Here is a 255,378-nt window from a genome sequence, read left to right on the forward strand (position 1 = left end):
ATCTTTCTCTGAGGATAAGGAAGTAGCTCACTCATAACACTATACAGCAAACATGTATTAAATGACTACACACGTATTAAATGAAGTTCAAAGTGAAATTAGCTTAGAATACTTTTAAAATTCAAAATTCTCTATCATGTGACTGCCAAGAGCCAGCCAGCACTGTCATTTTTGAGCGTAACAATATTTTGAGAAAAAGACAATTACTTTCTCACTTTATTCTTTTGCTTTTTCCAGTGCTTTAATAAATTGTTTGCACAGGTAAATACATTTAGTTAGAGCTACAAGACAACGTGAAAACTAGACAAGAAACGATGAAAACTAGAAAAGGCATTCCAGATCTTTTCAAAACAACTATACTGAGGAAATTCTTGACTAACCATTACCTTCAGAAATACCCCTACCCCTTCTACTATAACAACTTGTATAACTTTCAATGAAATCATTTATTACTACAGTTTATCCTGAACATTTTCTTATACTCCTTGAGAGTCTTACTTCAAAAACAAAAAGTCTCCATATAATTCTGTAAATAAATAGTAAATGCTACTGTACCTGAGCTTAAGAATTTTAACTTGTCTCCATTGGTTTATTAATTTCTACAGTAAAACCTGAAATTAACGTTCATTTCTGGACTGTAACTACTGATAGTCGTTAGAATACTTTAATATCTGACGTAAAGAAGGTTTCTGATATTGGGGAAGAAATGACAAAATTTTCTTCAAACTCAGAGGAAAGTGAGTTTGCTGTAACATGACGAGCTCTTAATTACCTGAGCTACTCAAGGGGACACTTGGGCAGGTTACTCAGTTGGGAACCCCGCTTGCCTTGACCCTGGAGATGTGTGTCTGGAGACGCTGACCCCACAGGCAGCCCTTTCTCAAGATGCTCCCCACTCTCTCTGCTCTGCCCATTTCTCAGGCTGTGCTCAGTCGAAGGCACCAACCTCAGGACAGGGCCATGGTTTGCAAGGGCCCAGCAGCAATGTGCAGGGCTGAAGGACAGGGCATTTGGGTGGGGAGAAAGAAAGGTGCTTTTACAAAGGGATTTCTGATGGAGGACCAAGGTGTTAAGGAAATGGAATAATGTCGAAAGAACATTAAAGTCTAAGGCTGCACAAGGCATTGTAAACAGCAATGATCTTTCTTAGAAACGTTAGAATTCTGTTGCATCAAAAGAGCACATATAATCCAGGATTGGAATAAAAATACCTGAGGAGTTATTTTTCTCTAGGCAACAAAGTAAGTGTTGTTTCTGAATTTAGTGAAAGTTCATCCATGCCTAAATTGATTTTAATCTGTTAAGTCTATTTTTAATAAAGTGAGCAACAAATTACGGATTTTAATACTGATCATATCAATTTATTACTAATTTTGGACTTCTCGTTAGTCCCCTATATAAAACTGATAGGTTTCTCAGTGGTAGTTACAATAGCTTTTAAAGAGAACTTGGGCAAAATAATTAAGATGGAAACCATAAATAACCGGAAAGTAAATGAAGCAAATTGTTCAATGAGATAATCACACTAAAGTATATTAATATTCTTCTGTAAATTTTTAGATTGTTAAAGTAAATTTATCTTAATCTAGCATATTATGAATCATTATAAAAGATTTCAATCTTTTGAAAATTATGAAAGACTTCAAGACCTCATTAATGGAGTTAGAAATGTCAGCTATTATGCTACTAGTCAAGTTTGGTCTGTATTTTCTGGGCCTCTTTCGGCCAAGGATAACAATCAGGAAGAATCTGGTCATAGTCAGCACTATACATCTGAGAGCGGACAAACGCTTCCTTGTTTGGGGGTTCAGGATAAACTGTGGCTGTCTTTTCTTGGTATGCATCTTTCACAATCTAGAAATAAAAAGAGAATATTGATTATTTTAATGAATAGAGGTGGTGACAAGCACATCAGAAATTTTTCATCTGATTTCATTAACAGATGAATGGATACAGACACGGTAAATACATACCATGGAATACTACCCAGCTATTAAAAAAAGGATGGAATAATGCCATTTGCCGCAACATGGATGCAACTAGAGATTATCATACTACGTGAAATAAGTCAGAAAAAGACAAATACCACATGACACCAGTGATATGCAGAATCTAAAGCATGACATAAATGAACCTATCTATGAAAGAGAAAACAGACTCATGGGCACAAAGGACAGACTTGTGGTTGCCAAGCGGAAGACAGAAGGAGGGGACTGAGGTTAGCAGATGTCAGGTATTATCAGTATACATAGGACAGATAAACAGCAAGGTCCTACTGCAGAGCACAGGGAATTATATTGAATATGATAACCATAACAGAAAAGAAGGTAAAAAAGAAAGTGTGTGTGTGTGTGTGTGTGTGTGTATATATATATAAAACTGCATTGCTTTGCTGTACAGCAGAAATTAATGCTACAGTGTAAATCAACTATACCTCCATAAAAATTTTATATCTATTTCAAAAGATTAAAATAATTTACATCTTGCCTGTTTCCAAACACTTCAGTGCATTATAATAAGAACCCACGATCACAAAGATACAAAGTGAAAATGCAGTCATGTAACAAGAGGAGACTATGATGTCAGCAACAAAGGCAAGTGTGGCTGCCAGAGATTGACTCATGGGTGATGCCACCAGAATTTCTCAGATGAGTCAGTCTTAAAAGGCTTGAAATGACCTGACTGATAGATAACTTGAACTCAATACCTTGCACAGCCCACTGAGTTTGAACTCAGATATCCTGCACTTTGAGCAGTCTCGATTCTGAGCACAGCCTCCTACAGAATCTCTCTTTTCATCCCACAGGTAAGGAGACTCTCACCGCAATCTGTGGGGCTCCGGGGGCAGTCTCCACGCCCCCGGCCCCACTGGTGTCACAGAACCTCATCTCCACGTCTCTCTGTCACAGTCCTGTTCTAGTCCCTGGCCAGGGTGATCCTCAGCGCTGTCTTTCTCCTTTCATAGTTGTCGCTTGACATGTCACACTTTTCCTAACCTTACTTGGGCCCCCATGGTTACACATGACACTTTTATTCTTTAAAACTCAAAAACAAACACACAAAAAACTTCCTCTCAAGTCAATTTCAAACCCTCCCTTCCCATCAAGTACCAATTTGATTCTCTTCACTTTGCTGAGAAAATTCCAACTAATCGGAGAAAACTATCTCAATTTCTCTTTTCATCATCTCAAACTATCTCCTCCATGTCTTGACATTCTCTCCTTCCCTGTGTTGAGAAAAACAGATTCCACTGTCAAAATTAATCACTCCACATGTGCTCTTTAATTCACTCCAGTTTTTTAAGAATGCAATCCTTAAAGAGCTGTTTGTATGACAAACTTATTTGAATAAGTGTGACTTTGAATAATAGTAGAATGATTAACTATCTCTTCTCAATGTAAAATTATGCATTTCTGAAAAATTAAAGTTATAAAGACTCTGTGGGAGAGGGAGAGGGTGGGATGATTTGGGAGAATGGCATTGAAACACGTATAATATCATATAAGAAACGAATAGCCAGTCTAGGTTCGATGCAAGATACAGGGTGCTTGGGGCTGGTGCACTGGGATGACCCAGAGAGATGGTACGGGGAGGGGGGTGGAAGAGGGGTTCAGGATTGGGAACACGTGTACACCCTGGTGGATTCATGTTGATGTATGGCAAAACCAATATAATATTGTAAAGTAAAATAAAGTAAAATTTTAAAAAATTAATAAAGTTAAACAAAAGACTGTGCTATATTATGGATAAATGCTTATAAAAAATAGGGATCAAAGTATATGAATACATGCTTATATCTTATTATAATGAGGTTAGAAATGAAAGCAACCCAATGAAAAAGACTGCAAACACACCAAAATAAATGATGACAATACTTGCATTAGAAAAGTAGAATATCAGGTATTTTCCACTTTCCAGAGTGCCTATGAGATGGTATTACTATGTTTTAACAGATATTCTTGAGTTACAACTCACTGACAGCAAAATTCAACCATTTCAAGCATATAATCCAATCACCTCTGTAAATTCAGAGTGTTGGGCAACTGTCACTACATCCAGTTACAGAACATTTCCATCACCCCAAAAAGTTGCCCTGTGCCTGTTCTGTGATGGCCGTGTTACTTTTATAATTAAATGTTCTGCCTCATTCCTGACACAGACTCTGTGCAAATCCATTCCTCTTTCTGCTCCCAGGACACACTGTATTCACAATGCTCTCCATCAGTGAAATATTCGCTCTCTCCTTCTTGTCACTGCCAGACTCTCTGGAGAGTGGCTTATATATTGTTGCTTTCCTAATTCTCCCCGACTTCTCAACTTCTTGTGGGACTGCGATTGTGTTTGTAAAAGTTTCTGAAAGCTTCCTAAGAACGAAATAAATGTCTTCCTCTGTTCTTATCACTGGGATTTGGTTCCATCACTCATAACTTCCACCCCCATCCTGAAACGGTGTCTTCTCTAATTTCTGACAAGCAGCTCAGTTCTGAGCCTCTTCTTTTTAACTGGTTTCTTTCGTCTCTCTCTGGTCAGAATAATGAACTATGTTCTAGCCTCAGTTTTCTTTCGTTTCCACTTGCTCTCCTGGTGACCTCAACTACCCTGAGAGCTTCCCCTGCCACCACATATAAATGATCCCCCATCTTTACATCCAGCCTCTCTTTAAGTTTCAGTCGTCACCATCTTCTTGTTAGAATCGTACATCTGAACATACCATGGATGCAGCAACCTTCAGTCTACTACACCACCTCCCTCTCTGAAGCTGATTCTTTGTCCTGGTTTCCCAACTTCTGTTTATGCGTCCAGCTCTTTTCTCTCTCTTTATGGGTGTGACATCTGAGTGCTGCCCTTCATCATCTTATTTTCTCCTCCAATCATATGCTACTCCTTTTCACTGAAATCTTAAAAGGGAGCTTAAAATGACAACGTGATGTTTGGTGTGTTAATAATTCAAACTACTGAGAGTTTAAAACTAGTAGAGACAAATTAGGAGAAATTAGGAGCATGTTAATTTGGGCTTCCTTGATGGCTCAGACAGTAAAGAATCTGCCTGCAATGCAGGAGACCCAGGCTCGATCCCTGGGTTGGGAAATCCCCTGGAGAAGGGAATGGCCACCCCCTCCAGTCTTCTTGCCTGGAGGAATGTCTGAGTCTTCTGGACTCTACTGCTGTCCTTCATCATCTTACTTTCTCCTCTGATCATATGGTACTCCTTTTTACCGAAATCTTCAAAAGGAACCTAACATGGCAATGTGATGGTCCATGTATTCATAATCCAAACTATTAGAGGCTTAAAACTAGTAGAGACAAATTGGGACAACTACGAGCATACTCTTCCATGTATAGATAACCAAGCAGAATTATTTAAAGGTTTTTTTTTTTTTTTTTGAAGGATTACTTGGTTTTTTCAAGCACCTACTTTCAATCAACAAGATAAATAATGACGTATGAATCCTAAGTGGGATTGTTTTGATAAATTTGCTAATAAAGTTTTACTTTCAGCCAGGAGCAATTCTGCCTCCAAGCAGACGTTTGGCAATGTCTGGAGACATTTTCAGTTGTCACACCTGTTGCAGAGGCTACTGGCGTCTGGTGAATAAGGACCAGGGATGCTGCTAAACCATCTATAGTCCCCGAGATAGCCCCCACAACAAAGAGTCACCCAGCGCACAAAGAGCCATGTGCACAGGGCTGAGGTTGAGAAATTCTAGTTTCAACATATGACTACTATTGTGGGCTGAAGTATGCTCCCCCGAAGTGTTGATGCCTTAACCTCCAGTACCTCAGACTGGGACTGCATTTGGAGACAAGGCCTTTAGAGAGATAATTAAGTTAAAATGAGACTGTTTGGGTGAGCCCTAACCTAAGCTGACTGGTGTTCTTACAAAAACAGAAAATATGGGCACACAGAGAGACCCCAAGGATGGGCACACACAGAAGGCCGGCCACAAGAGGACCCAGTGAGAAGGTGGTCATCAACAAACCAAGGAGAGGCCTAAAAAGAAACTGGACCTGCCAACCCCTTTCATCTTAGATTTCCGGCTTCCAGAACTGTGAGAAAGTAAATTTCTGTTATGTAAGTCACTCAGCTGGTGGCAGTTTATTATGGCAGCCCTAGCAGATGAATACAACCACCCTACAAAAAAGTCCATTTCTCTCTCATCTTAGTTACAGAAAATTAAGGTTCTTCTTGACTAGCTCCTTGAAGAGTTCATCTGCCACCTCAACAGCTTTGAGTTCTCCGTTCTCACTGTTTTGCTTCCTGCCCAATTTAATCAACTGTGATTTTTAAGATGTCACATATCACAGAGACTTGGGTGGTTAAAGGCCTAAACGTCACTCTATCATACTTGCAATATTGTGGTGACTATCATAGTGTTATATGAAAAATACCAAACAAAAAAGGGTGAAGTTGGGGAAGCTTAGCTGAAATGAAAGCCTGATGAATTACCTCAATTCTGGGAGAGAAAAAGAAGGGTAGGGGAATTAAAGAGTCAACCCATGCCAAAGGATCCAATACACTTCCTACGCTCTGTCAGGGCACCATGCCTCATTTCTCTGACTTCTGACACAGATATCTCAAGGCAGTGCATTTTTACTCCCGGTTTACTGTCTGAATGTGCACACTTAGCCATAGAAGGAAGGAAAAACAATGAGACTTGAACCACAGTGGTTTTACCTTTTCTGCAATTTTCAGAGACACATCTCTAATGGTGTCCAAAGGAGGATAAAGCCGGCCCTCCTCCAAGTGTTCATCTGATACTTGCTGAGCTATGACCTTAAAAAAAAAAAAAGACACACGAAAAATATTTCATATCATACAATGGGGTAGTTGTGAGGAAAATGGTGAATACCGTTACGGATAAAAGCATGTCACATGAACACCACCGGCACTTGCACCTCTCCCTTTCTCAATGGAAAATGGAGCTCAGAGAGGCTTAGAGACTGGTGTGTGTATGCGAGTGTGTTTGGAGACTGGTGGGAGAAGATAATCAGTGAAAAGATGGTGATGAGCCCCTGGGTTTCCTCCTAACTCAGTTCCTCTTCTACTGCACCATGAAATGCTGGCAGCTTTCTGACCCGACGCACGAGAGCACCGGGGCAGAGGAGCAAGGAATTCAGAGAAGATGAGAGAAGTGAGAGGAAAGGGCCTGAAAGCGGAGGGGAGAGGCTGGCCATGCCTCACTCCCAGCTCACGCAGTCTTACACGGGAGGCAGAGCAGGAGACAGAAAGCTATTTCGGAGTCACGCTGCAAGCAGAATATTCATTTCACACAGATTTTGGATCACGTGAACCATCTAACCAGTTTCAGCATGGGCTGTCCCCACACACTCCCTATTTCTAAAGGAAACAGTGTAGACATAAAAATGTGCTACAAGGGTAGATATTTTACGTTACATGTTCTTATCACACAGACACACACACATACACGTAATAAAGACAGTGGGAAAAGCTTCTGGAGGTAATATATTTGTTTATGGTATGGATTGTGGTGATGGCTTCAAAGGTGTATACTTATCTCTAAACTCAAGGTGAAAGATTTGTGGCTTTTTGTCAATCATACCTCAATAAAATAGCTTACAAATGAGACAAATTGACATCATGAGCTTTTTGATGTGACGCACCAAGAAGGATATGATTATTGGGCCAACTAACCCAAATCCTATAACCACATAACTTGAATTAAATCATGAGGAACACTGCAAAAAACAACTGGCCTGTGCTCTTCAAAACACCACTGCCAGAAAAGACACAGAGAGGCTGAGATGTTCCTGCATATGGAAAGAGCACTCTGCAAGTTATAAAGGTCTTTTATAAATAACTGACAAAATTTGAATTTGGATTATACCTTAGATAGCATTATATGAACATTAAAATTAGCTGGGTTTTCAGTTATCCAGTGACTTACATGAATCAAAGTCTCCTCCAGGTGCTGTGGTCAGGGAGATCCCCTCTACAGTCATCTGGGCAGACATTAGAGAGGGTGGGGAAGGTGATTTAGGAGGAAGGGTGTGACGGCAGGAGATACCAGATGTGAACCGGAGACAAGAGACTGTTTCAGGCTGTTGTGCAGACTACTTGGGAGTCTGCATCGCTGACCCTGAACACTCTAAGCCCAAGAGACTGTGCAGAGGGCCAAGAAAGCCAAAAATCTCTTTGTGATATAAAAACGTGCAGCAATAGTATTTGAGGTTGGTGCCAATCCGTGGGATTTCTAGTTCCATCAGAGAGCCAACTAGCATTTGACAATAATCCTAACAGTTACTAGATTTGTGGTGGCCAAACAAAACATTCACTGAGGTCTCTTCCATGCTACTTTTGTTAACTACAAAACAGAGACAAGAGCATTCTTCTTTGGGGGCATTTTAGAGGCTGCAGAAAATTCTTAAAGAGATGGGAATACCAGACCACCTGACCTGCCTCCTGAGAAACCTGTATGCAGGTCAAGAAGCAACAGTTAGAACCAGACATGGAACAACAGGTTCAAAACTGGGAAAGGAGTATGTCAAGGCTATATATTGTCACTCTGCTTATTTAACTTATATGCAGAGTGCATCATGAGAAATGCCAGGCTGGATGAATCACACGCTGGAATCAAGACTGCAGGAGAAATATCAACAACCTCACATAGAGTGATACCACTCTAATGGCTGAAAGCGAAGAAGAGCTAAAGAGCATCTCAGTAAGAGTCAAAGAGGACAGTGAAAAAGCTGGCTTAAAATTCAACATTCAGAAAGACAAGATCATGGCATCTGCTCCCATCACTTCATGGCGAAAAAATGGAAACAGTGACAGAGGTTATTTTCCTGGCTCCAAAATCACTGCAGGCAGTGACTACAGCCATGAAATTAAAAGACACTTGCTCCTTGGAAGAAAATCTATGACAAACCTAGACAGTGCATTCAAAAGCAGAGACATTACTTTACAGACAGAGAGCCATTTAGTCAGAGCTATAGTTTTTCCAGTAGTCATTTACGGATGTGAAGGCTGGACCACAAGAAAGGCTGAGCACCAAAGAACTGATGCTTTTGAATCATGGTGCTGGAGAAGACTCTTGAGAATCCCTTGGACAGCAAGGAAATCAAAACAGTCCATCCTAAAGGAAATCAACCCTGAATATTCATTGGAAGGACTGATGCTGAAGCTGAAGCTCCAATTCTTTGGCTACCTGATAAGAAGAACCAACTCACTGGAAAAGACCCTGATGCTGGCAAAGATTGAAGGTGGGAGGAGGAGGAGACGGCAGAGGATGAAATAGTTGGATGGCATCACCAACTCAATGGACAAGAGTTTGATTAAGCTTCGGGAGATAGTGAAGGACAGGGAAGCCTGGCGTGCTGCAGTCCAAGGGGTGGCAAAGAGTCAGACAAGACTTAGCCACTGAACAACAAGAGGCGTGTCTGTGGTATTGTATTCTCACTGATAAATACTATTGACTAGTTTTGTTTAATTGAATAAGTGTTTAGCAAGTTTCTGCCAGGTGTTTTAGCATGGTGTTAGGTGCTACCGGTCTTCTGAAAGATGTGTATGGGAGACTTTCCGTTTTTACAGAATATCACATATGATTTAGTTACAAGGCAAGACTTGACTGTTTGATATGTGAAGCACTTGAAAGCATAATACAACGAGGAATCAAATGAAATATCAAAGAGTTTGCTAAAAACAGTCATGGCTAAGGAGAAAGATAAAAATAATTCAGAGCAGTCTCAGAAAGAGCCAAGGATGGGGCAGGACTTGACCTGAAGACAGGCTTAGACCAGTGGAGAAGGAATCATTTCAGGGCGAGACATAGAGCAGTCCCATGGCTGATCCTAGGCGTGGTGTATTTCAAGGCTTTAGGATTAGGGAGGATAAAAAGAAGGGCAGTCTTCCAAGCTTCGGAGCCTGCTTACAAAGTGGGTGTCACAAACAGAAATGCGGATATTGAGGGTGAGGAGAGATGAAAGACGGGTTTTCACATCTGTATTTAAAGAAACAGCAGGGCATTTTGGTGGAAATACCCATTGGGTCACAGGAGATGTGGTAAAAGATAAGAACAAAGATACACATATTTGGCCCCTTTCAGAATGACGACAATGGAAATGAAAGAGTGAGACCTCTGAAAGCAGAAATTAAAAGAGAAAAATGAGACCAAAAGAAAATGAATTTTGGGAAGAAGCTTAGTCAATAGGTAACCACTGGATAGCACAGGGAATGCTCTGTGGTGACCAGAAAGGGAAGGAAACCCAGAAAAGAAAGGATCCGTGCGTGCACGTGGCTGACTCACTTTGCTGTACGGCAGAAACTAAAACAGCACTGTAAAGCAACTGTACTCTATTTAAAGGGACTTGAAGGGGACACAAAGGAAGCACTGATGTGGCCTAAAAAACAGAAATATTATGTGATGCCCAAGAAGAAAGTGATGAAAAGGCCAAAAGATTCAGCCCGAGAGATCACTGGCTAGAAATCTGTCACTAGAGGGTGCTGGAGTTATTTAGGAAAGAAATCACTGGCAGCCACAAAGATCATCTTGCTTCTTCTGATGTGGCTGCTAGAAAAGACAATGACTACATTTTCCTTAATGTAAGAAGAACTTTGAAAGCTCTCAGTAAGTAGACATCTACTTACGTTTAACACGATGTTTTGAGTCAGAGAAGCTCTGAAACCCTAGCCATCGTGCAGTGAGGAAAAAGAAACCGGCAGGAGGGCTGACAGACATCTGTTCTCACAGAATGACAAGTGTGAAACCCTGGGATTAGGCTCCTTGAGACCACGCCAATAATATGCACATCTTTCACAGTGGAGAGAAAAGCCTGTATGTGTGATGAAATCATGAGAACGTTAATCAGTTTGGATGTGGTTCGGTTCAGTTAGCATGTTGTGCAGTGGGTTAATTTTAAGAGAAGAAACTCGCTTAAATTTCTCCCCATGAATTGCATCCTCCTCAAAAGTATCAACCAGATGAACACTCTGATTATCACAAGCTCATGATTTCACAAATGAAGGTCCAACCACTGTGTCATCCTCCCGAAGCTTGGGAGAGAAGGGAAACTGATGGGAGCCTGAGGTTCCCATTATCTCTTGTGCCACGAGTAATAAATTCCTCTATCTCTGACCTAGGAGTTCTGTGTCCTTTGCTGTCATCTGTGAATCTGTGGCAGGCTGACTTGCTAGCCTGCAAGTAAGGTTGAATTTTTGGCTTCCCTGGTAGCTCAGTGGTAAAGAATCAACCTGCTAATGCAGGAGAAGCAGGTTTGATCCCTGGGTCAGGAAGATCCCGTCAAGAAGGAAATGGCAACACACTCCAATATTTTTGCCTCGGAAATCCCATGCACAGAGGAGCCTGGCAGGCTACAGTCCACGGCATTGCAAAACAGTCAGACACGACGTAGCGACTAAATAACAAAGGCGAAATTTCGGATCCTTCAGAGTGTCAAACGGTAGCGTAACACAGCGTCCTTATTGGGTCTGCTGTGTGGCATTCTGTGAATCTTTCCTGAAGGCCCACAGAAGAGCCTGCTTCGGTCTTTTTAATGACGTTACAAACACCAAACTCTCTGTTTTAATTTCTTTTTAGCTGAAATACTAGAGTGGTTGCTGTATTCTGCACTGGACCGTGAATGATGAACATTTCTTCACTATACCAAATCAGACTTTCATTTCAAATCATCAAAATGTCATCATTTAGGAAGGTTCTCCATAGAAATCTTCTCCATAGAGGATTCTCCAAATCTTATTTCATGATTTGGAAACAAAAATTTTAATTGTCTCACTATTGTCACAGAACTTGATCAAAATTTGCAGATTTTTTTTTTTTAAGTTCCTTCTCTTGAACTCTGTTAATGGGAATGCAAACTGGTACAGCCACTGTGGAAAATAGTTTGGAGGTTTCTCAAACTAAAATTAGAACTACCATATGACCCAGAAGTTCCACTTCAGAGTGTATGTATATATATATATATATCCAGACAAAACTATAATTTGAAAAAAATGCACGTGTCCCTATGTTCAGAGCAACATTATTTACAACTGCTGTGATATTGATGCAACGTAAGTGTCCATCAGGACAAATGGCTAAAGAAGATGTGGTATATACATATAGTGGAAAACGACTCAGCCACAAAAAAGGTGAAAATTTGCCATCTGCAGCAACAGAGACAGTCTTGAAGGACATTATGCTACGTGAAATAAGTCAGGCAAAGAAAGATAAATGTCGTATGATGTCACTTATACGTGGAACCTAAAAAATGCAACAAAATAGCGAGCATGACAAAGCGGCAGCAGACTCACGGATACAGACAGCAGACTAGTGGGTACCGGTGGGGAGAGGGAAGGAGAAGCGGCAAAACAGGCGGAGGATTAAGAGGCACAAACTATTGTGTATAAAACAAGCTACAAGGACATACTGTACAGCACGGGAATACAGCCAATATTTTATAATAGGCAAAGATGGAGTATAACCATTGAAAATTGTGGATCATTATGTTGTACACCTGTAATTTATATAATATTGTACATCAATTTAAAAAAGGTCCCTTTTTTTTTTTTAATTTTAGTTTTTTATTTTTTAAATTTTAAAATCTTTAATTCTTACATGCATTCCCAAACATGAACCCCCCTCCCACCTCCCTCCCCATAACAACTTTCTGGGTCATCCCCATGCACCAGCCCCAAGCATGCTGCATCCTGCGTCAGACATAGACTGGCGATTCAATTCACATGATAGTATACATGTTAGAATGTCATTCTCCCAAATAAAAAAGGTCCCTTTTAAGGGATCAGAACAGTCTTTCTGCTGGCTACAGAAGAACAATGCTTACTCGTGACTCACTGTGAACTTACAACCCACCCCTTACTCCCCTGGGGGAAAGATTTGATCCTTGGACTTTACACCTCCTAGGGAGTGAGCTGAGACACTAAATAAAACAGCAGATGGCTTACAAGGAGCTGATTTGAGATTTCACAGCCTTGACAGACAGACAGTATTTTACAATACCTCAGCAGTGGTGAGAAAAATCTTATCCGTGATATGCCTCAGTCCACACGCCACGACACCAAGAGCAACTCCAGGGAACACGTAGGAATTGTTGCCTTGGCCAGGATAAAGAGTCTTTCCACTCGGAAGGGTAACGGGATCAAAAGGACTGCCACTGGCAAAAATGGCGCGACCCTGCAAGACAGACACACAACTGTGAAAAGAGGCAGGGTGTCTTCAAACAGATGGATCCTAAGAGAACAGTGCAAGTATTTAGTATTTAGAAAGAGGTCTAATTTTTCACTGACTCCCTAGTAAGTGTGAATGAGCACCCTCTCATGATGGTGGTGGTAAGTTCTGAAGTGGGTGCTTATCTCTTTTCTCTATCTTCCTCTCTGCTCCAAGGAGAAGCGTACAAAGTACAGGAGACCCCAAGACCACCCCCTGTTGTTGGCGGTGGTCCAACACACAGGGCCATCAACCATCTCTAGCCTAGAGGCTTCCACTTATAGGCTTCTGAAGACAAACTGACGGGTTGGGGTTTGAGTCTTAGAAAGGCTGACCTTATAGGTTAAGAGTTAAGGGGTCAACACGCTTCCATGTAATCATTGGGACAAATTTTATATATTGTAAAGAATTATCTGGAAGGTCTCATAGGAAAAAAACTTCACTAGCACAAGCAGGATTAGCAAATAAGAATAAATTATCAATAATTGTAAAAAACTGTCTCTATATTTTTTTCCCCTAGTCTTAATATTGGGTTGGCCAAAAAGTTCATATGGAAAAACTCAAACAAACTTTTTGACCAACCCAATATTTTCTCATGTTTTTGAGGAACCTCGTATTTACAAGTTTTAAGACAGCAGGAACTCAGGGCCTGTCAGGGGCTAGATTCCAGACTGCCAGAGCGAGGCGGCATCTGTGTGATCTGGGAGGCGATACAGATGAAACTACTCAGTCCTCGAAAACAGGGATAGGAAACCCTTAACAAATAAGCATCACAGTCTAAGAAATGCCCTTGAAAAGCATACACAGCACTAAATCCCCAACGTGAACGTGAAGTCACTCAGTTGTGTCCAACTCTTTGCAACCCCATGGACTGTAGCCCACCAGGCTCCTCCATCCATGGGATTTTCCAGGCAGAGTACTGGAGTGGGTTGCCATTTCCTTCTCCAAATCCCCAAAGTACAGTTTAAATGGGAATAGACTGAATTATAAATTTCATCCCTCTTACACCTAGAGTCTAAATCCATTATGATATTATATTAACTTGCTTAGATGGTAAAGCATCTGCCTATAATGCAGGAGATCTGGGTTCAATTCCTGGGTCGGGAAGATCCCCTGGAGAAGGAAATGGCAGCCCACTCCAGTATTCTTGCCTGGAATATCCCATGGATGGAGGAGCCTGGTGGACTACAGTGCATAGGGTCGCAAAGAGTCAGACATGACTGAGCGACATCACTTCACTTCACTTCACCTTTTCTGTAAAGGTAAAGTATAATACAAATCAACCTTATCTGGGGTATAAAAAGAGGAAACTAGGTGAAGGAAAAAAAAGAAATTCTCATCCAGATGTTTATCAGACACTTGTTGTATGTTTCATAAAAGCAGGTTTTGTTTTCGGACAAGTCTAATACTGTCAGCTCTGACTAGGAGATAAGATGTTCCATTATAAGCAAATCTCTAACGTAACTGAATTATATTCACATACATAACTGATACATATCCTTGAAAATTATATTTGAGAAAGAGACCTGCAACGTGATATACACACTTGCTTATTGCTCTCCTGTCCTTCACTCCTTCTCCTGCTTTTCACTCTACAATCACTGCATTTTATGGACACTGTGTGTGTGCTCAGTCATGTCCAATTCTTTGTGATGCTATGGACTGTAGCCTACCAGGCTCCTCTGTCCATGGGATTCTCCAGGCAAGAACACTGGAGTGGGTTCCCATTTCCTTCTCCAGGGGATTTTCCCAACTCAGGGATCGAACCCACCTTTCCTGCATTGCACGTGGATTCTTTACCACTGAGCCACCTGGGAAGCCCATGGTATTAAATAAATAATGGCTAAATATTCTCATCGATATAGACGCTAAATATGGAGAAGGAAACCTCTCCATACCATTTTGGTATAATTATCATTTTTCAGCATTCAAGAATCTTTTTGTATTTTATATTTTGAACCTTTCCTAATAACTTTTCACCTGTGCCTGCAGCAGTAGAGACACCCAGCAACAGGTAGCCTATTTCTCGTTCTGTAATCCTCTGGCTGAACCAGTGTTTTCAGCTTCAAAATGACTTTTAATTTTATGTATAGCAACAAAGAGCATTAGGCAAAATCATGAGTTTAGGTCATTTATACCAGACACATTCCAACTTAAAAACACAACTATATAAATTTGGCTAAATTTGTTTACATCTAAAGTTGAATCTATCAACTTTTGAGGCCTATTGAAATATGCCAAAACAAAATAAATACTTAAGCACTTATTTATTACATGCATATTATGTGTAATACACCATTCTAAGATTTTGTTATTGGGTTTTTTTTTTTTCCTTTAAGGATTTGAGGACTGAGTTATGTGAGGCAAATTCCCTAATCTAGAGATGGGATAAAAATTTAAATTATTTGGGGCACTGATGCCATCCAAAAGAAGAGAAATAAACAATGGAGTAGCTCTTCTGCAAAATTTCATTAATTCTAGTAATAAGCATTTAAGGATACAATATTAAAGAAGTAAGGCCATCCAGGTTTATTTATGCATCAAGTTTAATTTATGCAGAGTGCTATAGCTCTGTCTTGTTTATCTTCTCTAGTTCATTTTATATTTATTTACAAATAAAAAGTGATAGATATGTGTGACTCAACCTCTATTTTGTCGCAATGACATTTTCAAGTCTTTGAAGGGGAAAAGGAGCTCTTGGCAATATACTGGTCAAGTACATATTAATAAACACAGAGGATGAAAGTCACATGTTTTGGAAATAGTTATGTACTGAAGCTTTAAGGATGCCTATACTAACCTGGCTGGATGTCAAAATAACTGCCCAAATGCTCCACCCACAGCATCAAAATCCAAACCCAGGAGCAGGCAGCAAAGTAAAAATAAGGCTGTGGTTTTATACTGTATGCTTCAGTGTTTAGGAATAGCTAGTTAAAAGTCATTTTAATAAGCATCTAGGATCAAGCATTTTCCTCTTTAACTTTTATGTTTAGATCTTAGATACTTCCAAAGCACTTAAGGAAAAGTATCAATAAAACATTACAAAGTTTATTCTGTTTTATTGAAGAACAGGATTTATACGACACTCTAAAAAAGGATACGGTTCTTATCCTTCCCAACCTGTTCACTTCTCCTTCACTCTTGGTTGTAAAATGTTTAAAGGTTAACCGGCAGGCACCTTAGATACCCTGGGCTTCCCTATACACAATTTGACTATTAAAATGTCAGTTACGTGTGTTTTTTTTTCCTTTACCTTCGTCAGTTTATAGCACTGCTCTGCAGTACATTCTGCTTTACTAGTTGGATTACTCAAGGCAAAAATAATAGGCCGTTCATTGAAGGCTGCCATGTCTTTGATAATTTGTTCTGAGAACGCACCACCAATCGCAGCAACTCCTAACACAGAAACAAGAATCCAGTCAACAGGACCATCATCGGCTATTTAATCCAATGCCCACCCCACCCCCGCCCCGCCGCCCCACCAAACAATGAGACACGTCAGGTCATTTTGTAATATACCCTAAGCAATATAGAATATTTGTATGAAAATGACAAAAAGAGATGTCCGTTAATGCCAATAGTCTTTAAGGTTATAGTATCTATGAAAAAAAAAAAACAGTTTTAATATTCGGCTCATGAATAGATTTAATGACCAATCACTAGGAATTCCGATAATAGGCATTTTTATTGGAAAAGAGATGTATCTAATATATATTATCTCTCTGTACTAGAAGTTTATTTCAGTGTCTGAGGCTACCAAGTAATCATGTTTTCTAATCCAGTGCTAACACTTAAGTCAATCACCCCCTTCAATGACAGAACTGAAGTATGACTCTTTGAAAGAATTCGAACAGACAAATAAAGCAATTAGCATCATGAAGATTTTAAACAGTAAGATTCCTGATAGAACACATTTTATAAAAAAACAACAATGAAGGTTTACTACAGTTGCTGTCATGGAGTAAATACTTGTTTTTATTAGGGTTCTCATCCTTATTCTCAATATCGTCATCTGTTGTTGCACGGGAGCTTCTAGAAATGGAATGTACGGCCAAGTAAGGGCTGGCATTATATACACACAAAATGAAGCATATAAAGCTTCAAAACTTTGAGATTTTTTTTCCAAACACAACAGATTCGTCCACACTAAACATCTTTCTGTTCGCATGCAGTATGGAAACTACCATGTCGTCTGCTATGGGGAAGATATAAAGACGTGAAATTACAGTCTCTGTTTTCAGTCTTTCTTAACCTTGGCCCCATGAGCATTCTGGGCTGGACAACTCCTCGCTGGGGGCAGGGGTGCTTTACTGGGCGTTGGAGGAGGTGGAACAGAGTCCCTTGGTCTCCACCCAATGATGTCGGCAGCCCTGACCTTCTCCCTCCAGCTGTGACAACAAAAATGTCTCCAGACATTCCCAAATGTTTCTTAACAGGGCAAAATCGCCCCCATTCGAGAGCCACTGTCTGTCTGGAATAACTGGCCTGGCAAAGTGCTGGATGTGCCAGGTATTTATTGACAGGTTGACAGAGTTAGCAGAGGGAACCACCCCCCTCAGCTGGCATCATCGGTAACATTAACAAGGCGGCACTGAATTTACAAATCTACGTGTCTAGGGGGCACTGCTACTTCAGGGAATAGGTACCTTTGTTTGTGGAATTCCAAAGACCAGAATTTCAAAAAGCTAAAGAATGTCTCAAAAATTATCAGCAAGAGGACTTCCCTGGTGGTACAGTGGACAGGAATCCCGCCTGCCAGTGCAGAGGTCACGGGTTCGATCCCTGGTCTGGGAGGAGCCCACACGCCATGCGGCAACTAAGCCGGTGGACCACCGCTACTGAAGGACCATGTGGCCTACAGCCTTCGCTCCACAACAAGTGAAGCTACCTCAGTAAGAATCCCACGCACAGCAACAGGAGTAGCAACCACTACCAGAGACAGCCCTCATGCAGCAACAAAGACCCAGTGCAGCCAAAAATAAGAGCAGTCAATAAGTGATTTTTAAAAAATTAACTGTAAGGAAACAAATCAGGCCCACGTGGGGTGGGGACAGGGTTTACAGGAGAGGGAAGAAGCCAAAGCTCACCAATGAGGGCAGTTGGTTTTATATCTTGAACGATGGCTTCGAGGTTCTTCATTTCTTTATGTTCATGGGCAAATTCCTCTTTCTCTTGTGTTAAGGCAGCACGTCCCTAAGTAGAGCAAATAAGCAGAAATGATAAATCTGCTAAGTGTATGAGAGTCAAGGAAGTTTCAGAATATTACACATATTAGCAGAATTTACACTTAATAGGTTTACGTAGTATGTCTTCCAGCTGTTCTTAAAGTCTCCTCTCTGATTATCAGAGAATTATTTCATTGACTCTTGTCACAAAGATTTATATTTCAGACAATGCTCCAGGCAATGAGGGTGTAACAGTGAACAAAATAGTCTTTCCCTATTTAACAATTATTTAATATTTAATTTTGCAAGAAACATACGTTAACAAATGGCAATGCAAAATATCATTTAAATAAAGATACTGTTTATTAGAAGATATGATTTGTGTTGACGAAGCTGTGTCTTAGAGTGCAGAAAGGCCTTTAGTGGTTGCATAAATCCTTTACCGACCACTCACTAAGAATGGAACTTGATGCCATATTTATGTAATACTGTGATGTTCTGAATAAGCATTAGCTTCATGTGCTTTTTATTTTGTAATGTTTTGATCATAGTTGTACCCTGTATTATCTGCTGCTGCTGCTGCTAAGTCACTTCAGTTGTATCCGACTCTGTGTGACCCCACAGACAGCAGCCCACCAGGCTCCCCCATTCCTGGGATTCTCCAGGCAAGAACACTGGAGTAGGTTGCTATTTCCTTCTCCAATGCATGAAAGTGAAGTCGCTCAGTCGTGTCCAACTCTGTGTGACACCACAGACGGCAGCCCACCAGGCTCCCCCGTCCCTGGGATTCTCCAGGCAAGAACACTGGAGTGGGTTGCCATTTCCTTCTCCAATGCATGAAAGTGAAAAGTGAAAGGGAAGTCGCTCAGTTGTGTTTGACTCTTCGTGACCCCATGGACTGCAGCCCACCAGGCTCCTCTGTCCATGGGATTTTCCAGGCAAGAGTACTGGAGTGGGGCGCCATCACCTTCTCCACCATGTATTATCTAAGAAACATCTAATTATAATATCCCAGACATAAAAAGGAACTTAGGGTGGGGGTAGGGAATGTTATCTAAAAATCTGCTTCTTTCATTTTCCCCCTGCTCTTTCAGTATTGTATCTTTCCACATGATTAGTAGATCTGAAGATGAAATCCTCAGCTACACTTCTATGACCAGCGATAATATCTGCTCAATTAGAATTCTCTTCGTTTATCTATCATTCATTTTCCTTACTTCAATGAAATAGTTAGTCACTCATCATGTCAAACCCTTTGTGACTCCATGGACTGTAGCCTACCAGGCTCCTCTGTCCTTGAAATTCTCCAGGCAAGAATACTGGAGTGGGTAGCCATTCCCTTCTCCTGGGGATCTTCTCAACCCAGGGACTGAACCCTGGTCTCCTGCATTGTAGGCAGACTCTTTAGTCTGAGCCACCAGGGAAGCTTCATTAAAGAATGAGTGATGAAATAGTTTTTTATTCACAGGAAGAAATAGTTAAATTAAGTGTGCTACTTATTAAAACTTGACTTTTAAATTGTAAAAACAACAGGTGGCGCTAGTGGTAAAGAACCCATCTGCCAGTGCAGGAGACCTAAGAAACACGGGTTCAATCCCTGGGGTGGGAATATCCCTCGGAAGAGGGCATGGCAATCCACGCCAGTATACTTGCCTGGAGAATCCCACACACATTGGAGCCTGGCAGGGTACAGTCCACAGGGTTGCACAGAGTCTGACACTACTGAAGTGACCTGGCACACACACACCTATTAAACTTGACTTTCAAATTATAATAATACTCTACCTATAAATTTTGAATTTTGACCACATAATAAATCAGTACCTAACTTTATATGGTTGGAGAAGGCAATGGCAACCCACTCCAGTACTCTTGCCTGGAAAATCCCATGGACAGAGGAGCCTGGAAGGCTGCAGTCCTTGGGGTCGTGAAGAGTCGGACATGATTGAGCGTCTTCACTTTCACTTTTCACTTTCATGCATTGGAGAAGGAAATGGCAACCCACTCCAGTGTTCTTGCCTGGAGAATCCCAGGGACAGGGGAGCCTGGTGGGCTACCGTCTATGGGGTCGCACAGAGTCAGCCACGACTGAAGTGACTTAGCAGCAGCAGCAGCAACTTTATATGGTACTTTACAGCTTATAAGTTATCTTCACATATTTCATTTGATCCCGTCAACAATTTGAAAAGTAGGGCAAATATAATTAGGTTTTTGCATGAAGAAACAGAGGCTCCAAGACAGTACGCAGCTTGCCTGAAGCAGGTGCTAAAACTCAGTCTTTCCAACAATACAACACTGTCCAGTTCTAGAGAAAACACTTTACAAGTGATATATGTCAGATTGCATGCAAATTGTTACTCCTGGTTCAATATTCTTGCTTTAAAAGGCTATTATCAACCTACACAGGAAAAGAATCTGAGAAAGAATAGTTATGTGTGTATGTATAACTGAATCACTTTGCTATACACCAGAAACTAACACATTATGTTAGTTTAGCTAGTTAGTATAAATCAAGCTTCAGTCTGGTGCTTACTTCTTCAAAGGTTTAGAGATTTGCTTTTCAGGATACCTACTGCCAGAACCTCTGTTAGGTTCTCTAACAGAGAAAAAAAAAATCTCAGGATAACTATTCACCTACTCCAAAACAACCGTAGTCATCTCAACCTGGTGTTATGTAATCTTGAGGGCTGCTGATAATAAATGTATCTCTTAGAGAAGACTGAATGAACCTCAGGGCTTTGCCTCTTGGCCTTTTGGTTTCCACCTGACCAGGTTTAAGTACCAAGCAAATATATTCCAACAAAGGACTAACCAATGCGGAATATGGTCAGAGGAATTACCATACATCCTAGATCTTTCCTTCCATGTTATATTAGGGCATTCTAGTATCACTTTTTCTTCTTTAATAACAGTAAAATATGATAATTAATCTTTTCATGTGATTTACTTTGGAATAGAAAGCAGAACCCCGACCAAAAGGATTGTGAGGAAAAGACATGTATAAGATGTTCAGGATTATTAACAGAATAGGAAGTACTAAAAATTGTTTTTAGAGGCGAATGTGTTCCTGATTTGTTTATTCTAAAAAATGCGTGCGCTCACAAAACAGTAAGATTCCACACAATCCATGGTAAAACACCATGGCCCGCAGAGAGAAACATAAGAACGAGGAGCCACAGAGAGGGCTTACTGAAGCTGAGTCAGGAAACAAGCCACTCTTGACCATTTAGCTGCTGACAAACAACATGCCAATGAGAACATATCCAAACTGCTTCTGGTATACAGCTTTAGATAAATTTGCATATGATCACAAAAAAATGAACACCTATTCATTTTCTTAAAGAAAGCTGAGTGCCGAAGAATTGATACTTTTGAACGTGGTGTTGGAGAAGACTTTTGAGAGTCTCTTGGACTGCAAGGGGATCAAACCAATCAATCTTAAGGGAAATCAATCCTGAGCATTCATTGGAAGGACTGATGCTGAAGCTCCAATACTTTGGCCACCTGATGTGAAGAGCTGACTCACTGGAAAAGCTCCTGAAGCTGGGGAAGATTGACGGCAGGAGGAAAACGGGACGACACAGGATGAGATGGTTGGATGGCATCACCGACTCAATGGACATGAGTTTGAGCAGACTCTGGGAAATGGTGAAGGACAGGGAGGCCTGGTGTGCTGCAGTCCATGGAGATGAAAAGAGCCAGACATGACTAAGCGACTGGACAGCAGCTCATTTTCATTATATTGCCAAGCCAAGAGGCAGCCTTCTACATGAGGAAGTGAAAGCAGCATGAGAGTAAGAGTCTCAGAAATGATATGGGCAGCTGCAACAACTGCATTCAACCTCGTATAATATGAATGGTACCACTGCTACAAGAAAGCTACAAATAAAAGAAGAGGGTCTAGTCTGTTTATATTGAATGTGGACCTACAAATCCATAATATGAAATGAATTTAAAAGATGTTGTGAGTGCGAGACATAATCCCCATTTTTTAGTTCAGTAATTCAAAATATTTTCCTCCGCATACTGCCCCAGATTATCCCAAACAGCAAATTAAAAATGCTTTAAATGTATTTTACAACATTGTTCTCAGAGCTATTAACTGTGGTCAAAATGAACTGATACAAATTGTGATAAATTTGTGGCTTAGGGACATGAATAAATATACTAGTAGCAGAGTCCACTCTAACAGCTAAGAGCAAATACATTTATGTTACTTCCAAAAGCTTTAATAATATAAAAAAAAATAAAGAAAACCTCCCCAGAAAATGCCATCTACAAATGCTGGAGATAGAACTCGGGCTCCCTCCTTAGGCCTCCTTAGGCCCTTCCATTCACTCATGACCTTGGGCAAGACCTTTGGTACTTCCATGGATGCTGGTTTCTCCATCTAGAAAATGGTTTGGTTTGGTGATGATGACAGTGTAATGAAAACGAACCTGATCTGGGCTTCAAAGCCAACTGAGTGCCAGACACACCTGAGGAAAATTAGATTCCTGAGGCCTGCTGCCAGATATTTTAATTCAAGTCCAGGATGAGGCCCTGGCATCTGTGTGTATTTTTTTTTTTTTTCAAACTTCTCAGATGATTTGAGTGATTAGCCAGTTTTGAGCATCACTGCACTAAAGGGTTTATCAGATGTTTACCAGAAGCATTTTTTTAAAAGATAATACGTGATCTGTTTTCAAAAAAGTAGAAAATGAAGAGTTCTAATGAAAGAACGCTATAAAACAATTTTACATTATTTTCTAGCACAGATTTCTAGTACTGCTCTCTTGGATATTTCATGAGATACCATGAAAAGTATTTAATACAGCTTAAACCCCCTAAGTTTCCTGGAATGAGAAACAAATCATGACGAAGACTGATAAACATTATAGGAAAAGATGTATGCTTATGCTCTTATCATGAACATCTTACTTTATTAATCATCGCAACAGCACTGGCCGCTCCGGGCCACTAAAGCCAGAACTTGGCCAGAAGACATCTGTCTAGCAAGAAACATAAATTACCTACAGCCTCACCCCAAAGACGTAATTCTTAGTGGGGACTTAGGAATGCAGAGGGAACACTGAAAGAAGGCCAGGAATCATGCATACCAGCATCACCAAAGGGCTCGACTTGCCAAGAACAGAAAAGTCAAAAGACAAAAATACAGGTCTCCCAAGTATTTTCTATACAATTTTCAAAGCTGATGTGCTGATCTGGTTTAGATTAAAAAATTGTTGGAATAGGACCTTCTCTGGATCTGTAATATTCAGGCAAATGTCTTTACCTTTGGACTTCTGTTTTTCTGTACCAATGGCTCACTTTTCTCTTTTCAAAATGCAATTTGGAATACACCTTCTTTACGCCAAATACTTCAGCTGGAGGTAGATATAGATTTTTTTTCTGTTCAGTCTCCCTTTTCAGGAACCGTTGCTGAAATGCTTTTCGCCTGCATTTGCCAATTTTTCTCTCAAGTACCCTGGGTGTTCACTGGAAGGACTGATGCTGAAGCTGAAACTCCAATACTTTGGCCACCTCATGCAAAGAGTTGACTCATTGGAAAAGACTCTGGTGCTGGGAGGGATTGGGGGCAGGAGGAGAAGGGGACCACGGAGGATGAGAGGGTTGGATGGCATCACCAACTCAACGGACATGAGTTTGGGTGAACTCCGGGAGATGGTGATGGACAGGGAGGCCTGGTGTGCTGTGATTCATGGTCGCAAAGAGTCGGACACGACTGAGTGACTGACCTGAACCTCAAATTCTATGGTGTTTCTTTTCTTTTTTAGGAGTCTCTACTTATACCAAATGTACTATGAATATCTAGGAATTTCCTTCAGATATTAGTATCTCTTTGGTCTCCGCCCACCCACCGTGTTTTGTGCTGATTCTTAGTATAGAAGATAGAACCAGACTGAACAACTATCTTTTTCACAAGCACCTATGTGCTGGTGGGGCCTGGGGGAGGAAGGCAGCAAACACTGTCCAGATTTTGAGTTAGCATTTCATTTCCCAGGAGGTATAAAAAGTTAATTGTACACTGCCACTGATAAATATGTATTCCTTCCTATGCCAGGTACTAGAACTCTTGAATCCATGCCTGCTTAGACAACCTGCCCCATTTTACTGGCCTGACACTGTTGTCATTAGTTTTTCAGAGCTGAATCTCGCCCCCTCTGTATCTGAAGACAGAACCTTCCTAGCACACTATCAGTAATATCCCAGTTGCAGTGTAAGTGTGTGCATTTGCTAAAGAGCTCAGAGCTGGGTTTCATCATCGCAGAACAGATTAAAAGATGAGTGACGTGACAAAAGCATTCCATGTTAGAGCATAAAACAGGGGTGCAGGGTGACCATAAGGGAAGATACTAAGTGGGTAACTCCATCAATACTTAATGGAGTAATTTAAAAATATTTAATTATGCACTGTTGAAAATCAATAATTGTTAAAAATCCATAATTTTCTGAATGTCTGCAAGACTCATGCATATAATCTTCTCTCTCTGCTCTGTTTAATACATACATATACACTGGTCATACTCTAGAAGACATGGAGAAGAGGGAGGGAGAAAAGCAAGCCGGATCCTTTCCACCAAGCTTCAACGTTTCTTAGGAGTTCGATTTTTTTAAACCACAATGTCTGAAATACATGAACCATCATTCAAGGTGGTGAAAGTATCACGGGCTACAATTCCGAGAGGATCATAAGGAAAAGGAAAACTTTTCTAAACAGCATGGAGTTTCAAGTTCTAGACCTAAAAATTAAACTCTCAGGGAGGAAATAACTATACTGTCAAAACTACCCTTGTAGCATATAAAATACTTTTTATTCACTACCTCTTCTTTATAGGAACCAAACATTGAACTAAAAGAAATAACTATAAAGAAAACACTGTTTTAAAAATTGAAAATAGAGTTATGTAAACTAGAGCAAAAGAAAATAAAAACAAGATAGTATAGTCCTATTCTGAGTTAGACGAAGCTTATCCTTCATGGTATCTATTAACACTCCACTGTTTATTTTTGAGATTTCTGCCTTAGCTCTAATTTGGCTCATTAGTGAAAGTCAAATGTATTTATTTAAGGGAGAAATTAAGTCTGGATTGGTTTGTTTTGAGATTTCTTGTCCTCCCTAAAAAGGTTTTGTGATTTCTTGTCCTCCCTAAAAAATGGTCCAAAGTATCACTGTGAAACACAAATCCTAGTCATGCTGGCAATGCTCCTCCTTTATCCTTTCTTTACTGTATTTATTCTCCGTCTAATTTTATTTTGGAATGATTTAAAGAAAATATTGGTTTGTTAATATTAAAATATACTAATATTAGCTGGCTAAATAGATATGTCAACTGTTTCTTGCTATAAGATACGAAAACTATCTGAATATTATCAGTGACCAAATAATTCATTTCAATCAACCTTAGTGATATTGATGAATTATTTAAAATGCTGATATTATTGAACATATATGGATGTGAAATAAAAGACAGAAAATACCATAGATGTCATGCTGAAAATGAAAGCACAAAACATGTTAGAATAATATTATCTAGTCTGATGATGATAAACTCCATAAACGCACTAACTTCACAGTGATACTTTTTAGTTCTTGGTTTTATGTCTTTAAAAACTGAAGGAGTTTGACTTATACAAATCTTTATTTAACACATTAAGATAATTTTTATATATTATAAACAATTGCATTGTAAGTTAATGAAATTAATGAAATGATTATAACTGGCTCTCAAGAGAGGTTGTAAAAATGCTAAGGATAAAGGATAACAAGCACAGAAAGATCATATAAAATTGAGAGCTAGATTATACTAATTTAGTAATTATTCTAAGATTTACTAGTTTTGCCACAAAAATCAACATAGTAATTTTGACTGTTTAAGAACATGAAAGAAAAAACAATGGTGAATTGAAGCCTCATATGCTTCTCATATTAAATAGTGCAAAACTATTAAACATGTAACAGTCTTTTTAAACATAACTTTATTTACCTTGGCAAGAAGAATATATGCAGTTCTTTACTTTGGCAAGTAAAACACATGAAATAAGAGTGACGAATTAGGTCTAGGCAACAATTTCACAGTTATTCCAAATACTAGTCATGCTATAATCCGTTATTCTAAGTATTGTAATCCATGCCATTTGGAGTCTCAGTTCAGTAAGTCTACGTTAAAATTACTTGAGATGCTAGAATGTATGTATTTTTAGGAAGATTTCTCATTAAAATGTCATTAGAAATCACAATCGTTGGCTTTCACCTTTTTGAGTCTTGAATGTATTGCACCCCGAAGTACAGCACCTTGTGTATAGCTTTCCCCACGGCTCCCACTATATATATGCGAATTATCCCCAAATCTCCATCTCTGGGAGTCCAGATCCTTTTTCTGAGCATCCGCCTTGTCTCTTCAACTGCCAAGGGGACATCTCTATCTGAGGTCTCCACAGACACCTTTACCTTGCTATGTCCAAAACCGATCTCATTATCTTTCCCTTAAACGGGCCTGTTCTTTACTCCTTTTTAAACAAACAAGCAAACAGCAGTGGCCACATCACTTACACAGACACCCAAGGCGTCCTGCTAGACTCCTCCCTCTGCTCTAACCCTCCCTCCATATTTAACTGGTTACGAAGTATGCCAATCCCATTTCCCGCATACCTACCGAATCAAACATCTTTCACTCACTGCTTTATTTCAGGCCCCAATTACCCTTGATCCGTGTTAATGCAACGGTTTTGTATATAATGTCCTTTCCTCAGCCTCATCTCGTTTCAGCCCATCCTCCGCGATGCCATCAGCGACAAGAGCCTGAAAACTGCTCAAGTGCAGGATTTAGAAGAGCCTTCATCACCTGTCACTCTATTCCTTTCAGTCTTAACCCTAAGTTCTTTTTCTCAAAATAATTTCTTTTGCAAACGCTCTTATTCTGTCCAGAAGGCACTCAGTCATTAGTTCATTTATTAATAATATACTCGTTGCCAATACTCGACACTAGCAGGGCTCTGAAGATAGCAGAGAGTTGGAAGACATGATTCGTAACTTCAACCAGGATCTCAGAGTGAGTTTGCCATTCAACTTCCCTTGTTTCAGCTTTGCATGTAAGAAGCTGAAGGTGTCCATGGAGACTCTAGATCAACTCCTAACTCTTCTTTTCAAACGTAGCTGGAGAGACACCTTGCTTTGGAACCATCCTCAGCCTCCCCGTGATTCTCTTTGGTGTGGCGGGAGCACCATCTCCTGTGCACCCCTGGCACCAAGCACATATTTCTATAACACTGTCATGTGGAGTTGTAACTCTTGGCTTGTTCAAGTTTTTCCCATGAGGCTGGGAGCCTCCTGAGATTAAGGGCCTTACCGTGTCCCCACAATAAGCACAAAGCCCGAGCCACAGATGACTTCACTCAGCAAACGTTCTTATTTCGTGACAGGATATGTCATATGGCCACAGTGTACAGTTTGTTACAATTATGCTGATTTTTTTAAAGCAATAGCAATTTTTAAGCCAAGAAATGTAAAGCTATTTCCTGTATACTATAAACAATTACACTGTCATTTATTGCTAATAAGACGACTATCATTTGGTCCTCAGGAGATGTTGTAAAGGTATTTTCAGTCTTATTTCACAGCTTTATAGATACTGATTTGCTACAAAAAGTTATGAACCATATTTTTGTTTCATTTAAAACAAAATTTCTCTTAAATCTTTTTAAAAATGAACATTTTTCTAGCTTTAAAGAAAAATAAGTACTCAGGAGAATTTGGAATATGTAGAAAAGCGCTAAAATCAGTTTTAAAGTAATATGTATTTGATCCATTTCTTTCTATGATTTTTACATGCAACTCAAATTTTAAAGCAAAATATCATGTAATATGTCATGTAATGACATTTTCCTATTTTCACCTAATATTAAATAACGAATCCTTTAATGCTGTTTATAGTTCTTTTAAAATAACTTTGGTGGTGGTGGTTTAGTTGCTAAGTCATGTCCAACTCTTGCAACCCCATGGACTGTCCACCAGGCTCCTCTGTCCATGGATTTTCCAGGCAAGAATACTGGAGTGGGTTGCCGTTTCCTTCTCCAGGGGATCTTCCCGACCTAGGAATTGAACCCGGGTCTCCTGAATTGCAGGAAGATTCTTTACCAACTAAGCCATGAAAATAACTTTAAGCCTGTATATTACACCTATGTGGCTACTACCAATTCATGTTACAGTATCCTTTATTTAGGTAAGTGTAACCTATCACTGTGGACTTCCATGATGGCTCAGAAGGTAAAGAATCTGCCTGCAATGCAGAAGACCTGGGTTTAATCCCTGAGTGAGGAAGATCCCCTGGAGATGGGAATGGCAATCCACTCCAGTATTCTCTCCTGGAGAATCCCATGGACAGAGGAGCCTGGCAGCTACAGTCCTTGGGGTTGCAACGAGTTGGACACGACTGAGCAACTAAACGACAATCTATCACTATCTTAATTAATGATGTTTAATGAAACATCTCATAATTATAAACAATGCTAAGATAACACCCTTACGCATACACCTACACATTTGTATCTCTATGGTCAAGATTCATAGAGTGGAAACCGCTGGATCAGAAGCATACATTTTTAAAGATTCTGGATACACATAAAACAGCTTTCCAGAAAGTTTGCAGATATTCACGTTTCTATATTCAGTGCCTGGAGACACTGCTTACCACTGTTTTTTTTTTTTTTAATTCACCTTCATGTGGAAGGGGGATTTATAGTATTTTCTCTAGCAGTTTAAGGAAGAGTGAGTGATGTGCACAGATGAGAGGTGCAGTATAACACCCTGTAACTGTGTCATTAGTTACTGTAACTGTAGCCTACGTAACTGTATTCTTACTTGGGTTCTCACAATAACCCTATGAAGCGGTGCCAGTGTCTCTATCGAGGCTGGGAGACAACCTCAAGGACAGTAACACTGAACCACACACGTGCTCAGTCATGTTCGACGCTTCGCGATCCCACAGACTATAGCCGGCCAGGCTCCTCTGACCATGGGATTTCCCAGGCAAGAATATGGAGCAGGTTGCCATTTCCTACTCCAGGGGATCTTCCTGACCCAGAGACTGCACCCATGTTTCCTGCATGGGCACTGAGCTACCTTGGAATCCAGCGCATTTATTAAAGCCCTTCTCAGGAATTACCATCCAAACTCTCCAAGACTCTGGCTGAGAGAAAGTGGCAGGTAAAACAGTAGTTATTTCATTTTTTTCCCTCCCTTTTTTTCCCCAGTTAGTGTGTAACCTGACAGACAGCCCTTAGTGAAAGGAGCTGGACCTAAGCGTTCCACCTGTATCAGCCTCCAACTGCCTCACTTGGAAATGAAGCTGATTCACGTGGACAGACCATGGAGCTGTCGGAAGTCTCCTCACATCACAGATGGACACAAAAGCGGAGCCACAGTTGTCTCCTTTATTCAGCAGAATATCCACATTACTGTGTAACATGGCCATTTGGGTGTGATTGTTGTTCAGTCACTCAGCCACGTCCGACTCTCTGCAACCCCATGGACTGCAGCAAGCCAGGCTGCCCTAACCACTCTTTTAACGCGGTATTGGGGATGGGGTAGGCGGAAACAGTAGTCGTCTTAGAGATGGGAATCCAGAATGGCATACTGATTAAAATACTGTACCTGGTTAACAATGACAAACTCTTACCTTAACTATTAACCCTTTCGAGTCAACCAGCCATATCTTCTGTATGGCTCGCTCCTTTGGTAAACCTTCCTTCTCCATGGCCATGACAATCAGGTGTGCGATCCCTAAGGCAGCCTGAAAAACAAAGACGCGTCGTGGTTCTACATAATCCCTTATCAAGGGCTACATTTTACCTCATTTTGTCACTGTTAATAGGCAAGCACAAAATGGTACTGTCTACCAATCCAAAGAGCTATATTCATTGAAAGCTCCTTTAAACTCCAATTTAAAGAAGTTTACTATAGTTAAGTACCGCATGTAACAACTCACAGAAATAAAAAAGAACCCAGATCTTAATGAGCAAAGTATTTTTGTCACATTTCAGTTCAGTTCAGTCGCTCAGTCGTGCCCATCTCTTTGTGACCCCATGGGCTGCAGCACGCCAGGCCTCCCTGTCCTTCATCAACTCCTGGAGTTTACGATACTAAATGACAATTATTTACTCTTATTACAACAGAATCACTATTATGTGGCTTGATATTTAGCCACAGATAAACCAGTGATATCCTTGGTTTTCCGTATCTTTAATTCTATTCATAAAATCAAGATTTCCTCTGATAAAAAAATACTGAATTTAAAATAATGAATGAACTGCTCACCCTGGCTTATTGGACTGTATTGCTTATTGTTCTGCTAATTGAATTTGAAGAATGAAGCTGGGTGATTTGGATGGGAACTTCACCAATTAGGCAATAAAACAGAACACAAGATGTGTGTTCTCAAGCATTTATTTACTCTCTTAATGTGGACAAAGAAAGTACTGTGAGACTTCTTATAAGATTAAAGGAATCAACTCCTTTTGGTATATGATAAATTTGGTGATGATCTGTGAAATTTCCAAAACCTTTTCAGGGACAAAGAAGGGCCAGTTTTGGATCATCCAACCATGAATACCTACCTCTTTCCTGCTGAGTATCAAGAACTAGCCTGTAGCATTCAACAAAAACCCTTCAGAAATTTAAAGAAGTTTACTAAAATTAAGTACAGCATGTAACAATTCACGAAAATTAAAAAAAAAACACCTCAAACCTTAATGAGCTGTAATTTAACCTTGGCTTTCATTTTGATGTGAAAATAAATTTGAGATTTACACTCTGAATACGTTCACGTTTATAACTTGGCATGCAAATTTTAGCTTCACATATTTTGCTTTAAGAACAAGTAAAATCAAACCCAACATAGTATACATAGTTTCTACCAATGGAATACATTTATTCATAGTCATATTAAATTATAAAATCTAAGGCTTTTTAAATGGATACAGCATTATTTTGTATTGCTGCCATCTCCTTCCAACAATTTAAAATGTTTTAGTTCTTTCACATGTGAATTGTTATACTGCATGATGAATCTCCGATTGAAAATATTTCTTCTAAAAAATCCTGTATATAGTTATATATGTGCATACTGAATTGTGAGTCAAATTAGGAAAATTTTGGTATGTGACACTGGAGGATACTAAAAGCTAGCACTGGCTGTAATAGCTTAAAGGTTTCTACACATAATTAATCATACACTGGAAACACTTTTTGTTCATGCATGGCACCTTAAATATGCCTAACAAAACCCCATGGAAACATCTGACAATTTTACAAACTGATAGCTGCAAAAAATACCTCTATGCCTCCTGTGAAAAATTAATAAGCCTCAAAACTTAAAGAATCTTTCAATAAACCCTGTAATTTCAATAAACTAAAAATTTCATGAACTACTTCAGACTTAAAATTCATGAGTTACTAGAATGAATGCTATATTCACTAGTTTAGGAGAACATAAGCACTCCATAAGGCAGGTACCTCTCCAGCTCCTTGGAATAGAAATGTTTGATCAGACAGCTTGTTCTTGGTTATTCGAAGGGCTGCAAGGATGCCGGCAACTGCAACAGATGCTGTTCCTGCAACAAGTAAGAGACAGCCTGAGTGATCCTCACACGGGCACTGCAGTGCCCTGAATCCCAAGCCTCAAATCGATATTCACTTCTTGAAATCATCACACAACAGGTTAACTGACTCAGAAAGGGAACCTGCAGTTGTCTGAACCCATGCTTGCATCTGATGTGAAATCCTCAAGCTACTGACATCAGTCTTTTAAGACAGCAACTTACTACAGTTGAAAACTTTCCAAAAAAGGTTCTATGACTGAATTTGGTGATGTGATGACTAAGAACCTGGGGTCTGAAACGCTGGAGAGGATGTTGAAAAAAGGGAACCCCCCCCTACACTGTTGGTAGGAAAGTTAAGTTGGCATTGCCACTGTAGAAAACAGAAAACTAAAAACAGAATTACCATATGATCCAGCGAGCCCACTCCTGGGCATATATCCAGACAAAACTATAATTCAAAAAGATACATGCACCTCTATGCTTCTAGCATCACTACTGACAACAGCCGAAACATGGAAGCAACCTAAATGTTCATCAACAAACGAATGGACACAGAAGATACGGTGCGTGTGTGTGCGTGTGTGCACACGTGCATGGATAATAGAATGCTACTCGGACATTAAAAAGAACAAGACAACGCCATCTGCAGCAACATGGATGTGACCAGAGATCATCATACTAAGTGAAGTAAGTCAGAAAGAGAAAGACAAACACCACATGACCATCACTCATATGTGGAATCTAAAATATGACGCAAACGAACCTATCCATGAAACAGCGACGGACACACAGACACAGAGAGCAGCCTGGCGGCTGCCAAAGGGCAAACAGTCAGGGGAGGGGTGGAGCGGGAGGTTAGGGTTAGCAGATGCCATCTTTCTATACAGAAGGGGAAAACAAGGTCCCACTGCACAGCCCAGAGAACTAAATTCAGTATCCTATGATAAGCTATAATGAAAAAGAAATTTAAAAAGAGAATATGTATACATCAATATACATAGAACTGAATCACCTTGCTGTACAGCAGCAGGTAACACAATGCTGTGAATCAACTATACTTCAACTTAAAAATAAATACATTAATTAATTAAAAAGAACACGGGGTTTGGATTCTCCGGTAGATTTCCAGCTCAACCTGTTTACTAGGTGAATGAATTTAGAAAAATCACTGTGTCCATCAGTTTCCTTAGCTATAAAATCATTCAATGTATGAGATAAAAAGAACTAGATGCCATTAGAAAATTTGTATGTTTTGATTTTCAACTGGAAAAACTAACACTTAATAGCAATGAAAATATGAGGTCAGCGCAGTCTTTGATCAGCCTCCTATTTATGATAAATCATTGGTGAATCTCAAAGATACTAGACAAAATTAACACAAAGTTTATTTAGGATAAAAACTGACCTTTCCTCATCATGCCTCATGGTAGTAGAAACTTCACCAGCTCTAATTTTATTACTTTGCCATTTAAACTTTCACAGATCACAGAGTGTTTCTTTTGCTTTGAACATAATTACGTGGCGCAGTTTCTTTATGGTTCACATCTGAAATAAAACTGCAGTTTCCTGCAGTACTTCCCAGCTGTGTCTACAATTTTCTCCTCTAAAGTAACACCCTACCTATGATTCCTAGATCACTCAGAAGGGTAGTGAAGCCCAGTGAAACTTTAACCTCCCTCACTGGGTTAAAAACACCAACAACGAGGATCAGATTGGAGCAGGTTTGATGAATGACACAATGAGGCAGTGTCAGGCACGCCAGCTCCCAAAGAGGCACTCAGCATTTCACCACCAGCAGATGCGCCCTTTTCAATCTTTTGGTTGTTTCTTTCTTACAGAATTTGGTAGTTACCAATAAGATCACTATAAGTGATAATTACTGAAGACCTGTGTGTCTTTTGCATGTTTTTTATTTAGGGACACAAAAATTAGAGGCTAGCAATTCTGCGCTACCATGCAACAAATTATGAATTGGGAAAGTCACAAATTACATAAAAGCCACTCTTCTATATATTATTTAGAAAGAAAGCCTGAGTAAACGGAATACTGATCTATGTGGGACAGACACCATGGCAGGATTAAGAATGATCTTTGTCTCACACATCAAGGCAGATCTGGGGCTTCCCTGGCAGGCCAGTGGCCCCAGCGGTCAGGACTCTGTGCTTCCACTGCAGGGGTGCGTGTCCTATCCCTGATGGGCAACTAGGATCCCGGATGCCACGTGGCACAAATTGTCTTTTTATTTTATAAAAGATTCACTATAGCTGTTAAACAGGTGAAAAGAGAATTTTAACGAAAGAAGTGTAACTCTCCAGTCATTAGATGAACACTTACTCACAAACAGCATTTCATGCTGTCTCTACATTGGCCAGAAGTTTGAATTTGAGGGACTCTAAGCTCCCTTCCATCTCTGACATTACAAAACTTTAAGGGGTTCTACAAATTCTGCCACCACCACAAGTTTCAACCTACTGAACACTCAAAAGTTGATGTAACATCAGCAATCAATGTATTTGTATTCTTGCTTTGATTTTTTAAATAGAACTGGGCATTTGAGGATAGATAGAATAAAATATTCCAAAAGATACTAGCTAGAATGTGTGACTTATTTTTATATGGTCATGCTACATCATTCTGTAGTAAAGATCAAAGTGTTTTAAGTTCAACTACATTACCCCAAATAAGGCAAAATAAGTCTCTATCTATACTAGATATCAGAGCCTTATATTTACAAGTATATCTATAATATTTCCTGAGGACATAATGAAACATCTAAGCTTCTGTTTACAAAATTAACAAAACTAGAAAGATATTTTTAGTACTATCAAAAGATGAACTTGAACATGATTCTTATGCATAACCTGGTCCTACCTCCTAGTGCTATTTTGCCTTAAACTTCACTACAATCAAGGGAGTAAATGTGGTAAGCTGTTGTTACATAAAAATGTGAGTCTCTACAATAAATTGTTCAATATAATTTTTGAACAAGCTTTGAGCTTGAAAAATAGACTTTTAGTAAATCAGACAGGTTAAAGTTTATCTTTTGTACTATCGCTTTTAAAGAGTACGTAATATTAACATTGTTAGCAAGATACTAAAGAGAGTCAACCTTAAAAGTATAAAAACTTCTGTTCATATTTGTATTCAACGTTAACGTGAAAAGAAGTCACCAGCTATGCTGTCCTTCTGCTGTGGTTATTAAACATCAGTCTTACCTTTTATGAAAAGAAGAATTACTTCTATTCATGCAATTTGTTTGTTAATTTGACTAGAATCACTATATAAAACTAGTAGAGAAGACTTTGTTGTTGTTTTCATTTAGTCGCTAAGTTATAGCTGACTCTTCTTGGGACCGCACAGACTGTAGCCTGCCAGGTTCCTCTGCCCATAGGATTTCCCAGGCAAGGTTACTGGAGTGGGTTGCCACTTCCTTCTCCAGGGGGTCTTCCCAACCCAGGGATCAAACCTACGTCTCCTGCACTGGCAGGTGGATTCTTTACCATTGAGCCACCGGGGAAGTCCAGAGAAGGATTAGGTGTAATCAAATCATTATAATGCTCATATGCTTTACTAAATACACAGATCAGGTGAAGTATGAGAACTAGAAGGTGGAGGAGGAACAGTAAATTACTCTAAGCAGGGATGTTTAGTGGGCTTCCCTGGCTCAGGCGTAAAGCATCTGCCTGCAATGCTGGAGACCTGGGTTCGATCCCTGGCTGGGAAAGAGCCCCTGGAGAAGGAAATGGCAACCCACTCCAGTACTCTTGCCTGGGAAATCCCATGGACAGAGGATCCTAGTAGGCTACAGTCCATGGGGTCGCAGAGAGTCGGGTATGACTTTACAGGCAGGGACATCAGGTTTAGTGCACCTACCGCCTGAGCACAGAAGTGAAGGATGAATGAGAGAGGTACAGGACCCTGGGCAGGAGGATATGCTGTGCAGGAAAAGCAAGTGCAGAGACCAGTAGTGCAAAATCAGGGGCTGAACACATACTTTAACTTCCCTTCCCATCAACAAGCTCTACGGAAATAACAGAAAGAACAATTTCAGCAGCCAGAAGCCCAAGGGCAGATGGTAACTGAATTAGCAGAGAAAGGTGAATTCTTGGCCAGTCATGAGGGCTGCTAAGAAGCAGACGGACACAGCAAAACTCTCAAAAGGCCTGGGTGTAGGAGGCACCAAGTACTTCCGGAAGTGGGGAGAAAAAGAAAGACTACACACAGGAAGCTGCCCCAAAATTTGTTAAGAAGTAGCTTGAACCCAGATCTATTTTCCTCTCCTAATGGCTCCCCCAACATACTGGAAGTTTAGAAAACAACTAGAAGTTTAATCTCTAGAGAGTGCCCAGACTGCAAGAAATCAGTCATTACTGCAAGCTACCAGGGAAAAGAGCACAGGGGCACCATATGGAAAAGAAGATTCAATGGATGTTTCTTCTTCTCCTACTTAAAGAATACTGGCAGAAAGTTGATACTGGCACAGATAATAAATAATATTGGGTTACCAAAACATTTGCTCAGGTTTTTTTCTGTAATATCTTACAGAAAAATCCAAGTGAACTTTTTGGCTAACCTTAATAATAAATAAGTCACCTATAATCCCATTGTCTAGGTATGATAACTTTCAACATTCTGATGTACAGTCTCACAAATTTTTTCTATACCTGATATATGGAAATTCAAGGAAATTTTAATTTATAAAAATATTTCGTGCCATGCTTATTATTTTAATATACTTTTTATCACAAAATATTTTGTATCTTACCACATCAATAATATATTTTAAAATATTATTTTGTGTAGTTAAAATATTGCATAGTACGAACGTGTGACGATTACTTAACCAAATCTATATTTTTTGATATTTAAAAGGTTTATGATTTTCACCATAAACACAACAGTGCAACAAATATCTTTACCTGAATATAGACATTTTTCCAAAGCAGACATACAAATGGCCAATAGGTACATGAAACAGTGTTCAACATCACTAACCATCAGGGAAATGCCAGTCAAAACCAAAATAAGCTATCACATCATACCTGATTGAATGGCTGTTATCAAATAGACAAGGGACCTGCCTGTAGTTTGCTACAGCATGTGTTTCCCAAATTGCAATTCCTCTACTATTCCTAAATAAACTTAATTTCCGGTATTAAAAAAAAGAAAAAAAATAACAAGTGTTGGCAGGGATGTGGGGAAAAGAGAATGCTGGTGTACTGCTGGTGGGAATGAAAACTGTTGCAGTCACTACGGAAAACAGTATGGAGGTTCCTCAAAAAATTAAAACTAGAACTATTACCATATGACCCAGTAATTCCACCCCTGGGTATTTAGCTACAGGAAATGAAATCACCATCTTGAAAAAATATATGCCCTCCTATGTTTGTGCTAAGTCACTTCAGTCGTGTCTGACTCTTTGTGACCCTATGGACTGTAGCCTACCAGGCTCCTCTGTCCATGGGATGCTCTGGGCAAAAAATACTGGAGTGGGTTGCCATGCCCTCCTCCAGGGGATCTTCCCAACCCAGGGATTGAGCCCAGGTCTCTTATGTTTCCTGCATTGGTAGGCGAGTTCTTTACCCCTAGTGCCACCTGGGTGGCTCATCTATGTTCATGACAGCATTATTTACAATTGCCAAAACATGGAAACAACCCAAGTGTCTACTGACAAATGAACTGATGAAGAAAATTTGAAGTAGATACATATATGAATATGTATGTGAATACATATATGAATATTACTGAACCACTAAAAAAAGAAAGAAACTCTTATCATTTGTGTCAATAAGGATGGACCTTGAGGGCATTATACTACATGAAATAAGTCAAACAGAGAAGGACTAACACTGTACTATCTCATTTACATGTGGAATCTAAAACAAAAACCAAACTCATAGGTATGAGAACAGATTGGTGGGGGTTGTGCTAAAAACTGTGATGGAAGTCAAAAAGGCACAAACTTCCAGTTATAAGACGAATAAGTTCTGGGGATGTAACACCTCATAATGACCAAGTTAATAACATTCTACTGTACATCGAAAGTTGGCACAAGAGCAGATCTTAAAAGTCCTGATCACAATAAAGAAAGAATTTGTAACTATGTGTGATAGATGTTAACTTATTGCAGTAATCATTTACCAATAAATACACATGTCACACCATTATGTTGTTTATCTAAAACTAATACAATGTTATATGTGAACCATATCTCAATTTTTAAAATAAACAAATATAGAAACTAAAAATCTTTGTACATTTGTTTCACACACCTTCATTTACTGAGGATAAATTTCTAAAAATAGAAATCCTGGATCAAAGATCTGCCTATGACTAAGGTTTCTGACACATATCGATTCCTCAAGAGTTGCACCAATTTATATTCTCACCATCGATGTACAAGAGTGTTCATATTTTAAAGCATCATTAACAGTTGGGATTACAAGAAAAATCTTTGCCACCATGATAGAGAAAATGAGTATCTCATTTGCCGTCTAATACGCTTTTTAAAACCTAGTGTGGTTAAACATTAAAACATGTTTTCAGGCCAGTGGTACTCCTTTGCAGAATGTTCTACCATATCTATCTTTGATCTTCACACTGTATTTGGTACAAGATTACCTTATTTAAAAAAAAATCCTAACTACTTTATCCTAACTAGTTTATCACCAGTCATCACTAGTAATCAAACTAGTTTATCATCGCAAAAATTTCTATGCAAAATATTTAGAAATGTCAAGTCAGAACATAGCCATTCCAGAGAGGGTATTATGGGAAGAAAAAAAATCTCTTTTTTGTAGATGATTTTAAATGACCAGAGGATGAAACTTCTTTCTTTTGATCTGAATTTGCTGAAATCTGATGGTTTCCAGATTATATTATTAAATATCCATTCCTTAATAGATTTCATTTGCACATTTTTTTCTAGCTGGTAATAATTTACAACTAGAATGCATGAAGGTCTAAATAACAGTGGAACCAAAATCTTTATCATTTAACATTATCTTAGATCATTAATATACTAGAATTTAAGTATTTTTAAAAAATCAAATACTTTTCATAAAAAGCTAATACATTTCAGTAACACATCTGTTAAGAAAAAAGTCCCCCCAAGGGTATAGTTAAAAGCATTTATTTACATGGTAAGGCTGTAATAGTTACATAACTATTTTCATTGGCACTAGAATGCAATTTCTATGCCCACAGTGAGGAAAGTATTACATTTGTGGGCAAAATGGTAAAAACATGAGGTTAAAAAGGTAAAATAGAAACATACGGGGAAGATGCGTCACTAAGGACACTATTTCGGTATGAAGAAGAAAGCACACAATGGTTTGGTCATGGCTAGTCAGAACCTCAATAACTTGCCAAAAGTCTTCTCTAGTCAGAGATTAGCCCCATTTTCTCAAACCTAACTTTCTGTTGGCTAAGGCCGCAGGACACGAAAACACCTATCCAGAGATAACGTAGACTATGTGTGTGCAGATTATATTTGAAGACTGATTAGCTGGGGTGAAAAACTAGTCATTTAACGCCTCCGCAGTGGCGACCTGCTGTGGGGAATATTCTGCAGTGAATTCTCAGGGCAACTCCACATGTAGCGCTCTTGGCCTTGGCTCGGCATCTGTCTCTTATTTCCTGTGCTCCTGACTTTAACTCTGAGGCAGCCCAAGGCTTGACTCCCAAATTCTTGACGACAGTTGACAGAAATGCTGAACCTAATTCTTAATTGCTCATTTTGTTTGATGACTTGGATTTCATGTTCTTTTCCTTAACCCGAACTCTGATACCTATTAATTCTGCAAAATGATTCAAATTATGCAATCCTGGTTTTTAACTTCTACACAGACATTTCTGTGAGACCCCAAAATCGAAAGAGAATATTAAAGAAAGGACAGGATAGGTTTGTTTAACAGTTTAACTGGTGACTACTTTAGAGGCAACAATGAAACAAACAGGTAAGTGACTTAGAGACACCGGTCTACAAAGCCTTTGTCTATAGCATCAAAGGTGTTCTATCACTAGACACTGCATTTTCAAATTAGAGCAGTAGCACATTAAAATTAGACTGCCATCATTTCCTCTCTGAAATCCTCCACACATTCACTTCTCATAAATAAAACACTCAAAAAATGAATACAAAAAGAAGAAAACTGAAATAACATAAGCATCTTTGTCACAATAATGACAATAAATTATGTAATCGGCATCACGAAGGATGTTAGGCAAAGAGAGATTAGACCAATTACGTTAGTGTGGTTCAAAATATAAAGAGACACTATATTTACATAGCTATGTTATACTAAAGAACTTTAAGCGTAGCAAATTTTAAAAATTTGACAGGGTATTTTCACAAATAACTATTTTGTCCACAATAAAAACTCTATGAGAGAAATATTATCCTCCTTTTACATTTAAACTTTTCTTGGATCCCATCATTTTCAATGACATTCATCTTTGGCTGTCTCCCTCCCATCGTAAGTTGTATCTCGGTTCTTACCATCACTCAGAACTAATTCTTCTTGGAAGACCTACATTAGAATAACTCACTCAACATGGTTTGTAACCTTCTACTTTTTCAGTTCTTTGTTCAATTATCCCCATTATACCTAGTCTTTAACTTTATTAAAGATAGGGAATCTAGACCCTTGTATCTACCTGCCCTTGTATCTTCACTTCCTTCTCTATCCAACTTAATGCTAAAAATCAGGAGGATGAGTGATAGGCTATATATTTGGCAGAGAGAGGTGAAGGAGAGAGAGACATCAGGAATTCATGCAGACAGAGAACACACAGAGAAGGTCAACTTTGGTGCGGAAATAAGAGTTTGATGGTGGGAGGCTGAGTATGAGATAACTTTGAGATATCCCTAGAGGAAGTTTAAAATACCCAATGGGTATATGGACCTAGAATTCAAAGAAGTCTGGGCTAGAGATATAAATCTGCTAATGAAATGGGTGACCGTGGAGTATATACCCAACATATAACACAGAACAAAGAGAAAAGGGCCTGGCACTGAATGCTGAAGTGTTCTGTCATTTAATAGCTAGTCAGTAAAGGATGGAACTGGGTGGGGGCGGGGTGGGGGATTCAAAAAGGTAGGAAGAAAGTCAGCCGGGGTCTGTGACATGGAAGTGAACAGAAGAGAATATTTCAAGGAAGAGAGTGGGGTCCACAATGTTAAAAGCTGCTGAGAATCCAAGTAAGGTCAACACGGAAAAATGTTCATTGTGATTAGTGCAACGGAAGTCTATGTATGACCTTTTCAGCTGTCAGAACTCATCGGGTCCTTCTCCTTTGACTCTGCCTGTGCTTTTATTCTACCTGCCCTTCACGAAACAGGAAGAGTAAGGTTCTCACTGGGAGGTTTCGGATTGGGGAAGCAGTCTGGGGGAGGTGGAGCTAGAGAAAGGAGCGAAACAAAGCTTTAGAGGAAAATAAAACAACTCAGACAAAAGCAGGTATCAGCCAAGTACCTACAATCAATCAAAGACAAATAGCAGGATCTGGTACACACTGTATACAAAGGCAGCTTCTTTTGTGGCGACACTTAGAAACTGTGGCTGATTGAGATGAAGGTTGAAGAGGGAAGTGTACACACTCTTCATTTTACACAAGGAATAATATATTTTCATGCATTTCATTCTTTGTTCAGCCATAAGCACTGGGGATTTTATCAGATTCCAGGGCACTCTTTCTCCAGCTCATGCACAATACAGTACATTCTAAAGTCAGAGAAGCTTTCTCAAATATGTAGAATTCAATGAGAAATGATGTGTGAAATCATCAAAAAAAATTCCTGGCATTGCATAGGCATCTAGTGCACATTTTTTATTGAATTTGAATCCTTAGAAAATTATGAACTAATATCAAGGCACATTGTTTTTGATCCGTATGCAGTGAAAATCTGATTACCTTGGATATCATCATTGAATGTGCAATACTGGTTTTGATACTTTCTCAGGAGCCGAAATGCATTTATATTGGCAAAATCTTCAAACTGAATAAGGCAGTTCATGCCATGCCTGTGGGACAAAACATTCACATTAGAAGAAGTTGATGAAATAACATTTAAAAATAAACCTTTAAAACTAGCCTATCAGTTCAGTTCAGCTCACCAGCCTATAGAAAATGCAAAACATTATTTTCTTTTAAAGGTCCCATCTTGCTACTTAGTACAAATGTGAAATACAATGTAAGTTGAATAAATATTTACTACATGCTTACTACAGAGAAAGCATTTCACTGGCACTATGACAAACTACAAAGATGACAAAAATATGGTACTTGCAGTTAAGAAATTTAAAAGTTAGTAGAAACTAAGATATTCTGAAATATATGGAAGTACATGAAAAGTAACATAAAAGTGGTATAACAGATGCTGAGAAGACAGGCAACATTCTTTATTGGGCTTACAAACCAGGTAACAAATCGGGTTTTAATCACCTCATTATTTCAAAAGAGATGTAGGGTTCCACAAGCTGAGTAAATAGCAGAAGCAAAGTAACTGAAGTGAAATTTAGGAAACAAAACAATCTTTAAAAAAACAGCAAGAAGCCTTATTTAGCTAAAATGTCATATTTGGTACATGCAAGGGTATAGTGAAAGACAAAGTTAGAATTTTATGTTGGAAACCATAAAAATTCTAGCCTAGGATTCTGGTGTTTGTTCTATAGTTACGATTAAAAACCTTTGAGTTTTGAAATATAGAGGTTTTTATTTCTGAAATTAACCTGTTGGAACCTTTATTTTTATGACCATCCATAACCTAGTCATCCAAGGCAAGAGAAATTAACACCATTGATACTGCATGTATCTGAGAAATGCCAGGGAAAGCCTTATAGGCAGGACCCTCCTTGCTAGGTGATTTAGAGACACCTGGTCTCCAATCTCAGCTAGACTCTCACTGCCACTCCATTTGTGTGAGTCCTTTTATTTGTCCTTGGTCAGCTTCCACTTCCACTGTACCCAAAGACTATTCCTAATCTTTGCCAGTCCTTTAAGATCCTGACCTCTTTCCTTTCTCCTACTTCCTGGCATAATGAGGGCATAATACATTACCTCCATCGACTATTCTCCCGCCACTGTACCCCACATCTCTCTTTAGCACTACCCCTCAGGCATCAGTCGACAAGGTGTACCTCTTCCGCTCAAGGTAACTCACCACCAGTGCCCACATTTTCATCCCTTCTTTCTTAATTAGTCCCCTTTCTCCTATCTATTACAATGCATTCTTCTGGACCTCCGATAGGCAGGTGATACCAGTGTGATGGCAAAAACTGAAGAGAAGCCAAAGAACCTCTTGATGAAGGTGAAGGAGAAGAGTCAAAAAGCTGGCCTAAAACTCAATATTGAAAAAACTAGGATCATGGCATCCAGTCCCATTATTTCATGACAAATAGAAGGGGAAAGGTGGCAGCAGTGTCAGACTTCCTCCTCTTGGGTTCTAATATCACTACGGATGGTGACTGCAGCCACGAAATTAGAAGACGATTGCTTCTTGGCAGGAAAGCTGTGACAAACCTAGCCAGTGTGTTAAAAAGCAAAGACATCGCTATGCCACCAAAGTCCACATAGCCAAGGCTTTGGTTTTTCCAATAGTCATGTACAGTTGTGAGAGCTGAACCATAAAGAAGGCAGAGTGTTGCAGAACTGAGGCTTTTGAACTGTGGTGCTGGAGAAGGCTCTTGAGAGTCCCTTGGACTGTAAGGAGATCAAATCAGTCAACCCTAAAGGAATATTCACTGGAGGGACTGATGCTGAAGCTCCAATACTTTGGCCACCTGACAGAATAGCTGACTTCCTAGAAAAGGTCCTGACGCTGGGAAAGATTGACGGCAAAAGGAGAAGGGGGCGACAGAGGATGAGATGGTTAGATGGCATCACCAGTTCAATGGACATGAGCTTGTGCAAACTCCAGGAGATAGTAAGGGTCAGGGAAGCCTGGCATGTTGCAGTCCATGGGGTCACAAACAGTCGGATACAACTTGGCAACTGAACAACAACAACAACATTCTTCTGGACAAGTTCCTTCCTCTTTATTGACAGCTGATTTTGACCTTTTTATTAGAGGCAGAAATGAGAAGTCTTGACCCCAAGTTTTCCCTATCCTTTCCTTTTAATGTACATGAAATAATAGTTTATAGTTTTACATTGTTCTCCATCCTCTGTCATCTACCTTCTGCCCTCACAACTCTACTAAAATTGTGTGCTCTAAAATTAGAGTCCTTCTGAAACAAAAATCCAAGGAACACTGTTTTCAAACCTTAATTGACTAGAGCTCTTTGCTGCGCTTCCTCTGTTTCTTTTTTCTTGAAACTCTGTTCCCTGGGCTTCCGTGATACCATGCCTTTCTCTGCCTTCCCCCAAACCACTGATCATTTCTTCTTTCTCCCTTTCTCCCTTAGGGAATCCTTAGCGTGCAGACACTGGTGCTTCCCATGACTCTGTCCTTGGTCTACAGCATGGTGTGCGGGTGTGTGTGTGAGTGCGTGTCCTGACAGATACAGTCCCACTCGTAGTTTTGATCACTACGGACAGTGACTCCCAAATGCATGTTTCTAGTCTTATCCTGTGAACTTGAAACATAAATCTTATGATCAGCTGTATAATTTCACTTGAAGAAACCTCAAATTGAAAGATTCAAAATTAAAGTCATTATATTCCCAAAGAATCTATTAAGTACTCAGCAAATATTTGTTGGATGAATGTAACTTACAAATACCTTTTCATTTAAGCTCAAGGTACAGTCTTATAGGTAAGGAAAGCCTTGATTCCTGGTAAGCTGAGGAGGGGAGATTTGCATTCAGCTCTGCCTGACAATATGGAAGAGTCTGATATTTAAAGTAAGCTTTAACTTTATGATTGATTCTTTTCTGTTACACTGTAGGTCATTACATATACCTTTAAGTATGTATCTTTGAATAATGCCAAGTTCTAAAACTAAGGAGACATACAACAGAAAATTTTATAAAATTTAATCAGAAAAATAAACTAGTGCAAAAGACTGAATAGTGACTATGTTTCATTGCAGTTCAGTTCAGTTCAGTTCAGTCGCTCAGTCGTGTCCGACTCTTTGCAACCCCATGAATCACAGCACGCCAGGCCTCCCTGTCCATCACCAACTCCCGGAGTTCACTCAGACTCACGTCCATTGAGTCTGTGATTCCATCCAGCCATCTCATCCTCTGTCGTCCCCTTCTCCTCCTGCCCCCAATCCCTCCCAGCATCAGAGTCTTTTCCAATGAGTCAACTCTTCGCATGAGCTGGCCAAAGTATTGGAGCTTCAGCTTTAGCATCATTCCTTCCAAAGAAATCCCAGGGTTGATCTCCTTCAGAATGGACTGGTTGGATCTCCTTGCACTCCAAGGGACTCTCAAGAGTCTTCTCCAACACCACAGTTCAAAGCATCAATTCTTTGGCACTCAGCCTTCTTCACAGTCCAACTCTCATATCCATACATGACCACAGGAAAAACCATAGCCTTGACTAGATGGACCTTAGTCGGCAAAGTAATATCTCTGCTTTTGAATATACTATCTAGGTTGGTCATAACTTTTCTTCCAAGGAGTAAGCGTCTTTTAATTTCATGGCTACAATCACCATCTGCAGTGATTTTAGAGCCCCCCAGAATAAAGTCTGACACTGTTTCCACGGTTTCCCCATCTATTCCCCATGAAGTGATGAGACCAGATGCCATTATCTTCGTTTTCCGAATGTTGAGCTTTAAGCCAACTTTTTCATTCTCCTCTTTCCCTTTCATCAAGAGGCTTTTGAGTTCCTCTTCACTTTCTGCAATAAGGGTGGTGTCATCTGCGTATCTGAGGTTATTGATATTTCTCCTGGCAATCTTGATTCCAGCTTGTGTTTCTTTCAGTCCAGCGTTTCTCATGATGTTACCTGCATAGAAGTTAAATAAGCAGGGTGACAATATACAGCCTTGACGCACTCCTTTTCCTATTTGGAACCAGTCTGTTGTTCCATGTCCAGTTCTAACTGCTGCTTCCTGACCTGCATACAGATTTCTCAAGAGGCAGGTCAGGTGGTCTGGTATTCCCATCTCTTTCAGATCGTGATCCACACAGCCAAAGGCTTTGGCATAGTCAATAAAGCAGAAATAGATGTTTTTCTGGAACTCTCTTGCTTTTTCCATGATCCAGCAGATGCTGGCAATTTGATCTCTGGTTCCTCTGCCTTTTCTAAAACCAGCTTGAACATCTGGAAGTTCACGGTTCACATATTGCTGAAGCCTGGCTTGGAGAATTTTGAGCATTACTTTACTAGCATGTGAGATGAGTTCATTTGTGCAGTACTTTGAGCATTCTTTGGCATTGCCTTTCTTTGGGACTGGAATGAAAACTGACCTTTTTCAGTCCTGTGGCCACTGCTGAGTTTTCCAAATTTGCTGGCATATTGAGTGCAGCACTTTCACAGCATCATCTTTAGGTCTGGTTTTTCAGTGTTTGTTATGGTCCTACCTCTTCATGGTGAAGTCTGTCTCCTCAAGACTTAAACAAACACCTTCTTATAAATCATCTATTCTGTATTTCTAACCCAGATCACTTACTGAAACTCAATCATCTTCATGGAACATTTCCAAAGCCAAGTAGTCTCCTGACTCCCAACCGCAACAATTTTTTTTTTTAATGAAAAGATGTATTTCCCTGTCTTAGAGACCCAAAGATTAAAGCTACTGTCTTACTATCTTTTTATTTTTAACACACTTTATTCATTTAATTACTATTTCCTATCATTTCTGGGGCTTCCCAGGTGGCACTAGTGGTAAAGAACCCACCTGCCAATGCAGGAGACATGAGAGATGCTGGTTCTATCCCCTGGAGGGAGGGCATGGCAATCCACTCCAGTATTCTTGCCTGAAGAATCCCAGGGCAGAGGAGACTGGTGGGCTATAGTCCATAGAGTCGTACAGAGTCAGACACGACTGAAGCAACCTAGCACACATCATTTTTACTATTTAAATATTACTGTAGCCAAAGAAATTAGTCTTGCTCCTGCTAGGGCTGCAAAGTCTATTGGTCTCTCTGCTTCTCTCAAGCATGTGATACAGAGCTGCCAAATTTTTACAAATAGCAACTTCCTCCAGCTAAATTCTGTGCTCAAAATTCAGAGCAGACTGCTTTGATGATGACACCCAAATTCCTTAAACTCAAGGGCCTATCATCAAATGTTATCTTTTAAATTGCTTCATCTCTCCCTGTATTCCAGGGTAAGTCCTGTCCCCACCGCACCACTTTCCTCCACTCTCAAACATGCCATGTCCTCCTTCCCACATCTTTACTTTTTTCCTTTAAGTTTTATTGGAGCAGGGTTGCTTCACAACGTTGTCTTAGTTTCTGTTGTGTAGCAAAGTGAATCAGCTGTATCTATATATATTAACACATGCCCTCTTTTTTGGATTTCCTTCCCATTTACGTCACCACAGAGCACTGAGTTCCCCCTATGTCTTTATTAAGGCACTGCTATTGCAAATCACCATTACTCTTGAATTGGCAAATATTTTCTATATCAATTACATTGGGTCTAAAACTGCTAGTGTGTAGACATCTCATTAACTAGATTAAAAGTTCTTAACAGACTTAAAACTATCCGATAGTACTACTTCAGTAGAGAAAAGATCAAGTGAATATGAAATGTAAGCAAAAATTTACTTCATACAATAGGAATAACTGATTGCTCAGTAATCTGCACTGCTGAATACTAGGAATAGCAGTTGTTCTGAATGTTGCATCAGAGTAGTGCTCAGCCATGCGATTGTGCTTAGTCGAGTCTGACTCCTTGTGACCTCAAGGACTGTAGCCCACCACACTCCTTTGGACATGGACTTTTCCAGGCAAGGATACTGCATCAGAGTAGGTTTTCCCTTTATTTGCCCAAATTCCAGAAGTTTTAGAGTTTAGCATTTTTCATACTAGTTCAAAAAAAGCATAATCTTTCTATTATTTAAACAGACATGACTCATTTTAGAATTGCTCTACTATTTAACAAGAAACTAAATCAAATTCATGTTACTTTTCTTAAAAGAACTGGCACTAAGTAGGCTATAGAAGTTTTCAGCATCAATAGTTTCTGCTAAAAGAAGTAAAAAGGTTAGTCTAGTCAATCCAAGATTTTTCAAAGAACTCACTTAGTCTTATAAGATGTAAACGCATTTTTCTCTTTTGGATAAATTCCCAAATACAAACAGGAATTTAAATCACATTAAATTATGTAAGTCACAATTACTCTTATAATTTTTCTTCATATTTATTTGCCCCTCTTTTGAAACTACTTATTTTCTACAGTTACCTAGGAAAATAAATTCCTACAAAACTATTTTTTCCATCAGCATTTTAAAATTCTGTTCCTTATTCTTTTGTCTTTCTATCAAAGTCATTTTGGAAATATTAGTTATTTGATCGGAAGACTTTCTACAGTGGTCCTTTAGGTCATTAAAAGAAGTAATATTTCAGCCCAACTAAGCAGTATTAGAAAATTCCCATATGAGCAAAAAAGACTAATAGGATATGAATTAATAAGAAGTTAATGGTCTAAAAGTTCTACAGCCAGACTCTTATTAATAAAATTTCCAACACTCTCCACTCTGCCCCTAGTCCTGTCTTCCCAGTCTTCCCCCAGCTCCTTCTCCAGTACAAATCTGTTCTCCATTTGGTCCTTTCTTTCCTTCAAGTTCATCCTTCGTACTTTCACCTCTGTCTGCTGAAGAAAGTGACTTCAGCTTTGCACTGACTGTCCCCCTAGTGAAACCAAGGAGCATCCCGTGGGATTCCCAGAACAGAAGTCTTCCTGTCTCCTGTTTCTCGATTGTGAAGAATAGCCTTCAACCTCCATGAACGTCCCTGAGTTCTTAAGGGCACATAAGAAACAGCTGCTAATCAGGGAAGGGAGGGGATGCAGAGACACGAGAGGAAAAGCCAATAAACAATGATGCAGCCTTGAGGCAGGGTCCCTCATTTTTCACTTCTTGTTAATGTTAGGCCTGTGATTCCGAGACAGTCTCAGGGCTTCCCTGGTGGCTCACTGGTAAAGAATCCACCTGCCAGTGCAGGAGACACAGGTTCGATCTCTGATCTGGGAGGATCCCACATACCACGGAGCAGCTAAACCCATGCACCACGATGATTGAGCATGTCATCTAGATCCCGGGAGCTGCAACTACTGAAGGCCACGTGCACTGGAGCCCATGCCCCACCGCAACAAGAGAAGCCACCACAACCAGAAGCCTGTGCACTGCAAGCAGAGAGTCACCCCCACTTGCCACAGCTGGAGAAAAGCCACAAAGCAAAGAAGACCCAGCACAATCAAAAACAAATAAAATTATTAAAAAAAAAGAAGTCTCAAAGTACCAAATTCTGATATCATAATGCTATATAATGCCATTCTAGGAAACTGTTTAGCTATCCTGATTAAAAATTACTAAAATGTTAAGAATGGGTAAAAGCATCTCCATGGTTACAAATCATTACCCTTTCATTAAAAAACACACACACACACACACACAAAACCTCAGCAGAGAAGCAAACTTTGTGGCAGCAACTGATCACCCCAAACATAAATATCAGTCAAGCATCGTCCAGTGCTCGTCATAGCTCCTTCCCATGGTTCCTTTTCTGGTTCCTACGCAGCCCTTCTTCACAAAGTCAAGGCTGCATGTTTTCAGACAGTGTGCTCCTATGCTTTGCTCCTGCTGTGTCATGTACTGTGGTCCAGCAGCATCAGATGCTCTATTATTATGTTCCAAAGCCCCAGAGCCTTGTGGTTACAGGATATGAGGAGGAATCAGAGCCTTCTCAGTTCTATTCCCGGACCTACTACTTACTTGGGCCCATGGTTTGGGGCTGTTTCCAACTTCTCTGTGGTTAAAATGAAATCCCCACAATATGATTTGCCTTCAGTGTTTAGGACACAATGTGGTCAGGCTATAAATTTATAATGTTTTCTAAGTGAAATTTGGGAATAGGCATAGGTAGTAAAGGAGTACACAAGAGACCTTATCATTTGCAAAAGGGTATTTTAGAATCGTTCCTTGGAGAATACCGCCTCTCAGTTTTCATTTCATGAATTTTCTCTACCTGGTAGTTAACTCTGATTTGAGTCCTAAAGATTTAGAGAGAGGCATCCTGAATTCATTTTGTAATACAAGTGTCTTGCATCATATAATGAAAGAAAGCCATGGAAGGGATATTTTGTTCCAGATTGAACCAGCCTTTTCTCTATGAAATTATAAGCAGTGGAACACAAGGGTGTTAGCCAACTAGATTTTACATGACTATGAAAAGAACCTACTATTTCATGATCAAAATATCACATAAAACAGTGGGTATATAGTTTTAAAAGTTAACAGAAATACCAACCATAAAATTAATATGTAAAAACTGGAGAGCACTTTCTCTTGTGGCATTGTTAAATTAGACAAAACCCTTCTTACAGTTGACAGTACTTACTAAGTGCCAGACATAGTTCCCCACACTTCATGGGAATTATCTCATTTAACTCTCTCGGCAACTCAATGGGGAAGGCAGTTATTATCCATTTTACATATGAAGAAACTGAGCCCAGAGGGATTTAGGGCCATGGTTGAGTTCTTGCTGCTAATAACTAGTAGAGTAGGGGCTGAACCACAGGGCCAATGGTTTTAACTACTTTATATACTGGCTTCTACAGAGCACCAATGTCAACATCAAGGAACTGCTTTCTTTAGAAAGAAAGGGACTGTACTGAAAAAATAAGGGAGTTACAATTTTATCATAAAATTGTAACATAATGCATTTGTATGTATTCAGTATACTAGGTTATTTTTGTATTAAAAAGTGTATGGGCAGATGTTGGTGAAAACATTAGTCTTTCTCTGATTACAAACTATCAAGAAGTCACTGTTTAACTAGGTTGACCAAGCATATTTTGACTTAATAAATTTTTTCAGGATTTATTAATGGATACAAAGAGCTGGCTCCTTCAAAAAGACCTTGATACTGGCAAAGATCGCGAGCAGGTGGAGAAGGGGGCCACAGAGGATAAGATGGTTGGATGGCATCACCAACTCAATGGACATGAGTTTGAGGAGAGAGGGAAGGACCGGGGAGCCTGGCGTGCTGAAGTTCATAGGGAAGCAAAGAGTCAGACACAACTTGGCGACTGAACAACAATGAACAATTATGTATGTCGAATTATGCAGCATTTAATTAAGATCCAGAGCATTTTAGCTCTGATGGGTACCTTAAAGACAAATTACTCTTTTTCAATAATGGAACTGAGCAACTGGAGCAGCAAACAGGAAACATGGATCTTGTCCTTAAAATGCTTACAGTCTCATTGGGAAGACAAAAGATACAAGCGATTTAAAGAGGGCTCAAATTAAAAGCAACATCAGTGGTACACAAAGAGATCACTACAGTATTTAGGGAAGACAACATGAATTAAGTTGAGGTTTAAACTAAGCCCCTAGGTATGATTCCAATGAGAAAGACTGAGGTGGGAAATAAAACCACAGCGGTCTCAGAGTTTGTGCTTAAGGACAATAGGTTGAGGAACTTAAGATCAATAATGGCCACTGAATTTCAGATTATATATAGTCTTGAAGTCTTCAATTATATATATCTGAAGTTGACTGAAATTCTCTTTGCTAAGAATCATTCAATTTTAGTTTTTCCTTGTCAGTAAGAATTCAGAAAATGTGTTTACTCCTTTGTTAACCTACTGTAATATGGCTCCAATTCCTACTTTGCTTCCGTATTATTTCATTTAGATAATATCTTTCATTTTTCTTATTATTCCTTCTGTTATATTTCCTGACACTTAATTATTCTCTTTGACACTGTAAATTGTAAACATTTCTTTCCTACTATAATCATTTCCTTATTAAGTGCACCCTTGCATGGGGATTCAGTAATCATCTTCAGATGAATAACTTCTAAATTGATAATTTCTGTCACTAATCCTTTAAAGAAACTCCATGTTGCCAAAATGATAGTAATAAAGGCATGGAAAAATGTTATATTGTGAACCTTTTTATAATGAGGAAGAAATGCATATATGGTAATATTTTAATATGTTGTCAACAATTCTTACTGTTATTTATAGTATCAGAAGTATATATAACATCAAAAAATTAACAACTTTATAACATTAAGGACAAACAATGTATCATCAACAAAATAGAATTATTTTCTTTGGTTGTCATCTACTTCTCAGAAAAACCACAGGATTTGTTAAAATTTAAGTTCCTTAAATATCAACAAATTCTGAAACTGCACTTATAACTAAAATGTCTATTTATTATATTTTACTCAAAAACATTTCAGAATTACATCTTGCCTCCAAAATCAATGAAATCTTTTCTCTAACAATTCTAATATAAAAATATTAAACTGTGAGAAACTCTGAACATTTTTCCTTATAAAATGGATCCAAATTTTTCCTTATTTCCACCAATATTAAAATATTATAATCAACTTCTGTTTTGCCTTCTACCTTATAGTGATCAAGCTCTGTTATACCTTCTTCTGATACACTTTCGTAGTAATTGTTATGCTTTCTAGTCTAAGTGCCTCCATTCGGGCCCAGGTTCTTAGGACCACACCACTACCATAGTACTGCAATCTACTGGTCAGTCTCCCTGCTCTCGTATACTGCCCGACTGAAACCGGTTTACACAGTAAGAAAATAAAAAAGTATGTTTATCCTGTTTTAAAGCAGGGCCTCTGTAATGTGATCTCATTTAAGCTTATATCCCCTTATTCTCAAAAAGAAACCCTATCCTTCCTTTCTTCCTTTGTTCATTCATTTACCAAATAATACACTGAGCACCTACTAATGCTTGTGCTTAGTCATGTCCAACTCTTCATGACCCCATGGACTGTAGCCCTCCAGGCTCCTCTGTCCATGGGATTCTCCAGCAGGAACACTGGAGTGGGCTGTCATGCCCTCCCTCAGGGGAGCACCTACTAGGGATGAGGACTTGTTTCAGGTGCGGTTGACACATTTCTGACCTCACAGAGTTTGTAGTCTTATGGTAGATACAGTAAGAAGGAAAATATAATGCATCTGGTAAGCACTGTAACAGAGGAGATTCAGGATTCCAAAACAGAGTAGGGTCACCTACCAAGAATTAAGAGGATTAGCGAAGGCTTTCTGGGCTTCCCTAGTGGCTCAGAGGGTAAAGCGTCTGTCTGCAATGCAGGAGACCCGGGTTCGATCCCAAGGTTGGGAAGATCCCCCGGAGAAGGAAATGGCAGCCCACTCCAGTATTCTTGCCTGGAAAATCCCATGGACCACAGAGCCTGGTAGGTTACCATCCATGGGGTTGCAAAGAGTTGGACACGACTGAGCGACTTCTCTTCACTTTAAAGGCTTTCTAGAAGAAGCTAAAGCCTGAAGGATGAGTAGCAGTTTATCAAGTTAAGAGGAAGAATTTATGAGGAACAGGGAACATGCTCAAAGGCCCAAGGTAAAATAAATAAATGGCATATTTCAAGAACTGAAATAAATTATGATTAAATCACAAGGCTTGATGGAAAAAAGATAAGAATTAAGGCTATAGAGGTAAGTAGAGCAAGATTATGCAGGTCGTCTAACCGGTATTAAGGGGTTCACACAGCTGATCCTACAAATAGCACATTAAACAGGAGTGTGACATGATCAATTTGCATTTTAGACTACCTAGACTAGATCATACAGACATCCTGTACGATGAGGATGATGAATGGCATAGAGAGAAGCAGGACCAGATGTAGGAAGCTTTCTTAAGAGGCTGCCACTAAATACCAAGCCTGCATCTGGAATGAGAGTGTGGATGGGGAAAAGCAGGTGGATTTGAGAAACATTCAGGAGACAGAATGGACTATGTTAAGTGAAGAGGAGTAGATGATGAGTAGTAGATGAGCTTTCTTTTTTCTTTAAAAAAGAAATCAAGGATGAATTCCAAGTTTCTAATTTTGGGCCACGTGGCAGAGGATGGAGTATATTTAAAAAAAAAAAAAGAAATCTCAGGAGAAGCAGCAGGGTTAGTAGGGAAGATAATGAGTTCTGCTTTGGACACACTGCTTTAGAGCAACCTCAGAGATATGCAAGCAGAGGAAGCTGTGAAAAATTAAGGTGTGTGACTTCAGTATGCCAGAGTTTGAGCAGATGCCCGTGAAGATAAGGCCCGTGATGCAGCGAGTGGGAGTCTAAAGCAGTGTGGGATAAAGGCCATCAGAAATGAGATCCTAAGAACAAGAAAGCCTCCCAAACACACTATCCATGTGGAATGAAAGGCAGTGGAAAGAAAGGCTTTGAAAATGATTAAGAATTAGAGGTTAGTTAAGAAACTGGGAGAAGATAGACAGAAGATAAACCTAATTGACAGAAACATCAAAGATGTCGGGGGAGGGCTTACATAAGGATGAAGGAAGGATAGTCTAGAAGGCACAGGCGGGAGAAGGTGCTGATCTCACCTCCCAACCCTGAAACACTGTGAGGACCAACAAGCATGACTATTTGAAAGCACTGCAGGGATTTCCCTGATGGTTGACTGGCTAAGACTCCACATTCCCAACATAGGGGGCCTGAGTTTGATCCATGTTCAGAGAACTAGATCCCACATGCCACAACTAAGAGCTGGTACAGCTAAATTAAATATATATAAATATATATGTAATATATTTATATGTTAGAGGAATTTATTATATATATATATATATTTCAAAGAAAGAAAGCAGTTCAAGAAAAGTGGAGGTCTTAAATAAAAGTCGTAATTCAGGAAAGCAGGAAGGCAAAGGAACCATCCAGTGAGTAAGTCAGGGAGCCTTATTAAGGAACAAATTTCCAAAGGCAGAGTGGAAAGTTTTGAGAGGGAAGGGAATATTGGGAGTTTGGTTTAGGGGAAAGGAAACACAAAACTTGAAATATGAAAAAGCATGAGGTATGTGAAAGGGTACATGGGAATAGAAAAATGACATGTTATTTTTACATTAAAATGGGAGACTAATGTGAAGCAGAAAGAGAAGAGGAACTAAAGAGCCTCTTGATGAGGGTGAAAGAGGAGAGTGAAAAAACTGGCTTAAAATTCACCACTCAAAAAGCTAAGATTATGGTATCTGGTCCCATTACTTCATGGCAAATAGAAAAGGAGAAAATGGAAACAATGACAGATTTTCTCTTCTTGGGCTCCAAAATCACTGCAGACGGTGACTGCAGCCATGAAATTAAAAGATGCTTGCTCCTTGGAAGGAAAGCTATGACAAACCTAGACAGTGAATTAAAGCAGAGACATTGCTTTGCCCACAAAGCTCCATACAGTCAAAGCTATGGTTTTTCCAGCAGTCAGGTATGGATGTGAGAGTTGGACATGAAAGCTGAGCGCCGAAGAATTGATGCTTTTGAACTGTGGTGTTGAAGAAGACTCTTGAGAGTCCCTTGGACTGCAAGGAGACTCAATTAGTCAATCCTAAAGGGGATCAGTCTTGAATATTCATTGGAAAGACTGATGCTGAAGCTGATGTGCCAATACTTTGACCCCCTGATGCCAAGAGCTGACTCACTGGAAAAGACCTTGATGCTGGGAAGGATTGAAGGCAAAAGGAGACTGAAGCGGCAGAGGATGAGATGATTAGATAGCATCACTGACTCAGTGGACATGAATTTGAGCAAACTCGGGAAGATAGTGAAGGACAGGGAGACCTGGCATGCTGCAGTTCATGGGGTCACAAAGAGTTAGACATGACTTGGCAACTGAACAACAATGCTCAGAGGCCACATGATCGAGTACAAAAGTGGAGTGCGAGGAGGTGGGTTTATGGCTGGGTGAAAGTTGCCTCCTGGTGTCTCTATGAGCTGAGCAGTGCTGGTACAGGCTCAAATCCTCAGGGCAGCTCTGACTCTAATGGACAGATCTCTGCTTCAACGTGTCACTGCATTTTAGTCCTCCCTTTCTAGTATGCATGAATTCCCATGCCCAGAATGCCTTCATATAAAATGTGCAGAAATTTGGAAAACACTTCTGTAAACTCCGACTACAAACTTACCATAGAGATTTAAAAGTCTCTATGCATGCTCCAGTAAATACCTTATCCCCAACCTCAATTATGTCATTTACCTTTGCAGTTTGAACCAGTAAATCTGTCTGTGCTTCCTTCCCAATTTAGTCTAGATCAAACTGTTTATTTCTAAAAGCCAAGAACTTCCACCAAACACTAGGAATCAAGCTCTGAGCAGCAAAGAGAATTGTATGTGATTTTGCTGAAGATTATCAGGGCCATAAAATTTTCAAGCTAGAAAGGTCCTTGGAGACCATTTAACAACAAGGAATGCCCAGGAAGGTTATGAAATAAAATCCAGGATAACAGGAGCAGGCACCAGTGAGTATTGCTAACTAAGAGAAAAGCCAGAAGGCCCAAGTACAGCAGCCACTTATGATACCAGACTTTTTTGCCATAGGAAAATATCTTATTTTAGACTATAAAAACACAGAATGTTTCTATTTTCACAGATACTTGTAAGAATTTATATATTCAAGTAAATATGAACACTAGCCTCAGAGTGTCCACTTTCATACTGTTTATCCAATGATGCTGCAAACTGTTCAACTATGTTCAAAGTGACTTTAAAATCAGTTCTACTACTCTTATCATTTGGATAAGGAAATGGCAACCCACTCCACTATCCTTGCCTGGAGAATCCCACGGTCAGAGAAGTCCGGCAAGCTACAGTCCACGGGGTCACAAGAGTTGCACACGACTGAGTGATTATACCACCACCACTCTTATCACTCTATATTTTAGGTAATTTTATTCCTTCTTTGTTAACTAACAATAAAAAGAATCTGAAGAAATAGTTGTGAACAAGAACTAGGTCTAAATACTGACTTGGATCAATATTCTCACTCTGACTGTTCTTGATTATACAGAGTGAAGTAAGCCAGAAAGAAAAACACCAATACAGTATACTAACACATATATATGGAATTTAGAAAGATGGCAATGACGACCCTGTATGCAAGACAGGAAAAAAGACACAGATGTGTATAATGGACTTTGGGACTCAGAGGGAGAGGGAGAGGGTGGGATGATTTGGGAGAATGGCATTCTAACATGTATACTATCATGTAAGAATTGAATCGCCAGTCTATGTCTGACGCAGGATACAGCATGCTTGGGGCTGGTGCATGGGGATGACCCACAGAGATGTTATGGGGAGGGAGGTGGGAGGGGGATTCATGTTTGGGAACACATGCAAGAATTAAAGATTTTAAAATTTAAAAAATAAAGAACTAAAAAAAAAGAAAAAAGAATCACTATCAGCCTCAAAGGATTTTTCTTTAAATCCCATCATTGTGATATTTAAAAGAATTACTAAAAGTTCTAAAGATAATTTTCAGAGAAGTGTTCTAAAAGTCCTACAAATATTGGCAGTAATCGTTGTACACATTTCTAGGCTATTACCTGAAAAGAGATAACACTCATTTAGCATTTAACTTTGTTTTAAAAAGAATGAATCACACTATTTTATAGGGAAACCTCAAAATCAATTTTAAAATGAAAAGGGGCTTTGCATATACCACTACTTACAAACTTGGAAAGATGATATCCATTCTTACGCCACTGTACAAGAGGAATCTACGCATAGCATTCTATAAAAATCTGAGAACTGTACGTTTGAAACTAGCTGAAGGCACAAATCCAACGCAATGACGAACCTGGCCCCTCTGGCAGTCGTCTGGACTGATGTCCAAGTTTGAACACTAACCATTTTCCATAACTAGAACCCATCTACCAATAATGTGCCCTGAAGTTGTATCTATTTATATTTCCATATTAATAGTATTTCTTACGGGAGTATTATTGTCTAATACTAATAAAAGTGCCAAAAATATCATATTCCCCACTTTCTTAATAAGCTCTTTTCTTCCCACATACTAGGGACTTCACGAACTAAGTCATCACATGTTCCAGTGATCCTGAAGGTCTTAAGCCCAAACTGGTTAAGATTGTGTCTACTGGCACCTGTGTGGGTACATTTACCTGCATGTCAGTGACTTTCCCCCCACCCTTAAAATAGCTCAATAATTAGTTTAAGTGATCTAAAATCTAACATACTACTATTTAGAATCCTATAGCAGAGTCCTTACTTAATTCTGAACAATCCTTGGGGACAAAATCTGACACAGTTCTAAGCCTTGTTTTGACTTCCTTTTGCATTAAATCATTTTTTAAATGACTCTGACGCTTTTTTTTAAATTAACAATGTGCTTAGTTGCTCAGTAGTGTCAGACTCCTTGCGACTTCATGGACTGTAGCCCTCCAGGCTCCTCTGTCCATGGGAGTCTCCAGGCAAGAATGCTGGAGTGGGTTGCCGTTCCCTTCTCCATGGGATCTTCCCCACCCAAGGATCAAACCCACATCTCTTATGAGTGCTGCACTGGCAGGCAGGTTCTTTACTGTCTGAGTCACCAGGGAAACCCTTTTGAATTAACAAGTACGCATGTCTTTCAGTCTAAGTCTTCAAGAATACAACTCTTTCTCTGCCAAACTGACATATTTCCAAAACCTGATTTTGGACAAGGGTGTGTGGAAGTATGACAACTTGTCATATGTAAACTAATAATTTTATTCTGGCATCACTGAGAAATACAAGCCAAGACAAAGTATTTCTATGCCTAAAACAGTACTTCCTGAAAAATAACACTTGAAAGGAAGCTAAAAATCCAGTGGGCTTAGAATCTAACTACCTATTCTGCCTCTTTACTTACAAATTGAGTCTTTGGGGCCAAATTCTGTGTTTCCACTACCTTTCCGAGAACTCATTTTACAATCCTAAATTAATAAAAAGAATTGAAAAAATATACTCAACAGAAGTCATTAACAAAACATACCACTATGCAAAGTATTCAGGTTTTGAACACTCTGACTCTGTTACAAACCTCATTAGTGAAAGGCAAGGAAATAAAATCTGATAATTTTGCTCTCCATGCAGTCCAAATGGAGACCAGAGGTAGCCTCTCTGATGAGAGATTTCTGAATAAAACTATTATTACTGGTGAAGTAGATACACCTGGCAAGATGTCTAAATTTTGCATTGTCCAGGAGTATTTTGATACACCCATTTTTCATAGATGTGCAAGAAACATAAGTAATTTCTGAAAAAAGGTAGTTAGAATTCATATGTGTAAGAATAACAGAATCCCATTCTTACTTCTGAGCAGCAGTAGAAAGTCTCGAGAGGGCTTCCCAGGTCTCAGTGGTAAAGAATCCACCTGACAATGCAGGAGACACAGGTTTGATGCCTGAGTGGGGAAGGTCCCCTGGAGGAGGAAACGGCAACCCACTCCAGTATTCTTGCCTGGAGAATCCCATGGACAGAGGAGCCTGGCAAGCTACCATCCATCCATTGGGTCCTAAGGAGCCAGACATGACTGAGCAACTGAGCATGCACATGAAAATCAAGAGAAATACTGACTCAATTTCTCACATCTTTGTTTTATATATTTATGTATATACACAAATATTGTATATTATGTGATCCACTTCACCACTGATAATTCACTGGAGACTATCTGAAGAATAGGGCACAGATACAAGATATCTGATAACCTTTTATAATAAACTAATAAGTTCAACATTCTCCTCATTCAGTCTTAGCTGATCAATTCAAACGATGATTCCTCTTTTTTGTTTTTCAGACTCCATTAGGTTTTCTACTACACAATGAAACTTCCAAAAGGAGATTTTTCTTTAGACAGGAGAAAAATACAGAAAGTGACTGAAAAACCTAAATAATGAAATAATAACAAAATCCACAAAGTCACCTCAATAAATGATATGAAACTGGAACAGTTCTTTTGTCAGGTTAAGATTTTTCTGTGTCTTGCTGCCTTTAAAATCAACTCTAATAACACAGAATAATAAACAACCGTTTTAGGTGTCCAATTTGATTAGTTTTGACAGACGTATAGCTTAGTTGATAAAGAATCCACCTGCAATGATAGGCCACCCACTCCAGCATTCTTGGGCCTCCCTTGTGGCTTAGCTGGTAAAGAACCTGCCGCAATGCAGGAGACCTGGGTTCAGTCCCTGGGTTGGGGAGATCCCCTGGAGAAGCGAAAGGCTACCCACTTCAGTATTCTGGCCTAGAGAATTCCAGGGACTATACAGTCCATAGGGTTGCAAAGAGTCGGACATGACTGAGCAACTTTCACTCACTTCGTTTCACTTCATATGAACCATCTCTACACGTAAGATACAGAATATTCGACAACATCCCCCAAAGCACTCATGTCGCCCATTCTAATCAACCCTCAGCCCAACACTGGTCTCACACAACCACTGATCTACTTTCCATTGCTAAAGATTAGTTTTGTCTTTTTCAGATTTCATATAAACGGAAGAATAGTCAAGAAATCTTTTGTATTTAGCTTCTATTGTTCAGCTTGGTTTTTGCAGATTCATCCATGTTACTGCATAAATCGACAGTTTCTTTTTATTGCTTAATACTTTCCCATTATATGGCTATACACAAAAAATACACAATATCACAACTTGGATAGGCTTCCCTGGTGCTCAGAGGTTAAAGCGTCTGCCTGCAATGCAGGAGACCTGGGTTCGATCCCTGGTCGGGAAGATGCCCTGGAGAAGGCAATGGCACCCCACTCCAGTATTCTTGCCTGGAGAATCCCATGGACAGAGGAGCCTGGTGGGCTACAGTCCATGGGGTCACAAAGAGTCGGACACCACTGAGCGACCTCACTTTCATGACATCTAGACATCTGGTTGATCACAGTTTGGGGATCTTACAAATAAAGCTGCCATGAAAATTTTAAAGGTTTTATTTTCTCTTTCGAAAATATTGGGTTGGCCAAAAAGTTCACTTGGGTTTTCCCATAAGATGTTATGGAAAAAACACCAATTAACTTTTTGGCCAAACCAATACCAGGGAATGGAATTCCTTGGCAGTACTGTTGTTTAGTCACTAAGTCGTGATTTTGTGACTTCACAAACTGCAGCATGCCAGCCTTCCCTGTCCTTCACTATCTCCCTGAGTTTGCTCAAATTCATGCCCATTGAGTTGGTGATGCCACTCACCCATCTCATTCTCTGCCACCCCACTCTCCTCTTGCCCTTAATCTTTCCCAGAAACAGAAGCAGGCTCTTCACCATGAGTGGCCAAAGTAGTAGAGCTTTGGCTTCAGCAGCAGTCTTTCCAATGAATATTCAAGGTTGATTTTCTTTCAGTTCAGTTCAGCCACTCAGTCATGTCCGACTTTTTGCAACCCCATGGACTGCAGCACGCCAGGCTTCCCTGTCCATCACCAACTCCCAGAGCTCACTCAAACTCATGCCCATTGAGTCAGTGATGCCATCCAACCATCTCATCCTCTGTTGTCCCCTTCTCCTCCCACCTTCAATCTTTCCCAGCATCAGGGTCTTTTCCAGTGAGTCAGTTCTTTGCATCAGGTGGCCAAAGTATTGGAGTTTCAGATCCAGCATCAGTCCTTCCAGTGAATATTCAGGTCTGATTTCCTGTAGGATTGACTGGTTGGATCTCCTTGCTACCCAAGGGACTCTCAAGAGTCTTCTCCAACACCACAGTTCAAAAGCATCAATTCTTCAGCACTCAGCTTTCTTTATAGTCCAACTCACATCCATACATGACTACTGGCAAAACCATAGCTTTGACTAGACAGACGTTTGTTGCCAAAGTAATGTCTTTGCTTTTTCATATGCTGTCTAGGTTGGTCATAACTTTTCTTCCAAGGAGTAAGCATCTTTTAATTTCATGGCTGCAGTCACCATCTGCAGTGATTTTGGACCCTAAAAAAAAAATTAGAGTTTGTCACTGTTTCCATTGTTTCCCCATCTATTTGCCATGAAGTGATGGGACCAGATGTCATGATCTTCATTTTCTGAATGTTGAGTTTTAAGACAACATTTTACTCTCCTCTTTCACTTTCATCAAGAGGCTCTTAAGTTCTTCTTCACTTTCTGCCATAAGGGTGGTGGTCCTCTGCATATCTGAGGTTACTGATATTTCTCCTGGCAATCTTGATTCCAGCTTGTGTTTCATCCAGCCTGGCATTTCGCATGATATACACTGCATATAAGTTAAATAAGCAGGGCAACAATATACAGCCTTGAAGTACTCCTTTCTCTATTTGGAACCAGTCTGTTGTTCCATGTCCAGTTCTAACTTTTTCTTCCTGACCTGCATACAGATTTTTCAAGAGGCAGGTCAGGTGGTCTAGTATTTCCATCTCTTAAAGAATTTTCCACAGTTTGTTGTGATCCACACAGTGATTTCCTTTAGGATTGACTAGTTTGATCTCCTTACTGTCCAAGAGACTCTCAAGAGTCTTGTCCAGCACCATTATTTGAAAGTATCCGTTTATTCAGCACTCAGCCTTCTTTATGGTCCAATTCTCACATCCATACATGACAGAAAAACCTTGGTAGTATGGTAGATATATAAAAAATGTAAATGCTAAACAGTTTTATAGGGTGGTTCTGCCACTTTAGACTCCCACCAGCAATGGATAAGAGTGCCAGTTGTTGGAAATGCCGGCCAACACTTGCTGGCATCAGTCTTTTAAACTCTAGGCATCTAATGGGTATGTCATGGCTTCTCATTAGATTTTAATCTGCATTTCCCTGATAACTTATGAGCTTACAAGTGCTTAATTTTCATTGTGAAGTCTTGCTCCAAATTGTCAGCCTCTTTTAAGAAATCAAGTTCTTTATCTTGAGCTGTATGAGATCTTGTTGTTGTCTTTTAAATATATTCTGGATGCTAGACATTCATCAGATACATATATATTACAAATCTTTTCCCTAGTTTGTGGCTCACCTTGTCATTTCCCAAACAGTATCTTTTAAACAGCTTTGCTTTTATTAAAAATTTTAAGGTCAATGTAAAAACTTTTTATGACTTGTGCTTTCTCTAAGAAATTTTGTCAAACCGAAAGGTACAAAGATTTTCTCCTGTATTTTAACTGTTTTATAGTTTTAGCCTCATGTTTAAATCTGTAACCCACTCTGAGTTCATTTTTGTGGGGTAAGAGATAAGGGTTGAGACTCTTGCTTTTCTTTATGAATTCTAATTGCTTTCAAGTATTTCTTGAAAGTACTATCCTAATCTCCCTGCATTACATTGACATGTCATCAAGAATCAACTAACCATCTTCACATGGGTCTCCATGGATTTTATTTTTTTTATCCTTTGATTTTTCTGTTCTACTTATTGCCTTATAATACCAGGCTATCTTGGTGTACTATACAGTCATAGTAAGTCTTAGAATGAAGGAATATAAATTCTACAGCTTTATTTTTTAAAATTCTTTTAGCTGGTCTAAGTCCTTTATATTTCCATAGACATTCTGAATGATTTTATTAACTTCTGTGAGGTTAACATCTTTTTTAAAAATAGATTTATGTTTTTATGCCATAAAACTTTTTACCAAAGGCTTTCAGTGAAATGGCACTGATCTTCCTTGAATGGAGGATTTTATCGGGATCTGTAGACAGAACACCTTGCATGTGAAAGTAAATTTTAGATGCACACCTACTGTTTCACTACTAAATATCCACAAATCTATTAACAAAATATTTTAACCATAGAGAAAAGCTTTAGAGAAAAGTCACTAACATCTACATGCTCCCCTAAACAATGTTGTGAAAAATTAACACTATGCCATACATACTACATTTCAGACCACAAAAAAAGTCACACATGACTTGAAACTCCCTATGCCCCTCCTTGATCCTACTTACCTCAGGCCATCACTCACCTAAACTTGATGTTTATCATCCTCATGCAAGTTATACTTTTATGGGCTTCCCTGGTGGCTCAGAGGTTAAAGTGTCTGCCTGCAATGCAGGAGACCTGGGTTCGATCCCTGGGTCGGGAAGATCCCCTGGAGAAGGAAATGGCAACCCACTCCACTAGTCTTGCCTGGAGAACCCCATGGATGGAGGAACCTGATGGGCTACAGTCCACAGGGTCACAAAGAGTAGGACACAACTTAAAAGCAAACATGGCATTGCTTTTAAGCTTGGTATTCATGAATAACTGTATATGAATAATAACTGATGGATATTGAACAGTATCTCATTCTTCTAGAGAGACAGTAGGGTGCCATTATTAAGAACTCAGGCTGAGTTAAAAAGTCTCCTTTGGGAATTTGTTCCTCAGTTCTCTGATATTCATGCGGACACATGAAGTAATATTTCATAATACTTCTATGCACTATGTGATACTGCAAGTTCTGTGTGTGTGTGTGTGTTAGTTGCTCAGTCGTGTCTGACTCTGCTACCTCATAGACTGTAGCCCGCCAGCCTCCTTTGTCCATGGAATTCTCCAGGCAAGAATACTAGAGTGGGTTGCCATTCCCTTCTCCAGATCAAACCCTGGTCTCCTGCACTGCAGGAGATTCTTTACCATCTGAGCTATCAAGGAAGTCCAAGTACACACACACATACACACACACGCGCGCGCACACACATGCACACACACACAGCACAAATGATCAATTCTCTTGTTGATGGACATTTAAACTGCTTCTAATTTTTCACTACTGCAAATAATGCTGCTGTGAAAATTGCTGTACATGTCTCCTTACCAAGGAGCTTCTCTGGGGTGCAAGAGCTGTGCAGTAGATCACGATAATCTTAACCATATTGCCAAAGTGGTTTATGAATTTATACTCCTGTAAGCAGCAGAGGTCCGTCTAGTCAAGGTTATGGTTTTTCCAGTAGTCATGTATGGATGTGAGAGTTGGACTGTGAAGAAGGCTGAGTGACCAAGGACTGATGCTTTTGAACCGTGGTGTTGGAGAAGACTCTTCAGAGTCCCTTGGACTGCAAGGAGATCCAACCAGTCCATTCTGAAGGAGATCAGCCCTGGGATTTCTTTGGAAGGAATGATGCTAAAGCTGAAACTCTAGTACTTTGGGCACCTCATGCAAAGAGTTGACTCATTGGAAAAGACTGATCCTGGGAGAGATTGGGGGCAGGAGGAGAAGGGGACAACAGAGGATGAGAAGGCTGGATGGCATCACTGACTCGATGGACATGAATCTGAGTGAACTCCAGGAGTTGGTGATGGACAGGGAGGCCTGGCTTGCTGCAATTCATGGGGTCGCAAAGAGTCAGACACTACTGAGCGACTGAACTGAACTGAAGCAGCGGACATATTCATCCATGGCCTGCCAATCATTTGGCATTGTCAGATTCAATCACTGTTGCCCATCAGATGGATGTGAAACAGTATTTGTATCTTACAAGATGGTAGGATGATGTTAGGCAGCCACAGAAATGTGCTGCTTGGACAACCCCTGCAGAAAAAAACTTGCCTAGGAGTACAGTTAGGTAACTGCCTCTGGCCACGATGCTGAAGATGGGTTGCAGCATTCCATCCAAGGCCATGCTCTTCCCCGGGAGCCCCCTGTCAGTGTCTGAGCACAGCAGTGGTACTGGGGGCTGGCCATTCCCACTCAATGTGGAACTCATCTAACGCGCGCACTCTGCTCTACAGCTCCTGATGAGCTGGCTGAGACTTTGGCAGATATATATTACAGTCTGTGGTGCTCTCTGCCCAGTTCTGTTTCCAGATGTGCGCCGGGCTGAAGGCTTTCCCTGCCCAATTCTTCTCCCTCCCAGTTTCACAAGCATTAACCCCAGGATACTCCTCATATCTCAACTCCATCTCAGGAACTGCTTCATGAACAACTCAAGTTGGTATCTTGATGGAGTAGATTAGAGCCCAAGCCTCTACTGAATTAAACTGCTTGAGGTAATATCCCAGTTCTACGTCTTATTATCTCTTGACACTGGGCATTATTTAATTTCCCTACACTTCAGTTTCCCCATGGCTAAAGTGGGAATAATAGTACCCACTTCATAGGTGTGACTGAACTAATATAAGCCACTGGAACAACTGATAACACGTAATAAGCATTCACTAAAGTATTCATTTTTATTCACCCATTGTGATTTTCTTATCTATCACAAGAGCAGTGATTCGGCCTGGGAACATAAGAAGCCATGTTGAATAAACAGTGATCCTGGAGCATTTACTGGTCCTTTCCTTAGATACACGGATATGTTTGTATAAGTGTCAATCCAGCACACAGGGGAAGGTACAGCAGGCACACCACACGTGGGTGTGTGAGCTGCTCAGTCGTGTCCGACTCTGTGCGACCCCAAGGATCGTAGCCCACCAGGCTCCTCTGCCCATGGGATTTCCCAGACAAGAATACTGGAGTGGACTGCCCTTTTCTTCTCCAGGGGAGGTGCCCAACCCAGGGGTCCTGCCTTACAGGTAGATTCTTTACTGTCTGACCTACCAGGGAAGCCCCAGGGTAAAGGTAGGGTCATCTCAAATAAAATATTCAGTGATGATAAATACCTCCAGTCTAATTCTCTTTGTCAATGACTAATCTACACTCTAAAACTTGTTCCTCTACCATTTGTGTTTTTTTTTCTTGCTTATAATAAAATACACAAACAAGTAACATTAAAGAAAACAGACTATAAAACTTGAGAACATTCTTGGGAGGCTTTCAGTAAAATGTCTTCTCTCTCATAAAGACTATCATATATTTGGATTTCATAGTCCATAAAGCTTGAGACTGTTGTATTAGTTTAGTAGGGGGGAAATATTAAGGATAAGTCAAACAATATAAATTATTTCCAAAATAACACAGAAGTCAAAGCATAGCTGATATTCCTTTTTAAAATTAGCTTTCCCCCCTAAAATTATTTTTCCAGATATACACACCAGTTCCCCCTTTTTTCATCGATACTTTTCTGAAATTCACAATAATTAAAGGCCAGAATGAAACCTATCTATGATGAAAGATCAAAAAAGAAGTGCAATAACTAAGGTATTCTTCCTGCATGTTGTCCTTGGAGACCAGGTGAATGAGAATTTGGAGGAACATTAAGTCTTTAAGAATGACCCAGTCAAATACTGATTATAATGAGATTCTAATCCCTATCTTTGGTTTTAAAACTAGGAGTTTGGCCAAATGTAAACTTTTGGAATAAGTAGATGCTTGGAAAAGTAAAAGTCTCCATTACTTTTTGAAATATGTTTTTCTGTCTCATTCCAAAACTCTCCATTTCTCCATAGCAAGAAAAATAACCTCTATATTGTTCCAAAACCCTGGATAAAATATATACCTAGAAGTCCAGACTTACAGACCTCTGTAACGCATCGCGCAAAAAGATCATATGTCTCAACTTTCTCCATCCAATGAAACAAAAAAAACAAGATAACGCATCAGAAAATAGTGCCAGGCTTCCCTGATGGCTCAGTGGTAAAGAATCCACCTGTCAATGCAGGAGACATGGGTTTGCTCCCTGGTCTGGGAAGATCCCACATGCCGTGGAGTAACTAAGCCCACGTAGCACACTATTGAGCCCGGGCTCTAGGGCCCAGGAACTGCAACTACTGAGCCCATGCACTGCAGCTATTGAAATCTGCAGGCCCTAGAGACCGTGCTCTGCAGCAAGAGAAGCCACTGCAATGAGGCGCCCGCACTCCACGCCTAGAGAGCAGCCCCTGCGTGCTGAGACTAGAGAAAAGCCTGGGCAGCAATGGAGACCCAGCACAGCCAAAAATCAATCAATCATTACGATAATAATATTCAAAAACTATTTAAAAACAGTGCTGGAGCAAGTGGTAGAAAAAGATATGTACTATTTTGTCAGTAAAATGAGTGATATGACCATACTTTAATTGATCTGCATAATAAATTCTATTGAGTTTTCCAAGGCATGCTGCTGCTGCTGCTTAGTGGCTTCAGTCTTGTTTGAATCTGTGCAACCCTATGGACTGCTGCCTGCCAGGCTCCTCTGTGCATGGGATTCTCTAGGCAAGAGTACTAGAGTGGGTTCCCATGCCCTCCTCCAGGGGATCTTCCCAACCCAGGGACTGATCCCAGGTCTCCTGCACTGCCAGCAGATTCTTTACCACTGAGCCACGAGGGAAGCCTGTTCTAAGCCATATATACCATTAAAATATACTCTTAACCAAGCTATATCCACTTTTACATACTATAACTTATCTTCTAAACCATAATTCTTCATTTCTTTTTGTACTTGTTAGCTAAATTCCAGCACAGACCATATTCCAGATTTATAGCTAAATGATCAAAATCCCTCTTCTCCCTAAAATCCCCTCACATTTTAAAAAAGCTTGATCTTTACGCACAACAAATCTCACTTAACTATTACACTTTCCTCTGCCAAAGTAATCACTACTGACAATTTTATAGACATAGTTTTATAAAGGTACCAATTTTTCTCTTCCTAAGGCTGACTCTAGCAAATCATAAGAGAACTGCTACACAGCAGTTCAGTGGAAAAAGGAGAATATATACAAGAAAAATACTTCATATTCATATCTCTAGGATCCTGTTACTCTCTCTGATGAGTTGGTTTAATGAGGTCCATGTTTTTAAATGTCGTGCTTACTGCCTATATTCTGCTTATGAAGTTGAATTTTTTACTTGAAGTTACAACCTCCTGTGGCTACAACTGAGTCACACGGAGGCTGCAACTGGTTTTCTGAAAGCTGGATGCTTAAATCATAAACATATGTGGAGTAAAGAAGCCCTTGCTCTTTTTGCTCATATGAGCTGGATTAGTCACTCTGTTTTCCCATAAACTGATAACAATAACATTTCGTGGACTCTGTGGTATCCGGTGAAAAGAGTAAGGTTTATATTTTTCAAATCCCAAATTAAAAGGAAAGAAATTTTTCAGGAAAAGAGAATACAGATTCAGAGTGGTGCTGTTTGTAAGCAAAAAAAAAATTCTATAAAAGCAACCAATAGCCCCTCAAAATGAAGGCCAAAGATACAAAACCCCAATATTTGTCTCTAAAATGAGTTTCAAATGATCTCGTTTAAGAAGATATAAAATAAGAAAGTTTTAATGTTTCTAATGAGCTAATCTTTTGACAAACCACAGTTAAATATAAACAATGACTAAATATATACAAATTTTTTTTCCTAGCTCGGATTCACAAGAACCTTGCTTTAAAGATTGCTCTTCAAGTTTTCCACCATTATCAATTTTTAACAAAATGCTTTAGAAGCCATTAAAAAAAGAGCCATCTGAAGTCAAAACTCATGTTTTCAACAAAAATCCCCGAAGTTGTGTTATTCTACAATCAAAATCCTCATTCTATGACTGCAAAACAGTTTTCCTTCTATGATGAGGCATTTTTTATCCTCAAAAAAGGTAGAGGTTAAAAAAAAAAAAGAGCTTCATTTTGCCTTCTACTCAATTATCCTAAAATATTCAGATGATTGATTTTACAGTGCCAAATCAGGTAAAGTCACTACGATTTTTGGAAGATTTTATGTCTGCTGACAAGAATCCATTTCATGTTCTCTGTTACGGAATGAAAGTGATATGATCCTGTCTCTGCTGCTTCAGTTACGTCTTCTTCTGCCAAGGCTTTCTAACTGGACTCCCATGTGTGCCCCAGTGACCTTATTCGGTTAAGTGCCTCTTAACCCCTTCACGCCAAGTATCTTATTTTTACAATGAAAAAAAGGGGAAATTTTCAAGAGAAAAAAGTTAACCCTTACCTTACTTGATTCACTTGTGTTTGGCCCTATTAACTCCTCTTTGCTGAAACTTTCATCCCGAGCCTCACTGCTACGTTTCCAGCATCTGTCTCCTTTCCTCAGCTGTGCTAATAATTCTCCAGTACTGGTTTCCCAATCCTCTACTAACACCGAAACATGGATAAGGAAAACATAAAGCTAGTTTACGCCTACTACCTGACTTTTTAAAAAAATTTTTGGATGTAGACCACTTTCACAGCCTTTATTAAATATGTTACAATACTGCTTCTTTTTATCTTTTGGTTTTTGGCCCCAAGTCATGTGGGAGCTTAGCGTCCTGACCAGGGATTGAATCCACAGCCCCCGCATTGGAAGGTGAAGTCTTAACCACTGGACCACTTGGGAAGTTCCACTATCTGACGTTTTCAATTTCCATTTTGATTTCTCTTGTGACACTGTTAAGTGTTCATGTCCACAGTTAAACTAAAAGACAGAAGGATGGAAAGTATGTTTTTACAAATCTATTAACTGCAAAAAGTTCTACTATTTAATAGACATCTATTAACAAACTACCACAGAAAGAGACTAATTCTAAAAATGACTAATTTATATGTTAACAATTCTTTAGCTCCACAACAAACAGTTAAGAAAGTGAAAATTTTTAGAATGAATTCTAGTGCATCAAGTCTTAAGACACAGAATTATCAGTTTTTAAATGAACTGAATCCCACCTCAAAAAAATACTTGAGAAGATGAATTCCTTTAGAGGAAAACATAGCAATAAACATTCTCTCTAATATAACTTTTAATAGATTTTGTGAACTAAATAATTACAATAAGTCTGCCTATTTACATTGTCTTTTGTAAACAGAATATTTATATTCTTAAATTCACTCACTGTAAGAGCCAAGATGTGTAATACCTACCACTTAACTGCTACAATTTTTCCAATAATGGGAGAAATCCAGTATCTTTTGGAATCTGAGTATAAATCTTCCAACAGGCCCAACTCTCACACTTTAATCAGATCAACTAATAATTCTTTAGCAGAAAACACATCTGAAAACCAATGGTCACGTGCCCACCACAGTATGTTAGCTCTGGGTCACGGAAGATCAAAGGCTTGGCTGGTCTATGGCAGAACAGTTAGAAAACTACGAAATTTAAGGTAATACTAGGGGAAAGGATTCACATAGGACATGAAAAGGCAAGATCATTGTCTGGACTAACAAACTAAAATTGAAAACAAACATAAGATTTAGAATTTTAACTCAGTGTGCTTGAAAGCATCCTCTTCTTCCTGAACCTCCTGCCATCTGCATCCCAGACTTCTGAATCTAGGGGTCAAGATTTCCAGTCTGACATGCAAACAGCCTGAAAAAGTTGGTGCTTCAGTCATTACAAGAAAACAATGCTGACCAAACTCAAAATTAATAATTCCTTTCTTAGACCAATACTGCTGCTCTGAAAACTGGAAAGATGACCCAGCAAACATACAGAATCCCAGCTTACCAGCAACAGAAGACCAGGAGCAACCCTCTGACTGGAGTCCAGGTATCATATTCAGTTTTCAGCAAAAAAAAATTACAAGGCATGATAAAAGTAAAAATGTAAAAAAAGGATCAGAATAAGATTCAGATATGGTAGAGATTTTGGAATAATCACGACTAGAAACCTAAAATAACCACAGTTACTATGCTAAGGAGTCTAATAACATGCAAGAACATCTAGGTAATGGAAGCAGAAAGATGGAAACTCTAAGAAAGAGTCAAAAAGGAATGCTCAGAATCAAACTCACAGTAATAAAAATGAAGACTGCATTTGATAGGCTCATCAGTAAACAAGATACAGAGGAGGAAAGAATTCATGAGCATGGAAAAGTGTTAATAGAAACTTCCAAAACTGAAATGTAAACAGAGAAAAAGAATAGTCAAGAAGTGTGGGGTAATTAAAAAAGGTATAACATGCACATAATGGATATACCAGAAGGAGAAAAAAGAATGGAAGAGAGGAAATATTTAAATTAAAAACAGCTAAAAATTTTACAAAATTAATGACAGATACCAAACCACAGATCCAGGAAATTCACTGAACCCCAAACAGGATAAATACCCCCCAAAAAAACCCCTCAAACAAAAAGCTATACTTAAGTATGTAATATTCAAACTGAAGAAAATCAATAACAAAGAGAAAACTTTGAAAGAGGTTTTGTAGTATTGTAAAGTATTTAATACGTGGGTCAGGGGGAAGGGAATACCTTTCCTAGAGACAAAGAAAGTTAAGGATAACATCAGATTTCTCTCCAGAAACTATGCAAGAATAAAGTAGGATGAAATACTCAAAGTGTTGAAAGAAAAAAACACACCAATCTAGAAACCTGTATCCAGAAAAATTATCCTTCCGAAGAGAAGGAGAAATAAAGACTTTCTCAGACAAAACTTGAAGGAATTTATCACCAGTAGACCTGCCTTCCAAGAAATGTTAAATGAAGTTCTTCAGAGAGAAGGAAAATGATGTAGGTCAGGAACTCAGATTTCCATAATGAAAGAAAGAGCGTCAGAGAAGAACTAAGTGGAAGTAAAAGAAAATCTTGTTTATTTGTCTTAATTGATTTGGTAACGGCTTTTTCAAAATAATGAGAGGAATGTATAGATAATTATAGCTTATGAGTAAGTGAAATGACAGACAGTAATGCAATAAGGGATGGCTAGAGAACTGGGAATACTCTCTTATAAGCTACCTACACTACCCATGATGTGATCCAGGTTCTTGAAAGGGGTCTGGTATTAGTTTCAAATGGGTAAGACAAATTCTGGGGGAACCGCTAGATTTTTTTTAAAAGAAGGATAACTTATACACTAGCAGAGGAGAGAAAAATGAATGTTACGTCAGTACTAGTTTCTTGGTATCCTAATTAACTGTTCGGTCTTCCTTTACGGGTAGTATGTTGGATGTGCTATTAGAGCTCTACGTAGTTCAAGTTCTGGTTCTCCAAACTACTCTATCTTTTAGATACTTGTGTTTTGGCAAGATGATGAATAAGTTCAACAAACAGACAGAAAAGGCTGCCCACAACAGTGAAAGAATTGATCCAATAATCACACTGGCTAAAGACCTGAAAGTGTGACAGAAATTTTTGTAACTCTTGCCTCACCATGAGCATATAAGCAGGTATTAAGTTGATACAGTAACTCTGGGCAGGTGAGTCTAACAGTGTTAGTCATCAAAATATATATCTAGTACCTAGAACAACACCTGGTATATAGCAAATACACATTACTTATTGAATGAATACCTGAACTGATGCTAAAAGGAGTATATTTGATACTTGCTGAGATATAATATTTTTTAATATTATTTGTCAACTTGCTTTAACAAACATCTCACAAATAAAATGAAATCTCCTGTACTGGTGAGCATTTCTGAAATCTAACTTTGCAGAAGGATTTAAGAGTATGCCTGGGAAACATTTTACATCTGGCACATTAAAAGGTGTTGAGGCCAGGTGTCTAAGTCTTTAGAAGCAAAACACTCACTTGTGAAAAAATACTCTGAAACCTTTCCAGATACATATGCAGATTTAGGCAGCCTTATTCCATGATTAAAGCCAATTTCATGGAAATTTAATATAACATTTCAAAATATCAAGGGATGATGGTGAATCAAAAGGAACATAGTAAGCAAATCTGCCCCTGATTTTAATTTCATATGGTTTGGCACTCGGAAAAAAAGAACAGTGAATACTAAACTACCCTTTCTACAAAAGCCAGAAGAGACAAGTGAGACAGGTCTTCTTTGACAACTCATCTTCCCCACATTACTTATTAGGCACACTATTAGTACTCAACTCATTTCTACTACAGGGCTTACTGAAAATGTCTGTTGATTTATTTCTCTATTTAAACGAGACTGAATTCTTTAATAGAAGTTAGCAAAATGAATGCCTGGAACATATAGATGCTTGGCGTGTTTACTGAATGAACACCTAATTCAAGGTACCATAAATATTTTATTTGACTAAGTTTACAGCAATCATTAATATGATGAAGTATAGTTGCAGAAGACTGAGCTAATTTCTCTCACTGTATGAAAGTGAAAGTCGCTCAGTCGTGTCTGATTCTTTGCAACCCCATGGACTATGAAGTAGTCTACAGAATTCTCCTGGCCAGAATACTGGAGTGGGTAGCCTTTCCCTTCTCCAGAGGATCTTCCCAACCCAGGGATCAAACCCAGGTCTACCTGCATTGCAGGTGGATTCTTTACCAGCTGAGCCATGAGGGAAGCCCCTCTCCCTGTAGACCAGTCAACAATGTTTGGTTTTTGTTTTTTTCTTTTACCCTCACTTATCATTTATTCAGTTTTCAATATTTCAGTATTGCTTACCTAAAAAAAAGTTTAACTTACACAACTATAAAAATATTTTTTGACACTGAACCTACACTGAAGTTCACATAAAGTCCCATTTGGCCTTCGCATGCTTCTGCCTACATGCAGTATCATATTGCTAAAACCAACCAATTTAAATGGCTATCTTTCCACATGAAAGATGTCTGGGAAAATTCTCTACCTTTCTAGGCTGGCATTCCACCATGTAAAATTCCAGACATCAATGATTTACCAGCTTGCTGAATAATAACACACAGCTATAAATCAACATTTCATGGCAACCAATGCATAGTAGGGGCATGAAGTGATTCAAAAAAAAATAAAATATGACTTCCATTCTTTTTCAGTTTTTACAAAAATAATGCAAGAATTTCTAAATAAGGTGACACATAGGTGTGCTGAGTTGCTCAGCTGTGTGTGACTCTCTGCGACCCCACGGACTGTAGCCCACCAGGCTCCTCTGCCCATGGAATTTTCTAGGCAAGAGTACTGGAGTGGGTTCTCAGTTCCTACTCCAGGGAATCTTCCAGACCCAGGGATCGGATCCAAGTCTCTTGAGTCTTCTGCACTAGCAGGTGGATTCTTTACCACTGCACCATGTGGGAAGCCCCATATATGTCAACCTAAATTAATATTAAAGTTAGAAACAAAAGGCAAAAGAATGTGATGACTTCCAGTGTTTTCGCTGGATTAAATCTTATAAGGCAGAATATAATTTCAGAAGAAATCAACTATGTGTTTACAATTTAATGTGCATAATTATGGGATATAGTTGCTTATTTTGTCTTTTATTAACATTAGAATATTAAGAATGAAAAATAGGAATAGGAGTACAATGTATTATAAAACTGACTAATACAACAACCTGAACCACCAAAGTAAAATGTGTATTTAACTGTTACTGAAAACATCTTATATGTTAGAGACTGTTCAGAACCCAAGTGGATAAATTTCTTCTATTTGTTCTTTCACCTGTAACAAAAAGCATGAAAGATTTCATTCTTTTAAAGTGAAAGTGTTGGTCGCTCAGTTGTGTCCAACCCCGTGGAATATATAGTCCACCAGGCTCCTCTGTCCATGGGATTCTCCAGGCAGGAATACTGGAGTGGATGGCCATGCCCTTCTCCAGGGAATCTTCCCAACCCAGGGATCGAACCTGGGTCTCCCGCATTGCAGGCAGATTTTTTTTTTTTTTTTTTTTTTTTACCCTTGAGCCACCAGGGAATCCCTTCATTCTGTTAACTACCAGCTAAATCTTAATCTGAACTATTAAGAAACCACAAAGAGGTTGAATGCATTCAATAAACATTTACTGAGTGTTTCTTAGGAGTTAGGCTCTGGCAATAAAACAGTGAACCACATAGACAAAAGTCCTTACCCGTTTATGGGAGACAGATAATAAATAAAGTATATAACATGTTATAAGGTGACAAGCAGCTCTATAATAAAATAAAGCAGAGGAAGGAGACAGAGAAAGCCAGCCAGTGTGAGGGGGTGCAATTTATAACAGAATAATGCAGAGCACACTTCATTAAGAAGATGACAAGTGAGTAAAGACTAAAAGGAGGGGATGGAGAGGAAGAGGGAAGGCCTACAGGAGCAAAGAACTGAGGTAGGAGAGTACGTCAACTACATGAAACAGTAAGATTTGGAATTCCCATGGAAGGAAAATTCTATTGAATTCACACGAATTTCCTATCTATTTATCATTCAGATACCACAAAATATCATCCAACTGTTTTGTTTAAGAAAGTTATAATGTTTAGGGTAAGAGGAAAATGCATAGTTTCCAACAAAATCACCTAATCTTCCATAACTGCTGAAATTTTCACAGTTGTTAGGGCACTGCTTATCTTTGTGGTTCTATGTTTAAAATTCAGTCTAGAGCTTAGAGTTACTGTGATCCCTATTATTTTCATCATTATACCAAAAGTTGCATTTATAAGACATCTGAACTCAGAATGGACAACAGAGGCTATGTTATCTGCACTTGTCATATTTGGATAATATTCCTTCAAATCAGAGAGGAATGTAGCATGTTGATTAAGAGCATGGGCTCTGGAGCCAGATTGTCTGGATCTGAATCTCTGGCCTGTTACTTTTCAGTTGGATAGCTATAGAAACTTACTTAATTTCTCTGTGCCTCCATTTTCTCTGCAGAAGGAAATGGCAACCCACTCCAGTGTTCTTGCCTGGAGAACCCCAGGGATGGGGGAGCCTGGTGGGCTGCCGTCTATGGGGTCACACACAGTTGGACATGACTGAAGTGACTTAGCAGTAGCAGTAGCAGCTCCATTTTCTTATTTGAAAAATGGGGTCAAATAATTATAAGGATGATACAGGCTTGTTTTGAGGATGAAAAGAAAGTAAAAGCACTGAGAACAAAGGCTGGTGCGTATCCTAAAATTATATTAGCTGTCATTGTAGTTGTTACTGTTATTATTAATGATGGAAGACACCTGGTCATTTTATTTAATGTGTCATATCCAAAATAAGAAGGAATTACAATTTTTTTTTTTTCTTTTTGCCACACTGTGTGGTATGTAGGATCTTAGTTCCCTGACCAGGGATCAAACCCACACATTGGGAGTATGGAGTCTTAACCACTGGACCATCAGGGACATCCCAATGCTTCCTTAATTTTTAATCTGTTTTCTCTCTCAGTGGTAAAAGTCATTCCTGAACTTTTGAAGATTCAAATCAATGATACTATTTGAATGTATAAAGTATTCATTCTTGTATTTAAATAGATAATTTTAAATATCAAGAAAACAAACAGTGCATTCAACTGAAGTCACCTTCTGATAGTTTCTAAGTTAGAAGAAAATATGCCTTTTAACACTTAATATTTTGAGAGTTCAGTAGTATGTAAAAGGTATAGTTGAAAGCAAATACTTTTATATTTTATACCATTTAGGAAAAAATACAAACAAGTAATAAACAGAAGGGAATTACTCCATGGAAATTCACAAAGCATAAAATATACAGAAAAATCCTTATTTTTATTAAAATTTTCCTTTTAGCCTCAAGGTGTTCTGTTTATAAAAGTAGCTCTTATGAAATATATCAGATCACTTTGAGTTACAATGCCAGTGTCCTGTCAGTAAAAGGAGTATAAAATGAATTAACATCAAACTTCATTGAAAAGTGAAAGTTACTATATTCAATTACAAAATTATTGAGCTTTACTATTCCTAACACTTTACATGGGCTGAATATTTCATGTAATCATAACAATAAGAAAGATTTTAATCTCTAACACTAAATGATATTTTGCAACTCTTTAAAACGCTTTTTCACTTAAGTTTTTCATCTATAAAAACTTTACTAACAATTTCTCCTTTTTCTTGTGGCAAAAAAAGACACCTAACATTAAACTTACCATCTTAGCCATTTTTAAGTGTCCAATTCAATAATTTAAGTATATTTCCAGTGCTGGGCAACAGATCTCTGGAAACTTTTTAATCTTGCAAAGCTCAGACCCTTAAACTCTAATTCCTCCTCTCCTTCCCCACCCTTTGGCAACCACGTTTCCACTTTCTGGTCCTATGACATTGACTACTCCAGACACTTTGTACGAAGAAATTCAAGCACTAACAACTTCTTATGGGCAAAATTTTATTTAGGTATGTTTTACTGAAAATGAAGATTTAGTACCTAGCACTCTGACCTGAGCAAGAAACGTCTCCTAAAATAAACAGAACAGAAATGAATTTCACCTAGAAAATCAACCATATATATATATATATATATATATATATATATATATATATATATATATATATATGTGAGCCGGGGCTAAGACAAGAGAGAGGAAGGGACTGTCGTACTGGGTCTGCTGTCGAGTCACTCCTTTTACTGCACTTGCCCTCATTCTAGGTATTTCCAAAGACCATCTCTAGGGAATTCCCTGGAGGTCCAGTGGTTGGGACTCAGCGCCAGGGCCCAGGTTCAATCCCTGGTGGGGGAATTATGATTCTGCAAGAGTACGGACAAAAAAATAAAGACCTGTCATAGAAAATCTGGAGTCAGTGTGAAATCTTTCAAAGAAATTTAAAAAATAAATAAAGAAACAAGGCCATAGCTATCATAGGGGCTACCCCAGTGGCTCAGTTGGTAAAGAAGATGCCTGCAATGAGGGAGACCCAGGTTTGATCCCTGGGTTGGGAAGATCCCCTGGAGAAGAAAAGGGCAACCCACTCCAGGATTCTTTCCTGGAGGATTCTATGGGCAGAGAAGCTACAGTCCATGGGGTCGCAAAGCGTTGGACACAATTGAGCAACTAACACTTTCACTTCACTTTCATAGCTACCATACAAATCCTCTGGTGTCAGTTTTTATCACAAATACCATTAAAATGAATTAAATACTTTAATTATTCTGTTGCATTAACTTATAGCATTTCTTTACTTACTCCCTTTGTGCACACGTGATTTTCAACAGTTGAAACTCTACTGGGCAGAGACTATAGATGTGGAGCAACCATTAGCATAATCCAGAGTTTAGTTAAACTAAAAAAGGTTCAAATTAGTAGTTGTTTATACCCTTAACTATTTGTAACCAGAAAACAACATCAGTGCTTTTAGGTTGCTACCAGGTGCTTGGTTTCTCAGTCAGTCTGACTCCTTGTGACCCTGTGGACTGCAGCCTGCCAGGTTCCTCTGTCCACGGGATATTTCAGGTAAGAATACCGGAGTGAGTTGCCATTTCTTTCTCCAGGTGATCTTCCTGACTCAGGAATCAAACCCTGTGTGTGTCTCCTATGTTTCCTGCATTGCAGGTGGATTCTTTACCTGTTGAGCCATCTGGGAAGCCTGAGTATAGTTAGTAAATCCAGAGTTTAGTTAGAATTATTAGTTGTTTATATCCTTAACTGTCTGAAACCAGAAAACATTAGTGCTTTTAGGTAAAGAAACTCATAATAAATATGGGACATACATAAGGTTAAACTACTACTCTGCTATCAAAGTGTTATATGCAATATGTCAGCAAATCTGGAAGTCCAGCAGTGGCCACAGGACTGGAAAAGGTCAGCCCTCATCCCAATTCCCAAGAAGGGTAGTACTAAAGAATGTTTAAACCACTGGACAATTGGACTAATCTCCCTTGTTAGTAAAGTCATGTTTAAAATCTTGCATGCTAGGCTTCTGCATTTCACAAACCAAGAACTTCCAGGTGTCCAAGCTGGGTTTAGAAAGGCAAACAGACCAGAGATCAAATTGCCAACATTTGCTGGATCATAGAGAAAGCAAGGGAATGCCAGAAAAACATCTACCTCTGTTTCATTGATGACACCAAACCTTTTGACTGTGTGGACCATAACAAACTGCGGAAAGTTCTTAAAAAGATGGGACTATCAGACAATCTTACCTGTCTCCCCAGAAATCTGTTTATGTGGTGGATCAAGAACCAACAGTTAGAACCCTGTATGGAACAACCAACTGGTTTAGGATTGAGAAAGGAGTACAACAGGGCTGCCTGCTGTTTATTTAACCTATATGCTGAACATATCATGAGAAATGCTGGGCTGGATAAGTTACAAGCTGGAATCAAGATAGGCAGGAAAAATATCAACAACCTCAGATATGGGGATGATGCCACTTTAATGGCAGAAAGCAAAGAGGAACTAAAGAGCCTCATGAGGAAAGTGAAGGAGAAGAGTGAGAGCTGGCTTAAAACTAAAATATTTTAAAAACTAAGATCATGGCATCCGGCACCATTATTTCATGGCAAATAGATGGGGAAAAGGTGGAAGTAGTGACAGAGTTCCTCTTCTTGGGTTCTAACATCACTGTGGATGGTGACTGCCGCCATGAAATCAGAAGATGATCGCTTCCTGGCAGGAAAGCTATGACAAACCTAGCCAGTGTGTTGAAAGGCAGAGACATTACTCTGCTGACAAAGGTCCGCATAGTCAAGGCTATGGTCTTCCCAGTGGTCAAGTTTGGTTGTGAGAGCTGGACCATAAAGAAGGCAGAATGCCTAAGAATTGATGTTTTCAAACTGTGGTGCTAGAGAAAACTCCTGAGAGTCCCTTGGACAGCAAGAAGGTCAAACCAGTCAACCTTAAGGAAAAGCAACCCTGAATACTCATTGGCAGGATTGATGCTGAAGCTGAAGGTCCATAAGTTTGGTCATCTGATGCAAACGGCTGACTCACTGGAAAAGTCCTTGATGCTGGGAAAGATTGAGGGCAGAAAGAGAAGAGGGTGTCAGAGGATGAGACGGCTGGATGGCATCACCCATGCAATGAACGTGAACTTGGGCAAACTCTGGGAGATGGTGAGGGACAGGGAGGCAAGGTGTGCTGCAGTCCATGGGGCTGCAAAGAGTTGGACACAACTGGGCAACTGAAAGACAGCAAACTTCTACTTGCTATGCAAAAAATCCTTTTACCCTTGTAATGCATATAAAATACTGAAGTCTATTCAGAAACATGAATACAGTGACTCTATGGATGATTTGTTCATCTATAAAGAGTTGTTAGTTTTATACTATAAAGCCACAGAGAGTGGAAACACTATTTCTTTATGCAATTCAGTTCTAATTTCAAGTAATCATCTAATATACTTTCCCTTAAACTTATACAGTCTTCAGATATTTGTATCTCCAATATTCCAGAACTGTACAATTTCACCTCAGTCCTCATTCAACAACCATTTTTCAAGCACCTATTCTGTATTATGACAGGTATTATAAAGGAAAAACAAAAAAGACCCAGTCCTTGACCTCTAGTATTTACAAGACTTAGTGCTAACTCAGATGAATAAATGTAATTACAACTCAGTGTGATGCATACAATCAGGGTGTATCCATGCTAAGGAGCCATAAGTGTGTGCTATGTGCTAAGTCGTTTCAGCTGTGTCTGACACCTTGTGACCCTATGGACCGCAGCCTGCCAGGGTCCTCTGTCCACGGGATTCTCCAGGCAACAAAGCTGGAGTGGGTTGCCAGGCCCTCCTCCAGGGGATCTTCCCAACCCAGGGTTCGAACCCACATCTCTTATGCCTCCTGCACTGGCAGGCAGGTTCTTTACCACTAGCTCTACCAGAGAAGCCTCTGTTAGCTACACAAGGAGAGACTACAGATTGCAACTGGTTTATAAAAGACAAGCAATAATTATATAATCAAAAACAGTGAGGCAAGAAGGAGCAATATGTGCAAAGGTGTGACAGACGAGTATATGCACAGGCAACTAAAACTGGATCTTCATGAACTGTACACAGGATACATGGAGGGTGGAAGGTGGCAAGACAGAAAGATCAAGTGCAAGGAACAGATCAGAAAGGGGTTTATGTGTGGAAGGTAAAAATGGGTTTAAAAGGGGTGAAGGTAAGTGTATGAAGACTTATTACTATGATGCAAAAGTTACTGAAGGGTTTTGTATGGTGATAAAGAATAGAAGTGGTCAAGGTCTAAGAAGAAGGGTTATGATGATAGACATGGAGTCAGGGCATGGATCAAGGACACAACAGTAGAAATGTCAGATGGATTTAATAATGAACTTGTTTACAAGATATATGCACAAGAAAACTTTGAGGGGTCAAAGAAGAGACTCAAGAAGAGGAAATTATTTGTCTCTGCTTTAGAATATAATCAGATAAGATATAACAAAATACTCAAGAAGAAATTATTTGTCTCTATTTCAGGATATAATCAAATGGTACTGATATAGATGTTTTAAAAACACACAGAGAGACCAAAGAACTGGTCTATGTGATTACCATAAATAGCTTATGCAAGCCTAAATCTCATTTTTAATCTTTTCACAGCTGATTCAACAACTTTAAGTATCTTTTATCATTTTTTAATTGTGGAAATAATTTTTATCATGAACTTGCTTTGAAGCTGACTATACAATTAATATGTAGCACACGGAAAGTAATGCAAGGCAAATAAAAAATCTTTTGTGAAATTTTTTTTCTTTTGAATTGTTCCCTCTGCCAATTGTCTTTTGAGCTGCTGCTAAAATAAACTTTGGGCAGCAAGGAAAAGTTAAAGTTTATGCAGAACAAAGTAGTTTAAAACACTGAGTGAGTTTACTCCTCTGGGTCAAGTATAATTAGATGATGTGACCAACATTTTCAGCTGACTCATAATGATCACAGATATTCTTGAATCACCATGTTTTATGAAACAGATCCAGCCCTGAATGTTGAAACAAAATACAGCTTCTTCAGTACTTTAATAAAATCCTAAAACTGGAACACTTTTGAGAATGTCTAATTATACTCCACCTTCTCACTGAAGACAGAAATCTACATACCTACATGCATCTGGCCATGCACTTTTTAAAGCCCAGGTTTTAGTTATCACATGGTCCTGACACACGGGCTCTGAGCCAGCTTTCCAAACTTCCTGAGCTGAAAGTCAGACCCCAAACTACAGTGGGCTCACTGAGACAAGAGACGTCGCTCTGAAGAAATGAACTCTGAACCTATCCCGGGCGACCCCACTCCAACCCAGCCTCAAAATGACTGAGCCTTTTTTTATATTAGAATTTCTATAATCCCAATCTCACCATACTGGCTAATAATACATTTAACAGCTGCTTATTCTTCTTCCTATTTGCAAATGTGGCAGTCTTTACACGTACACTGTAGGATGTGGAATTCTTCTGACTAAAGATGTGAAAAAAAAAAAATGGGTCACCATCTGTGGACACCACAAAGAAAAACAGTCTAAAGAATTAACCACTACATCATGGTTAAATCAAAATTGTGGCATGCTGTGTTAATTCTGGCTTGCTTTATAATTTGTGAAATAAAAATAACAGTCAAGTGATGGAAAACTGAATTAACCAGAATGTAATCATCTCGGTAATATGAATAATTATTTTATTCTTATGTCTTGATTATGACAAATTTTACACAAATTTTGTTACAGCTTTAAATAGTAGAACTTGGAAATCTATCAGCTCAAAAAGATCTACTACCAGCTTGCATTAAATGTATAGTCATTATTTTATATAACACACCAACTTCAGTACTTATTTTTAGCCCCTCAAGAAATAGTCTATTTATGAGACCTGAGAAAATCAGGTATTCACCACTCACAACATCTTTATGGTTCTCTTTCCAATGAAAATGATGCAAGTAACTCATCAAAAGGAAGGCATGTTTAAAATTTAATTTCCTAGTAATAGTGAAAGATTTGTACCAATTCACTCATATTCTCTTATGTGGTCTCCCTTTGAGTATAGTTCAATTCAGTTCAACAAGTGTTTAATATATATCTCTTCTGTATCAGGCATTAACATAAGAACTTGCTCATAAGATGAACAAACTAGATGACTGTCCTTGGGGAACATACGTTCCAGTGGGTGAGACACACAGTAAGCAAAAAGTGTAATAAATAAATAAACTATATACACTGATGTAATCTAGGCAAATAATATAAAGTTATACCATAAGGGACTTCCCCTAGGTGGTCCAGGGGATAAGACTTCGCGTTCTGATGCAGGGGGCGCGACTGTGATCTCTAGTCAGGGAGCTATGATCCCACATACCTTGTGGCCAAAAACCAAAGCATAAAACAGAAGCAGTAATGCAACAAAATCAATAAAGACATAAAGACTTTTTAAAAAGTTATAGGTAAAAAGTCATGCCAAACAATAGTATCAGGAGAGCCAGGGGTGGCGAGAAGGTTGGGCTGATTTCAGTTATTATCTGGATGGGGGAATAGGATAAGGCTCAGGAGAAGGTAAGATTTCAATAAAGACTGAAAAACCAAGTTGAAAGAAAGAAAGAAAGTGAAGTCGCTCAGTCGTGTCCGACTCTTTGCGATCCCATGGACTGTAGTCTACTAGGCTTCTCTGTCCATGGGATTTTCCAGGCAAGAGTACTGGAGTAGATTGCCATTTCCTTCTCCAGGGGATCTTCCTGGCCCAGGGATCGAACCCAGGTCTCCTGCATTGCAGGCAGATGCTTTACCCTCTGAGCCACCAGGGAAGCCCCCCAAAACCAAGTTAACCAAGTAGATTTCAGGGAGGGAACAGGGGAGTGGGGGAGAGGGGGGGATATTTTAGAAAGAAGGACGAGAAAGCGCAAATGTTCTGAAGTGGGAACATGCCCTGAGAGTCCAATGCCAGGGCAGGCAGGGCAGGCAGAGTGGCCTCTGCACAGGAGATCAGGACGGGCCAGCACAGGGGCTCTGACTTTTGCTAACTGAGACACACTGACCATCAGCTATAATGTTAAGTCAAGACACAGCATTAACTGCAAATTAGATTCCAAACTTAGAGAACAAGAGTCCCTTTTAATTTTGACTTTACCCCAACCACTTTTCTGACTTTGCTTAATTCCCCTTTTCCTTTCAACATCTTTAATTTTCAATAGTAAAATTCTATGTATCTCATTCAAGTAGGGACGGTAACACTATTTCCCCATCAAACTCAGCCATATAGATTAAGATTAGTCTTTGAAAGTAAAAACTAAACTGCTTTCATATGTGCATACCTGCTCTGTTTATAAAGACATATAAACTAAGGAGGGCAGGAAAGGAAGATTACAAACAAAGGGAGGCAGGAAAAGATGATGATAACCTTATTGTGATCCACAAGGCACTGTTACTTGTAGTGGTTTTTTGGTTTTTGTTTTTTAGGTTAATCGATGAATATGACTAAGGGAATCTATAGTGATTATTCTTTTTTAGTTTCAGCAACTAGCAGATATATCCAAATTTTTCTAACTTAATACATATGGTAATATAGATGGACAACAACAAGAAAGAAAAGCATTAAGAAACTGGGCTGCCCTTCCACAGTGCCTCAGTCTACCTGCCAATGCAGCAGACACGGGTTCGATCCCTGGGCTGGGAGGATTCTACATGCTGCAGAGGAACTGAGCCCATGGGTCACGACTTCTGAGCCTGCGCTCTAGAGCCCAGGAGTCACAACTACTGAGCCCATGTGTTTCAGCTACCGAAGCCCATGTGCCCATCACTTCACAGGAAACAGATGGGGAAATAGTGGAAACAGTGTCAGACTTTATTTTTGGGGGCTCCAAAATCACTGCAGATGGTGACTGCAGCCATGAAATGAAAAGATGCTTACTCTTGGAAGAAGTTATGACCAAACTAGACAGCATATTAAAAAGCAGAGACATTACTTTGCCGACTAAGGTCCATCTAGTCAAGGATATGGTTTTTCCTGTGGTCATGTATGGATGTGAGGGTTGGATTGTGAAGAAAGCTGAGCGCCGAAAAATTGATGCTTTCAAACTGTGGTGTTGGAGAAGACTCTTGAGAGTCCCTTGGACTGCAAGGAGATCCAACCAATCCATCCTAAAGGAGACCAGTCCTGAGTGTTCATTGGAAGGACTGATGCTGAAGCTGAAACTCCAGTACTTTGGCCACCTCATGTGAAGAGTTGACTCATTGGAAAAGCCTCTGATGCTGGGAGGGATTGGGGGCAGGAGGAGAAGGGGACGACAGAGGATGAGATGGCTGGATGGCATCACTGACTCGATGGATGTGAGTTTGAGTGAACTCCGGGAGTTGGTGATTGTCAGGGAGGCCTTAGGTGCTGCGATTCATGGGGTCGCAAAGAGTCAGACATGGCTGAGCGACTGAACTGAACTGAACTGAACTGATGTGCCCCAGAGCCCGCACTACACGAGAGAGGCTACCACAGTGAGAAGCCGCTCACCGTAACTAGAGAGAAGCCCACGCAGCAATGAAGATCCAGCACAGCCACAAATAATAAGTGAGCAAAAGGAGTTAGGGCTCGGTTAGCTAAATCAAAGTCAGAAGAAAGAAGAAAGAGAGGAGTTAGGGTTCAGATAGCTAAATGAAAGCCAGGAGAAAGAGAAGCATGGTATGCAAACTGTCAAACCACAATGATTATCTTTAATAAATACAATGGTACAGCTTTCATAAACTCAGATAAAAGATCAACAGATTCCTCTATATAGATCTCAACGCTGGTTGATTCAAAGAGAAAAAGACAGGCAATAATGAATACAATGGGAATTTATTAAAACACTTTTCTTCTTTAGAGAAAATGTAAACTCTAAAACATAAATGTCGGTCTGTAATTAAAATTCAGACCTTTAGTTTACTACCAGCAGAGCCACTTCATTCATAAAACTGAATGATTCTCTAGTTTACGTTAGAAAATCACCTTTCCTTCAGATACGTGTCACAGTAGTTTTGATGGCTTCAACATTTAAGTAATGCTTTCAACAGGGTTATTCTATTCTCACTAGTGGCACAGTAGGGCTTCCCTGACAGCTCAGTTGGTAAAGAATCGGCCTGCCATGCAGGAGACCCCGGTTTGATTCCTGGGTTGGGAAGATTCATTGGAGAAGGGATAGGCTACCCACAACCCCAGTATTCTTGGGCTTCCCTTGTGGCTCAGCTGGTAAAGAACCTGCCTGCAGTGAGGGAGACCTGGGTTAGGAAGAGCCCCTAAAGAAGGGAAAGGCTACCCACTCCAGTATTCTGGCCTGGAGAATTCTATGGACTGTATAGTCCATGGGATCACAGAGTAGGACATGACTGAACGACCTTCACTTTCACATGGTACAGTATAATGCAGGACAGTGAGAAAAAAAGGATCCCTTGATAACAAAGTTTTTTTCTGACAGAACTCATATTCAAGTAAGGAAAACAGGACACAATAAAGTAACATGTAGTAGCCACACAGAACAAAACCAGTGTAAAAAATTTGCATCCATATTAAAGGAATGCTAGAATTAATGTTTAGAATAAAATACAATCAGAAAAGAAAAGCATCTGCAAGAAAAGAGTTGTAAACTATATTCAGAAAGAGATAATAAATTTGATTTGTTCCTCCAAGTCAAACTGGCTCCCCCAAGAATGGAGTGGAATATGGGCAGAGATGCAAAGCTAGCATTAAAATACTGAAGTATTGGACTGGCCAAAAAGTTTGTTCGGGTTCTTGTGCGATCTTATGGAAAAATCCAAACAAATTCTTTGGCCAACCCAATACACATCCATCTTAAATCTTTAAGGGAATAAAACTGTATATATATATATTTACACATATGTATACATAAAGCACACCTATAGATTGCTAATACTTACATGACCTATCTTTTTCACGTACTTCAAGAAAAAGTGTAAAGTTATAAATAGAAATACCTGGCATTTCAAGAAAAATATGGCTCTAGTTAAAAGTGTGAATCTGATTTTTCTTTGGATGGAAAAATGGAAAAAAAATCTGAGTCATAAATTTGATTTGAGCCATGTTCCTTAGTTACATGGTTGCTGATTTTTCTCATACTGACAGATATTCTTTCCACTTGATTTTTTTTTTTCACATGGTTTACCTCACCTTTGGACCACAAGGAAGAATAGCAGGTGGTGTCCCATACAGTCATATGTTTTTATTAAATTTCTTATGAAAACCTAAGGAACTTATGCTGATCAAAGTGACAGGTGGAATCCAAAGGGCCTCAAAGATTTATAGATAAAATCATCTAAGCTATAAATATACCCATTCAGCTAAAAAAAGGATCAGGAATAAAAGGCAACGATTGGAACAGGTGGAAGAAAGCAGCACAGAAAGTCAGCCATGAAATTAACTGTAGCAGAAACAGGAGAAAGAAAGATAAGAGGGAAGTAATGAGGCCCCATCCGTAAGGCGCAACCAAAGATTCAGTTTAGCATGGTGAAGAAAGTGTTGAACTGCAGCCCTGAGTAATGATGAAGAGCACATTAACTTGGATATCAGATGACGTCTTTAGAAAGTATTATAAAATCATAAAAATATATTTAGTAAATCTGGCCACGATAATCAGGGGCTATATGTCTTATTCCTTTGAAATCTAATATGTGACCTCTAAGAACTCTGACCAAATTAATAACCTCTCTGAATAGTCTGCTGTGTCTCAGGCAAACTGTGAAGGCGCTGGTTCAGTGTCAAATCAGTAGAGAAAGCATCCTTTTATGAAAACACCATTATCACACCCTGTAGAAGTGGCAGATGATATGGCTTCAGATTGAGATTACATCCCTTAAGTGTTAAATGACAGAGCATGATAAAATCTGTGATGGCACCCAAAGTTGAGGTCTAAATATAACCATCATCTCTGCTGCCATTCCTAGTGCTTCCAAGTGATTTTTTATTTTAATCATTTAAAAAGAAAAAGGAAAAAAGATTAAGTCACAGATGAATAGCTTCTATTACTTTCATTAAAAAACTTTAATACTAGCTTTTTAAAGCTCTCTTGAGTACTGTTTTTTTTTTCTCATTTAGTTAATAACTATGAATGAAATTCCAAAGGATTTTAGACAATAGAGCTGAAGCTGTCACTACTGTTCTTATTAACTTTCAGATGCAATTGATTTTGGAAAACAAAAGCTACTTTAAGAAGTACAACCACAAAACAGAAACAAATATTTAACAAGTAACCTACAAGTAATATTTTTAGTATGTACTTGGCAGTATGTAAGGATTATAAGAGGTTTAATATTTCCTGAAATTAAATCACATGAAAATATTTATGCGACTTATCAGAGTTCTTCCATTCATATCTATCATTTTAAGCTACATAAACAAAATACATCAAATTCAATCATTCACTTGACAAATATTTACTGAGTATTTATCACATGCTAGATAATATCTTAAAGACCAGAGATACGGCAGTGAAAGAAAAAGAAAACTCCTGCTCCCATGAAACTTACAATGTAGGGATGTAGGCAGAACATAAATAATTAAATATAAATACATCAGATACTGATAAATGCAGGGAAGAAAAAAAATGAATTAGAGGTAAAATTATAAAGAAGTGAGTCATGGAAGGCCTCACTGAGAAAGAAATAGTTGAGGAAATTATATTTTATTTTATATTATTATTTCTCTCTTTTTCTTGCCTAGGCTACAGGATCTTTGTACCCAATCAGGGATGGAACCTGGGTCCTAGCAGTGAAAGCGCACCCAAGTTCTTACCACTGTACTGCCAAGAAAATCCTTTGAGCGGCAGGGGGCGGCACAGGATTTTAAATATCTCTTTAAAGGAGGCAAGAGAGCTAGCCATGTGTTGGGAATGCATGTAAGAATTAAAGATTTTAAAATTTAAAAAATAAAAAACTAAAATTAAAAAAAAAAAAAAGAAAACTGGCTAAGGTGAGGGTGGGAAGGATTTCAAGAGGGAAAAATGGCAAGCCTTGAGGCATCAGCATGCCTGCCTTTACTCAGAAAAACAGCAAACAAGCAGTCAGTTGGTCTGGGGTCTTTTTCTGCTATTGCCAAGGACTAACTTTTATTCTCTGCAGGGCTTCCCATTTGCCTTGGAAGGTAAAGCATCTGTTTTCACTGCAGGAGACCCGGGTTTGATCCTCTGGAGAAGGGAATGGCAACCCACTCCAGTATTCTTGCCTAGGAAATCCCATGGACAGAGGCGGGCTACAACCCATGGAATCACAGAGAATCAGACATGACTGATTGCCTAGTGCTTTCACACTTTGACTTTTCATTCTAATTCTGCATGAAATGATAAGCCCTTGAGGATTGTGAGCAGAGAAATTACCTCACTTACAATCATTTTAGCCTCGGTGCTGAGGACAGACTAAGGGGGCACAAGGGAGGAAGCAGTCAAACTAGTTAGGAGACAATGACAATAATAAGGGAGAAGATATGGGAAGTAATAACAGAGGCAATGAGACGTGCCTAGATTCTGGATATACTCTGAAGTTAAAGCTAACGAGTTTTGTAGGTAGTGTGGGTATGGAGTGATAATGCCAATGAGTTTCACCTCAGGAACAGGACAAATGGGGCTGTCATTTACTGAGATAGGAAATCCTACAGCAGGAGCAGGGGTCAGGGAGGTGGGAGGTCAGGAGTCCAATTCAGGACTTCTCCAAATGCTCTGCCTATTACAGGTCTGTGTCAAGGAGGAGGCTGACTACCATTCTGGAGTTCCAAGAGATACAGACTCAAAACACAGATTTGGGAGTCACAGATACAAGAAGAAGAACCAGAGGAGGTCATCAAGGGAGTGAAGGTAATAAACAGTACCTAGGAAAGCACCAAGCCCTGGAGTACCATAAGGTACAGAGGTCAAGGGGAGGGGAAGAAAGAAGCCAAGAGAGGTGCGAAGGGGCAACCAGTGAGGTAGGAAGTAAGCAAGGAGGGTGTGCTACTCAGGAAACAGAGGGAAGAAACCATGGGATAAAGATGCTCAGTGAACATATGTGGGTGTAGAAACTATTTTCTACTCAGGATTATTTTCTTAATCGATACTCTCAAATATGTAATTATAGGACCAGCTGATAAAGTCACTGAAAAGGCAAGTACTAGGGAAATGGACCTGTGGCATTACTCCACAGGAGATGCTACTTAGTATTTATTCTAGTCAATCAATATTTTCTAGATTCAGTTTTCCACTGTTTATGAATTTACCTAACTATAATCAAAGAGCTCATATCAACTTGCAACAAAAGTATCATGCCTAAAAAAGTGTCATGACTGACAACTGACTTCATAGAATGTATCTAATAACTTACCTGATATATAAATTAAGTCATTTCCTATTATTCTCAGTAGAATTTCCTGTTTCTATCATTGCAATTACCATAAATTGCATTCTTTCATTTCCTTATTTGCTTGTCTATTATCTGACTCCTCTAGTAAAGAAGCTATGTGAAAGGCAAAGATTATTTTTGTCTGATTCAATCCCGTATTTCCAGCACCAAACACAGTGCCTGGCTTTCAATAAATGAACAAATGGGTCAAAACAGTGAGAAAGAAGAAATGGTTTAACATGACATTTTTACTGGAGAGATCGAGCTTCTTTTAGTGCATGGTTTCCTGAAGCAACTCAACGTTTGCTCCAATGGTCAACATTTCCAAAGCAAGAATACTATGCAGAGGCTAGCATTTGTCTGTCATGTGACTTAGAATATATGGTCCCTCCTAAGACTCTAGCACGTGCCTTTATTACAAACCTCAGTACTTTCTCCTGCGCAGTTTTTATCTTTATCTAAGCATTACTATGACACGGCTCTCAGATTCCCCGTTGCTGTCCCAAGGACTGTCTCAACTACAGGGAGCCCTAAACCATAGGTCATGCTCCTTCTCAGGGGGACCCACACCCAACGACTAAATGATGCAGGAACAGGAAGGCTTGGCTGTCTCAGGCAACGGAGGACAACTCTGAAAAGCCTCTGTGGTTCCAGAGTTCTCCATGGGGCCAGAGGAAGGTGTCTTATGCTCCATCCCAGCTCAGTTCTGTCCCTGTGCCCATTTCTTCTCCCTCTGCACCCCTTCCATGGGAGCTGACCTCTAGGGCACTTCTTACAAACCTCTTGAAGACCAAAGTTTGCTTCCAAATATGTCCCAGATAACCTAATCTGTGACCGATGGTACCAGGAGTGGTCCGAGAAAGCAGGTGATAGGATGGGGCTGCAGAGCTGAATCCCTAGTTGTCTGGCTGGCAATGAGGACCCTAACCCCAGGGGAACACAGAGAAGCCCGGGCACAAGGTGGCTGTCCAACAGTTAAAGCTCTTGCCAGGGACAGGTTGGGCTGATGTATCAGCAGAAGGGAACAGTGTGGCTGGAATGATATTTGAGAAACAGAAGAGAAATAATAACTTTAAGGACAATGGGCAAAGAAAATAAAAAGCTAAGGGCAATACGTGTACAACTGATTTACTTTGCTATATACCAGAAACTAATACAACACTGTAAATCAACTACACTCCGATAAATTTTTTAAAAAGAAAAAGAATGCATTTGGAAATTTGAAAGAAATAAAAAAGCTAAAAGCAAGTAACCACCAACCTGAAAGCCAGAGGAACTCTCTGGTAGATCTGAAAATGTTATCAGGTCTTTAGGGCAGAAAAAGCTAATGACCGGGAGCTGGGATTAAGTGTCAAAGCAGTCAAATACTCCCAAACCTGCAGGCACGGGAGATGTGGTAAGTCAACATCCTGACTGGAAAAGACCAGGTTCCTGCCACATGGCACAAGATGTCTTACTCGATACCTCCCCCAAATCTTGAACTCTCAAATTCCCCAGAACTTTCTGAACCAATATAAGTAGCCCTGCCCCGTCTTTCTTGGGGAGGATGTAGGTAGAGGCTTCTCCCCAATAAGACAATCTGTCTCTCCCTAACCCCCCCATCTGTCCACCCCCACCTCTTCTCCAGACGCTCAGGCCTATGTAACTAGGGTTATATCACAATATAACCCACATAGGGTGATGAGGTCTGAAAAAGAAAGACACTATTTGAGGAAGGAACTGAAAGATCTAGCAAGTTCACATTAGCAAGGAGAGTACATGTAAGATTAAATACTGAAGGTGGTTGATCAAAGGGGCTGGAATTTAAGATTAGACAAGGGAGAGATTATCCATGTGAGGGCAGGTTTCCCTTGTAGCTCAGTCAGTCGGTAAAGAATCTGCCTGCGATGCAGGAGACCCATGTTTGATCCCTGGGTGGGGAAGATCCCCCGGAGAAGGAAATGGCAACCCTCTCCAGTATTCTTGCCTGGAGAACTCCATGGACACGACTTAGGTACTAAACCAGCACTACCACCACCATCCATGTGAGGGCACCGTCCTGAGAGGCAAGACTTAAAATCAGCAAGAATCTCAGGAAATGTGCAAACTGGCTACTACGATGGTACCTAAAAACAAGGATAAAGTAATAGCTCATGTTAAATGTGAAATGCCAGAAACTCTATGGCAGGGGTCAGAAGAAGGGTACACGGGTTCAGAGAGTATATTCTGGGGTGCACATGCTCCATAGAGCCATAACCCCATCAGATGGAGATACTCCACAGGAAGGCCCAGAAAACACATCACGAAATGACAACCCACTCTAGTGTTCTTGCCTGGAGAATCCCAGGGACGGGGGAGCCTGGTGGGCTGCCGTCTATGGGGTCGCACAGAGTCAGACACGACTGAAGTGAGTTAGCAGCAGCAGCAGCAGCAACCTAAGTTGCAAGGAAGGTACTAGTGAGATGATATCTCCTTTACTAGGTTCTGAGTGGAGGCTCTCTTCTGAAGACCAGAAGTGACAGAGGGAAGGTATGTAAGAGAAATCAGGCTCATCAACAGCAACAGGGATAACAGAACCAGGTGAAGATCAGAAGCCACCAGAAGCCAGGTGGGCACAATTATCCTGACAGTGGCAAGGCTGGTGTGTGGGGTGTGCTTGACCCACAGAAAGTTACTGACATAATTAATAAAATATGGCATGCCAACAAGGTGACTATTCAACATGTACATTCAAAATAAATCAAAGATGAATGGTCACAAAAGTGGAGGGTAGTTGCCCCAATAATGTCTCAATCACTGACTCAGTTTCCAAATCTAGCTAATTTTTGGACCCAGAACTCACTGATTGAAGAAGTCATCTAGTCTCCAGAGGGAAGGACCATGTGACATTATAACAAGAATACAAGGTAGTAATTCCCCCAACTTCCCCCAGAGACCTACAGCCCTTTAATCCAGCAACTGTGCACTGGGGAGACAGACTACTCACACATTCTGAGCGCACAGAGCAGACAGAGATACTAGGAGACCTGAAGCATCAATACGCTGTCAGTCCCTGTTGGAAGGACCTGGAGCCCAGTCATAGATGGAGCCCTGGCCAAGGTCTAGCTCGTAACGGGCCCTGGGACCACAGACCCACATGGTGGTGATTTCCTCAGCCCCCACATACAGAACCAGGACAGAAACCTACTTGGTGGCTGCTGCAACACCCGTAGCAAGTCCTTGGCCCATGAGCTAAGAGATATAATTGTGGAGAAAGCCAAAAGGAAGAAATTACAACTGCCCAACCCAATCCTGACAAGAGGTAAATTAGGAAACCAACGTAATATTGGTTGGGGAGTGGGGAATGGAAATTAGTTTTCCCTGGGGGTCTAAAGAGACAGCATGAAAGTGTGGTCCCAAGGGCTGTGGGCAGGTCGACACTGTAGTTCAACTCCCCCTTCATCCCCCTCTTTTCCTGTTCTTTCCCTTACAAAAGGGTAGACCCCAACTGCACTCCTTAATAACTCCATCTAGAATCTGATTCCTAACAGGCATCTGCCACCGTGAATGTAAGCTACATTTCCTTTTCAAATAATTTGGGGTTTATCTTCAGGATTACGTCCCAGTTTAATTTGGTAGCGGTAGTAGGTTTTGTTTCGAGAAAACTTCCCAAAGTAGAGTTACGCTAGAAAGTACCTTTGAAAAGTCTGTGGGGTTTTTCTCTGGGAAGAGCCCAGAAGGGTAATTCCTGATTTATAGGTGGTCTCTGCATTTTAAATTATTGTTGACTCGGGTCAGTCCCCATTTCTTATTATAGATCTTAGGTAACTTCTCAATTCAACGTTAAACACACACACACACAGTTTTTCTGATTCTAGATTGACAAAGCTCATTCAAAATTAGCTTTTCATCCAGAAAGCTTTTCACTGGTTATGGAATTATTTCTCTTTTTGTTTCTGTGGAATTATTTCTCTTTTATTTCAACAGGATAAGTATATAGGCCATACACTTCTCTTTTTATTTCAACAACATTTAAGTATATAGGCCATATATGCTATATTCACGACTCAGCAGTTTCTTGGTAAGTATACTAAAGTCACCCATATAAAGACAAATTTTATTTACACAAACAGACAAATAAAAACAAATATGCTGAGAATTTCTTTTTCTTTTATGCCACCTTGCAGTATTCTCTATACAACCTCTTGATTAATATTGCTACCTACAAAGTTACACATAATTGCAAAATCTTATATAAATTTTAAAGGGTAAGAAATTTTAAATATGAAAAACTTCTAGTAATTAACTGTACCATGAATTCTTGAATTTTAGAGTTGCTCAACTATGTCTATGAGTAAGTATAATTTAATTAAATAAGTTAAATAATAATAAATAAACACAGGTTTTAAAAAGGCAGTCCATACTAACTGCTAAATGTACTTTGCACTAAAACCTTGGGTAACAAGACACTGGAACTATTCTAAATATTTTGCAAGCTGATGAGAGCACTTTCTGCTACTGAATTCAACTTCTTCAAATTAAACCTTATAATAAAAAGAAACCAGAAGTATGTCTATAGTTACAGTTGATGCCAGTGATGAGTTCATTTCTATGAAAAACCAAAGCAACATGTATGTTTTTAAATAGTACATGGTTTCTGTGGCTATACAGAGACAAATGGGACCACTGTTAGTGTGACAAAATTCTCTCAGAATATGTTACTAAATTATGGCAGAAGTCTCTACTTTGAAGGAGGAAAAATCAGAAAATTTTATAGCAGCCTTTGGTCCACAATTAAATGAAGTATTCAGTGAAATATTATATTGCATCTTAATCAAATACAGTAGACTTAATCAGAGATTCGTGGATGTTGCTTCGTTCTGGACCCTGTGGATCGTACTAATTCATGCTCACTTCTCTGCCTCTCCTACCACAAAAGAGTTAGAATCACCCAGGAAGATGATACAAGACCAGATTTTATCAGTAGCCAGAGACAAAATGCAGACTGCCAACAATCATGAAAAGGCTTACTCAGGTAATTCAGTCACTGGCCCCTGCCTCAGTCACCATAATTATGAATCCCAAACCAAAGCAGCTGAAGTTTCTTGTAAGAAAAAAGTATCTTCAGGGAGAGAAACACAGATAACTTTTGGGGGGACAGACACATGACATTATCATTTGGCAAGCAATATTTATGAGGATATACATACATATATTTCAATCAAATAACTTATAATTATTAAACATATTGTACCAAACTTGAACATTTTTATAGTTTTTTATGTTAGATTATCTTTAAGTTTTTGAAACCCAACTTAAATATAGACAAAACAAAGATTATACGTACTTGAAAGAAACTGCCTCCATGAATTCATCCAAAAAATCATCATATTCAGGACCTCTCACTCTTCTCTGCCGTAGTCCAATGTACAATGGATCTTTAAGTAACTCCTATTTTTTAAAAAATTACCATAAATATAGAAACAATTAAAGGCAAATCATTACTTTTTCTGAGTGAGCCTCAGTTTTCTCGTATGTATAAGAGTAGAAATTTAAATAAAATCTAGCTATACTGATTCAGAATTAACCTACAGAGCTATTATTTAGTATTCTATATATCTACAGTGTTAATAAGAACATGAAATATAATTACTCAACATTAAAAGCAATCTTACATTTTCACTGTTATTCTTAGGTCTTATTAAGTTTTTCCAAAACTAATATATATCAGACAACACTACTCTGTTCATGCTTTAGAACAGGTAATTTTATTAAATCAGTTATTAATTGAGATACAATTTATATACAGTAATACACACACATTTATAACAAAAGCTCTCAGTAAACTAGGAATAGAAAGGAACTTCCTCAACCTGGGCTTGCCAGGTAGCTCAGACGGTAAATATCTGCCTACAATGTGGGAGACCTGGGTTGGATCCCTGGGCCAGGAAGATCCCCTAGAAAAGGGAATGGCAACCCACTCCAGTATTCTTGCCTGGAGAATCCCACGGACAGAGGAACCTGGAGGGCTATAGTCCATGGGATTAAAAAGAGCTGGACACCACTGAGCAACTAAAATTTTCTTTTCTTTCCCCAACCTAGTAAAGAGCATCTGTGCAAAACCCACAACTAACAACCCCTAAGATTGGAAACAAGACAAAGATATTTACTCTCATTATTTCTATCAAATGCTATATATACTAGAGATCCTAGCCATTACAGTTATGCAAGAAAAAGAAAAAATAGGAATAAAGATTGGAAAGGAAGAAACAAACTGTTTTTATTTGTACACACATGATCATGTACATGGAAATACTAAAGAATCTATGCAAGAAATCCACTAGGAAAAAACATGTGAATTTAACATGAATGTAGAATATAAGGTCAATTTACATAAAGCAAATATATATCTATATACTAGCAATGAATAGTTGAAATTGAAATAAAATACATGATTCCACTAACAACAGCACTCCAGAACACAAAATTCATAGGGACATATTTAACAAAATATGTGTAAGGCCTATATACCAGAAACCACAAAATATTGCTAAAAGAAATTACAAAGACAAACTTTTTTGGGAAAAAAATGGCAATCTGTGTGATAAAAAAAGAAACAATGTACAAAACTATCACTTTCAGTAATCTAGAAAACAGAAAAATGGACGTATAAATCTGACTAAAAAGATTTTCAGGAATAATGTTGAATGTATAAATTGGCTGTATGCTAAGGCTAAAACGGATAAGAACTATAGAAGGAAATGTCCCGTCTCTGAGAAAAATTTAAGCAGAATATAGAGGGCACAACACTTGTCTGTAAAAGATTTCTAAAGTAAAATAAGGCCAGCAGCCAAAGATCAAATTAACTGTGTGACTGTAACAAGTCTTTTGAGAGCCTCTGAATGATTTAAAGTGGAACCTAAGAGACCCAGGTTCCTAAAAGATTTTTGTCTAGTTTAGTGGGGCTGGTCCACAGCACTCTGCTATGTCAGCCAATATACAGAGAAGGTCTGTTTTGAAAAGAACTGTGAGTAGGGCCTTTATCTAGTGGAGGAGACTATGATCTAATACACAGAAAGCTAAAAAAAAAAAAAAATGTAAGGGTACTGCACTGCTTGGGTTAATCGACACAGGGACACTTCGAAATGAAATACTTCACTGGGTCCTCAACTATCCACTGGCAAGAAGCTTGCTGAGAAAGTTACTCAGGATGCAACACAGCTATTTCTTATGGAAAAGGAAGACTATCTAAGAGGATATAACCAAGAACCCAGACAGCAGAGCCAAAAGCCTCGGAGAACAATGAACTACAGAACCACATTCTGAGGAAATGAAACTGGGCCCGATTCAAAGAACATTCCCTGTCCCTCAAGTAGGTGGCCTGGCAACTTGTCCAGTGCAAATTCAGAATTGCTATGAACCACTTAAGTGTTATATGATTCTTATCCCGGCCATTCTGGATGGGAGTGTTTATTGTGGGGGTTTTGTCCTTGCCATCCACTGTATGTCTGGTATATGGGAACAGATAAGACCAGTCACACACCACGGAGCGAAACACAAGAATATTCATTTGCATCTAGACCTGATTTAGATGATGGGATTCTGAACTTTGGGCCTGCTGTTGCTACTGGGATGACATTTTTGGAAACCTAGGATGGATACAAGCATATCTTACCTGCAGAGTGTGAACAATGTGTGAAGAATCAGAATCTATAGGAAGGATGAGAATCTATACATTCCAAGCATTCCAGCCTCCCTAGCCATCTCAGGGAATCATGATCATTAATAAAATAGTAACTATTTTAAGTTACTATGTTTAGATAGGTTATAGATAAACAATATGATTTTGCAGGTATACTTAGATGTTATTAAGAAGGTTAAACCATGTGAATTACTTGAGTTGGAATTTGCTTAAAGCCAACAGGAATTATAGTCCAGGTCACATCTGGTGTCTTAGAGTAATTACTAATAGCATTCTCTCTCACTGTGACACTGCCTTGGTTTGGCCAATACATTTTGTTGGTCATCCCACTTCTAATGTAGTGCACAACAATGAGTTAAGGTTTTCTGGCAAGCTGGAAGTTAACATATCAAATCATAAAAATGGATTTCACATGAAATGTAGAATCTGAAACTGAGTGCTGTTGTAAAGCCCAGCTGTTCCTTGAAGTCTAAAAACTTTAAACAATCTACTGGCAGTCTTCTGAACAGCTGATGTTGAAGTGCCAATGAGCGATTAACGGCTGCCAGAATTAAAATACTTTCTCCATGTCTGGGATATATTTGGACTTCTAAAATGTGAATCAGAAAAAGAACACAATTGAGAAAAGATGTCACACGTTTCCCCTTCTCTGTTCTCTCATTCTTTCCCATGCTAATAATTAAAGTATATCATAAAGAAGTCTGGCTTCAGTGAAGTGTCAATTATGAAGATCTATGAACAAGATAGCTTTTGAATTAAACCAGGAAGTTAAAAATTCTTCTAGCCATAATGTCTCTGTCAAAAATTACTATTCTTTTTTTTAAAAATTTATGATAATTAAGCCTTCAATAATGAGTACATTCTTGGAAAGTTGGCTGACAAAAAAATAACATCTACAAAAAGCAATTTAACAAGATTATCCCATTTTAATAATGGCTCCACGGACCATGTAGCCTGGCACAGAGGTGACATTAATTTGTTGGATTAAAAGTTTCTCGCAGCCAAGAGTAAACACTTAATAGATGTTTGTTGGAAAATAAATGAAAATAGATGAAAGACTTGGTATTAAGCAGACACTTAAAAAAAGATAGACCTTCTTTAACAAGACGGGACACGTGCAATGCATTTGTTGTCACTGAAGACTTACAAAGACTTAGGAGCATGTGAAAAGGAAAAGCATTAGGGAGAGTAAAGAACAAAGCATATGGAGACACAAGAAGAGTTCCCAGAGGAGATAAGGAGAGCATATATTGGTAACGTTAACTATTTGACTTCTTAGCACTGCCACAGTTCTGAAACCCTGGAAATTCTGATTTGAATAGTAATCACTGTTAACTTTCACCCTGTTCATATCTCTCACATTTCTACCTTTCTCATCTAAAATTTTTGAGAATTACAAAATATTTTCTTAAGATTTTAAGGCTTTAAAAAAATCATTACAAAAAAACAGTACTTCCTGTGAGAAAATTTGAGAGCACCGAAATGTAAAATCAAAACCAAAGAAAACCAATAAGCTCTACCCATTCAGAACTACCCACCACTAGCACCTTGATGCATATTCTTCCAGGCTCCTCTCTCTACATCTCTGCATGTACAATATTATCTGTCCAAATTGGGGACAGTATCATAGACTGTTTTATAACTCTTTTTCACATAAGAATATATTGTAAAAAGTCTTCACATCACTCACTAGATGATTATTTTTAAAACTTGTGATCTGTATTGGAACTATACCTTTCTAGAAAGGATGAATAAAGTTACAATCCCCCTACCCCACTGACATATAAATATGTTCCTTTGTGGCAGCCAAAGGAAGAATTTTATCTTTCCACATATATATGTGTGTATATATATGAAATATAAATGTAAAATGTATAATATATAAATATATTTTTGTAATGTTAAAGTAGTATGCACTTATATTTCTTTTCTAATAAAGAAAGCTGAGTGCCAAAGAATTGATGCTTTTGAACTGTGGTGTTGGAGAAGACTCTTGAGAGTCCCTTGGACTGCAAGGAGATCAAACCAGTCAATCCTAAAGGAGATCAGTCCTGGGAGGAAAGACTGATATTGAAGCTGAAACTCCAATACTTTGGCCACCTCATGCGAAGAGCTGATTCATTTGAAAAGACCCTGATGCTGGGAAAGATTGAGGGCAGGAGGAAAAGGGGATGACAGAGAATGAGATGGTTGGATGGCGTCACCAATTCAATGGACATGGGTTTGGGTAGATTCCAGCAGTTGGGGATGGACAGGGAGGCCTGGTGTGCTGCAGTTCATGGGGTCACAAGTCGGACACAACTGAGCAACTAAACTGAACTGAATATCATTAAACATTTTTCATAAGTTTATTGACCATTTTCACGTCATTTTAAAATTACCTGTAACCATGTTTTCTTAGGTAATTTGTATATTGCATATTTAACATTTTCTTATTAACTTAAAAGTTTTCTTTGAATCTAAGAACATTTTAAATCTTTATTTGCCATGTTATGAATATTTTCCTTTTCAGCATTTATTTTTAAACTATATTTATAACATATAGATAATCATATTCTATGCTGTGATTTACTCATTCTTTTCAAATAAAAGACCAAATTCTGCAAAGAAATTATATAAAATTTTTATTGTTTTGCTGTTTCATGCCATCAATATGATTAAGCAATATAACTGCCAATGGTCATCAAGAGTCTAAAGCAATACTTTAAGTGTCAGCATGCATATGAGCTGGCATGAAATGTTAAAAAGCTGTGGAAATAAAAATGACTAAAATTTGACTGTGATTCAGTAAGTCTGAATCAGAGCCCAGGATTTTGCATTCTTAACACATCCCCTCATTAATTCTGAACTGAACATTCAAGAGACATACACTGAGAACCACTTAAATTATTAAGCTAAAATAAAAGTATTCTACTTCCCTAAAAGTTCCCATCTCAGGTAAATTTTTTTCTATTTTAGTTTATATAACAGGCATTTCTAAGATATATCCCACACTTCAAGGAATTCCTGAGACTTAGAGTGCATATAAAACCAAACCGCAATCCCCATTCTCTTTCCCAAGGCATCGGTGTTGTGCTTCAGAAAGCAGATGAATAAATCCTTGATATAATCCATTGTCGCACTAATTTAGAGAGGGTGAGCTAAGAGGAGACAGTGAAAAAGTAACCATGTGACAATACAAACCAAGTCAGGCGGTGAGGATTATCTTCTCTTCTCTGACTTTACTATAATGATTAGGAGTCATTCAAATGCAGGATCACTTACTGAAGTGGCAAGCATAATACGAAAGGACAAAGATAAAAAGTGAGGAGGCTTGAGAGAGAGATGCTGAGGATCTAGCTGGGACCACGTGGTAGACAGTGAAGTGAAATGCTCCTCCCCGCAAACCTATAAACACACTACCTTATGTGGCATAAGACCTTGTAGATGTGACGAACGGTGAGTCCTTAAAAGTGAAAAAACCTTTTCTGGCTGTAGTCAGAGAAAGAAATGTGATGACGGAAGCAGAGTCAGAGCAACACTGCATTGCCAGTTTTGAAAACAGATAAAGGGGGCCACAAACCAAGGAAAAGGTACAGCCTCTCAAGTTGGAAAAGACAAGGTGTGGAACTCAGCCCTGCAGACATCATTCATGATTCCAGCCTTTTGAGACGTGCCCTCGAGCATTATAAGGTCATATATTTGTGCTGTTTTCAGCCACTAAGTTTGTAATAATTTGTCATGATAGCAACAGAATACCAGCCACATTCTAATGTCAACACTGACTTCTGTACGTGAGCTGAAAAATACACGGTAGGTACATATAACAGAAAATCTATAAGGTTTTTATTTTGTTCAGTTTCTCTCCAACAAGCTGCTTCATGCCAAACATAAAGAGCTCTTTCCAGAACACAAGTAGGAACCTCCTCAGTGGAAGAGATTTCAACTTTGTGACTTCCAGTTCCATCACAAGATCTAGATGATTCTAGATCTTGATACACTGTACATATGATCTGAAGGCCAGACTGAATATAAAACCAGATCAGAAAAGCTGAGACCTGGAGCAATGGTTTAATAAACAGAGACTGACTACGTAGAGACGATAAGCTCCCATACATACCGAATAGGAGCATGAATTCTCCAGGGCCTCTTGAGAACTGATCATGCGTTACAGGCTCAACTGGGTTTGCAACCTCCCCCAAATTCATAGGTTCAAGTCCAAATCCAAGTATCTCAGAATATGACTGTATTTGCAGACAGGGTCTTTAAAAAGATAATTAAGTTAAATGATGTCACTAGGGTGGGCCCTACTCCAACATAACTGGTGTCCTTCTAAGGAAAAAAATTAAGACACAGATACACAGAGGAAATAACCATGTATAGATACTGAAGAAAGACAAGCCGAGAGAGAGACCTCAGAAGAAACTGACTGCTGATACCCTGATCATGGATTTCTAGCCTTTAGAACTGTGAGAAATAAATGTTATTGGTTAAGCCACGCAGTTTATGGTACTGTTATAGCAGCCCTAGCAGGCATACCCCACGTGGCACAAGCAGCAGTGTTTAAGACCTAACAATACATGGAAGAGCGTGCAGGGTCCACAAGGCACATTTATTCACATTTTTAGTAAAATATCAAGCTTTGATATTGGTCACTTACTTAAAAGACAAACGATAAACATAACTTCCATGAAAAGATTTGTCAACAACAGGGAAAAAAATAAAGTATGGGTCCTCTTAAAAGGTAAAAACAATTTACTTCAGGTAAAAGATAAACTTTTATACACACACACACACACACACACACACATATGTGTGAACTCATGGACTTGTAGCTTGCCAGGCGCCTCTGTCTATGAGATTCTCTAGGCCACCATACTGGAGTGGAGAGCCTTCCCTTCTCCAGGGGATCTTCCGAACCCAGGAATTGAACCCAGATCTCCTGCACTGCAGGCAGATTCTTTACCATCTGAGCCACCAGGGAAGTCGCTATGAAAAGATTTGGCAACAACAGGGAAAAAAATAAAGTATGGGATCCTCATAAAGTGAAGTGAAAGTCGCTCAGTCGTGTCTGACTTTGCGACCCCATGGACTATACAGTCCATGGAATTCTCCAAGCCAGAATACTGGAGTGGGTAGTCTTTCCTTTCTCCAGGAGATCTTCCCAACCCAGGGATTGAACCCAAGTCTCCTGTATTGCAGGCAGATTCTTCACCAGCTGAGCCACCAGGGAAGCCCGTTCTCTTCAAGACAAAAACAATTTACTTCAGGTAAAAGATAACCTTTATATAGCAACTGCTTTACAAGTAAATTAAAGAAAACATGGACCATGAAATAACAGATTAAAGAAAAGGTGAAAACACAATCATCCTACCTAAACAAATGCTTTGCATTATTAACTTAAAAAATAAGAGTATATTTTAGTCAAGCGCTTCTGTAAACTTCGAGTTGTAAGCTGCAGAGATTTAAGAAGTCAGAAAGTGAGGACTGTCTTACCAATCAGCTGTTAATTCCTTTTCCAGTTTCATTACTACTCAATATAGTTATTTATGATAAAAGAAGAAAACATTTGTAAAATAATTTATTAAAAAGGGATCTAATCCTCAAGAAATTTTCTAGATTCTGGAAAAAAAAAACCTAAATGTTGTGATCAATTAATTTTGTATTTTTATTATGAAGTATAAAACTGAACAGAGAGCCACAAAACAGATGAGATTAAAAACTGCTATAACAGATATTTTGACTACAAGTGGGTTTCCCACATGTGAAAGTAGAACAAAGAATGGCAACATAAAAACTACATTTTCCACAAACCCATCAACTCAACCATATTTTAGTGAAGTAAATTTTTTGTCTTCTCAGTAAAGTAGTAGTGCAAGGATAAAGAGAACAGAATGTCAATCTGTGTCCAAGATAGGGGAATAAGAAGACCCTAAACTCACCCCCCCAGACACACCAAAATGACCATTCTTTACAGAACAAGTATCTATAAGAAAGACCTGAAGTTTTACAGAAAAGATTTTCTACAAAGCAAAAGACAGGAAGAAGCACACTGAGACAGATGAGGGGCAGAGACAAGACAGTGAGGACCCATACCCCTATGTCAGCCACCAAAAATAGGAGGAATGTCACGTTCAGAGGTTCTTCCCAAGGAGCAAGGGGTCTGAGCCCAGGAGTTCTGTACTGCAAAGATGAGTCCCCAGAATATCAGGCTTTGAAAACCGGTAGGTCTTCTGTCTGGGAGAGCTGGAAGGCAGCAGGAAACGAACTTGGCTCTTAAAAAGTATAAGCAAAGTTCTCACACACTCCGATTTCCTGTCCAGAGGCAGCAGTTTGAAAGCGGGGCTGGGTCCAACACACTTGTTAATCTTAGAGAGCCACCTAAATATGCAGGAAGCAATTGGAACTGCCCTCAGGAAAAGAAGTGCTGGCAACAGCCACTTGGGAGAGCTCATTCTGTGTTAACACTGGCTCTGGCAAGGCTCCATTTTGGTCTCTTCCTGCTAGCTTATTAACACCAAGGTCAAAGCCCCATACTCCAGCAGGCCAGCATTAGCCACAAGTTTCCCAGCTGCACAGCCAGCAATGTAGAGACCCTGCCTCACCCACCAGTAGGCTGGCAGCAGGCCGGTGCCACCCTGTGTCATGCAGCCAAATGCACAGGAAGCCTACTCTCCTGTCCAGTAGGCCTAGAGCTACCTGTGAGGCACAGCCTCACAGTCAACCAGCGCAGGAACCAGCCCTGACTACCAGCATGCCCACAGGAGCTGACCCTGTCAAAACAGAAGGATGCACCCAGTCCACACAGGGCATACCCTTACAACAAACAGCACTGGTAACCAGAGAGAAGACTGCTGCTGGGTCCCCTAGGACATCACCTACATAACCAGATATAAACATGCCAACATCTGTTGGACCATAGAGAAAGCAAAGGAATTCCAGAAAAACACCTCCTTCTGCTTCACTGACTACAATAAAGCCTTTGACTGTGTGGGTCACTACAAACTGTGGAAAACTCTTAGAGACATTGGAATAACAGACTGCCTTATCTGCTTCCTAAGAAAACTGCACCAGAGTCAAGAGGCAACAGTTAGAACCAGACACGGAACAATAGACAGGTTCAAATTGAGAAGGGAGTACAATAAGATTGTATATTGTCACTTGCTTATTTAACGTATATGCAGAGTGAAAGTGAAAAGTGAAGTGAAGTCGCTCAGTCGTGTCCGACTCTTAGCGACCCCATGGACTGCAGCCTACCAGGCTCCTCCATCCATGGGATTTTCCAGGCAAGAGTACTGGAGTGGGGTTCCATTGCCTTCTCCTATATGCAGAGTACATCATGCAAAATGCTGGACTAGAAGAATCACAAGTTGGAATCAAGACGGCTGGGAGAAATACCAACAACCACAGACATGTGGATGATACCACTCTAATGGCAAAAAGTGAAGAGGAACTAAAGAGCCTCTTGATAAGGGTGAAAGAGGGGTGTGTAAAAGCTGACTTGAAACAACAAGAAAAACCTAAGATCATGGCATCCTGTCCCATTATTTCATGGCAAATAGAAGGGATATAAGTGAGAGTAGTGACAGATTTTTCTTTTCTTGGGCTCCAAAATCACTGCAGACAGTGACTGCAGCCATGAAATTAAAAGATGCTTGTTCCTTGGAAGAAAAGCTATGACAAACCTAGACAGCATATTAAAAAGCAGAGACATCACTTTGGTAACAAACGTCGATATAGTCAAGCAATGATTTTTCCAGTAGTCGTGCACGGATGTGAGAGTTGAACCATAAAGGAGACTGAGCGCCAAAAAATTGATGCTTTCAAATTGTGGCACTAAAGAAGACTCTTAAGAGTCCCCTGGACTTGCAAGGAGATCAAACCTGACAATCCTAAAGGACTGTCCTGAATATTCATTGGAAGGACTGATGTTAAAGCTGAAGCTCTAACAACAACTGCAGCCACCTGATGTAAAGAGCCAACTCATTGGAAAAGATCCTGATGCTAGGAAAGACTGAAGGCAAAAGGAGAGAAGGGGATGGCAGTGGATGAGATGGTTTGATAGCATCACTGACTCAAGTACATGAATTTGAGCAAACTCTAGGAGAAAGTGAAGGACAGGGAAGCCTGGCAGGCTGCAGTCCATGGGGTTGCAAAGAGTTGGATATGACTTAACAACTGAACAACAACATGGGGTACTTAAATACATAAAACAAGTATTAACAACATAAAGGGAGAAAGCAACAGTAGTAACAGTAAGGCATTTTAACATTCCACTTATACCAGCAGACAGGTCATCTACACAGAAAAGCAATAAGGAAACATCACCCTTAAACAACACATTAGACCAGATGTACTTAATAGATTTATGAAACATTCCATCCAAAACCAGCATAATGCACATTTCTTTTCAAGTGCACATGGAACATTCTTAGGACAGATCACATGTTAGACCACAAAACAAGCCACAGTAAATTTAAGAAAACTGAAATCATATCAAGTAGATTTTCTAACCACAATGCTATGAGACCAGATCAACTACAAGAAAAAATGCAAAAAAAGCAAACACGTGGAGGCTAAAATACATGCTACTAAACAACTAATGGATCACTGAAGAAATCAAAAAAGCATCAAAAAGTGCCTGGAGCTAAATGAAAATAAAAACAAAATGATCCAAAACCTATGGGATGCAGCAAAAGCAGTTCTCAGACGGACGTTTATACTGACGCAAGCTTCCCTCAGGAACTAAGACAACTCTCAAACAACCTAGCCTTATAACCAAAGGAGCCAGAAAAAGGACAAAACATCCAAAAGTTAGTAGAAGGAAAGAAATCATATAGGTCAGAGCAGAAATAAATAAAACAGAAACTTTAAAAAAAGATCCATGAAATTAAGAGCTGGGTCTCTGAACAGGTAAACAAAATTGATAAACTTTTAGCCAGACTCATTAAGAAAAAAAAATCCAGAAGGCCCAAGTCAATAAGGTCAGAAATGAAAAAGAAGTTACAACAGACACCACCGAAATATAAAAGACCATAACAGACTGCAATAAACAAATAAGATGGACAACTGAGAAGAAATGAATAAATTTCTAGAAAGGTACCCTATCCCAAGACTGAACTCGGAAGAAACAGAAAATGTGAACAGACCAAATACCAGTAATGAAACTGAATGAGTAATTTTTAAAACTCCCAACAAACAAAAGTCTAGGACCAGACGGCTTCAAAAGTAAATCCTACCAAACATTCAGAAAAGGTTTATACCATTTCTCTACAAACTATACCAAAAAACTGCAGAGGAAGGAACAGTTCCAAACTCCTACAAGGCCAGCTTCAGTTTGACACCAAAATCAGACAAAGATATCACAAACAGGCCAATATCACTGATGAACACAGACGCGAAACTCCTCAACAAAATACTAGCAATCTGAATCCAACAATACATTAGAAGGATCATACACCATAATCAAGTGGGATTTATTTCAGGAATGCAAAGATTCAATTTCTGCAAATCAATCAGTGTGATACACCACATTACCAAACTGCAGAATAAAAACCATATAATAATCTCAATAGATGCAGAAAAAGCTTTTGACAGAATTGAATACTCATTTATGATAAAAATTCTCCAGAAAGTGGCCATACAGGGAGCTTACCTCAATATAATAAAGGCCATATGTGACAAACTCATAGCCAACATCATTCTCAATGGTGAAAAGCAGAAAACATTCCCTCTAAGACCAGAAGCAAGACAAGGATGTCCTCTCTCACCACTTTTATTCAACATAGTTTTGCAAGTCCTAACCATGGCAATTATACAAGAAATAAAAGGAATTCAAATTGGAAAGAAAACAGAACTGTCACTGTTTGTAGATTAAATGATAATATGCATAGCAATGAGATTTCCTAGGTGGCACTAGGGGTAAAAAACCTGACTGCCAATGCCGGAGATGTAAGAGGCACAAGTTTGACCCCTGGGTTGGCAAGATCCCCTGGAGAAAGGAATGGCAACCCATTCCAGTATTCTTACCTGAAGAAAACCATGGACAGAGGAGCCTGGCAGGCTACAGTTCATGGGGTCACAAAGAGTTGGACACACTGAGCAACTTAGCACATACATAGCAAATTTAAAACGTGCTATCAGAAAACTCCTAGAGCTCACCAAAGAATTCAGTAAAGTTGCAGGATACAAAATTAACACACAGAAATTTCTTAGATTCTTATATACTAACAATTAAAGGTCAGAAAAAGAAATTAAAGAAACAATCCCATTTAGCATCATATCAAAAATAATAAAACACCAAGGAATAAACCTATCTAAGGAGGTAAAAGAGAGAAAGCTGTAAGACACTGATGAAAGAAATTGAAGATGACATAAACTGATGGAAATATATAATGTGTTCATGGATTAGAAAAATTAATGTTGTTAAAATGACAACATTCTGTGCCTATTCTACCCAAAGCACTGAATAGATTCAGTGCAATCCCTATCAAAATACCATGGACATTTTTCACAGACCTAGAACAAATTTAAAATTTTCTATGCAAACACAAAAGAACTCCAACAGCCAACACAATCTTGAGAAAGAACAGAGCTAGAGGAATCTGGATCTCTGACTTCAGTTCAGTTCAGTTCAGTCGCTCAGTCATGTCCGACTCTTTGTGAGACCCCATGAATTGCAGCACACCAGGCCTCCCTGTCCATCACCAACTCCTGGACTTCACTCAGACCTCACGTCCATCGAGTCCGTGATGCCATCCAGCCATCTCATCCTCTGCCGTCCCCTTCTCCTCCCGCCCCCAATCCCTCCCAGCATCAGAGTCTTTTCCAATGACTCAACTCTTCGCATGAGGTGGGCCAAAGTACTGGTGTTTCAGCTTTAGCATCATTCCTTCCAAAGAAATCCCAGGGCTGATCTCCTTCAGAATGGACTGGTTGGATCTCCTTGTAGTTCAAGGGACTCTCAAGAGTCTTCTCCAACATCACAGTTCAAAAGCATTAATTCTTCGGCGCTCAGCTTTCTTCACAGTCCAACTCTCACATCCACACATGACCACTGGAAAAACCATAGCCTTGACTAGACAGACCTTTGTTTTCAGACTATATTAAAAACTATAATAATCGAAACAGCATGATACTGGCACAAAAACAGATGCATAAATCAACTGAATAGAACAGAGAGCTCAGAAATAAACCCCACACACTTATGGTCAATTAATCTATGACAAAGGAGGCAAGAATATGAAATGGAAAAAATCTATTCAATAAGTGGTGCTGTGTAAACTGAACAGCTACATGTAAAAGAATAACATTAGAACATTCTCTACCATCACACACAAAAATAAAATCAAAATGGATTCAAGACCTAAATGTAAGACCAGAAACTATAACACTCCCAGAAGAAAACATAGCTGGAACACTCTGACATAAACCATAACAATGCTTTTGAGTCTGTCTCCAAAAGCAAAAGAAACAAAAGCAAAGATAAACAAATCAGATCTAATTAAACTCGGCTTTTGCTCAGGAAAGAAAAGCGTCAACAAAGCAAAAAGATGACCTGCTGAATGGGAGAAAACATTTGCAAATGATATCAATAAGGGGTTAATATTCAAAATATAGAGGCAGCTTATATTAAAAATCAAATAACCTGATTATAGAATGGACAGAACTGAATAGACATTTTTCCAAAGAAGACATACAGGTAGCCAATGACACATGAAAAGATATTTAACTTCACTAATCATCAGATAAATGCAAATTAAAGCCACAATGCGATATCATGTCACACCTCTCAGAATGGCTATCATCAAAAAGACCACAAATTACAAATGCTGGCAGGATGTGCAGAAAAGGGAACCCTCGTACACCACTGGTGGGAAAGTAAATTGGTGTAGCCCCTATGGAAAACAGAATGAAGGTTTCTCAAAATACTAAAAACAGAACTACCATATAACACTCTGGTTATATACCCAAAGAAAACAAAAACACTTAGCTGAAAAGATGCATGCACCTCAAAGTTCCTAGCACTATTTAGGACTGTCAAGGTTTGGAAGTTACATAAGTATCCACGAGATGAATGGATAAAGAAAATGTGGCGTGCACGCGCGCACACACACACACACACACACACACAATGGAATACTACTCAGCCATAAAAAAGAATGAACTTTTGTTTTTTATAACAACATGGATGGACTTGCAGAGTATTATGCTAAAGTGAAAGTGAAATAAGTTTGACAGAGAAAGACAAATACTGTAAGATATCATTTATATGTGGAATCTCAAAATAAACTAGTGAACATAACGTAAAAGAAACAGACACAGGTACAGAGAACAAACTAGTGATTATCAGTACAGGAGAGAGATGGTGCAAAGGACAATAGAGCGATAGGAGATTAAGAGGTCAAAACTACTATGTATAAAACAAATAAGTTACAGGATATATTGTATATCACAGGGAATATAGCCAATATTTTATACAATAACAACTATAAATGGAATATAACCTTTAAAGATTTTGAAATTGTGAATTAGTATGCTGTACACTTGAAAATTACATCAGTTCAGTTCAGTTCAGTCACTCAGTTGTGTCCAACTCTTTGCGACCCCATGAATCACAGCATGCCAGGCCTCCCTGTCCATCACCAACTCCTGGACTTCACTCAGACTCACATCCATCAAGTCAGTGATGCGATCCAGCCATCTCTTCCTCTGTCATACCCTTCTCCTCCTGCCCCCAATCCCTCCCAGCATCAGAGTCTTTTCCAATGACTCAACTCTTCACATGAGGTGGCCAAAGTACTGGAGTTTCAGCTTCAGCATCATTCCTTCCAAAGAAATCCCAGGGTTGATCTCCTTCAGAATGGACTGGTTGGATCTCCCTGCAGTCCAAGGGACTCTCAAGAGTCTTCTCCAACACCACAGTTCAAAAGCATTAATTTTTTGGCGCTCAGCCTTCTTGACAGTCCAACTCTCAAATCCATACATGACTACTTGAAAAACCATAGCCTTGACTAGACGGACCTTAGTTGGCAAAGTAATGTCTCTGCTTTTGAATATGCTCTCTAGGTTGGTCATAACTTTTCTTCCAAGGAGTAAGCGTCTTTTAATTTCATGGCTGCAATCACCATCTGCAGTGATTCTGGAGCCCAAGAAAATAAAGTCTGACACTATTTCCACCGTTTCCCCATCTATTTCCCATGAAGTAGTGGGACCGGATGCCATGATTTTAGTTTTCTGAATGTTGAGCTTTAAGCCAACTTTTTCACTCTCCTCTTTCACTTTCATTAAGAGGCTTTTTAGTTCTTGTTCACTTTCCACAATAAGGGTGGTGTCATCTGCATATCTGAGGTTATTGATGTTTCTCCCGGCAATCTTGATTCCAGCTTGTGTTTCTTCCAGTCTCAACCATACATCAAGTAAAACAAAAATCAAAACCCTAAGGTACTTGGCAAAAGCATTTCTAAGAAGAAAGTTGATAGCAATATATGTCTACCACAAAAACAAGAAAAATCTAAAACCATCTAAGCTTATACTGCAAGAACTACAAAAAGAAGAAAAAACAAAACCCAAAGAAAGAAAAGATCATAAAGATCAGAGCAAAAATAAATGTAATAGAGACTAAAAAAAACAGAAAACATCAATGAAACTAAGAGCTGGTCCTTTGTAAAGATAAACAAAAGTAATAAACCTATAGTTAGATTTATCAAGGAAAAAAGAGAAAGGGCCCAAATACATAAAATCAGAAATAAAAGGTGAAAAGTTAAAAAAGAAACACCACCTAAACACAAAGGATCATAAAAGAGTACTATGAACAACCATATGCCAATAAAATGGACAACCTATTAGAAATGAATAAATTCTTAGAAATTTACATCTCCCAAAAACTGAATCAGGAAAAAATATAAAATATGAACTACTTCTTACAAGAAATGAAACTGAATCAGTGATAATAATAATAATAATAAATCTCAACAAATGAAAGTACAGAACCATGAGGCTTCACAGGAAAACTCTATAAGACATTTAAAAAAGAGTTAACACCTATCCATCTTAAACTACTCAAAAAACTAGAAGAGAAAGGAAGCCTTCCAAGCTTATTCTAAAGGCCACTATCACCTTGATATAAATAATAAGAGAAGGACGTTCCACACAAAAAAAGAAAATTAATAGATAATGTCACTGATGAACATAGAAACAAAAATCCTAAACTAAATATTAGCACAATAAATTCAACAATACATCAAAGAATCAAACACCATAATCAAGTGGGATTCATCCCAAGAATGCAAGTATGGTTCAACATCAGCAAATCAATGTGATGTAACACATCAATGTGAAATACTACATTAACCAATTAAATAATAAAAAAAATCATATAATCATTTTGACAGATGCCAAAAAGCCTTTTAACAAAATTCAACATCCATTAATGATAAAAACTGTCAACACAGTGGGTACAGAGAGACCACACCTTAACATGATAAAGATCTCATTTGATGATGACATTCTAGGCCTAGGTTTGATATTTACGTTCAACTTTTAAAAAGTCTATCTTAATTAACCATTATTTTTCACCTCTATTTCAGGAAATTCTACCTTTAATTTCTATATCTATCACCCATGTGTGCATGCTCAGTCGTTTCAGTCGTGTCTGACTCTTTGTGACCCTACGGACCATAGCCCGCTAGACACCTCTGTCCATGGGATTCTCCAGGCAAGAATACTGGAGTGGGTTGCTATGCCCTCGTTCAGGGGCTCTTTCTGACCCTGCGATTGATCCCATGTCTCTTATGTCTCCTGCTCTGGCAGGTGGGTTCTTTACCACTAATGCCACCTGGCAAGCTCATCTATCACCCACAACTAACCCAAGTATCACCAATTACAGATGAACAAAATTATTTACTTCTTAATATATAACTTTTTTTTGGGGGGTGGCAAGAATACTGGAGTAGGTTGCCATTCCCTTCTCCAGGAGATCTTTCCGACCCAGGGATTGAACCCGGGTCTCCCACATTGTAGGCAGATGCTTTACCATCTGAGCAAGTTAATATAATATCATAATGGATTTAGACTCTAGGTGTAAGAGGGATGAAATTCCACAACTGTGAAAAGAGGCAGGGTGTCTTCAAACAGATGGATCCTAAGAGAACAGTGCAAGTATTTAGTATTTAGAAAGAGGTCTAATTTTTCACTGACTCCCTGTAAGTATGAATGAGCACCCTCTCATGATGGTGGTGGTAAGTTCTGAAGTGGGTGCTTATCTCTTTTCTCTATCTTCCTCTCTGCTCCAAGGGGAAGCGTACAAAGTACAGGAGACCCCAAGACCACCCCCTGTTGTTGGCGGTGGTCCAACACACAGGGCCATCAACCATCTCTAGCCTAGAGGCTTCCACTTATAGGCTTCTGAAGACAAACTGATGGGTTGGGGTTTGAGTCTTAGAAAGGCTGACATTGTAGGCTAAGAGTTTAGGGGTCAACACGCTTCCATGTAATCACTGGGAGAAATTTTATATATTATAAAGAATTATCTGGAAGGTCCCATAGGAAAAAAAATTCACTAGCACAAGCAGGATTAGCAAATAAGAATAAATTATCAGTAATTGTAAAAAACTGTCTCTATATTTTTTCCCCTAGTCTTAATATTGGGTTGGCCAAAAAGTTCATATGGAAAAACTCAAACAAACTTTTTGACCAACCCAATATTTTCTCATGTTTTTGAGGAACCTCGTATTTACAAGTTTTAAGACAGCAGGAACTCAGGGCCTGTCAGGGGCTAGATTCCAGACTGCCAGTCAGAGTGAGAGGGCATCTGTGTGATCTGGGAGGAGATACAGATGAAACTACTCAGTCCACGAAAATAGGGATAGGAAACCCTTAACAAATAAGCATCACAGTCTAAGAAATGCCCTTGAAAAGCATAAACAGCACTAAATCCCCAACGTGAACGTGAAGTCACTCAGTTGTGTCCAACTCTTTGCAACCCCATGGACTGTAGCCCACCAGGCTCCTCCATCCATGGGATTTTCCAGGCAGAGTACTGGAGTGGGTTGCCATTTCCTTCTCCAAATCCCCAAAGTACAGTTTAAATGGAAATAGACTGAATTATAAATTTCATCCCTCTTACACCTAGAGTCTAAATCCATTATGATATTAACTTGCTCAGATGGTAAAGCATCTGCCTACAAATGCAGGAGACCTGGGTTCAATCCCTGGGTCGAGAAGATCCCCTGGAGAAGGAAATGGCAACCCACTCCAGTATTCTTGCCTGGAAAATCCCATAGACAGAGGAGCCTAGCAGGCTACAGTCCATGGGGTTGGAAAGAGTCAGACCCGAGAGTGACTTCACTTTAATATGTAACTTTAAGATTCTATCAATGCAGTAAAGAGAAATGCTGAACTCCAAATAATCTACTGCAGACTTTTAGAACAAGATATCAGACTGACTACACTTAATAAATTTCTGCCTAGTATAAAAATAGTAATTTTTTAAAAGTAACTATGATACCCTAAAGTAAATCATATACTCTACAGGATAATGGGGTGAGTGCTTACTAAAGGATAATAAAACACAAAAGAAGCTGATAAAAGATTATTTATATTATAGAAAAGAAGAAAAGAAAAAGAGAATGAATAATTTTTCTTATAAGAGTTGAGGGATGGGTTTGAGGAGAGAGAAAGAATCAAAGAGGAAAAAAAAATGAATTTCATGAGGTTCCTTAAATAATCTCAAAATGCAGGAATGGTACTACTTCTTAAGGTGTATAGTTGTTACAGACTTAAAGTGTTTACCTCATTTTCCGTTCCCACATCCAGCATGACAGGCAAACATTGTTGAGGGTTCATCCCTCCACAAGCTGTATACAGAGCCAGTTTACCCACGGGGATGCCCATCCCATTACAGCCAAGGTCTCCCAAGCCAAGAATACGTTCTCCATCAGTCACCACAATAGCCTTGAATAAAAAGAAAAATATATTAATAGATGTTTGCAAATCCTGGGGCATAGTTCCTACTCTCTATTTCTGAAGTTAAATATTTATGCAATGAAATACTAAGCTGTCGGAAAACATAAATGATGGACATGATTTTATATGATCATAAATGATGGAAATGATTCTGTATAATTATTAAGTGTAAAAGAGTGGGGAGAATAAATTGGAAACATGTATTTTAAATGTAGTTTTAAAATATATACATATGATTAATTTGATTGTTTAAAAATAAAAAGACAAGGTATACTCATAAAGATTCAAACAACTCAAAGAACTCAGTCTTCAATCAGGAGGAGTACACGGGCAGAGTACAGATAAATAAAAAGTGCAAACTGGGAAATAAAGTGAACTTACGATGGCTTGGAAACTAATCACATCCATTTTGAGTACTATTAGAGGAGAGCCCATGATTAAATAGCACATAATTGCTGAGGAGTCCCCAGTGCTCTGATCTTTAGTTTATGTACCCTAATTTCACAACAATGCTGATTCATCCTCTTCAAATCTTATTACACTGGATACTGTTCTACCAAGCACGGTCTACTGCTACTCTTAACTGACAGTAGAGTATTACTAGGCAATTTTATTTTTTTTTACTTTATTTCTAGTTTAAGTTTATTTTAGTTTATTTCTAATTTTAGTTTATTTTTATATCTAAAAAGCATGCATTTTAATCATGCGGAGATTTTAATTCTAAGTAATTTGTTGTCTTTACTGAAATTAATGGATCTATCATCTTTATTCCGTAATTCATGGCCATTATATGAATTTAAGCAAAACCAATTTTGTGAGACAAAATTTATGAGATTTTCTACAAACTACTACACCTGTCATATCCATTGAGCCTAGAATAAAATGTCAGTTATTTTACTTTAGATAAACTGATGAATTAGCTTCTCTTTCTTATACATAAAAATGGGAATTAAAAAAGGTGCTTTTCAGAGTAGATGCATGAAATTAGGAACCAACTGTGTTTTGCTCACCACCATACACCAACACCTAGCACAGCACTTGGCACACAGAAAACCATCCACAAGCATGAGTCAACTGAATAAATCTATGATTCAATACTGGAGAAGGGAATGGCAAACCTCCTCAGTATTCTTACTTGAGAACCCCATGAACAGTATGAAAGCAAAAACGTGGGACACAGAGAGACGAACTCTCCAGGTCAGTGGGTGCCCAATATGCTACTGGAGATGAGTGGAGAAATAACTCCAGAAAGAATGAAGAGACAGAGCCAAAGCAAAAACAACCCCCAGTTGTGGAAGGGACTGGTGATGGAAGGCCATAAAATTAAGACGCTTAATCCTTGGAAGGAAAGTTATGACCAACCTAGACAGCATATTAAAAAGCAGAGATATTACTTTGACAACAAAGGTCCATCTAGTCAAGGCTGTGGTTTTTCCAGGAGTCATGTATGGATATGAGAGTTGGACTGTGAAGGAGGCTGAGCGCCGAAGAATTGATGCTTTTGAACTGTGGTGTTGGAGAAGACTCTTGAGAGTCCCTTGGACTGCAAGGAGATCCAACAAGTCCATTCTAAAGGAGATCAGTCCTGGGTGTTCACTGGAAGAACTGATGTTGAAGCTAAAACTCCAATACTTTGGCCACCTGATGTGAAGAACTGACTCATTGGAAAAAACCCTGTTGTTGGGAAAGATTGAAGGTGGGAGGAGAAGGGGACAACAGAGGATGAGATGGTTGGGTGGCATCACCAACACAATGGACATGGGTTTGAGTGAATTCCGGGAGTTGGTGATGGACAGGGAGGCCTGGCGTGCTGCAGTCCATGGGGTTGCAAGGAGTCAGACACAACTGAGAGACTGAACTGAACTGATGATTCAATACAATGAAATCATGATATACAAGAACTTAACCACAGTACCTGATACATTACAAATTCTCAAAAAAACTGTAGGTATTAATACTATTATTATCATAAGGACTAATGTACAGAATCAGAGCATTTTAGAAGTAAGGGGGGATTTGGAGTATATTCAGCCTATCCCTCTTATTTTCTATCCCTCTTCAATCCCTCGGAAGATCAGAGAACTGAAATAATTTGCCTCAGGTGATTTATCTGGTTAATGTCAAAGAACCAAGACCTGAGTGTTTGCTTTTTCTACCACACAATAATGCAGAATATATACAAAAATTTTTGTGACCTTTTCGTTTAGTTTTCTATTCACCTATATTAAAGAACAGCTCTTAAAGTACTGCCTTAGAAGTAAATACATTGAAGAAGAGGGTGAAAATTATTTCTGCCTATTCCATAAAGCTGATCTTTGTCAAATCTTCCATGTCTCATTACAAAGGGTCAATATGTTAGGCTCTTTTGGAGGAGGCAACTTGAGACACTGGCATTCAGTTCCCACCACCACACACGACTGTGTAATCCACCCGGGCCTTCCTTTCCTTATGGAATTACCATGATACTAAATACATGAGTTAATCTAGGTAAAGTGTCTCACTCAGAAAGCTACCAAATATCAGATACAACATTATTCTATTTTCATTAGCTTCCTTTCTCCCAGAGAAGTCCCATGGGATACCTGAGGTTACCATGATAAAGGAAATGAATTAACAGATGTGTTTTTGCCCACACTGATTCTTCTGAGTAGATGATCAATTACAGAAGAAACAGGAGTTTGCTTAAAGAAATTCAGATACTACTTCAACATTTTTTCAACACTCATCATCATTTACAATAAATGAATAAATACTAAAAAACTTGACAGAAATAAAGGGGAAACTTAGAATCTAAAGGGTATCAGGGTAAAATTAATCCACTATGCAAAAATCAATTGGATATAATTGAAAAGCTAGAGAATGCTACCATTACCTAGTATTGTGAAAAGGGTCAGTGTGTTATGGGACAGAAAAAGAACAAATGTGCCACAATGGGAAAAAAGTGGTAACTAACTTACCTTGATGACATCTTCTGGCCATGCATTAAGAACAGAAGAAATATGCCCTCGATCATGGATACTAATAAAGAGACCCCTGACAGGAAAGAAAAAAAGAGCAATTTTAATTTACTTCAGACTTGTCAAACTCTCAGGAACATTTAAAACAATTTTTTAATCCATTCACTATATCATCAATATATATATCAATATATATCATTTGATAATTTTTATCAAAGCCATTAAATATATTTCCATCTTTATCAATAATGTTTACCAAAATTATTTCCTTAAACAAATAAGGGACAGGAATCTTATAAGTAAGGTTATTATTTGCAATATTATTAGTTATCATATTAAATAATATATTGACATCTACAATAAAGGCAGGTTAATCCTTATAACACATATTCTTAAGTATTTTTAACATTCCCAATTTTTATACATAGTTTAAATAGCATTATCATTTCTCCCATAGATTAATTTACAGTCTTCATTAAATAAGATAATACATGTAAAAGCACTTTGAAAAACAGCATGAAGCATATGTACACAGGCATTTTCACTGTATATTCCATTATTACATATTCACAATGTGAAGACAGGACCACCTATAGGAGTGGGCTGAAGTGACAAACACATGCTGAGCAGTCCTTTAATGTGAAAATTACCTGTGAAACCGTGATACTGAGTTCCCCCAAAACCGAGTTTATGATTAATCCCTCTATCCAAAACTTTTACTCTTTCTTGTCCCCTCAATCCTCAGTCAATTCAAGTCAGATGCTAAAATTACTGTTGTTAACATTGTTAAGGCACTAAAAATTGCTGATGTTGATATCATCGTTGATGTATTAAAGATAACATCATTGCTATTATACATAAACATTATTAACACACAACCTTGGATTGTTTCTCTAAGGCAAGATGAGCCAACAGACCCCCAAGCCACGGGCCACCTGGCCAGAGAGTCCAAACCAGAAGCCTCCTGATACTCGAAACCGTGATTAAGGAATATAGTTAAATATAAGATGATGACTGACCCCAGCCTCTGTTCTTCCCCTTTAAAAACACCCAACTCAAAGACCAAGCCTATCCCCTACCCCTTTGTTTGGCTTCCTGCAATAAACCCTTTGCTGCAAACTCCTGCTACCAGAGCTCAGCTTCACTTGATTCTTTGCTTTGTGGTCTCAGTTGTTTGTAACTGTTCTTCACTCTCAGTTTTAACTCTCAGTCTTTAACAGTGCTCTCCTATGGCCTCCCAATTCCTATGAAAGCTTAACAAGGAACTTTAAAAATTAAAGTAAAAAATGTGCAGATGTCTTAATATTCCCACAAAAACATAAATGAGTGAACAGTCTTTGGCACATACCAGTCAAACAGGCCTGCAAGAGTTAAACAATCTTGGTTATTCTTTAGCTGTTACTACTAACAAACACTTGTAGCTAGACTTGTCCTTCACAAAGCTATTAATAATTACTCTGACTCCATATAGATTACACTCTGCACCTGGCATTCTTCTCCCCTTTCACTCTGTTGTACCATTCTGATAGCATTTCAGAAAGAAGGTCATGGGCTGATAACTTCAGGGACACCAGATAGAGTTGCTGAGCTGCATGATCTCAGCTGTGGCCATTTTAAAACTTCGCAAAAGGAAAAACAAAAAACAAGATCTTCATTGCTTTGAGCCTTATCACCTACCCACAGACTACAAGCCCGGGGATACAACCTCTCTCTATTCCCAGTACTTGAGGAGCTAGCCTGCTGTGCATTCCACTGTGCCAAGAAAAGATAAAGCCATTTTTCTATTTCCTCCAAACTCTGTTTCGGCATTTTCGTTCGGCACCGGTGGACAGGGGTGGTCAAGATTTTGGCAACATTAACTTCATTTATAAGTTTCGCTGTAGTATCGTTAAAGCCGACTTAAATGCAGAAAAGCACACACAACAAATGCAGAGTCTTAACAACTGTGTAAGGCCACCATCCTGCCACTGTCTCCTTCAGAGCAAAACCCTACAGAGACGCGCATATTCTTAACGCCTCCATATCCTTACCTCCCAGTCTCTCGCCACTGTTCATCAGGCTTTTCCTCCTCACTTCTCCACAACACCAGCTCTTCCCAAAGTCACTGCTGACAGACATCTGCTTTCAACTCTCACCCTCTTCAATATCCCAGCTGTGACTGACTGGGCTTTCAGTGTCGCATCCAAGTGAAGATGTTCAGCTGTCTGTCTTCCACCGAGACCACTCCCTGGGCCTTCACACTGTAAATCTAACTAGGAGCCGAAGCCCTCGCATCACTCAGGCCTCCACTCAAACCTGAGTTCCTCAGACAGGACTGTTCCGACGACAGCAGTCCAAGCACCCCCACTCGGATATCTTTACCACTGTCATAGTACTTCTCTGTTTCTGAAGTTCCCTTACCTGTTTTCTTATATGTTGGCCATCTGTCTCCTCCCCGCCACTGCCCACGGCCCCCTGCCCTCCAGGACACATAGACACACAAAGCAGCAAGTTCCTTAAGTACAGAGACTCTGTTTTGCTCGTATTTGTAAGCCCGATGTCTGTAAGTGTGTTGGCACATAGTACGTGTCCAACAGTATGTGCTAACTTCAAAGTGCTGAAAAAAATGAACCTTCCAAAAAAGAAAAAAGTTTTTAAGTTCAGAAAACATGAAGCAAACTCAGACTTATACTGACTTAAGTAATCCAAAATTATATTATGATAGTAAGTACCACAGGCAGATGACTGATGACTGTCTGATTCAACAAAAATATTAATTTACCAAGTTGGCACTAAATTACATCCTTTCCTGCTCATTTTTTGCTGTTTCATATGAAGTTATTTTCCTTCTCCAGAATGATTATATGCTCATTACAAATTATATATTTCTTTTGGAACCCTGTCATATCCAAATATGCAATCAACAAAGTCTCAATAAATAACTCACATTTATAGGAAATATATTTGGACTTTTTAAAGAAGGCAATGCTGTTGAATTATCTAAGATGTTCTTGGCAATGTACATTAAATAATGTTTCTTGGGAACTTGTTAGATAGCCAAGGTTTTCCAAGTAACACTGGTCTCAGGAAACAGCATCTTTGTTTTAAACGAGAAGGACAACGAATATATTAAAATTTGCATCAGTTAAATGTCCACGTTTATTGTACAAACATATGAGCGCAACTTCAGTGAAAGAGCCATCTGGACACTTGTAATCTCTTGCACTTAGCAGATTCATTTACACAAAAGTGCTTACTTTTGGAGAAAGCTCAAAAAATGAAGAATCTGTAACATTCCACCAAAGTCTAGCATTTTGATAGAATAATTTGTAAAACTTCCTGGAATGTCTCCTTGATGAGAAATTTAACAAGATATCCAAAAGTGTGTCAGCAAAGACTCATGCTTCCTGGTATAAAAACTGGACATGAAACATTAATCTCAACATACATAAATATATGCATTCATAAAATGAAAAGTTCAGACAAGAAAATTATCTATCAATGATATTTTTAAATGAATGGGAATACAATAAACATATTTTCTTGGTCCAAGTTCTTAGGTTCTTAATTCATTAATTTGTTTAAAATACTTAATCTTGATTCAAACCATATTAACCATGCCAATTAAAATATTCATACTATTGTGTCTATTTCACGTTAGAACTGAGACAATTTTAAAATGTGGATCATTTTCTCAGATATGCAACTCAAGCTTTTCTCATAACCTCTGATATCATATATATTCCATTCTAAAACAGATCTGTTAGATAAGATTCTTACTTCAAGTTGTCTCACATAACATCTCTAATGAAATTAATTTCATATCAAAATAGAGTTCATTTTCTAACATGCAACTTTCTGTGGTAACCAGACTTATACATTTTCCTATGGAAATGAATTCGTGACTGCTCCTGACCCAGAGGAGGAAGCAATCATTCTACGGTTTTCAATAATAAGGCTCTCCTATAGAAACTGAAGAAATTTAGACTGGAATTTTCACAAAGTGAATTTGCATTAGAGAGCCCCAGTAGCTACCTGAAAGTTGAGTTACTCCAGCAGGTCTGGGCTAATGAGAAAAAAAAATGTGCCCACAAAAGCTGTGCTGTGCTGTGCTTAGTCATGCCCGACTTTTCGCAACCGTATGAACTGAAGCCAGTCAGGCTCCTCTGTCCATGGGGATTCTCCAGGCAAGAATACTGGAGGGGGTTGCCATGCCCTTCTCCAGGGGATCTTCCCAACCCAGGGATTGAACCCAGGTCTCCCACATTGCAGGCAGATTCTTTATCATCTGAGTCACCAGGGAAGCCCCATTATACTGGAGTGGGTAGCCTATCCCTTCTCCAGGGGATCCTCCTGACCCAGGAATTGAACCAGGGTCTCCTGCATTGCAAGCAGATTCTTTACCAGCTAATTCAGGTAAAATGAAGTCTCCTATCCAGAGAGACCTAGGATAAAGATGCAGAGTTAAGAATCATATGCCTGGAGGTGAAAGGAATAAAAGAGAAAAAAAGAGAAGGTCAAGGAGGAAATATTACAAATTATATTTCTCCTAGAAGATTAGGATGACTAAGAAGAGTCCTTGAGAAAAAAATCTAAGACAATCAGTGTTTCTGAAGCCACAGGAAGTCAAGGGAGGACAATATTAAGAAAGCTTGGAACAAGAAAATATAGGCACCTGAAAAGATGCTCATCATCATTAATTATTAGAGAAATGCAAATTAAAACTACAATGAGGTACCAACTCACACAGGTCAGAATGGCCATCATTATAAAGTCTACAAATAACAAATGTGGGAGAGGGCGTGGAGAAAAGGGAACCCTCCTATACTGTTGATGGGAATATAAATTGGTGCAGTCACTATGGAAACCAGTATAGAGGTTCCTCAGAAAGCTAAATATAAAAATATCGGAAGGTCCAGCAATTCAACTCCTGGGCATATATCAAAACAAAACTATAATTTGAAAAGATACAACAGCAACAGCAAAAGTCACAACAGCCAAGATATGGAAACAACCTAAATGTCCATTCACACACACACACACACACACACACACACACACACACACACACACGGACTTCCAAGGTAGTGCAGTGGTAAAAATCCATCTGCCAATGCAGGAGACACGAAAGACAGGGGTTCAGTCCGTGGATTGGGAAGATCCCCTGGAGGAGGAAATGGCAATCCACTCCCATATTCTTGCCTGGAAAATCCCATCGACAGAGGAGCCTGGTGGGCTATAGTCCAAGGGGTTGCAAAAAGTCACACAACTGAGCATACACACACAATGCACACACACACAATTAAATATTACCATTGTAAAGTAAAATAAAAATAAAAATTTAAAAAAAAGAAAGAAAGAATGCCATTTGCACCATCCAATGGATAGACCTAGAGATTATCATACTAAACAAAATTAAGTTGGAGAGAGAAAGACAAGTACTATATGATATCACTTACGTGTGGAACCTAAAATATGACACAAATGAACACATCTACAAAACAGAAACAGAGTCACAGACACAGAACAGACTCGCGGCTGCCAGGAGGGACGGGCTGGGGGAGGGAAAGACTGGGAGTCTGGGACTAGCGGATGCAAACTATTATATACAGAATGGATAAACAAGAAGGTCCTGTATAGCACAGGAAACTATAGTCAGTATTCTGATAAATCATAATGGAAAAGAATATGAAAAAGAATGTCTACATAACTGAATCACTTTGTTGTAAAGCAGAAATTAACACAATACTATAAGCCAAATATACTTCAATTAAAAAGTTTTTTTAAAAGGCATCGATTAATATTATTCTCTCCTTCAGAAAATGCTTAAAAGAAGTCTTCTAAATATATGACAAAATAGTTTTTTCCTGACGTATCTGCAAGCTAAGTAGCCAACACTCATCATTACCAAATAATTGAGTGCATTACAAACAAAAATATTCTGCTGCTGCTGCTGCTGCTAAGTCACTTCAGTCGTGTCCAGCTCTGTGCGACCCCATAGATGGCAGCCCACCAAGCTCCTCCTTCCCTGGGATTCTCCAGGCAAGAACACTGGAGTGGGTTGCCAGTTCCTTCTCCAATGCATGCATGCATGCATGCTAAGTCGCTTCAGTCACGTCCTACTCTGTGCAACCCCATGGATAGCAGCCCACCAGGCTCCTCTGTCCACAGGATTCTCTAGGCAAGAATACTGGAGTGGGTTGCCACTTTCGTCTCCAAAATATTCTGCTACATAATTATAATTACAATCAGAAAATTAATATTGACACATTGCTATCATGAAATCTTCAGACATCATTCACATTTCACCATACGTCCTTCGTAACAAGAGTCCACTGTATTTTAGTTGTCATGTTCCTTGGTCTTCTTCAGTCTGAAACATTTCCTCAGTCTTTCCTTGACTTCCCATAACCTTAATGCTTTTGAAGTTACAAGAGTTTTTGTAAACTGTTCTACGATGTAGGTTTGACTGGTGTTTCCTCATGATCCCATTCAGACTATCCATCTTGTTCAAGAATATTCCAGAAGTGATTCTAGCTGCTTCTCCTTGCATCCTTTCAGGTGGTGCCATTCCTGCTTTGTCCCATTATTGACAATGTTCCCTTTGATCATTTGATTAATGCGATCTTTTTTGTCTTTGTAATGAACAATTATTTTATGAGAAGATTCTTCAAAACTGAAAAAACCCTGTTCCTCCATTCAACTGTAAATTTACTCATATCACTGTGGACTTGTGTTTATCATTTCATTAAATAGGTTCTAATCTGTTGCAAACATTATTTATTTAATGCTTAAAATGTCCCAGAATAGGCCAGTGGGAGCCTCTTCAAGCTGGTTTCTATGTCCTTTCGACACATCCCCATCATCCTTTGAGCACTTCCTTGTTTTGTGGGACAGGATGTTCCAAGCTCATCGTTTGCTTATCCTGGCCCAGCCCTGGAATCAGCAATTTTTCTAAGGAGTTCTGATTCCTTTTCTGGCAGAGAACAGCATTTAGATCTGAGTGCTGAGTGTACTCCTTGTTACTGGGGTGTCGCTGCTGCCAAGCCAACTCAACAGACAGAATTAGAGAATATATGTGTGTACATACATTATTTCTTAACACCCTTCCCAGGTGACACTAATGGTAAAGAACCCGCCTACCAATGCAGGAGATGTAAGAGACACAGGTTCGATTCCTGCTTGGGGAAGATCTCCTGGAAGAGGGCAGGACAACCCACTCCAGTGTTCTTGCCTGGAGAATCCCATGGACAAGAATAGCAGGCCACAATCCACAGGGTCACAAAGAGTTGGCCATGACTAAAGCAGCCTAGCACGCAAGCATGCACACATACAGATACACACACACACACACACACACATATTTCTATAACTATACACTCATCTATCTATACACTGCAAACCATAAATTCACACTAATACCTCCAATTCCAACACCAGCACAGGATTCATCCTCGTGTTCTCCCCCTTGGTTTTCCCATTTGTGACAACCTTCTCCTAGAGTAAGAAACCACACTCCCATAATGCTTCATACATTTCCTTACTTGATCAGCCTTCTCATATGAAATCGACCCTGTCCCCTCCCTGCGTACATGGCCCATTTCCTTCACCAAGGTGCCAGTCTCTGAAGTGGGCAGCCCTCCCCCACAGACTCTGACACCCGGTGCTGGACCATTCTCTTACCAGATCCTCCCTTCCACCTGCGTGGCTCACACCTGAGCCAGGCTGCCCTCCACCCCGCCCAGGCTCCAAAACCCTTTGCTGGGCCCCCCAGGCCTTTTAATTAGAGACAGGAGGAGCATGAAGCAGAGAGAGGATACAGCCTGACTGCTGCTCTAATTGTTGAGGAGCAGAAAATACTGGTGATGGATGTGCAAAAAGAAGCTACAATTATCCACAGCTGCTGGGGAAACACCAACCTAGATCCCGTCTTTACAGATGAAGGATTTCGCTTCAGTCGTGTCCAGCTCTTTGTGACTCCATGGACTGTAGCCCACCACGCTCCCCTGTCCATGGGATTCTCCAGGCAAGAATCCTGGAGTGAGTTGCCATGCCTTCCTCAAGGGGATCTTCCCAACCAAGGGATTGAAACCAGGTCTCCTGAGTTGCAGGCAGATTCTTTACCATCTGAGCCACCAGGGAAGCTCTTTTATCCCTTTGCTTATCATAATGGCAGAAATTAGTTTCTTAATTTCTTATCTTTCACTTTTGTCATTGTTTTTCATGTATTTATAGTAAAACAAGTTGATTTTTCTGTCAGATTTCATACATTTAAGTATACAGAGTCTTCCCTCATTGATCATGTTCCTGTATTTTAACTTTTTTCTTTTTGGTTTGGTCCAGTTCTTTTCTTTTCAGTTTATTATTTTTTTACATTTTACTATTTGTTTGTTTATTTTTGGCTGTACTGGGTCTTTGTTGCTGTGTGGGCATTTCGCCAGCTGCAGCAAACGGAGGCTAATCTCTACTTGCAGTGTGCGGGCTTTTCACGATGACAGCTTCTCTTGTTGCAGAATCTGGGCTCTTGGGCACACGGGCTTCAGTCGTCACAGCACATGAGTTCGCAGTTGTGGTTCTTGGGCTCTAGAGCACAGGGTCAGTATTTGTGACGCTGGACAAGCTGCTCCACAGCATGTGGAATCCTCCCGGACCAGGGATCGAGCCTGGGTCTCCTGAACTGGCAGGCAGACTCTTTACTACTGAGCCACCAGGGAAGCCTGGTCTGGTTCTTTGAATCTATCTGAAATGTCAGTAGAGCCTGTGATATGAGGATCTAATAATCCATGTCGTACTTTGAATCTATCTGAAATGTCAGTAGAGCCTGTGATATGAGGATCTAATAATCCATGTCGTACTTTTCCAAATATCGCCTCTTCTGGTATAACTACCCTTTGACTTCATTAATATCTTTTGTCTTTTGGTCCCTACTTTTATTTTTTTCCTCTAAATTAGCAGTCTACGCTGATTGAAAGTCCTTCTTTACTCAGCTAGATTTTATTTGTTCTGCCAACCATTCTTAACTCCCTAGCCTTTTTGCTCTGTCTGTCACACCCTTGCAGAAAACCACCGAATCTAAGTCAATCCATCTGCCTCCTCTTTCCCGCAAGCCCTGCCGCAGAGTGCTGTTTGAGACAGGAGCTCAACCAAGTGTGTTAGATCCACTAAAACCTCACAGCCTCCCCATCATCAGCCAGGTCCTCACAATTCAGCATGACACCCGCGAGGACCTCCTATTGATTTCTCTGAGACTGACCACAAGAGCTACTTCGTTGTCCCCCATCCCCTATCCCCACCGTTCTACACTCTCATCAGACTCAGACATCATTTTTCACTCAGAAGACAAAAGAGACTTTCAGCTGTCAGCTCTCCACCTAGAAACCTCCTCCCATTATTCACTATTCATCAGTGAATGCGGCCCCGGTATCTCTGTCTTCAAGCCCAGTTTGCTCTCACGCTGTCACTCTCGGACCACTTCCTGGTCTCCTTCACCATCTCCTATTTCTGCTTATTTAGCCCTTAAATGCTGGCACTCTTCAGGCTAGAAACAGTTTTCTTTCTCACTCTCATGCCCGGTGAAGGTCGTGGTACCCTGCTTTGTTCCCATCCTTGGACTCATTTTCAAGGTTCAATTTGCTTCAGCTTCTGCAAAATATCTGATCTGTTGGCTTTATCTCCCATTTTTGGTCCCATCCTTTCCTCTTGGCATTTGCTCAACTACTTCAGCTTGAGGACGATCTCATTTCCAACTCTGGATCATCTTTAAAGGATTCATTTAGGCCTCCCTCCAATGCCCCCAGCTCCTCTTCCCCACTAGGCCAGCTCCTAATTGCTTATCACAGACCATGCAAGTGTTACCTCCTCTTGGAAATATTTCCTGACCAACATTCAGGCTGAGCTGGAATGTCTCTAATCCCACAGGCCCTTGCTGCTTTTCTGTAACATAATACTTACATATTGTCATATAATTTTTCACTTTCCTATATGTTTGTCCTATTAGATTATAAACTCTTGAAGTCAGGAATTCTGCATTGCTCATAAAAAAAAAGAAGAAGAAGAAGAAGAAAACAAGGAGCTATAGCATGTAAGTAAGGAGAAAAGGGCAAGTTAGTTTAGACATGATTTGACACTAGCCAACCCAATGTTGGGGAAAACATCACAGCAAAATATCTGGGCCAGAGAACACGCAGGTGCTATGTGGTCGACGTATACAATTTTGAGGGTCTTCTGAAAATGACAAGGCCAAGGAACAGACAAAAGGAACCACAAATTATGGGGAAAGTCCCTGGGAAAGTACAGTGCCAGAGCCAATGCCCAGTTCTAGGACTTGGAGTACTTGCTCCTAACAGATCTGCCATTTGAATTCTTAGCGTTAACCTGGGGGCAAAAGGTTTTAATGATGGCAGAAGACTCAAGAAATAAAGAGAGAACCAACTGACAGCTTCAGAGCTACTACGTCCGAGGAAGTGTCACAGATTATTATAAGATCACATCAGGCAAATAAGGTAGTTTAATCACCTTGGGCTTCATTCTGGTTTAACTTAGAAATAAAACTAGGATGAGACGGAGTCTATAGGTTAGGAAGGACCCAGTGGAAAGTCAGGGGCCTTCTGACTGAACACCAATTTATGATTAAAGTAAAAACCTTTTTAATTGAGGTTAGAAGAGAAAGGTAGATTTCCAACTTCCTCTGGTCATCCAGCTCCAAAAATAAGAGTTTTGAGGTGTTTGTTTTATATATAATATCCTATCACGGCTAACGTGCACGACATTTCTCATCATGTAACTATTTGATTTTGCTCTGCAATGATAATCTTGTGAATTCATTTTGCTTACTGCAGACAATATTTGAAGCTCTACTGTTAGTCTCAGTCCTCCGGAGGAGTGAAAATTAGTGTGGTAGACAGATTTCTAAAACAGTCCCAGGATTTCCCACCTCCCTGATGTTCACATCCTGAATCAGCCCTGGGACTGTGCATGGACTGTACTCTAGGTAAATGACACTGGAAAGTTCGGCTGGCCTGCAGATAGGAAGGTTATCTGGGTGGGTCCATACTCTTAAGATTTATTTAGAGAATTTCTCCAGCTGCTCAAAGAAGGGGAAGTCAGAGGCTCAAGGAGTGAGAAGGACTCCAAGCACTACTGTGAATTTAGAGGTCACCAAGTGGCAAGGAATAACACTTATGTCCAGCAGCTGAGAGCAGTCTCCATCTGACAGCCAGCACAGAAATGGGGACCTCAGTTTTACAATCGCAAGGAACTGAATACTGCCAACAAGTCACCTTGGGAGCAGATTTTTCTGGAGGTCCCTGGAGGAGTACTCAGTCTGGCCAAATCCCACGATTTAGGTTTTCTGATACCCTAAACATAGACCCAACCACACCATGCCAGAAATCTGACCTTCAGGACTGTGAGCTAATAAATGGATGTTGTCTTAATCAGCTAAGTTTGTAGTAATTTGTGACACAGCAATACAACCCTGAAACAAACAATATGTATACTAAAAAGTAAAATTCAGATGCTCACTCCATATTTATCATTGATTCATATTTATTTTATGAAAGACATGACACAGTGCTTGGTGCCAGGGAAAATACAAGAGGACTATCCACGTACAGCTGAACAGCTCTCTTGTCACTCTGTGAGCCCATCATCAATGCACAGCATTATTTAGCAGAGGTGGCTAGAGTTTCCAGAAAGCAAAAGTGACTACTAAGATAGGTAATATTCTTCCAAAAGGCAGCCCTTGATAGCTATTATAACTCGGTTTTTAGAATTCCAAAACGAAGCACTGGCAGTATTCTCTGAAAAAACGCAGATACACTGTACTAATACTCTAAGATACTATGTGAGAAAACAGGAATATTTGGGCAGAAAAATGGACCATATATTTGAGGAATAAAGAATTCCTTTCTTTGCAGCTTAGTTTAGAAATAATAACAACTACCTCATTCTATCTGGAGAAGAAAATGGCAACCCACTCCAGTACTCTTGCCTGGAAAATTCCATGGAAGGAAGAGCCTGGTAGGCTACAGTACATGGGGTCATAAAGAGTTGGACATGACTGAATGACTTCACTTGACCTCATTATAGCTTACTTTTCATCTCATCTAATGCTGTATGATGGATATTTTAAGAAATTTTATTTCAGGTCAATAACTGCCTTAAGGAAGGGGTGAGGGTAATGGGAGTAGGTGGGAGGCCAAAGGGGACTTCAATATTATCCTTAATTTTTTAAAAAACTCAAACGATGGGTACAGGTAATTAGTCTTTGCAATTTTCCAACATTTTGACTTATTTCAAGAAATGATTTTATTTCACATCTTTAAGAAAAAAGTGAAGTAAAAAAATAAATACATTTCTCTTTGAGCAGAAGAATGATTTTTTTCAAGCTTGGACAGTTACTTAGTAGTAGAAGCAGGACAAAGACCCTGATTTTGTGACACTTAGAGCAGTCCCCTTCCACTTTACTGTGAGATGTAAACTCCTTCTAAACACTAATATAAAGGGCTAACCTGTATTATACACTATTTGCATCTACAGCCAGCTGACCAGCAAGAGAGGAGACGAGGTAGAGCCCAGGTGACCAGGTCATGTGCAATCAGGGTTTCTGATTCACAGGAAAGAGGTCTGGGGCCAATCTAAACAAAAATAGCTCAACATATGTCACGATGAAAGAGAAAGGCCACGGGCTAATGATGAAGGCAGGGAAGGTGAGGACTGAGGAAGTAAATCAACTGCCTAACAAGAAGGTCTGAGACTTTATGAGAGGGAGAAGTAGAATGGAAAGGACAGTACAAAGAAAAGAATTCTCAGTCCTGAACATTCACTGGAAGGACTGCTGCTGAAGCTGAAGCTCCAACACTTTGGCCACCTGATGCAAAGAGCTGACTCATTGGAAAAGGTCCTGATGCTGGGAAAGATTGAGGGCAGGAGGAGAAGGGGATGACAAAGGATGAGATGGTTTGATGGCATCACTGACTCAATGGACATGGGTTTGAGTAAGCTCCAGGAGTTGCTGATGGACAGGAAAGCCTGCTGTGCTGCAGTCCATGGAGTCACAAAGAGTCAGACACAACTGAGTAAATGGACTGAACTGAATTGGGAACTAATGTTCCTTTTCATGACATTCCTCTTAGCTTGACTCTCTCTTTGCCAGGAAACAAATCTTCAAAGTAGTAGAACTATAGCATAAAAACCATGTTTTAATAATTTGTTCAAGCATATTAATAAGTTTGGTTCTTTCTTTCCATGTCCTTGGCATTAATAATATTTAATTAATAGTTGTATTACTTTTCTAGCCTCTATACATTTTCCAGTTTTCTTGTAGTCAGTCCTCTGATTTCAAAGGAGTTACTTAAATATTATACTGTAATGAATGAAAATACAATAAAGTTACATATGTTGATCTCACAGTTTAGGACACCAGTTTATGTAAGTGAAGTACATAATCATTTAATGAGTAAACCATATCATACCTTTTTGGCTCCATATTCTAGAATGGTATTGGACAGGAAGAGAAGTTTTAGTCAGAGCTACAAAACTCTAGGTCAGGCAATTAACTTTTCTAGTTTCAGTAACTCACAAAGAAGAAAGATTTGATCTAGAATGACAGTAAGCTGTGTCTCATTATTCTCTGTGTCTAGGATATTGTTTTTCCAATCCTGAGATTTCAACAGAATTTTCCAACTACAGGAAGTGTGAATGAAGAAACTCTCCTTTCAGAGAGAATAGACCTTAAATATATAAATGTATATATATATATATATATACACACACACACATACTTTATAGGGCCTTCCCTGGTGGTTCAGTGGTTAAGACTTCACCTTCCAAAGCAGAGAGTGTGGGTTTGATACCTGGTAAGGGAGCTAAATTCCGACATGCCTTGTGGCCAAAATAACAAAACAGAAGCATAAAACAGAAACAACACTGTAACAAATTCAATAAAGACTTTTAAAATGGTCCCCATTAAAAAAAAAAAAAAGCTACGTTTCATAGAATTTTCTCCTGTCAATTTTGTCCCCAGTTTTCCTGGAACTTTCAGGCACATAGTTAAGAATCAGGTCATGTGGGTCATCACATAAAGAAAAATGAGGGATGACAAGTGGGCAGTCACAGAGCTATCAAGAGTGTTGGGAGACCATAGAGAACGGGTCACTGGAACTTTCACTTCTATGCCTGACACCAAATCATGTCAAACACAGGCAAATTCGTAGTCAATGAAAAAGAAAGTTCAATTCTTAACTCCCTGGGAAAGGACATTTCATTTATTGCAAAATGTCAAATAAGGAAACAGCAAGAATATCTACTATCTCTAGAAGTGAAAGCCATAGAAAATAATTCTTTTACAATAATTTGACAGGAAGGAGTGTGCTCTTTCTCAGATCAAAACCTGGCAGTCATTATATCAAAATTCCTACATATTTTCAGTCAATTAATAAGATTTAAAGTGATCATAGATTTTTAAAGAATCTTAAAAGGACAGCAAAGATGACTCAATGTTTTAAAAGGAAACCTCTAAAGGAAAAGTTTTGAAAGGATGTAGTGGAGAAGACATAAAGAGAAAAAGGTAACAGTTTTTAAATATCTTTAAAAATATTTAAGTTTTTAAATATCTTTAAAAATATTTAAGTTTTTAAATAGGATACTTACGAAGATTATAACAGTATTTATCTTTAAAATTTCAATCAAGGATAAAAACTTAGATAAAAGACAAGTGATTAAGGTTTGCATCTGTAAAAGCTATTAAATATTATTGAGTCAGCCAAAAAGTTTGTTCAAGTTGGCTGACCCAACAAAATGGTTAGGTTTAAGAAAATCATAGAATATGTGTTTAAGGTTTTCTATGATATTAAAAATTAAGGAAACAAAGCTGCTGACAAATCCAGGTCTTCCTCCGTCATACTATCATTATTCCAAGACATTAGATGGTGAAAAGAAAAGGTACAAAAAAGTCGACAATTTAACTTTGCACAGAAAAAGGAAATCTTACCCACCTTGTGTTCATTTCCTTACATGATATTTGCTTCTTCTAAACTCCCCTTTACTAAGAAAGCAGGAGCAAAGATATCAAACATTATCTCACAGGATAATCTAAAATTATTTAAATATGACATAAAATGAGGAAAATTTAAAAATACCCTGAGATAAGAAGCAGAAGGCTAAAATGAGAATAGATAAACTTGGAGAAACGGTTATAGAATGGTAGATTCCTATACACAAAAAACAATTGCATTGGTACCAATTGCTTGCCAAGTATCCATCTGATTTATCTGTTTGAATTAGCAAATTCTTTAAATAGAATAATTGCTTAGTCTCACATCTAAGCTGATATCTCAGGTTTCCTTCCAAAATTACAAATAACAGCAATGAAGGGAAGTAGGGGGAAGCACTTTTGTTCTCACTGTTATGGGAAAATGCATATATCCTATCAAACATTTTATTGGCAATGGAAGGACAAAAATCCCTCGGTTACTTAATGTCTATGGAATGAGAGTTACATCGAAGGCCAATATAAACTGACTATGCAATGGCATTCAAGAGCGGAAATAATAGAGACACTTAATGATGGAAGTGCCCTAGAGACACTTAATGATGGAAGTGCCCAAGAATAACGCCACTCCTTTCCCTGCAAGAAGTCAAAGGCACTAAGAACAAGAAACAGTGATGAAAACAAGGATACAGAAGAATTCAATTACTTTCCCACATATAACACTTTCCTCAGACCATTAAGATTTGCCCTAATATTTACATGAAATTTACCCACTCGGGCTCATGATTCCATGTCCAAAATCTTAAAGGAATCTCGACATGAATGTAGCAACTTTCATTAATCATGCTATTGTTGCTATAAACCAACTAAAGTTTATCCTAATTCCTTCATTCTCATTTCTCTGATAAACAGCATTTTGGATAGCAAGAGCTTCTTAGATGAAGCTCTGCTTTCAGGTTCCTTTCAAACGGCTAATAAAGTAAATCCCGCAGCCTACACTCTGGGCCTTTATCCAGAAGTCTTTCCTTTGGAAGTCTGTATTCTTGCAGAGGAGTTTGCATAAACCTGAAACTAGTGATCAAACTATTCACCCAGTTAGTCCCACTTCCTTTTCTCATACTGAAGAAAACAGATTCATATGCATGTGAGCAAATCATAAGAACAGAACTTTATTAAGCTAAAAGAAATTGCCATGTACAGGTATTGTCCCTAGGTAGTTTTCCCTCCTCCCTTTTCAGAGAAAGGAAACTCATCAATAGAAAAATATAAGCCACATAGGCAGACCTGGTGTACCGCCAAATAAAGTTCAAGCAAATGTCTTTGATGTGAGGTCACTTTGATACCACACAAGACCCTGTGGGACTCCTGGGTATAAAGCCTTTCTGTGTCCCCTCACTTCTTTTATTACAGGAAATATGCTTCATTCAGCCTCTGACCTTCCCTGAGTTCCAAGACGCAGATGCAAGCAATTGCTAATTAGGGAAGGGAGTAGATGTGAGACCAGGGAGGAACAGTCAAGAAACAACAGCGCAGCCTCAGGGCAGGGTCCTGGTTCCTCATCAAGGGATACACACAACATCTTTGAGCTGATTTGCACATACTGAAATCCCCACTAGATGGGAGAAGTTAACAGTTAACAACAGTGTGCTACCCAGAAGCAGGAAGACCCCAGACTGGTTGGAACCAGAAGATTGATGATGCTTACTCCCACTTATCTCACCAACAACTAATCAGAAGATTGTCCATGAGCTGGTCACACCCTCTCTAAACTATCACCATAAAACTCCTCACTAACCCCTCCAGTTTGGGAAACACAGTTTTGAGGGCTTTAGACCACTGTGGCCCCCCACAAAGTAATAGAGCAGTTCTTTCCTACTTCACTCAAAAACTCTTGTCTCTGAGACTTAACCTGGTGTCAGGGTACAGAGGCCAGACTTGGCTTCAACTTTTCCAAAGAATTTTCCAGGGGAGGTTGCCACTGTTGGAGGTAAGAAACTGATCCTCCAATCCTACTTTATAAACCAAATAATGGCCATTTGCCCTCACATTTAGACCATCCCTCTCTAAAAATTCAAATTCATTCTATTACTGGAAATGTCACATTACCTTTACGTCAAGTGTAAGTGAGAAACGGACTGGAATAGGCGAATTTAACTCAGATGACCATTATATCTACTACTGTGGGCAAGAATGTCTTAGGAGAAATGAAGTAGCCCTCATAGTCAACAAAAGAGTCCAAAACGCAGTTCTTGGGTGCAATCTCAAAAACGACAGAAAGATCTCTGTTCAACACCAAGAAAAACCATTCGATGTCACAGCAATCCAATCTATGCCCCAACCAATAATGCTGAAAACCTTCAACTACAAGGCTTTCTAGAACACACACCCCAAAAAGATGTCTTTTTCATTATAGGGGACTGGAATGCAAAAGTACAAAGTCAAGAGATACGTAGAGTAACAGGCAAATTTGGCCTTGGAGTACAAAATGAAGCAGGGCAAAGGCTAACAGAGTTTTGAAAGAAAACACACTGGTCATAGTAAACACCCTCTTTCAACAACATAAGAGAAGACTCTACACATGGACAACACCAGATGGTCAACTCAGAAATCAGATTGATTACATTCTTTGCAGCCAAAGGTGGAGTAGCTCTATACAGTCAGAAAAACAAGACCAGGAGCTCACTATGGCTCAGATCATGAACTCCTTATTGCAAAATTCAGACTTAAACTGAAGAAAGTAGGGAAAACCACTAGGTCATTCAGGTATGACCTAAATCAGATCCTTTACAATTATACAGTTGAAGTGAGAAATAGATTCAAGGGATTAGATCTGATAGACAGAGTGCCTGAAGAACTATGGATGGAATTCGTGACATCGTACAGGAGGCAGTGATCAAGACCATCCCCAAGAAAAAAGAAATGCAAAAAGGCAAAATGGTTGTCTGAGGAGGCTTTACAAATAGCTATGAAAAGAAGAGAAGCAAAAGGCAAAGGAGAAAAGTAAAGATATATCCATATGAACGCAAAGTTCCAAAGAATAGCACGGGGAGATAAGAAAGCCTTCCTCAGTGATCAGTGTAAAGAAACAGAGGAAAACAACAGAATGGGAAAGACTAGAGATCTCTTCAAGGAAATCAGAAACACCAAGGGAACATTTCATGCAAAGATGGGCACAATAAAGGACAGAAATGATATGGATTTAACAGAAGCAGAAAATTTCAAGAAGATGTGGCAAGTATACACAGAAGAACTGTACAAAAAAGATCTTCATGACCCAGATAACCACGATGGTGTGATCACTCACCCAGAGTCAGACATCCTGGAATGCAAAGTCAAGTGGGCCTTAGGAAGCATCACTGAGAATAAAGCTAGCAGAAGTGATAGAATTCCAGTTGAGCTGTTTCAAATTCTAAAAGATGATGCTGTGAAAGTGCTGCACTCAATATGCCAGCAAATTTGAAAAACTCAGCAGTGGCCACAGGACTAGAAAAGCTCAGTTTTCATTCCAATCACAAAAAAAGGCAATGCCAAAGAATGCTTAAACTACCGCACAACTGTACTCATCTCACACGCTAGCAAAATAATACTCAAAATTCTCCAAGCCAGGCTTCAAAAGTACGTGACCGTGAACTTCTAGATAATCAAGCTGGATTTAGAAAAGGGAGAGGAACCAGAGATCAAATTACCAACATCTGTTGGATCATCAAAAAAGCAAGAGAGTTCCAGAAAAACATCTAGGTCTGCTTTACTGACTACATCAAAGCCGCTGACTGTGTGGATCACAAGAAACTGTGGAAAATTCTTCAAGAGATTGGAATACCAGACCACCTGACCTGCCTCCTGAGAAATCTGTATGCAGATCAAGAAACAACAGTTAGAACTGGACATGAAACAACAGACTGGTTCCAAGATGGGGAAGGAGTACGTCAACGCTGTGTATTGTCACCCTGGTTATTTAACTTATATGCAGAGTACATCATGCAAAATGCCAGGCTGGATGAAGCACTAGCTGGAATCAAGACTGCTGGGAGAAATATCAATAACCTCAGATACGCAGGTGACACCACCCTTATGGCAGAAAGTGAAGAGGAACTAAAAAGCCTCTTGACGAAAGTGAAAGGAGCGTGAAAAAGTTGGCTTAAAACTCCACATTCAGAATCAAAGATCATGGCAACCAGTCCCATCACTTCATGGCAAACAGATGGGGAATCAATGGAAAAAGTGACAGACTTTATTTGGGGGGAGCTCCAAAATCAATGCAGATGGTGACTGCAGCCATGAAATTAAAAGACGCTTATTCCTTGGAAGAAAAGCTATGACCAACCTAGACAGCATATTAAAAAGCAGAGACATTACTTTGCCAACAAAGGCCTGTCTAGTCAAAGCTATGGTTTTCCAATAGTCATGTATGGATGTGAGAGCTGGAGTATAAAGAAAGCTGAGCACCAAAGAATTGATGCTTTTGAACTGTGGTGTTGGAGAAGACTCTTGAGAGTTCCTTGGACGGCAAGGAGATCCAACCAGTCAATCCTAAAGGAAATCAAGTCCTGAATATTCATTGGAAGGACTGATATTAAAGCTGAAACTCCAATACTTTGGCCACCTGGTGCAAAGAACTGACTCACTGGAAAAGACCCTGATGCTGGGAAAGACTGAAGGCAGGAGAAGGGGATGACAGAGGATGAGATGGTTGGATGGCATCACTAACTTGATGCACATGAGTTTGAGTAAGCTCCGGGAGTTGGTGATGGACAGGGAAGCCAGGCATACCGCAGTCCATGGGTTGCGAAGAGTCAGATACAACTGAGTGACTGAACTGAACTGAAAGTGAGAAATATGCTTTCAAACAGCACAAGCTATAACATTATCATATTGAGACAGTCAATTCCTAGCCAGGTTGGTAAGAAGTCCGGGGGTCCCCAAGGAGAGAGAGGTCTCGAATTCTCAAGGAGGAGGAAAGGATAAACATTTTTTTTCCTCCACGTTCCTTAGGATTATATAACAATGATGTATCCTGCTTGAGGACAGTTTCTAGAAAAAACCTTCTGGCTAATCCTGTAATCTTAAAATGTAAATGATGGGAGTGAGTCTAGTAAGGTCTTTACAACCTCTAGACATTCTTTTGATTCACTGAAATAACTAATTAAAAGGTATATAACTCCATTGCTAACACTAGTGAGGGGGTACTCTTTCTGCCCCCTTCTGATGTCTATGTCAGAAGCTTTCTCTATCCCTTTTATACTTTAATAAAACTTTATTACATAAAAGCTCTGAGCGAGCAAGCCTCGTCTCTGGCCCCAGACTGAATTCTCCTCTGGAGGCTAAGAATCCTGGCATCTTTCGTGGTTCAGCAACAACCCTTCAATATCAATAAGACTTTGGGGAAATTAAGGGGTAAAATTAAATGTAGGGTTCTCAAGCTACTTCTTTTGAGGGGTTGTGCCTAACTCCAGTTCTGTCTAGTTAGGCGCCCCACCTATGATTTTTCCCAAACTATTAAGTACTTATTGATATAATGTATAAAACCTACAGATTAAAATTTTAAATATGATTCTGTTCAAAATAAAGGTCTAACATTTAATTAGACATTATAATTTTATTAAGTTTATAAAATATTATTCCTATAACAGTTAACCACATTATTTCATTTTACATAACATTTCATATTTTTCTGCAGCTTTGTCTATACGGGAAAATTATTACCCACGACCAATTTGTTTTTAGCAATATGTATTTTTATCTATTATTAAATATACAGAAAGTTTGAACATTATGTCTAGTAAAATTAATGACTTTTATTATTTATCTGTATTATCGAATTGTTTCTAAAAGTCCAATACCAGAATTTAATATAGGCACTACATTTCTTGCAACTATTCAAACTTATGATGAAAGTTTTTATATACCAAGTTAAGAAGAGCAAGAGGTGCACAGTTTTTCAAAATTCTCTTACAGAGTTAACAAGCAAAATGGCATGGTGATCACAGATCTACAGTAACAAACATAATCTTGAGCTTTCACTGATGGTGACAGATGTGCTATCTTAGTTTTCCCACATGTGCTGAAGTTCAGTGGTATATTTAACATTTATTCCTGATTGTGACTGGCCACAGAATTGAGCAAAATTCTTAAATCAGTTGAATGACATACAAAGATACATGTACTTCAATAAGGGATTGGCAATGATTTTAGACTCCAAGGATACACTTTTCACTATATTTCAGATGAAACATGAATTTTGAAAATTATTTTTTTACTATTTCTAGGCTGTTCTTACTAAATTAAGGATTTATGCTTCCCATACATTGTGAATAGCCACAGAATTCTCTCAGTGGTGGAGTTATATATTGGCATATTTGTAATATGACATGAAGTAACAGAAAAAAAATTTCTATCAAGAATGTCACTTCAGAAAAGGGAAAAAAACATCATTAGTAACTGATGAAATTATCAGTTACTCTCAATCTTTTATTGTAGACTTGAGAATATGGTTATTGGAAATATTTAAACTTATGCTAATGTCTGGGCTTCTGAGGTGGTACAGTGGTAAAGAATTCACCTGTCAATGCAAGAGACTTAGGAGATTCAGGTTCGATCTCTGGGTTGGGAAGATACCCTGGAGGAGGGCATGGCAACCCACTCCAGTATTCTTGCCTGGAGAATCCCATGGATAGAAGAGCCTGGTGGGTTACAGTCCACAGAGTCACAAAGAGTCAAGCACAACTGAGGCGACGGAGTACACACATATCCTAATGTTTGGCAGTATGCTGGCAATCAAAAGAATATAGTCTTTTAAGCTCCTGAATATTTAATTAACAAATTAATTGAAAAGGAAAAAGCAACAGGTTGATGAAGAATCACTTGAAAGAAAACGTATGACATCTTAAGGATCTAAGCCATCAGGTTCCCCTGAGATCTTGCTATTAACATCACATGTTCACATATGATGATCACTGCAGATGGTGACTGCTCCCATGAAATGAAAATACACTTGCTCCTTGGAAGAAAAGTTATGACAAACCTAGACAGCATATTAAAAAGCAGAGATGTTACTTTGCCGACAAAGGTCCATATAGTCAAAGCTATGATTTTTCCAGTAGTCACGTATGGATGTGAGAGTTGGACCATAAAGAAGGCTGAGTGCTAAAGAATTGATGCTTTTGAACTGTGATGTTGGAGAAGATTCTTGAAGAGTCCCTTGGGCTGCAAGGAGATCAAACCAGTCAATCCTAAAGGAAATCAACCCTGAATATTCATTGGAAGGACTGATACTGAAGCTGAAGCTTCAATACTTTTGGCCACCTGATGTGAAGACCTGACTCACTAGAAAAGACCTTAACGCTGGGAAAGACTGAAGGCAGGAGAAGGGGACGACAGAGGACAAGATGGTTAGATGGCCTCACTGACTCAATGGACATGAGTTTGAGCAAGCTCCGGGAGATGGCAAAGGAAGACAGGGAAGCCTGGCATGCTGCAGTCCATGGGGTCTCAAAGAGTCAGACACAACTGAGCAACTGAATAACAACATGTTCACAAGTGGGAAAACGAAGGGATTGGTGCACAGAAAATATCCGAACAAAACAAAGACGGAAGTGATGGTTTTAGCTTCTGTTTGGGGGGCTTTTTTCCTTTAAAACTAAAGTAAAATTAGAATTGATAAACTGATAAGTGTTTTCATTACATTAATAAAGGTTTAGGACAGTAACCAATACAAGTTTTACATTCATGGATGAAATCATTCAAATCATAGGAAAATGACAGTAAACACAGGAATTTAGAAGACTGGCAGACGTTACTGTTTTTCCTGGGGTGCAGGAAGCAATCTACCTTGGAGAAGGTAGAGAGTGAAAAATTCTAATAAGATGCTATACTTTTTAAGAGGACATGAGCTTTCCAGTTAGCCTGGAAAGAACTGCAGGGTTAATGACTATCTAAACTCAGGGTTTGCAAGACATACTCATCAGAGAAAACACAGTTTTTAGGGAGAAGGGGACACAGGAAAAAGAAGATGATCTAAAGAGAACCACTGCAACTGTGTGCTAAATACAAAGTCCAAGAGTGAACATGGAATTAGTCTTTAAATCTAATATAAGGAAGCATATCAGTGTAACTAGGAAATAAATAAAAGGCACTTCTTCAAATCTGAGATAAATCTGTCAAATGAGTCTTATATAAAGGACAGTTTCCAACAGAAGTTTTAATGCAAGATATAGAAGAATCATCTCTATTTGGCATTTCTTTCTCATATGGACCCTAATAAAAATAGTATATAATGTTAAATTATGAATGCCTACAAACCAGGTTGAATTAATCAAAACTAAATTTCATGGAGCATACTTTGCGTATTGTTAAAGTATCAAACTGGGAGGTATAGTCTCTACTCAATAATTACTCATCTATTAATTGTGGGGGTGTATGAGTGAAGGGAACGTTTTATACAAAGCAGACACTTGCATGATAGAAAACCTTCATATGTGAAAGTTTTCTTATGCTGACTCAGCTAGCTTAATACATAAATGAGCCTTCGTGCAACTTATTCATCTGTTTTTCCAACCACAAGGAATTCTTACCATTATACGCATTTGCGGTTTACTCTGGGAAAAGAATGACGATTGCCCTCTGAGATTGTTTTGCATTTTTTATTGGAGTTGGGGCATGCATCTCTTTCTAAGTAAAAGCAAGAAGAAGGCAGTTCCATACCTATATATTAAACCCTTTGGGATTACTCATGGCAGTGTTATAAACTTTAATATACACAGTGCTGCAGTTGCTTCCTTATTTATATTACTAATAAAGTGTATTTCATTAGTACAACTTTTCACATTATTGATGAACTCTGTGCTCTACCCTGTTACATGAGAAATAATGAAGGGTATAAAGGAAAAAACCACATCACCATCTCCAAGACTTTAAGTCACATGTTAGGAATGTCTTATAACTATAAGATAATAAATTAAAAGCTAAATTTGGTATAAAAATAAACTTTGCAAAAAGGAATATGCAATGTCAGTATCTCATTTGTCTTACTGGAAAAATTAATGAGCTCATCCTCTCATGTGAAAGAAAGAGAACTCCCTGCTACCACTGGATACTTTTTCTGGGTGAATGCTTCCTTGAGAAACTTTAACGGAGTTTAAATTATTACTTATACTTAACACTTTCCATCTGTTTTCAGAGATATTTGTACCAAATATACTGGTCATGAAGCAGAATAATATATAAACTTCCACTGTGTTTGATGAATACTTATATAAACACATGTTTTCAGTAACTTTTTGCAGGTCTTGATTTGCTAGAAGTATCTTCATTAGTTATATTTATAATACATAATTTATATTTGTACATAGTATTTTGAGAAATCTTCTAATCCTGAAAATACAGTCTGACTTGATGATTCACGTGAAACTCATTTTTTTTCCTTCCTTATATTTTACTAAGTACATGTTAAAACATCTTAACTAATTATGTGGTAGTTGCGACTACCATCCTTAAACTAAACTGCAATACTTAGAAATTTCTACTTCATAAGAAATTCATATTTGAGAAACATAACTGTATCTGAACTTGAGAGAAACTAATGATTAGTTTCTGCTGTACATCTGTCAAAAGGTTTAGGAAAGATCATCTTGGGACTTTCCTGGCAGTCTAGTGGTTAAGATTCCACAGTTTCACTGCAGGGAGACAAGGTTCACTCTCTAGTTGGGGAACTAAGACCCTGCATGTTGTGCAGCGCAGCCAATAAATAAATAAAAGGCCTTACTTAAATATAATAACAATGTTCATCTTACAGAAGAGGAAATTAAAGGTCAGGGAATTTATGTTACAGACCCAAGAAGCCACACAGTTAATAAGTAGCAATAAAGAGATTCATACCAAGCCTCTTCAGGTGCAAAGCACATGATAGGTTGGCAATATTTATTCAGGCCCTATTGCCCATTTATCCACTCAACAAAGGCTGCAAGTTCTACTAGGTTCTGGGGTAAGAGGTGAAGGATACAGAGTCACTACCCTAGAGGAAAAAAAATAGAAAAGAAAGTCAGTGGGCATATGTCAGTGTGATACAGCCTGTGAAAGCACTGAGGGGCTGTGGGGACACTCAGGTTGGGGTGGCGAGGAGGACATGAAGAGGAGAGAAGGGGTAATCACAAGGACAGAGAGGGGGCCGGTGCCACCGGAGTACAAAAGTCCCTGAAGGCCATGCCAAGCAGTCTGGACTTTTATGATGGGGAAGATGAAGAGTCACTGGATGATTTTAGTCACAAAAGTGACATAATCAGGCATCCCCTTTGGAAACCTCACTCTCTTTTGAAATGGGAAGGGCCTAATTTAAAAGAGTGGCAGTGGGATTGAATGTCAGTGGAAGAAGAAAAATCCAACAGATAATTAAGAGGGAAAATCGACAAGGTACACAATGGGAAAGAAAAGGGGGTTAAAATCCTGAAAATCTCCGAGGTGTCTGGTCGAGGTGCCTAAGTGGATGGTGTCGCACTTTCCAAAGTTAAGAAACCTGGGGGCTGGACTTCCCTGGAGGTCCAGTGGTTAAGGCTCCAGGCTCTCAATGCGGGGGAGCAGGGTTCAATCCCTGGTCAAGGCACAACCAAGACCCGGCTCAGCCAGAGAAATTAAAAAACAAACAGAAATGACGCCTGGAGGACTGGAATTGTATGCTGGGGAGTAACAGAAGAGACAGAAAATAGGACCTAGATGAAAATAGTGGGGTGCACTGACATTTTAGTGGATGGGGAGGACCGCTGAACTTAGCTGTGTGGACTAAGAAGGAAGTACACTGAAGAGCAGAAATGGATTCAGTTTAGTTCATGGAAATAAAATGTTAAGCCAACGGATTCCTAGGGGAAATGGAGAGGAATATATGCGATAAGGAGGATCAGGCAGAGTGTTTACATTCTCGCAACCACACGGGTGAGATGAGCCAAGAACACAGCTGGAGTTCAACTCTGCGGAGCAGGAGATCCAGCTGAGACTGAGCCATGCAGGCAGTTATGCAGCTCCAATCCCGCATTAATAATATTTTAATTTAAAAAATACGTGCACAGAAAGGAAATGAATAGGATGTAGCGGCAGTGTAAAACATGGCCTAGTTGGCTCCTCCTTTAGGGGGAAGAAAGGGCTGGTTCCGGATGGATTTGTACAATGAACATAGGATAAGACCATAGCAGAACTGACTTGGGTTATAGATAAAATCTGTACTAAATCTGCAAGCTTGAGAAATTCTTATGTACAGCAGATCTTATCTCTGCTAATGCTTTTAGGGTCAGTGTGAACCCACTAGGGTGTCATATATCTGAGTCACCTCACCCAGAGCCATCAATCACTGCATGCCCGAGAGACTGTGGAGTTACTCCCATGTGAATGGGTTACTGCGACTGGCAACTGAGCTAGCTTACAAAATAGCCTTGCTTGGCTTCCTCACTCCATAGCCTAAGGGGATCAAGTCCACTCAATGTGGTCTGGATTGATGGAGGGGGGCCAACATCAAAACAGTCATCCTACTGGTCCTCCCATTTCCATTTAGCCCCTCAGTTCCAATCTTCAACCACAGTAACAGGCAGAATAATCTTTTAAACCTTTAATGGAGGCTGTTAATTCTCTGCTTCAAATACCTCGGTGGCTCCACAAGTGGGTTAAAAATAACAATGAAACATTATCGTGTGACTCCTGACTATCTTGAACCTTGTCTCAGGCTACCCTTCTCACTTCCACACCTTTTGAGCAGGTTATTTCCTCGCCTAAAAAAAATTTTTTTTCCTGGTTTTCATAAACTAACTCTTCATCCCTCAGGTGTCAGCTTAAATGTCATCTCCTCAGAGGCAGCTCCCTGGCTATTACCATGAAAAGAAATCCCTTCGTTATTCTTCATCACTGTCCTCTGTTCATTTCCCTTCATAACCCAAGCTGTACTCACGTCTTTCTTTGTTCACCTGAATATTATAAGCATATAATACTCATTTTATTGTGTTTCACATGCTTTAAAAAAAAAACCTGAAGGTTTGTGGTAACTTTTTGTTGAGCAAGTCTATCAGGACCATTTTTTCAACAGTATCTGCTCACGTCACGTCTCTGGGTCATACACTGGTGATTCTCCTAGTATCTCAAACCTTTCCATTTTTGTTTCTGGGCTCTGTTGTCGCTGATCTTTGATGTTACTCTTGCAAAAAGACTGCAACCGACTGAAGGCTCAGATGATGGTTAGAATTTTTAGCAATAAAATATTTTTAAATTAAGGCATGTACATTGGTTTTTTAGACATAATATTACACAACTTAACAGACTACAGTACAGTGTAACCATAGCTTTCATGGGCACTGTGGAACCAAAAATATTTGTGTGACTCAAGTTTATTGCAATATTCGCCTCACTGTGGTTAACTGTAAAACTGTAATATCTCCAAGGTATGCCTTCACTTGTAAATCCCACAAAGGCAGGAAATGTGTCTTTTATTTACCCATATCCAGTTAGTAAAGTGCCTGGCATGCAGTGGACACAATATATTTCTGTTTAAGAAAGGAAGGCGAGAAGAAATCATGAACACAGAGAATCAGCAAAAAGGTTTTGAAGAAGTGGCAGAGTTGCAAAGAAAACAAAGCAAGGCCCTTCCAGAAGCACTGAGTGATCAACAGTGTTATTTGACAATGACTAAAACTAGGTTTAAATGATAAATTGTTCATCATTAGATCAATCAGTGTTAGAAATTTCTTAAGGTGAAACCATATTTGAACAATATTCCCATGGAATATCTATTAGAATTAAGTCTTCTAAAAAGAAATACATGAAATTTTCTACATTTTCCTCCATATCTGGCGGAAAAATCTTAGCAACACAATATATAAATTTAGCTTTTGAAAAACAGAACACATATTAGTCAATGAGGAAAAGCCCAAGAAGCTACATGTTAAGAGTATAGCTTCTTTGAACAACTCAAATTCAAGATAGAATATACAATCAATGTAAAAAGAAGACTCAATATTAGTCTAGGATGTGACAGTTAATATTATGTATCAACTTGGCTAGGCATGGTACCCAGATAATCGAGTCAAACATTAGTCTGATGTTTCTGGAAAGCTAATTTTTAGATGAAGTTAACATTTAAATCAGCAGACTCTGAATAAAGCAGTTTACCTTCCATAATGTGGACAGGCCTCATCCAATCATTTGAAGACCTTACAAAAGACTTATATGACCTTCCCCAAGGGAAAGGGAATTCTGCTGGTAAAGGATTCTTTGGAGTCAATTGCAGCATCCACTCTTCCCTGGTTCTCCAGCCTGGAGGCCTAACCTGAAGATTTTGGACTTGCCAGCTTCCACAACTACATGAACCAATCCCTTAAAATAAATCTCTCCAAACACACAACAACATATACATAAAGATCAAATTTTCAACATCCATTGGATCATCGAAAAAGCAAGAGAGTTCCAGAAAAACATCTACTCTGACGACTCCAAAGCCTTTGACTGTGTGGATCACAACAAACTATGGAAAATTCTTCAAGAGATGGGAATGCCAGACCACCTGACCTGCCTCCTGAGAAATCTGTATGCAGGCCAAGAAGCAACAGTTAGAACCAGACATGGATCAACAGACTGGTTCAAAATGGGGAAAGGAGTACATCAGGCTGTATATTGTCACCCTGCTTATTTAACTTCTATGCAGAGTACATCATGAGAAATGCCGGGCTGGATGAAGTACAAGCTGGAATCAAGATCGCCGGGAGAAACATCAATAACCTCAGGTATGCAGATGACACCAATCTTATGGCAGAAAGTGAAGAAGAACAAAAAACCTCTTGACGAAAGGGAAAGAGGAGAGTGAAAAAGTTGGCTTAAAGCTCAACATTCAGAAAACTAAGATCATGGTATCTGGTCCCATCATTTCTTGGCAAAGATGGGGAAACAATGGAAACAGTGAGAAACTTTATTTTTGGGGGGCTCCAAAATCACAGCAGATGGTGACTGCAGCTATGAAATTAAGATGCTTACTCCTTGGAAGAAAAGCTACGACGAACCTAGATAGCATATTGAAAAGCAGATACATTACTTTGCCAACAAAGGTCTATCTAGTCAAAAGTTACGGTTTTTCCAGTAGTCATGCATGGATGTGAGAGCTGTATCGTGAAGAAAGCTGAGCACCAAAGAACTGATGCTTTTGAACTGTGGTATTGAATAAGACTCTTGAGAGTCCCTTGGACTGCAAGGAGATCCAACCAGTCAATCCTAAAGGAAATCAGTCCTGAATATTCACTGGAAGGACTGATGCTGAAACTCCAAAAGTTGGGCCACCTGCTGGGAAGAACTGTCTCACTGGAAAAGACCCTGATGCTGGGAAAGACTGAAGGCAGGAGGAGAAGGGGAAGACAGATGAGATAGTTGGATCGCATCACCGACTTGATGGATGTGAGTTTGAGCAGGCTCTGGGAATTGGTGATGGACAGGGAAGTCTGGTGTGCTGCAGTCCATCAGGTCACAGAGTCAGACACGACTGAGCAACTGAACTGAACTGAAACATACATATTACTGATTCTCTTTCTCTGCAGAACTCTCTTACAGAGAACAACAAGGTAGTAAAATGAGTTCAAGCCCCAACTCTGGTACCTACAACTTGATACTGAACTTCTTGGAATGACTGTTTTAAATTACTTATAAAATCAATAGTTTTTTAAAACCAACAGCTACCAAATGTTAATGACTCCATCTCCACATATTCCACAAACTTCACTCACCAACTATTTCCAAATATTGTGAACTGTAAATGCTCATAAAATCAATTTGAGATAAGCTCCTCTTTATTCATTTTAAAACTGATATGAGCATTCCAATTAATTAAGCTAAAATTAATAGATGCTGTTCTGATAGTTAAAATCCAAAGTACTTTCCATGGTAGAAAACACTGGAAAGAATCCTAAGGTAACACTGAATTAATCAAACAGATGGCATTTATTTGGCACACAGTTAGTGAAAATTAACTTCTTCCATTAGGGAAATAACATACTTACACATTTTCAGCTTTTAAAATATATTACCTCATTTCATAGTGAAAATGTCTCATTTCACAAAGCAGCAGCGATTTTGTAAATGTATAAAATATGGCACACTCCAAATTATTATAAATGTCATTCATTCAGTCACCAATCAATGTAAGACTAGAATTTATATTGATAAATGAACATTTTCTTTGCTTAGAAAGAAATGAAATTCAGTAACTTTCATGATTTTAAGTATTATGTAATGTGGAATTCTATCAAATATTATATAAATTTTACTACAATGAATATAAAATATCATAAAATATATAGTAAGGTACTGAAATTGACAACTTCAGTTATGACTGTACTTCAAAGAGTTGAAATTTAGACTTTAAAATTACCTAGGTATAAAACATCCAATATTTTTTAAAGGTATATAAAAGAATTCTTAGACAATACTAAATCCAATTATTTTGTCATGAAAATAGACCTTCAAATTTTCAGAAGCATACCTGAGAAGCATGTAGGAAATTTTGGAAAGAATAAAAGCAAACATCTAGGCTGGCTGTTTCTACTCAATTACTGAATGGAGGTTGGTGGGGAGGGGTTGAGGGGAGGTGCAAAACATTACCTCCTGGAAAATTCTTCCTAATAATTCCTCTACTAGTTAAAATTAGTTAAGTTAAAAACTAAGTTAAATTAAGTAACTAAGTTAAATAAAATATATATTAAAAAAGCAACAGTTTCAAAGCATATACAGAAAAACCAACAGTCTGAAAAAAACTACAAAAAAATTAAAAATCAGATGAGAATTACTTCAGATGAGAAAATGTCAACATTAAACATTTATCCATTCAAATGGGAGAAATTTTGAAAATGAACCAGCCTATAACCAGGATACAGCTGTGTAAACGGACATGTGCTTATGTGTATTTTGAGAGAAAAGAATAAGAATTTTGATGAGCTGTGTCATCAAATCACTTTAAACCTGTTTAAAATCCTTCCTATTTGAAAATCTACTAATCTTAATATGCCCTAAAATTGTGATTTAAAGTTACTACCAAAAACTTTCTGAATTAGAAAGCAGGGCTCTTCGTTTCTTACATGATAGTATACATGTTTCAATGCCATTCTCCCAAATTATCCAGTCTATGTTCGATACAGGATACAGGATGCTTGGGGCTGGTGCATGGGGATGATCCAGAGAGATGATATGGGGTGGGAGGTGGGAGGGTGATTCAGGATTGGGAGCTTGTATACACCCGTGGTGGATTCATGTCAATGTATGGCAAAACCAATACAGTATTGTAAAGTAAAATAAAGTAAAAAAATAATAATAATAATAAAATAAATAAAAAATTTTTTAAAAAAGAAAGCAGGGCTATTTGAAATGTTGTGTGAATTAGTTGTGACACGTTCCAGTTCTACATTTTGAGGCTATTCCATGCAAGTGTATTCTTTTTCTCACATGAAAATCTTCCAAAGAACTTAAGACCTAACTATGTCCTGTTCAAGTCTTGTCTTTAAGGCTCCACACTTCTATCCCCCCCAACTCTTTCTCATTATCTAGTCTTCAATAACTCACTGCTTTGATCACTCTTCTCTGTATATATCTGTTTGCCTAAGTCCTTTCAAAAATATGAAATCCAGAACTAAACACAATATTCCAGATGTGCTCTGGGAAGGATAACTTATTGCCTCTCTTTTTAAAAAATTCTTTATTTTTAATAATAAAGACTGGCACATGTAATCCTTCTTAAAAACACCCAACACCACCCAAATTAATACACTTTCACAAATACTACTTGAGATAAAACTTGGTAATGTTTCTTAATTTTCCATATGCTATGTGTAAACTTAAATCAAAACACCTGGGTGTACCACACAGATTGTCGCAAAGTTATTTTTGGATCCTAAACTTAAATTTCCATTCAAGTTTTCCACACATAAAGTCTCCAGCTGAATATGGAGATTCAATGAACTGTTACATTATACTTCTTCAGGGTCTTTTACAGTAAAAGATAACTTACACTGCTTTGCAAAAGAGTTGTATGTCTATGCATACATTTAAATAATACTTATATACTGATATGAAAAAATAATGTCTGAATCATGCCTACATTTTTTCCATTCTCCAGATTAAGGAATTACTTAAGAAGATAGTTTGGTATTTTAAGCTACTTGTGGGCACACATTGAATTTCTAGTACTTAAGATACAGGCTATTCTACCTCACTCCTATTAACACAAATCACATATATTCATACACTTTCATGAATATGACAGTCTGCTCAGAAAAAAATAGTCAATTTGAAGTAATTAGTACATCCTCTAAATCTCAGTAAATGAAAATCAACTTTTTGCAAATAATTATCTCTAAAAAATCCACTGAGGTAACAGTAATCAAGAGAGTAATTAAGAGACTTGAACTAGTCCAAATAGTCCAATAATTTGTTTCATCCTTTTGGAAAAAAAAATTTCACCATGTAGTGCTGTAGAAGCAAAAGATGCAAATATTCAGTCTATGTCATGGGAAAAGAAATAAATGAACCAAAGAATATTTTGGAATAAGTATAAATCTAAAACAAAGGTATATTACCATAGGAGGTATGGGTAAGGGTAAAGAAGTTTATTAATATCTAACATTTAAATGCTCACCTTTCTAGAAGCATTAAAAATTAGTTGTTCTCTTAAACACCAACCATTTCAATTTCTAGAGACTCTAAAACAATAAAACTATAGAAACAGAAGCTTCCAATATAATAAAAAGTAAAAATTACAAACTGAACCAGAGCTATAAGCCAAAAATATTCCCTGAATCTCAAAACTTTTAAGTATTTCCGAAGATGCTAAAGAGGCTTAACAGAAAGAAGCTATTCTCAGTGAAGAATAGTTCTGATCCACCTGGGCCACTCTATATCCAGGACTACTTAAGAGATTTAGGACCTCCTCTGATCCCGTCCCATAAACTCCTTAGCTCTGGAAGTAAGACGACCTAGGAGATCAAGAGATGTCTATCAACCTCTGGGCACTGGATCACTTGGCAGTTTACATCACAATGGACCACAGACAATCAGATCACAAAAAATAAAACTACTCAAAGCACCACAGCCTTAGGGGTGAAACATATAACTCATAAGCTATTAAAATTGGCTGTGAAATCATATTTTCCATAAGCAAGTTAAATTCTCCTTATTTATAATTCATTACTGAGTTAATTAAAACACTAATAGCTTAATAAACTGCTATCACAAAACTGTGCAGTACATAATAAAAAAAAAAGATCTGTTAGGAAAACTAGGTAGATTTAAAATGAGAAAATTTATAAAACAGAATACAATATGAAAGTGCCCATTCTATTAACTATACACTTGACAGCTATTCTAATTATTAAATCTGTAGCATATAAGAATATGCTTGGGTTAAAGGAGTATTGGCTTTGGGAAGGTTTCTTTTTACATTTATTCCTTTTAAGCATTTTTTTTTACTGCTATTTCACAAAACAAATATCAATTTACCAATACCCTCACCCAAAAATATTACAAAATTTGCTGACCTCTTGGTAAACCTGCAGAAACTTTGTTTCCATTGTGATAACCATGATCGAATCATAGTCATGTTTATGACCATTTCTGTACTACTAGGTAGACATCCTCATATGAAATTACACATAAGGTAATAAAGAAGGTTTAGTTCAATTTAAATAACAAATAATATACTTCAAGTCCTTTTTGTAATTCCAAAGGAAGTATGTGGTTTAGTTGCTAAGTTGTGTCTGACAATTGCGACCCCATGGACCGTAGCCTGCCAGGCTCCTCTGTCCGTGGGATTCTCCAGGCAAGAATACTGGAGTGGGTTGCTATTTCCTTCTCCAAAAGGAAATATATTTACAAATAAACAATAAATACAGAAAAACTATCTTAGTATTTTGTTTTGGTTTGTCTTAGTATTTCTTCTATGCACTTCTCTAATAATTTTCTGGGGAAAAAAGAAAGCAAAAAACCCATATCTTATTGATTCTCTTTGACAATTGGTCTTCTTAATCATCTTCATCTTTGTCAAAATCAAAATATGTACCATTTATGTAGTATATCTAATGTGTGAGTTAAAATATTAGGATCCTCATGTACATTATCTATTAAGTTCCAGGTCTACATTTAATTTCCTTGCAAACAGTATGGAGGTTCCTTAAAACAAAAACAGAAAACAGAGTTGCCGTATGATCCAGCAGTCCCACCCCTGGGCGTGTATGCAGACAAAACTGTAATTCAAAAGGTACAGGCACCCCTATGTTCACAGGAGCACGACTGACAACAGTCAAGACACGGCAGCAACCTGTGTCCATTGACAGATGAATGGATAAGAATGGTGTGGTAAATATATACAATGGAATACTGCTGCTGCTGCTGCTGCTAAGTCGCTTCAGTTGTGTCTGACTCTGTGGGACCCCACAGACAGCACCCACCAGACTCCACCGTCCCTGGGATTCTCCAGGCAAGAACACTGGACTGGGTTGCCATTTCCTTCTCCAATGCATGAAAGTGAAAAGTGAAAGTGAAGTCGCGCAGTCGTGTCTGACTCCTAGAGACCCCATGGACTGCAGCCCACCAGGCTCCTCCGCCCACGGGATTTTCCAGGCAAGAGTACTGAGTGGGGTGCCATCGCCTTCTCCTACTCAACCGTAAAAAAGAATGAAATAATGTCATCTGCAGCAATATAGGTGCACTTAAGAGATTATCATACTAAGTGAAGTTAACTCAGAAACAGAGATAAACATCATGTCACTTATATGTGGAATCTACAAAATTATATAAATGAAGTTACTTATAAAACAGAAACAGACTCATGGACATAGAAAACAAATTTATGGTTACCAAAGGGGACAAGGAGTAAATTAAGAGTTTGGGATTAGCAGATACAAACTACTATAGATAAAATAAACAACAAGGCCCTACTTATAGCACAGGGAACTATAATCAATAACCTTGTAAGAAATCATAATGGAAAAGAATGTGAAATGTATATAATATATGAAGTGAAGTGAAGTCGCTCAGTCATGTCCGACTCTTTGCGACCTCGTGGACTGTAGCCCACCAGGCTCCTCCATCCATGGGATTCTCCAGGCAAGAATACTGGAGTGGGTTGCCATTTCCTCCTCCAAATATTATATATATATATATATATATATATACACATATATATATATATACATACATACATATATACACACTTATATACTTCAGTAAAAAATAAAATGTCCAGGAAAAAAAAAAAACATTCAACATGTCCCCAAAAGAACTTTCTATTTCCCTTACAAACATATCTGGTTATTTCGAAACTCAGTGAATGATACCATCATCCATTTAGTCATCAAGAAATCCAGGAGTTACAGTAATAGCAGTTGTAATAAACACCACTTGGGAAAAACTACTTTGTGTTAAGATTATGCTAAATATATTATCCAGATTAAACCTAATTCCCCTCATTCAAAAAACCTGCAAAACATATATTAGTCTGAGAAATCTTACAATAAAGGGTCCTGTTTAATTTTAGTTAATTCCATTTTCCTCTGATTACTTTGAGCACTGAATGCTTTTTCACCTCATTTTTGGCCAACCAATTAATGATACTAGTTGGATCAGACTATGGAAATGTTTTTTTAAAAAACCTGTCACCAACAAACTGTTCTATTAGCTCATTTTTTTTTTTCCAAAATCATATTCAGTGATGCTCAGCACAAAAATGAGTAGTTGAAAGGCATATAGTAGGTGCTTAAAGTTGTATGGTGGTTTAGTTGCTAAGTCTTGTCTGACTCTTGCAACTTCATGTAGCCCTCCAGGCTCCTCTGTCCATGGGATCTTCCAGGCAAGAATACTGGAGTGGGTTACCATTTCCTTCTCCAGGGGATCTTCCTGATCCAGGAATTAAACCCAGGTTTCCTGCATTGCAAGTGGATTCTTTACTGACTGAGCTATGAAGGAAACCCCTTTAAGGTTGTATGGTCTCTATTTAATCAAAATATTATTCCTCACAGCCTGATTCCTTGGAATGAAGCTAATTTATTTCAGATCTATTATTTATGAGAATTTGCCTATTAGAACAGTAAGCTTAAAACAGTAGGAGAAATAATCAATACTTTGTTTTTCTTTGTGAGTGGATGAATAGAGTAACATTAAGTTACTATTTTATGAGGTAAAAAACAACATATTCAAGAAAAACCAGACACTCAGTTTAAATTTATAAGTAATAATTTATAATTACTTTTTAAAAAATATATAAGTAATAATTTATAAAATATTATCACTTCTCTCTAGATGCTTACAATCTAGTTGAAACTAAATGAAGAGGCAAATATATGGGGAAACAGTGGCTGACTTTATTTTTGAGGGCTCCAAAATCACTGCAGATGGTAACTGCAGCCATGAAATTAAAAGAGGCTTACTCCTTGGAAGGAAAGTTATGGCCAACCTAGACAGCAACATATTCAAAAGCAGAGACATTACTTTGCCAACAAAGGTCCGTCTAGTCAAGGCTATGGTTTTCCCTGTGGTCATGTATGGATGTGAGAGTTGGACTGTGAAGAAAGCTGAGTGCCGAAGAATTGATGCTTTTGAACTGTGGTGTTGGAGAAGACTCTTGAGAGTCCCTTCGACTGCAAGGAGAGCCAACCAGTCCATTCTAAAGGAGATCAATCCTGGCTGTTCACTGGAAGGACTGATGCTAAAGCTGAAGCTCCAATACTTTGGCCACCTGATGCGAAGGGCTGACTCATTTGAAAAGACCCTGACGCCGGGAAAGATTGACGGCAGGAGGAGAAGGGGATGACAGAGGATGAGATGGTTGGGTGGCATCACCGACTCAATGGACATGGGTTTGGGTGGACTCTGAAAGTTGGTGATGGACAGAGAGGCCTGGCGTGCTGCTCTTCATGGGGTTGCAGAGTCAGACACAACTGAGCGACTGAACTGAAGAGTAAAATGACAACAAAAGAAACCAAAAGGGAAAAAAAAACTGAGCTTGTGGATGGAAGACTATCGACTGCCAGAAACGGGGTGTGAGGAATGAGATGTGGGTGAAGCTCAAGAGCTTCCAGCTTCCAGTTACAAAATAAGTAAGGCCTGCACATGTAATACACACAGAGCAACTACAGTTAACAACACTGCTTTACATATCTGAATGCTGCCAAGAGTGTACCTTAATAGTTCTCATCACAAGAAAACAGTTTTTTTGTAACTATGTATGGTGATGGATGTTAACCAGACTTACTGTGTTGATAATTTCACAATATGTACAAATACTGAATCATTACATTATATACCTGGGACTAATAGTATATGTCAATTTTACCTTAATTGAAAAACTGAAATGAATAAAATTAAAAAAGAAAGAGACCAAGTACCTTGATACAACGTTCAAAATATCAAAAAATAGGAACATGATTAACTGCCAAAGGCATGGTAAAGTGATATGCAGCTAATAAGAACTCATAGGAAAGGGAGATGATTCTTGGAAAATGCAGGTAAAATATAGCAGGTAGAAATATTTCCAAAGAAATTACACAAAACTACTTTAGCTGTACTTTACATATATCTGCATTATCAATTTACACAAAACTTTTCTTTAAAAAAAGTTTCACAGAATACAAGTAAGTTAAGTAATACAGTGGGATCAGCATTCTGCAAAAATATAAAAAAGAATTGTCTTTAGCTTCCAAAAATGACACCTCTATCTACAAATTAGCCACAATTAAGTATACTGACATAAACAGACTGCATTACCAAATACCGAAATTTCTGAAAGAACTGAATATTATGTGAACAAGGTACTATAAACAAGTTAACAGCCTTAAAAAATCATTATCCACAACACCTTGAAAAATCCACACAATATATCCATGCCAAAGAGAAAAGAAATTCCATACAGTACCAATAAATGAATATTCCAGTATCATACCTCAAGGAAAAATGTTAGAAGTAGAGTTATTCATATAAGAATTTATTTTTGGATGCCCAGCCAGATTTTAATGCCATATTCAAAATGAAAAATAAAAATCTAGCTACAAGAAAGTATCGTGTCATTAAGATTTATTAAAAAGTATAAGATCAAAAGATATACCTGTTTGCAACTGTATTAAGCTCAGTACTTGTACTATTAATGCTTAACTTTCACTAATTATGTTCCTAACTGCTACCATCAAACTCACAAACTACATATAATGAGGGGTATATCTTTCTATTTAGTTTCTAAATGTCTTAGAATACCTACTGTTGCAATAGGAAATGCTAAAAAGACATTTGTCAATTTTGACTTAAAAAAAATAGGCCACATTGTGAAGCAACTATACTCCAATAAAAATTGATTAAAAAATAATACAGATGTTAAATGACACCTGAAAGATCCATCACTATTCAAACACAATCACAATTTCCTTCCTAATATAATATCTAAATACATGCCATGTAACACATTTCCAACCAGGTTGCTTTTCTCATAATCATAAAAGAAGACATGAGAATTACTCTACTACTGAATTGGTGGGGTGTGGGATCAAGATGGCAGAGTGGGATGGCCCTAAACTCACCTCCTCCATGAGCACACCAAAATCACAACTGCTTAAAGAGCAACTCTCTATGTGCATGTGTGCATGCTAAAGTTGCTTCAGACCTGTTCGACTCTGTGCAACCCCATGGACTGTAGCTCTCCAGGACTCTGTATCCACGGGATTCTCCAGGCAAGACTACTGGAGTGGGTTGCCATGCCATTCTCTGGGGGATATTCCCGACCCAAGGACCAAACTCGTGTCTTTTACGTCTCCTGCACTGGCAGTCAGGCTCTTTAACACTAGCGTCACCAAGACAACCTAAAGACTAGAGATTCCAATCCCAAAGAACGGCAGCGCCAAAGAAAGTTCAAACTACCTTAAAACTGCACTCATTTCACATGCTAGCAAGGTAATGCTCAAAATCTTTCAAGACAGGCTTCAACAGTATGTGAACTGAGAACTACCAGATGTACAAGTTGGATTTAGAAAAGCCAGAGGAACCAGAGATCAAATCGCCAACATCTGCTGGATCACAGAAAAAGCGAGGGAATTCCAGAAAAACATCTACTTCTGCTTCATTAACTACACTAAAGGCTTTGACTGTGTCGATCACCAAAATCAAGACAAAATTAAGAGAGAGATGGGACTATCAGACCACCGCACCTGCCTCCTGAGAAACCTGTGCTTAGTCACAGTCATGCCCCACTCTTTGCAACCCCATGGGCTGTAGCCCACCAGGCTCTTCTGTCCATGGGGATTCTCCAGGCAATACTAGAGTGGGTTGCTATGCCTTACTCCAGGGGATCTTGCCAACCCAGGGATCGAACCTAGGTCTCCTGCATTGCAGGCAAACCCACATGCAGGTCAAGAAGCAGCAGTTAGAACTGGACAGGAAATAACAGACTGGTTCCAAATTGGTAAAGGAGTACCTCAAGGCTGTATACTGTCACCCAGCTTATTTAACTTACACGCAGAGTACATCATGCCCAATGCCAGGCTGAATGACTCACAAGCTGGAATCAAGACTGCTAGGAGAAATATCAACAACTTCAGATATGCAGATGATACCACCCTTATGGCAGAAAGTGAAGAGGAACTAAAGAGCCTCTTGATGAAAGTGAAAGAGGAGAGTGAAAAAGCTGGCTTAAAACTCAACATTCAAAAAACTAAGATCATCTGGTCCCATCACTTCATGGCAAATAGATGGGAAAAATGAAAACAGTGACAGACTTTATTTCCTTGGGCTCCAAAATCACTATGGACATTGACAACAGCCATGAAATCAGAAAACACTTGCGAGGCTTCCCGTTCAAGATAGTGGAATAGAAGGACTTGTGCTCATCTCCTCCTGCAAGAACACCAACATTGCAACTATGCTGAGCAACCATTGATAAGAGGATGCTGCTGCTGCTGCTGCTGCTGCTAAGTCGCTTCAGTCATGTCCAACTCTGTGTGATCCCATAGACGGCAGCCTACCAGGCTCCCCCGTCCCTGGGATTTGCTGGAATCTATCAAAAAAAGATATCCCACATCCAAAGACAAAGAAGCCACAGTGAGATGGTAGGAGCAGCGCAACATGATACAATGAAATCCCATACCTGCAGGGTGGGTGACCCACAGACTGGAGAATAATAATACCAGAGAAGTTCTCATACTGGTGTGAAGGTTCTGAACCCCACGTCAGGCTTCCCAGCCTGGGTACCCAACAAAGACACTGGGAATCCCCAGGGAATCTGGCCTTGAGGGCCAGCAGGATTTAATTATAGGACTTCTAGAGGTCTGGAGGAAACAGACTCCAATCTTGGAGGGCACAAACAGAATTTTGTGCACATCAAGACCCAGAGGAGAGGAGCAGCGACCCCAGAGGAGACTGAACCAAAACTACCTGCTAGTGTTGGAGGGCCTCCTGTGGAGGTGTGAGTTGGAAGGGGCTCACCACAGAGATGGGGGACACTGTTAAGTCCCCTTTGGTGTAAACTCTCTGACAGTAACCCTGCTATAGAGCCCATAGACCACAGGGCTGGGTCACTTCAGGCAAAACGACCAGGGAAGGAATGGAAGCCCACTCATCAGCAGATAACTGGATTAAAGCTTTACTGGGTAGGCCCTGCCCACCAGAGCAAGACCCAGTTTCTCCCATCGCCAGTCCCTCTCAAGAAGCTTACACAAGCCTCTTAGCCTCAGCCATCAGAGGGCAGACTGAAGAAGCAAGAAGCACAGCCTCACAGTGGGTAAAACAAAAACATATTACAGGAAGTTAATCATAATGAAAAAAACAGAAAGTTATGTCGCAGATGAAGGGACAAGATAAAACCCCAGAAAAACAACTAAATTAAGCAGAGATAGACACGTTTCCAGAAAAAGAATTCAGAATAATGAGAGTGAAGATGATCCAGGATCTTGGGAAAAGAACTGAGACAAAGATTGAGAAGACGCAAGAAATGTTCACCAAAGAACTGAAGAAACAGAGACGGATAAAGCACTAGAAGAAATCAGTAGCAGAATAACTGAGCAGAAGAACGCACAAATGACCTGGAGGACAGGATGGCAGAAATCACTGCTGCAGAACAGAACACAGAGAAAAGAAAGAAAAGAAAGAAAGACAGCCTAAGAGATCTCTGGGACAACACTGAATGCACCAACATTTGCAGAAGGAAAAGAGAGAGAGAAAAGACAGAAAACACTTTTAAGAGACAATAGCTGAAAACCTCCTGAACATGGGAAAGGAAATAGTCAACCAAGTCCAGGGAGCACAGAGAGTCCCAGGAAGGAGAAACCCAGGGAGGAACACTCCAAGCCACATGGTAATCAGACTGACAAAAATTAAAGACAGAGATAAAACATTAACAGCAACAAGGGGAAAACAGTATCATACAAGGGTACTCCCATCCTGCTATCAGTTGATTTCCCAAGAGAAACTCCACAAGCCAGAAAGAAACGGCATGATATATTTAAAGTGATGAAAGGGAATAATCTACAACCAAGAATACTCCACCCAGCAAGACTCTCCTTCATATTTGATGGGAGAAATCAAAAGCTTTCAGACAAGCAAAAGTTAAAGAGAGTTAAGCACCACCTAACCAGCCTTACAACAAATGCTAAAGGAACTTCTTTATGCAGGAAACACAAGACAAGGAAAAGACCTACAGAAAATAAACCCCAAACAATTAAGAAAATGGTAATAGGATCATACATATCAATAATTACCTTAAATGTAAATGGATTTAATGCATCAACCAAAAGACAGAGACTGCCCAGGCGGATGAAAACATATGCAATTCCACTTACCACATCACTCTGCTTGACCCCCTCAAATTCTATATAATTATTTCATATTGTTAAGTTAATCCATGTTCCCATTATGGTTTGCAATTATAATTATCCTTTATTTTCTGTCTGGCTATTGATTGTGAAAACTGATAAACATCTTTTACTATTGTGATTATTTAACTATTACTCACTTAATACCACTGTATTATGACTGGTCAACAGAAAAATAATAGAATTCTAAATCACCAAAACTAAGGTCTAATAGAAAAACCTGTTACCACTTTTTAAAATCCAGATGCATATCAGAATTATCTTGAAAATTTTTTGAAAAATACAAATGCTCAGGTATGGCTTTTTTCTCGAGTTCCAGATATGCTTATAATGAGCAGTCATGTTTAAAAACAACTGAACTATATGCTGATTTTTTTACTTTTTACCTAATTTGTTTCACTTTTTCTATTTAATATTCAGTGCTTCCATTTCATTTAGTCTGTGTTCTCCAATTTCTCCATCTCCTCTTTTTTCTTAATGTTCTTTCCCAAGCCTTTATCAAGTGTAGTAGAAAAGCTTTTGTGTGTATATATATACATATAATACATATATTTTATGAAAATGAATTTTTGCCTAACTAAAAAACATTATGACATTTTGATTACACTTGTTTGACTTAGTACGAGTAGAATGCAAGATTTCCAATAAAAAAAATAGATATACAACAAGCAACAAAGGTTTACTGTATACAATAGGGAACTACAGTCAATATCTTGTAATAACCTATGCTGGAAAATAATTTCAAAAATAATATATGTGTATTTGTATAACTGAATCACTTTGCTGTGCACCTGTAACACTGTAAATCAACTATACTTCAATAAAAAATATATATTTTACAAGTAAAAAAATAAAGGATACTTGCTCCATGGAAGAAAAGCTATGACAAACCTAGACAGCATATTAAAAACCAGAGACATTATTTTGCCAACAAAGGTCCGTACAGTCAAAGCTATAGTAGTCACGTACAGTAGTCATGTACAGATGTGAGAGCTGGACTATAAAGAAGGCTAAGCACCAAAGAACTGATGCTTTTGAATTGTGGTGCTAGAGAAGACTCTTAAGGGTCCCTTGGATGGCAAAGAGATCAAATCAGTCAATCCTAAAGGAAATCAACTGTGAATATTCGCTGAAAGGACTGATGCTGAAGCTCCAATACTTTGGCTACCTGATATGAAAAGCCAACTAATTGGATGAGACCCTAATGCTGGAAAAGATTGAGGACAGGAAGAGAAGGAAGTGACAGAGGATGAGATGGTTGCACGGCATCACCAACTCAATGGACATGAGTTTGAATAAACTATGGGAGTTGGTGATGGACACGGAGGCCTCACGCGCTGCAGTCCATGGGGTCGCAAAGAGTTGGACATGACTTAGCAACTGAACAATAACAACAAAAGACTAGCAGAAAAGATTTTTCACAACTAAAGATATATAACATTTCATAACACATCGTGTGAAATGCCAGGCTAGATGAAGCACAAGCTGGAATCAAGATTGCCAGGAGAAATATCAATAACCTCTGGTATGCAGATGACACCACACTAATGGCAGAAATAGAAGAGCCTCTTGATGAAAGTAAGAGAGCGAGAGTGAAAAAGTTGGCTTAAAACTCAAAAAACATTCAAAAAACTAAGATCATGGCATCTGATCCCATCTCTTCATGGCAAATAGATGGGGAAACAATGGAAACAGTGAGAAACTTTATTTTGGGGGGCTCCAAAACCACTGCAGATGGTGACTGCAGTCACGAAATTAAAAGATGCTTGCTCCTTGGAAGAAAAGCTATGATCAAGCTAGACAGCATATTAAAAAGCAGAGATGTTACTTTGCCAATAAAAGTCCATCTAGTCAAAGCTATGGTTTTATCCAGTAGTCACATATGGATGTGAGAGTTGGACCATAAAGCTGAGCACCAAAGAATCGATGCTTTTGAACTGTGGTGTTGGAGAAGACTGTTGAGAGTCCCTGTACTGCAAGGAGATCCAACCAGTCCATCCTAAAGGAGATCAGTCCTGAATATTCATTGGAAGGACTGATGCTGAAGCTGAAACTTCAATACTCTGGCCACCTGACGTGAAGAACTGACTCACTGGAAAAGATCCTGAACCTAGGAAAGACTGAAGGTAGGAGGAGAAGGGGACGACAGAGGATGAGATGGTTGGATGGCATCACTGACTCAATGGACATGAGTTTGAGTAAGCTCTGGGAGTTGGTGATGGACAGGGAAGCCTGGTGTGCTGCAGTCCATGGGGTCACAAGGAGTCGGACACGACTGAGTGACTGAACTGAACTGAAGTGAAATATATAGAGAGAGGAGCCACAACGAAATGGATATGTAGAAGTAAAGACACAGTTTACTCAGGACCCACAAGACCCTGCCGGCAACCCACACACAGGAAGAATATCACCACCACAGTGGTCCTCCCTGAGAAACAAAGGGTCTGAGACCCATTCTGGGCTCCCCAGCCTGGGGATCCTGTACCAGAAGATGAGTCCCTAGAACATCTGGCTTTGAAAACCAGTGGAGCCTACATTTGGGAGAGCAGGAGAGACACAGGAGCCAGAGACCACCACCCCCCCGCCCCCCGCCTTAAAGGGAGAGAAGAAAATCTCACAAGCTGAGTCCTGGCACAATGACAGTAATTTGAGAGGTGCCAGTGTAAGACCCACCTGTTGATCTTGGAAAGCATTCCAGAGAGACAGGAGGCAGCTGGGACTCCCCCTGGGGTTGGGTCTCTCATTGCACCATGCTGATACAGACACTGGCAAGCACCATCTTTGAATCCTCCCTCCAGCCCATTAACTCTGGGACCTGCTCCATCCACCCTGGGCTGTACCCACAGTAACCACACAGGGCTGGGTAGGGGGAAGTCAGCTCCACCCCAACTAATGGCACATGCAGCCCACATAGGAAGCACTCCCAGTGCACACATCTCTAATGAGCAGAGAAGAGAGCATTGCAAGGACTCATGGAATGTCTCCTACATAAGACCACTTTTCCAAGACTAGGAGACACAACAGACTTAAGTGCTACACAGATACAAAAAGAGAATTAGATAAAATGAGAAGACAGAGGACTGTGTCCCAACTGAAAGAACAAAGACAAAATCTCAGAAAATGAACTAAATGAAACAGAGACAAGTTATACACTTAAAAAAAGAATTCAAGGTAATGATCATAAAGATAATCACCAAAGTTGGGAGAAGAATGGATGAAAACAGGGAAAATTTCAACAAAGAGTTAAAAGATGTTAACAAGGAACCAATCAGAGCTGAAGAATAACTGAAAGAAACACACACTAGCAGGACTGAATCAGATGGTACAAATTAGATTTAGCAGTTGATCAGATGGTACAGAGGAACCAACCAGTGACCTAGGAGGCAGACAAAGCAAAACTCACCCAAGACAGAGCAAATACATGTCCAATAAGGGATTAACATCTAAAATAAAGTAAGATTATTAACATCACTAATCATCAGAGAAACGCAAATCAAAACCACCAATGAGATACCACCTAACACCTGTCAGAATGGCTATCAACAAAAAGACAACAAATTAACAAGTGTTGGTGAGAATCTGGAGAAAAGAGAACATTGGGAAGACTGCACATTGCTGCAGCCACTATAGAAAATATTATGGAGGCTCCTCAAAAAAAATTAAAAACTGAACTACCACATGATTCAGCTATTTCACTTTTGGGTATATACTCAAAGACAATGTACACTGCAGAAGTATTTACAGCAGCCAAGATATAGAAACAAACTAAGTGTCTAGTGATAGATGAACAGATAAAAAAGACGTGATCTATACATATATATATATTTACTATATATATGGTCACATATGGACTTCCCCTGTGGCTCAGATGGGAAAGAATCTGCCTGCATTGTGGAAGACCCAGGTTTCGATCCCTGGGTTGGAAGATCCCCTGGAGAAGGGAATGGCAACCCACTCCAGTATTCTTGCCTGGGAAATCCCAGGGACAGAGGATCCTGGTGGGCTACAGTCCATGAGGTCGCAAAGAGTCAAACATGACTGAGTGACTGACACCACACTATGGTCATATATATATACATATACATACACACACACACACACAGGAATATTACTCATAAAAAGGATTAAATCTTGCTATTTGGAACAACTGGGAGGATCCAGGGTATCACGTTAAGTGAAATAAGTCAAGAGAAAGACAAATACCACAAATACCATATGATGTCACTAATACGTTGAATCTAGAAAACAAAATAAACAGAAAGAAAACAGACTCATACATACAAAGAACAAACAGATGGTTATCACAGGTGGGCAGGGTGGGACATTGGGCAAAAAAGGTGAAGATTAAGAGCTGCAAACTTTCAGTTAAGTCACAGGGATATAATATAAAGCATAAGGAATATGGTCAATAATACTCTAAAAACTTTGTATAGGGACAGATAGTTACTAGACAACTTACTGTGGTGATCATATTGTAATGTATTTAAATGTCAAATCAACTTTTCCATTATTTACCTGAAACATTTCAAATATTATCTCAATAAAAATATCTTCAAAAATCATCAAAAATTTAACAAAATATACACATTAAAGGTCAACATGACAGAAAACTGCCATAAAATGATCATTTACAAATAATTGTGGCAAGTTTACTATCTCTCTATCAGTTAAGCGTTCCTTTAAATTTCAAATACTGATTTTGCAATACAGACTCGGATCTGAAGTACCAGCTGGGAGGCCTCTGGGTCCAGCCACCTTATGAGCCAGTGAAACTAGAAAGCACAAAGGGGAAAAAAAAGGGAACAAGATCACAGAGGAGTAGGTGGATGTGGAGTACATCTCTCTCCACAGATACATCAGGAATACACCTTCAGACACAGAAGTGCATGCAGAACACCAGCTGAGAGCAGACAGGAGTACCTGACCTGAGGAAAAGAACAGAACCACACAAAACTCGAGATCAAGCCCCGAGCCTTCAGAGTGGGTGCACTGACTCCAAGACCCTAGACTACCAGAGAACTAACCCTAGGGAGTACCAAATAGTGAGGACTAACTAACAAGGGAAACCACTTGAATACAAGACCCGGCATCACCCAATCACCAGTAGCACCCTGTGCAGGGCACCTCATCTAAACGACAAATAAAACAAAAATACAAACCCAATCACTAGCAGACATGATTACCACCTTACTCAGTCTTGCCCATTAGAGGAAAAACAAGCAAACAAATAAAAACTCAGCATAAATCTCACCCTATACGAAGCTTACACAAACCACTGGACCAAGCTTAGGAGGGGAGAAACCAAAAGGAAGGAAGAATTCAACCTTGAAAACTGGGAAAAGGAGACCTCAGGCACAGTAAGTTAAAAAAATAATAATAAAAAGGCAGAGAAATACTACACAAATGAAGGAACGAACTAGAAACACAGAAGTAAGTCCAAATAAATGAAGAGGAGATAGGCAAACTACCTGAAAAATAATTCAGAATAATGATAATAAAGATGATCAAAAACCTTGAACACAGAATGGAGAAAATGTTAAGAATCAATAAACAAAGACCTAGAAGAACTGAAGAATAAACATCAGAGACAAACAACACAGTTACTGAAATTAAAAATACTCGAGAAGGAATCAACAGCAGAATAACCAAAGCAGAAGGACGAAACAGTGAGCTGGAAGATGAAATGGTGGAAATAACTTCTGAAGAGCAGAATAAAGCAAAAAGAATGAAAAGAACTGAGGATAGTCTCAGAGACCTCTGGGACAATACCAAACACACCAACATTCAAATAATAGGGGTCCCAGAAGAAGAAGAGAGAAAGAAAGGGTATGAGAAAATTTTTGAAGAGAGCATAGTTGAAAACTTCCCCAACATGGAAAAGGAAACAGTCGATAAAGTCCAAGAGGTGCAAAGAGTTCCATACAGGATAAACATGCCAAGACACATACTAATCAAACTAATAAAGACTAAGCACAAAGAAAGAATATTAAATGCAACAAGGGAGAAGCAACAAGTAACATACAAGGGAAACCCCATACATGTAAACCCTGATCTCCCAGCACGAACTCTGCAGGCCAGAAGGGAATGGCAGGATATATTTAAAGTACTGAAAAGGGAAAAATTTACCACCAAGATGACTATACCCAGGAAGGATCTCATTCAAAATTGATGGAGAAATAAAAAGCTTTTCAGACAAGCAAAAGTTAAGAAAATTCAGTACCACCAAATCAGCTTTACAATAATGTTAAAGGGACTTATATACTCAAGAAATACAAGAGGAGAAAAAAGATCTACAAAATCAACCCCAAACAATCAAGAAAATGGCAATCAGAACACACATTACTTTAAATGTAAATGCATTAAATGCTCCAACAAAAAGACACAGACTGGCTGAATGGATACAAAAACAAGACCCACATATATGACGTCTACAAGAAACCGACTTCAACCTCAAGACACATAGACTACAAATTAGAGGATGGAAAAATATATTCCATGCAAAGAGGAAGCAAAAGAAAGCTGGAGTAACAATACTCATATCAGACAAAATAGACCTTAAAATAAGGAAGATTACAAGAGATAAGGAAGGATACTACATAATAATCAAGGGATCAATCCAAGAGGAAGACATAACAATTGCAAATATCAATGCACCCAACATAGGAGCACCTCAATACATAAGACAAACATTAACAGACATAAAAGGAGAAATTGACAGTAACACAATAATAGTAGGAGACTTTAACACCCCACTCACACCAATGGACACGTCATCAAAACAGAAAATTAATATAGAAACACAAGTCTTAAATGATACATTAGATGAGATGCATCTCATTGATATCTTCAGAATATTCCCTCCAAACACAGAAGAATACACCTTCTTCTCAAGTGTACATGGAACATTCTCCAGGATAGACCACATCTTGGGTCACAAATCAAATCTCAGTAAATGTAAGAAAGTTAAAATCGTATCAAGCACCTTCTCCGACCACAATGCTATGAGACTAGGTATCAGTTACAAGAAAAAAACTGTAGGAAACACAAATACATGGAGATTAAACAATACGTTTCTCAATAACCAACATGTTACTGAAGAAATCAAAAGGGAAATCAAAAAATTTCTAGAAACAAATGACAACGAAAACACGACAACTCAAAACCCATGGGATGCAGCAAAAGCAGTCCTAAGAGGGAAGTTTACAGCAATACAATCCTACCTCAAGAAACAAGAAAAACATTGAATAGACAACCTAACTTTACACCTAAACCAAATGGGAAAAGAAGAACCAAAAACCCCAAAAATTAGTAGAAGGAAAGAAATCCTAAAGATCTGACCAGAAATAAATGAAAAAAGAAATGAAAGAAACAGTAGTAAAGATTAATAAAACTAACAGTTGGTTCTTTGAGAAGATAAACAAAATCGACAAACCTTTAGCCAGACTTATTAAGAAAAAAAGAGAGAAGAATCAAAACAAAATTAGAAATGAAAAAGGAGAGGTTACAATGGACAACGCAGAAATACAAAGGATTATAAGAGACTATTATAAACAACCATATGGAGAACCTGGAAGAAGAAACAGACACTCTTAGAAAAGTTTAATCTTCTAAGACGAAACCAGGAAGAAACAAATTATGAACAACCCAATTATAAGCATTGAAACTAAAGCTCTGACCAAAATCTGCCAAAAAACAAAAGCCCAGGACCAGATGGCTTCACAGAATTCTACTAAACATTCAGAGAAGAGCTAATGCCTATCCTTCTAAAACTCTTTCAAAAAATGGCAGAGGAAGGAACACTTCCAAATTCATTCTATGAGGCCACCGTCACCCTGATACCAAAACCAGACAAAGACAACACAAGAAAACTACAGGCCAATATCACTGATGAACATAGATGCACAAATCCTCAACAAAATTTTAGCAAACAGAATTCAGCAACACATCAAAAAGCTCATACACCATGATCAAGTTGGGTTCATTCCAGGGATGCAAGGATGCTTCAATATATGCAAATTAATCAATGTGATACACCATATTAACAAACTGAAATTAAAAACCATATGATCATCTCAACAGATGCAGAAAAAGCCATTGACAAAATTCAGCACCCATGTACGATACATAGTAAAGACATATATGATAGAAAAGAAAGTGAAGTTGCTCAGTCATGTCCAACTCTTTGGGACCCCGTGGACTATAGCCTAACAGACTCCTCTGTCCATGGGATTTTGAAGGCAAGAGTACTGGAGTGGGTTGCCATTTCCTTCTCCAGGGGATCTTCCCAACCCAGGGATCAAACTCGGGTCTCCTGCACTGCAAGAGGACACTTCACCATTTAAGCCACCAGGGGAAGTCATACATGATAAGCGTACAGCAAACATTATTCTAAATGGTGAAAAATGGAAAGCATTCCCCCTAAGATCAGGAACAAGAAACAGTGTGTCCACTTTCCCCACTCTTAATCAACATAGTTCTGGAAGTCCTAGCAACAGCAATCAGAGAAGAAAAAGAAAAGGAATCTAGATCAGAAAAGCAGCAGCAAAGCTCTCACTGTTTGCAGATGACATGATATTCTACATAGAAAACCCTAAAGACAGTATCAGAAAATTACTAGAGCTAATCAGTGAATTTAGAAAAGTTGTAGGATACAAAATCAATACACAGAAATCACTTGCATTTCTATATACTAACAATGAAAACTCAAAAGAAGAAATTAAGGAATCAATCCCATTCACCATTGCAACAAAAAGAATTAAATATCTAGGAATAAACTTACCTAAGGAGACAAAAGAATTGTACACACAAAATTATAAGACATTAATGAAAGAAATCAAAGATGATATAAACAGATGGAGAGATATTCCATGTTCCTGGGTAGGAAGAATCAATATTGTGAAAATGACTATACTACCAAACACAACCTACAGATTCAACCCCATCCCTATCAAATTACCAATGGCATTTTTCACAGAACTAGAACAAAGAATTTCACAATTCATATGGAAACACAAACAACCCCGAATAGCCAAAGCAATCCTGAAAAAGAAGAATGGAGCTGGAGGAATCAACCTTCCTGACTTCAGATTATACTACAAAGCTATAGTCATCAAGACAGTATGGTATTGGTGCAAAAACAGAAACATAGACCAATGGAACAGCATAGAAAGCCCAGAAATAAACCCATTCACCTCTGGGTAACTTATATTTGACAAAGGAGGCAAGAAGATACATTGGGGCAGAGACAGCCTCTTGAATAAATGGTGCTGGGAAAACTGTATAGCTACATGTAAAAGAATGAAATTAGAACACTTTCTAACACCATACACAAAGATAAACTCAAAATGGATCAAAGACCTAAATGTAAGACCAGAAACTATAAAACTCTTAGAGGAAAACATAGGCAGAACACTCAACGACATAAATCAAAGCAAGATCCTCTGTGACCCATCTCCTAGAGTAATGGAAATGGAAAAAAAAGTAAACAAGTGGGACCTGATTAAACTTAAAAGCTTTTACACAGCAAAGGAAGCTACAAGCAAAGTCCAAAGACAAACCTCAGAATGGGAGAAAATAATAGCAGATGAAACAACTGACAAAGGATTAATTTCCAAAATATATAGGCAGCTCACACAACTCAATACCAGAAAAACAAACAACCCAATACAAAAGAGGGAAAAATACCTAAACAGACATTTCTCCCAAGAAGACATACAGAATGGCTTAACAAACATATGAAAAGATGCTCAACATCTCTCATTATTAGAGACATGCAAATCAAAACTACAATGAGATATCACCGCACACCAATCAGAATGGCGATCATCAAAAAGTCTACAAACAATAAATGCTAGAGAGGGTGTGGAGAAAAGGGTATACTCTTGCACTGTTGGTGGGAATGTAAATTGATACAGCTACTATGGAAGATGGGATGGAGATTCCTTAAAAAACTAGGAATAAAACCACCATATGACCCAGCAATCCCACTCCTTAGGCATCTACCCTGAGGAAACCAAAACTGAAAAAGACACATGTATCCCATCGTTCGTTGCAGCAAGATTTACAATAGCTAGAGCATGGAAGCAACCTAGATACAGATGACTGGATAAAGAAGCTGTGGTACATATACACAAGGGAATATTACTCAGCCATAAAAAGAAATGCATTTGAGTCAGTTCTGATGAGGCAGATGAACCTAGAACCTATTATACAGAGTGAAGTAAATAGAAAGAGAAAGGTGAACATTGTATTCTAATGCATATATACAGAATCTAGAAAAATGGTCCTGAAGAATTTACTGCAGGGCAGCCGTGGAGAAGCAGACATAGAGAACAGACTTGTGGCCATGGGGAGAGGGGAGGAGAGGGTGAGACGCATGGACAGAGTAACATGGAAACTTACATCACCATATGCAAGATAGACAGCCAACGGGAATTTGCTGTATGGCTCAGGAAACTCAAACAGGGGCTCTGTATCAACCTATATTATAGGGGTGGGGCGGGGAGGGAGATGGCGGGGAGGTTTAAAAGGGAGGGGATATATGTATACCTATGGCTGATTCAGGTTGAGGCTTGACAGAAAACAACAAAATTCTGTAAAGTAATTATTGTTCAATTAAAAAATAATTTGAAATACTGCATAAAATTTGATAGAATACCATGAATATGTCACCTAAAATCAACACATGTGAGCATTTTGATACAAATGCTGTGCTAGGTCTTGCCCCATCTCTGCCTCTCCCTCTCCCCTCCTACTTATTTATGTATCTACTTACCTACCTATAACCTGATAGGTAAAGAACAGTTTATATAGTATGATCCCTTCTATAAGGCAAACAGTATTGTATCGAGTTTTTTTGTTATCATGACATTAGGTATTCTTAAAATACTTCTTCTTTTGTATATTTGTATTTTCTCATTTTTCAATAATGAACATGTATTGCTTATTTAATTAAAAAATATTTATGTACTCAAAAAGGAATTATTCATCATAATACAGTTACCAGCTAAATTCTAACTCTTATTTTTCTATGGAAAAAAAATTTCTCTGTTTACATAGCCATTACATAAATGCAACACAGAGATGTGCTATTAAGGAAATTTAACAGATCATCTACAATTGATTATTCTCTTTATATAAGGGATAACGTGGCTAATTATTTTCTTTATACAAAAGGCAACTGGCACAAATGTGCAAAATATTACCACTACATCAATACACCTTTGTGAAATCTAACTTTCAGATCTTACCTCTGAAACATTCCTTTCAATGACAGAACTTACAGTAGGCTTTTATATTTGTGATATAAACTTATAAACATTTCTTTTCATTTTAAATTCAGAACTATAAGCAGCACATAAATATTCAACTTGAGCTTTTGTTGTTGCTGCTGTTAAAAGCGTTAATATTTATTTCAATTGTTCCTTGCTGCAAAAGTATTTAAAGTAACATGATAAAGTAAAGCCATGGTTTTAAAAAACTACATTTTATATTTTACACATCTTTAAAGATGGTTACAATTTCACTTAAAGGAAATCAACAAAAGAGCCTGTTTAATGCCAACTCTGAACTTAGGAAATAATATACTCCTTGGGCTTCCATAGTGGGTCAGTGATAAAGAACCCGCCTGCCAATTCAGGAGACTTGGGTTCAATCCCTGGGTCAGGAAGATCTGCTGGAGAAGGAAATGGCAACCCACAAATCCCATGGACAGAGGAGCCTGATGAGCTACAGTCCACTGCGGCATAGAAGTCGCACACAGTTTAGCGACTAGACAATACTCCTTATTTTCAGGAAAATCTGAAATCTTTAAGTTACAAAATGTACACATAATAGAGGCAACTACTATCTCAAAGACAAACTTAGTTATGATCAACTACCTTTTTTACCCAAAAAATGTTCATTTAGTATCTGTAAAAGGAAATATAAAATGGTTATTAAAAAAAACTTCCCCATGATTTTAAATCTAGGAATAAAACACTATATTTTAAAATGTCATATATACATTTATATTTAATATTCTTTAGCCCACCACATTCGCAAGAATGCTGTAATGGGTTGCCATGCTCTCCTCCATGGGATCTTCTCAACTCAGGGATCTAACCCAGGTCTCCTGCATTGAAGGCAGATTCTTTACCGTCTGAGCCACCAGGGGCCCAAATGAAGTTTTAGATTTTTCTGAACTTCTATTTCATTACATAATTTTTTAAATTAGAGCAAAAACTTGACAAAAAATAAATGAAGACACAAACTGTATTTAAAATAAAACTTTACATACCTTGGCTTCCGAAATGCTAAACTGTATTGCTGGCAAGCTAGACCCACAGTGGGAGTATACACGATAGGCATGAATTTCTCAATGTCAGACATCAGCACTTTATAGAAGAGTTTTTCGTTTCTATCTTGAAGATCCATTAAGAGAAGATACCTATGGAAATTGGACATAATCAGATCTACATTCCAACACAGTCATAAAATAACTGTTTATAAAACTAAATGTTTGCAACAACATATACACTGCTTCAAAACTGGAAAGGAGTACATCAAAGCTGTCAATTGTCATCCTACTTATTTAACTTACATGCAGAGTACATCAGGTAAAATGCTGGGCTAGATTAATTACAAGCTAGAATCAAAATTGCCAGGAGAAATAACAACCTCAGATATGCAGATAATGCCACTCTAATTGCAGAAAATGAGACACTTGATGAGGGTGAAAGAAGAGAGTGAAAAAGCTGGCTTAAAACTCAACATTCAGAAAATGAAGATCATGGCATCTGGTCCCATCACTTCATGGCAAACAGAAGGGGAAAAAGTAGAAGCAGTGACAGATTTTATTTTCTTAGGCTCCAAAATCACTGTGGGCGGTGACTGTGGCCATGAAATTAAAAGATGTTTGCCCTTTGGAAGGAAAGCTATGGAAACCTGGACAAAGTATTAAAAAGCAAAGACATCACTTTGCCAACAAAGGTCCACATAGGCAAAGCTATGGTTTTTCCAGTAGTCATGTACAGATGTGAGAGCTGGACCATTAAGAAGGCTGAGTGCTGAAGAACTGATGCTTTCAAATTGTGGTGCTGGGGAAGACACTAGAGTCTCCTGGACTGCAAGGAGATCAAACCAGTCAATGCTAAAGGAAATCAACCCTGAATATTCATTGGAAGGACTGACGCTGAAGAGCCAATACTTCGAGTACCTCATGCAAAGAGCCAACTCATTGGAAAAGACCCTGATGCTGGGAAAAACTGAAGGCAAAGGAGAAGGGGGTGGCAGAGGATGAGATGGTTAGACAGAATCACTGACTCAATGGATATGAGTTTGAGCAAGCTCTGGGAGATGGTGAAGGACAGGGAAGCCTGGCGTGCTGCAGTCCATGGGGTAGCAAAGAACTGGACATGACGCAGCTACTGAACATATACAGTATTTTTTAGGTAAAAAAGACTTAAGAAATATTCCTGGGACTTCTCTGGTGGTCTAGTAGTTAAGAACCCACCTTCCAATGCACAGGAATGGGTTTGATCCCTGGTCAGGGAACTAAGATCCCACACGCTATGGGCCAACTAAGCTCGCACGCAACTAGAGAGCCCTCGTGCCTCAGAGCCCATGCTTCTCTAGAGAAGCCTGCATACCATAAGTAGAGAAAGCCCGTGCGCAACAATGAAGAGCCCTAGCCCCACAGCAAAGACCCAGTATAGCCAAAATAATAATAAAATGAAAACTGGATCAGGCTGCAGTTTAAAAAAATAAAGAAATATTCCTAATCATCTCAAAAAATAAAGAACAATAAACCTGAGCGGGTATCATTCAAATAATAAAATCAGTGCTGAAACAGCACAGTTTTATTTAATATTTAAATGACTTTATCCCTATTTTAAAATGAAAGACAAATGAAAAATACCAGTAGAGATAAAGTTTAAACAGTAACTTAACTAACTAAAAAGACTTCATTGTTTAATTTGCAGTACTGAAGAGCCAAGAAAAATGACAAGCAGAAAATAACTACAGAATGTTAACAATGACCCTAAAAATTACTAAGGTAAGAAAGTTTAAGGGACTTTTGTAATTATTTAGATCAAGAAGTCTTTTTCTTTCTAGAGGCATTTCTGAACCAGAATTATCTTTTACAATATCAACCTTATCATATTACTTGTAATCTTCAGTGGTTTATACAATAAAACTCCAACTGTTTGGTACAACTTGGAAAAATCTTGCAAAACTGTCCTTAATAGTCCTACCAGCCATTTTGGATTGATTCTCATTCTCTGGAATAGTTGAAAATGCATAGAATTTGGAGTCAGAGACACAAGGATTCTAATGCTTGGCAAAAAGATGTTATTTCAACTACCAACACTAACAACTAGGAAGAAAATGATGACTTTTAAAAGATGATGCTAACACTGATCCAGCCATGTGGAAATCATCACCGCTAAGTCAACACTTCTTAGGACACTTCACACAAGTGGTTTTCCCTGCAGCTCCATACACTCTCTTTTCCTGAATTCCAGGTCACCAGATTCTCTCGATTTTCCCTTTTCACTGATCATTCCCTTTTTTCTTTCTTTGCTGTCTTCTCCTGGGTTCTAGAGGCTCTCTAACACTCATCTCTATTACATTAAGAGGTTATGCTGGCTTTGCTTCAGTGCTAAGTTGCTTCAGTCATGTCCAGCTCTCTGTGACCCCAGGGACTGTGGCCCTCCAGGATCCTCTGTCCCTGGGATTCTCCAGGCAAGAATACTGGAGTGGGTTGCCATGCCCTCCTCCTGGGGATCTTCCTAACCCATGGATCGAACCTGCTGCATCTTTCATGTCTCCTGCATGGGCAGACATATTCTTCACCACTAGCACCACCTGGCTTTGCTTCAGTTCAGTTCAGTCGCTCAGTCGTGTCAGACTCTTTGCGACCCCATGGACTGCAGCACGCCAGGCTTCCCTGTCCATCACCAACTCCCGGATTTTACTCAAACTCATGCCTGTTGAGTCGGTGATGCCATCCAACCATCTCATCCTCTGTCGTCCCCTTCTCCTCTCGCCTTCAATCTCCCAGCATCAGAGTCTTTTCAAATGAGTCAGCTCTTCGCATCAGGTGGCCAAAGTATTGGAGTTTCAGCTTCAACATCAGTTCTTCTAATGAATATTCAGGACTGATTTCCTTCAGGATGGACTGGTTGGATTTCCTTGCAGTCCAAGGGACTCTCAAGAGTCCAACACCACAGTTCAAAAGCATCAATTCTTTGGCACTCAGCTTTCTTTATAGTCCAACTCTCACAACCATACATGACTACTAGAAAAACCATAGCCTTGACTAGACGGACTTTTGTTGGCAAAGTACTGTCTCTGCTTAATATGTTGTCTAGTTTGGTCATAACTTTTCTTCCAAGGAGTAAGCATCTTTTAATTTCATGGCTGCAGTCACCATCAGCAGTGATTTTGCTTCAAGATCTATCCAAATCTACACACCTTCATTGCTACCATCCAGGATCTAAATCACCATCATCTTTTGCCTAAGTCTCCTAAATACTCTCATATTCTATTCTCAGCATTGCAAAGTCTTCTAGAAATATAGCTCAGATCATGCTGACTTTCTGTTCAAAACCTTGAATGAGCCCCTCTTTCACTCAGAGAAACAGCAAAAGTCTTACAACTATGGCCTCCATAATCCATCTTTAACAATCTGCCCTCCATGACCTCACTAACTTCCTCTCCTGACCTACCGTTCTCCCGCTCACTCACCCTGCTCCAGACACACGTCTCCCTGTTGGTCCCTGAATGTGCCAGCTAAAAGAACACTGCTCCTCAGTTTCCTCATGGCTAATTGTCTCACGGCCTTTCATTACTCACTCATAACCCACCTTCACACTGAAGTCCATCCTGACCATGGAACCAAACAGCGCAAAGTGACCCTACCCACCCCCTCCCATTCTCAGTCCTCTTACCACACTCCAGCTTCTCTTTTTTTCATGAGAATTTGCCACTTTCTAGCATATTAAATAATTTATTCATTATTTTACCACTTACTACTTTTCAAAAATAATCTACCTAAGCTTCATGAGGGCAGAGATCACTGTCTCTAATCCCAGTATTGAAAAGAGCACCTGACACTAAGTTGATGCTCAGTGAGTATTTGAGGGACATTCTACGATAAAAATACGAAAGTCACTAGCTCTGAGGAGGCAAGTGATACAATGGCCCAGGAAAAGAATGTAAAGTAAAAATGGAAGAGAACCAAGGAAGGACTTTAGAAACACATGGAAGGGACAGTGAAGCTTAAGAAGCAAATACACATGGTTGAATAACCCAGTCAGCCTTTCCTCAGCTGACCCATTACCACGTGTGTGTGTGGGGGGGTCTGTGGGTCTGTGTGTGTGTGGAAGGGTACTCTTCAGTCATGTCTGACTGCAACCACATGGACTATAGCCCAACCAACTCCTCTGTCAGTGGAATTCTCCAGGCCAAGAATACTGGACTGGGTTGCCATTTCCTCCTCCAGGAGATCTTCCTCACCCCAGGGACCAAACCACGTCTTCTGCTTGGCAGACCGATTCTTTACCACTGTGCCACCTGGGAAGCCCATTACCACCTACAGGTTCATAAAAGAAGTGGTCATGGCAGGGATGAAGGGTACCCATGAGCTCAGCAACATGAACTTCCATCCACCAAGGCCAACCTGGCCCCAGACACTGCTGAGGGCCCAAACTGCCAGCAGCAGAGACTGACACTGAGCCCCTGATATGCCACCATCCCATGTGGTCATCAGCAAATTCCCTGGTGGCAAGTTGATTACACTGGACAGGTTCTATCATGGAAGGAACGGCATTGGTTCTTATTGGAATAGACCCTCACTCGGTATGAAGACTTGCCTTCCCTGCACACAATGTTCCTGTCAACACTACCCTCCAGGGACTTACAAGATGCCTCATTCAACATCATGGTACTCCACCCAGCATGGCTTCTGACCAAGGAACTCACGTTAGGGCAAATGAAGTAAGGCAATGGGCCCTGCTAATCGAACCCACTGTTCTTACATGTTCCCCAACATCCTAAGGCAGCTGGCTTGACAGAATGCAGGAATGGCCTTCTGAAGATTCAGTTATAGTATCAGCTAGGGGGCTGCTGATGCTGATGCTGCTAAGTCGCGTCAGTCATGTCCGACTCTGCAACCCCATAGACGGCAGTCCACCAGGCTCCCCCGTCCCTGGGATTCTCCAGGCAAGAACACTGGAGTGGGTTGCCATTTCCTTCTTCAATGCATGAAAGTAAAAAGTGAAAATGAGGTCAATCAGTCGTGTCTGACTCTTAGCTACATCATGGACTGCAGCCTACCAGGCTCCTCCATCCATGGATTCTTCAGGCAAGAGTCCTGGAGTGGGGTGCCATTCCCTTCTCCAAGGTAGGGGGCAACAGACTGCAAAGCTGGGCCAGGTTCTCCGGGAGGCTATACCTGCTCTGAATCAGTGCCCAATATGTGGTTCTATTTCTCTCACAGCCAGCTTTCACAGGTCCCAGAATCAAGAAGGGTAGAAACAGAAGTGGCGCCATCACTGTCATTCCCAAGTATGCGGGCGTGCTTAGTCACTTCAGTCGTGTCTGACTCTTTGCAACCTATGGACCGGAGGGGGCTGTCATTCCCTCCTCCAGGAGATCTTCCTGACCCAGGGATCAAACCTACATCGCCAGCTTGGCAAGGCAGATTCTTTACTACTGAGCCACCTAGGAAGCCCCCAAATGATCCACTATCAATTCCTGCTTCCTGTCCCTGAGATCTTATGCTCTGCTGGCCCCAAAGTGTTCATTCCAAAGGGAAGAATGTCGTACTGGGAGACAATGATTCCAGTGAACTGGAAGTTAAGATTGCCACTGGCCACTCTGGGTACCACAGGCCTCTGAATTAACAGGCAAAGAAGGGAGTTACCATGCTGGTGGGGGTGACCGATCCTGACTCCAAGGGGAAACTGGACTACCACTCCATAATGCAGGTAAGGAAAAGGATGTCTGGAATACAAGAGATCCCTTAGGGGGTCCCCGCAATTAAAGTCAATGGAAAACTAAAACACCCAATTCCAATAGGACTACTAATGGCCCAGACCCTTCAGAATTAAAAATTTGGCCTCCTCTACCAGGGGAAGACTCAAGACTGGCTGAAGTACTTGCTGAAAGCAAGGGAAATGTGAAATGGGTAGGGGAAGAAGACAGTTATAAATATCAGCTATGATAACATGACCAGCTATAGAAATGATGAGGGCAATTATTATGAGTATTTCTTCCTTACCGAGTTATGAATGTTTGTGTGTATATGTGTGTATGTGTGTATCTTTGCATATGTATCTGTGCATAAATATGTATAATACATATGCAAAGATACATAAACAAATACAATTTTCCCTCTTTTATCCCTTTCCCATGTTACATAAGATGTACTGACTGTATATCATAGTATTTGAATAGTTTGCCAACAAAGGTCCATCTAGTCAAGGCTATGGTTTTTCCAGTAGTCATGTACAGATGTGAGAGTTGGACTATAAAGAAAGCTGAGCACCGAAAAATTGATGCTTTTGAACTATGGTGTTGGAGAAGACTCTTGAGAGTCCCTTGGACTACAAGGAGATCCAACCAGTCCATCCTAAAGGAGATCAGTCCTGGGTGTTCATTGGAAGGACTTATGTTGAAGCTGAAACTCCAATACTTTGGCCACCTGATGCAGAGGGCTGGCTCATTTGAAAGTACCCTGATGAGGGGAAAGATTGAGGGCAGGAAGAGAAGGGGACAACAGAGGATGAGATGGTTGGATGGCATCCCCGACACAATGGACATGGGTTTGGGTGAACTCCGGGAGTTGATAATGGACAGGGAGGCCTGGCGTGCTGCGGTTCATAGGGGTGCAAAGAGGCAGACACAACTGAGTGACTGAACTGAACTGAACACTTTGAACAATGTGGCGGTTAAGGGTGCCAACCCTAACACAATCAAAATTCCAGGTATACCTTACAGGTGGCCCTTTACGTGTGCAGTTCCCATTCAAGGATTCAATCAACTATGGATTGTGTAAGCACTGTAATATGCATTTATTGAGAAAAATCCACATATAGGTGGACCCATATAATTCAAATCTATGTGATTCAAGGGTCAAATGTATTGTCAAGTTTACATCATAGTATTAAAGTTAAAAGATATCAAGGAGAAAAGTAAACATTACCCTAGGGCTTCACATCCTCTTTTAGGTTAAGTGTTAGCATGTTTTCAGTTTTTCCTGGGCTAGTTCTATCATGTTAGGCTCAAGTAGGACCTTTTTATTGCCTTTACGCAGAGATTAAGTTTAGTTTGAGGAGACAGGCATGGCTTCCAAGTTGAAAAGGAGAGGTTAATTTTATGTGTCAACGTGGCTGGGACACAGTATCCAGATATTTGGTCCACTATTTTGGACTTTTCTGTGAAGGTAGTTTTTGGGTAAGACTCACATCTAAATTGGTATACTTTGAATAAAGCAGAGTACACGCCATAATGTTGGTGAGCCTCATCCAATCATTTAAAAACCTTAATGGAACAAAGACTGGCCTTCCCTCTAACTCCTCAGCAAAAAAATAGTTCAAGCCTTTGAACTTGAATCAGATTCTTCCCTGGGGCTCCAGCTGGCCAGTCTACCTGCAGATTTAGGACTGACCAAGCCTCCATAATCACTTGAGCTCATTCTTTACAATTAAAATCAATCAATCAATCAATAACCCCCCCTTTATGTACATAATTACACACACACACACATCCTGTTGGTTCTATACCTCTGGAGAACCCTATTATGAAGACTTACTAGATACTGGGTTAGCTCTCTCTTCTAACCTTCACAATAACATTTTCAAATAACTATTATTCTCTTCAACCCAGAGATGAAAAAACTGAGGTTTAGGCGGGTTTAACACCTTAAGGGGCTTCCCTAGTAGCTCAAGTGGTAAAGAATCCACGTGCAATGCAGGAGCCACAGGAGATGCAGGTTCTATCCCTGGGTCAGGAAGATCCCATGGAGGAGAAATGGCAACCCATGCCACTATTCTTGCCCGGAGAATCCTGCGGACAGAGGAGCCTGGTGATCTACAGTCCACGGTGTTGCAGAGTCGGACACAGCTGAAACCACTCAGCCTGCACGCCTGCAACATTTTAATACAAAAAGAGTCCAAAGAAGACAGTGAGACACGAGCAGCGGTCATGGCAGTGGGTATAAGGGTTTACTCAGGGATCCAAGGCTAGTGAGGTGCAGCTGGAATTCAGCTCCAGCTGGCTAATTCCAAAGGTAGGGAGCAATGTTACATTTACCCTCGTATAAACACGGAAACTGGACTGCAAACAAAGTAAGTGACCTAAACTCCCAACAGTGTTGGAGCCCTCTTGGAAGCCTAATCAGTGCACTTTCACCTACAATGTACTTGAGGTCTGACTCAAAGCCACTCTCACCTAGTCTGGAATGGCATCTCCCCGTAACTGACCTTGATAGCAACAACTCTGTCACAGGAGGAAAAAGTCATTTCTCTGCGGATATAGTTTAGAAAAGAAAATTTTATCTTCTTCAGATGTTCCTACACAGGGTAAATTTTTTACAAACATCATTGTATTTACAGGCAAATCTTTCTCAAAGCTGACTACTCTTTCTAAAGCACTATTTAAACTTGCTCATCTAATAAGACATAAACTAGACAGCTGCCTCAGAGAAATATGAAAAATCACCTTCGGGAACATGTTACCTGTCAAAATCAGAGTTTAGACGCTCGAAATTCTTAAGTACTCGAAGGACCTGGACATCCTGACTGATGAAGGAGGGTGGCAACAGGCCATGAATGTTCAGTTGCTGCCTCTCTTCCAGGGTAAAAGCCAAGTCCTATAGAGAAAAGGAAAATGCAGTAATTCGAGGGGGAAAAGGACAAAACGCATATCTACACACCAGTGAAATCAGTAAGTATATGGAATTGAAAATCAGATCTGGCATCCACTCAAGCATAGCCATGTGACTGTGAGAAAATCATGGGGTCTCTCCACACCTCAGTTTCCTCCCCTTTCAATATTAGGATAGCATTTTCAGATTCGTGTCGCTTAGACGTTAGGATAAAATCAGGTGATGGGTAGCAGCGGAGTATCTGAAGACACTTAAGTGAAAGAAGATATGATTGTCAGTATTGGAATCATTAAATAGAAAAATGAATAGCAGTTATTATAAGAGATTTTAAAATGAGGAACATGAGGAGGCTGCCTATGACCTGCTGTGTTTCTATTGGGCTGGCAAAAAACATTTGGGTTTTTCCGTCACATTGCATACAAAAAGCTGAACCAACTTTTTGGCCAAGCCAATACATACAAAATAGATTGGAAACACTGTTTCTATGATTTCAAGGCAGCCTCTCCAACACTCCTCTCCCAAACTGTCTCCTGCTTCTTTTATACACTTCTAGCAATGGCACCCTACTCCAGTACTCTTGCCTGGAAAATCCCATTGACAGAGGAGCCTGGTGGGCTGCAGTCCATGGGGTCGCTGAGAGTCGGGCACGACTGAACGACTTCACTTTCATTTTTATACATTGGAGAAGGAAATGGCAACCCACTGCAGTGTTCTTGCCTGGAGAATCCCAGGAACGGGAGAGACTGGTGGGCTGCCGTCTATGGGGTCGCATAGAGTCGGACACAACTGAAGTGACTTAGCAGTTATACAAAATTTCTCCCTACTGCCTGGACACACCACACTCCTTTACCCTTCCAGGATACCATGGACAAGAAAGTCTTCCCTGCTTCTCTCTTTCCAAGCCATACCTCGAATGCCACCTCCTCTCTAAAACCTTTCCAGTCTCACCCAGTAAGCCCATTGGAGCCTTACCTACATTGTCAGTTTACATGAACACTGACTGTATAAAACGAGAGTATTACAAACTACGAGGCTCAAAAACAAGCACACCAAATAGAACTGATGAATGGATACAAAACCGCAGACTGGACCTAAGAGACAGGCCGGGATGTAATATGAGGCAAGTTAAATCAGAGAAACCCCAGTAGTCATGAACCTGGAAGGACTGGGATAAGGAGTCTCCCTGAGAAGGTCTCTTGCTCCAGATACTGAAGCCCAAGAGGCTTGTTCGATTAGACTGTGCCCACTCTGGGTCTGGCCCTACCATGACCACGCCTGGCTTTGCTCCACGTGCTATCCACACAGCTGGTGCCCATTTCCAAGATGTTTTGCTCCACTAGCAGCCATTCCCTTCTGTGCAAAAGCCCCTAGTGTTACATGGCTGGCGGTGGGCCCTTTAGAGTCTAATGCATGTGGACAGTAGCAGGATGGTCCCCGCTGAGAGGACACCCCTGCTATCCAGTCTAGTGCGCCTGCTCCTGGCTGCCTGGAGCACAGCAGCCCAGCCAGCCTCTCTGTCCTCTGCCTGGATCCCAGTACGCACCAAGGGACCCCATGGCGTTGCTGGAACCTTTCCATGCCATTTTCTATTTGTGCTTTGTGTTTTCACAAAAATGCAAACTCCATGAGGTCAGGGAATTTTATCTCTTTTTTCCCACTACTTTATCCCTAGTGCTCAGAATACTAGCCGACCTAATTAGACCTCAGTAACGGGCTACATCAACCCCTGGGTCAGGAAGATCCCCTGGAGGAGAGCATGGCAACCCACTCCAGTATTCTTGCTTGGAGAATCCCATGGACAAAGGAGCCTGGCGGGCCACAGTCCACAGGGTTGCAAAGAGTCGGACACCAGTGAAGTGACTGAGCAAGCATGCACAATGTGCTACATAAACAAAACAGAGATTTTTAAAAATTTTACAGACTTAAATTAAAAATTTTAAAGCATTAGAACTGCTGCTCAGGACACTGATTAGCCTATTAAGCCTGGTAAAATCATATTTTAAATTTAAAGTAACCAGAAAGGGATGTTTTTGTGAAAAAGGAATTTACAGAATGGAAGGCATGGTTCACCTGCTAAAGATACAACTTTTAATAAAGATACAAAGCAAAACGTCAGGAAATAACTCCTAGAGTTGAAGCAAAATTATATACAGTAATGTATTTGTAAAAGAAGCCTCAACAGACTTTTCTTTAGTTTGAAATAAAACTTTTAAGGTAAAAATGGGGGAAAAAAATGCTGGGCTGAAGTTAAAGTCTCAAAAACATATGAATGTATCTGAAGAAGCAGCAAACTTCTGAATGTTATGCCCTTGAAAATCTGCCTTCAAAAATAATAATCAAAATACTAATATTCTGAGAATAAGGCTCATTATTAGAAGTACTGACATAGGCTTGTTCTTTTGCTTTACAAGGCACTAACTTATGTATTGGTGAAATTAGCTAGTCTTTTTACATGAATTTTCCAATGTCTAGTCTGAAACAATTCCTCAGTCTAACAAGTCTGGCATACCGTGTCATGTAAACAAAAAATGCCATCTGGGTATCTCCTGATATTCTTTGACGTTTAATAACTACAAATTTCCTTACACTGTTAGCCAAATTTTCCAAGACACACTAAAGTGCCAGTTCAACTCTTAAGAAAACAAACACAAACGCTAGGACTTAGGAGTCTGGAACACTGGGCTGAGTTCAAGTCCTGTGACTGGGCTCACACCGTATTGCTGTGCACCATGCTTAGTCTCTTGGTCATGTCGGACTCTTGCGACCCCATGCACTGTAGCCCACCAGGCTCCTCTGTCCATGGGGATTCTCCAGGCAAGAATACTGGAGTGGGCTGCCGCGCCCTTGGACCAGGGGGTCTTCCCAACCCAGGGATCAAACTCAGGTCTTCCGCATGGCAGATGGATTCTTTACCGTCTGACCCACCAGGGAAGCCCATGAATACCGGAGTGGATAGCCTATCCCATTTTGAGGGCAATCTTTCCCACCCAGGAATCGAGTCTCCTGCATTGCAGGGCGATTCTTTACCAGCTGAGCTACCACTACTCTTTATGAATTTTTTTTTTTTAAATCAATGAATATTGGTACTTCCCTGATGGTCCAGTGGTTAAGAATCTGCCTTCCAATGCAGGGACGCGAGTTCAATCCCTGGTCAAAGAACTAAGATTCCACATGCTGTGGGGCAACTAAGCCCACATACGGCAACTGCGGGGCCCGCGCCACAACTAGAGAGTTCGTGCTCTGCAATGAAAGATGCTGTATGATGCCATGAAGATTCCACATGCCACAACTAACACTCAGCATAGCCAAATAAATTTAAACAGAAAAACAATGAATATGTAAACTTATATCTTAAAACTCCTGCAAAATTTTAAATATATATGGCAGTTTTAAGAACGACACATCGGTGTGATTCCTACCGACCAGGAGCTTCCCAAAAAGTATTCAGAAAAACAGTAAGTGGAATACTGAACAATGTAATAATCCCTGCTCTCTATTTCACTGTTTCTAACTATAACAGAGACATATTAATAGAGATATATTTTGGAGAAATTTATACACAGATCAGTTGAGTCCAGTTCAGTCACTCAGTCGTGTCCGACTCTTTGCGACCCCATGCCTCCCTGTCCATCACCAACTCCCGGAGTTCACTCAAACTCACATCCATTGAGTCAGTGATGCCATCCAGACATCTCATCCTCTGTCGTCCCCTTCTCCTCCCGCCCCCAATCCCTCCCAGCATCAGAGTCTTTTCCAATGAGTCAATTCTTCGCATGAGGTGGCCAAAGTACAGCTTTAGCATCATTCCTTCCAATGAACACCCAGGGCTGATCTCCTTTAGAATGGACTGATTGGATCTCCTTGCAGTCCAAGGGACTCTCAAGAGTCTTCTCCAACACCACAGTTCAAAAGCATCAATTTTTCGGCGCTCAGCTTTCTTCACAGTCCAACTCTCACATCCATACGTGACTATTGATCAGTTATGTCTAAAACCTGACAGTCACATGCTACCTGTAATATATTCTTATTAAAAAGATGAAATAACATATCTGCTTCAAAGAATTTTTACCTTAGGGTTCTCCTGCAGGGCCAAGAAAGGATAGTGTGTCCAAGGTATAGATGCAGGTTCTAACTTTCAAATGACTTCTATTGAGTCTTTTTCATGTAGTTCAAAAGCTGAGCTATACATATATTAGGTTTCCAGACCATTTATAATTCTAATTCCCTAAAAGCATTCTCATACACTCAAGGTGCAAGCCTGGTTTTCTTCTTTTCTATTACTTGCCTTACTTAGAAAACCTTTTCGACTAAATCCCTAGACATCAGAATGGTATGTGGTTTCACTTCTGAGGGCAGCAAACAGCACAACTATTCTTCTGGACACTAATAATTAATTTATGTATATCTTCTTGAGAAAACTGAGACTACCAAGCAGAAATGAAAACAAAATTCCTGGCATAACAGAAGACATATTGGAAACCATGTTTGCACAGAGCAAACATAACTGAGAAAGAAACTTTGTCCTGAGTAATGTATTAGAAACTATTACCACAAGAACAGAACAAATAAGATCTACATTCCATGATAACAATCTTTGTTTCCAGTGAACTTCAGTAGTTTGCCTTTTTTCTAGATAATGACTAAAAATAATCAAGCTAGATGGCAAAAAGGCAAACACTATCTAAATCAGAAGTTTCTTGAAGACAATCTATACACATGTGGGAATTCATTATGACAACAGAATTCACTGACTTTAATGTTTGCAGCCATAATCGTATTATGGCTGGATGAAGAGTACATCATGAGAAACACTGCGCTGGAAGAAGCACAAGCTGGAATCAAGATTGCCGGGAGAAATATCAATAACCCCAGATGTGCAGATGACACCACCCTTATGGCAGAAAGTGAAGAGGAACTCAAAAGCCTCTTGATGAAAGTGAAAGAGTAGAGTGAAAAAGTTGTCTTAAAGCTCAACATTCAGAAATCGAAGATCATGGCATCTGACCCATCACTTCATGGGAAACAGATGGAGAAAAAGTGGAAACAGTGTCAGACTTTATTTTGGGGGGGCTCCAAAATCACTGCAGATGGTGACTGCAGCCATGAAATTAAAAGACGCTTACTCCTTGGAAGAAAAGTTATGACCAACCTAGATAGCATATTGAAAAGCAGACACATTACTTTGCCAACAAAGGTCCATCTAGTCAAGGCTATGGTTTTTCCAGTGGTCATGTATGGATGTGAGAGTTGGACTGTGCAGAAAGCTGAAGAATTGATGCTTTTGATGATTTTGAACTGTGGTGCTGGAGAAGACTCTTGAGAGTCCCTTGGACTGAAAGGAGATCCAACCAGTCCATCCTAAAGGAGATCAGTCCTGGGTGTTCTTTGGAAGGAAATGATGATAAAGCTGAAACTCCAATATTTTGGCCACCTCATGCAAAGAGTTAACTCATTGGAAAAGACCCTGATGCTTGGAAAGATTGCGGGCAGGAGGAGAAGGGGATGAGACAGAGGATGAGATGGTTGGATGGCATCACCGACTCAATGGACATGAGTTTGGGTGAACTCTGGGAGTTGGTGGTGGACAGGGAGGCCTGGCGTACTGTGATTCATGGGGTCGCAAAGAGTCGGACACGACTGAGAGACTGAACTGAATTGAGGAAAGTCAAAGAGGAGAGTGAAAAAGTTGGCTTAAAACTCAATATTCAGAAAACTAAGACCATGGCATCTGGTCCCATCACTTCATGGCAAATAGATGGGGAAAAAGTGACAGACTTTATTTTGGGGGGCTCCAAAATCACTGCAGATGGTGACTGCAGCCATGAAATTAAAACACACTTGCTCCTTGGAAGAAAAGTTATGATCAACCTAGACAGCATATTAAAAAGCAGAGACATTACTTTGCCAACAAAGATCAAAGCTATGGTTTTTCCAGCAGTATGTATGGATGTGAGCGTTGGACTATAAAGAAAGCTGAGCATCGAAGAATTGATGCTTTTGAACTGTGGTTTTGGAGAAGACTCTTGAGAGTCCCTTGGACTGCAAGGAGATCCAACCAGTCAATCCTAAAGGAAATCAGTTCTGAATATTCACTGGAAGGACTGATGTTGAAGCTGAAACTCCAATATTTTGGCCATCTGATGGGAAGAATCAACTCACTGGAAAAGACCCTGATGCTGGGAAAGACTGAAGGCTGGAGGATAAGGGGACGACAGATGACGAGATGTTTGGATGGCATCACTGACTCAATGGACATGTGTCTGAGTAAACTCTAGGAGTTGGTGATGGACAGGGAGGGCTGGCGTGCTGCAGTCCATGGGGTTGCAAAGAGTCAGACACAACTGAGCGAGTGAACTGAACTGAGTATAGAGTAATTCAGACTTCCCTGGTGGCTCAGAAGGTAAGAATCTGCTTGCAATGCAGGAGACCAGGGTTGAATCCCTGAGTCGGGAAGATCCCTCACAGAAGGGAATGGCAACCCACTCCAATATTCTTGCCTGGAGAATCCCATGGACAGTGGAACCTGATAGGCTATAGTCCATGGGGGTCACAAAGAGTCAGCTACGACTGAGCGACTAACACTTTCACTTTCAAACTTATATAAGTAATGATTATAAAAAATATACCTAAAATATACTTGACCCTAGATACTCTAAAACTTATAAGAAAATATCATAATCATATAACCCCCCAAACTTATTTCATCTAGGCATTACAGGATATAAGCAAATAAACCATACTGTAGTTTAAGTGATGTTTGCTTTATTTAAAAAAGGAAAGAACACCTCTATTAAGATAGCAAATGGATTTTAAAAACATAGACGAGAGGCTTAATTAGTTTTATTACTTAAAAGTCAGAACTTTATATATTCCTTATAAAGGCTGAGAAGTTGTTAACCATCGATGTCAACACTAACATTAATAAAGTTTCAAAATCCTTTCATCAGGATGGAGTGCTGTTGTTCTCAAAGAAGTTTTCAGGTAAATTTCACATTTTTCACAGTGGCAAAAAATTTCTGTTATGTAAGCAGACTGGTAATTCTTAGTAAACTATTGAAACTACCAACATACACAAAGGATAAAACTAAGCCTAAGATCCTTGTTCAAAATGTATATGGATAATCCAAACCAAATGCGTAATACCTATTGCCAGAAGAGTCTCTAGTGATCACATGGACATTTGCACTTCATTGAAAGGACTGCTGCTGAAGCTCCAATAATACTTTGACCACCTGATGCCAAGAGCCGACTCACTGGAAAAGACCCTGAAGCTGTGAAAGATTGAAGGCAGGAGCAGAAGGGGGCGACAGAGGATGAGATGGTTGGATGGCATCACTGACTCAATGGACATGAGTTTTAGCAAACTCAGGGGGACAGTGAAAGACAGGGAAGCCTGGCGTGCTGCAGCTCATGGGTTCACAAAGAGTCAGGTATGACTTAGTGACTGAATAACAACAAAAAATGTGTGTGTGTGTGTGCGTGTGTGTGTCAGACAAACCCTCTAAGTATGCCTATGAAAATATGAAAAGTGATTGCTCAGATAGTGAACCAAAAGATCAGGATTACAAAATAACTGTCTATGGTGACTTAATTTGATTTCTTAACTCTTTGAGGAAGCAGAACAATCTATAGAGTGGTGACCTATAGGGTAAATGGGAAGGAAATCCACAAGAGGGAATATATGTATACATATAGCTGATTCACTTAGCTGTACAGCAGAAATGAACACAACACTGTAAAGCAACTATACTCCAATTTTTAAAAGAAGGAATCTACAGAGTATGAAAATTAGACAGCAATTCAACACATTTAGCTACCAGTTAAATTACACAGGCATGCAAAATGTCCCTTGCCTATAGCTAAATGGTGAATCCCCTTCAAGAAAGCTTTCCTCCTCCTCTCTGGGTTAGAGAGATGTCCTCCAGTGTTCTCTCACATCATCATGAACTTCTATCATGAACTTCCTATTCTTCATTATTTCTGTTTAACAGCCATTTTACCCAGAGATCTAGGTGCTTCTGAAAGACAGGCACTCTACTCATATTTGTACGACAGCACAAAGTCAGGATGGAGCAGTACCTCAATCGACTTTAGATAAACGGATAATAAATACATGGATCTGAAACAACTTGTCAGTTTCACATAGCTCAGTTCTATGTAGTTCTGTTTTGAACAACCAATGCACCCCATTCAAACTAAACGAACATTTAATACATACAGTAATACAGAGAGCCGACGGTTTGAAATCTCTCAAGTAACAACTGCACTTTCCACACATTATTGAATTAAATTAATCCACTTGTGACAGCTTTTTAAATTGACTTTGACCAGGCATTCAAGATCAACTTGGTTGGACAAAACGACATTTCCACCTACCATCCTTAAGTGCCAGAGCTTGTGGGGATTTTAAGTACTTTCATCTAAACAAGGGCTTCTCAACCTCAGCACTAGTGACATTTCAGACTAGATAAGTCTTTGTTGTAGGCAGCTGTCTAGTATGTTCTGGGTATATTACAGGTTCCATTGATTGATACACTTTAAACTTATATGCATAATTCACCAGCAAATATGAATTCATGGCAACATAAATCTATTTGCACTGAGACTCAAATCTGATGCATTAGTGGGCTTCCCAGGTGGCGCAGTGGTAAAGAATCTGTCTGCCAATGCAGGAGATGCAGGTTCAATCCCTGGGTGGGGAAAATCTCCTGAAGAACCCACGTTAGTATTCTTGCCTGGGAAATCCCATGGACAGAGGAGCCTGGTGGGGTACAGTCCATGGGGTCGCAAAGAGCTGGACACAACTGAGCACACACACCCTAATTCACAGGTCGATATTATTTAACACTGCGGTTTTGAGTAGGTACTTACAGTGTCTGCGGTTAAATGGAGACTCAACTTTTGCCTCTACTGAACAGGAGGAATCAAACATACGGAACACACGGTCTGTGTGTATGTTATGTGTGTCTCACTCTGTTGTTGAGAGGATAAAGTAAGTCCAGATATTTTTACATCTTATATAAATTATAAAGTATTATAAAAATGTTTGTGTTACTAACTTTTAAAACAAAATCATGAATACACAGTTCAGTTCAGTCACTCAGTCGTGTGCGACTCTTTGTGACCCCATGAATCACAGCACATCAGGCCTCACCACAGCACATCACCAACTCCCGGAGTTCACCCAAACCCATGTCCATCGAATCGTTGATGCCATCCAACCATCTCATCCTCTGTCGTCCCCTTCTCTTCCTGCCCCCAATCCCTCCCAGCATGAGGGTCTTTTCAAATGAGTCAGCTCTTTGCATCAGGTGGCCAAAGTACTGGAGTTTCAGCTTCAACATCAGTCCTTCCAATGAACACCCAGGACTGATTTCCTTTAGGATGGACTGGTTGGATTTCCTTGCAGTCCAAGGGACTCTCAAGAGTCTTCTCCAGCACCACAGTTCAAAAGCATCAATTCTTCAGCGCTCAGCTTTCTTTATAGTCCAAGTCTCACATCTATACATGACCACCAGAAAAACCATAGCCTTGACTAGATGGACCTTTGTTGGCAAAGTAATGTCTCTGCTTTTTAATATGCTGTCTAGGTTGGTCATAACTTTCTTTCCAAGGAATACACAAGAGCTAAGTAAATATTGATTTTTATTCTTCATGGTCTTGGTACTGTCAGAAAGCTCCTGAATTTAACAGTCAGTTTTTTAGACACCCTGTCTAGAGTCAGACACAACTGAAGTGACTTAGCAGCAGCAGCAGCAGTCTGTACTTTTTGTCAAGATCCAGTTTAGTTCCCTACCAAAGGTTGTGAGCCTAAAGTCCATATACCTAATAATCACGGACCCCCAAGAAATGAGGAGGTGTAAGTCAGGAGTCTTTAGGCACGGACATCTTTCTTCACTAATTCTATGAAACTAAGTATCTCCTTCCATTATAAAAGAAGGAAGAAAACAAAGGAAATATTAGTAGCTCCTGTGACTCTGTCATAAATAGAAATAACAAATATTTTCATATCACATTAAATCTGTGGAATATATCTTGAAATACCATTTATCATTGTTATGAAATTACAACAGTTTTAGGACCAAAATATGGTTGTTTTAGAACATGAACAGACATGTAGTCTCGTCATGTTGATGACCTTCAACAATCCTTTTAAAACATGTTTTAACAACATTTATGTGGCTGCATCAGGTAGTAGCTGCAGCATTCAGGCTCCTATTTGGCAGCACGTGGATGCTCTAGTTGCAGCGCACAGGCTCAGTAATTGCAGCGGGTCAGCTTGTTGTTCCTCAGCATATGGGATCCTAGTTTCCTGACCAGGAATCAAATCAACATCCCCTGTATTGCAAGGCAGATTCTTAACCACTGGACCACAAGGAAAGTCCCTAAATTTTACTTTAAATTGTCTATATTTAAATATATTGTCTTGCTATTTAAGTCTTTAATAAAGAGAAATATATCTTACAATATCCCACATTTGTTTTTCCATGTTCTGATAGCTACATTTTATTATAATTGGTTTCTTATGTAACAGTATTATTTAAAAAATTATTTATTTAACACTTTGATTTAAGGAGTCACACAGACTTCACCAAAATTCCAAAGGGCACTTTGGCAAAAAGTATGTTAAGAACTGTTGCAAAGAATTATGCCTCCATTCCTAAGGGCTTCCCTGGTGGCTCAGAGGGTACAGCATCTGCCAGCAATGCAGGAGACCGGGGTTTGATCCCTGGGTCAGGAAGATCCCCTGGAAAAGAAAATGGCAACCCACTCCAGTACTCTTGCCTGGAGAATCCCATGGAGGGAGGAGCCTGGTGGGCTATAGTCCATGGGGTCACAGAGTTGGACACGACTGAGCGACTTCACTTTCACCTTTCACTTTCTCCAATGCCTACAGCACCTACTGGTTTTCTTCTTCCTCACTGCCTGTTCCTTCTCAGACTCCCCCTGCTGGCTTCTCCCTTTCTGAACTCTAAATGTTGGTGTGCTCTGGGCTCAGTCTCTGGCTTCTCTAGATTCCGTTGAAGCGGTGCAGTCTAATTACATAGCTCTAATTGCCATCCTCATCCTCATCCTAAGGATATATATACTTCATATGATATTCCCAGAAACACCACAAGATGGCTTTCTTACTTCAGATCCACAGTGGAGATTTTCAGAAATATTTTGTCTCCTCTTAGAGTTACTTTATGGAAGATTATCAAGCCCAATGTATTGATCCAGGTTCTCTAAAGAAACTGAGCCAGTAGGGTATATGTGTATACATCATGCATATGAAACAATTTACCATAAGGAACTGGCTCATGCAAGTATGGAAGCTGACAAGTCCCCTGGTCTGAAGTTGGTGGCTGGAGGCTCAGAGAGCCAACAGTATAGGTTGAGTCCAAGTCCAAACGCTGGAGAAACCAAGAGTGCTGACAGTATAGTTCTAGGGCAAAGGCCACTGGTTGTAAGACCCAGGAAGAGCCAAGGATTCAGCTCAAGTCCAAAAGCAGGGGGAAAAAAGCCTGATGTCCCAGCCTGTAGAGTAGTCACTCAGTCGTGTCCAACCCTTTGCAGCCCCATGGACTGTAGCCTACCAGGCTCCTCTGTCCATGGGATTTCCCAGGCAAGAGTACTGGAGTGGATTGCCATTTCCTTCTCCAGGGGCTCTTCCTGACCCCAGAGATCAAACCTGGGTCTCCAGCATTGCAAGCAGACGCTTTACCATCTGAGCCACCAGGGAAGCCCAGCTTACCGGCAGTCTAAGAAGAGGAGATCCCTACTTGGGGAGGGAAGTCTTGTTTACTCAGTCTACCAGTTCAAACGTTAATCTCATCCAGAGACACCCTCCCAGACACACCCATAATAATATTTGACTAAGCCTAGTGGCACAGGCAAGTTGAAAGAAAATTAATCATCACACTCACCAAATATTTTTCAACAAATTTATGTTGAGTGGATGCTTACAGTGATTGCAGGCACTAAACCAATGGAAAAGTGACTGTTCATATTAACATATGTAATGCAGTTCAAAGCTTCATGAAGTTTAGAAAGAAAAGGGAAAGAAAAGGGAAAACTTAAGAGCCAACTTCACTGAGAGGGTTAAAAAGGAAGCGCGCACTGAGCAGTGAAGTTCAAATGAAACCTAAGGGGCAGGTAGAAGAGGAGGAGGTGACCAGGAGAAACTATGGGGGTGGCACTGCCAGAAACGCAGGCACAAACCCTGAGGCGGAAAAGCGTGGCTTCTTGGAGAAAGCAGAGGAAAGGAAACAGCAGCTGTGAGAAGAATGATAACAGAGGCCAGTCCTCATTGACCAGGTAAGGTTTTAAACCTTAAACCTAGGATGCTTTTTTTCCATCCTGATGAGTTATGCCCTTTCATGAAAATGCTTAAGGCAGTCAGGAGCACTTGCCCCACAGCATCTGTGACTCCCACTCTGAGGAATCCCTGTATTCAAGCTAGCTCAGCGAAGAAAGAGAAAACAAAGGGTCAGAACCAGTTTCAGGGCACCAGACAGCTGACAGAGGGGTCATCAGCCTGGGACCATGACTCTCAGTCTGTTTTTTCATGTCTCCATCTGATTCACACACATATTCCCAACTACACCCTTTCTCTTTATAACACCATCTCGTCTTCATCACGCCAAGGGATTCATGCCCCACATCAATGTATTTTAATGTATAAAATTAATTTCATACAACATTTACAGTCACGCTGTGTACAATATTTCTAAAACATAATGGAAACCCTGGTCAACGGACTCAGTAGTTGCCTCCAGAAAGGGAAACCAACTCGCCTGGGGCACAGAGCTGGGAAGGAAACAAATTTTTCACATTTCTGTATTTTTATTTTTCTACAGTGAATCTGCAAGGATCTTGAAGCATATTAAGAACCATTTATCTCATTTTCTAAGAATATGATGATCATCTCTCTTATTTACATTGGTTCAACCTCTATCCTTTTGTTTCTGGCAGCTCTGGCTGCGGTACAGCCGGCTAGCTGCCTACTGTAACATCTGTTCTTCCCTTCCTCCCCCGCAAGAAAATCCTAATATTATGTAGGGTGGTCATGCATCAGAAAAAGACCACCCCGGAGAGCAATGTGGTCATGTGACAAAGTCCTGAACAGTGATATGGAAGCAGAAGTGTTGTGTGGGTTGTGGGAGGGCTCCTCTGAGGGAGCTGACTCCACGAGAAAGTGAACATTCTTGTGCTCCCGTCCTGCAGCCAGCTGGGAAAGAGTATATGATATCTATAAACCACAGTCATTAGGACCATGAAGTGCTCCTGAAGTCGGCAGGGCTGCACCATTCATGATGACTCTGTGGACCCACCAAAGATTCTCAGACCAACTCTAACTTCCTTCAGGTACGAAAGAGAAATAAGCTAGATCTTAACTGAGTTACTGCTGTTTTGTTGGGTTTTGTTTGTTATATGTGTGTATGGTGTTAGTCACTAAGTTATGTTGGACTCTTTTGTGACCCAATAACTGTAGCCCACCAGGCTCCTCTGTCCATGGGATTCTCCAGACAAGAATACTGGAGTAGGTTACGATTCCCTTCTCCAGGGGATCTTCCCTACCCAGGGATGGAACCCGGGTATTGTCCATTGCAGGCAGATAGTTTACATCTGAGATACCAGGGAAGCCTGTTATATGTAGCAAAAAAGTCTAATTCTAAATGATACATGGGTCATCCTTATACCCATTAAAGCAAAGAGATTCTCTGCCACATACCTAACAGTATGAACATCCTCCAAAGTGGTGTGTGATCTGTGGAGAGCTTAAGGCCACATATGAAAGGTAGAACAGAGCTATCCAAATGACTTCAAGAATTATCTTTTATTTATCCCTTTAATAAACTATTTTTTATAGAATCAGTTCAGTCGCACAGTCATGTCCGACTCTTTGCGACCCCATGAACCTACTTACCTATATTCTAGGTCCTTTGAGCAACTATGTTGAAAGCTAAAGCTATAATAAAATCAGCATAACACATTTCCACCAAGGAACTTTGAATCTTGTAATTTCTGCAGTATTTCTGCCATCACAACACGAATAACAGAAGTGCAGTACTATACAGATGTTAAAAAGATCAACCATCTTTTGAAATCCTTAGAATACAGAAAATTTTCCATAGGACTCTACATAGAAATGGATGATTTTCCAGAGAGTAACCTTTACTACTAATATTTATCTGCTTGTAACAAATATGTTTTCAGGAAAACGGGCAAAAATGTGAATACATGTTTGAGAGCTCATCTCTTTATTTTTCCCCCCTGAAACTTAAACATCAAATTAGACTTAGCTTCACACATTCACATCTTTCTGCTAATGGCACTTTGGAATTGTTTTAGTTAAGTGATTTTAGACATTACGTTTATCACTGTGGATCAAATTGTCAGCTATTAAGTTATCAGATCTTTGAAAAAATAAAATTACAGGAGGTATGGGAGGAAGGAATGCATTTTGTAAAATGTTACAGTGAAGCTCATGACTGACTTTTAAACAATAGGAGTTATAAGTCTGCTATTAAAAATCTGTAAAGGACAGTTAAGAAAATTATCAGACTATAAGAGAAACATGTTAGCTTGTCCAACAAGGATTTCAATGTAGATTTTCTCTTTATCAAATGAAGTTAAAGCAACAAGTTAAAATTTGAATGGGAGAGCCTGCCATTGTTGTTCCACATCTGGTATTGCTGTTTACATTCCTTTATTGAGCCTACGTCTTTGTAAGCTTTTTGGCAGGTATGTGTTGAACACTTCAGTTTCATGGTCAAGAAAGGATCAGAGGCCATGGATACTGACAGCTGATTTGTCTGTTTTCTTCTGCTTTTTCCATGACTCTATCTACTGCCTCATCTTGATTTACAAGCAAAGCCTAGAAAGTCTACAAAAATAAGTGTTTTGTAGTTTATCTAGGAATAATACAGAAAATATTGCTGTTATTTTTGGTGAAGAAAATCAATTTTGTATAGTTTATTTCAACCTAAATAAAATGTGAATTTTGTGTAAAAAAAAAAAAAAATCTGACGGTTCTGGTCCTGTGAGAGATGGTGTAAGCACACTTTTCCTTGTCTCTCCCACTGAACCCAACTATCGACCTTGCACAGAATGCATTGAGCAACCATCTGAAGATTCTGAAAAATAAATGGTAGCAGAAGACCTGGGGAAAAGACCAGAATCCAAGGTATCACCAAACCATCACTGAGGTTCCCTAGAGTTCTGCCCTTCAGTATGACCCGGCTTTTTTTTTTTTTTTTAATCCCCCTCTCTAATCAACTGGCCTTCTCTCAAAAAGCAGCAGAAAAGCTGGACGTACAACTGAGTGCAGACAAAAAGAGTACTCAGAGAAGATATCTCTTTCTAGTCAAAAAATCAGAAATCGGTACTCTTTTAAAGATCACAGAGCAGGTAAATTCACTATTATTTTCCATTCTCTCCAGTCCTAACCCCCAAACAATTCTGTAGTGGATGTCAGAAGGATGATCACTGCAGATAACTAAATCTCTGAGGGATGAAAATCCTTCTTTTCCACCAAAGGAGTGATGGTCCCAAGATCATGGGTCAAACGTCTGGTTTGCATTTTTTCTCTCTTGGCCCCCTATGCAAATGCATTTGGAGGAAGTACACAGCAGCAGGGAAGCGAAAGGCCCAGTTTTCTGGCAAGTGGGCTGGAAAGTGTGGATCCCAAGAAAAGAAGAAATATCAGAAAGATCACAGGGGAAAGAGAACTTAAAAAAGCAATCTCATAAAGTTGCTTATGAACTCTGGGACTCACCTCTGGGCTATTCATGTATAGATCTGATTTTAAACAGCATAACAAAGGATTTGAAAACCACAGAGTAAACCACTGTGTTGATCCCACACCGGACACTGGGTGGTACACATGATGAACAGATTCAAAGGACACTACAAAGTAGGCTTTGAAAATATAATTGATCCTGGAACCACAATCCACAGAAGGTGGGTCCAGTTTTCAAACTGGTGGCACTAAGTGGTAAAGAACCTGCCTGCCAATGCAGGAGATGTACAAGACATGAGTTTGATCCCTGGGTCAGGAAGATCCCCTGGATGAGGGCATGGCAACCCACTCCAATATTCTCGCCTGGAGAATTCCATGGACAGAGGAGCCTGGCAGGCTACAGTCCATGTGGTCCCAAAGGGTCAGACACAACCAAGCGACTAACCCTTTCACTTTCAACCAGGTTGAGTGACTCTAAAAAACTAAAAAGAACATTATTCATCTGAGGATTTAACCAAAACCTAGAATCTTCTAATACTCAAATATCCAAAATAGATGGAAAAATTACTCAGCATACAAAGAAACAAAAAATGTTAACTCTCAAAGGAAACAATAATCAACAAACACCAATCCCACGATGACACATATAATGGAGTTATTAGATGAAGACTTAGAATCAGTTATCGTACTATGCTGCAATCTATAAGGGCAAAACTTTGAAAGAAAAGTAAAGATAAAGAGTCGTGGCCAAGAAATAAAAGCTGTAAAGAACCAAATGGAAATTTTAGAGCTGAAAAATACAATAACTAAAATAAAATATTTAACAGATGGGCTCAACAATAGAACAGAGATGTAAGAGCAAACAGTTAAAAGATGGATAATTTTAGAAATTAACCATCTGAAAAGAAAAAAAAAAGACTAAAAAATAGTTAAGAGCCTCAGGAACCTATGGAACAATACCAAAAGGCCTAACATTTATTTCAATAGAATTCAAAAGAGGAAAATGAAAAAAAAAAAAAAATCTGGAGAAATAGTGGCTAAAAATTTACCAATTTTGGTACAAGAAATAAACTGATAAATTCAATAAGCTCAGCAAATGCCAAGAAGATACAGAAAGCCAAATCCAAAAAAAAATTTAAGATGCTGAAAACTAAAAACAAAGAAAACATCATTAAAGGACTCCGAGAAAAACAACACATTACATACACAGAATATTTCAAATGACTGCAGATTTCTCATCAAATGGAAAAGATGCCAAAACAAAGAGAAATAGCATTTTTAAAGGGTTTAAGGAAAACAACTGTCAACCCAGAATTCTATAACTGGTGAAAATATCTTTCACAAATGAAAATGAAATAAAGGCATCTCAGATGAAGGAAAAAACAGACAACTGGTCTCCAGCAAAATGCTCTTAAAGAAATGCTAAAGGCAATTCTTTAGCTGGAAGGGAAATGATACCTAAGAAAAATCTGAAACATCGGAATGAAAGAAGAGTAAGAGAAATGGTAAATATTTGAGTAACTACAATAGATTCTCCTTTCCCTCTTAAATTCTTTAAAATGAGTATGACAGTTAAAATACAAAATTATAAACACTAAATTATTACATCAAAAAATACTTCCCAGACAATAGCTAAAAAACAAAGAATTCTATCTTTTAAAAAATGGGCCAAAGATCTGAATAGACATTTTTCTACAGAAGACATATAGATGGCCAACAGGTACATTAAAAAGTCCTCAATATCACCAATCATCAGGGAAATGCAAATCCAAACCACAATGAGATATCATCTCACACCTGTTAAAATCACCATTAGCAAAAAGACAAGAAATAACATGTGTTGACAAGGACGTGGGAAAAAGAGAACCCTCATGTATGGTTGGTACAAGTGAAACTGGAGCAGCCACTATGGAAAACAGTATGGAAGTTCTTCCCCAAATTAAAAATACAGCTACCATATGCAGAAATTCCACGTCTTGGTGTGTATCTGTAGAACACAAAACACTAACTCAAAACGATATGTGCACCCCATGTTCACTGAGGCATTATTTACAATAGTCAAGATAGGGACACAAACTAAGGTGTCCATCCATCCATTGAGGGATGAATTAAGTGTCCATCAATGGACGAATCGATAAAGAAGGTATGTTGTAAATACATACAATGGGATATTATTCAGCCATAAAAAAAGAAATTTTGCCATTTGCAAAAAGCTGGATTGACCCTGAGAGCGTTATGCTAAAGTGAAGTCAGACAGAGAAAGACAAATACTGTTTGATCTCACTGATATGTGGAATTTTTTTTTTAATGACAAAAATGAACTCACAGATATAGAAAATAGATTGGTGGTTGCCAGAGGTGGGGAGTAGGAAATGGACAAAATGGGTGATGGTGATGAAAAGGTACAAACTTCCAAGTTATAAAATAAGTCCAGGGGATGAAATGTACAGCAAGGTGACCACGGGTAATAAAATCCTATTGCAAGTTAGGTGGCTTAGAGAGTACACTTGAAAACATCATCACAAGAAAAAAATTTTTTTGCAAACTTGTACAGTGATGGATGTTAACTAGACTTATTGTGGTAATCATTTCACAATATATACAATATTGAATCACTACATTGTATATCTGAAATTAGTATAACATCGTGACAATTATTGTTGTTGTTCAGTCGCTCAGTAGTGTCCAACTCTTTGTGACCCCATGAATCGCAGCACACCAGGCCTCCCTGTCTATCACCAGTTCCCAGAGTTCACCCAAACTCATGTGCATCGAGTCGGTGATGCCATTCAGCCATCTCAACCTCTATCGTCCCCTTCTCCTCCTGCCCCCAATCCTTCCCAGGTCAGGGTCTTTTCCAATGAGTCAACTCTTTGCATGAGGTGGCCAAACTTTAGAGTTTCAGCTTTAGCATCAGTCCTTCCAATGAACACCCAGGACCGAGCTCCTTTAGAATGGACTGGTTAGACCTCCTTGCAGTCCAAGGGACTCTCAAGAGTCTTCTCCAACACCACAGTACAAAAGCATCAATACTTCGGTGCTCAGCTTTCTTCACAGTCCAACTCTCACAACCATACATGACCACAGGAAAAACAATAGCCTTGATGAGACAGACTTTTGTTGGCAAAGTAATGTCTCTGCTTTTTAAAATGCTATCTAGGTTGGTCATAACTTTCCTTCCAAGGAGTAAGCGTCTTTTACTTTCATGGCTGCAATCACCATCTGCAGTGAGTTTAGAACCCCCCAAAATAAAGTCTGACACTGTTTCCCTATCTATTTCCCATGAAGTGATGGGACCGGATGCCATGATCTTCGTTTTCTTAGAGTTGACCTTTAAGCCAACTTTTTCACTCTTCTCTTTCACTTTCATCAAGAGGCTTTTTAGTTCCTCTTCACTTTCTGCCATAAGGGTGGTGTCATCTGCATATCTGAGGTTATTGATATTTCTCCCAGAAATCTTGATTCCAGCTTGTGCTTCTTTCAGCCCAGCGTTTCTCATGATATACTCTGCACGGAAGTTAAATAAGCAGGGTGATGATATACAGCCTTGACGTACTCCTTTTCCTATTTGGATCCAGTCTGTTGTTCCATGTCGAGTTCTAACTGTTGCTTCCTGACCTGCATATAGGTTTCTCAAGAGGCAGGTCAGGTGGTCTGGTATTCCCATCTCTTTCAGAATTTTCCACAGTTTCTTGTGATCCACACAGTCAAAGGCTTTGGTATAGTCAATAAAGCAGAAATAGATGTTTTTCTGGAACTCTCTTGCTTTTTCCATGATCCAGCGGATGTTGGCAATTTGATCTCTGGTTCCTTTGCCTTTTCTAAAACCAGGTTGAACATCAGGAAGTTCACAGTTCATGTATTGCTGAAGGCTGGCTTAGAGAATTTTAAGCATTACTTTACTAGCATGTGAGATGAGTGCAACTGTGCAGTAGCTTGAGCATTCTTTGGGATTGCCTTTCTTTGGGATTGGAAGGAAAACTGACCTTTTCCAGTCCTCTGGCCACTGCTGAGTTTTCCAAATTTGTTGTGCATATTGAGTGCAGCACTTTCATAGCATCATCTTTCAGGATTTGAAAGAGCTCCACTGGAATTCCATCACCTCCACTAGCTTTGTTCGTCATGATGCTTTCTAAGGCTCACTTGACTTCACATTCCAGGATGTCTGGCTCTAGATGAGTGATCACACCATCGTGATTATCTGGGTTGTGAAGATCTTTTTTGTCAGCTCTTCTGTGTATTCTTGCCACCTCTTCAATATCTTCTGGTTCTGTTAGGTCCATACCATTTCTCTCCTTTATTGAGCCCATCTTTGCATGAAATGTTCCCTTGGTATCTCTAATTTTCTTGAAGAGATCTCTAGTCTTTCCCAATCTGTTGTTTTCCTCTATTTCTTTGCACTGATCGCTGAGGAAGGCTTTCTTATCTCTTCTTGCTATTCTCTGGAACTCTGCATTCAGATGCTTATATCTTTCCTTTTCTCATTTGCTTTTCACTTCTCTTCTTTTCACAGCTATTCATAAGGCCTCCTCAGACAGCCGTTTTGCTTTTTTGCATTTCTTTTCCATGGGGATGGTCTTGATCCCTGTCTCTTGTACAATGTCACGAATCTCCATCCATATCTCATCAGGCACTCTATCTATCAGATCTAGGCCCTTAATTCTATTTCTCACTTCCACTGTATAATCATAAGGGATTTGATTTAGATCGTACCTGAATGGTCGAGTGGTTTTCCCTACTTCTTAAATTTCAGTCTGAATTTGGCAATAAGGAGTTCATAGTCAGCTCCCAGTCTTATTTTTGCTGACTGTATAGAGCTTCTCCATCTTTGGCTGCAAAGAATATAATCAATCTGATTTCGGTGTTGACCATCTGGTGATGTCCATGTGTAGAGTCTTCTCTTTTGTTGGAAGAGGGCGTTTGCTATGACCAGTGCATTCTCTTGGCAAAACTCTATGAGCCTTTGCCCGGCTTCATTCGTATTCCAAAGCCAAATTTGCCTGTTACCCCAGGTGTTTCTTGACTTCCTACTTTTGCATTCCAGTCCCCTATAATGAAAAGGACATCTTTTGGGGTGTTGGTTCTAAAAGGTCTTGTAGGTCTTCATAGAACTCTTCAACTTCAGCTTCTTCAGCGTTACTGGTTGGGGCATAGATTTGTATTACCATGATATTGAATGGTTTGCCTTGGAAATGAACAGAGATCATTCTGTTATTTTTGAGATTGCATCCAAGTAGAGCATTTCAGACTCTTGTTGACCATGACGGCTACACCATTTCTTCTAAGGGATTCCTGCCCACAGTAGTAGATATAATGGTCATCTGAGTTAAATTCACCCATTCCAGTCCATCTTAGTTCGCTGATTCCTAGAATGTCGACGTTCACTCTTGCCATCTCTTGTTTGACCGCCTTCATTTTGCCTTGATTCATGTACCTAACTTTCCAGGTTCCTATGCAATATTGCTCTTTACAGCATCAGACCTTGCTTCTATCACCAGTCACTTCTACAGCTGGGTATTGTTTTTGCTTTGGCTCCATCCCTTCATTCTTTCTGGAGTTCTTTCTCCAGTGATCTCCAGTAGCATATTGGGCACCTACCGATCTGGGGAGTTCCTCTCTCAGTGTCCTATCATTTTGCCTTTTCATATTGTTCATAGGGTTCTCGAGGTAAGAATACTGAAGTGGTTTGCCATTCCGTTCTCAGTGGGCCACATTCTGTCAGACCTCTCCACCATGACCTGCCCATCTTGGGTTGCCCCGCAGGCATAGCTTAGTGTCATTGAGAAGCGCGCCAGCTGCGACGGACCACAAAGGGTGGCTAAAACAACAGAAATTCATTTTCTCACAATTCTAGAGGCTTGAAGTCCAAGACCAAGACTTCAGTTGGTAGGGCTGCTTGCATTCCAAGGCTTCTCTCCCTGACTTGCACATGCCTATCCTCTCCCACTGAGTCCCAGTCTCCGCTTTTAAGGACACCAGTTGTATTGGATTAGGGTCCATCCTAAAGACCTGATTTTACCTTAATTCCCTCTTTAACAACTTTATCTCCAAATATGCTTAAATTCAGAAAAATGAGAGGTTAAAGCTTCAACATGTAATTTTAGGAAGGACACAATTCAGCCCATAACAATATACTTATACATATATTATGTATGTACATATATAGTGAGTTACAATCAAAGAAGTTTGAAAGTATTTTAGAGGGCTCTGAATAGATGTTTTAAATGTATTTTAATATATTACAAGCTTTAGGGGCCCAACTCTAATATTATAATGGAGCCCTAGGCCTCCTTCAGTTTCCAGGTCTTAATGAGACAGTCTAGAATTTAACTACTACTGGGCTACTCATAATGTAATCATGATATAACTCACAGAATCATGTTCCTATGAACATATAAGTATTTTTGCTAATGTAGTTAAGCATTACCTGAATAGTAAAAATATAATAGTTGTTAGGTCTAGAGTTTGTTTATTTACATTGAACCTCTGATAATTATATTTCCATGTTTTTAGAGAACATTATCAATTACTATTTTGACTTCCCAAACTACCTGGTTAAACTGCAGAAGCTTAAAGGCACAGTGTCTCCCCGTCTTTAATTTCAAAGGCCGCAAGCATCTGAAACCAGTTTAGTTGATAGCTAACTTAGATATATCTTCAGGGCCTTTGCTTTAAATTCTCTAAATTCTTTAAATTGTTTTAAATTTTCTAAATTCATTTACAGCAACAATAATCCTTTGTTTCAAAATGTACTATACCACATACACTAAGTTAGATGGGTAAAAGTTGATATATAAGCCATAAAATATTTTAAATAGCACTTTAAGTATATAAGAACCACACTGTATTATTTAGGCCCCATGTCTAAAACAATTTCTTAACAATTTAGGGTACCAACAGTCCCAAATTAGTCCTGCTGAATTGCAGCATGTCTGCGGATCAATTCTGGGTCCATACACTGTCAACGTGTTTGTTGAGTTGGCTTAGTAACATAAAATAAATAATGATGTAATAAATAGACCAAATCAGGTCACCTGGAGTCTGTAACACTATTTGATCATGTCAGTTTTGAAAACTATTGGAAAATAGTCCAAATACTTGTCTTGTCCCAGTCCTGATTACTTCCAAAGTCAAATATATTAAAGGCTGGTTTCACTGGACTCTTTAAATCTTTTATCTTTGCATTTCACTGCACTCACCCCAAAAAGTTTAACTCCCCAGGGCATACCTCTACCTTTCTCTCATACACTTCCAAGCCCTTACACACCTGGAGAAGAGTCCTGAGAAGGAAAAAGCTTTCCTTGTTCTTTTTCTCCACAGAGACATTCTTTAACCTCCACCTGGCATTCTGTGAAAATCTATGAAAGATTGCAAAGGTCATATGATGTCAGTCGAGTGCACTTACATGAATCTGAGACCAAAATGTAAATCTGTTTCACCCAGAGCTAAATACAGGGTTTTATTTTTTACTATAAAATTCATTAATTTAATAAGTCACACAATCATGCTCAATTTGCTAAATCAAAAATTCAAGAGCGAAGGGAGTAAAAAGTACAGTAAAAAAAATAAGTACTTCATAATCTTTCTAGCTATGAGTTCTAACTCTACATATAAAAATGTATCAATAATCAGTTGTAATAAAAACCTGTTTTATAATATATAATTCAAAGAAAACGAATATATACTCTTTAATATCTGAGCAAAGAGGTAAAATAGAAATATAATGGAAATGTAAGTACACTTAAAGCAAGAATCTTATTCATTGAATATCCCCTGTACCCAGAATATTACCTAGCATATAGTGGATTCTGAACAAGTATGTTAAAATGTAAAAGAAATTAATGATATCTTCACTCTATATTATAAAGAAAATAAGTGAAGCCAGTTAAGAAAATCTCATTCAAATGAAAAGAATTGGTGGCTTCACTTCTACACACAAAGTTTTAGAGGCTTCATTCTATTATTTCATATATCCACACTTGTCCAAAAGTTTGAAGGACATCAGAACACAAAGTGAAAAATCTCAAAGCTCTTCCTCTCTTCAACATTTTCTGTACTCCACATCAATCAGTCATGTCCAGCTCTTTGCAACTCCATGGACTATAGTCTAACAGGCTCCTCTGTCCACGGGATTCTCCAGGCAAAAATTCTGGAGTGGGTTGCCACTCGCTTCTCCAGAGGATCTTCCTTACCTAGGGATCGAACCCAGATCCCCTGCACTGCAGGCAGATTCTTTACGGTCTCAACCACCAGTGAAGCCCATACTCCACATCACCGTTCTCAAATCAAACTCATCCTTCTATTCATTAGAACAGAACATTTTTTTGTTTTGTGCTATCCTGTGTTACCAAGGCAACAGACAAATATGGAGGCATATGGCTGTACATCTTATGATTGCCTTCACATCAATAAGATTTCACATTAAATAATATATCAGTTTCTCATACTATTGAGGCAACTCCAGAGAACTGTGTGCTCAGTTGCTATCATGTCTGACTCTTTGGGACCCTATGGACTGCAGCCTGCCAGGGTTCTCTGTCCATGGGATTTTCCAGGTAAGAATACTTGAGTGGGTTGCCATTTCTTCCACCAGAGGATTGGCCTGACACAGGGATCAAACTCATGTCTCCTGCATCTCTTGCATTAGTAGATGGATTGTTCACTACTGAGCCTCCTGGGAAACCTATACTAGGTGAAAATTTTCTGAATGATTAATTCCAGTACAGTTTACATTGAAGAAAAAGAGGAGGTTTAAGGTACCTTTCCTTCATAGTCATCAGCCTTGTTTCTCTTTTTTCCCTACAACACATTCAACTAGGTCTTGGCATATCAAGACAAACATCTGCAAAAGCACATGTCCAGAAGCTCATTTCTCACATGTGAAAGTTAACAGGCTTACCAAAACTGACATAGATAAATCTTCAGTTCAGTTCAGTCGCTCAGTCGTGTCCGACTCTTTGCGACCCCGTGAATCACAGCACGCCAGGCCTCCCTGTCCATCACCAACTCCCAGAGTTCACTCAAATTCACGCCCATTGAGTCAGTGATGCCATCGAGCCATCTCATCTTCTGTTGTCCCCTTCTCCTCCTGCCCCCAATCCCTCCCAGCATCAGAGTCTTTTCCAATGACTCAACTCTTCGCATGAGGTGGCCAAAGTATTGGAGTTTCAGCTTTAGCATCATTCCTTCCAAAGAAATCCCAGGGCTGATCTCCTTCAGAATGGACTGGTTGGATCTCCTTGCAGTCCAAGGGACTCTCAAGAGTCTTCTCCAACACCACAGTTCAAAAGCACCAATTCTTTGGCACTCAGCTTTCTTCACAGTCCAACTCTCACATCCATACATGACCACTGGAAAACACATAGCCTTGACTAGATGAGCCTGTTGGGAAAGTAATGTCTCTGCTTTTCAATATGCTATCTAGGTTGTTCATAACTTTCCTTCCAAGGAGTAAGCGTCTTTTAATTTCATGGCTGCAGTCACCATCTGCAGTGATTTTGCTTAGACTGGATCTAATTGCCAAAAATGTTGAAGAGCAGTACCTTTGAGAGATTTACTTATAGGTCACATTTATCATTTCATCTTAAAGACATAGAAGCCATGTAGACACAACTTAACTGTAACAGACCTATCAACTAGTGTTTTCTACCACTGCACGAAGAAATACAGCTAAATAATAAGTTGGGAAGTAAAAAAAATAAGTGATTAGTTTTGTATGTAGAATTTTAACTCTGAAGAGTGATTTATGAAACATTATTTTGATATTATTGAAAATTCCTGAGAAAGAATTTGAAATACAACTGATCTAAATCAGAGAATATCCTTGAAAATTATAAACATTAAATGTTAAATCAGAGGACATATAACTCAGACAAAGATAAGCACCTCAAAAGCAATTTGGGCTATGAACAGAAAGATACTGAATCTCCTATGTGTGAGGCAGAACTGCTTCTCCACGTCCTACAAGGCAGTCCTACATGCAATGATGCATACGTGAATATACAAACAGGGAGAACCAGACAGGAATTATTACCAGTGAAGAAAAATTCTACTTCTCTAAGGTATTTTTAACTTCTTTCTTTCTTTCTTTATTGGCCGTGTTGCACAGCTTATGTGTTCTTAGTTCCCTGACCAGCAACTGAACCTGAGTTCTCAGCAGTGAAATGGTAGAATCCTAACCACTGGACTGCCAGGGAATTCCCTTAAATTCTTTATTTTTTAATTCTGATCACATCTACTGTTAAACTCAATTTGTACCAAGATTAAGCAGCACTCAAAGGTTATCCAGCAAATAAATAAAATTTCATGGCATGCCTAGGCTTAAACCAAATTCCATCGTTTCTGACTATATGCCATTACACAATACAATATAACGGTATATGAAGTCAACAAAGCTTTAGCTTTCAATGTGAGTTTACTTTCAAGAAATTACACTAAAAAGGGTAAATGTCTTAGAATAATGATCAAACTACCACTTTAAGACCTACTTGCTTGAGAAGGTGAGTTCTGTTTGAGAGACAAAAAAAAGTTCTTAAACATGGTTCATTTATTCATTAAATATTTAATGTACATTGGGCAAAATTCTGTGCTAAGGATTATAATCCCTGCCCTATGACAATCCAACTCAAATAAAAAATACACTGCAGTAAATACTAAATGACATGCTACAATAGACTATATAAAAAACAAAGGTATTAAGTATGATAATAAGACTAAGACAATTAGGAGATTCTTCCCTGAAGAGATAACTAAATCAACTAAACATTTTTACTGTAGGAATTACACACAGATAAAAGGTATTAAGTAAGAGATTCAGCAAATATATTTTAAGTGGAAAGCTAAACTGAGGAACTAATGAGATAAATTTGGAGAAGACAATCAACCTAATTGACAGATTGATTTTACACTCAACATAATAGGAAATAGATTAGAGGGGGCATCCCAGGTGGCACAGTAGTAAAAAAAAAAAAAAAAATTCTGCCTGCCAGTACAGGAGACAGAAGAGAGGTGGGTTCGACCCCTGGGTCGGGAAGATCCCCTAGAGGAGGAAATGGCAACCCATTCCAGTAATCTTGCCTGGAAAATTCCATGGACAGAGGAGTCTGGCGGGCTACAGCCAAGGTACTCAGAGTTGGACACAACTGAGAACACACACATACACACACAGGAAATAACACCATAGGGCGAATGCTTGGATAACAAGCAGAACATGAAGAACATGCTAACTGATGAAGACATTTCTTTCACATCTACATGCAAGACAGACTATAATACTGAAAATAAAACCAGAAAAACTGTCGCAGTTTCCCAAAGGTAAGGTGATGAAGGTCTGTGTGAGAGGCCGAAGGCTTGGTGTAGCCAGCTGACAGGCTAGGTAGGGTGTTACAGGAGGAACATCTCCTAGTGCTTCTTTGTAGCCAAAGTTACCACAAATGCCAACAAAAATTCCTGGGTTAGGGAAAGACTTAAAGGCACAGAGGTCTTCAGAGTAGGGTCCTTCAAGAAGATCCCCCAGCTATAGTTTCAATGGTTCATATGAAGATACTCTGTTATCTTCACGATATTACTTCCACGAGGACCACACAGTCTTAGGACTGTTCAAGAGTAAAACTTATTGCATTAATCACGCCAAAGTCAGCCACCTGAATTTTAAGTCCAAATTGATACTATGCAATAAAATTAAATTACAAATTCAAAAAAGGTGTTCCTAACACATTAATGCCACCAGCACCTTAATGCCTTTGGTGGAAGATCTCTGTGATACTATTATTCTTAAGTAGAAATTAATCCTTACTCATGAGCACTGAAAATATGTCAAGATAATAAATTTTTGATGTAAACATAGTATTAGCATAATGACTCTTGCTCTGGGATTGCCTATTCCATCAACCCACTTGAAACAGGCACCCTCCTTCAGCGACTTGAGGAAATTCAAACCACAAACAGGTTATACCACTCATGTGATTCTTGTTAAAAGGCTACCTAGTACTCCGTCATGAGTTATAGCAGGCAGGTACACAAGCAGTAAATTGTTTTGTCACATCAAATTTTCCCTATTTTCCTACCTAAAATAGGCCCCAACCTTTAGAATAAAAAGGAAGAAAAAAATCAAGCTAGCAATTAAAATCATTGAGGAAAAAATAAGTGGGAAATATTTAAAACTTCATAATGCTTTATGACCAGAAATGCTACATAATTATAGATACGTAAAACTGCCTGTCATCATAAACATCAAAAAGAACTCACAGGAGCTAGAACTTATTAAATCAAGGAAACCACACGTCTTCATGCCATTAATAACAATGTACAAATTACCAGGCAACACAGCGGGGGAGAGGGGTGCTGAGTCCAGTTTTTGATTGAAAAAAGTGTCTAGTAAAGAGAATCCCAAAATGAACCAACAGGCTTCCGCGCTGACTGATGGCATTTTCCACATACCAAATTCAAAGGAAACGTCAAAAAGCACACCTTTACACAAAAGGAACCATCCGCAGACAAACCTGACTATAAAAAGAGGGTGATTGCGAAATAGCCAATAAGCAAATTTATACATCCCAAGATGTTTTTTCATTTGTGAGAGATCTTGGGCGTTTCATTACCTGTGAAGAAAAAGGAAACGGATCTGAAAAGGGGTCTGTTGCACTGAATCGCCCTTTTAATGAAAAGGAGGCGAGGTCTTAGAAAATTCATTTCCAGAAGGCCCGATTCAAAAAAAAATCTGGCTCTCCCCACAGCCCCAAGTCTGGGGCAGGATGGTGCACCATGCCACGCAGCGCCCGAGGCTTGAAGCCACCCACAGGCACGCTCCAGAAACCAAGAGGCCTTGACTTTCAGGTTGCTCACGTGACCTGCCACTCGAAGCACGTTTGCATCCAGGCTGGACCAGTAGGGCCACCGCGCTCCCACAGCAGCCTCCGGGGATCGGCACCCCAGAACGGACCTTGTTACGTGGGTTGGCACACCGAGGCCCCAGCGGGCAGCCCACCTGCTACCCTCACAGACAACAACCGTTCACTCCCTTCGCTGCCACTCCTTTCTCTGCCCTGGCTCTGGCTTTTGGAGAAGCCGAGAAGTATTTAAAAACAAGTTGCACATCTCCTGCGTTCCCCAAACGAGATGCCGAGGCGCCGGGCCAAACCCCCGGCCTCCCATCACGTTCCGGGGTACCCGCACCCCTGCCCCCGGCGGCCCCTCCGTTAGGCCGGCGCCGAGGCTCGGGGTGGGGTGGGGTGCAGTGGGGGGTCGCCCCGGTGGCCCCCCGCCGCCCGCCGGTCTGCCTGCCCCGGGGGGTGTCCCGGGGGCCGCGGGCAGAGGGGCGAGGGGCGTCCGCGGAGCCGCCCGGGGAGGGTCGGGGTGCTGCTGCCCGTGAGCCGGCCGGAGTCGGGGACCGCGGAGCGGCGGGCGGGCTCACCTTGTTGAGGTGGGGGTTCCGGGTGACGGCGTAGCCGCGCTGCGGGGTGTGGCGCCGGCGAGGGGTCCGGGGCTCCATGGCGGGGGGCGAGCGTGCGCGGCGAGCGGGAGCGGGCCGGGCGGCGGATGCTGCCAGGACGCCGGCGCGGAGTGCGGCGGCAGCGGCGGCGGCGCGGAGAAAGGGCCGGCGGCCGGGGGCGGGCGTGGGTGGCGAGAGGGGGTGGACGCGGCGGGAGGAGCCGGCGAGGAGCCGGCGTCCCCAGCCGGGCAGCGTGCGAGAAGCGCTGAGTCATGGTAGGCGATCAGGCGAGAGGCGAGCGAGGAGGCGGAAAGCGAGGCCCTGGTGGCGCCGCTCCCTTCCACAAGCCCAGGGTCCCCCCGCTCGCCATCGGTTTACAGTCGCAACCGTCTTGGCCCATCCCCGCGTGCGGGACGTGCTTCCTATGGAGCACCTAAAGGGCGGGGGGGCAAAGTCAGGCTCCCCCGCCCGGCCCGGGGGTACCATCACCCCAGGCCGAGGTGCCCCCCGCAGCCGCAGCCGCGGGGAGGTTGAGAAAGGATGGGAAACCCAGAGCCTTGGGCGGAGGACGGCTGCCCAGGCACAGAGGGAGACCCGGGGGGCTCTTCGCAGAAGACCTCAGCTGATCGACGACACTCAGACTTCATCTTTAATTCATCTAATTCATCTAAGCGTCTCCTATCAGACGCTTCCAAACTCTCCATTTACAATTCTGGATGCCTGCCAGGGCCGGAGGAAGCTTCCAGCCTTGACCCAGAAAGCCTCGGCCCCCGGGTAGAACTGGGAGAAAGGCCAGAGAGGAGAGTGCCATCTCTGGGAATTTTATTTTAATGCTTTCATTAAAAGACAAGGTGCAAATGTTAGATTCCAATGAACAGTCACTTTTTTCCTGTGTACGTTGTTCCTAAAAGGTCTGGGGACCAGGATGTTTGAGAACCTGCCTCTCTGAATGATGATAAATAATAAAGCCCTCAATCTTGAAGGGCTTCAGTTTCTTCTTTGGTAAACCAAGAAAATCCAAGTAAAAGATCTCCCAGCGCTGGAATTCTGTTATTGACATTTATACTGTAAGTTTCAAGGAATGCTGAAGTAGTCATATCACAGGCAAAAGGGTTGTCCAACACAGCACACACTAAAAGCTTTCTGGGCCCCAGTTTCCTTTCCAGTTAATAGGATGGCTGATTTCTGCCCTGTTCCTACCTAATGACTGTATAAAAAGGTGTGTTTGGGATTCAGTATTTTATTTTATATCCCACTTCAGTATTCTTGCCTGGAAAATCCCATGGACAGAGGAGCCTGGCAGGCTATGGTCCATAGGGTTGCAAAGAGTCACACAGAACTGAAGTGACTTAGCACAACACAGCAACACATTTGATTTTATATATCCATAAACTAGACATTTAACCAAAGAGTTTTATTTCTAACTATGTTACTTTTCCTTACCAGAAAGATTTGTTGTTTTTTGCCACACGTATATCCAGCAGTTTCTTAGTCCTGGTCTTTAAAGTAGGTAGAATCAGTTGCTTTTTAATAGGGAATATTTGTGTCACAGAATTCTTTCGATTCCTTGCATTTTGGTAACACTTTTCACTGTGAGTTCTATAATACATAAATAATTAACCCAGCAACATCTGAGAAGAAGGTATACTTTACAAAACTCACTCTCTTGAATTAACTCAGGCATATTACAATTAAAAGTATTTCATGGAAGACAAAAACAGTTCAATGACAGGCTTGGAAACAAAACACAAGATGCTGAAAAAGAGAAAAATGTGAGTACAACAGAACCTTATAACACAGCTCTTAGTACATAAATTTACACACATTATCTGTCTAGTCCTAGTTCTGTGATATATTAATAGATAGAAAAGCTGATGTAAATACAGGGTAGTCCCAAAGAGTGTGTGGGCTTATCCCCCAAGCCATTATTACAGAGGGATTACACGATCCTGCCAATGCAAGTAAAGTTCACATCTCTCTTCCATTACATTTATTTCTCTCTTGAAAAGAGCTCCAACCCTCCAGCCCTCTAGGGATGAGGCCTAGCTGGGGAAGCCATTTTGTATATCCATGTGCAGTACCAAAACTACTGGAAAGAATCTATTTTTCCACCTAAATGTCAACTAGGAAGGACACCAACTTTTTCAATCCTTTTTAAAGGTTTTAAAGTTAGGTTTTAAAATAAATAAATAAATAAAGTTAGGTTTTATTGCAAAAAAAACATGTAAAAAAAAAAAAAACAACCCAAACAACAGAAAAGAAACTTCTGTTAGAATTTTCCTTGTGAGAAACTACAGCCACTCTACACACAGTTGATCAAAGAATGGGTGTGATTCACAAACAAGGGACTAGAGTCTGTAGTTTCTGATGCTCTGTGAGAATACTATATCAAAATTCAGATTTTTTGTTGCCCAAGTTTGATGCACAATGAACTGTAATCATATTTAAGTATGATTACAGCATTTCTACCTAACGTGGTTGCGGTTTCACATAGAGAAAATTCAGGAAATACCTAACAGTACATGTAACATTTCAAATGTAACTTTCATGAGAATAAAAGATAATCTAACAGAAAAAAAGATGTAGCTCTATGATGGTTTGTGATATTAAGTAAATGATTTTGTATTTCTTCACACAAAAACACATTACTGTTATGTAAAATAAGTTCTGTTTTGTTTTTGTTTTTTTTTTAGTTGAATATCTTAACATGCCTGACTCTTGGTTTGTTTCTGTATGAAGCAAAAAACTTTGACCTTTTAGGGTTGTAATTTTGAGAATTCCAGTGTTCAATATATTAAGAAAAAGTCTACCAGAGTGGCTGACCCTACCAGTTCAGAATCAAAAGTAGGCAGCTGGGGGACTTCCCTGGTGGTTGAGTGGCTTAGACTCCTAATACAAGGAGGCCCAGGTTCAATTCCTGCCCAGAGAACTAGATCCCACATGTCGCAACTAAGAGTTCACATGCCGAAACAAAGATTGAAGACACCATGTGCTGCAACTAAGACACGGCACACCCAAGTAAATAAATATTTTTTTAAAAAACAGACAGCTAACTCAAACATGGCCAGCCCCGGTGTAATTGGCAACCACAGCGAGAGTTGACTTTTTACCTACATACTGCAGTGAGAACAGGACTTGAATAAGTGCTAACATGGAGGTGGCAACAGTTGACCTCTACCCATCCTAGGTGGTCAGCTGGGACTCTAAGAAGATGACATGTTAACAAAAGAAAAAGAGTTTATTAACTAACACACACAGCACACATTATCCAGGAGAAAACTGAAATGATGAGTAGCTAAAGCAAATATCCTAGAACTGCAGCCAACAAAGAACAATAAATTGGTAGAGAAATGACATGACAAGGAAAGCTGTTTTAGGCTTCCAAGGGCAGCAAACTGTAGGAAGATAAATACATGAGAAGAAACTAATAGAATAATATTTGTTTGCAGATTCCCCTGGTCCTCATATTTTGGGGTGACAACCTGGCTTTACCTGACTCTAAGTAATCCCTGATGAACCAAGCTAGTAGTTATTGGTATTTGAGTGTTATAGTAATAGGTGAAATGGGTACGTGAGTCATTTCACTAGGAGGTTTTAAAGAGATGTACGCTTATTTTGGTGGTGGTTTAGTCATTAAGTCATTTTCAACTCTTGTGACCCCATGGACTATAGCCCTCCAGGCTCCTCTGTCCATGGGATTTCCCAGGCAAGAATACTGGAGTGGGTTGCCATTCCCTTCTCCAGAAGATCTTGCTGACCCAAGGATCAAACCCCTGTCTCCTGCTTTGCAGGCGGATTCTTTACCAACTGAGCCACCAGGGAATCCTTGTACTCTTAATCTATTGGAAAACAAAAGTCTATGCAAGAGCCCCATCCTCTAAGGCAGTGGTCCCCAACCTTTTTGGCACCAGGGACCGGCTTCATGGAAGACAATTTTTCCACAGACTGGGATGGGGGGATGGCTTCAGGATGATTCAAGCACATTACATATATTGTACACTTTATTTCTGTTATTACATCAGCTCAGGCATTAGATCCTGGAGATTGGGAAACCCTGCTCAGGGGGACCCTACAGAATGTCTAGAGCTCCACAGAACACAACTTTTTTTGAAGAAAGTAATATCCCTTTTTATTAACTCTTAAAAAGCATTATGTGCACTGTTAGGAATAATGTAATACCACTTCATTCTTATTATATATTACAATCATTAAATATATATGAAAACGTATACAAAAATACAGATAACTGCATGCTGACTTCATAATTTTGGGGTAAGTCCATAGACTGAGTCAGAACATGCATAAATCATTTATAGCTTAACTGTTCATTTATACCTGAAAAAGTTTTCATTAAGCATGCTAATAATTTTCAAATGATGTAATAAAAATGTGCTTGCAGTATTTGGCTGAATTATGTTTGGGAAAAATAAGCTAGCTGTTTCATCTATTTCAATGCTAGTATGCTCTGGATCATATTATGCATGTACAGAAACCTAGAAGATCATAAATCTCCCAAAAGAAGACATTATTTAGTCTTTGTCACTGGTATGTATGTATCTGTGAAACATTTTAACACTGCAAACATCAGAAGTTTCAAGATGGGGCACTGGAAAAGGTAAATACTCTACTACAGTGATGCTGAATACTTCTTCACGCCTCTTCATGATATCAGTCAACTGGAAGTGGGAGTTTATCAAAGAGTTGCTTGATATCCATCATTTCTTGGTGACACGAACTGGGTTTTTCAGGTTACATTGGCTGGGTTTACCAATGTTTTTAACTTTTCTACAGTAAGAGAACTGACCATTAGAGTAACTTAAAGGTAGTAATCTCCATGACCCTGAAGACAAACGTCTCTATTAGCACCACTGTTAGGACCCTTGTTGGAAGTCAGCAACTGAACTCAGTGTTACCTGCCAGTTTCTGATGAATGGTCACAGTGGTGGACAAAGATAAAGCTCCTCCCTGAAAAAGGCCCACCCAAAATAATAATCTTAAAAGGAATAAAGGAATACTCTTCTTCACCTCTTGCTCTATCAAAGCTTTTACATTTTCTGCTGCCTATTTAATTCCAGGTTTATCCTGCTGTGAATCATGCCCAATAATATCAAACCAAGAAGGCACAGCCATGTTCGCACTTAATGGAACAGATTAACAGACACATGCAGGTAGGTATATTTGATATGTGAACTTCTGATACCCGCAAAGACTTCTTGCCCCTCCCACACCCTGTATCTCCCCACCCATGCAAGAAAATCACAGCAGTGGGCTTTCCAGGGTGAGCAGGGTAAAGAACTAAGCAGACACACCTAAGGCTGAAAAGAAAGCATGGTCAGCCTCCTGCAGCCCCAGTTTAAAAATCAAGGATCGAGGCCAGTGGTTTTCAATCATTTTCCCATATTAGAATCCCCTGGGGAGATTTAAAAACAACTCTGGACTGGACACAGAGTTGTTGATTTCATTGGTCTGGGTGGTAACTTTATCACCAGGATTCTGTGCCCCAAGGCCCCCAGATGATCCTAATTTGCAGCCAAATTAGAATTCCAGACCCCTGATTTAGAAGAATGTTTATCACACTTTTGTTTGCATCAGAATCAGTTGCAAGGCTTCTTAAAGCAGGGCTCCACCTCCAGAGTCTCTGATTCATAAAGTGGGAGGTAGAGCTCCAAAATTTGCATTTCTAACAAGATCCCAGGTGATGATATTGATGGTAGCCAAGGGACCACATTTTGAGAACCAATGGTCTAGAGCAGCGCTATCCAAAAGAAATGTAATGTGAGCCACATACATAGTTTAAAGATTTCCAAGTAGCCAAGTTTTTAAAAAGTAAAAAAAAAAAAGTTGAATTTTATTTTCATCATATATTTTATTTAACCTAATACTATATCCAAAATATCCAATTTGTTATCAATGTAAAATTAATGACGTTTTACATTTTTCTTTTGTACTGTCTTTGAAATCTAATGTGTATTTTATTTTATACATAAAGCACATCTCAATTTTGACACCCGATTTTCATCAGAAGTACTTGTTCTCTACTTAGATTTTATAAAATTTACAGCTGAAATGGTAGATGCATATACCCAAGTTGCTGCAAACATACTTGAACTTTTGAGTTTTATATTTAAAATCTTCTTTTCCATACCTGAAAAATCTAAGACTGCTTGGTCTACTGAAGGTTAACCATTACCATTTCCTACCTGGGACTGTCCAGGATTGGGACTTCATCTTTCAGGGCCAGGGGTATAGTTTCAGTCCCTGGTCAGGGAGCGAAGATCCCACTTTGCCTTGCAGCCAAAAAAATCAAAGCATCAAACAGAAGCAATACTGTAACAAATTCAATGAAGACTTAAAAAATGGTTCACATAAAAAACAAAACAAAAAAAATTACGTATCTGTATAGGCAGTTTCCAAATCGGTAATGAATTATGTTCCTAAAGTTCATGTGTAAGTCAATGATTTAGAAATCATATTGCATTTTTGTAGCCATAATACAACAAATGCTTCCATGCTAGTTTTAAAAGCCTGTGTATTCATACTTAGACGATCAGTCATGTCCAGCTCTTTGCTACCCTTTGGGTTGTAGCCTGCCACCTCCTCTGTCCAGGCAAGAATACTGGAGTGGATTGCCATTTCCTTCTCCCCTTAAAAGCCTATTACCACATAATGTTGGAAATATCATACAAAGAATAAAAGAGTCTTCCTAAAGATTTTTAAAAATAAAATATTTCTGAATAAAATGTCTGACAAGTTCCAAATTAATATTCCATGAGTAGAGTTATCTTTCTATATACCCTGGGGAAATAGAATAATAATATAAACATTTGTTTCTCAGTAAATATGAACTATGTCATTTGCTTTAAAAGGCAGAATCAACTCTAGCCACATCTAGTTTGAAATAATAATTGTTTTTATCTCACTGCATACATAAAGGGCATTCATACAATGCGGGCCTTGAAAAACCCCACAGGAATATTCCCAAATGCAAAATATAGTTCAGATTTTCTATCCTAAAGTTAAAAATAAAGACTAGTTCTAAATTTAAATGCTCTTGCTCAAAATCCTCTCCACCTCACTCCTAGTAGAAGCCAAAGTCATTAGCTGACCTACAAGGCCCCATAGAAACTGTTCCAGTCCCTTTATCTCTGCGGCTTTATTACATTTATCTACCCCCTCCTCTTTCCTGTTCTAACTGACTGTGACTGTCTTACTTTTCCCCAAACAGAATACACACCTCCCTGCTTCGTGGCCTTTGCTCTTGCTGGTCCTTCTCTGGAGCACTCGTCCCCTACATATCTACATGGTTTCCTCAGTCCCTTCAAGTCTTTGCCCAAATGTCATTTGTCAACTGAGGCCTTCACTAACCATGCCATGGAATACAGCAACCACTATTCTTCCTTTACACATCTTCCTTACTCTCTATAGGTCTTCCTTACTTAATTTTTCTCCATAGAACTTTTTATATTTAAATATAATATGCAATTCACTTACTAGTTTATCATCTCACTACTATGAATGTTCACATGTCAACTCCATAACAATGGTGATTTTATATCTTTTGGTCTTCTCTGTGAAACCCATCACTTCTTTGTTCCAGAACTCCACATAAAGAACTTTTCTAACTTATTTCATGATCTATTTATTCATACACACTTTTCTTTCATGAGTATTTATTTGACTGTCTTCTTTAAGTCTTTGGCATAAAGGGCATAGATCCGTTCCTCTTTGGCAAAAGATTTATCTAGAAATAATTAATGAGCCACCAGAATTGGACATAGAAAATTCAACATTTCAAATAATCCTTGGTTTTCAAACTGTTCTTGAAAAATTTGCTGACAATATTCCTACAGAATGGCATAAATTTGATTGAGACTGTTCTCTGATGAATAATCATTTGGATTGTACCATTGTATAATGCTTTAGGGCCTTGTAAAATTATATCTACTGTCAATAAAATTTATGTGCATTAATAGCATGTATTGTATTGTTTGGCTCAGTTGGTAAAGAGTCTGCCTGTATAGCAAGAGACGTGGGTTCAATCCCTGGGTTGGGAAAATCCCCTGGAAAAGGAAATGGCAACCCACTCCAGTATTCTTGCCTGGAGAATTCCATGGACAGATGAGCCTGGAGGGCTACAGTCCATGGGGTCACAAAGAGTCAGACATAACTGAGTGACTAACACACACACAGGTGAATCAAGTGGTAAAGAATCCACCTACCAATGCAGGAGATGCAGGAGACATGGGCTTAATCCCTGGGGTGGAAAGATCCTCCTGGAGGAGGAAATGGCAATTCACTCCAGTCTTCTTGCCTGGGAAGTTCCATGGACAGAGAAGCCTGGTGGGCTACAGTCCATGGAGTCACAAAGAGTTGGACAAGACTGAGAACACACACATACTTACTGTATTATTTAAAACGTAAAGTTACATATATTATGAAAAAGACCCAGCTCAATATTTTTGCTATTCATTTTCATTGAATTAATATTTTACTACTTCCTTACATTTGCTTTACTCAACCTAGATAAAAACTACCTCCCATCATTGTCAAGAATAAATCTATATCATTGCTTCCAGTGAAAAGAGGGTAGGTTAGAGTAGTTGACGGCTGTCCAGACACTTCTCTTTGTCTCTCTTTGTTCAAGTACTCTCAGGCTCTCTCCACAGGGTCTCTCATTCTGGGTTAATGTGGGTCCTCACGGCATGGCAGCCTCAGGGCAGTCAAACTGCTTATTTGGAGATTGAAGACTTCCAGCACAAGTATTCCAGGGTAGAAAAAATTGCTCTTCCTTTTGATTATTTACCCTTGTCCCTTCTCCATACTCTCTTGATGTAGTCACAAAAACCCATCTCAATGGGAAGAGCACCAAAGCCACACTGGAAGAACAGCATGTATGATAGGAGATTTGCTGCAACCATTTGGAAAATACAACCTGCCACATAGAAGCACGAAGAAATCTGTTAGACTGCTTGTTACCACCACTTTTTTTTAGGATACTAGATCATCTAAAATACGCAGTGTGTGGTACACTTGATACATACAAGTTATTGACACTGATTGAAAATGTGCATAAGGAAATAAGTTGAGAAAATTTTATTCTGGAAAAGTAGACTAGAGGTTAAGCCATAGTTCAGTTTAGATATAGACCCCAACCCTTACTATATATCGTGAATACAAGATTTCAAAGTGCTTTCTAAAATTGTTTTCAGTGTGATTTCAGTTAAGTTCAGTCGCTCAGTCGTGTCCGACTCTTTGCGACCCCATGAATCGCAGCACGCCAGGCCTCCCTGTCCATCACCAACTGCCAGAGTTCACTCAGACTCGCGTCCATCGAGTCAGTGATGCCATCCAGCCTTGGTATATTTTCTTTTAATATTTTGAAAAATGACAGTTTTTAGAAAACATACATATTAGTGCCAGAATATTAAATTAGGTATAATACACTATTCTGCTGCTGCTGCTGCTGCTAAGTCACGTCAGTCATGTCTGATTCTGTGCGACCCCATAGATGGGAGCCCACCAGGCTCCTGTCCCTGAGATTCTCCAGGCAAGAGTACTGGAGTGGGTTGCCATTTCCTTCTCCAGTGCGTGGAAGTGAAGTCGTGCAGTTGTGTCCGACTTTTTGAGACCCCATGGACTGTAGGCTACCAGGCTCCTCTGTCCATGGGATTTTCCAGGCAAGAGTACTGGAGTGGGGTGCCATTGCCTTCTCCATACGCTATTCTACAATACTTTAATTATTTTAAGTAGTTAGTCGGTTACTAAATGAGGCTCATTTCATAGACTGTTAACAAGCATCAGTGAAAGAATTATATATTAGAAACCAAAGATATTGGCGTCTATTAGGGACCATGTATTGGTTTAACTGTAGTAAGAATATCATATTAAAAGTAATACTGGGGATGTCCTTGGTGGCCCAGTGGTTGGGACTTCACCTTCAAATGCAGGGTGGCAGGTTCAAACCCTGGTTGGAGAGCTAAGATCCCACATGACTCAGGGTTAAAAAACCAAAACATGAAGCAGAAGCAGTATTGTAACAAATTCAACAAAGACTTAAAACCTGACTTTAAAGAGTTGAAATTCAGCCTACTAAGGCCATGGTCTACCTTTAAAACACAAAAAGTAATACTGAATACTAAATGGATAGAGGTGGTTTGTTTTTTGTTTTTTTTTTGACTTGGAAAACTCTGCTCCCAAATTGTTGATGATTTGTTTTAGTTTATAGTTCTGTAATGTATGAAGTTTGTATAAAGAGTACATATTACTTTTACATTCAGAAAAAAAACAAAACTTTAAACTTTGGAACATACCCAGTGGGTATCTATAATTAAAACAATATACTGTACAATTTTAGGAATCTCAATTTTCTTCTTTGTTCCACAGGTAATCTGAGACAACAGTTTGGCATTATACCACATTACAGTATGGATACCTGAAATCTCTGCTTGCCAGGAGGCACTAAAGCCAGCCATATAATGCGACTCTGAGACAGGGAGGATAAATTTCATAATATCCTCCTCTGCCAAACACCTGTGTGGATCACCCTACTTGTCTAACTTTGAAAAAGCTAGACTAAAAACAAGCCAAAAAAAATAAGGATTCAAATTTAAAGTTAAAAAGCTGTGTAGAAAGGCAACCATTTTTCATAATACTATATATTGAATTTACCAGTTAACACTGACTCACCTAAATAACAGATTATCACAGAATTCAGTGAACAAATAATTGATTTTCAAATATAACATGATGTTCTATAAATGACAATATTATGTGACTTTTTCCCTTCTCAGTCGCAGAGTTGGACACGACTGAAAGTGACTTAGCATGCACACACACACATCTGCTTCATATTTTGAAAACCTTGATGCTACAGTTAGAGAAAATACATATCAAATATGATTTATTTTCAAGTAAAGTTTTTCAAGCACAAAAAAGGGTTCAAAAAACTACTTCAATTTCTCCTTTTAATGAACAGCTAGTAATTGCTTTAAAATTGCCATTCATCCCTGACAGTGTGTTAAATTATTTACCTTTGTATCTCAAACAAATGTTAGAAAATAATGAAAAAAAATCACACAAATAAAAGCTACTCTTATTTTGTTGCTTCATCCAACTTGAAGTTTAAAAGACTAGTCTGTGTTTCTGGAGATCAGCTCAAAATACATTGACCTTGTTAATTTGGAGCCCATGGGCTGTATCTAGTGGTTAGCATCTAGTGATCTGGCAGAAATAAAACTAAGCCAGCATTAGGCACCAACTACCAATCTCTAATGACATCAGAAACCTGGCATTTCAAGTCTAGTCCTAAGCTGAAGCTCTAATACCATGGCAGAGCTCCAGACCTCTTGGGTTATGGGAGGGGCAGAAAATGTGCATGAAAGGTTGTACTCAGGAGCGTTATACAAGAGATTCATTCATGACAGATGAAGAGGCTTGGGAGAAAGCACGTAGGCCAGGGTAGAAATGTGGAGTGCTAAAATAAATTTCACTGTAGTGGAAATAGCAAGACCAAGTCACTTTCCTAAAGACATGGTCTAGTTTCTGTAGGAACATTGGGGATCTTTGGGCAGGAGGAAAAAATGTTGCATAGATTCAGTAGGAGAGTCATTCTGGGGTTTTGAAAATAATCAGGCTTAAAGGGGAAAGGTGCAAGTGGGGGAATATATTAGGAGGTTGGGGATTTATTCTATGTTCATCCCAACCTCCTAATATATACACACTACTATATATAAAATAATTAACAAGGACCTACTATATGCTATGTGCTATATGCATGGGGAACTATACCCAATATTCTGTAATAACCTATATAGGAAACGAATCTGAAAAAGACTAGATATGGTAATATATATAACCGGATCACTTTGCTGTACACCTGAAACTAACACAACATTGTAAATCAACTATGCTAAGTCACTTCAGTCATGTCCGACTCTTAGCGACCCCATGGACTGCAGCCTACCAGGCTCCTCCACCCTTGGGATTTTCCAGGCAAGAGTACTGGAATGGGTTGCCATTGCCTTCTCCAAAATCAATTATACTCCAATATAAAATAAAAATTTTAAATTAAAAAAGAGAAAAGAATCAGACTTTGGGTACTTGTCCACATATTCCTTGACTCATGCAAGATTTCCAAATTCAAGTAGAATTTATATTGAAAGAGGAGCTTTAGATATAATACTGTATTTCCAGCCCTGTACATATTCAGATTTGGAGATAGCTATTATTTGCTGAGGACTTCCCAAGTGGCTCAGTGGTAAAGAATCCACCAGCCAATGCAGGGGACAAGGGTTCGATTCCTGGTGCAGGAGGGTTCCACAGGCCAAGGCTGCAACTAAGCCCAGCTGCCACAACTATTGAGCCCAGGCTGCAGAGCCTGTGTTTTGTAACAAGAGAAGCCACCACAGTGAGAAACCTTCACACCACAACAAAGTCCAGGGCAGCCAAAATTAAATAAATAATAAAAACTTTTTTTTTTTTTAAATGAATACGCCAATATGTCTTCAAGCTTCTGGAATTAAGTTAGAAACAACTCTTCATTCATCAGGGAATCAATGCTTAAAAGTTGTACAGGTCACATCCCAGAGCTGATTCATATTTGTCTTTCCTGTCTGCAGGGAAACCAATACATAATCAGTATCAGGATCAGTTCAGTCACTCAGTTGTGTCTGACTCTTTGTGACCCCATGAACTACAGCATGCCAGGTCTCCCTGTCCATCACCAATACATAATAGAAAATGCAAATATTAAATCACCTGGACTTTGTTATATATAGTTTTGCTTGCAATTTTCCTGATAATATCTGTTGGAGAGATACTAAATCTATTTCATGAGAATAAAATAGGTTCTTTTAATCACAATATTGTCCTTCAGTCTGTATATATTCTTTAGGCTTCATCTGTACATAGGAAAAGTAAAAGGGTATAAGAACAAAGTCATAAACTTGAAGCCTTATATAGTTTCTGAACAATTAAAGAACAGCAGAGAAGCATAGTGTCTTAATTTTCTTTTGCTTCTTATACCTAAAGATTCCACTTTTCATAAGCCCTTCTCCCAGCTCCTACATCTCAAGGAAGATATGGGCTTACAATTTTTTTTTAATTACTTGCTTTAAAATATTTATCAGGGTGGTGGTCCAGTGGTTAGGAGTCTGCCTGCCAATGCAGGAGACATGGTTTGATCCTTGGTCCAGGAGGATCCCATGTGCATGGAGCTACTGGCCCATGTGCCATAGCTACTGAGTCTGTGCTCTAGAGCCTGTGCTCTGCAACAAGAGAGGCCACTACACTGAGAAGCCCATGCACCACAGCCGAAGAGTGGGCCCTTCACTCACAGAAACTAGAGGAGGCCCAGATGCAGCTGTGAAGACCCGGGTCAGCCAAAAACAAAGATAAAAAAATAAATCTGTTTTTTTTAAGTACACATCAAAAAAATTTTTTAAAATTGTTATCAGACAGAGAAGAAACAGCTATTTTTTTCCTTCAGTAATACATTTTTACTCGAATTTAAGTTCCTTTCATTTCCCAGTTTCACTCCTGATAATCTTTGTCTGTGATAGTCTTACAGGAATAAGAGTACCAAATAAACCCAGACTAAAATGGAAATCGTCCTAGAGAGATTCCTTTTAGAAACTTAAAAAATAATGTTTAGGTGGCACTAGTGATAAAGAATCTGTCTGCTAATGCAGAAGATGCAAGGGACGTGGGTTCTATCCCTGGGTCAAGAAGATCCCCTGGAGAAGGAAATGGCAACCCGCTCCAGTGTTCTTGCCTATAAAATCCCATTGGAGAGATGCTTGGTGGGCTACAGTTCATGGGGTTGCAAAGAGTCAGATGTGACTGAGCACACACACACCCACGCCAAATATTTCAAAATCATCAGTAATTAGAAATTTATTTATAACCATAATAGGTGTTTCTTTTCAGGTATCTCCTTATTTCTATGTAGTCATTTAATGAAAATATCAAGTCTATTAATTTTACAGTATGGAAAGTCCTCAAAAACTAAAAATAGAATTGCCAGGGCTGTGGTGTTAGAGGTTGTTGAATGGTGGTGGGTGTACCTATGAGGCACAGTTTGCCAGCAGCCTGAACCAGCAAGGGCATTAGGAAATTTCCCTGCATTTGTCCTCCCTCCACCTGACTTTGCCTTCTGAACTGGATCCTAGCAGAGACCTGAGATCTTGAAGCATCCTGGCCAAAGGATACCTGAAACGAGCTTTGGGGAGGGACTGCCAGCATAGAGATCAAACCCTGAGCCTTTGGAGTGGAAGCACAGACTCCAAGACCCTACACTACCAGAGAACTAACCCTCAGTTCAGTTCAGTTCAGTTCATTCGCTCAGTCGTGTCCGACTCTTTAGCAATGCATGAACCGTGAACTTCCAGATGTTCAAGCTGGTTTTCGAAAAGGCAGAGGAACCAGAGACCAAATTGGCAACATCCGCTGGATCATCAAAAAAGCAAGAGTTCCAGAAAAACATCGATTTCTGCTTTATTGACTATACCAAAGCCTTTGACTGTGTGGATCACAAGAAACTGTGGAAAATTCTGAAAGAGATGGGAATACCAGACCACCTGACCTACCTCTTGAGAAAACTATATGCAGGTCAGGAAGCAACAGTTAGAACTCGACATGGAACAACAGACTGGATCCAAATAGGAAAAGTAGTACATCAAGGCTGTATTTTGTCACCCTGCTTATTTAAATTCTATGCAGAGTACATCATGAGAAATGCTGGGCTGGAAGAAGCACAAGCTGGAATCAAGATTGCAGGGAGAAATATCAATAACCTCAGATATGCAGATGACACCACCCTTATGGCAGAAAGTGAAAAGGAACTAAAAAGCCTCTTGATGAAAGTGAAAGAGGAGGGTGAAAAAGTTGGCTTAAAGCTCAACATTCAGAAAATGAAGATCATGGCATCTGGAACTAACCCTAGAGGGTATCAAATAGTGAAAACTCACACAAAAGAAACCACTGGAATAAAAGACCCAGCATTACCTAACCACCATAGCACCCTGCGCAGCACACCTCATCCAAACAACAAACAAAACAAAAATACTAAACCAATCATCAGCAGACAGAATTACCACCTCACTCAGCCTTGCCCATCAGAGGATAAACAAACGAAAGTGTGAAGTGATGTTGCTCAGTTGTGCCCGACTCTTTGCAACCCCATGGATAGTAGCCTGCACCAAGCTCCTCTGTCCATCGGATTTTCAAGGCAAGAGTACTGGAGTGGGTTCCATTTCCTTCTCCAGGGAATCTTCCCAACCCAGGGATCAAACCCAGGTCTCTCACATTGTAGACAGATGCTTTACTGTTTGAGTCACAAAACTCAGCATAAGTCTCACCCTATACAAAGTCACAAAAACCACTGGACCAACCTTAGGAGGACAGAAACCAAAAAGAAGAAAGACTTCAACCTTGAAGCCTGGGAAAAGGAGACCTCAAACACAATAAGTTAAAAAAATAATAATGAAAAAGCAGAGAAATACTACACAAATGAAGAAACAAGCAAGAAACACAGAAGTCCAAATAAATGAAGAGGAAATAGGCAAACTACCTGAAAATAATTCAGAATAATGATAATAAAGATGATGATCAAAAACCTTGAAAACGAAATGAGGAAAATGCAAAATTATTTAACAAAGACCTAGAAGAACTAAAGAATAAACATGCAGAAACAAACAACAGAATTACTGAAATTAAAAATACTCTGGAAGGAATCAACAGCAGAATGTCTGAAGCAGAAGAATGGATCAGTGAGCTGGAAGATAAAATGGTGGAAATAACTTCTGAAGAGCAGAATAAAGTAAAAAGAATGAAAAGAACTGAGGATAGTCTCACAAACATCTGGGACAAAATCAAATGCACCAACATTTGAATTATAGGGGTCCCAGAAGAAGGGAAAAAGAAAGGGTATGAAAAAAATTTTTGAAGAGATTATAGTGGAAAATTTCCCCAACATGGAAAAGGAAATAGTCAATCAAGTCCAAAAGGCACAAAGAGTCCCATACAGGATAAACCCAAGGAGAAACATGCCAAGACACATACTAATCAAACTAATAAAGACTAAACACAAAGAAAGAATATTACAAGCAGCAAGTGAGAAGCAATAAGTTACATACAAAGAAAGCCCATACACTTAACAGCTCATCTTTCACCAGAAACTGCAGGCCAGAAGGGAATGGAAGGATGTATTTAAAGTTCTGAAAGGGAAAAATCTACAACCAAGGTTGCTGTACCCAGCAAGGATCTCATTCAAAATTGATGGAGAAATAAAAAGCTTTTCAGACAAGCAAAAGTTAAGAGAATTCAATACCACAGAACCACCTTTACAACAAATGTGAAATGGACTTACATAGTCAAGGAATACAAGAGAATAAAAAAGATCTACCCCAAACAATTAAGAAAATGGCAATAGGAACATATACATAAATAATTCCTTTAAATGTAAATGGACTAAATGCTCCAGCCAAAAGACACAGGGTGGCTGAATGGATACAAAAACAAAACCCATATATATGCTGTCTACAAGAAATCCACTTCAGACCTCAAGACACATATAGACTGAAAGTGAGAAGACGGAAATATATATTCCATGCAAATGGGAAGCAAAAGAAAGCTGGAGTAGCAATACTCATATCAGACAAAACAGACCTTAAAATAAAGAAGATTTCAAGAGATAAAGAAGGACATTACATAATGATCAAGGGATCTATCCAAGAGGAAGACATAACAATTGTAAATACCGATGCACCCAATGTAGAAGCAACTCAATACATAAGACAAACACTAACAGACATAAAAGGAGAAATTGACAGTAACACAATAATAGGAGACTTTAACACCCCTCTCACGCCAATGGACAGACCACCCACACAGAAAATTAATAAGGAAACTAAGTCTTAATGATACATTAGATGAGATGGATCTCATTGATATCTTCAGGACATTCCATCCAAATGCAGAATACACTTTCTTCTCAAGTGCACATGGAACATTCTCCAGGATAGGCCACATCTTGGGTCACAAATAAAACCTCAGTAAATTTAAGAAAACTGAAATCAAATCAAGCATCTTCTCTGATCACAATGTGATGAGACTAGATATCAATTACAAGAAAAAGTTGTAAGAAACAGAAACACATGGAGATTAAACAACATGTTTCTAAATACCCAACAAGTTACTGAAGAAAACCAAAGGAAAGTAAAAAAATTCTAGAAACAAATGGCAGTGAATACATTTGACAAGTGACAAAAAAAAAAAAAGACGAAAAAAAAAAAAAGAAAAGAAAACATGACAACTCAAAACCTATGGGATGCAGCAAAAGTAGTCCTAAGAAGGAAGGAAGTTTATAGCAATACAATCCTACCTCAAGAAATAAGAAAGACATCAAATAGACAGCCTAATTTTACACCTAAAACAACTGGAAAAAGAAAAACAAACAAACAAACAAAACAAAATTAGTAGAAGGAAAGAAATTATAAAGATCTGAGTGAAAATAAATGAAAAAGAAATGAAAGAAACAATAGTAAAGATTAATAAAACTAAAAGCTGGTTCTTTGAGAGGATAAACAAAACGGAAATACCTTTAGCCAGACTTCTTAAGAAAAAAGAGAAGAATAAAATCAACAAAATTAGAAATGAAAAAGGAGAGGTTACAACAGACAATGCAGAAATACAGAGGATTATAAAAGAATATTATGAATAACTTTATGGCAATAAAATGGATAGCCTGGAAGAAATAGACAGATTCTTAGAAAGGTTCAATCTTCCAAGACTGAACCAGGAAGAAACATAAATTATGAACAACCCAATTACAATCCCTGAAATTGAAGCTGTGATCAAAAATCTCACAAAAAACAAAAGCCCTGGACCAGATGTCTTTACAGGAGAATTCTATCCAACATTCAGAGAAGAGCTAATGCCTATCCTTCTAAAACTCTTTCAAAAAATGGCAGAGGAAGGAACACTTCCAAAATCATTCTATGAGGCCACCGTCACCCTGATACCAAAATGAGACAAAGACAACACAAAAAGAGAAAACTACAGGCCAATATCACTGGTGAACATAGATGCAAAAATCCTCAACAAAATTTTAGCAAACAGAATTCAGCAACACGTCAAAAAGCTCATACACCATGATCAACTTGGGTTTCTCCCAGGGATGAAAGGATTCTTCAATATATGCAAATCAATCAATGTGATACACCATATTGACAAATTGAAAGTTAAAAACCATATGATCATCTCAATAGATGAAGAAAAAGTTTTTGACAAAATTCAGCACCCATGTATGAATAAACTCTTCAAAAAATGGGCATAGAAGGAACCTACATCAACATAGTTAAGGCCATATATGATAAGCCTACAGCAAACATTATTCTCAATGGCGAAAAACTGAAAACATTCCCCCTAAGATCAGGAACAAGACAAGGGTGCCCACTTTCACCACTACTATTCAACATAGTTTTGGAAGTTTTGGCCACAGCAATCAGAGCAGAAAAAGAAATAAAAGGAGTCCAAATTGGAAAAGAAGTAAAACTCTCACTGTTTGCAGATGACATGATCCTCTACATAGAAAACCCTAAAGACTCCACCAGAAAATTATTAGAGCTAATCATTGAATATAGTAAAGTTGCAGGATATAAAATCAACATACAGAAATCCCTTGCATTCCTGTACACTAATAATGAGAAAATAGAAAGAGAAATTAAGGAAACAATTCCATTCACCATTGCAATGAAAATAATAAAATACTTAGGAATTTATCTACCTAAAGAAACTAAAAACCTATATATAGAAAACTATAAACACTGGTGAAAGAAATCAAAGAGGACACTAATAGAGAAATATACCATGTTCATGGATTGGAAGAATCAATTTAGTGAAAATGAGTATACTACCCAAAGCAATCTATAGATTCAATGCAATCCCTATCAAGCTGCCAATGGTATTTTTCACAAGGCTAGAACAAATAATTTCACAATTTGTATGGAAATACAAAAAACCTCGAATAGCCAAAGCAATCTTGAGAAAGAAGAACAGAACTGGCGGAATCAACCTGCCTAACTTCAGGCTCTACTACAAAGCAAGTCATCAAGACAGTATGGTACTGGTACAAAGACAGAAATATAGATCAATGGAACAAAATAGAAAGCCCAGAGATAAATCCACACACATATGGACACCTTATCTTTGACAAAGGAGGCAAGAATATACAATGGAGTAAAGACAATCTCTTAACAAGTGGTGCTGGGGAAACTCATCAACCACTTGTAAAAGAATGAAACTAGATCACTTTCTAACACCATACACAAAAATAAACTCAAAATGGATTAAAGATCTAAATGTAAGACCAGAAACTACAAAACTCCTAGAGGAGAACATAGGCAAAACACTCTCTGACATAAATCACAGCAGGATCCTCTATGACCCACCTCCCAGAATATTGAAAATAAAAGTAAAAATAAACAAATGGGATCTAATTAATCTTAAAAGCTTCTGCACAACAAAGGAAAATATAAGCAAGGTGAAAAGACAGCCTTCTGAATGGGAGAAAATAATAGCAAATGAAGCAACTGACAAACAACTAATCTCAAAAATATACAAGCAACTCCTGCAGCTCAATTCCAGAAAAATAAATGACCTAATCAAACAATGGGCCAAAGAACTAAATAGACATTTCTCCAAAGAAGACACACAGATGGCTAACAAACATATGAAAAGATGCTCAACATCACTCATTATTAGAGAAATGCAAATCAGAACCACAATGAGGTACCATTTCACACCAGTCAGAATGGCTGCAATCCAAAAGTCTACAAGCAGTAAATGCTGGAGAGGGTGTGGAGAAAAGGGAACCTTCTTACACTGTTAGTGGGAATGCAAACTAGTACAGCCACTATGGAGAACAGTGTGGAGATTCCTTGAAAAACTGCAAATAGAACTGCTTTATGACCCAGCAATCCCACTGCTGGGCATACACACCAAGGAAACCAGAATTGAAAGAGACACATGTACCCCAATGTTCATTGCAGCACTGTTTATAATAGCCAGGACATGGAAGCAACCTAGATGTCCATCAGCAGATGAATGGATAAGAAAGCTGTGGTACATATACACAATGGAGTAATATTCAGCCATTGAAAAGAATACATTTGAATCAGTTCTAATGAGGTGGATGAAACTGGAGCCTAATATACAGAGTTAGGTAAGCCAAAAAGGAAAACACCAATACAGTATACTAACGCGTATATATGGAATTTAGAAAGATGGTAATGATAACCCTGTATGCGAGACAGCAAAAGAAACACAGATGTATAGAACAGTATTTTGGACTCTGTGGTTGAGGGAGAGGGTGGGATGATTTGGGAGAATGGCATTGAAACATGTATAATATCATATATGAAACGAATCACCAATCCAGTTTTGATGCATGATACTGGATGCTTGGGGCTGGTCCACTGGGATGACCCAGAGGGATGGTATGGGGAGGGAGGAGGGAGGAGGGTTCAGGATGGGGAACACGTGTATACCTGTGGCAAATTCATGTTGATGTATGGTAAAACAAATACAATATTGTAAAGTAATTAACCTCCAATTAAAATAAATAAATTTATATTTAAAAAAAGAAATCAAAGATGACATAAACAGAGAGATATTCCACGTTCCTGAGTAGGAAGAATCAATATTGTGAAAATGACTATACTACCAAACACAATCTACAGATTCAACCCCATCCCTATCATTTTCCAATGGAATTTTTCACAGAACTAGAATAAAAAATTTCACAATTCATATGGAAACACAAAAGACCCCGAATAACTAAAGCAGTCTTGAGAAAGAAGAATGGAGCTGGAAGAATCAACCTTCCTGACTTCAGAATATACTACAAAGCTATAGTCATCAAGATAGTATGGTATTGGCACAAAAACAGAAACATAGACCAATGGAACTACATAGAAAGCTCAGAAATAAACCCATTCACCTATGGGCACCTTATATTTGACAAAGGAGGCAAGAAGATACATTGGGGCAAAGACAGCCTCTTCAATAAATGGTGCTGGGAAAACTGGACAGCTACATGTAAAAGAATGAAATTAGAACACTTCCTAACACCATACACAAAGATAAACTCAAAATGGATCAAAGACCTAAATGTAAGACCAGAAACTATAAAACTCTTAGAGGAAAACATAGGCAGAACCCTTGATGACATAAATCAAAGCAAGATCCTCTATGACCCACCTCCTAGAGTAACAGAAATAACAACAAAAGTAAACAAGTGGGACCTAATTAAACTTAAAAGCTTTTGCACAGTGAAGGAAACTATAAGCAAAGTGAAAAGACAACCCTCAGAATGGGAGAAAATAATAGGAAATGAAACAATTGACAAAGGATTAATTTCCAAAATATACAAGCAGCTCACACAATTCAATACCAGAAAAAACAAACAACCCAATACAAAAGTGGGAAAAAGACCTAAATAGACATTTCTCCAAAGAAGATGTACAGATGGCTAACAAACACAGGAAAAGATGCTCAGCATTGCTCAATGTTCAGTTCAGTTCAGTTCAGTTGCTCAGTCGTGTCCGACTCTTTGTGACCCCATGAATCGCAGCATGCCAGGCCTCCCTGTCCATCACCAACTCCTGTCCATCGAGTCAGTGATAAGTTGGCTTAAAGGTCAACATTCAGAAAACAAAGATCATGGCATCTGGTCCCATCACTTCATGGGAAGTAGATTGGGAAACAGGGGAAACAGTGTCAGACTTTATTTTTGGGGGGCTCCAAAATCACTGCAGATGGTGATACAGCCATGAAATTAAAAGACGCTCAATGTTAGAGGAATGCAAACCAAAGCTACAATGAGATATCACCTCACACCGGTCAGAATGGTGATTGTCAAAATGTCTACAAACAATAAGTGCTGGAGACGGGTGTGAAGAAAAGGGAATGGTCTTGCACTGTTGGTGGGAATGTAAATGGATACAGCCACTATGGAAGATGATATGGAGATTCCTTAAAAACCTAGGAATAAAACCACCATATGACCCAGCAATTCCACTCCTAGCCATATACCCTGAGGAAACCAAAATTTAAAGAGACACACATAATCCATTGTCCATTGCAGCACTATTTAAAATAACTAAAACATGGAAGCAACCTAGATAACCATCAACAGATGAATGGATAAAGAAGTTGTGGTCCATATACACAGGGGAATTACTCAGCCATAAAAAGGAATGCATTTGAGTCAGTTCTGATGAGGTGGATGAACCCAGAACCTACTTTACAGATTGAAGTAAGTCAGAAAGAGAAAGATAAATATTGTATTCTAATGCGCATATACAGGATCTAGAAAAATGGTACTGAAAAATTATTTACAGGGCAGCAGTGGAGAAGCAGACATAGAGAATAGACTTATGGACATGGTGAGAGGGGAGAAGAGGGTGAGATGTATGGAAAAAGTGACATGGAAACTTACATTACTATATGAAAATAGATGGCCAATGGGAATTTGCTGTATGGCTCAGGAAACTCAAACAGGGGCTCTGTATCAACCTAGAGGGGTGGGATGGGGAGGAAGGTTCAACAGGGAGGGGATATATGTATACCTATGGCTGATTCCAGTTGAGGTTTGACAGGAAACAACAAGATTCTGTAAAGCAATTATCTTTCAATAAAAAAATAAATTGAAAAAAAAAAAAGAATTGCCATATGATCCAGCAATGCCACTGTAAGGTATATATCAGAGAAAACCGAAATTTGAAAAGATATATGCATCCCTATGTTCACAACAATACAATTTACAATAGCAAGACATGGAAACAACCTAAATGTCCATCAACAGAAGAATAGATAAAGAAAATGTGGTGTATATAAATGATGGACTGTTACTTAGCCATCTAAGAAGGGTGAAAATAATGCCATTTGCAGCAACATGAATAGAACTAGGGATTATCATACTAAGCAAAACAAGTCAGAGAAAGACAGATATAATTTGATATCACTTATGCATGGAATGTAAAACATGACACAAATGAACTTATCTATGAAACAGAAACAGAGTTACAGACGTAGAGAACAGATGTGGTTATGCATGGGGGAGAAATGAATTGGAAGTTTGGGATTTGCAGATGCACACTCTTATATATAGGATGGATAAACGGCAAGATCCTATGATGTAGCATGAGGAACTATATGTAATATCTTGTAATTAGCCACAGTGGAAAAGAATATGAAAAAAGATATATAAATCTGAACCACTTTTCTGTATACCAGAAACTAATACAATACTGTAAATCAACTATACTTCAATAAAATAAGTTTAAAAATCTTTCAAAAGATAAAATCTATTAGTTTTAATAAGACATTGTAAACATTTCTACTTATCAACTTATTAAAATGAAACAAGTTAAATGCTACAAATGAAAAGTTAGAGGGAGATAAAATGTTGTTGAAGAAATGTGAAATTAGATAATTTTTTAAAAATGAGTCAACTGAGGTTTTAGAAAGGATAGTTTTGCAGGTAATACTGTGAAGAAGGCTGAGTGCCAAAGAATTGGTGCTTTTGAACTGTGGTGTTGGAGAAGACTCTTGAGAGTCCCTTGGACTGCAAGGAGATCCAACCAGTCCATTCTGAAGGAGATCAACCCTGGGATTTCTTTGGAAGGAATGTTGCTAAAGCTGAAGCTTCAGTTCTTTGGCCACTTCATGCGAAGAGTTGACTCACTGGAAAATACTCTGATGCTGGGAGAGATTGGGGGCAGGAGGAGAAGGGGACGACAGAGGATGAGATGGCTGGATGGCATCACGGACTTGATGGATGTGAGGCTGAGTAAACTCCGGGAGATGGTGATGGACAGGGAGGCCTGGCATGCTGCGATTCATGGGGTCGCAAAGAGTCAGACACGACTGAGTGTCTGAACTGAACTGAACTGATGCCACTCTTATTATGAAATACTATTGATCTATTGGCATTTACCCTAAAGGTCATTTTAACATTTTAATTACAACACTAGTGTCTTCCTGGCAGTAGATAAGGTAGTTCTTGAGTATTTGCTATTACTTTGCCAACAAAGGTCCGTTTAGTCAAGGCTATGGTTTTTCCAGTGGTCATGTATGGATGCGAGAGTTGGACTGTGAAGAAAGCTGAGTGCCGAAGAATTGATGCTTTTAAACTGTGGTGTTGGAGAAGACTCTTGAGAGTCCCTTGGACTGCAAGGAGATCCAACCAGTCCATTCTGAAGGAGATCAGCCCTGGGTATTCTTTGGAAGGTATGATGCTAAAGCTGAAACTCCAGTACTTTGGCCACTAATGCGAAGAGTTGACTCATTGGAAAGGACTCTGATGCTGGGAGGGATTGGGGGCAGGAGGAGAAGGGGACAACAGAGGATGAGATGGCAGGATGGCATCACCAACTTGATGGATGTGAGTTTGAGTGAACTCTGGGAGATGGTGATAGACAGGGAGGCCTGGCATGCTGCGATTCATGGGGTTGCAAACAGTCAGACACGACTGAGCGACTGAACTGAGCTGAACTGAATGTGTAAGAAGTTACTGCAAAATTCAATGATCTAAAATAACATTTTTACCTCACAGTCTTTGTGGGAGAGGAATCTGGAGGCAGTTTAGCTTGATGCCCTAGTTCAGGGTCTCTCTCAAGACTGCTTCAAGGTGACAGCTTTTGTCTCAAAACTCCACCAGGGAGGATCAGACTCCAAGCTCACTGATGTGGACGTTGGCAGGATTCAGTTTCTAGTTGGCCTTACTGGCTACGTGGGGCTCCCCATGGGCACAGCAACCATGGCAACCTGCTCTTTCAGAACAAGCAAGAAGAACCAGAGAGAGAGAATAGAGCATGGCCTTCCAAATTTCAGAAGTGACATCCATAACTTTTGCCCTGTTCTTTAGAAGCAAGTCTCTAGGTTTGATCTACAATCAAGGAGAGGAGATTGTACAGAACGTGTGAATACCAGGAGGTAGCAGTCTTTGAGAGCCATGTTGGAGACTGCCTACCACACCTGACATGGGAAATTCTTTATAATTCCAGAGATTTTCCAGATCTCAATGCTTTTGGATAACCATTTCCAAGGGTTACTGGTTTTAATTTTAATAAAATGTGGTCTATTTTGTATTTTTAAAAATTTTAATGAGGGAAGGGAGAGGTTTCTTATACATATTTTAAAACAATTGCCTGGTGTTCACTTACTAATGATGCATCAGAATATTTGATATATCAAAAACTCTTTTTGACTAACCAAAATTAAAAGGAGTCAAAAGGAGAAAAAAAATGAAATGAATAATATATTTTTCCAAAATATGTTTCAGTATTGAGCCAGATAATGTCATGGAATATAGCTTGTTTGACACATATGTCATTTATAACTCCCATATTGTAAATAAATTAAGAAAAAGGGCAGTGTTAAGTAGACATTAAAATCATTTTCAAAAAATAAGACCACAAAACTAGTCTAGACAATTCTTTTTAAAAACTTCCCCTTCTCACTAGGTCAAGAGCTCTCAACCAGATATGTCTGTATATTTATAGATGTCAAAACTTGATGTGTATATGCATTTCCTGTAGAATGAGTTAATAGCATTCATGAACTTCCCAAAAGAACAAGAACCATTGTCCGAGGCAACAGCAATTTAGGCACTGAATTCTCACATAGAGTCTCATGAATTTGCTTTATATAAACAACAACAACAAAAAGTAATTAAAATTTATTGAATTTTCTTTTAAACTATCTGTTTCATCAGTGTAACTAATGTTGAGTTCTATATTCACTCAACAAATATTTATTCAATATCACTAAATCCCAGCCAATTCTAGGCAATGGAAATATTAATACAAGTCCCATCTTCACATTCTTGAGAGTGTGGGTAGAAGAAAGTAAACAGTAATGTGTACAATAGTGCATTGCAGAGAAAATAAGCAGGTTATTCCTGAATTATTTCAAGCTTTAATGGGAATATACAGTTCACCATACACCAGCCCTACTGATCTTTCATAAAACTTTTGACATCAGCAAAATACCCTCAGTTCAGTCCAGCGAATATTTATGTAGCACTTGCTATGGGCCAAGTATTGGGCTAGATGCTGGAGATGCAGAGATGAGCCAGTTGCTCTGAGTTTATATTCTAGGCTTAGAGGGATCACTTCTAGGAATCCCTCTAGGCTGGATTAGTGGTCCCCCTCTGTGATCATACAGAGGGATAACTGGGCATAACTTTATTGTGTTTACCTTCAAGTCGAATCTGTTTAAGTGTCTCTCTTGCTTGCTTGATCATGACCTCTTTGAGAGCAAGACGTACATTTCATTAATCTTGAATTCCCAGCATTTGGGGCGTAGTAGTTCAAGAAATGTTTGTTGACCTGCACTTGGAGAGACAGTCTAACCATAGAGGGATTGCACATGCCCTGAGACTTTCTCTAACCTCTATTTTAAGTAGTAAGATGCAGAGCATACTTTTTCCTCTCACAGGTTTCAGTCAAAATCAAAGAATGTCATTAATATGAGATCTGTTATGACATAAGAAATGTCTTTATCAAGACCATATGCATTCTTTCTAGGGTAACTGGTTAGAAACACAGTGCTGTGTTTTATCAACCAAAGAATGTTTTGTCAACCAAAGAATGTTCTTCATCTCAGTCCTCTCCCCCTTTCCTGATCTGAGCCAAGGGCATAGCTCCACGCATCATGTCCCATCAGCTCTTGTCCCAAGATCAGCAAGTGACCTGTGACATGGGGAAAAGAGGACTATGTCATTAAGGTGATGATCCCTGATCATGTCTACTTCACTGGCAAGTTTTCAGGAAAAGGGCAATATTAAATTTTACACACAAAAAAAATCAGATTCAAGTGTCATGTCTTTAGGGAAATAAAAGGCTAGATAAAAATTCAAATCAAACTGAAACTTCACAAGGTCAATGTATTCTATGTGCACACTGTATCAAACAATAATATCATGTAACAATTTCTCTCTGAATAAGGACAAATTCTCCGCCCACACCCAGCAAAAGAAATTTTTATCCTAAATTTTTCTCAAAGGCAAATGCTTTCCCACACTCAGAAAAGCACTGTTGGTCCTCTGAGCATTCGTTTTATGCCAAGTTTCAAAGTTTTAATTCTAAATTCTTTTGTTTAGTTTTTGAAGTATACACTGTAGCAGATTATGGTATAAATATTTGAAGTATACACCAGTATACTTAACTAGTTTAAGTATACATTAACCAGTTTTAGCCTCATATAGTTTGTCATTAGCTGTTTTTTTTGATCACTTAAATGCCAGAAATGGGCTTCCCTGGTGGCTCATTCAGTAAAGAATCTGCCTGCAATGCAAGAGACCCAGGTTCAATCCCTGGGTCAGGAAGATCCTTTGGAGAAGGAAGTGGCAACCCACTCCAATATTCTTGCCTGGGAAAGTCCATGGACAGAGGAGACGGGCAGGCTACAGTCCATGGGGTCTCAAGAGTTGGACACGATTTAGCGACTAAATCACCACCAGCACATGCCAGAAATAGTCAAAGATGAGGCTCAGAGAAGGTAAATAACTTTGCCCCACCTCAGGTTGCTAGAATGGGAGTTGTAAACTAGTCTGTCAGTTTCCAAAATCAGTGGGCTTTACACTATACCATAAACAGAACAAGGGTTTTTATGATGAATTTCCCATCATGGGTGGGTTTCAAGCCAAGACTAGATGACCATCTATCAGGGTGCCAAGTTATACTAAATCATGGATTTTTTTTTTTCTTAATTTGGGTGGAATGTTGGACTAGATCCAACTGTAAGTCTGTGATTCCATGATGGAAGGAGCCCATTCATGATGGGAACCAATTCTGCAATAGGCTTTCTCCATTTTGCAAATCACAAAGAAGAAAGGAAACCTCTTCTGAAAGTGTTACTTGGAACCCAAGAAGGGAATTTACACAACTACCAAGACATTATCCTTTAATCCTAGCTGGGTGGTGTGGAAAGTGAACACAGAAATATATTTGTGTTTCAAATGGTAGTCCCTGTAGTCCACAAGTGAAAAAAAAGTCCAAAACTTTGTAAGATAGAAAGTTTTCAATGAAGTAAGAAAATTATATTGTGATCTCAGGGTGAATGTCTAAGCAAATCTTACATAAAACTCAAAAGAAGTCGAACAATGGAAAAAGGAAACAGACTTTGGCAATGTCCCAGGAGTCATTCTTGGAAAGAATTAGTCTACCCATTACAGTATTAGCATTAATAGGATTAACTAATACTGTTACCTTATACCTTGAATATAATCAGAATCATTTTTTTTTTAATGTCAAGTACTGAAGTTTTTAAAGGGTCAATGATGAAAATTTCATTAATCAGGGATTAATTTCATTAATTAATTTCATTAATCCTGGTGGTACAGTGCATAAGACTTCACACTTTCATTGCAAGGGCATGGGTTCAGTCACTGGTCAGGAAATTAAGATCCCACTTGCTGTGTGGCCAAAGAAATGAAGAAATTTTCCATAAATCAGAAATGTTTACCCCAGGTTTTTGAAAGAAGTTACATTTGGATTTGTAGACAAAAGACATTCTGCAAAGAGATTAGTTATTAGTTTTATAGAGATAAAAAAATAAATCATGGCTTCTAGAAAGATTACAAGGGACTAACTTTGTAAATGATTTTTTCAGAAATCTTAAGCTCTTCCCTACTTCCCATTTTTTTGCTAATCTTTTTTGGTTTAGCTTTTTATTGCTTGTAAATAAGGATATTTCCAGTTATTTATTGAAAAAATAGTTTTAAGTTAATATTCTTAAAAGTCTATAGTGAGTTCAGCAGCTATTCATGTGAAATGAATGTGCTTCTTAATTGATATAAAAATTGAGTGAAGCAAATTATATTGTATTTGTATAATATTAGCCTGTTTAGTGGAGAAGGAAATGGTAACCCACTCTAGTATTCTTGCCTAGAGAGTCCTGTGGACTCTCCTGGAGGAAAGGCTCCTGGAGGAGCCTGGTGGGCTGCCATCTACGGGGTTGCACAGAGTCGGACATGACTAAAGCGACTTAGCATGCATGCATGCATTGGAGAAGGAAGTGGCAACCCACTCCGGTGTTCTTGCCTGGAGAATCCCGGGACAGAGGAGCCTGGTGGGCTGCCATCTATGGGGTCACACAGAGTTGGACACGACTGAAGTGACTTAGCAGCAGCAAGAAAATTTTGCTTAAAAGGACACCTTTTTAGCTAATGAGAAATGGGTCATACCTACTTGGCATAAGACTCAGAATAAAAAGGCATGATATGACACCTCCATATTCAAACCAGTTATGAAATAAACTGCTACAATTCATTTATTCATAAGTGTCAGTGTGATGGGATCTAAGAGCAGGGGTTCCGCTATTCTACTTTTCATTGAATACAACACTCCAAACTATTGCATCAGAAGAGGAAGTGTAGGTTATTCAAAATAATTACTTTTCATATAAATACCCTAGTGAACTTATCTCTTGGGGCCACTGATCATTGTACAGTTCCCAAGAGAAAGCTGGGATGGAACTATGGAAAACAAGTGAAAATTTATATGATAGTAGTTAACAATGGAGAAAAAGCCAGGTTCAACATAGGCAAGAAAATAGTATGTGGGAGAAACCAGCTGTGTGACCACAACTTAATACTATGCATTTCTAATGGCAAGGGCTAGAGCCTCTTCACTTCAGACTAAGGCTAACTGCAGAACACCAAGATTTGCCAAAATCATTCTCTTTCCCCCTTTATACATGTTCCTCCTTTCCTCCTCTGTGTATCCCGCATTCTAAATGATATAACTAACTCTCCATAAAGAGGTAAGTTCTTTTACACATATATAAAATCATGTTCTTACCCCAGAGGAACCTTCAGAGGATGGATGTTCTGATACAGTCTTTTTACAGCTTTTGTTTGTTTGAGTTCTTCTAAGAAAAGAGTACATCAATAACATCATGCAATAAGAGATAATTAGTATCAAATGTCTTGAGAGTAACTCAAATGCTTGCAATTTCTAATTTGAAAATTTGGCATTTTTATTGGAGGCAATACAAGGAAGGTGATTGTTTCCAAGATTAACTAACTTCCTATAGATCACAAAACAGCAAGAGCTGTTTTGTGTGCCTTGTAACAATGAGGAACATTAGCACATCTGCTCCAGTAACACACAACCAAGGCTCTGTTGTTATGTTCCAAATGGTGCGAAGACCCTGCCATGATTCATTGCTTACCCCCTGAAGGAGATTGAAAAGGAAACTCACATTGTTGGATACCTATTTTGCACTAACCGTTTTGCTAGGTACTTTCACACACAGTATCTGGCTCAGTTTTAGCAACATCCTGCAAAGTGAGTGTAAGTACACCTAAACCCCATTGATAATTCTCCCTTGAAGAATGATACAGTCATGGATGTTACATTGATAGTCTTTTTTTTCTGCCGATAAAATGATGATGAGATAGATTTGGAGGCTACATTTTCCAATATGGCAGCCACTAGCCATGTCTGATTATTTAAATTTAAATCTATTAAAATTAAAAATTCAGTTCACAGTCACACTGGTCACATTTCAAGTGCTCAATAGCCACACATGGCTAGTGTCTACTGAGTTGGACAATGCAGACAATACTCCCCATTGTAGACTGTATTATTGGAAAGTGCTAATTGTAGATTCGCAACAATTAGAAGAGATGGCAATTTCATTGGATAAAACAAAAGTGGATTTGATAGAAACATTAATAATTAGATTGAGGAAAAATCATTTCAATATCAAATGATCTCTTATCATGTGACCAGTGCCTATGGTGGCCTTAATTTCCCTTCAGCCTGACTGAGCTTTAAGCAGGCTTCTTCCTCTGACCTTTTTCTTAGATCATTGCTTTTAGCTCATAGTTTAATCAAGTCATGACCAACTCTTGTGACCCCATTGGCTGTAGTCTGCCAGGCTCTTCTGTCCGTGGAATTCTTCAGGCAAGAATACTGGAGTGGGTAGCCATTTCCTCCTATAGGGGAGCTTCCTAACTCAGGGATTGAACTCAGGTCTCTTGCATTGCAGGCAGTCTCCTGCATTGCAAGCAGATTCTTTACGGACTAAGCCACCAGGGAAGCCAAGAAAACTCGTGAATGATTTCTCTGCCCCTTTGAGATGCCCTTTAAAAGCCTCTTGCAAGTTTTACAACCCGAGAATATCTTTCTCCATGACCTGGGAGCTATCTCTTTAAAATCCTCAAAGCAGGTGCAATTGGACAACCCAGAGGGATGGGATGGGGAGGGAGGTGGAAGCGGGGTTCAGGACAGATGGAGGGGGACACATTTACACCCATGGCTGATTCATGTCAATGTATGGAAAAAACCACCACAATATTGTAAAGTAATTAGTCTCCAATTAAAATAAATAAAACTTTTTAAAAATGTAATCCTCAAAGGAGATGGCACCTCTATCTCCCAGTTCCCTGGGAGGGAAGAGCCTAACTTCAGTGGGCACCTTCCTCCAAGTTGCAAAACTACCTTATGTCATAAAAGTAGGAGTTTATTTTTTTCATTTGGTTGAAGCCACAGATGACCTATGACTTCCTCAAACATTCTCCAGCTTCTCCAATCCTTAAAAAACCTACCTACTCTCCACCAAAGTTGAGTTCAGAGTCAGTTCTGACATTCAGAGTTAGTTCTCCCCTAACGCAATAGCCTTGAATAAAATATTTCTTGCCTATTTAACTGGTACAATTTTTGCTTTGAAGAAAGTTTTCAGAAAGTGAAAATAGTCATTCAAACTACTGTCTCAGTTTATACCAAAAATACTTTTGAGGTTTTTTTCCCCTAAGGCCAACCACCTGTTAAATGATCTACATAGGTAATCAGACAGTTATGTGTGCAAAGTGAAAAGTTTGTTTGCAAAGGTAAATACAATTCCAGGGTTGATGGATTCAAAATTGCAATTATGTATAGCTAGGCAATGGCACCCCACTCCAGTACTCTTGCCTGGAAAATCCCATGGATGGAGGAGCCTGGTAGGCTGCAGTCCGTGGGGTTGCTGAGGGTCGGACATGACGGAGCGACTTCACTTTCACTTTTCACTTTCATGCATTGGAGAAGGAAATGGCAACCCACTCCAGTGTTCTTGCCTGGAGAATCCCAGGGACGGGGGAGCCTGGTGGGCTGCCGTCTATGGGGTTGCACAGAGTCAGACACGACTAAAGCAACTTAGCAGCAGCAGCAGCAGGCCTGATACCACTTCAGTGGTACACAGACCTGTTACCCAGTCAAACTGATCGATCATATAAACCTGATGGGAAAGGAAGCCAAGCTTTTTGATCCACAAACACTTTCTTCTGGAACATGTTCTTCCTCAAGCTGATCATCAAAGTATACCCCACCTAGGCTTGGAAAGGTGGAGTTGGGTTCACCGGTGGATCATTCCAGTGATCTGTTTCCATTAGGATTTGCAGGCTCAGTCAAGGCCACTTCTAGCCCAAATCTAGACTTCCTTAATCATCATGTCTGGGCTGTTTCTCAGCGTTTTGCCAAAGCTGAATCACTATTAATACAAAAATACTTGCCTCTCAGAGGAATAAATCCAATAGTTTGTAAACCCAAAATCTTTGAAGGGATTTTTTCCCTTTCTTTGAGACACCTCAGGGCATTTCCTGCCATTTATCACCTGAGCACCAAAGGGGGTCAGCGAACGTTGACTCCACCCAGCTCTCATTCCTGGTTCACTATTACTTTTCTGAAAAAAAAAAAAAAAAATTGAAAAAAGACAACTGGGCTTCTGCAGTAGTAAAGAATCTGCCTGCCAATGCAGGAGACATGGGTTTGATTCCTGACCCGGGAAGATCCCACATGTTGCAGGGCTGTGGAGCCCGTGCACCGCAACTATTGAGCCTGCGCTCTAGAACCCAGGAGCCACAGCTGCTGAAACCCGCATGCCCTAGAGCCTGTGCTCTGCAATAAGAGAAGCCGCTGCAATGAGAAGCCCGTGTACCAGACCAGACAGTAGCCCCTGCTGGCCGCAACTAGAGGAAACCCTGCACAGCAACAAAGACCCATTCCAGCCAAAAATAAATAAATAAATAAATAATTTTTTTTTTTTTTTTAAAGAAAAGAGATGGCTTTGAGGGGTGGAGGTGGGAGTGGAGGTGGGCATAGAGGAATCACATTTTCATTAGAACTAAAGATACCTGGTGGACATCCCAGGGGGTGCAGTGGTAAAGAATCCACCTTTCAATGCAGGAGGCGCAAGAGACATGGGTTCGATCCCTGGAATGGGAAGACCCTTGCAGCAGGAAATGGCAACCCACTCCAATATTCTTTCCTAGAAAATCCCACGGACAGAGGAAGCTGGTGGGCTAGAGTCCACGGTGTTGCAAAGAGTCAGACACGACTGAGCACGCACACGTGCACGCATACACATACACACATACCTGATTTTAGATATATATATTTATACTTTTCTAATGCTTTATAATTTTCAGAAACTTTTCATGTTAATTCTTTCAATCCTCTCAACAATCCTGTGGGGTGGGTTTTCATATTCTACAAAAACAAAACAAAGCAAATTAGGAAGTTTAGAGACACCAAGTGGCAGAGCTTCCAGAAGAGATGTCGGCTGCCTCTACTGCCCCTACTACTCACTGCCTTCTCTGTAACACAGGGTAGTTTGTGCCTGGGTTCCTACCACTGACTGAAACCACTCCCTCCAAAGTCTCTCACAGCCTCTTTGTGGGAACCTTTCAGGCTTTATCTTCCAAGAGTATTCTCTGACTTGACTTTGTGGGCCACCTCCTCCTTGGTTTCTGGGACTCTACACTTTTTTGTTTCTTTCTTGCTTAACAAGTTGCTCTTTTAAGGATGTAACCTCTACCTCAGAGCTTCCCAGCAGGCAGGAGGCAGAGAGATATTGATTGCTTTACACAGAGTGTGCCTGGAAGTACAGAACCTCCTGGCTGATGACTCTCATTACAAGTACATTTATTTTGTGATTTGATGCCAAGCCATGGGTTGCCAGTCTGTGACTTACAGACCTCATGGACTGTAGCCCTCCAGGCTCCTCTGTCCATGGGATTTTCCAAGCAAGAATACTGGAGTGGGTTGCCATTTCTTTAAGGGCCATCTAAGAAGAGTGGGTTGTAAAGTATGCTTCTCTCCTCGGCAGCATGTGGAACTCACTTCCAAGGCCAAGTTGCACATCAATTTTATCAGCCCAAAGGGGTGAGTGCATAGCTCCAGAGACAGCTGGTGGTGGTGAGGAAGCCAGGAAGGAATTCCTTCCTATGGGAGCAGGATTCAGAGGGCCAAATTCGCTCTCCAAGTGTATTAGTGCCAACTCCACTTTTCGTAGTCTCCAAGGTAGCTGCAGGATGACCATCCTAATAAGACAGACTTGCTATCAAGAGAAAAATTCGATTGAAAATCCCACTCCAGAGAAAAGTCATCATTCAAAAAGATACATGCACCCCAATGTTCATTATAGCACTTACTTGTGATAGCCAAGACATGGGAGAAACCTAAATATCCACCAAGAGAGGAATGAAGATGTGCTATATATTTACAATGGCATATTACTCAGCCATGAAATAGAATGAAATAGTGCCATTTTCAGCAACATGGATAGACCTAGAGTTTTTCAGACTAAGTGAAGGAAGTCAGACAGAGAAAGACAAATATCATGTGACAGCACTTATATGGGGAATCTAAAAAAATGATACAAATGAACTTATTTACAAAACAGAAACAGACTCACAGACATAGAAAACAAATTTATGGTTAGCAAAGAGGAAGGCTGGGAGAAGGGATAAATTAGGAATTTGGGACTAATACATATATGTACTATTGCATATAAAATAAACAAGTACCTATAGCACAGGGAACTATACTTAATACTTTATAACAACCTAAAAGAGAAGAGAATCTGAAAAAAATAGATATATGCATATGTAAAAATGAATCACTTTGTCCTACATGTAAAACTAAAACATTATAAATCAACATTATATTTATATTTCAAAAAATAAAATTCAATTGGCTTCAAAATCCATTTTTACCTCTGTAATTTACTGTTATATTTGTCATCAAATTTTTAAAAAAGGAAGGGTTGATAGATTCTTTTCATAAACATTTGAGTGGTTATAAAAATTTTGTTATTACCTATCTAAGTGAAAGGAAAGGCTCCTTCCATCTTACCAATTCAATGAACATGAACTTGGGCAAACTCCAGGAGATGGTGAGGGACAGAGAGGCCTGGCCTGCTGCAGTCCATGGGGATATAAAGAGTCAGACATGACTTGGCGACTGACCAACAACAACATGTAAGTGCAACATTTCTTATTGTTTATAACAATGAAGAATGTGAGAATCACATTCCCTGAGCAAAAACACCTTTTCTGTTTTAAAACTAAATGGCAAGTGGATATTCTGAACCTGGATCCTACCACGTACCCGCTAAGAGACCGGAAGTCCAGCAACACCTCCATCTACCTTTTCACCAATTTTGATTCTCAAGCCAAAGTGTTGCAAACCATAGGGCCCACAGCGTCCAGCTCCAGCAGAACTGTGCGGCACAGAAAGAGCATGGACTCCAAGAGCAGCAGGGCCCTGGCCTGGAGCAGCAGTAAAAACGCCTCCAAGGCCTATTCCAGCTCAGAAATTCCCTGAGATGCCAAGTTGGCAGAGAAAGGCTTTGCAACAGATGTTAACCCAAGCATCCAAAACCTGTCAGTGGTTGGGCTCTGCATCCTCCTGCTGACAGGTTTAACTTGTCATTAAAACTGGTTTTAACCTGCCCGTGATGCCCTGGCTCTGATCCAGCTGAGGTCGCCAAGGTGGCAGATTCTGAGAGCCACCTGTGCCCTCCCTCACTCCTCATCTCCTCCTCCTCTTTCCCTTCAAGCAAACTTTGTGCCCCCATGAAGGAAAAGCCTCCTTCCATCTCTCTGCCCTTCTTCTTCTTTTTTGAATTAATTATTTCACTGCACCAGGTCTTACTAGCGGCATATGGGATCTAGCTTCCCAACCAGGGATCAAATACCGGCCCCCTGCATTGGGAGTACCAGGGAAGTCCCTCTTCCACCTCTCTGGCCCCACCGGCAAGGCCGCCAACTGGATCCTACTGGATATTTGTGACGGAGATGCTGAAGACCTGCCAAACGCTGCCGCCATCTGCTCTGTTCCTTCGTTGCTCCTCACTCCCTGAAGTTTCCAGCAAAGGTGTGGGCTGCTGCAGCCCCTCCTGGCCTTGGAGAAGTTCCCTACCTCTCCCTAGAGGCTGTCTCCAATGGATGATGGCTCGCCAGTGACGTCTCTTGGGCTCTAGCTCCTGGAGAAGGTTGTGAGTTTATATTTTTAACATAGTGCTCATCAAGAGATACATATCATCTTTTCCCCAAAATGGGGGGAAATTGTCTCATTATCTGGGCCCTGCTATGCTGCGTATCTAAACCATGCTGTATATTCTGCTGCCTGTGGCTTCATTCAAAGGGATTTGCAAGAGGAAAAAGGAAATGGAAGAGATCGTATATAATTAGAAAGATATCCATTTCAAACAAAATTTGATATTAAAAAGTCAGCTTAAATGTTTTATAAATTCAATATTTAGCATTCCTACTACTTTTATTTTATTATAGTTGTGCTATAAAAAGAAGTTTTTATGGATTGAATTGTGTTTTCCCCATAAAAACATATGTTGAAGCCATAACCACCAGTTCCTCAGAATATAACATCATTTGGAAAAAGAACCATTGCAGGTATAATTAGTTAAGATGAGGTCTTACTGGAGCAGGCTGAAGCCCTAATTGAATATGACTGGTGTCCTTACAAAACGAAGCTTCCCCTGTGGTTCAGTACGTAAAATCCATCTGCAATCCTGGAGATACAGGAGAAGCGGGTTCAATTTCTGGTTTGGGAAAATACCCTGGATGAGGAAATGGCAACCCACTCCAGTATTCCTGTCTGAAAAACCCCATGGACAGAGAGCCTGGCAGGCTATAGTCCATGTGGTTCCAAAGAGGCAGACACGACTCAGCACAGAGCACAAGGTACATGGTACCTTAAAAAACAATGGGCATATGAACACAGAGAGATACACAGGAAGAATATCATCAGATATCTAAGTTACGCAGTTTCAAGACAAAAAAAAAAAAAAAAACCAGCAACAACCCAAGAGCCAAAGATTGCTGGCAAACCACCAGAGACAAGGAAAGATTTCCTTCATAGATTTCAAAAGTACCATGGCTCTGCTGACACTGTTGATTTTGGATTTATAGCCTCCAGAATTGTGAGACAATAAATTTTTGTTCTTTTAAGCCACAGTTTGTGGTACTTTGTTATAGAAGCTCTAGGAAAACCAACACATAAGTAATGAAAAATTTTACCATGTCCATATAGACACTCCTAAAGCTCTCACAGCTTACCTGCAGCATGCAATGTTCCATACAAATTCTATTTTCTGTGTGTTCCTATATGTTTAAAGTTGGGAAACACACACTCCTCCACCTTTTCTGAAAGGATTCACATTTCCTAGGAGTATCATCTTTGGCCCTCCTCTCAGCCAATTCAGTCTTTAAAAAAAAAAAGTGCCATGCCCTGCAGCATCTGGGCTCTTAGATTTCAAATCAGGGATCAAAACTGTGCTTCCTGCATTGGAAGGAAGAATCTTAACCACTGGGCAATGAGGGAAGTCCCTCAGTCAACTCATTCTTGCTGAGTAGTCTTACCTAGTCGATTTATATCTGAAAATGTATTGCTTCGACTCCGTGTGTCCAAGCACAGATCTCTTTCCTGAGCCCTAGACCACATATCCACTATTTTGCAGAACTCAAGAGTCTCTACAATTACTCAAAACTTCAAGACCCAAGTGACATAACGCAAGGCATTCAGAGTGACTTGAGTTTAGACTTTTAAGAGAAAGTTGGAGACAGGTGCCTGGGCATTGCTTTAGGGTGTAGCTCAATCATTTTCCCTTTTTTAGATAGAGATTCATCACTAGTTTCTCCCCTAAGTCCAGCTCCCATCCCAGTGAAGAATGTGTTAATAACCATTCCTGAGGAACAGCATCACCTTCAGGAGCCTGAAATGCTGCTGAGATGAAGTATACAATCTATAAGAATTCATCCACACTAATATAGAGTCTGATATGCCACACAGAATAAAGGGCCAGTTCATGATGTTAAAAAGAAATTATTCACCAGACTCTGGTTAAAAGTAGCGAGACAGGTTTTACTTAAGCTACTGCAGTAGGGGAAAGAGACTTCACTGTCGAACTGAACTAAACTTGGCAAAACAAAAGGCAGGAGGCTTTTTAAATGCTGGATGTCTGTGTCTCTATTCTCGCCCTGAAAAATGATCATCTGTACCATTTATCTAGATTCCACATATATGCATTAATATATGATATTTGTTTTTCTCTTTCTGACTCACTTCACTCTATATGATGACCTCTACATACATCCATGTCTCTACAGATGACCCAATTTCGTTCCTTTTCATGGCTGAGTAATATTGTACTGTATATATGTACCATATTTTCTTTATTCATTCACATGTTGATAGACATTTACGTTGCTCCCATGTCCTGGGTATTGTAAGAGTGCTGCAATGAATATTGGGGTACCTGTGTCTTTTTGAATTTTGCTTTTCTCTGGGTATAGCCCTGCTAGTCGAATTGCTGAGTCATACGGTAGTTCTATTTTTAGTTTTTTAAGGAACTTCCATACTGTTCTCCATAGTGGTTGTATCTCCATATGGTTGTATAAATTTATCCATAGTGGATATATGTATACATATAGCCGATGTGCTTTATCATATAGCAGAAACTATCATTAGTCCAGTAGTCATGTATGGATGTGAGAGTTGGACTATAAAGAAAGCTGAGCGCCAAAGAACTGATGCTTTAAAATTGTGTTTGTTCAAGTCCTTTAGTGAAGTATGGATTAAAAAATAAATTTTTTAAATTTGGTTTTAAATTGATGTATATTTGCTTTTCAATGTTATGTTCAGTTCAGTTGTGAACTGAAGTATGTGAGAGTTGGACCATAAATGGAAGTATGTGAGAGTTGAACTATAAATGGAATTATGTGAGAGTCAGACTATAAATCTCACATGAAGTATGTGAGAGTTGGACTATAAAGAAAGCTGAGCACCGAAGAATTGATGCTTTTGAATTGTGTTTGTTCAAGTCTTTTAGTGAAGTATGGATAAAACCATTTGTGCTAAAAAGTACAGTTCTTAGGGGCAAAGTCTGAGGCCTAGTCAAAAAAGTCCATAGAGAATAAAGTGAAATTGTTCAATTTTTCATATTTAATTTTCCAGACTTCTGCTTTTTCTGAAAAGCAAGAGTCAGACTCAATGAACTTGAGATGTCTATTGTCACTAAATTTTGAGAGACAGAAATTTAATCTGTAGTGGTGGACTATGATGCTTCTAGGAGTTTATTCAGAAAGCAAATGATGAAACTTCTACTATCTGTGTCTTTGGGTTGTATCTTTTATTGTAAGGAAGCAAATAGACTCTGCCCTCACCTAGGTATTTTACCTTGAGAAACATTTTGTGCTCTAAGGAAATGCCAAAGCATTCAACAAAACATTGTTTGCCCACCGTGTTCTAGGCACTATTCTAGTCTCTCAGGATACAGTAGTGAACAACCCAAATAGATCTCTGCCTTCAAGGGGCTCACATTCTTTTCAGGATACAGAATGGTTGGGGCTGGTGCACTGGGATGACCCAGAAAGATGGTATGGGGAGGGAGGGCGGAGGGGGGTTCAGGGTTGGGAACACGTGTACACCCGTGGCGGATTCATGTTGATGTATGGCAAAACCAATACAGCATTGTAAAGTAAAATAAAGTAAAATAAAAAAATTAATTTTTATTGGAGTCTATTTGCTTTACAATGTTGTATTAGTTTCTACTGTACAGCAAAGTCAATCTGTCATACATACACATATGCCCCCTCTTTTTGGGATTTCCCTCCCATTTAGGTCACTACAGAGCACTGAGTAGAGTTTGCTGTGTTATACAGTAGGTTCTCATTAGTTAACTATTTATGCATTGTACCAATAGTATACATATGTCAGTGCCAATCTCCCAACTCATCTCACCTCTCACTCCCTCAGTGTCCTTACATTTGTTCTCTATGTCTGTGTCTATTTCTGCTTTGAAAATAAGGTTATCTATATATGTTTCCAGATTCCACATATGCATGTTAACATACGATATTTGTTTTTCTCTCTCTGTCGTACTTCACTCTGTATGACAGTCTCTAGGTCCACCCATGTCTCCAAAAATATGAAACACTTCATGAATTTGCATATCACTTTGCTCAGAGGCCACACTAATCTTCTCTGTAGTGTTTGAAATTTAGTATAGGTGCTGCCAAAATGAGGACTAGGGGGCTCACATTTTCGTGGTGGGAGATAGACAATACGTGAGTAAAGAAGTAAGTTAGAACATTTTATAAAAAGTTCCTGTAATTTAGGACTTTCAGGTGGGCCAATGGTTGAGAATCTGCCTACCAACGCAGAGTACGTGGGCTCAACCCCTGGTCTGGGAAGACCCCACATGCCACAGAGCAGCTAAGTCCAAAGGCTGCAACAGCTGAGGCTGCACGCTGCAGTGACTGAAGCCTGTGCACCTAAAGCTTGTGCCCAAGAGAAGCCACCACAGTGAGAAGCCCGGGCTCCTAAACTACAGAGAGCCGGTGCACAATATTGGAAACACAGTGCAGCCGTAAATATATACATTAATTAAATAACACAAAAATACTTTTAAAAATTGTTGTTTAGTCACTAAATCACGTCTGACTCTTTTGTGACCCGATGGGCTGTAGCCCATCATGCTCCTCTGTCCATGGGTTTCTCCAGGAAAGACTACTGGAGTAGGTTCCCATTGCCTTTTCCAGGGGGTCTTCCTGACCCAGGGATCGAACCTGAATCTCCTGCATTGCAGGTGGATTCTTTACCACTGAGCTACCAGGGAAACCCAATTACTGTAATTTAACCCAAACAGCTAGTAAAGTAATGGTTAAAGTTCTCCAAGCCAGGCTTCAGCAATACGTGAACCGTGAAATTCCAGGTGTTCAATCTGGTTTTAGAAAAGGCAGAGGAACCAGAGATCAAATTGCCAACATCCACTGGATCATCGAAAAAGCAAGAGAGTTCCAGAAAAACATTGATTTCTGCTTTATTGACTATGCCAAAGCCTTTGACTGTGTGGATCACAATAAACTGTGGAAAATTCTGAAAGAGATGGGAATACCAGACCACCTGACCTGCCTCTTGAGAAACCTATATGCAGGTCAGGAAGCAACAGTTAGAACTGGACATGGAATAACAGACTTGTTCCAAATAGGAAAAGAAGTACCTCAAGGCTGTATATTGTCACCCTGCTTATTTAACTTCTATGCAGAGTACATCATGAGAAACGCTGGACTGGAAGAAGCACAAGCTGGAATCAAGATTTCCGGGAGAAAGATCAATAACCTCAGATATGCAGATGACACCACCGTTATGGCAGAGAGTGAAGAGGAACTGAAGAGCCTCTTGATGAAAGTGAAAGTGAAGAGTGAAAAAGTTGGCTTAAAGCTCAACATTCAGAAAACGAAGATCATGGCATCTGGTCCCATCACTTCATGGCAAATAGATGGGGAAACAGTGGAAACAGTGTCAGAGTTTATTTTTGGGGGCTCCAAAATCACTGCAGATGTTGACTGCAGTCATGAAATTAAAAGATGCTTACTCCTTGGAAGGAAAGTTATGACCAACCTAGACAGCATATTGAAAAGCAGAGACATTACTTTGCCAACAAAGATCCGTCTAGTCAAGGCTATCGTTTTTCCAGTAGTCATGTATGGATGTGAGAGTTGGACCATAAAGAAAGCTGAGCACCGAAGAATTGATGATTTTGAACTGTGCTGTTGGAGAAGACTCTTGCGAGTCTCTTGGACTGCAAGGAGATTCAACCAGTCCATCCTAAAGATGTTCTTTGGAAGGACTGATGTTGAAGTTGCAACTCCAATACTTTGGCCACCTCATGCAAAGAGCTGACTCGTTTGAAAAGACCCTGATGCTTAGAGGGATTAGGGGCAGGAGGAGAAGGGGGCGACAGAGGATAAGATGGCTGGATGGCATCACCGACTCAATGGACATGGGTTTGGGTGGACTCCGGGAGTTGGTGATAGACAGGGAGGCCTGGCGTGCTGCGATTCATGGTCTCGCAGAGTCAGACATGACTGAGCGACTGAACTGAACTGAACTGAACCCAAACAGGGTGATGTGATAAACATGAATCCCCAGGAGGGATCTGCTTTATGTTTGGAGCTCAGAGAACCTCTCTAAGGAGACACTTGAGCTGGAGTCTGAATGATCCTGTGGTTGTACAGAGATCAGGGGAAAGAGCATTCTGGACAGAGGGCACATGTGCATATGCCTTGATGTGGAAATAGTTTTTGTGAGTTTACAGAACAGAAAGGAGACACTAAAACATAGTGAATGAGCAGAGATATGGTTGAAGGAGAGCCAGGTCACATGGGACCTTAGAGGCACTGCTGAGGAGTAAGTGCATTGAAAACTCCAGAAGGATAGATCTATCTGTCCATCATCTATCTATCTATCTGTGATCATTTTGATTGCCTGTGTGAAAGAATGGTGGGGGATAAGAGTGGAAATAGGAAAGCAGATTTGAAGGTATTAGAAAATCTGGAGAAAATGTGATGGAAGTTTGTACTAGCATGGTAGCTGCAGAGAGGATAAGGTTGATGAGATGAACCGATGGAGATGAAAATGAACAGAATCAGGATATATTTGAAAGGGGAAGTGACTTGTGAAAAGATTAGATAAAGGGAAAGGAAGCCACACTGCCTGATGGCTTAAGGAACATTTCCAGGGGGAAAATGAGCTAAGTTTAAAAGGAAATGTCAATCAGGCCCTGCATATATGACTCTAGAAGTCAGGAAAGGGTTCAATTCAGGGTGTCCGTTGGGGAGCCATAAACACATAGATGATATTTATGCACATTACCTTTAGGAGTCAAGGAACACAGAACACAAAATGGTGATATTTTAGACAAATGGGTGGGTGAGACAAATATAGCTATCTGTTATTTATTACATTTAATGGTAGTTGTTATTATGTATTACATTATATGCATTTTATAGGCTATATTTTGGGCTCCCCATGTGGTGCTGGTGGTAAAGAAGCTGCCTGTCAACGCAAGAGATGTAAGGGACACTGGTTCAATCACTGGGTTGGCAAGACCCTCTGGAGAAGGGGATGGCAATTCATTCCAATATTCTTGCCTAGAGAATCCCACGGACAGAGGAGCCCGAAGGGCTACAGTCCATAGGGTTATAAAGAGTTGGACACCACTGAAGCGACTTAGCATGCATGCACACATACTATATTTTAAAATAGCCCCTTGCACACACTTATAAATGTGATGGGAGAAGGTTCAGAGACCTTGACATTATGTTTTCTGTTTTAAGGTGTTGTAATCTTCAATAGTATTTGTCAGTTTCTCAAATCAATTAGTGTTCCATGTGTGAATAATGGAAACAGAATACTTAGTGGTGTAAGTCATCTCCAGGTGCATCTCTGCCTTCTTATGCAACATGTATAATAAATGCAATAACTCTTAGCTGTTACTCACTTCTGGGTACAGGAGGGTGGAGCAGAATTTCTCCTCTGGTTCATCAGAGGGTATGGCCATTTATGATTACTGTGCATTGGAAGCAAGTCTCTCATGGCACACCCCCAAACAGAGTCAGGCTGGGCCTGTCACAACCAGTAGGGTGTTCAGCCATGGTTTGCTTATGCCCAATCTCCATGGCTCATATACTCTGAAAAATTCTCCTTTTTATGAGATTGAATTATTACCCTGCAGCAGATCAAGCAATTCTAAAATTCAGCCGACACTGTTCAGACTGTGGAGCTGTTTACTTGTAAAGGTGTTTTTTTGGTTGGCTTTGTGCTCAGCCACAGTATAACCATGCCCAGTTGCCGCTGTTTTAGCATTAGTGCAATTTCTTAAAGATTACTAGGCACTCAAAATCTAATAAGCATTTTATGGACTTTGGAAAATTATGCTTCTCATTCTTGTGTGTTTGGATTAAATGATCATTTCCTTCCAAATTTAATGTTTTATTAATTTGAAGTGAATGCTACAGATTATTGCCCAATAGAAATTGTCTTAGCCAAAAGGACTTCTATTCTTGCCTAAATGTATCTGTTGATTAAGAAAGTTCAATTCTTTGACACAGTCTATTCTAAGGGAGCATAATGGTTTTATGCTGATTTATTCCTAGTACATACAGCAGTGGTGGTACATAAAACCAAAAATATTAACTTACAAGCTTTGGATGAGGCAGCTATAGTTTCAAATCTCAGCTGTGCTTCTTTAAAGCTGTGATATCGGAGATATTAACCTTGTAAACCGATACAATAGAACCACTTATCTGTTATAGGTCAGTTATACTTCAAAAACAAACTAATTGAAAAAGAGATCAGATTTAGTCAAAAGGTACAAACTTCCAGTTTTAAGCACTAGCAGTATGATGTATAACATGACAAAGATAATTTAATACTGCTGCACTGAAAGTTAAGAGGGTAAATTCTAAGAGCTCTCATCACAAGGAAAAATTTTTTTCTATTTCTTTTCTGCTGAATCTAAATGAGACGATGGGTGTTCACTAAACCTATTATAATCATTTCATGACATATGTCAGTCCAATCATTATGCTGTAAACTTTATACAATGATATATGCCAATTATATCTCAATAAAACTGGAGGGAAAAAACATTAAAAAAAGTAAAAACAGATTTTGCTATGTTTCTTTTTAAAAGAAGGGGTGTTTCTGCTTTGTTTTACAAATTTATGTCTTTTTTTTTTTTTTGCCAAGTTGTTCCTCGACCAAGGAATAAAACCCATACCCCCTACAGTGGAAGCATGGAGTCTTAACCATTGGACCACCAGAGAAATCTCTTTCGCCATGTTTCTATAGCTTAAATGGACTTCCCTAGTGGCTCAGACAGAATCAGTGCCTGCAATGTGGGAGACTGGGGTTTGATCCCTGGGTCTGGAAGATCTCCTGGAGAACAAAATGGCTACCCACTCCAGTATTCTCGCCTGGATAATTCCACTGGCAGAGGAGTCTGGCAGGCAAGGGGTTGAAAAGAGACATGACAAAGTGATGAACAGTTTCACTACTTTCACTACAGGTTAAAATAAATATGAAGATACTTTTAAAAAAAAAACACCAAATAAGCACAGGATGAATGACCATATAAAATCAGCATTTTGCAACCTTTAATATAATAATTTATTCAGAGATTATCATCAGCATAAGCTAAAAAAATTTAATCACCAGATGTCATATGGAAATTTAACTAGATGCTGGACTTCTATAAAATGTTATCAAATCACCTTTGGGGTAGTAGGGGACATTTTAATATGGGCTGTATGTTAGTGATGTTAGTAATGATGTTTGGTTTTGTTTTGATAATATTTTGATAGTGTTGTTATGCTATAAATCTGTTTATCTCACAGGGCTAAGTAGGGGTAAAATGTGAGTGCCTAGAACAACATTTGGCAATACTGAGCATC

At 39.4% G+C, this 255,378-nt stretch overlaps 1 protein-coding gene, 1 non-coding gene and 1 pseudogene across 2 annotated transcripts; all 3 read right to left on the minus strand.

Annotated features, from left to right (window-relative positions):
- Positions 1-215: 215 nt before the first annotated feature.
- On the minus strand, positions 216-210,196 carry ME1 (malic enzyme 1). Its single transcript, XM_069598978.1, has 14 exons — positions 209,769-210,196; positions 180,482-180,615; positions 172,036-172,185; positions 117,948-118,023; positions 114,817-114,978; positions 95,692-95,795; positions 41,861-41,970; positions 31,860-31,957; positions 30,025-30,138; positions 18,269-18,374; positions 16,435-16,577; positions 12,975-13,148; positions 6,677-6,775; positions 216-1,854 (listed from the first exon to the last, which is right to left on the minus strand). Exons 1-14 carry the CDS (start codon positions 209,844-209,846, stop codon positions 1,687-1,689), a joined length of 1,716 nt encoding a protein of 571 aa, XP_069455079.1. The 5' UTR covers positions 209,847-210,196; the 3' UTR covers positions 216-1,686.
- A 4,258-nt stretch (positions 210,197-214,454) lies between these two features.
- On the minus strand, positions 214,455-244,157 carry LOC138445183 (acyl-protein thioesterase 1-like; annotated as a pseudogene).
- A 5,904-nt stretch (positions 244,158-250,061) lies between these two features.
- On the minus strand, positions 250,062-250,167 carry LOC138445476 (U6 spliceosomal RNA). Its single transcript, XR_011258908.1, has one exon. It is a non-coding gene; the product is annotated as a U6 spliceosomal RNA (small nuclear RNA).
- Between the last annotated feature and the right edge of the window lie 5,211 nt (positions 250,168-255,378).

Source organism: Ovis canadensis, chromosome 8 (genome assembly GCF_042477335.2).
Source record: "Ovis canadensis isolate MfBH-ARS-UI-01 breed Bighorn chromosome 8, ARS-UI_OviCan_v2, whole genome shotgun sequence".
Taxonomy (NCBI): domain Eukaryota; kingdom Metazoa; phylum Chordata; class Mammalia; order Artiodactyla; family Bovidae; genus Ovis; species Ovis canadensis.

Coding starts and splice junctions, on each gene's coding strand:
- ME1 (XM_069598978.1), bottom strand. CDS start 209,846: ATGGAGCCCCGGACCCCTCGCCGGCGCCACACCCCGCAGCGCGGCTAC. Junction 16,578..18,268: donor AAAACCAACTGCCCTCATTG/GTGAGCTTTGGC, acceptor TTTCTGTGTTAG/GAGTTGCTGCGATTGGTGGT. Junction 6,776..12,974: donor TTTTTCTCACCACTGCTGAG/GTATTGTAAAAT, acceptor TTTTTTTTTAAG/GTCATAGCTCAGCAAGTATC.